The sequence below is a fragment of the Scatophagus argus genome, chromosome 11, assembly GCF_020382885.2.
Source record: "Scatophagus argus isolate fScaArg1 chromosome 11, fScaArg1.pri, whole genome shotgun sequence".
In the NCBI taxonomy this organism is placed as follows: Eukaryota; Metazoa; Chordata; class Actinopteri; family Scatophagidae; genus Scatophagus; species Scatophagus argus.
Genome location: NC_058503.1, coordinates 6,746,076 through 7,034,433, shown reverse-complemented (window position 1 = coordinate 7,034,433; position 288,358 = coordinate 6,746,076). Strand labels below are relative to the sequence as shown.

The 288,358-nt window shown below is 40.4% G+C and overlaps 4 protein-coding genes across 12 annotated transcripts; 1 reads left to right on the top strand and 3 right to left on the bottom strand.

Moving 5' to 3' along the window:
- Window positions 1-44,835: 44,835 nt before the first annotated feature.
- Window positions 44,836-55,411, bottom strand: tmtc4 (transmembrane O-mannosyltransferase targeting cadherins 4). Of its 2 annotated transcripts, XM_046404694.1 has the most exons (18): window positions 54,957-55,411; window positions 54,632-54,835; window positions 54,346-54,461; window positions 52,972-53,188; window positions 51,508-51,595; window positions 51,212-51,312; window positions 50,867-50,959; window positions 50,508-50,669; window positions 49,554-49,756; window positions 49,049-49,223; window positions 47,992-48,123; window positions 47,771-47,850; window positions 47,556-47,663; window positions 47,309-47,450; window positions 47,000-47,114; window positions 45,533-45,645; window positions 45,316-45,385; window positions 44,836-45,101 (listed from the first exon to the last, which is right to left on the bottom strand). In XM_046404694.1, the coding sequence occupies exons 2-18, from the start codon at window positions 54,791-54,793 to the stop codon at window positions 44,953-44,955; spliced, it is 2,226 nt and encodes a 741-aa protein (XP_046260650.1). In that variant the 5' UTR covers window positions 54,794-54,835; window positions 54,957-55,411; the 3' UTR covers window positions 44,836-44,952. The 2 variants fall into 2 exon arrangements, with proteins under 2 accessions (XP_046260650.1, XP_046260651.1); XM_046404695.1 differs by lacking the exons at window positions 44,836-45,101; window positions 45,316-45,385; window positions 45,533-45,645 and adding an exon at window positions 45,661-46,683.
- Window positions 55,412-75,852: 20,441 nt separating this feature from the next.
- Window positions 75,853-137,335, bottom strand: nalcn (sodium leak channel, non-selective). Of its 7 annotated transcripts, XM_046404479.1 has the most exons (47): window positions 137,195-137,331; window positions 133,540-133,651; window positions 133,274-133,335; window positions 132,366-132,506; window positions 131,981-132,163; window positions 130,353-130,436; window positions 130,100-130,239; window positions 129,865-129,993; window positions 126,954-127,105; window positions 126,147-126,289; window positions 125,748-125,852; window positions 122,070-122,156; window positions 112,639-112,770; window positions 111,337-111,504; window positions 108,071-108,262; window positions 106,070-106,207; window positions 105,490-105,564; window positions 91,714-91,850; window positions 90,917-91,058; window positions 90,608-90,681; window positions 89,373-89,474; window positions 89,210-89,279; window positions 88,956-89,047; window positions 88,698-88,820; window positions 88,339-88,395; window positions 87,693-87,813; window positions 87,466-87,597; window positions 86,544-86,711; window positions 85,748-85,852; window positions 85,088-85,194; window positions 84,875-84,995; window positions 84,667-84,765; window positions 84,455-84,548; window positions 82,845-82,951; window positions 82,654-82,728; window positions 82,436-82,555; window positions 82,277-82,345; window positions 82,005-82,153; window positions 81,825-81,918; window positions 81,424-81,556; window positions 80,329-80,444; window positions 78,945-79,102; window positions 77,523-77,673; window positions 77,236-77,385; window positions 76,982-77,099; window positions 76,599-76,749; window positions 75,853-76,124 (listed from the first exon to the last, which is right to left on the bottom strand). In XM_046404479.1, the coding sequence occupies exons 3-46, from the start codon at window positions 133,313-133,315 to the stop codon at window positions 76,607-76,609; spliced, it is 5,238 nt and encodes a 1,745-aa protein (XP_046260435.1). In that variant the 5' UTR covers window positions 133,316-133,335; window positions 133,540-133,651; window positions 137,195-137,331; the 3' UTR covers window positions 75,853-76,124; window positions 76,599-76,606. The 7 variants fall into 7 exon arrangements, 6 of the variants coding, with proteins under 6 accessions (XP_046260435.1, XP_046260434.1, XP_046260433.1 ...); XM_046404478.1 differs by having other exon boundaries at window positions 75,853-76,749; window positions 133,540-133,609; window positions 137,195-137,335; XM_046404477.1 differs by having other exon boundaries at window positions 75,853-76,749.
- A 1,559-nt stretch (window positions 137,336-138,894) lies between these two features.
- On the top strand, window positions 138,895-189,012 carry itgbl1 (integrin, beta-like 1). Its single transcript, XM_046404103.1, has 11 exons — window positions 138,895-139,165; window positions 142,997-143,199; window positions 152,051-152,197; window positions 153,507-153,629; window positions 154,986-155,126; window positions 165,451-165,591; window positions 166,858-167,004; window positions 176,312-176,428; window positions 181,279-181,425; window positions 184,501-184,614; window positions 188,261-189,012. Exons 1-11 carry the CDS (start codon window positions 139,074-139,076, stop codon window positions 188,347-188,349), a joined length of 1,461 nt encoding a protein of 486 aa, XP_046260059.1. The 5' UTR covers window positions 138,895-139,073; the 3' UTR covers window positions 188,350-189,012.
- A 139-nt stretch (window positions 189,013-189,151) lies between these two features.
- Window positions 189,152-285,328, bottom strand: fgf14 (fibroblast growth factor 14). Of its 2 annotated transcripts, none has more exons than XM_046404104.1 (5): window positions 284,474-285,328; window positions 219,020-219,130; window positions 217,781-217,884; window positions 194,039-194,237; window positions 189,152-192,512 (listed from the first exon to the last, which is right to left on the bottom strand). In XM_046404104.1, the coding sequence occupies exons 1-5, from the start codon at window positions 284,679-284,681 to the stop codon at window positions 192,370-192,372; spliced, it is 765 nt and encodes a 254-aa protein (XP_046260060.1). In that variant the 5' UTR covers window positions 284,682-285,328; the 3' UTR covers window positions 189,152-192,369. The 2 variants fall into 2 exon arrangements, with proteins under 2 accessions (XP_046260060.1, XP_046260061.1); XM_046404105.1 differs by lacking the exon at window positions 284,474-285,328 and adding an exon at window positions 225,740-226,719.
- Window positions 285,329-288,358: the final 3,030 nt, after the last annotated feature.

The window sequence follows — 288,358 nt, the reverse complement described above, 5'->3', positions numbered from 1 at the left end:
AAATTCCGGCCTCTTTTGTTGCTTCATTGTTGCAGCTTATTGTGTCATAAGTAATTCTAGCTGACTTCAAAGGAGATTGGGGGGCAACTGTTGGGCTGTGGGAAGTGCTGTGAATGTCGAACAACACGAATGTCCTCTCTCAGATGGGAAAGTTATAGCTTGTCTCTTGTGAAAGTAGTTTGTTTCCCTTCTTTGCCCTTATTTGGCAAATAAAAATGTATAAAACAGGAACTTGATGCCAAACCTGACCTCTCTAAAGTTTTTGCATGTTTTTTTTGTGCACAGTGTGTGCAAATGTGTTTGTCTGTATACACAGAGGTGGTCGTTTGTGTGCAAGGTTCATATTTAATGGGTTTTGTAGAAGTGAGTGGGAGCTACCAAAATGGCAAAGGGAGCAGCACACAAATAGATCATATTTCTGGTTTCTGTGCTTTTTCCTAATAAACCAAAGCAATATATCAGGATTACGCATAATCAGGGCTTTTCAATATTGGCTAAGTTGATTTGTGTGAGGTGTGTGTAGGAGACAAGAGGCCTGTAACCAATTCACTTAGGGAGTATGTATGCATTTGGATCCCTATAGTGAAGCAGACAGACATTAAAATTAGAATGATAAATTGTGCCGATCTAAACCTATCCATTCTGACTTTGGCTGCACATTTTAGAAGACCTGTCACTCATTCAGTCTCTCCACTGATTTAATCCTCTTTGAGTTGGTGCCAGCAAACTTATGTGGAAAGACGGGAAATACATGTTGCCAGTGGCTGCCACTAATTTTCATCAGATCTGTTCATGTGACACAGAAAGTGAGAAGAGTCATGAATGAGAGAAAGACAGAAAGAGAGAAAGATGGACAGACGCTGAGAACATGGAGAATTAAGGCATTGTTTAGCAGAGTCGCCTGTAATCAGCAGGAGTTGGACATGCAGAGATTGTTGGCCGGGCTGGAGATCTGGGCTCCATACTATCACTGTCTACCCTACTGGAGAGATCTCCACGGGGGGAAAGAGTACCCTCTGGCCCCCTTCACTGGCGACACATCCATCCATAGCCCTCACACCTCCTCACACACATTCCTCACATACTCTAACTATTAGCCTGTCCATCTTCCTCTCGCTCTACCTCGGTCCAAGTTCAGCTGATATCTCATCTGACACAAACAAATATCTACACACGCCTCTGTTGACAAGCACAAAATGGTGTGAATGTGTTTGATTGTTTTGGCAAACATAACATATATAAATGTAAGCGGGAGTGTTCCTGCAGTGCAATCACGCGGATTTGTGTCTCTGCACATTTCTGACTAATTTACATTGTTGTATAGGCAAACATTTTTCCTCTCTTGTCAGCTGTGAAAGCATCTCACTGCTTGTGGTAACACAAAGAAGTTACACCTGCACACCTGAAGCTGTCACAACTTCCTGCTGATGCTCAGGTTAGGTTTTTAGAAAACACACAAATACTCTTACACACACACTGCGTTGCTTCAACAGAGGGGATGTTCTTAGTACACATGCAAGCACGTACGGTCACACTTAAACACAGCGCATGCAGCATGTTTGTTTCAACTCTGTTACAAATTTAACACAAACACACCTTCATCTTTAGCACTCAACTTTGGCACTCAGACAGATTTAACACATAACCTTTCGAGACATGACAGCTATTAAAAGTTCCTTCTCAGAAGTCTCTATTTAGATGCAGCGTTAATGTCACTTTAATTGAAACTGTATGGTTTTATCACATGGCTTACAGCTGTGATGCAACCAATCCATAGGATATGGCACCAGCCAGCTTGTTGTTGTTTTTTCAGGGAAGAAAGTTTCAGTTCAACAAGCGTGCTCCGCGGTCTTAATGAACTCATCAGTCAATAACAGTCAATGACAGCAGTTCCCCGCATTATCAGTATTCATGCGGGAAATCGTCAGCTTTCTAATTAAGTGGATCAGAATTAATCAAGCAGCCATTCAATGTGGCTGTGTGTCAGAGGAGGAAGTAGTTATCACCCAATGAACACAAACACTTGAACACACACACACACGCACACATACACACATAATTAAAGCACATATAGATATTTAACCTTGCAACTGCATCTATTTTATACATCTCATTATAAAATTCATTAAAACTTTGTTGATTAGTATAAGGTGAAGTTGTATATTTTGTTTTCTTAGTACATTCCAGGTCAGCTTAACTAAACACACTGGTTTTTGTTTGTCTACCTTATCTACCTTCTTAGATCCACCTCCATGTGACTTGTGTACACTAATGGAAATCTAGCTTTGTCTACATTTGAAACTGTTTGGCATTTAAACTCTGGTCTTGTTAATTTTTGGATTTCACTAACCTTTCGGAGGCGAGCCTGTGCTTCTTTGGTATTTGAACACGTGTTTGGGTACCGTGTGCTTTGTGAGGGAGACAGTGAAACGGTGTGGACGTGTGTTTGTGCTCACATATGCATTTACCTACGGTATGGAAGTATATGCTTGTGAGCACAAAAGCAAAAGGACAGTGCGGAGTGTCTGTGTGTGTTTGTGTTTTCATAATGTTGTTGCTCGGATGCCCTCTTTGTCTTGAGCCATAGATTCAGCACAGTGCCCTCCCCCAGCTGACCTTTTAATGTAAACTGCTTGTTTTAAGATGCCATGTTGCATCAGAGCAGAGAGGCTGCTGGGATGCAACGCTAGTGTTGCGCGGAATGAGGGGGACAATTCAGAGGTGGGGAGAATCCATCTAAGTGACCTCTCGAACCCTTGACCTTTTAATGAAGCTTTTATTACTGACATCCACATTCACTTTGTTTTGTTTTGAACTTAACCCTCATTGAACCCTGGAGTTGATGTTATTCCCTCTCGCCCTCCCTTTCACTTCTTGCCTTCTTGTCCAGGATTTATTAATGTTGATATCACATTTATTGTCTCCCATATGACAAAACTGTCTTGTGGCATCAAACCCCAAAAACATCCCAATAAAACACAAATTAAGTACACACATGCAGACATGCTTGCAAATTAGTCATTAAGCAATTCACACTGTGTAAAATTGGACAGCACACATCTCCAGACATACACACCTTAATGAATAAATCTCATATAGCTTATTTTAATTCTAGTAGTCGCCCATTAATACATTTAAATTAAAGAGGGAAAAATAAATGTTTATAATGATTGTGCTTACACAAGGGAACCCTGACCTACTGAAAAGGGACAGATAAAATCCTGCTGGCCTGCTCGGTAGTAGACTGCTGAAAAATATTCTGGTGTCTTGGTGGGGTGGAGCCTTGAACCTGCGGTTGGAGAATCAAACAAGAATAGCTAGATTCTGGAAGTATCCAACCAAAAAAAATGTCACCCTCTCCAGTTAGGACCCCTTCCAAAGCCACGCCTCCAACACACATGAAAGCACTGCCTGACTCCAGCTCACTTCAATATACACCCCTACATATTTGTAAGAAGCGACTTGTCCCAACCCACAAAACTATGGTTTCCAGTTCAGTTCAGTTCAATTCAGTTTGGTTTATTTATATAGCGCCAATTCACAACAAAAGTTATCTCATGACACGTTCCAATTAGAGCAGGTCAAGACCAAACTCTTTAATTAAGAGTGGACCTCAGATTTAACACAATTTCTTCATTTTTACTTTTATTGATCTGCGAACGATGCTCATCAGGCCAGTCCATGAACCTCACTTAGGTTTTAACAAGTATTGTTTCTCCTGAGTAGGCTGAGGATAGCTGTGTTATATTAGAGTTCCTATACAAATTGTTTGGAGCGGGGGCTGACACAATCATTTGTATAGAGAGCAAACAAAAAGGGTGAAGTGACACACCCTTGGGAAGGCCCTGAGAGTGTTGAATTAATTTTCTCTTGTTGTGGCCTGTTTGATGAGAAAGATAAACACCACTTAATCAAAAAAGGATTCACCTTCAAACTCATTTTTTAAGCAGATTGTGTGGATAAATAGTGTTAATTAACTGAAATCAATAAAAGTAAAATTAACAAAAAGTACTGTGGTAAATACAACAGATCTTTCTAAGTGCTTCAAAACAAGGTGTAGATGCAGTGTCATGATCCTCTCGAAAGATTTCATAACTGAAGAGGCTGACACAACTGGTCTGTAATCATTATTTACCCGAGCACAAGACTACTTTGTTTAAAAGCATCAGTGTCAAACCACATGTAAAAGTCCATTTGCCTTTGCAGTTTCACTGAAGACAATTCACATTGGTCATTTCCCTACATGAATCCCATAGTGTTGCTGTGTGTCAAATTTGAGCAAATTTAGTTCTTCCTGTTGCTTTTGCTCTTTCCATGCTGCTTTCATTGAGGTGTCCCCTTGTGCGGCATTCAGTTATGTAGTCTCCTCTTCCTTCACCTCATTGCCTCACTGCTTCTGACATGAGACCTGACCGTGACAACACAAAATTGTCCCAAACAAAACAAACAAATCTGTGTTTAAATCTGTTATCAAATATTTCTGTAAGAAGTTTATTATTGTCACCTGTGGGACACTGTAGGTACATCACTGGAGCCTGTGAAGAGGAGATTATTTCTAGGTGAGGAAATGGGGCAGTTACTGATCAGATTAAGTCAAGAATCCAGCCTGGAGCAGTGGAAATTTATTGGTACCACACAGCCAACAGCAGGAGAATATGAAGTTGAAGATGAGCACAGAGAAACAGAAAAACACATCATCTTCACCATTTCTGTTTCTTACAGAAGAATTAGGCTGAAAAGTCACTTTGGAAGGGGCAAAAAAGTGCCCTATTGGGAAACAACTGTTAAATTTGATGCTGTTACAGAAAATACAGCAGCTGTTCTGAAAGAGCTTAACATAAATTGAGCCCAAGCCCAGGCTGAGTGTCTTTATTCCTGATGGTCAGTTTTAGATTCCTGCAAACAGCAGCTTTTTATAAAAGGAAAAAAAAAGTTACTGTTTGCAAAAGTCATCACCTGCAGTCCCCAACCCCAAGTCTGCCGATCCCATGTGATCTATTGAAAGTATCAGTGATTATTATATAGGTTATCATTGTAATTCTTTGTGTGTGTGTGTGCGCGCGCATGTGTGTGTGTGCATGCGTGTGTGTTCATGCCTACAACCAGTGACTAGTCTGGCTTAATCCTCCTAGTCATATTCAGATATCATAGACTTGAGCTGAGGCTGAGGATTTAGTACAAGAATATGCTGAGGATATCTCCATCTGCTGTAGTTCAGCATTCATCGTATCAAAATTTTTATGATTTTCACCACATTCCAATCTTCATTATGCACACACATGCCTTTAGTGTTTGCTGTGGAGAGTGAGAGTGTTAACCATGGAGATTTGTTTTAATACTCCCTATACACTATGAAAAGATTATGAAATGCAAGTAACACACTTGTTTCAAGCCATAGTTTACTTTAAATCTTAATTTCCAATGAAATTTAAAAAAATAACAAAAAAAAAAAGCCCACTATTTAGTTTTCAGCAGTGCTAAGTATGTTCTTCCTCTAAATCTATTAGTGCAGAGAAAAGACAGACATGCATGTTTTCCTTAACCTCTGTTTATCATGTTTCAGTGAATGTGCAGGAAGTTAACATCAAATAAATAAAGTATACTTTACTTATACTTTATTTATACTTTACTTTCAAATAATAAAATATAATTTGTTTTTATCAAACACATCCTGTTGTCTCAGTTATCTGAGGTTTATTTGTCCACAACTGGAAGCAAAGGTGATCTGGCAGGTGCAGTGATACCTGTCTGTGAATCATACAACAATGACTTCAAGAGCTTTTGGTATCTATTTTAGTGGTTTTCATGTTTCTTTTATCTACTCCCTTGAGCTCCAGTAGTTAGTAGATTGAGCAGAAAACTGCAATGAAACCCATTTCCCCTTTGACCAGTCATGTTCTCTCTACTGTCCCACAGTGCTCTTTGACTAGGAGCTGTCTGCTTAGCCTGTGGCTGTCTGGCACACTGACCCCCTTAAGAGGCCACACTGTGTGTGTGTATCTTGCAAGTATGTGACACTGCTGTTTGTTTGTGATTGAGTGTGCGTGTGTGTGCTACCCCTCCTCTACCCTAACATCAACTCATGTCCTGGCCGTTATAAATAATTCATTGGCCATTTGAGGGCCCCGGAGTAGAAGAGCACTAGAGCACTTGTGCAAGCCTTTAGTGATGGCCTTTAGTCACTTCTTACAAACGCCCATTTAAACAGTCCTCACACACAAGAATACACCCCTCTCAATCCACACCAAAGCAGCCACTTAAACTGTCACAGCAGATCAATGGGAAGCCCAAACTTAACATTATTCTGCCACCAAAGCTGAGATTTTCCCATCTGACGCTACTGAGAGCAAATACGTTTTATTTTCTGATTTTTTTTTATTACCTACCTTGCACTGGTGTGTACATCCGGAAAGTCCAGGTAGGTCAGGGTTGATGTCCTGAAGGAGGAGGAGCTGGTGGGTGATGTGGAGTGGTGGCAAAGCACCTGGGTTTTTAGGTGCAATCTGCTGTCTGATTCTGGTTTATGTATTTGATAGGGTGTCTAGGTGAAGGAATGGGGCGCTGGGTAGAGAGCTAATCGAGAGGGGTGAGGGAAACATGGTGTGGGCGAGACAGGGAGGAAGAGACGGAGGATGGGGAGTTGGGAGGTCAGAGTAGCATCTTGACTCCCTTGGAGAGGAAGAGAAGTGTCCGGCAGCACCTGCCTCATTACCGTCCGCCCCCCCTGCGCCTGACGTAACCCTGCTAACCCCGAAGAATATACATTATCCACGGGCCATACCTATGGGCCATGCAAACACATTTGTACAAGTTTTTGTCGATTAACTAATTCAGAAGTGAGCTTCATTATTCCACTGCCCTTAATTGAGATAACAATGCAAATTCCCTTCATTAACTGTGACATGGACAATTTCTCCCGGGCTCCGCAGGGACACCATTATATTCAGAGCCCATGGAGCAGGTTGCAAGGTGTCATCAGATATTCAAATGGCATGCTTGTTTAATTGCAGTAAATGTAGCATGTCCGGACAGGTTGGCGGAGGACATTTGGAGTGCGTGCCAGGACGTTTTTTGTGTCGGTATGTACCTTAGGTATGTGTGAGTGCTTGATAATAGAGGCGTTTGGATGGTAGTTAAGGTAGGAGTCAGTTCAAGGTGTGTGTGTGTGTGTGAGAGTGTGTGAGTGTGCAGGGCCGATGCAGACCCCCCCACCCCCCAGGCAGCTGTTTGCAGGCCCCTGTGCGATCCCGTGGGGCTCCTGAGGGAGTGTGTTGTTGGACTCTTGTCTTTTATGGCAGCAGCAGTAAACATGACAGGCTGTTTGGAGACCATCTGTTTCCAATGGCTGCCGCATGGTAACAGGGAGCTCAACCTGAGATCTGCTTGGTGTCTGTCTCAGAGGTAACAGTCCTGTCTCCTGGCTTCTAAGGCGGGATTTCTGACGAGGAGAAAGATGGGTAGCGGATGAGAGAGAGAGAGAGAGAGAGAGAGAAAGAGAGCGAGCAAAGGAGTGAGTCCACTCAGTTGAACTTCTTATCTGCATGTGCTTCCTAGCATCAACCAGCACCCATAGGACCTACAGGTACACCCTCATCACCATGCACAGTCACACATGCACAAAATTCTGACACACTCTCTTCAACACACAGTGCAGACACACAAACACCTCGGGCCATTAAGCTAAAGCAGTATTAAGAGAAGGCGGTCCCAGAGCGTGACAGATTGAGTCAAGTTCTTCTAACGCTCTCTGGCTGCTGACAAGGCGCTATGTCAAAAGCCTATTTCCCCCAACACCTCCTCTTGCCAAATTGAGATGAATAAGAGAAGACAAGCAGAGACTGTCGCACTCCTCTTAACACATAAGTCATTAATATGTCTCTGATGCATTCATTTGTCCACCTCACTCATTAATTTAAGTCCTTAATTGCATTCAAATCAAAACAGTGTGGATAGCTTTCAGGTGTGACTCAGACTGATTTGCAGGTCTTTTACCTTTGAGGGCATCTTTATATCGTTACAGTATCACGGAGGCATTTTTTTTCCTCTGCTGTCCTTTGTTGAAATCAGAGTTTAGAAAAACAAGGCTTGACACTGTTCTGTTTTTTGTTTCATTTGAGGTGTATCTGTTGAGACATGGTTGGCTTTCTTCCCATCCTGGCCCAATTATTCTTTTAAAGTCATTCACTTTCCCATCATTACCCCACTTAAACACCCCCATACTGAAAGGCCTTGAACCCCGCTCTCTTTCTGCCTTGTCATTTTACTCTCCTTGAACGCACTCACCAATTAAAGAGCTGCTGCAGTCCGCCACTCATTATTGCTCAGTACATTTACATTGAATAGGTCATTGGGACCCAACTAAGTGGAACTAATGTGGGACAGAATAGTAGAGGGTTTGGGTTCAGTGTTACACAAACCCTCTGCTCTCTAATAAGGAATTGCTGGTTGCTGTTAGGTAGGGAGAGTGCCTCACTGATCAGTCATGTCTGAAACAAATCAGGTGTTTGTTTTATGGTTATCTCTTTGTTTGGGTTTTTTTTTAATCTTAATGGGCACAGAATACATCTATTCAAACTGTCAAAACAAGGCTCACCCATCTTTCTCAGTATAGGATATTTACTTTCAGAGGATCTATTGTTTTCTCTTTTTCAGTTAAATTCTTACCCTGCATACAGTATTGGTTTTGTGATTATGCAGGGACAGGGATGCAGAAGGCTAGGCCATATGGTAGATGTCTCATCGCGATTGTGACAAAGAGAGGACTTGGGAATGGGCTGCAGGGTCACTCTTTGACACCAACCACCGTGCACCATAAAGAGACAGCAATTATATACACACAACCAGTCAATGGAGGCCTGTATCATAGGGCTGCATGCTTTAAGTGTTTGGTTTGCTGTACTGTGAAACATCTGTTATGTTTATGGAAATAGAGCCACAGCTTTTTTCATGCTGACAATAAAGTCCATCTTCCTACACAACATGTGTTAGGTCTCCAGTTGAAATAAAGAGGCAGTAATTCTGTATCTTGTTTCTACTTCGTAGGCTCATCTGTGGGTGCAGGCAGGAAGGAGATGAGAGTTGATACTTACACCTCTGGCTTAACATGGTGGGTGGGAGCACAGCAGCTGGTTGACTTTTATGAAGACGTTGCTGTGTGTGAGAGAGAGCATGTGTGCAAAAACACAGCATGCTTTTCAACCTGTTTACATGTCCGTCTCGGTGTATGAGTCTATGCGCTCTGTGCTGAGGCAGATGCAATTGACTGTTCTATCAATTAACACTAACTTCAGCTCCATGTTACACGATGGAGAAAAAGTGATTTTCTGTAGTCGGTTAGGTGGTCATTTTGCTGAACATGAGAGAGAGTGAGAAAGAGAAAGAGGGGGAAGAACTAGAAGAAAAGAGGGAGTACCTGGTCTATGTGAATCCACTTCAGCTGGATTTAGCTGTATGAAGTGAGATAGATCAAATATTGAGTAAGTGAAGGAAGGGCATCACCACATCAAAGGCATGGATTGGGAGGCACAGGGAGAGATTAAAGGCAGCCTTGAAGAAGTGGGTGAAGGAGACCAAACTGCGGTGGTTGTAGCCACGCTGGATGGGCCAGTCGATAGTCGACCCACTGCACCGCTCCTCCAAGTTGCTGCTATCTTAGCACATAGCTCCTTTTTTCTGTCACGGGCCGCCAGATCTTAATGACTCACACAATGACCTTGAATAGGAAAGGGCCATGAGAGCACTGGGAGCAGAAACATCAACAGGAAGGAAGGGAAGATACCTAGCAGTGAAATTATATAGATCTTTAAAATTCTCTAGTGGAAGAAGAGTCCACCGATGCTTCTTTCATCCTCTTCCCCCCTGTCTGCCCTCCCACCTTACACCCATTACTTAAAGGTTGAAATATTTTGGCTTTCATCTGCATCTAAGATGTTCATTTTTCAAAATGTTGCATATTTCTCAAGACAGACAAATAATTGAAATGGCAATGGAAGGAGAGGACACAATAGCATGTAAACAAAGTTGAGTGAAGACCCCTGCTGATTCTGGCCCAATCAACCTGCCCTGTTCAAGCCCAGCTTGTACGCCTGCATGCCTGCCTGAGCTTGGCTAGGTTTGAAAAGTCAGGCTTGTGGGCGGATGCTACTCATAAATATGCATTTGGCTTAAGCTGTGTAGTCCCACTGCTCTCTGCTCTCTCGCATGTCCCAAACCTTATGCTCCTCTCACTCATCAGTCCTTCATAAGTTAGAAATGCAACTTCCTGGGGCATTTTCATAGAAAGCTGAACAAAAGAACATTGATGCAACTTGTTCCCTTTACAGGTTACAGCTGTAGGAGGAGTTTACGCTAGGCTGGCAGAATGGTGATTCAGGTTTGCATATCAGATCCAAGTAAATGCCATTGTTGTAATAGCTAATGAAGAGTACAGTGACACAGTCTGGTAAGCCTCAGCACTACTGATGCACCATTTACTTGGCAGTGAACCAGCACATAAACATCTAAGGGATTAAAAGATTTGTGTCAAGAATCTGGACTTTACTGGGCCTTACTATCTATCTATCTATCTATCTATCTATCTATCTATCTATCTATCTATCTATCTATCTATCTATCTATCGATCTATCTATCTATCTGCCTCAGTGTCAGTCTTCAGTGATGGCTTCATTAGTACTGGACTGATTCATTTTCAGAGCTCACCAGCATCCAAGAGTCCTTTAAACCAACCCCACTGGTATAAGTTCTTAAATACAACTTAAATCATCCTGAAATAGATTTTTCTTTTCACCTTGAAAATTGAGATGTGTCTGACGGAGCACATAATCCTGATACTGAATTTTGATTCAGGCTGCAGCTAGTGTTTTCTGAGGGTGCACTCTTTCTGTATGCGCTTCAAGTCAAAAGGCACAGAAGCTAAGACCTAAGATCTCTGCATGTACAATCTGCTGGGAATCTGTCATGTGATGATCCCTTTTTATCTACACAGTTGGTGTGTGTGTGTGTGTGTGTGTGTGTGTGTGAGAGAGAGAGAGAGAGAGAGAGAGAGTGAGTAAGCAGCTGTGTGTGTATGTGTCTGTGCTTCTGTGTATATGATAGCCTCATATCAAGCACTGAATCACTGCCTCTCTCTCACTTCTCTATCTTTGTGTTTCCTAGGTCGCCCGTTTGCAGTCAGCTTAGTGAGGACGTGCAGATCCATATTCTGCCGTTAAAGACCATGTCAGTCCTCACAATAATTGATTTTCTCTTTGATTTTACAATTCTTTTTGAAGCACTGTCTTAATCAGAAGCTCTTTATTGCCAAGCCTTGTGCTGCTCCTTCCTTTCCTTCCTTTTTGATGCTTGGGACTGTTCCTGCCCTTTTTTCTTATAGCACTATTATTAGGCTGAGACAGTGCAAGTGCTTATGTTCTGTCACAGTTCTTGTTAAGATCCCTTAACAAACAAGAATTAATGCCTACCTACAAAAACATAGATTTAGGCCTTGGTCAAACAGAAAGCATTGCTCTTGTCATTCTTAAATGCTGGGAGCGGAGCTAGTAAGAGAAAGCTTAAAGGGCATCAAGATGGTTTCATCATTGCTATATAGTCTGAAATAATAACATGATAACTTGATAGCATGAGAAGTTGTTTTATTGCATTATTCTAAAGAAATATGAAACATTTTCACATTAGAGATCCAAAGAGGAATGCACTCAACACTTTAACTGGTGTACAAAACATAGTCTGTGCAGCTGAATTTGTCTTCAACAAGATTTTTTTTTCTGCTTTTATTACATCGTGATTTTTATTATTGTTATTTCTTGCATCCCTATTCACCCCTCGAATAAGGAATGATCAATTAAAATTCATCATTTTTGTGTCTGCACATACATGCTTGGTTGAGAGGTCGACAGCTAGAAAGAAGTCATAATCCACATGACAGAGAGACTTGGGAAGAAGCAGTCATTGTTCTTTAATTTTGTCTTTTTGTGTGTCACATGTCCCACTTTTGAAACAAATGTATCATAATGTTTTGTACCTTTTTTCAGTGTGGAATGATTCTCAAGCTGAGCCAGATTATGAAATATAAATGGGATGTCAACTATCTGTCAAAACACAACAAAAACATCACGCAACATGGAATTTCGCTTTGAATGAGTGAGCAAGGATTCCTTACGAAAGCTTGTCAGTGGAGAAGTTAGCATAGTGTGTCTCTTATCTGACTTGTTGTAGAGAGGATAGAAGAATGACAGTCTCCCGGCTGTGGGCCAAACCGAACCTTTCGGTCTTTGCTCTGCAGGGACTGACCACTCAACACTGCCAGCCAAGTTCTGTACACCAAATGCTGCAGTAACCTTGACAGGAGCTGACCTCCGCAATTATAATCCCTATTTTCTGATGTATTGATGCTCTTTTTTTGCTTATTCCACGCTGTAGAGTGAAAAACAACCCAGCTTTAATAAGTTTCAACATCAGGCCTCATAGTCTCTATTCCCATCCCCAACCCTGCTTCTATTCTTAGCTTTATGATAAGCCCTAGCTTCTATTCTGGTTCTGCTTTTGTTATATAATGCACATCGCAAGCTATACCCCATTTTTCTATAGAATTCATCATTCCCTCTCCTATCCTTACCCCAAGGCCCACGCACTCCAGGCCCAGCCCGGTGTAAACTCCTGCCTACAGTAGCCTGTCCACCCTGTGCCCTGGCTGTCAGCTTTCCAGGCAGGCTGCGTTGACAAGGGGAGGCCACTAGGGCTGTCTGTCATGGGGTTATTCTCGGGGCGGAGACGGTTCAGCTGATTCGCTGACACCGGCTGGCGTGTGCGGGGGCTGGAAGGGCGGGCATTTGGCGGGGATTTACAACGTGTGTGTGTGTGACTGTGTACGTGTGTGCATTTGGCGGGGAGCTACCAGGGGTTAGCCTTGCCAGATGACAGGTATGAGGAAGGCGGGGAGAGAGGCTCAGGAGGCAAAAAGAAAGAAACACAGGGCTGGCTTCATTGACTCAACTAAACACACACATAGACTTGCTTGCGCATACATGGCCAGTTGAAGGACAAAGAACAGGGTTCCTGACCTCAGCAACACAAATGGGAATAAATGCCCTCAAGAGAGAGCAATGAGTAAAAACACTGGACAAAACCATGTTAGACCAAGAATGAGTTTTGTAACGGTTCTCTGCATCCCGTAGCATCAGTTAACACTGTTGTTATTTCAGTCATTTGCACCTTTTTTCTTTCAAGCAGTCATTGCGTTGCTATTATTTGCTCCATTACTGAGAGATAGAACACATCACATCTTTTTGTTTTGCTGTTGTGTTGATGATTGGTGTTTGTGGGTAACATTGTATTCTTTGTTTGTTCAGCTCATGTTCATGATGTGGCTCTTTCTGGTCAGAACTAGCTCCTCTTTTCGGTATTCCAACATACTCAGGACCGTCAGCTAATCGTTTTACCCGATTTCACAGAGGAAACGTGCACAGTATGTATATGTGCAGTTTGCATGTGCTTTTGTGCACCCCTGTTGGTCTATATGATCTCACTGCCATCCTCAAACTGCCCTACAGACTCCTACACCCTGCTGTGGTGTTGTCTGGTATTTGGGGATCTAAGGACTGATATTTAAGCTATACTGTGTCTGTCTTGTCTTGGAGGGTCCCATGTCCTGACATACACTACTGCTTCTTCAAGAATCAGATACCCCTGCTCAAATTGCTGTCCTCTGAGGTCCAAGAGGCTTGTTGGTACAATAGGACAATACAACACTATCTGCGCAACTGTGCAAAAAGTACGGGACTAAGTTTTTAAATGTTAAGATTAGAACAGATTTTCTGGAAAAATATAAGTAAAAAGCTACTGAATGTGCAATTTGTGTGTGTGCATCTGTGTGCGCGTGTGTGAGTTGAGCAAAATCCCTTGATCTCCATCAGAAGGTCCCAGCGACATGCCAGTGCTGACTTTGGACACAGGAGCCAGGACAGCCCAGGCGCCAAGGCAGTCTTGTAGGACTCATGTGGTGCCAGCACCGTGGGCCTTAAACAAACAGGGTCAGCTCAGGAAGACAAAGGAGTGACATGGATCCACTGGAATCTCAGTCAACTCTTCAGATTTGCCCTATTCATAAACCTGTCAGTCTCCCTGCACACAGGCATGTTCACGGCAGCTGAGGGGGTCATTATCCAAGCAGAGGCGTGTAATGTATTCAATTTATCTAAGCAGTAACACTGCTTTGTCGCTTTTTACGACTTAGAAGTGGCCCGGAGAGTCTTTCTTGTGATCACTTCTTGTGAGAAATATGTAGAGAAGAGCTGACTTATTTTTACTGGCTGTCTTTGAAAATACGTTTTGGAGGTCTCTGATTCTTCTCACATATGCAGCATATGTTAATACTAAAATAAACTATTGCTGAGAAAGAGCTCCCTCAATAACATCTTCTTTGCTCTTACCTTGGACCTCAATTATCATCTTGAGAGTTTCTACATCTTACATTAGATAAATGGCAATTGACTCTTTTCTGTTTCCCATAATAGAAGCAGCATCCTGACACTGCAAATGAGACAGAGTTCAGACATTAGTATTCTGTTAATTTGACCCTAGGCGCCTCTATGCAATCAGATCTGAAGCCAAAGCACTTAGCCTATGCTAAGGATTAATGATGGCCATCTAAAACAATTTGGGAGCCAATCAGTTGAACTGAGGAGGGTAAATCTAATATGATAATTTATCTGCATCAACGCGACTTGCCTGGCAGGGAGGAGTATGCTAATTGCGCGACCCTTACCTAGTGACTGGATACACACAGCTGGATGTACTGGCTCTAGCTCTGCTATTAAGGAACTTTGAGGGACTTTGGAGTTTGCTGAAGCGAGTTCTCCTTGGAGGGTGATGGGAAGTGAACCCCGCCGCTTCACACTGAGCACAGCCCTGCTCCCCTCAACCCTTCCATTTCAATTTCCATAATGCGCCTGCCTCCAATGACATGACAGCAAGGCGCAAATAAGTCTCTATATTGGTATCAGATGGAGATGTAGAGGATAGGAGTTTTAATATGGTTGGAGGGCCTCCCCAAGGGACCATTTTTGCCACTACAGAACATCAGTTACACAGTTACAACAATAGCCTCTTAATTGATTCGTTTAATTAGCTGGAGATGGAGCTAGCGCTACATCCTGTCATCCCGTATCGGAGGGGGTCTCCTCAGCAGCCCGCATGGCCAGCCTCTTACCCGACACCAGTCAGACTGCCATTAAAGTGTAATTATATGTAAATGAAAACTACATAAAACCCCTTCTCATGTTGACCACTGAAACAATCCTTGCTTTCAGTGCCTCTTTTTTTCTCTATTTTTACAAATGAAAAGAGAATGTAATTTCAGCAGACAGATGTTTTTACACTTTACATGGACACATTTGAATTCTTTTGCTCTACTTGTGAAAGACAAGCGATTAATCTGTGCTTTTGATTGAGAGGTAACTCTGTAAATCAGTTGCCAGCTTTGTATTGTATAGTAAGTGCACTTGGATGAGTTAGGGATGGGCAGGGAGAGTGGGGATCTTGGGTTCTGTATCAGGTTTTGTAAGAGTTTCTATTTAAACTGATGCTTATCGACAAAAACACCCACCCTTCCGAATCCTATGGACCAAGTCCCCCTCCCCTCATCTTGTTGTTTACTGCAGGCCCAACTTCACAAGGCCTCTTGGTATGAAGCTGAAGCCACAGAGCTAAGAACGGGGGAGTGATTACAACTTCCTTCAGTGTGAATAGTGCAGATGTCGGCCTGGCCTCAGTGAAGCAGAACAATGCCCTCAAAGGCGTCTGGACACAATGGGCCTTTCTCCTCTGCCGGAGATGTCTCTCTATAGCAGCTTGCAGCGCAGGGATGCTAAGCAGGTGGCACACAGAGAGACAGAGACGGCCCCGGCCCTTTCAAGTCCCCTCTGCTGAAAAGCATCAGTGGGTACATGTGTGGAGGAGTCGCCTTGGATTGCTTCTTTGGTCAGTCTGGGCATTAGTGTCTGAAGGTGTCATTTAGCTGTGGATTAGCCAGGCTGCCTGTTCACTGGGGATTTTCTTCCATTGATGGGCCGCAGAGAGAAGCCGGGATTGATGCTCTCTGGCGTCTTTCTCTCTGATCTGCCATGGCTTGGTCAAAGATTGAGAGCTCTTTCACTCTCATATGAGGAAGTTACAAAGTCCCCACCTCCCCCCCTTGACTATTTCTCCCTCTCTTTCTTCCCTCCATTTCTTTCCTTTCCCCAATACTTCCATCATTCCTTCGGTCATTCTCAAATAATTGTATGTATATTTATTTAACAATAAAAAAATAAAACTATGTTCATGAAAAAAGTGCAATTAAACTAAATTTTTTGCCAAGAGCTAAATTCTTTTGCTCTTAGAGTACATAGGCTAATACTGTATATTTCGCTTGCATGTGTATACAGTATTTATGAATATGCATGCATATATATGTAGATATAAAAATCAATTTATTATTTATACTGGTGTGCAAATGTATGTACTGTATTTGTAATGGCCCTCTGCTTCATTGTGTTTTGTGAATTAAAATGGAAGCTCCCTGCTCTTATGGATTTGCAGATTTAATTATGACAGCACAAGCATCCCACCGTGTGTTTACCACAAACAGCCCCTCTCTATGGAGCTGAATAATTTGCTCTCCACTTCCCCAACTGTGTGGCATTACTGTGGTTTTCCTGGGCCCAGTGGAGAGCAGTGGGGACCAAATGAAGAAGAGTCACCTGGTGTCTCCTTCCAAGGTCTCGCAGAGTTAACATGTAATGAATAAATTAATATCTAATGAAGGAGAGGCCCACTATTACACTCACCCTGCACTCATGCCATCAAGAAAGACAGATGCTGTTAGACACTAAATACTGCAGTGGATGCTGTGAATTGACAAACAACATCAAAAGACAGAAAGAGTGGTGCTAAATACTTTGTGTGCGCTCCTACTGTGCTCATTTGAGCAGAAGTTAATGTCATCTGTACTTTCGTTTTTTTGGTCTAATTTTTATTTTCATCTATTGAGGTTCATGCTGGAACTGTGCTTTGATCACAGTGTGGGCTGATTAAAGATTTTTGACTCTTGTAAGTAGTCTCTTTTTAAAAAATAAAAATAATTGTTTTAAAAACATGGGCAATGATTTCTGTTCGTCTTCCACACTGAGCCTAGTATTTACCTGGGTGATCCTGAGGCTTGCCTTTAATGATGAACATTCACACATACATTTCCATTTAATGTCTCTTTCTTGCTCTTTCCTGCTCCATGCATTCACTAACTACTGACCTCTACATCCCTTTGTGCTACTTGCGTGTGTACAGTATGGTGTCTGCTGTATGATGGTAGCAAAACAATGTGTGCACAGATTTACCTTTACTTTATCTTTTGTCATTGAAGGACTTAATGCGTCATTGGCACACGTGCAGGCCAAGTCCCGCTGAGCTGTTGCTAATGTCGAGGCCCCCTTGTGAGAGTACATTATCTCTGAGCCTTCCTATTATTCTGCGACACTATTGACTTCTAATGTGCCTATCTACACATCCCCAGATATCTAACGTCATTATCAGGCGAACTAACAATCCATTATTCTCATCTCTTGTCATTACTGGAAGTAATACTCTATTAGTTTAAGTTCTCTTGTTTAGTCCTCTTAATTTACATGAATGACAATTTACTGTCTAACAAGAACTGACACAAAATTTATCTGCACAGAGGCTGCGAGTCACATGATAATGGGAAAAAATGTATAATGGTGCCAAAAGAAGAGATTCTGTAATTAGAAAAAAAAATCCTTTCAATATGCTGTATCAGATTGTTATTTTTTAAGATTAAATGAACATGTTTGTGGGAAAAAAAATCCCCTCTTGGAAGAATAATACTGTAATATAGTGAAAGATTGATTAGTGATATTCTTAGATGGGCTCAGAGCTCTCTTGAACTGCACTACAGTATGACAGAACCTCACACTGTACAATGTATCTCTGTACACAGCTGAGGGTCCCTCTGACTCTACAGCAAATTTGCACTTCCTTAAATCATAACTGCATTTCCTACTCTCTCTTGCTTACATTTTTCGACAGGCATGACGTACCTGACCTGGTGTGCGCCTCTATGTGTGACTGTGTACAGGGTTAAAGGCCTGTTCCTCTGTATATTTTCACACAGCGAAGGAGCCCACCACAGAACCAGGTTTTAATTCATTCTGAAAAAAAATAAGGTGTGCTTGTGCTAAATGTTCCTCAGGCTTTTGGTTATGCGGAATTTATGTGAAAAAGAAAAACCAAAACTGAAGCATATTTGATGTTTTATCATAATGGTAGTGGAAATGACTTCACATAAGGCAAGGGAAAGCAAATAAATACAAGTCAGTGTCTGTGCTAAATGTAAACAGTGTAGTTGCCAGAGGTGAGACACATCAACCTCTACCCTGAATCAAATATGATATTTTTAGCCCTATAGTGAACATTCAGGCTGTACTTTGATCCAGTGCCCGTGCTCAGAGAAAATCAGTGCTGATCTGCACGTTAGCCAACTCCTCAGAGGAAATACCAGAGCTTTCTCTGGCCGTGCTGCATAATACAATACATGTAGGAATCTAAAGAGAGGAGGGGAGAGGGCGAGGGCAATGCCTGCAGTAGTGGATCGTTTTTATGCTGCCACAACAGTAACAAGTGGGTGATGACTGAGCCTTCACTGACTGGCCGTGTTTCAGTCAGTGATAGCATTTCCACTGGGAACACACAACTTAGTGTTTGAGTCTTGCAGAATTTTAGAATTCATTCTTTTACTTAGAGTTCTTGAAATATGGCTTTCCTTTCCTTGTTTTCCTTTTCCATGTTCAATATCACACAGTCTTTGGTTGGTGATTGGAATCTGGCTGCAGGTAAGGCATCACAGTGTCAGATAATGATAGCAATGCAACAGACAAACCTATTTTCTGCATCGGAACCTTGTCATTATAGAGTCAAAACAATAAAATCAAATAACAGGAGGACAGGAAATAACTAGGATGACTTGATTGAAAAACATCTAAAACAGCATGTGACTGATGAATACAGCCTGATTGTTAAATGTGCCGATGTAAATTATTAAAATGAAAGAATATTAAAATAAAACAAACAATAGTGGTAAACACTGGCTATTAGGAGGAACAGAAAATTGATTGGAATGTAATTATATCAATTTAATTACTTTTTACACATAAAATGATCTAATTGCGCTATTTTTGGATCATGCTGGACATCCTAAATTAACCTCTTACAGAGAGTAAATCAGCACCCATATCACACTGTGGCCATATTTCTGACCTTCTGAAATGCTGTCTATAACAAGCCAGATAGAGCTTATTATAGACAGCAATGACACCATTTGTCATAGACTTATTCCAGAGAAGCCAAAAGAACGATTTCTAAGTGCAATTAGGTTCCTTGATACTGAGTGTTAAAGTGAGCTCTCCTGCTCCACGGGTGTCAAGGAAAGCGCATGTACTGCACCTCTATCTCAGATTAGTCAGATAACTCTCGGTTACAATGCTATTGGCAGCAGGAGTAACATTTTACTTCTTCCTGTATGTATTTTGGTAAAGCATGGAACTATTACCTCTCTTACCTTCCTCGAGAGTATGGCATATTTTATTGAAGCGTAATTAGAGGAACACTTAATTTATATTTCATGACGTTTTAGAGCAAATCTGCAGTAAATGTGTTGCCTCAAAGACAAGAACTACCTATAAATTATTCTTCTAATTCTGGCATGCAATTTTTTTATTCACAATAACTGCTTAAAGTCTGAAAGCTGGGCCTTGTTTTTTGCCTTTACCTGTTTTTTCTTTGTACAGACAGGCAGGTGCATGTTCCCTTGCAATAAATCTGCAGTATTTACGAGAGAAGCCATCAACACCACACCAAAAAACAACAAAATATGTCATTGTTTTCCCTATTCTTGTGTTTGTGCAATGACATCACTGACTGCTGGCTGATTAATTACTCCATTCTTGGACAAGAAGGCATTGTAAGGTCACGACCTTGAGGATAGAGGAAATGGTTGAAATAACCAGGGGGGTCATCCTTCTGCTTATTCTTCAGGATAACCACCCCTGCGTCACCGGTGACCAGCTTACTGTGCATCTACCAGGCACTGCCTGCCCTGGACCTCCTTTACCAACAGGGGGAACAGCAAGAGGTCCTGTCCCATGTGCTCCGCGAGACAACAGTTTGGCCCAAGAGAACAATAAAACAGTGTCAGTTTCTACAGGAAAATAGAGACAAAGTGAAAGAGGAAACAATTCGTCCACAACAGGACACAAGGCCCTGGAGGATAACCTGCCTTCAAAGATGCTGGGGTGGCGTATGAACGTAGTTTGGAGGTGGCGCACTTCAAAAGGCTCTTGTGCGGCTCCTGTACTGAGTCCATTTTCCTGCTATTCTTGTGAGTTGGTTTTGGGTTGCTATAAGTAGCCTGCATCCTGTCCCTCTGTGGTCTCAGGTGGATAGGTTTTGTTTTTGTAGCTGCAGCCAGGCCTTTAATGGCTCTCCGCACTTCCACTGCTTCTGTTGGCAGGCCTGATTGGCTTTTTAGCGATGTAAACATATATCATAATAGAGAACTGCCAAACTCCTGCGTAACTCACAGTGGTGTAGTGGGGGCAGTGCACTCCTAATTAGGACTGCTCACTTTATTATGCTGAGTTGGCCTTCATGATGGCCAATATTAGACCGTCTGGCAATGCATGTTTTTCAAGACAAAAATAAGTCACAGCAGGCTCCACAAGCCATGAAGAGCCAATAACAAGTGAACATGTGATATTACTGTATATGATCAAAATTAGCAATGCAGTCGCAAAGATCATCTTCAGTGACAAAGATAATGCTTTTCAAGGCTGTCAGATGGTCAGTCCTGGTACAGCTACTGCACACCTGGGGACAAACAACACAGTACTAAACAAGGTGGTGGAATGTAAATATGAACATTTACTCAAGTTCAAATTACATTTCAGAGTGAAATACAGCAGTATGTTCAGTTCAACCAACAAGTCAGTTGGCACAAAATTAATTGACAACCAAGTCGATCATTGTTTAAGTGATTTTTTTATACAAGAACATGGCTCCAGATACTCTTACGCAAAGATTTTCAGCTTTTATTTTTAATTATTTTAATAACTTTTGTTTATTGGACAAAACAAAAGCAGTTTTCAGAAAATGATAACAATAACAATAATAATAATAAGGGTACGGACGGCAATACTTCCTCCACCACTGACTAAATGTGGAGGTCCCTGCTCACTATATTGTTGACCTACCTATGGGCATAGACACCAATGCCTTTTCCTTCATTTGTTTCTTTTGTAGCCTTGATTTTACTATTCACTGGTGTTGTTAAGTTTTAGTCTACAAGGACGTGTCACTGAAATACAATACAGCTATCTGGGCAGTAACGGCAAATCAAAGTGAAAGCCCAATAACATTTTAATAAAGTGGATATCTGACACTTGTGGTTTGTTAATGTCTTCAAATCCTCTTTGTCCTTGTGTGAGAAAGCATCTGTTCAACGCTTGTGCTAAGTGTCACTGTATCTGCCTTTATTCTCCAGAAACTCCTGGATAAATACAGGTTTGAAGACATTAGAAGATCAGTCTGCAACTTTAGTGGACCCTTCACCGTCTGTCTGTCTGCCCCTAGCCTCTCCTCATGCTTTCCTCCTTTTAGAGCTTTTGTGTCCTGTTGAAACATCTCGTCCATGTTGATCAGTTGTGGTTTGCTGGTTACCTCTGCTCCTCCCACAACACTCAGAGGCACACATGGTCTATTGTTTGGAACACCAAGCCTGATTAGTGTGCACTCACCAACAGGGTTTGGAAGGCCAGCCTTAGTGGAGTAAATGACCTCTGTGGTGTAATTACATACAGTCTGTGGTAACCTGGTGGTCTAAACTCTGGCCAGAGTGCACCTCTGCTTCCCCTGGGCCACCTGCCCCTTTGTTAGCCACCCAGGGAAGACTGTGTAGCTAACAAAGTCTATAGTCCTCCATGCTTGTAGCCCTCTCTTCCCCTCAACCTGCCTTTCCTCTTAATGGCTTTCAACTTTGTTTGGCTTTCCTCTCCACTGCCCTGAACCGAAGGTCAGCCTCCCCATTAATTACAGCTTCTGGTGATTACGGGTTGAGAGGGAAAGTGGCGGAGTTTGCCTAGCGTGTGGCGGGTCCAAACAGGGAAGCTCTGACTGTTTATTTAACCATGTTAGTATCTCAGGTTAAGAACGTTCATGCCATTGTTTCCTTGTGACCCGTGACCTCTGCTGCCTGAAATTAATCAAGGCATCCATGTCTGTGGGTTAATGGTATTTTTTATTTTAAGTACCTTTCATAGATTGTTTTAGTTTAGGGTTTATGGTGTGATAAGTTTCATTTTACATGTCATGATATAGTTATACATTATACAGTATGCAAGACCCTCTTTTTTACTCATTTCTTACCTTTTAGGAGCCAAGCAGTGCCCAGCCCAAAAATGGAGGGGCAGCACACAGGCAAAAACACACATGCTAACGGGTGTAATCACAGTCTCATATCCTGATTGTGCAGTTGGTAGTGTGGACAATGAGGGCGGAGAGAGGGAAATGTGCAAGGCAGCTTTCCATTATGAGATAGTGTGTATTACTGTAATCCAGAGGGCCTCCTGCTCGCTGTGGCATGTGCCAGACTCCTGGGTGGGCAATCTCAGAGACAGTGGGGAGGCCCGGCTTATTTCTGGGCACATTTGGCATGGCCTATATGGTTGTTACAAGAACTAGAAGTGGAACAGAAGTCATAAAAAGACGTTTTGATATTTTAAGGGAAACTTTTTAAGTGCTAGAGGTGAAAGGTGTGCTTTATATATTCTTTGCCTTAGATTTTGTGGTAAATGTGGAAGATGGGCTGCATAATCACACACAGTGAAATTATTCTGTGTCTCTCTTTAAAAAAAAGCATCAGAATATAAATTATATATTCATCAACAAATTAAAGTCTGTGTCCTGCTTTCTCGTCCCTATGGCTAGTAAAAGTATTGCTGGCTGATCTCTTCCATCCTTTAAATGCACCTACTAAATACTTTTTAAAAAACTTTTTATGAATCGGAAGTAACCCTATAAAATACAAAATACAGGGACTAACTGCAGGGCTGGTTTTATGACAAGACTGGTGGGGCCTTTGATACGGTTTTTAATTGGTCCTCAGCTTCTGTCACTTATTTTCTTGTGGTTCAGTTGTCAGAGACCCTCACAGTGTGAAAGCCTGTCGTGCCCTGAAGACCACTTGTTGGAAGCCTGCTGAGCCTCTCGGGGTCTGGAATGCCCTCAGGAGACTCTGAAAGCCTGTCAGTGTTCTGCCAGAAAGCTTATCCCTGTGCTGATGGCACTAGGCTGGCACTGGAGCACTGCTCTCTGCTGGGACAGAAAGAAATGGTTGGTGTCCTACTGGAAATGTGTCTCATGCCTGTTAAGGTGTCTGCAGGAACATTGGCACAAAGATTACTGAGGACCTTTCAATGAAAACCCCACTTAACATTCATACACAGACACACAAAGACATACAGAGTGAAAATGCAAATGAAAATACATTCAAATAATCATACATTTCTGTAGCAGTTTAACTGAGATCTCTGGTGATGAGGTTCCTGAAAGCATGGTAATAAATACATTGATTTTTTTAGATCATGCCACGTCAAATACACTACACTTAGACAGAGAAATCAGTCATTACATAGTGTCATGTGTGTACGTATATATTAGCGTATATATAAAGGCTGACAGTCTCTGTTATACACAGAGGGAGTGAGCATCACATCACTGAGGCGCCTGATTGCCATAGTTACTGAAACAACAATGATGATCGTCCCAAGGTCATAACCTTGTGTGACCTGAGTTCAGGGGGAGGTTGTCTGGGATTTCCTGAGAATAATAAGTGGGAAATCTTCACTTCCCAGACCTCCCAGTAACCCTACAAAGCAAGAGATTTACGAGACCCAACGAGGACTACCCTGATTGGCTTTATGACAGGACTTTCACTTTGCTCTCTACTGCTGTCATTTAGAGGTCCTCAACTCTAAACTTAGACTGCTCTGTAATGCTCAGAGAGTGGCTTGATACACAAGTATGGGAGAACAAGAGCAGAGCTGCTGCGACCGCTGATTAGTGGGGAAACAAAATAAGTCTGTTTCCTACACTACATGTACATTGTGGTATAAATTATGGGGACATTAATAGAGTATAATAATGCATAATGCATAATCCATAAATCTGTATGACCATACTCATAAACATACACAATGTCTCCTGTTGTTGTCATAAAAGATTATTGGAATGACTTATAATAAATTACAAGTTCAAGGGTCTTGTGTATGCTCTCGAATAGTTACAAAGTAGAGGATGACTGATGGACCTGTAATACATTCTGATCATAAGTTTATTATTGCATATGTTAAATAAAATGAAGTACATAGCGATGCTTCTATAATGATGCACGTTTCATTTCATTCAGTTTAATTTTTGGTAGGAATGCATTTTCATGCAATCATTTTCATGCAATAATATTTAAAGCAAGAAAGAGATGGTGTTCCAAAAATCAGCAACTATATGCAGTTATTGTAACATTTGCAACCCCTCTTCACACAAACACACAGTTGTGTTTCCCTTTGGGGGACATTACATAGACTTAGTTCAGTTACTGGAGGCTTAACCACCACCTAACCATAACAATAAACATAACCCTAACCCTCGCATTTTGTCCCCATGAGTAAGGCGGGTCCTCACTATGTAATTGTGTAAACATATTTTTGTCCCCACAACTACAGGAATATGCATATACTCACTCACACACACACACACGTGTCCACACACACACACTCACACACTGTAATTATGTACAGAAAGTACATTTGTAACTATTACAGTAACTGCATGCAGTTAGAAGTATAGTATGCTTTATCGTGGCACTGTGCACATGTTGCAGCTCCATTATGTACTGGTACTTCTTTGAACTTGTAAACTGAAATATACGATGCACGCATGGATGAACAGCTGACTCTCACTCTAATAGACACACACACATATACACATTCACAGGCATGCACTGGCACGAGTGGAGACATACATGGGTCACCTGGCAGGTCATGCCCCCCTACTGGTCAGCCTTGCTGTAAGACTGCATTGATTATGTGCTTGTCTGTAAGCACGCAGTCAAGCATGTGCATTTTAGCATCTGCACATACTCTATGTGGGCACATGTTTTGAGATTTATGTGTGTGAGGGTGATCTATTATGCTTGCGTGTACATAGAACAACTTATGCCAACATTTTCAGGAGGTTTGACAGGGTCGTAGCTTACCAGGATCATCATGAGGTAAGGGGGACTTGTTTTGATGTTATCTTTGGCATTTAATTTTCACTTACTGTACCAAGTGTTTTCCATTGATTTTTAATAAATAGTGGACAGAGCCAACACGATGTCACCCATTGCTCCACAGGCTAGTACTTGAAGCCTCAAATTTGGCATTACAGCCATTGCCACCTCTATCTGGACTGAATTTGACTCAGAGGATAGGGTAGTGGCTTGTCAGTCACCAAAGCCTACCTGTCAATTTTGCTCTAAATGAAAACTGACATTAGGAAGTGAGACCATAAAATCGTTATGGAATTGTTCATTGAGGTAATTCAGTGAAAATTGCCATTTTTTCACAAGCTTACATACAATCAGACTTCTTTTGGAAACCAGAGCCGGAAGCTCTATTCACTTAATGTATTGGTATATTGTGGTTTACTCAGCCATCAGAATCTTTATTGGCACTGGCCAAAGAACTATCACCAATGAAAGCAGACTGATGCCTCATACTTACCTCAGACCAAAAATTAATCTTACTGGAAAACACCACAAAGACTTTAAAGGCAGCTCACTACTTACATGTACATACAATCTACACCACGGTGTGTGGAAATAACTAGTCCATAGTTTGTATTTTTGAACCCAAAATTTCACACAAAGACAAAGACAGTATACTAGCCAGCCGTTTATATGACCCTGTGAACCTCATTAACAGTCTTATCATGCTTGGAATACAAATTAAGAACATGCCTGCTAAAAAGTTGCAACATTAAATGCAACATTTTGCTTTGCTCTGTTTTGCACAGTAAGTTGGTGTTGTCAGCTCATTGCCTTTTTCTTGTGCAAGTAAAAAAGAAATGTTTCCGGCAAAAAACAAAACAACAAAAAAATGTGTGAAATCATTAATTTCCCATAACCAAGGTCAGGGAGCTTTCTCACCAGCTAACTTTGGGCACAAATCAACTATACAACAGCTGAGAATACCTAACTAAAACCAAAGACATTGGACATATTAGAAGGACTACATGCAGTTGTAACCCAAAAACACTAAATGCCAGGCTAAGAGCACCTAATGGACAACTGTCTGTATGTCTATCAGTCTCAGTGTACTTGAGCGTCCATGTCAATGGCTAAGAAACTGCCACTACCCTTCCACAGAAAGAAAGAGAACAAAAGGAAGGGGGAAATAACCATGTGAGAGCCAGGGTTGTAAACATATTCAAATGTCCTGTGTGTTATGCTAGAACAGATCAGATCTACAATCAAAATCATCAATCACAAATCATTTCTTATCTCATTTGTTTTTCAACAGAGTACTATGCAGGCTATGAGTGACCCAGAAGTGCTTTAAATGAATACAGTTTTCTAATAGCTGTGAGAAGACACCCTGGGAGCCATGAAATATGTGCAAGGACCCATGACCACTGAGATAATAGCCCCCACCCAGACCAGAGATTCTCTGTCCACTCGCTCCTCTACTCCACTCCCACCCAATAGCTCATGTCTGGGACAGATGGCAGGATGAGGTCCCTGTATCTCCTGGCAGAACAGGAGGAAGGGCAATGCCTCATGGGTAATATAAGGATGACCAGAATTTTGCATCCCACCAGTTTAATAGCTGTTCTCTTATGTTTAGATGCCTGTGGATCAGGATAATAATCAGACACAGTCAATTCATTTGTGCATGTGTACATATATGCATTTGGGTACTACACATTTCATCACATGCATTTCTGCACAAGTTGGTCTATATGTTGAAACACAGTAGTGTCTGCTGCCCACGGTATGGTCTTTTTTATTTATAGGACAAGAAACAAAACCTCTTTCTTGATCGCACGGTTTTATAGTCAAGACACTAAATACTAACTGCAGTAGGCGAGTGTTGGCTATTTCTTAGCAGGGAGTTTTGTGTGTAGGAGCTTTTTGTGTTCATGTGTCAAACCACATCCAGGGAAGGAAAGAAGAGAAGACGGGGGCAGCTCTAATTAAAGCCAAAGGAAGAGTGTCATCTGCTGTGAACTCACAACTAGGGGCCACAGCAAATCAATGGACAGCCAGCACCGCCATCATCATCAACAGCTCCCGATCAGAGAAAATGGAGGGGAACAAAAAGGAATGAGAAAGACTCTACCAGGAAGCTCCTACCACCTGTGCAGAGCAAGATAAAGCGGGGGAGAGGGAGACAAACACAGAGACAAACAGACAGAGAACAAGATTGTGACGGCATGGTCCAAATGCTGGAGATTTATCGCTTCTTAGTTTAGGGCAGGCAATTTTGTCATCAACACCAAGGACATCTATTTTGATAAACAAAGGTGCAATTGTATGAACATTGGCTGTCAACAGAATGATCTAATGACCCTTTAAAAAATATAGATTTTTTTGGCTTTTGCTAGAGGATCAAACTGCTGCATACGGTGAGTGCCAATGGTAAATGTTCCTGGCAATATAAAAAGTGTTCCCCAAGAGCAGATTTAGACTATTGAACCCTGTAAGCGGTATCAGTGCTCTCCTGTCTATGTGAACTGCGTCTTGGCCAGCAAGCCAAGGGAGCGCAGGATCAGATTCTTACGCAAACACATGCACATCAACGGCATGTTCTCATGGCATTAGCATTCCAAATGTTTTTCAAGACGAATGTGAATGCGACTATTTTTGTCTCATAACCCGCTCTCTCAGATAACTCCCGTTGAATAAATGAATTCTGACAAGGGGAATCTGCATACAAAAACACAGCGGGTTTAGAGGCAGCCGCTGGTCCACTGGTGAGGGCCTCTCTGAAGGTCTTTCTGAATCTCTTCATTCACAGCCTGCTCCTTATGGACTTATGGTTCTTTAAATGACTGCCTCTGTTTATCCCCTTTTTACGTTGGAGGTTAGTGAGGCAGTGAGGCATACAGCCACACATTAAATCCTCTGTGCCTCTGGCTGGCACCTGCACATCATTTTTACCAGCTATATCTCATACTGAAGTGTTGGAAATTCTTCAATTTTGAAAAGTTGCAGTTCGGATTTAGTGAAGATTTTGATGGGGTTTGCCTACAATTTCCCCACTTTTACTAACCTTGAATCCAGCCTGAACATCACACAAAGGGTAATTTGCCAACTGCTGATATTACAATGTTAGCTAGACTCACCCAACTTAAACTAATCAAATAACAAATATATGGCGTACTTGATTTCCCACGTTGAAAAAAACAATTTCACAGGTTTAATTGATATTTTACAAAATTCAGCAGCATGGTAATGGTATACACGTTTCAACACACCTGTTTGAAAGGGCACATGAGCAAAGCACTGACTGTGTCCAGCAGTCTCCTGTAATGTAACTGAAACTGAGCACAGTCTGTATTTCATATAAGCCAGATCTTGCATGTTTTATTCATTCAGACAAGGTTCAGATTATCATATTATAAAAGTCGCTCTGTCCACAGTTATTTGTCTGCAGCTAAATATGAAGACAAACCTACATGCTTTGTTTCATTCTGCACAAACCTTACATTAGAAAGTGGTGTTGCTATTGGCACTCCAGACGTCATCCCATGTGGTGCTGGTGGGCATATAGAGCAGACTTTCAAAGCAGTGCCATCTCCATATGTTCACTACGATAATCTTTTATCCGCCATCCCTGACTCTGTTTCGCTCCTTTCCTCGCCTGTGGCAACAATTTTATTTCTGCATCAATTAGCACAGTGATTAATACAACAAGCAAACAGTTTAGAGGTAATGGCACACAATTAACATCTTTCCCCATCATAAAGGGTATGCTAAACACTCACACCACCACTTTCTCTGTCTGGAATAGAGAGACGTGTTTAGTCCCTAATTCATATGCTCTGGGATGGAAGTGGATTGCGCTTGGCTTTGTGTTATGCCATCACCACATTAATCTAATTATAGACAGCTGAAAATGAGTCTTGCAAATCAGGACTGTCTGTGACACCCCTACCCCTCACCCCGCTTTGTATGTTCCCACACACACACGCTCACATTGTCCCTCAAATAGGAGAGGGAAGGAGAATGCCTTTGCTTTTCAATGCGCTGCCACCATGCAAGTGCCAACCCACTCCTCAAACGCCAACATTGCTGGTGAAAAAGCACCATTCACTTGCTTTGTATCCAAAGTTGTTACTGACTTACTTTTACCACCTACTCCCGTCTCTTTTCCCTGTTTTCTAATTACAAACCTATTGGTACAGGGAGGGTGTGCATGGGTAAATAGAGCTGTAGGGGCCTGTCATGTGTGTAGTAGTGGAGAGAGGTCCTCGCAGCGCTGAGGGATGAGATGATTTGTTGTGATTGACAGCTACCTTGAGACTGGCCTGATGGAGTTGTCAAAGCTGTATGCTAACAGCCTGTTTCCTTACCACTGCAGATGTACTCTGCTCCGCTGTACTGCACACACACACACACACACACACACACACGCTCACACACACAGACAATAGGCATTAGGCACATCATGGGAACTCAAATATTTATTAGGATAATGGTTTTTAGACGCAATACGAGAAGAGACTGTCAGATTTCAAATCGAATTTTACTTTCAGGGTTACTCTAGTATAAACAAACATTTTGTACTGACAGCTTCACACTGCCACCTCTTCCATATCACAGTCTTGTTTTTTCTGCAAAGCCAAGACAGAGATGTATTTGAGGGTGCCGTCTTGGGCTAACACCGGGTGTGTGAATACAATGGCAATCCTGCATCTGGGAACTCAGTGGGAAAACTATCCCATTTCTCACTTGTGCTGTCAGAAGAGGGTGTTCATTTTTACAAGGTGGATAGTGTTACGACAAAATGAAGTTGTGCAAAATTCCCTGTGAAAATCTGGTTATGAGCGTTAGCTATGATTTTGACTGGTACTATTCATCACATGGGTCCACAGAGAGTCAGCAGAGCACGTTTGTTTATGGTGGGCTGAATCCCTTCCCACCCTTAGAACAGGGGAGTTAGAAAATCATCAACAAAGAGTATTATTGTCAAAAAATGTACACTTATTTGCAGTTTTACAAAATGAATCCAGTACAGATTTCTGTTGCGTATCTACAATGAACAGTGTGTACAGAATGAACCCTGGAATGTTTCATTACACCAGAGAAAATTTCTGTTCATAAATTTGGATGTATAGTGTACTGTGTGACGTGGTTTGCAGGCCCTGTGATATATAGCTTGAGTGTAAGCATGTCAGTAGCTTCAAAGAGTTGCAGCAAAAGAAAAGGTGTGTCACGGCTCAGAGACTCTTGTTCTTTAATAGGAGATCAGCTTTAGCAAGGGATAGAATGACCAGCCTCAGTCTGCACTTGGTCAACGGATTTCTCCTCTGGCCCCAAGTCTTTTTTCCCTTTTCTCTCTGATTTTCCCTTGCGCCTCGTTCTCCTTGCAGTTCTTCATCTGGGGAACAAAAGCTAAGTGTTTAACTGTGAGCCAGATCAAGGGCCGACTTCTTCCTCCCAGGAAAAGGTGGAATAACAAACATGGCCGACGTTGAAATCAGCCATACCTTCTGTTGGCTCCAGACTTCCACATCTGTGCCGCACCTCTCTCTGTCTCCCACACAGCTGCTACCAAGGCTGGGGAGGCTTCAGCCCAGTGCCTCCCGGCTCCCATCGCCTGAAAGTCCCCTGGGAAGCAGCTGACTGGCACCCAGACTGCCAACCAGATGATGGATCCTACCAGGAGAATCAGACATGACAGGGGGAGGTGAGGCTGCAGGAGTGGCCACCACTGAACCTGAGGACGAGGGGCAGATGCGGTCAACTGCCTCAGCTCTCGTGTGTGTGTGTTTGTGTGTGCACGTGCTTGCATGGAGATACAGCGTCTGTGTAAATGCATGCATTGAATGCCCGTGTCTGTGGGTGACTGTTTTGGCACATGCAGTCAAGTTTTTTTTTTGTTTTTTTTTTTTTTTTTAATTTTTCACTCCAGTCACATTCTCCATCTGGACCAGAAGTATTTCATTAGCTGCAGGATGTAAAATTTTATTTTGAAAGCTGACAAAATATCAGCGGTATTTAACTCTTAATATTTGTCATGTCTGCTGCTGGATTTTACCAAAACTGTGACAGATGCCAAATGACACATGCTGCAGTTGAGCATATCAAGTTGAAAAGAGATTATTTAATGAGCAGAGTTAGACTATTTAAAAATCCTGGCATTATATACCACATTTTGAGATTAGACCCATTATCTGCCTTGGCATAACTGGTAAACAGTTTAATGAGTACCGACAGGTGAGTCCATTAAATCTGTCATTTGTAACGTTCAATTATTAAAAAAAAATAAATGGGAAGAAAAAAATGTGTTAAAAAACCTTTTACTAGGCTCAGCATATTGTTTTGTCATTTCTGGCATGACCAGCTTGATCTTGTGATACCAGCTGGATGAAAGCTTCATTCTTGCCCTGCGGCATCCTGCTGTGCCATTGCTTCAACCAGACACTGTGATGGTAAGTGACTGTTGTAATTGTTCTGCTCCCAGCTCGTACGCTTCAGCCAACCAACTGGCTCCTTCCTCCTGGTCGTGCCACATTGCCCTCATGGGCCAGTTTGGCATGAGCCCACAGCCTCCCCCCAGCACAGAGATTTAATACAAGTATACAGTTCAGTGTTGATGTGGAATTTCTTTCAGATGAATGCCCATCCATGATTGTAGATCTGACTGAACTTTCATTCTCATATCAATGTAATTTAAATAAACAGAAGAAATCTTTCTAGGCTGATGTGTTTCAGATAGACTGAAGTATTTTTGCACTGTCAAAATTTGTTAGATTTTTGTTTTTTTAAACCTCTGGTGGTATCTGGCCCTGCAGAATAAGACTTGAACACTGACCCACTGGCACAGCAATACAATGCAGGTGAATACAATTTTGTTTATGGAGTTCAAAATGAAAAAAAGAGACCAAAACACTCAGACTTTGCTGAGCAAATAAAAGCAAAATTACATGACCGGATTGAAGAGGAAGGTGTGAGTTTCACAAGTGTGATTAGAGTGAACTGACCCTTTAAAATATTATTTTTTCATGGACAGTGATAAAAAAACAAAATATGTTTTTTTAATTTACAATGATTACAATGGCAGACAAGTGTTTACTTAGGAGCCAGCTTGTTTTCTTCATCTTCATCTCTCTTATGCATGCACTCAAATGCTCTCATTGCCTCATGCAGCCTTAGTGACAACGTCAGCACCCACACACATGCATGCGTGCATGTGCGCACGCACACACACAAGAAATCAAACAGAGGAGAAGGGAGAGACAGATGAGGGGAGGGTTGCTCACTGTACTGTACATCAAATATTAAATTGTTTACCATGGCAAATAGACTCGTCTTAGCTCAGTCTGTTTGAAGTGACAGTCATTGCTGCGAGTCGTCGGTAAAGTGGATCAGCATTGTCGTATATTGGGGACCTACTACTGTAACTAAGAGACTCATTTACCATTCGCTTGTTGTGTCACTTCTTCACATACTGTCATTGGAAAGGCACCCACTCTGCATTAGTCAGGGCTGACGCTGATATCTTTGCTTTTGGGTGTTAAAGTTGGAACCCTGTAGTGGTCTCTGTCCGTTTGCTTATGTAACAAAAGTCATACAGTGAAGAGGAGGAGGAGGAGGAGGAGGAGGAGGAGGAGGAGGAGGACGACGAGGAGGAGCAAAATAAAATCTGTGAGGAATATCAAAGTATACTAAAAAACTGTCCTTCAGAGCAAAGAATGTTCAAATGTGTGTGCTAAATTGTGCAGTTACCATCAGCAGTCCATCTCCCTTTACCTGCAGGGTATGAATATACACAAAGACGCACACACATGCATACACACATGCAGGTAGACTACACGCTCCAACCCAGCCATAGGCGTTTGTGTGTCTACCTTTTATCTTGCCTAACCGCCAGTAGTCAAGTCAGGAACCTAGTGAATAATTCACTATATTTACCTGCTCGTCTCTTCAAGACTTATAATGTTTGTATTGCAGCACAAGTAAATGAATAAATAAATAAATGAAGCACTAGGTGAACATGTGAATGCATAAATAACTAAAGGAACAAGGAGGAAAGCCGGCATCTCAGCCAGAGGTATGTTGCCATCTTCTGGTTTCCGAGTCAAACTTCAGGGAAAGGAACAATTTTGAATCGAGACCTTCAGTGCTCCATCTTTCACGCTTGTGAGTTAAATGTAAGTAAAAACTGGTGCTTAAAAAACATCTCTGGCACTGTTATATTTCGTGATTTCACACAGAATTTATTTACAAACTAGTCACTGGCCACCACTTGTTTGGTTCAGGACGGGTGAACTTTCACCCACTGCCTTCTTTACTTCTATTTCATTTTCACCTAAATGTACTGCATAATCACAGAATCATGTTATTAATGAGATTATAAAATTATGCTAATCTTGTTAAGCAAGAATATATATTTTGGAGTGGTGATTTAAGGCTCTACTTTGAGGTGTTGTCACGAGTTTGTTGCCAGAATTTAGATGCCTTTCTTGTTCATCTAATTTGCATGTATGATTATCCACATATGCCCTCCTGTTCCTCTAGTGCTCCGAAAATGATCTGTGCTGTGGCAGGGTGTTAATTGGCTTGGCCCTGCAGTGTGTATGTGCACTGGTGTGTGTCTGTGTGCGTGTCTGTACCTCCACACAAATGTTTGCGTATGTATATGTCAGCATGTTGACAGCGTGAACAGTGTCGGAGTCTCTCTCTGCGGCCCAGCACATGTGGCTCTCCACCAGTGTGAGTGGCTCTTTCCCCTGTTTCTAACATGCGCTCTGTGCCTCCCCAGCCCAGTCCAGCCCTGCTTGGCTCTGTTAGGCCCTGTTCACCACAGACAGAGCTCCACCAAAGAGCCAGCCATTTACTGTAGCTGAAGACAGTGTATTATATTCTATGGACTTACAGACAGAGCTGGGGAATAATTTAATATTATAATTATTTGTATGGTTTAGATGCGATCACATTATGCAAAATCCAGATGAATGGTTTCAAGCAAATTGTAATAATAAAAAAAAAAATTAAAACCAATACCGAAATATTTTTTTCTAACTGAACATCAGTTTGATCTTTCATGTTTTTTCTGCATGATACATAGAACCAAATTAAATAAAATTCAAATGAATATCTTCACAGTCATTTTAAGCACATTTGCTTGCCCTAAATGCAACATGCAAGCATGACAAGTACAGCTAGATGTGTGTTGTTAATCCTATAACTATCCCTCCAGCTCTCTTACTAAAGCGTTTGCAGACACTGACCCCTACACTGTGAAAACATTTTTCTAGTCTCAGTTGAAATCTCTTCAACAGAAAACTCTACAGTGAGAAACATTACCTTGTTTCCCCGACTTTGTCAGCCAAGTCCTGTGGCATTTGCACTCATTCCATTGTTTGGCTCAAAGAGATCTCATGGGATATTTGTGTGCCTTCCGTTACAGCGTTCAGCAGCTTCACCAGATCCACCATGTCGCTGTGCGGGGTCCAGGCACAGTACCTGTGTCTGTGTGCCTTGATGTTACCTGCCAAGTGCTCATGTGAGTGTTTCTGCGTGCTTTATGTGTTGCGATAGTTAGCAACATGAGAGGTCCTGTTTCCTTCTGTGTTAAAAATCATTTGTGTGACTTTACTTTGTGTGTTGCACTGCTGTCCGTTGTGTAGAGTTTTTGGTGGGGTCAGCGTGGGGTGCTGAATAAGCGGGATGCCACGCTGAGTGGGCACATGCCCCAGAAAGTGCCAGAGGACAATCAACATGGCCGCCAAACACACACACACCTTTGCACATGCACACACACGCATGCACACACACACACACACACAGACACACATATCTCTTGTCCTCCCCCCTACTCTCTCTCTCTCTCCCTTTTTCCTGTCTGTATTCTTTCCCACTATCCCCCTTTCCTCTTTTTGCCTGCGGCAAGACAGCTGTGTCCATCAGGCCATGAGGCCCGAGACATCGGTCACATGCTAAGAACCCACTAAGATCATGGCAGTGGAGCAGCTATTCTAGCTGTTTTTGCAGAGAGGAGATGTGCAGTGTCTCCCTTATGACCCCCATACAAGCAGTGAACAATCCCTTTTTCTCAGTGATTCAAAAATACACTCTCCCTAACTCTGTCAGGTAGCATTTGACACACAGTCCAGTTCTTCACATTTTGATTGCATATATGGGTGTTATATTTTGCACTGTATCAAATATATGTGAGCAGTGTAATTGTGATTGTATAGAGGAAAAACAGATGTGTGACTTGCTTTCACTGAGAAAGTCCAGAAGCCCTTTATTGTGACTGACTAATGTATTAATTTGAAAAGAGACAGATTGGTAAAGAAAAACATTTAGCAATTCAAATGTAGAGCAGCAGTGATGTATAATTATAATTAGATAAATAATTCAGTCAACACAGAGTCTGAAGAAAGATTTTCTTTCATTCATTTTCAGTTTGTAGGCCTTATTTCACTCTATTAAATCCTTTCATGTGGTGCTGGCAGCAATAGAAATACCAATGTTTTGAATGGTCCCGCAATAATGAGTGGACCGTCATTGTGGCCTCTGAATGAGATCCATTATGATTTCATGGCTGGTTGGGCAGAGTTTTAACTGCATGCTCTTTGAAAGGTGTTGTCCTTCACTTAAATTACCTGAATCTTTTTATTTTTCATTTTATAGTGAATACAAAAGGAGAGATTACAGAAAATATAAATCACTCTCAGTGTCTTCACTGTTTTTTTAAGGATAAGCCAAGACAAAATAATTTCTGCATCTTATTGATGCAAGTCAAATTGGTATTATTTAAAAAAAAAAGAAATAAAAAAACTGCCAGACCAGATCTGACAGGTACATCATGTAGTACATTAATGAAGATCATGATTTTACAAAATAGCTAAAACAAAGAATAATCAATTTGTTATCATTTCCAAAATGGAATATATCACGCTGCTGATTTGATTTAAATTCTGTTTTGAATGCACAAATGTTTTTCACTCACAAACTAGTGTAAATGGCAAGCAAAGTCACCGCTCACTGAAGCAGTTAAAAAAGGGTTCCTGATATGCGTAAAAAATGAACGGTGTAACTCTATAACAGTATGACAGGGCCCTCTTAAACTGTGGTGTAGTATTCCAGAAGCACACTTTTACAATGCTGAAGAAGGTTGTGACTGATTGCTGCTGATATGCTTGAACTTCAGTTTGTCAAATCAAAAACACAATATTTCAAATGTTTTGAATTACCTTTGGCCTCCTGAATTGTTAAAAGATGCAATAAAACAGGGGAAGTTCATATAAAATCACTGTATTAATTTACAATATTTATTTTCACTTTGAATGTACATTTATCTCCATACTTTCACAGCTCATTATTTTTCTTGCATGCCATTGTGCATTCCTGCTTGTATTTTTCTTTCACAAGTAATGCATTTGGATTGCAGTTAGTTTTTGGTATCAAAATGACAGTAATCCTGCTGTTGGTAATCTGTTACCCCGAGCCATGTGGAGCTGTATTTAGAGTAAAAATATTGTCACACATTGCCACAGCTGCTCCAATTCACTTAATGTTGGGCTTTAAGGAGCAGCTAAAAGCTTTGCTCCAACAGCTCTCAGTCTTTGATGTCAGGGAACTGGATATCCCCCCAGATCTGGAACACAGTCCCAGAATAAACACTGTGGTCTGGAGGTTAACTTGCAGAGCACTATATAGCCTGAATGCTGAAATCCATACGGCTTCAATGAAGGCTGCCTCTCTCACTCCTCTCCCCGCCTCACCCTGCATTCACTCGCTGCTCTCTCTCCCTCCCTCCCTCCCTCTCGAGCAGCTTTTGTAACTTTGTGCAGCATGGCAGCGTGTGCTCTCTCTCTCTCTCTCTCTCTCTCTCTATCTGTCCCTCTTCATCTCTCTTTCTCTTGTCCTCTTTCTCTGTCCCTTTTCACATGCGAAGGTCCATTTGAACAGAGGAGCTGTGCTCTCTTTGACCTCTGCTTGTCAGTGTTAATTGTATGGGTTTAATTACAAAAACACATTTAGCACGTTGAAAGGGGTTTAAGTTAAATCCTTCCTCTTCAGACCAAACCTCTAGGATTTACATGTGGCAGGCCTGTATCAGCTATCCGAGTCAGATTAGATGTTGCCTCTTATCTTACCACAGCCTGTCTTTTGAGTCGCCTTTTATTCAGCTGTCTGTCTGAGGCTTTTTGCAGCCTTAGATGCTCTTAGTAAGGCAGCTTGATTTGCATGATGCGTCCAATCATTGCTTCCTTAAAGAATTAGTTGGTGCCCTCCTTTTGCTGGTCGCATATTAACGAAAATTGTAAAATCACACCAAAAAGTTGTGAAAGTGGTCTCAATTTAAAAGGATTTAAAATATTAATAATAAAATCCACTAAGATTTTAATTTGGTACAAATGCATCAACAAATGAATTTTGCTGTATTTAATTAATTGTCATGCTTATACAGACATTTGACATTTGCAAGAACAGTTCAAAAAATAAAAGATATTAAATACTTTTACCTGGAAAACGATGGTCCTGTTCACATATAGGTTTTAAAAAAATAAAATGCTTAAAAAGAGATTTCAGAATTTGGTCTTCGAAACTTGCCCACGCTGTAGAACTGTTTTTAGAAATAATATAATGACAAAAATGTGCGACACAGCCAAGTCCAGACTTAATTCAGTTGATTTGCAGTCCATTGTGAAGCAGCCAGTGACGCTCTGTTTAATCAGTAGGATTTGTCATGTGATTGACGGACTGTTGACAGCAGTATTGGGGCAGTATTTAGCAAGGTCTCAGGACCCCCGTGGCTAAAGTGAATTTTATGGAGACACTGGTGGGTCGCTGGCATAACAAGAAGTCAGGCAGTTTTTAAAGCTGATGCAAATGAAGGTATTTCATGTTGACATCTCACCGTCTGGGGTGTGATAGTTGATCACTTTGTGCACGGTGGGGAAAAAATAAAAGTGCATGCAAAGCCAAGCCTACTGCATAGTCTGTATGAGTGTGTCTGTGTGTGTTTGTGTGTGTTTGTGTGTGTTTGTGTGTGTGTGTTCGTGGTTACACCCACCACTGTCCCGCTCTGTCCTGAAGCAGAGTGGAGCACATTAACAGACCTAATTTACAATATATGGACTCTGCGGACTGGAACGTTTGGAGTTATGAGATAGTTAAGCGCTTGGTTAACAATGCTTGGGTTGGAAATGAGGCTGGTGGCTGGTGGTCATCTTGTGTGTCTCTAATTATGAGTTATTGCTGTGGAGATTTTATCGTTGACTGTGAAAAATAATGAACAGCTAGTTTAAAAAATAATTTGGTAGAAAATAATTTAATAACTTAGTGAGGTGCAATTATCGTTATGCATATAATGTTATTTTAAATACCATAATGTCACATTAATTAGATTTGTTTAAAATAAATTTAACCTGTCTTTATTTATATAATATTTATTTATGTATTTTTGATATTTTAATTTTTTTTTTTACTTATATTTTAATGTGTTTTTGGTTGTGTTTTATTTGTTAAAATTTATATTGACAGTAATTGTTTTAGTGAGTTTTTTAGCGAGAACAATTTTTAAAATAACTGTTTCCTATTTCAGTGGTTTGTTTGCTTGCTTAATCAGATTCCTGGAGAAAAAAACTTCCTTTTAAATGAGATTTGGATTCTTCTGAGTGATGAAAAAGCAAGTAGGATTTCTATGATTAGTTGTTTAACCAATTACAACACAGCAAGTGAAACTTTAATTATGGCTCCCCTGGATTATAGGTTCTACAAAATATTTACTCAAATAATGTGTTTAGGAAATCAGTTCTGAGGGATGATTACATTGTCATTATTTTTAGGAAAATAAAATCTAACACTTCATGCTGTTACAAATCAAAGAGTCCTCAATATTGTTTTTATCCAAATAAGCAACGTGATCTAAATTCTTATACATTTTGAGTTTTCATTTTAGGTTTTTTTTTAACCTTTAATAATATGTGTCTGTGATAAACATGTGTATTACACATCCAACTCAGATCTCAATATTGTGCATCTACACACCGCCTGTTCATTGACTTGTACCTTTACTTTGTATTACGTGCAAAATAAGAAAACAGATTTTACACATCTCATTATACTTCTGACTTTTTGTCCACTGTAGTCCTGAGGTCATGGTTTTGTGGGCAGCACTGCCTCTAGATGTAACAGAGAGAACTACAGTCCTATCAGGATTTATATTACAGTTTTTAATGGTAAGTATTTTACTTATTTTTCTTTTTAAATTCCAGTTTAAAGATCCTTCTTTCAATTTACGCTTCCACCTTTGATGTGATTGACTGAAGAACCTTCATTTTCTTCTAATTTGACTATATTTTCATTTATCTAAATGTGTGATGGGATCCGTAAAGCCGACAGCTGGTCTCTATCACAAAAAAAAAAAATATCAAAAAGCAGAAGTCTTGACTCAAATAAGTGATTTGAAATTTGTCTTTTTCCAATGAAAGGATAAAAATGAGAATGAATGAATTGCAGCTCTGAGGTTTAATTGCTTTTTCATGATCCAGCAATCCTGCAGGAAAATGCAGCGTAAAAAAGCCCAATTAGAGTCTTTTCACTTTGTGCTGGAGACAGCAGGGTTCAGGCTGATTGTCTTTCTCTGCTAGTTGCTCTGCTCCAGAAGGTGATACTGGGTTGGACCCCTGTTACCCTCCGAGCCTTCTGTTAAATTTGGCAGAAAAAACACCGGGGCTCAAGGAAGAACAAAGGCTCGCCGTTTTCACCATAGAACCAGAAAAAGAATCCCTGAAGAATGGATTAATTTGGTCTAATCGAGGAGACCCATTCCATGCTTACTCCAGCAATGAGAGAGCTATTGGAGCAAGCAAGAAGCAGTTCTCCTCCTTATTAAATTGCCCAAAATGGCTTGGAAGTTCTTTAGCATGCTCCCTCTATACAGCAGATGCTCTGCATTAATTGGTCTATGAAGGCCTGACCTGGGGTTCTGTGCAAGGGGTTTCATAGGCATATTTATTATTTGCTATAACCTGCCATACTTGATCTGTGCACACAAGGGCCGTACTTCATGATATTAAACAGTTCTTAATGTTGTGTGTGCTTCAGGGAGATGGTATTTGGGAGGTAATGTTTTAACAGCAGGTAAGTCCTAAACACCATTCATCAGAGGCCTGCTCTCTCCCCTCATCCGGCCACAGCCATGACTGATGGGCCTGTCTTTTGTATGAATGTTTAGCACAGTGGAAAGCCATATGCCACTGGCACCAACTCCAGCCCACCACCTCCTACTGTAGCAGTGGTGCAGAGAAGCAGGAGAGGAAGAAAGTCAGACAGAAAGGGAGGACGAGAGAGACTGGGTTCAAGAGGACAAGAGAATGGAAAATAAGCATAGAAACACACCTCTCTTGCCCTAAACTCACCATCTGCAAGAGATGGGCCGAACGGTAATATACAGCGAGTAAAACATAGAAAGTTAGTTAATTCAGTGAGTTAACCACTCACATACAACATGAGCGGACATATGCATACACTAGCTGCACACATTAATAGTGCCAGAGATGTATTTTTAATAAGAGAAGCGATGGTGGGAGGTGAGAGGGGAGGTGGTGCTGGGCTGGTCCATCTGTCCCAAGCAGCCTCTCTCCCAGTGCTGCTGCCGCCCCCTCGTGAGAGAAGCACAGCTGTTACTGGAAGGCCCTACTGTCCAGAAAGGGGCTTGCACTCCTCCCCTCCGTCTTCCATCCCTCTGTCCCTCCAGCCCTCCACCTCTCTGCCCAAACACCCCTACAAGAGGATGAAACGAACCAGCAAGCCCAGCCACTGTGCAGTCAGCCTGCACGTCTGCAATTTCAAACCTCTTTAGATCATTTTTCATGCTCACCAGAAATGAATAATGCACACATTAACTGGTGCCAGTTAATAAATTTCCGTCTCACTGAACTATATTTTTCAATAAGGGTCCGGCTGCTTCGTTTTGTTTTGCAAAACAGCTTCAGAAGGCTCCTGCTGCAAATTATTCCAGCTCCCCCTCCTTTCATCCACAGCCAGAGAGCCTTTCCTTGACTTAAGAAATGATAAAATCATAAATCGGCTCAGATTTTCACTGCTGCATGCAAATGTCAGTGAGTATATTAGCCATTTTTGTTATATCCATGATCATTTAGTGCTTTTCTCAGCTGACGATAATACACCACAACATTTTTCGCAAGAGTGCATCCTCAACATTCAGCCCCCAGGGCACTGCTACATAGAAACAGAATCAATCTTGGGGAACTTCCAGCCTTTGTAAGGGAGCCAAATTGGCAGACTATGTCCATTATATCAGTTCAGTAAAGCCCTGGCTAGCATCTGGCCACGCTGGACGTTTTATAGCCCATCTCTAACTATTAATCATTGGCTGCGACATCACAGACTCTCATGAGGATGTCTAGATGCTCGCTTACAGGGAACGCCACTGAAAATGCCAGGGCATGTAGACATGACGCTCCCAATACCCACTGACAGTAGCCCTCCTTAAAATGACAGAGTGCATCCCAGCCAGACGGACAGAGTGGTGTCAGGGAAGCGCTGTGACAGGCGAGGGGACCCCTCCGAAAATGCCACCGTGCCCTAGCGGCCTACAATGTTGTAGCACACTGGTAGTATCTGTTCTGAGGTCGTGTCATGTAATATGATCTAGATGAAGAGGACAGGGTGGGTCCCTCTCTGGGATGTGGATGGGGTGTCAGACAAGCTGCTCCTTTAATAAGGGCTGCCATTCTAATGATCACTCAGTGAACCTAACCTCTGACCCCTACTGTTATAAGAAACAGAGGGAGGGGCAGGCTGGGATGGTGGAAAGGACTGTGGGTTCAAATGCACAGTATTTACATCAATTAGACAGGCAAGATGGAGGTGCCCATCAGAGCCCATTAGGATTGTTGTGGTTGGGGGGGAGCGGAAGGGAGGGACAGTGAGGGCCCTACAGAGGCCCAGCGGACACATCACAGGACTACCCTTGATCACATCTTGTCACATTGATGAGAACTCGGTCAAAGCAACTCTTGCAGATGTACAGTATGTTTGTGACTCTGTGTGTGTGTGTTGTGGTGGTTGGGGGGGGGGGCACTTCAAGCCACCATGTCCACTTCCAGTACTTCTCTAAACACAATCACCAAATGACAAACCAGAAAAGACAACAAAACAACTCATGTTGGCGTTAGTATTTACCTCCAAAAATTTGTAGGTTTCCTCAGCCATACATGTAAGATCAAAAAAACCTGTTCTTGAAAACCAAGTCCCTGAATTTCAGGCAAACCATCATATGCTCAGGACATTTCATTTTTGCAGTTTTGATAAACGCTGTGTTTCTTTATTTTGTTGCGGTGGTGTGGGGTGGGTGTGGGGAGGCTTGTTGGTGCTTAGCAGATGCAAAATAGCACACCTGCTGTTCCAAAACACCCACAGTGGGTTCAAATTAGTGCTCCCCTGCTTCTTGTTCTTCTATTGAATATGCTGCTACAACAAAAGGATGACAGTTTTTTTGTTTCATAATGAGTTTGTTGAATTTAGTATTACAGATTTTTGAGTGGTTTTGACTGTGAACAATCAGACAACATTCTTCTGAATCCATTGATTGCTATGATCAAAACTTATCAGTGTGATTAATAGAACACAATAAAGAGCCCCTCCTGGGAGTTGATTTCATCATATCATTGTGATGGAGCATCCAAGCAGGTAAAAGGCGACCAGTGAAAACCCAGAGAACAAGGAGAGGACTTCATAAGGCTGTAGTATCCCATCTTTTATTAATGTCACTCCCTAGGACAGCAGGTTTTTGTCAGTCAGAATGGATAATGAAGATGTTGGCGGGGCCGGTGAATCCATCCCTTTAATACTCACATATTTTATGATAATGAAAGGTATTCAAAGAATGATTATGATAAAAGTGGGCTCCCCCACTGATGTGCCAGCACAGCTGTGCAGCTAGACAGTCAGCTGCAGGCACCCAATGAAAGGATCACACAGAAAGCAAAGAAAGGCTCCATGAGTACATAAAGCGAATAGCTGATGGTTTTGTAGCCAACCGTACGTCGGCAGCACTGCATGTTACACTGCATGACGAAAAATAATGTGAGGGAAAAGCATTCAGTCTTGAATGTCACTATTCAAACCTTTTTGATCTCGTTCTGTCTGCATTCGCTCCATAGCATGAAGCCCTTTCACCATACTGACCTTTACATGAGTCTTGTTGAAACAGGTTTCATCTTTAACTAAACAATACTCTCAGTGAGCTGTGTATGCAGCCTATTTGCTATGGTTTCAGATGTATCTACCACTGACTCTATACATCAAAGCAGCAAAAATAAAAACAAGAGTTAAGTAAGGAAAGGAAATTTCATCGTGTGATAAGATGCAGATTTAGGAGGTCATATATGGAGGACAGCGATGGTCGTGTGTGCCCTGCCACCCCCTGATGTGCATATCAGTAACATCTTCCAAGCATCAAAGCATCAACTGGTGTATTGTACTGTATGTGTAAACAAACTTAGCGGCCCCTAAAGCAAAGCCATACCAGCCCGCCAGAGCTTCAAAAGTTCCCTGCAAGCTGAAGGAAGCAGGTGAAAAAATAGAAATGCACTGAACTTTGACCCCGGGTGCACACTTGTTGACTGATGTTTCACACTGAGGTCGCCTTTTCCTTCAGCAGCGTTCTTCCAAGAGGAGCAGGCTTGTGTGTGTACGTGCATGCACAGTCCCTGGGGAGACCATCTCCGTCTTCCTTTGAAGGCTCTGTGCTATAGAGCTGTTTTCATACAGCACCGGCCATGGGTTTCCTGTCTCAGCTGACCCCTTGTCTCCTCGTGGACACTTCAGAAACACTTCCCAGCACAAACACCTTTCTCCCATTAACTACAGAGGCTTCAGGAGGAGCAGGGAGGCAGAGGGGGTTTTGAACCTCAAAGTGCCATCCCATTCAGGAACAAAAGAGACGGGCATTAAAAAACAAACACGATAACCACATTAGCCCACCAGTGGTCAGCACTAACCAGCTGATGCCTCTCAGGGACAGTGGGCTGCATTTTTCCTGCTGAATAAACACCACACCGACCTGCGCTCTTGGTCCAAGCTACAGCAGCTTTCGAGAAAAGAAACATTTGAAACTGCTGAAAAAGGGCCAAATCAAATAGATTTTTTACAACAGATTCTCTGGATCCACACATGCATGGTGCTCTGTCCAGCTGACACAACACAGGGTTAGAGATGAAAAGAGGATGGGGTTCACCATGGATCAGTTCCACATGGCCTTCGAATGGAGCAACAAAACAGCACATTGCACCATGTAGCCTGCACACCTGCCCCAGACACATCTCACACCCACGAAATCAAGTTAGATATTTGGTACACAAGCAGTCTCATACATGAAAAGTCTTCAATAACGGTTGAAGCTACAAAATGACAACTTACAACTAAGTAAAATACTGTTTTTCCCTTTTAATAATTTTCTCCAAAGAAATAAAAACGCCAGTCTGATACACAGATCACGGTCTTTATTTCCAGTTGGTACAAAGCCAGAATTAGTGAGATAAAATAATACCACACTGAACAATGGAAAAATTTGCTTTAAGGATCCCAGGGGGCTCCCTCAGGGTGTGTGGCGTTTAAGCTGGTCCAGTTTGCGTCGCAGCATGTTATAGTTGTCTCTGGTCCCAGGAGCCTTGGGGTCCAACTTTAGAGACAGCTCATAATGTTTCTCTGCCAGCTCCAGCTTCCCCCAGCGATGATAGAGCACAGCTGAGGAAAAACAGATACGCTGTTCAAGCTGAGAAGCTGCAACCGCTCTAATTGTATTCATTTAGTGCATTCAATACAGGTCATGTAGGCTTCAGTGTTATGATGTGATATTCCTTTGGGTTGCTTTGACAATTAGTCTTTTAGCTTTTGAGTGCCTGGACTCTCTCACCAAGCCTGTAAAATGAAAGACATTGCCAAAGTTGTCGCAGCTTACCTAAATTGCCATGGCAACTGGCGGCATTTGGGTTTATCCGAAGAGCGCGGAGGAAGAAGCCCTCTGACTCCTGAGGAGAAAAAAATTAAAACAGTGGATTAGAGATGTACCACTCCTGACTTGAAGCTGACAGGGAGGCACTCAGTAAGGAATAAAATCATCAACATGCATGAAAAATAATATTCTGAGCTGATATGTTTATACTACGCTGGATGACCTTGTATTTCTGTAATTTCCCCAGGACATTAGCCAATGAAAACATGATAGTGTGGTCGTTGGGGAGGAGCCTCAGAGCCTCTTTGCCGATCAGCTCCGCTTGACCCAAGTTACCTTGAAGACAGAACAAACATGTATGAAATGTGAGACATTAACTCCTGCTGATACACACACACACACACATAGCACATAAAACTTGACACACGCTCACATATACTTTTAGTGTAATCTACTGATGCATTAGCCAACATACACGCCACTAAAACTGTGTGTTAACATTCATACAATATAAAAACAGCTGGTATGGAGAAAATCTGACTGCTTCCTTTATTTGTCAGCAGTATCTAAAGCTGAGTTTTTCCCTCTCCACACATGGAGGAGCGGTTTAGTCTCCTAATTAAGGTTGAACACAAGGCCCACTGGGTTATTGATCTCTGTCACAGACCCATCTGATGTCTGGCCAGAAGTGGAGAAAGAGAGAGCGAGAAAGAGAGAGACAGGTAGAGAGACAGACAGAAAGACGACAACGACAGCCACGTCATGAGTCATGGCCTGTGCCCTTGACACACAGCTTACAAACATGTGACCACATGTGTGACCGTGGCTGAGAGCCTGAATGTACACTGATTCCGCCTTTTGTTTGTGTAATGATCAAAACAAAAGAGGGGGGATTGAGCATCAAAGAGAAAAGAATATTCCCCATTCCTTGCTATTTGAAAATGACACCTATTGTTCTGCTTTTCTCTCTTTTTTTGTTTGGTGGGGTAGCTGGGGAGAGGAGTAGAATTATTTCTGTCAGATTTGGGGAACAAATGCGGTGGGGGAACTCTGAGGGGGCGCTGTTCTGGCTGTGCTTGCCCATGTTTGATCAGGAACATACTGGGCTCTGATTGGACAGTTCCAGTGCCCTCCTGGGAGACTCCGCCCCCACGGGAGCAGCTTCTGACAAAACGGCTCGAGCTTTTTGGAAATCAGAGCATTCTCCACACGGCAGGGAAGAGTGCCTTCAAAACTCACAACACAAAGCTTTAATACATAAATTTCAAGCATTACTGATTCCTGCTCTTCCGGTCTAATCTTGTTGGCCATTTAGATTTCCTGCCTTTCCAAAATAACAGTGCTGTGTTTCTTGGCTGTTAATGCTGGAACAAGCTGCACCAAGAACAGAGAATGCTTTGTAAGTAAAGTGATTCATAAATTCACATATAGATAAAACTCATTGTCATTATTATTATTATTGTTCTTATTGCATGGAATTATACAAAATACAATATTTCTGATGAAAATAAATTAGCAGAATGAAATAAAAATGTTGAGTTGTCTAGTGACCTCTTTGTTTATTAAAACTGCTGATTTGTTTTGGATTGCTAACAGGTTTTAATTATTTGGTGTGATTTCCTTTGATGAAATCATTAGCACTTTGTTTTCTACACTGTATATACAGTATCTGTGTGTGTGTTGTTGATACCAGTGTTGTCCAGCAGAATGACCATGTTGTTCCAAGCCAGGCTGTGGTCAGGCTTTAACATGGTTGCATTCCTCCATGCGTTCAAGGCATCAACATGTCTGTTCTGGTCAGCATACTATCATTACAAAACAGAAATAGTGTTAGAAAATTCTCCCTTTTTAGTGTAAGGCAAAAAATTCCATTTTTGATCAAGTTCAAATTTTAGGATGCAAGTTGTAAAGCAGCATCATCCCAAAACTAACTATAACACTTATATCTGTTTATCAAAGCACACTGACTCTAAACAGGGTGAACACCCTCGAGTCTCACCAAGCGTCCTAGGTTATAGTAGCAGTCTGGGTATTTTTTACGGAAGCGAATGGCATTCCAGTAGCTCTTCTCTGCTTCCTCAAATTTCTGCAGGCTGTTCTGAACGATACCCAGATTCATCCACGCTGCAGCAAAGTCAGGCCTGCACAGATTAAAAAAGAAACATAGAAAGCAATCAGCAGGGAGATATTTGGTGCTGGTGAAATGAAAACATTTTCCTGCATGTGGTATGTGGTGGGCAACGTACTGAATAGAAACAGCTTTAGACAACAGCTGCTCTGCCTCAATCAGTTCATTCCTCTCCTTAAGGATATTCCCCAGGTTATTCATGGCATGGACGTAGGAAGGATGAAGCCTGAAAGTCCCAGAAAACTGCAGTTAACATGACTCAGCCCTCTGTCCCCTATACAGCCAGAATTCAACTAGGAAACAGCAGACTGGATTGGTGGTTAGGAGACACACCTGACTGCCTCTCTGTAATATCCAATAGCAGCAGTGGTATTTCCTCTGTCAGCCAGGTTCTTGCCTACATTATAATGTACCTGAGGAATCAGTCATCAGTGCGTTAGACATCAGAGCATGACTTCAGTTGCTTGGCTGCAATTTATTTCCACATGTGGACTAACATTTTACTGACATACGCTCTAAAGAGGCAGGGAGACGCACAAAGAACAGATAATTACCTTGGCATTGAGCGGACACACGGACAGGGCGCTGGTGAAGAGGCTTTGCTCTGACTGCCACTGCTGACTGCGGAGAGCACAGCGAGCTACATACACACACAGAAGTGCAAGCGTAGACACACACAGCAGCTTCTGGAATAGGGAAGAAAAAAAGAAGACATTGCACAGCCATGTACTGCAAGTCATTATAACCCTCAAGCTTAGAAATAAATTATCCGTGGCTCAAAGTTAATACCCTGCAAATGTACTATCTATGCCACACGTAGACGCCACCTGCTGTTATCATCTCTTTACAGGTGAGTCGTTAGTCATTTCTCCTGTCTGATCCTGCTCTGCATCGCTGAGTTAAAGGAGCATCAAAGCTGCATGAACAGGTGGTTAAACAAATGTTTAAAACCAGGAAAGTATGATATGGTGGCTTATAGAAATAGAAAGGCCACTGGTCTGAAACTGAGTGTTCTTCTACTTCTTTCACGCAGACAGTAATTTGTTAACTTTTAAGAGGGGGGATGCAATGGTCTCATGGGAGCTTTCCCCCCCGCAACACAAAGCCCTTGTACTCCCCATAAGCTTGGTCTTGGATGTATTTTCAGTAGCACAGAGGCTAATGAATGATCACAGAAATATTATAAGAATATTACAGGAATGCTACAGGGAGCGGTGTGTCTCCATGATCTTCTCCACCTTACACTAAAGCACGTTACTTACACTAAAACACTACTCGTCACTGATAAATTATGAAGACTCCAGCAAGATTCCACTGCAGGCTCACTGGACAGCACGAACTACAGTCTCTCATCATCCAGAAGTTTGTTCAGGAAATATCTGAATACATGAGCTCGTTAACAATCTTACCACTCATCAGTGGGGCTGGTATTATTATTAAATAATATAATTATTATTTATTATTATTATACATAATAATATACATTTTATACTTATGTGACAGTTGGAGTACTCATACCCATAAACTCAACAGCCCCTCTGTCCTTGCACTCACTCGGCTGCTAGTCCCCCCTCACATTGCTTACTGCTTTTAGGTATGATTTATCTCTACCCTGTATTTGGACCAGCGGCAGCAGCAGTGTCCCAGGGAGTAGGCTAGCAGTAGGCAGTAGCCAGCTGAAGACAGGTAAAGCACTCTCTCAGCAATGACGAAGCCCACCCTGAAAAAAATGTTACAGGCCGGCAGGAAAGGGACGATCAGCAGCACCAGACCCAAGGTCAATGTCCTGACAGGAAGAGAAAGAGGTCACAAAATGCCAAAGGATTATATACATGTGTATGACACTCAGAAATGTTTTTTCTACACTGTATGGTAAAAAAGTTGTAGGCTCAATAAACCACTCCAAAAACCATCCCCCACACAAGAAACTTTTCCAGTGAATCACACACAGTCTGCCTCTAAATCAACAGAGAATTTTAAAACTCAATCGAGACGTAGTGCTGTGGACACACTGCAGTAGAAATGATACGATTTTCATAATCACGTGCAAGTCTAGAGAGGCCAACATGTGCTTCATCTCATCTACTGCGAGTGTGAGATGGCTAAGCTTGCTTACCTCCTTCTCTGGCTGTCCTGTGAGCATAAGGCTTGGTTTATCAAGCCTATCAGGATGCACCAGAGCAGCAACAGCCACACCATCCTCCAATCAGTGGCTGACTTAATGAGAGGAACACAGCCCATGGACCAATCAAAACACAGCCACCAGGGACACAGCAGCAGCCAGGCATTCAGAGAGTAGTAGTAATTATAGTTCAGTATCTGCCAATCAAAGAGGCAAACAGGGAGAATGGGAGAGAGTTGGAAAAGATGAGGGAAGAAAAGCATTTCACATTCAGAATCAAAGTCAATGACCGACTTTAAAATGATGAACACTACATGGGACAAACTTAATGGCAGATGTCTGCATTTATCCTAACATACACCACAGGTAAAATTAATAACAGTAATCATGTGTTTACAATGCAATATTCCACAGAAAAAATCTTAGGTAGTTCTTTGACCGAAACATTGCAGACCAAAATACCACCCCCACCCCCCACCCCCCACAACCATGGAAACGGCTCTTCCCATCACAATGTACCCCGTCACGTTTCAAAAACATCTCAGGAATGTCTCAAGGATCATAACCACAGCCTGCAGACTCCCCAGATCCCAACCTAATTGAGAATCTGTGGGATGCACCAGAATAAGCTGAAAACACCCTCCCACCTAGAGGTCCCACCCTCAATGCACAGGACCCCAAGGATCCAATATTCCAGCGCCGGTGACCAAAAAATACAGCCAGAGGTCCTGTGTCTCTTTCCCTGACAGGTCAGCTGTCTGTTTGGCAGCACAAAGGGAACCAAATATTAAGCAGGTGGTTTAGATGTTGTGCTTGATCGGCGTATATTTTTAATGTCAGGATGATGAAATGAATAGAGATAATTTATGGATGTAACCGAGTCTAGCTCTTGTTTGATTAAATGTTGCATCTCCTATTAAATAACCTCCATAAAAGAATATTACTCACTCGAAGAAGTATATTTTCTGCAAAAGAAGCAGGGTTATCCACTTCAGTGAATGCCGGTGGTCCTGTTCCCATGATCCTCCAGCGTGCATAGAGCATTGACAGTCCTCCGAGAGCCATGAGAGCCAATCGTGTAAGCAGCCCCTTTCGCAATATCTCGCTTACCTGTCAAAAAGACATCAGCACTTGTCAGTGACAAAGATACAGGTCCACTTGCTACTGGCAAGAACTGTTTCATGAGCACAGTGAACTACCATTCATTTTGCTTTACATAGAGAATGTATGTGATCTGACATTAATCATACAAGGGAGTGCATAATTTATGAAAAAAAGAGGGGAGGAGTATATAAACTGTAACTCACATCAAGTGAATTCTTCCTAAGGAGCAGCCTCTGGCTGAGTTCATACATGTTAACATTACAGATTAGGAGGACATCAAAGGCTGCATTCACACCCTGAAGCAAAATACACAGAGAAGGGAGGAGAATTGGCATTTAAAATGCATATAGGTCAGCAAAAAATTGGCTCTTTAGCTCCTATCACATACATGAAAAACATGAAACTTTGAAGTTTTTCATGTATGCAAGAACAAGACGAGATCACATCAACTGGTATGCTTTCATAAAGGGTTAACAAATGAGTGCCATTAATGAGGTCTCCCTTAAAACATTGTTTTTAGTGTATGTGATGAAAGGAGGACTTTGTACCAAGACTGTGATGCCTTGCTCTTTACACAGCATCGCTGCAGCACACAGCAAGAGGCTGACCACAACCCACTGGACAGAAAACCTGTCATCTCTGTCATTCCCTGGGAATACAAAGCCAAGACCAAGCTAGTTAGGGGCAGTTAAGACTTAAAATACAGATTTTCAAACATTTAGTTTTTTAAAGGAAGCAGGTAGAGAGTGTTTAATGCAAGTTTTTTTTAACAGCACATATGGACAGTGATTTGTGGTAGTACAGTATCAAAGTGGGCAGAAAGATTAATACTTGTGGTGCCTACCTCCACTGAAAGCTTTGCAGTAGGTGAGGAAAGAAAGCTGGAAGAACAGAGCACACAAAAGGTCTGCCCGACCCACTATACCTGCCACCTTATTGAGATGAAAAAGGGAGAGAAGATGTGACATGTAAAGAAAAACTATCAAGCATAAACTGAGAAAAACCGTTATCATATGCATCTTTTCATAAATTATTGCATTCTGTATCACATTCATCCCACTGTTTTGCATAGTGCATCCAGTTATAAATGGAGGCTTATTAAAAAAAGGCATGAAAAATCTCTCATTAAAAGCATGGCCTGTTGGTGTTTGTATTTTATACAATGTGTGGGTACAGTATTGTTGGCATCCTGGGGTTGCCTGCTTTGATACATACAGCAGGCCTAAGCCAACAGCTTGCCTGCCTCCCACCCCCCAGGTCTCACCCAGTCCTTGACCTGCATGATTAAAGAGAATTGAGAGGGGGAATCGCTGCCTTCCAGCCAGGCTTTACAGCAAACACACGTATGCTGGTGGGTCAGTAAGCATCCCAACACAGCTAATAGTCAGGCCGTGCCACCACACACACCTTGGCCTTGCACTCCCCACCGAGACAGGGCTTTTGTTCTTGGCATGGAACCACTGCATGTTTAGTATTAAAACGTCTGGACTAGTGTTTGAAAATGCCATGGTGTGCTGCTATAGGGAATCCATGTCGTTAAACTCGTCGTTTACTTGTAGCCCAAAATCACAACTGGTCTTGAGGAGCTGTGCAGGCCCACAACAGAATCTGTTCCTGACCCACTCCAAGTTCAAAGCGAGAACGCGAGCCTCCATAAATGGTGCACTGGGCTACGGAAGAAAACAAAACCGATCTAAATATGGAAACCACTGTGTTGCTAACCTGTGGTCTAAAACTGAATCAAATGCTTGATTTCGGCTTACATAAGTCTAAGGTGTTTCACGGAAGAAAAGAAATCTGTTTCTGTTGGTGCAAAAGGTTTTTTTCAACCTCATAATCTACATGAAGCACCAAATAAAATAAAGGAATGTGTGATCTTAAGGAAGGAAGATATACTGAGGGGCAACAGCTGTGCACATTTATTACAGTATTATATTAGACAATGAGACGTTTTTCCAAGTTCTATCGTCCTCCATACTCATCATCCCTCAGTGAAAGGTTGTTTTTTTTCAGTAAGATCACACTCTCGCCAAACTTAGATTCATTATTACAAATAGGCTTACACATACAAACTGTAGGTGCAGGTCGCTCTATCTCTACAAAGGCCTTTTACACCGTTTAGGATATTGAAGTTTACATCACAGGTATATACACTCTGTCAAGCTTGACTGAGTTTAATGAGTATTTTTTGCATTACATCTACTATTTTGTGTTGTTTTATTTCATGCTACTGTGAGAACCAGGCATATAAGAATTCTGATGTACTTAATAGAAATAAAAAACGTCTTGAAACTTGAACTCTACTTACACTTTCAGTGTGAATCGGGTGTGCAGCAAAGAAGAGGGCAGCAAGCAGAGAGGTCTTGGGAGCATGGTTCAGCATCCTACCCTTTTCATCATAGGCAAGCCCTCCAATCAGTATAGCAAACACGTCAATCATAAGGGCAGATATGACAGCATGGAGGATGATGTTAAGCACGTGGAAGCCAACAGGGTGCAGGCCTCCTGCCAAGAGGTAGTTCAGCCTGAAATAGGAAGAGTGGAAAATACCAGATGCTAAACATATGGCCGATATAGGAAAGTACAGAAGTCTGTGAGGGGTAAAACCTATTGTGAAGCCTGACGTGATATGATAGCATTGTGGTAGTTGCAGGTGGCAGTTATTGTGTATTGTATTTGCTGGCCTGTTACATAGGAGCGTAACTATAAGATAAAATAAGATAATCCTTTATTAGTCCCATAACTGGGAAATTACAATGTAAGGCAACGCGGGCAAACTGTTTGTATGAAGCAGCAGCGGACTGGACAATACTCTCAATTGTGTTTAATTAAATGCCGCACTTTGTTAAGACTGTACTGAGTGCCAGCAGTAAGAGCCTGAAGTGGATGGGAGGAAGAATTAATGACCTTGTTTCACCATGGTGCTATACAGTACTAGACTCAGAGCAGTGTTTGACAGATTCACATTTCCCCCTACAATCTCCCACCTACACACAGAGGATGAGAAAGACATCATTCAAGTTTCCTTTATTACGGTTTGATCACCACTAGCTCATAATTGGTGATTCATCATCCCACGTTAAAGAAGGCGCCTGCAGAGATGAAGACAAAGTTCTGGAAATTAAGGTGCTGCAAGGCCATATGCAAGCACCAGTACAGCTGCACATACTGCCATAAATGGCAAGTCAAACCAATGAGCCAAAATATGGCAGACCTGTTTAACTGTCTTACCACCTGAAGTGTTTGCACTAAGAAGGTTCACAGCCAGAAGTGGCACCCTATCTGAGCAGTGTGGGAGATGGGAGAACCGCAGAGGAAAGTAGGATCAGTGACAGAATGGTCAAAATGTATGCTCACGAGGCTGATCAAGCATACCCTGCAATCGCATATATGTTTTTTTGTCTAAGTTACACAAATTCTACAACGGAAGTGACAAGTGCGACACAACCCATGCAGCCACAACAGCCATATTTATGTGAAATATGCTAGGCTGAAATAAACTGGAATTTTCCTTTTCTATTCAAAATCATGGAAAGTGCAGGGTATATAAGAGTTAAGTGTTGACAGGTAGTATTTTGTGGTATCCTGTTGGGTGATTGGCTGACTCCCACCAGCCAATACCTTTTCTGAAGATGGTATGGTTCACTGTGTGAAAACACACACAGAGGGTACATGCCCTTACCTAAATGTAAGGACTGTGAGAGGTCGGTAAGATTTGTGACTGATGTTGCTACTCAGGTTGCTTCCCCAGAAGTCATTGCTCCAGATGTTGCTGAGGGGTGTCGTTGGTCTCAAGTCCTGAAACAAAAGAAAAAAATTAGACTGATGCCAGAGCCACTACCTGTTAATACTGCAGGACATTACTGTTCATGAAACAACATGAAGTAGATATTTTTTGAAAAACAAAGGGTACGACAATGGTTTTGCAAATATGTATATGTATCATGCTACTGGATTTTGAAAAATACCTTGTTGTTGACAATTGCTTCTGAATCATCAAACACAAACTCCCCGTCATAACTGTTAATGAAGCACAGGAGTGCCACCAGGGCGACAGTGACCTTGGCTTGAGCTGGAGTGAGCTTTGGCAGGGGTATCTGGCGATCCCAATGAACTTCAGATAATGCCATGATGCATGGAGTCTTTGGTCATTCTGTTTAATCATCTAGTACCTGAGGGGAAGAGGATGAGCGCAGGCAGCCAGCGTCATACTGTATGCTCCAAATGCTAACCAAATCCTAGGTTGTACATACTGAGGATTAATTAGGTTTTATACAATGGGTGGATTCATACCTTAACTTCTGAGAGGCATGTTGTGAGAGGTCAGCCTGTCTGGTGTAACTCCCATGTTAGCTTCTTTGCCGGCTGGCTAACTGGAAACAGTAAACATCTCGCTGAAGAAGCCAATGGTCATGCCTTCAAACAATCGTGGTAATTAGCTTTGCACTGTATAAGAGTTAAAATAATTACGCTGTCACAGACACATGACGGTGTAACGTGCAGGGTGCCTTGGATGTTAGCAGGCTAATAAAGCTTAATTTTAGCATGTGTTGTTAGCGGGTGACATTCCCACTATTACGGCATAAACATGACAGACGCACGGTAGTAGCTATAGCAGCACTACGCTCTAATTATTTCAAACATTTTGGCAGAAATTGTGACGATGTTCAGACACAAGACAGTTCCAGAGATGTGCAGACGGACTACTCGCGGCTGTCAACAAATATACACGGACAGACTGCAAACACTTCCTGTTCAATGTCATAGTCACGTGTTCTTTTTCAGCCAATAGTTGGAGTAGGATGCATCGCTCGCGCTAAAGCGCCGTTAATGACTTGTGTTAATGACAGTCTTTCATCTAAAATTTCACAGACACACGTTGTCTGTTTTATGAATTGTTTTAAAAATTGAACAGAAACACAAGAAGCAGTTTAGTCTCTCAGAAAACCGTTTTGGTTTTCCTTTTACAGAACTGTCGATGCATCAAAACAGAAATGAGTGGAAGACACTCCCAGTCAGGAATGCTTCAGTGTGTGAACACACACACTGATGGGGTGATTGCAGCATTCTAGTTTTGCATGAAGCAAAGTTCAGTTACAATAGCTTTGCCATTTCATTTTTTTCCATCTCATCTTAAACTTTGAGGTACTGAAGAGATTGCAAGGTGGTATAAAGGGTTGTTAATATAACAGCTTGACCAGTGTGTCTGAAATTTTATTTTGTTTATGCATGCTTCCATATGAGATAATCTTGAAAGGTATGAACATGATATTTTGCTTCGCGTTTCAAGCTCTGAGAGTTATTGGGCTACTTGGCTTGTGTAAAAGTGGTTTCATTAAGTGGTTGGAGGAGTATTCATTTATGCATGGAATGTAACTGTTAGGGTGCAATGCATGTCATTTGTTTCATGTTCGGTTTGATTATTGTAATTGTTTACCGAAGACATTCAGCGTCACATAATTCCCACATTATCCATGGTTCTAAAGATACTTTCATTTTTAATTTAAAATGTTCATCTTTACATTCCAATATGATATGAGATAAGGATCTTAGCACAATTATGATAATAGCACAATTATTGATTATGGAAAAGGTGCTGAATCCAGACTCAATAAAAGCATGTGGGACACCAGTGTTATGAGGAACATACAGCAGCTGTGCATATGTCCGTCCATTTTGCCAAAGACAAATATATTTATTTAGCTCTGGGGTTGGATTTCTGAATTATCAAGTTCTTAGATTTACAAAGTTTCACATATATTTCACAATGTGAGCAGATCAAGCGAGAGGTTTGAGTCTCAACCTCAATTTAATAATGATCTATTAAATTAGAAAAAAGATTTAATGTACCACCCTGCTTTTCAAAGACATTCTGGAGTGGTGTGTTGCCTTTGTGAGTGCATGGAGTAACAACATGGTACATATATTTCTCTATCATAAACTGTGCAGCTGTCATCTCAAACACTGGTAATCTGTTGTCTGTCATAAGATATGTTAGTAGAAAGAAGTGTTAATAGAAAGATGAGTGTCTATAAGAATTAGAGGTGCTGAGGTTGTGGTGAGGCCCATGGTAGGCTTTGGGATTTTTTGCTCCACTTCACCTGTCATTGCTTAGGGAAGACGAGGAATCTCCCTAATGGCCAGAGCCAGGGGGCGAGGGCAACGAGAGGGGGGATTGTCAAGGGCACATTCTCAGACCTTTAAAATGGGTCTCAGGGTCGGTTAGAGCCGTAGACACTTATTCAGCAAGAAAGCACACATAATTAAGTCCATGCTTTGAAACATCACCCCTGGTATCTTCACAGTCAAATGCAATTTTTATGGGTGCTACGAGTTTGAAGAAGCTTCAAGAAGAATACACCAAAATTGTTGCTGCTGGTTCTCGGCTCACATATTTCTTGATTCTCTCTGGCCTTGACATTAAAAGCTTTCAGCAGACTTTTTCCTATCTCACCAAGAACTCAGATACTTCAGCAGAAATATTTAGTACCCCCCAAATTCCCTAATTACCACACCATGCAAAATGCATGAAGTATGGATTTCATCTCCGGGTTCTTCACCCATGTCAGTCAGTTGGAATTCGTGTTATTAGCATCACTTCCAGTGGGCTGGCAAAGGCGGGGTGAAGGAGATAATGAGGGAGGATGTCCCAGTACCACCAGTAGAAGATCTAGTGGCCCAAATGCAGGGAGACAGGGCTGCCAGTGGAGACCTTGTCAGGGAGGGACCACTGTTTTTATGATCACACAGAAGGTGACAGACATTGATTGCGTGCAGTGTGACAAAGAATCACAGCAGAAAGAAAAGGTCAGGGTCAAATGGCGTGAAAGGGAAGAAATGGCTAGGCATCCCGCAATGTCCTGAGATGAACGATGCAGCCTGCATGTGTTTTTCATCATTAGCTGTTAATCATCGTTGGCACAGTTTTCTTTTCTCTGATCACAGTGGGTGATATACAGTGATATTCTCCAAAGTCTTGTTTATTAAAGAACGTGTTTACTAATGACAGGCAAAGTTTATATTTGTAAAACATGCCTGGTGCTGAAATATTTTACATCTTTTAAAGATTATATGGTAAAAAATAGATGTGCCAGTTTGCACTCGGGAAAAAAATAATCTCTTGGGCTAATGTGTGTTTATCCCCTTCAGATCTCAAACATCAAATGTGTATTTTCAGCCCACGAAAATGAATTGTTTTAAAATTTTGACTTCTGCCTTGTTATCAAGTAGAGTCAAACTATAGGTGTGGGTGTAATATTGACGCACTGTGGATACACTACTGTTACTATTACTATCCACTGCTACTGTGATGACTTTCTGTGAAGAACAATATTTTTAAAATTGCAGGCTGATGACAATATTATTCTGATGGTTTAGGACAATAAGTTCATTTCAATTTCAAAACTTTTATCCACATTAAATTAATGAGGAATCTCCAAATATCGCGAACAAGTGGACTAAACAGAGTTCCCAAAAATTAGATGATCTCATTCTGAATGCGTCATGTGAACTATTGCCTTCAGTGAGACACTGGGAGGTGCTCATGTTGTACCTTGTATATATTTTATATCTATAAGCTTTGAGTTCGAGTCTGGGTCTCGTCCCTTTTGTGTAGGGTTTGCATGTTCTCCCTGTGCTTCTGTGTGGGTTTTCTTCTGGTACTCCGGCTTCCACCCACAGTCCCAAAAACATGCACATTAGGTTAATTGGCTACTCTCCATTGCCCTTAGGTGTGAGTGTGTGCGTTGTGGTTGTCTGTCTTTGTGTGGGCAACCAGTCCAGGGTGTACCCTGCCTCTCGCCCTTACGATAGACTCCAGCCCCCAATGACCCCGACAGATAAACATTATAGAAATTGGATGGATGGATGTTTCCGAGGTGTGTTGTGTTGTGGAATATGGTCATGGTGACAGAGTCAGACAGAGTGCTCATGCCATGCAGCCCACACATATTGCCATGGGCCCTGTCTTTGACAGTCTGGACTTGCAAACTGGCCCGGAAATGAGTCAGACAGAAATAGTCCTGGGTCAGACAAAACCAACCAAGACCAAGACCAGGTTTTTTTTTTGTTTGTTTTTTAAAAGTTAGTTGTTTCATTTCTCGAGAACCATTCCCTTGTGATTTTAGTGATTTTAGACAACATTCCTATTTTTATCTCAGTGACAGAGGTGGAGCAGATGTCTGCAGCAAAGGTGTGTGAGATATAACTGACTGTAAAGCAGTTACTGAGTCATCGCTTGTCACACGCCCTTGTCTGAACCTCTTTAAAAGGCGCTTTTCGCTCATTATTTTGATAAAGCTGTAAGCCTCACCTTTTCTGATCAAAAGTTTTTTAATATCACAATCCCCAAAGTTATCCTTAAAGACAGTATTGTATCTTTATATGTGTTTCATCTTTTCTAAAGTTCTTGTAAGCGACTATTGATGAGGTTCAGCTGAACCGTCTGCTTTTGAAATGTTCACCTCAAAGGTGCTGAATCCAAATCTCTACACGACTGAGCTGCGCCAAGGGGACTTCACATGGAAAATCAAACGCTGTTTCAAGCACTTCCAAGCTCTTCATCATGGAGTTGCTGATGTTCAAGGCTCTTCTAAAGCTCCCCCTGCCAACCTGCATGTAAGAACTGCTAATTTGTTCACCTTTTGTCACTCACTTGCATATGCAACACAAAAAAACCCCCTCATACATACACATACAAAACTGATTTTGAGCGAGAAACCTATTTATACTTGTACTTTTTCCTCTTATATCCCTGACTGTTCATTTCTCAGCTGAGTGTACTCAGCTCACTCTCATTTCCTTCTGTTCAGCAGCTTGGAAAAATATAGCATATCCTCTCAGACAGTGAAAATTCAAGCCCACTGAAGGATTTCAAAACGCAACCTCCAGCCAAATAAAATCTTGCAGAGTGCGCATGAACATATATTGAGATATTGGGATTTGAACACAATAACTGCCATTCTGTATTTTTAAAAATCTGTTGGCACTCTCAGTTTCAAATTTAACAAAATGCTGTTCATCTGCTTTTTTTTTCTATTTCAAGTAGGTGGATTGCGTACACAGTGAACCTCAGCCTACAAATACAAAAGAGAATAAAACAAGCTCCCCAAAGTTTAATTATGCAATGATTATACCTTCAAGGTTCTTATCAGGTCTTAAATTGACAATGTCTGAAAATATCATATCATTAACATGGTAGAATCACAACCCTGATTACAATATGCAGTCGCAATAATAATATCAGTGCTGTAATTTCAGTTCTGTAGAGGGATCAGTCATCAGCCTACGTATGCATTCTCAAGCTGAGTGGGAAACAGCTGGAATCTGTCTGACAGGTGCCGCTGGAGGACAACCTGAGAAACATCCTCTAAAACACACAGTGCAGGATCCATCCGGAAACCATAAGTTCTGCTTTTCACAGTTAAGCCTTGTCTTGTAAAAGAATGACATCAATACAGTCAAGTCCATTGAAGGTGGGCTGTCTACACTTTAATTAGATGTGAAAGCTAACAGTAATTTCAGAGTTCTGTGGCCTGCACGAGGAGAGTCCCTTCACAGAGGATGGTGATGGAGAATAGCTTGCATTAATGAGGCAAAACACAGCAGGAGGGGGCAAAGAAAGTATCACTTAAAGAGCTACAATGGCCGCAATATCTATTTTCCACAGAAAAAAGTGATGAGGTGACACATTATAATAATGATGCATAAGTGCAAAGTAAGCATCTCAGAGTAAAACAAAGTAAATTTATTCTTAAGGAATATGTGTGACAAACTGGAAGAGATTTAATATTTTCTGCTGAGTTGCTGTCACTCTGTCACATATAACTTCATTCCTTTCAAAGGCTGGAGAAAAACATGGTTACTGCCATTTCTTTTATTATAAACTGTTTCCTTTAAGCAATATGTGTCTTATTTAATTAATTTGTTAGGCTTATAATGTTATTGAGAATTCTATTGTGCTTTTTGTTGTGTGTGTTGGTTTATTTATGACATCAAATCTGTTAACCTTAAAGTTCAAACAAAAGGGAAAACATGCAGATCCAGTGTTATGCATGTGACTCCAATGGTGTGTGTTACTTTCGGTCTACAAGATAAGATGACTGATTGAACATTAGTCCTCACTAAGTATGCATGCAAGAGTCACATCCATATTCACCTTATATTTACCTGTGATTGTTTACATCTGGGTTAAAACAGATTCAGAATCATCCAACCATTGTGTGTGTGTGTGTGTGTGTGGGTGGGTGTGTGTGAGAGTGAGTGTAGTTCTCTGCACTTTGTAGATGGCTGGTGGTGAAAGACTCTTTTGTTCTCTACATGAGGCCGAAGCACAACCAGGTGGGAATGGTGATCCTCTATGATAAGGGCTTTCACATCAAGATGAGCACCCAGGAGACTGGCGTCCATCACGGAGTCACCATCGAGAACCTCTGCAGGCAGGCATCTTATCTTGCCATATTTACATTTTGCTGTGATGGCATGGCCACACATTGCTGACTGTGCTGACTGTACTCCTACAAAGATTATTTGTGAGGTGTGTTTTATATCTCTGTATACATGCCACAGATGTCACATCCATATTGTCTGGGGACAAAGCATGCTGTCTCCTTCAGGCGCAACAAACAAAGCTGTGCTGGACTGTTTCTGGCGTATATGCAACCTGTTTAAAAACTACAGCATCCATGGCTGTTCCTTTCTCTTCTTGAGGGTCATCGCTTTTTTCAGCCCCTTGATTCAGCCACGTATGTCTTTCTTTCATTCATTAACCCATTCATACATTCATTTTTAAAAGTATGGGAAAGCCTTTTACCTTAGGAAGAGCCACCAAGAACTTCATTCTCATCAGAGATGTCAGAAACAAACACAAAAAAACATTTTAATAAAATGCTATTTATTTGTTTTTTTTATTTGGTCTTTTAGTTTCCATGATAGAAAATGTCCTCTAAAAGTAGTGAATGTAAAAATAAACACATGAATTTGAGAAGTACAAACATGTAGCAGCTTTCTTTCTTTTTTCTTTTTCTTTTTTTTTTTTTTTGCTTTCCAAGAAACAAACATAAGCAGATCGCTAACCAAAAGCTGCTGCTGAAAACAGGGCCTGAACCATCTGGTAAATATGCTGTAAATATAAAATAAAGTAAACTGAGTATTAGTAAAGTATAAGTAAATTAAATTAGTACCGGTACTGAAGCTCAACTACTGTATTATCTCCACTATCAAATCTTTGCACAATGAAATTAAAGTTTGTAGTCCCCTTCATGCTACGCGCATTGAACATATACACAAGTAATTAAATTTAAATATAAACTTTAGAAAGAACTTCCCCAAGAAAACTTAAAAGCCAAACTCCAGACAACCAATAGCTGCTTCAATTCTTCAACACCTGCAATCTCTAGACAGAGATTAAATCCTGTCCAGTTCCATTAACTTTACTCAGTGCCTCCACAGGTGTCTTTGGCCCTGCCTTCCAGAATGACGGAACCATCATAACACATCACAGCTCAGAGTGGAAGAGTGGCAGCACCCAGCTAGCCCACTGAAGAGCGTAGGCCTCTGGGCACAGAGACGGGATGGATCATTTGCTAGATGCCAGGAATGACTCTCTTAGGGGAAGGCAGAACACTTTGTCTGCATGTGACCCCCCACAGGGTTTATTCTTACATTTGTGCAGGGGTCAGATTCATACCAGAAGGATGGTTGGACGAATCGAGTGGCCAGAGGGGGGAATGTAGAAAAAAAAGAAGTGATGTATGAGACCTGGAAGTGGTAAAGCTGGTTTGTTCTGTATTGTGCTCCCTGCTGCTGCAGTCTCCCTAGTGTTGCTCACAAAAGTGTTCTGCCAAAAACCCTCTTGTCCCCATTTCACCCCAGGCCCTGTCATGATTGACACCCTGTCACATTATCTTATGACAGCGCTGGTGGAGAGAGAGTGTGCTGAGGAGTGATACTGGGAAGTAGCTGGGGACTTACACATACACACACAGTCACACATACAGTAGACACAAAGATACCCTTAGGAGCTCTAACACACTTGTGCTTCATATTGGAAGTATATATCACCCATGATGTGCAGATATATGTGTATGTGTGTGTGTGTGTGTGTGTGTGTGTGTGTCAGTGTGTGTGTGTATGTGCACTAATGGCAGAATTCAGCACAAACACTGGGGAAGGTTCATAGAGGGGTGCAGATGTTTTGCATATCATGTACATTGTGCTGCAAAGACGTGCTCTTTTAGGCAGCAGGGTGTATAGAACAGACCACTGATTTCTTAATGAGATGAATATGGCTGGTGGTAGCTCCAGGCTTTTATTTATTTCATTCTATGCACAAGATGCTGTAGCAACGTAACATCTCTGACATATGTACCAGGTAGTGGTAAATCAGCATAGAGACCAATGAAAAGAATAAAAACAAGTGAAAAGTTCATGTGATGTGAGGATCAGAAAAGGCAGTTGAATCAGTAACATTCTGCTTTAATTGAGGGTTTGGCAAATTAAAATAAATGAATAAATAAATAAAAAACACCTTGCTATTCAGGATATTCCAAGAAAAGTGCTAATCCTAAACTTTTTCATATAATAGTAATAATAGTAATTTCATTGTAAATAGTAATAAGCCAATTACACCGTATATGCTAGCTACATCACCATGATGGCCACAAACCAGGGACATTTACCAGAATTGTGACCACATTTCTGTCTTGATTGGAGAACACTGAGAAGTTGTTGCTCATGAATTAGTGCTCTCTAATGGCTTTGGAACTCAGATTAGACTTGTCCCTCATAAACTACTGAAAGAAGTGAAAGACTGTGATCACCGTTCATCTAGACTATATTGGGGTTGAACAGTGACATTAAAATTTTGTACTGAAAACAAAGCCTGAGCTGAAAAAGGAAACACTGGCACCGACACATTTGTCAGTTTTGGCATTGAAATAAATATTAGCGCAGAAAAGATCATCTTGTATTTGTGTCACGTTCAATTTCTTTTTACTCCACTGCACATCTTCTTTTCAACCATCAATCAAACATCACACACGTGCAGATCTGTGTATTCTGACATGCAAAAATTGCACCTCAAACAAAGTTGTTGCCTGTCAGCTTTCAACCTCTTTATGGTTCTTCATACAAAAACAACTTCAAATGTGCTAATGCGATCTTTTTGTAGCTAAATTTGGTTCTTGGGATTAGTGTGTTCCTGGGACTGTTAGGGTAGTGTGAAGGCCTCACCTGAATCAAGGCTTCTCCACACACCTTCAGGCTTGAACTTGGATGTGAAGGTCATCACATCACACAATATCCTGAATATTCGTGGTTCTCTTTACTTTCAACAGACAACTTCTGGAAGTTCTGCCACATTTTAACACTTATTGACCCTGAAACCTCACAGTGTGACTCTATGCTAAAATACACTAAAGTATGATATTTTACAGGCCTCAGTCCTCGTCAGTAGTTGTTAAGGATAGGTTGATGTTCTCAGGTCTTTAAGTGGAACCGACAGTGATAACGCTTTCTGTAAATGGGACTCACAGGGATCCAGTGCCAGCAGTGGGCCACCAATGTTTGTCCACATGGGTATGACCCTTTCGAGGGCCAGGGCAGGGCAGGCATGCCGGTAACAGCTGGGCGAGGATGATGGGTGTCAGAACACAGCACATGTCAAAGCCCAGACAAGCATCTGACAGCTGGATGACATTGAACTGGAAGTTAAGGAGAATCTGCCTGTTGAGTTCATCTTCATCATCATCAGTTAGATCCATTTTACTAAACTCTTACGATATATTTTTACAGAATGTTTTATTATATTTTGGAGGATTGCAATGATGATAATTAATGTTTATTCCATTCATACACACACCACATGTGAGTATGATCTAACCAGTCATTGGTAGAATCTGGACAGTATTTTTTGGTATTCCCATCAATTATTTGGCAGGTGTATTGAACAGAGTCAGGCCAATATGAAGGCCCCATTAGCATCTGAGGCCTACTTTGAGGGCTATGATTCATCCACCTCCGTCTCTCATACTGAGAGGTGGAGACTAATCTCTCTCAGGGTACCCCCACAACACCCTATTGCCTGACTTTACCCCCCCCTCTTTCCCTTCTTTCGCCTCTGGAGGCCTGCATTAAACATAAAGACTCTGCATGGATGAGTGAGTCAACAAATTACCACAGCCAGTAAATGAGAAAAAATGATCTACCCCTCTATATGCCACCAGTCTCTTATTTTCTCTCTCTTTCCCTCTTCTCCTCTCTCTTCTCTGTTTTCCTTCCTCTCTCCTCCCCCCTTACCTCACTGTCCTCCATTAGGTTATTGTCTCAGGCTTTTAAATAAACATGATCTTAGCCTGAGCTTTGCCTTATTGCATTTAGTTAGAGCATCCCTCCTCATGCTTGACTGGTTGTGTCCATCAACTCAGGGGAGCCTGACTGCAAAATCCCATCTAATACACATGAAACTGATACAGCTGTTGGTCTAACCTTTGAGTGTCTCCTAAGGAGCACAGTGATATTTGCACTTAATAAAATTATGCCTACCAGGAGAATATGCCGCTGACATTTGCCATTTGTCAAGTTGAGGTGGCAGTGAGGCTTTATGAGTCATTAGTGTTCAGGGTACAGTCAAGACTTACTTAGCCTGCAGTCATCTATTACTGTACACTGGAGCAATTGTCGTAAAGATCACATGTGTTTCCGCTTTACATAAAATCACTTTTTTTTACCCTTATACCTAGATAACATTGGTTCTTTTTCCATCTTTCCCTCAGCATGGAATAAATCAATTCCACACTCTAATGCAGAGTCAAATTTAGTAAGTGTCAAAGTGAACCTTGAACTGAAAAGCAGTAATTTTGTACTCTGCAGCTCTTTGCTCAGGTAATTGTAGCAGTACTTACTGAATCATACGTGTAGGGACAATGGAGCAACATGTAAAGTCAAGGACTAAGAATCTGGCAACTGAGAGTTTATACTGTGGGTACTTTCTTTTAAGTAAGAGCCACTTATTCCATTGTTACAAGGTACGGTAGCAACAATCTTTGGTAAGAATTTAAAAATGACCTTTTGTTGGGTCTCTCTAAAAATCAAATTAAAGAGTCTAATCTAACCTAATCTAACCTGCTCTAATTGGAAAGTGTCATGAAACAACTGTTGTTGTGGTTTGGTGCTATATAAATAAATTGAATTGAATTAATTGAATTAATAACTGGGCACCCATTCTTCACCTTGAGAGCCGCACACAGATTATACAAGTATGACGAACCATGTGTGTCGGTGAAGTGAGTGGAATAGATGTGTTTTGTGAACGTGTTTTGTAGCTCTTGTCAGTAGTTTTGGCATCAGATCTGCTCCATTTTGGATCTAAGAGTAAATTGCTGGCTTTGTTTGAAAGTCTTACACTGTGCAATGACTCTCGGTAATGGATTTCAGTGACAGTGTGTTTATAACTTTTACTGTTGAAGGACTGTTCCTTAAATGGATGTGGCTGGTTTTCACTGAATTTATTGTAGAATATTTTACATGGAATAACACATATTCTATAGCCATGCAGTGCTGCATGTTCCTGACAATAGCCTACTGATGACTGTTTGTTTCAAAGTTAAGCACAATAGTTTTTTAATAAGTAACCCAAACTGAAAAAAGGAACTTACATGTACTTACATAAAATGACACAGAATTTACTGCCAAATATTTTCCCAAACTTTTAGCTTCATTGTTCAATAGGACATATCCCACACTTACAAAATACCTAAATTCCTTTTAAGTTCCAAGGCTTTAACCACCTTATTTTCTACCTTCACAGGTCATATTGAGCAGGTGCACAATTACTACAAAAACTACAGTTACTGTAGCACCTTGCAGAGTGATAGATGTTGCAGATGTCGCGCCCTTCCCTGATACAGTCAAGAAGAGGTCATGCTGTGTAGGTAGGATGCCTCCTGTTGTTGTAGGACAAAGGAAAGGGACAGAAGAAAAAGTCTGCCCTGCATCATTTACAAAGGACAGGTCACTGGTGATCATAGAGTTAATGTGCACTGACTTACTTTCTTTTTGATTCATTTCTTTCTTTTATATGCACTATGCAGATGTACATTGGAAGTTAATTATTGTGCATAACTGCCAGTAACAGAAATGAATAGCATACAGCATGTTTGGTTAGTCTCACATGAAACAGCTACTGGCGTTGTTATGAATTTGACCTAGATTAAACATACAAAGTAACATAAAAAAGTTTACTTGCTGTTGGTGCCTCAACACATTGATTCTTCTACTGTAGGTTGTGTTTTTGAGTGCATATTTATTCTAAAATTATATTTGAAATCATCATCGATAACAATAACAACGAGATGCAGTGGGAATAGATCAGAGACATTACAATGAGCACAAAAGAAAAACAAAAAGAAAAAAGTCATATACAGAGCCTATAAAAAGTATTCACTACCCCACCTCCCCCTGGACTTTTTCATGTTTTATTCCCAAGGACAAAAACTATACCCAAGTAGTCTATGTTAAAGTCTATAAAAACTTTTGAAATATTTATAATATTATTTTTAAATATTTCTGTATATCTGTTAAATATTCATGAGAACATAAATAAACAACAATAAAGGTTAAAGATCAGAAAGGAAAGAAAAAAAACTATATCCTGACAACACAAGCTAGTAACCCCGCAGCTGTCATCACATTTTGATTCAAATACAACTAATGTGAAGACGTACAGAACACCTCCTGCCACTCTTACTTGTAAGTGTGCTCACATCACTCACAGCGAGAAGCTGACTGACAAGCAACACATTTGGTGCAGCTTTAAATTGAAACCACTAAAGTTGTACTGAAAATGTGCTTTCATGTGACGTTCTACTTTTCATGTTAGTCTAGGCTGATGTGGCTGCTAGTATTTCTATTCAGTACATTTCTGACATTTTGTCATGGTATGATTCATTTTACTTTTTCCTATTTTTATTTATTTATTTATTTTTTCGTACTTTATATATATTTTTTTATTATTCTTTTCCAATGTTTTATTCAAATATGTTGTGTATGTGTTGGTGGATTAAATGGTGTAAATTTGAACATTGTTCATGCTTGTTCATTTGTTAGTGATACTGAATATTCTGTGGTTTCATCAATTTTTGGTGTGTTGGAGCTTTTTAGCCTTAAGAAGCTTTTGCTACTGACCATAATATGATTATCTTTCTGTTGCAACCATCCTGGTTTTTCTTTTTCTTTTAGTTTAGATGCTAGCGTTAAACATGCTATTGCTTTTTAGTTACTTGCCTGTTTATTTAACTGTTTTTATGGTGTGTTATGGTGTCCTCTCTGAGCTGATGCTGGGATTTGCTTCCACTGCTGAACTCACGCAAACAAATCTTTGGCTCTCTTAGTATTTTCAGCATTGTATTATTTCCCCACATTGCTATGTAATGCATGTTTTATTCAGAAAGCAGCACAGTCAAGCTTGAAAAAATCATTAAAAAAAACCCCCCAAAAACAAATACGTATCTTCATTGCATTCAGAAGGAAAAAAAACCTATATTCATGATGAATAAGTCCTTCTGTAATTATTTTCAGCTCCATGACAGAGGTTTAGTGGTTGTGGGGTTTTTTTCTGCACTTCCTGAAGTACAGAGAAGCTGATTTACATGAGAATCTATTGAATTAACTTTTCACCTTTTTGATTCAGCTGTGTTTGAGCCACATGACTATAGTTTCACACCCAAGTGTCACCAGTCACCACCACAATCATTGGCCCTGTTGATTAACAAGTGCTTCCTGCCTACTCTTAGAAGGCTAAACATATGGGAAAGTGAATGCCTACCGGAGTTATTGTGGAGTACTTTACATTTATGCCATTTTTGTTTTTGTTTTTTGGATTTTAGTACCTTTTTAGCCTTACTGTTTCACTATGACCAACGATAAAATTTGGAATTTGATATAACATACAAGCTCAATTTACACAAATCAATAAATCATCATATAGAGAGAATGGTGTGATAAAATGTGGTGATATTTTTCTCCAGCGCTGAGTACATGACTGAGTTTTCCTTTGTATTGTAATGTAGGCAAGAAAACTGACTAACCAAAACTAACTGCTAATTTTATCAGCACCCCCAAAATTTTCCTTTTGCCGATTCTGTAAATAAAGACAGAAAACAGCTCATACAGCTGACGGCTCAGTGCATCATGCCCCCCATTACAAAACTTTTGGAAGATTGGCACTTGCAAAAGAAATGGAGACAGTGGCAAGATGCTGCACTTGTGCGCATTTGTAGGCGCAGAGAAGGACAGAAATGGAGGCAGCCTGAACTTCTCCCTCTCCCACCCAGAGACAACAAAAGCCTGTGTGTCTGCGCTCCAGTGAGTCAGGATCCCTTGGCTTCCATTACCCCTTACCACTGCCTTAGTCAGTCATACACACTGTGTGTTCAGCCAGCAAACTCACAAAACATTCTGGTAATCTTACAATTCTGGTATCTTCTGTGTTTGGCCATAGAGACGGACTCCCTGTAGGGCCACATCAGTAATAATGAACTGTGTGGAGAGGGGAGAGGCTCGTTTCTGGCAGGGTGAAAACTGCACTGTAACTTCATCCACAATGATTGCGTCAAGCTCAACAAACCATTTGATGGACAATATGTTACTGATTACATGAGTCCATTCACACAATGTTATCACTAAAAATAACAGGCCCTGTAAATAAATACAAGTAAGCACATTTATCCCAATAATTTTTTGAGCAGACACTTAGGTGATCCTGGCAAGTCTCCCCAGTGTGAAATTAATTACTGTGAAGTTGTCATGCCAAATATCAAAATCTTATTTTCAAACCAGATCTACACTGTCTTAAAAAATTAGAGCTGTGCCAAGCCAAGCAGAAAATAATCTGTAACATCACACAATCCATGAAGGACACTGATTTTCACTTTGATACTGTTTGATGTTGTTTGATTTTGTTTGTTCGCTTGTTCACACGTATCCTCATGCCAGTCTGTGTATGTGTGGGCAATCCACGTGCACAGCCATCACATGACTTTGAATTTTCGCAATGGAGTGGAGTGTGACTGCAGAGCGGTGAAAGGTTACATTTGGAAAACAAGCCATATGACAAGAGCTTTCTCTTTTGATACCGCGATTGGCAATCTTCAAATGCAGCCAAACAAAGACAAGTAAAAGGAGAAAAACAAAGGAAAGGCAAAATTGAAGTTGTCAGTTTGTACCTGAGTTGTCCCAAACTATCCCATTCTGCAGCCAGTGGGGGTTTCTGTCAGTCAGCAGCACACTTTTACATTTCTCTGCCTCTGTCACTGCTATCCTATTTCTCTGTGTGGGCTTTTATACATCTCCGGGTCTGGAGTTTGAAATGAATATGTTGGACACAGTGTGAGGAGGGGGCAGATGACAAATATATATATTAAAATCATTCACATTTTCCAGAAGAAGGTGAAAGAAATGCGGACAGATGGGGACTGACTGAAAGTAAAGACCGTCTTTGATCTCGGTGGAATGAGGAATGGTGGTGTATTATACGTACTGTGTTTACTGAGCTAGGCAGGAAGCACGTTGCTCTTTTGTTTGAACGTGTAACGTTCCAGCACACAGTGATGGGACCCATTCATCTTCGGTTTGACCTACTGTAGCATGTAATTCTTTTTATTTTTACACATGCTTGTTTGCTCTGAAGACTTTTATCATCAGATACAAAAACTCCCAAAAACACCCTAATACAATCCTAGAGTAGACACACAGAATAGGACTGTGATGGATGTAGCCAAGCATTTGCTTTTACAATATGGAAAAAAGGTTTAATTCTAAGTGTAACCAGGGCCATCTATGAGGACTTCGTCAAAGGCTATTCTGATGTGAAATTCTCTTGTGTTATTGTCAGTACATTACAAGAGCATTTCTTAATTCACATAACAGTGTGTGCGCTTTGCTTCTTCATAATGTCATACCCATTTTCTGCTCTCTTGCTCTCAAACACCATATTCATGCACAATTTGACATAATAGCAGAGTTAAAAACATGAAATTATAAGGTAATGTCTCACCAAAGGCTATAGTCACATTAAAAAATGCTTTTCAAGTGATCTGGAAGATTGCTCTCTGCAGTGAAACCAAACAGTTTGAGCATAGCACCCCCTGCAGGAAGGCATTATTCCTTGCTAATAATACACTCGATGCTTGGCCCGAAGCAGAGGCTCTCATTGTTACCCTTTCACTGCAATTACAGGCCTTTCTACTTTGATTGGTGGGTAATTGAATTGGTTTGAGCCTGTATGATTTCCTTTCGAATTTGCCACTCGTAGTCCAATCTTGGCACCAGATCAGACAAAGCCCGTCTACCAGTAATTAAAGACACCAAAGCCAGGTGTAGAACTGTGGAAGTAGGGAGCCATAGCCAGATGAATGGAACTGATTAGGTGTTTAGTGAAAATGAGATTTTCTGGCTCAAAGACAAAGTAGAGCTTCTCACTTGGTACTCAGTGTTCAGTGGGGTGGCAATTGACTGCTGCTGATGAGGTACATGAGGTAAAGGCCCAAAAATGACTTTGTGCATTCATCGATTTTACAAAGGAGCCACACGGTCAAAGTCTGAGCCTAAATGCGAGAGATACATTTCAAGCATGAAAGAGGCTTTTAAATTGAACTTATATGGAAAAACAGAAGATTTTAGTTCTAATTAGGCAGAAAACAGTCTGTCCCAGATCAGTTACAGAGATAATGAAACCCAGAAAGAAAACCACTGGAAGTACAGCTTTAAAATTTGTGCGCTACAGTGACACAGAAGTTTAACTTAAGTTTGAGCCAAAACATTTTTATCTCACTGTTCATCTTTTCATGTTTTATCTTAGAGGTTGTGGAAAAAATTCTTGAAGTTTACGTTGGAAGAAAAAAGATCAATTTTATTTCTTGAACATAGCAATTAGCAATCTTCTGTTTTTCCATATAACTTCAATTGAAAGGTTGGGAGTTTTTACTGCGTACGGCAAGTGAATAGGGTCACATATTGGTCCTAAGTGAACGACAGCTGTGCTCAGGTCAAGGTCAGCGTACTTTAAGCGGTGGATGTACGCCAACTGACTGAGTGGAAAATGAGAGTTTTTTCTCCCTTCATTGAGACTGGAATGGATTTTAATCAACACATTATGCCAGTTGTTAATTGCTTTTGCCGCCCGCTGCTAAAATAATTTGCTACTTTTTTTATTGTAGTAGTAGCCATCTGTTTCAAAACACAGGAACAGGATCAGGCCTAGACCTGGGGTGGATGTTGACATGAGATACAGACGGCTAATTTGCACTGCCGCCACCTTATTTATGAGGCTAAGAATGTGTGGAGAGGAGGAGAAGATTCTCAACAAGGACCTAAAGTGGGGCACAAGCCACACTGAAATTATGAAAACAGAATATTAGTCTTAGAAAAAACAAAAAGGTGCCTTCATACATCAGTTTTGTTATGTAGCCATGCACCAAACACATAAATAATTTGTCATTGCTGCACAAATGTACATGCCAGATTATCCTGTTCGTCTTTTGAAATAGACATCATTTTGCTCTCTGGAACAATGGCCTCCTTATGAGTCTCACCCTGCTGTAACCCCTGTCCGTGTCCCTTTAATTGCTCAAGGCAAGAGACAGACTCACTCAATGATGTCTAGAAGGGACAATGGCTATGAGGAGCTCAGTGTGAGAAAGCTTTTACCCCTCTTCACCTCATATTTACTCTAATCAGTCTTACTGTTGAGGCACACAGTCCTGGTTGTATGGATTGAGAGAATAATGCCTATGCTTTCTCTTTGGGCTGGTCTCAGGTCTTTGATCAATGTGTTTTGTGGTCTATAGGCTGGTTTCTATCTGAATGTAGATGTGAAAGTAGGATTTTGTTCTCCTTCTTTGAGTTTGTTTTAAGTGCATCCATGAAAAATGTGTTTTAGTGCAGTGTGTTTTTGTCTGTTTTTAAAGTTCTGGAAAGTGAGCCAATCACTGAGTATCTTTTCTACTCTTAGGAAAGGTGTTGAAATTCGTTGGCTAACAATAATCAGATTGGTCACATTGTCTCTGTGATAAATTCAGACTTTCTGGGGGAGGATGACAAGTGTGTTTTGAATTGTATCTACCTTTCAACACCTTCTCCTTCAGAACCAGTTTTTAATTACCCGTGTTAAGAGCCATCAACAACTCCACTGAGCCAGCCATGTTTTTTTAATATTAGAATTTCTGTTCAGTGGCTCTGTCATCCATACAGCCTTTGCATCTGTGTGTTCATGTGTGTGATGGTGTTGTACTGCAGTATAGGCAGAAAAGGCATTTTATAGTCTGTGTGATGCTGTCGGAACGGTTTGGAGGCGACATCTCAACAGGAGGGGACCAAGCCATCAAAGCCATCATGTACTTTAATTACAGGTAATCTCAACTCTCAGACTCTCTCGCACTCCCTCTGTTCTTAAGAACTTCCTCCTCAATTACCAAAGTGCCTCAATTAGGCCCTAAATAAGCAGTGGACATGCACAAGGGAGAGATGGGCAAATTACAATGGTGAGGGTAAAAACAACAGGCCCTGTAAGAGCCAGTGTGATGCAGAGGCAATTAAAAGACAAAAAAGTGTTCTACCATGCAGGGTGAAAATGAGAAAAAAGAGAAAAAACCCTTTCATGAGCTAGTTCTGAGCTAAGTGGAGCTTAAGAGGCGATGGTCGAGGAGAAGAAAAAGCAAGAAAAGAGAAATTAAAGACAGTTGATTGGCAAGAGGGCCGATGTCACACTGTTTCCCTACAGGACCATATGTCGGGGGGAGCACTCAGTCACCGAGAGACTGGAATGTGTGAGTAAGTCATGATTTCTATAGAGCAAGTGGGCGTCCCACAGGCAGCTGATTCTCTACAGTCTCCCCGCTTCCCCTCACATTCATTATCCAGCCAACCCCATACACACTCCATCAACTGTGAAACTTACTGGGCTTTTGAATGGGCAAATGAAGACCCTGTCTCTTTTAATGGGCTAATTCTGTGTCTAACAAGGAGCATGCTTAAACTGCAGCCGGCAGTCGAGTGCATTAGTCAATTAGCTCAAATTCAAACCGGAGTGATTGTCTGATGAATTAACTGGAAAAATATACACCATCAAAGAGCAGAAGGGATACAATTAGAGGATAACACAAACACCATTGTTTAGAGTGTTTTGTTGTGAGTGGGTGTTTTTTCTCACAGTGCCTATCTACTGGATAAACTACACTTCATTCTGTGAACGGCAGACTCACGCTGACCTGGATGGCTGGTTCGAAACTGGAGACGAGACCTCATCTAGATCCACAGCAAGCAGCACATGGCAAAGGACAGGACTGTCATCATTGGGCATCGCTGTGAAATGGAGAAAGTGCTGCGCACTGGGATAAGCTGTGACACAATACAGAGAGTATGTAAAAAAAAAAAAACAAAAACAGGAAAAACATCACAACAATATAATGCAGTCAATAGGAACAGCCCTGCAAGGCAGCCACAGAAATGAGTCAATTCTCCTTTGGTCACCTGGTTGCATTTCATGTAAACAGCATTCGGGACCATGTGGTCAGGGCAGCTCAGCATGTATCCAGGAGAGGGCAGTGTTATTCAGAGAAGGGGTGGGGACTGCACTGCTTGATCTGAGCAGATGTATGCTGGGAGAATCATTAAACAGCATCTGTCCAGTCAATTACCCTCTCCGTTTCTCTAATCCCATGTTTTCTTTTGTCTTTTTTTCCTCCTTTTTGTAACACATAGAGGGATGGTAATTAAATTACTCAGACATTGAACTGAAACAGTGTGTAAAACAAGTCTTGATGAAAGGGAGTACAAGGAATCATGGAATGGTCAATACAACCGTAAAAATCCATATGAAAAAATCTATATAAGGACCTTGTTCTATTGTGAAGTCAAAAAGGATATAGTTTCATTATGATACTTTGGGATTAAAAATGTAGGCAATTTTCAGTCAGTTTTACTTTCATAATGGAAATTAAATAAATGTAAAATTTCCTCTCAAAATAAAGCACTCTGCAACTGCAAAGAGCTACAAATAACAATAACAATGTACTGCTCATGAAAACGAGCTGTAAACCCAAATTTATTTGACACATTTTACTTTAACAGTTTATCAGATTTATGAAGCCTCTTTTCTCAACTATGGAAAACAGCTGAGCAACCAGAGCCATGAATGCCATAGTTCTTGTAATTTCTTTGATCCTCTCATTGCTCATACCAAAAGACAGGAGAGGCTGCTGGCTTGTGTCCGGCACTGAGCTCTGGCTAGTTTTAGCTTAAGTACTGTGATGGATGTAGCCAAGCATCCATCACATGTATTACAATTTACGAGCTTTGTGTCTTCTTCATTCACTGTGAAGAACGTCCACGCTTTGCACACGTTGGCGTGCGGCTGTGAAGTTACCTACCACTGTGTGTATGCGCATGCCTAAAACGGAGCGGTTTGGAATGGGAGATACTGGAGACTGACCGGCCTGTCTCCAGTCCAGGCCGAGAACGCTGAAAACCGACTGCTTCCAGTCTTTGGCAGGTCGATCAGTGTGTCCCTAATACAGAATGTGTGGATGGTGACTTATTAGGAATTCCAGTGAGTACATTTGCCTGAATGCATAGACAATGTCTTTCAGTTAGGGCATCATGTATTTTGTCTACATTCCTCAGGTACATGATGGTTCTACATTTATGCGGAGTGGAACTTAAAGTCTAGAGTGAAACAAGGCAGTTGACATTTAAACAAGAAATTGAACTGAGAGAATGAAAGAGAAAATCCTGATCACTATTACACTGTTTTAAGTTCCTCGCAAAGTAAATCTTAGTACTTAAATTGTTTTTTATACAAATGTTTCTAAATGTGTTGAACAAATTTCCAAATGTGAAGCTTGAAAATAATAAAAGATAAGTTTTCCATGTTTGCATCAGTTTTGTAACTGCAGCCCTGTTTTCAGCTTTGCCGTAATGCATTTTACAGATTTTCTCAAGAACACTAATCCACATCCACATGTATCCACCATACATGGTTTTCATTGCATTGGTTCCTTAATGATTAATATTTTAATATATAATATGTATCGACATATTTGGGTAAATTGTTCTCTTGAAGGTCAAATTCCCTTATTAGACAAAAGCTAAATGTGTGCAGTGTAGTGTAGTGTAGTGTAAAATCTGACAAATCTACTCATGGATGCCCAGGCAGGGCAGGCCTTTAATAGAATAATTAAATAAAGTTCAGGATTTATAATAATTTACAAAATATTTCATGTTCTAACTTCACACAAATACATAAGATAGATCGAACTTAGATACAATCATAAATCTAAAAGTTGTTTTAAATTTGCTTTCTCTGGCGATGTGAACAAGAGGTCTTGTGTAAGTACAAAGTGACTTTATGAAAATCAATATTTTTACGATTAATACTGAAGACAGGAGAGACATTATCAGAAACGGGGGCTGAAACAGAAGAACAGAGACAAAGCGGCGACGTGAAATGACATCACAAATTATTACTCGGGTCAACAAATCAGACATGAAACAGCAGAACAGTAAAAAAACATACAGCAGCAGCTTCCTGGTTCACTTCAAGAATACAACATGTCCTTTCCTGTCACAGTTGGCTTTAAACACAATACGTGCCTGCATAGAAAAACTCAGAAATTATAATGAGTGGAAATTGCAGAGGAATACTAATAGCCTATCTCAGAAGTAGAAAATCGTCACTGCATGTCAAAATTTCTGCTCAATGAATGTCTCATCAATAACCTGCACACACAGCCTACTGTCCAAACAGTTCTGACCATGGATAAAAAAAAAAATAGAAAAAGCACTGTTTCCATTGATCAGGGGAGAGCACGAGGAAATCAGGCAACTTGGAGTCAGCAGCATGCTTCCCATCTCATCGGTAAAAAATGGCAGGATTTGCTGTACCCCATTCTCTACATGTCGATGAGGTCGTCGCCGCTCTCGTCGCTCTCCACAGTCAGCTGACGTGTCCACCATTTCTTCACCTCGGAACCTGAAGAAGCCTCATCGTTGACAGGGTTCATCTTACACACTATGGACTTGACACTTGTGCGACCTGACAAAGAACAAAGAAGTCACTGTCTGATTTCACAGGCTTTTATTTTTACAACTCCCCAGACCACTATTGTAAAGAATACTCTTTAGCTGACTTCTCTGACATCTCCCTGGTTTTCCATGACAGAGACAAACACTTGAGGAAAATCCCTTCCAATTCAAAATCACTTGAACAGCACTTCCTCTACAGAAGTATGCCACTTGCCATAGACAGTACACAGAGGCGTACACACCTGCAGGCAGCCGCCACTGTCCCAGCTTCCTCTGTGGTCTTCCCAGGTCTGAAGAGTCTTGCCTGTATCCTCCTCTGTCTGACAACGTGGGGCTCAGTAGCTGCTGGAGACCACTCATCTAAACAAAGAGGAGATATCCTTTTTTTCCACCACTGCAAGCGCACACCTGCAGATTTTATGATGTGCTTGCTACACATCAAGCTGTGAGCATGTGCGAGTGTGTGTGCAGGGTTGCCGTGGATGCTGGGCTTTACCTCAGGCTGTGAGGGGTTGTCTGGGTTGTTAGTGTTGTGGTCTTCACTTGGCACGGTGGTCTCTATGCTCGGTGGGTTGAGAAAGCGACTCAGCTCCTGCTGCTGGCTCTCTCTCAGGCTGTGGATGATGCTACATGACTGCTGCTGCTTCTGCAATCGCACAGGAACATGTGTGGTCAGTGTGTGGAGACATACTGTATGTGTATGTTTGGATAAAAAAAAAACAACCTGGGAATGAATGTGTTTTCAGTGGGCAGTGTTTGTGTGTTTTCTGTTGACAGACTAACCGCCCGGATGCGTTTGAGGCACTTCTTGAGCCACATACGTATGGTCTGTTTGGCAACCTCTTCTTCAATGGTGTACTCCAACTGTTCCCTGGCCAACAGCTCCTCCAGCTGGAGAGACTTTCTAATGTCCACTGAGCGATATGACAGCATGCTGTATGATTACACACACACACACACACACACACACACACACACACACCAAACCCAACACACAGAGCCATACAGCCAAAAGAGGGACAAATTCAGTGAAATTTAATCACGCTTCCTTAAAATGAAACATTATAGCTTTAAAGCAAAAATATGCCACTATACAAGTCAAGATTGCACAGAAACAGCACCAAACCATCAAGACATAGCCGATCAAGACAAGACTTCTAAACCCTGAAATGATGGGATGCAATATGACTAATTCTACACTCCCAATACCCCTGATTATTTCCATTCAGTCACGGGCAGTCAAGGTGTTGAAGACATTCAAATTCCAAAAGAGTTGAGACGCTGTACAAAACATGAATAAAACCAGAGTGCAACCATGGGACAGCAGTTTTATGAAGTGTTGCTGAGCCCATGTAAGAATATCCTCTATACTGCACAATCATGTGTTTCACAAAGTGGTGAACCTCGCCCTGTTGTTGCCTGTGATAATGCATCTTTCATACCCATCCAATCATAATACTCTCACCTGTCACCAATAAACCTGTCTACCTGTGGGATGTTCCAAACAGGTTTTTTTGAGCGGTACACAACTTCTACTGCTTCTGTCCTAACGTGTTTGAAATGTGTTGCTGGCATCTATTTCAAATAGGCATATATTTAATAAAATCAATGAAGCTGATGAGGTAAAACATTAAACATATTGTCTATGTACTGTTTTCAGTTGAGCAGATCTAAAAAAGGAAATTTAATTTTAAAGTTTATGCTTCACACATCATCCAAACTTGTTTGAAATCTGAGTTTCAAAGATATACTAATATTATTCTTCTCAATTGTGGGGCAGTTGGCAGTGTCCTCTGCCAATAGGTACTTATTTTTTAGTATTTTTCTGCGTCAGGGCATTTCTGGGGGTCAGTGATTCCAAGGAAAGGTGGTTAATTGTTGAGTCTCATTCGCAAGTCATCAAATACCAAAAGTTTGGGTTGGAGGCTATGCGATGGCCTGAGACAATCAACTATCTTCCTCCGGGATCACTAAATACTGTGTTTACAAACCACCACTGACACATCTTGTGCAGTGTTCCTTTAAGTGCAGTGCGCTTGGCTCTGGTCAGAAAATATCTCTATAGCAGCTCAACTGAGATATCTGGACTGACATAGTGTATATTTAAAAATTAAAAGAAAAAATTAAGTAATCGATTTTTTCTCATAAAAAATTGCAAGGCATAAAAGGGCTACAGCAGTACAGCGAAGTGTGTGTTGTGTTCACCTGAGCACATCATGAAAGGTCACATCCCCACCACTGTGCAGTCGCTCCATCTCATAGCACATGTGTTTAAACAGCAACTTGTCTTTGTCCAGGTCCACCTCCAGCCTGCCTCGGAGCAGACGAAGCAGGAACTTCACCCTGGAGGTCGGGATCACTCCCTGAAGGAAAATAGTCATAGGAGTCACAGGGTTATTTAAAAGACTTACACCTAAATTTTAAATCTACACAAAACACAGCACAAGCTCATTCAGGAATCTTATTACGGATAAATGAAATATAAAAAAGAAGCTACAAGTTTCTTCCTACTGTAGTCTCATTCTATAGAAGCATAATTAGGTTAAAATCTCACATACCAGGCTCGAAATATGATTTATGGTGCAAAGTAAAATAAAATTCACTTTAAGAGGTTTCTTTAAAACTTATGGGAAAGCCTGAAAAATACTCTTGATCAGCATGCTTTTTTTTTTTCAGGCCAAGAGCAAAACGCTTGTTTGTTTTGTTTTTTTTGGTTTTTTGAGGTAGCTGAGTGGGAGTGTGGAGAGGAGAGGTTGATGTCAGACCACAATTACAGGGCTGGAGAGGGACTGCAAGAGCCATAATTGAGTGTGTTATATTTAAATTAATATAGAAACGGATATTTTCGTTCTGTGTTAAGATTATATCTGTTATTTGAATTATCCTGCCGTAAAATATTGCCATTGAAGTAATTATGATTTTGTTTACGACAATGGTAGTGCTATATGACGTGACAGGTGTGGTTGAGAGCAACGTGGTGCTTATTGAATAACAGAGCAGTTTGTATAGAATGGAACAGAACAAGTTTTTGAATATATCATCTGTTCGGTAGTGAATCGAACTGAGACATAAATGTGGATTTGCTGCTGTAACTGAGGAATAATCAGTAAATGTTTGTTCAAGATACCTGCACAGTCCTAAGTCCTTTGGAACAACAGTGAGACACGTATCAGTAAGTTTACCATCTATACAAACTAAGCGGTCTTAGACTGTGGAAGAAAGAGGCCACCATGGGGACCATACAGTATATAGGTAAGGCCTGCTGTTTACATACAGTATGTATTGTTACATTGTGTGTATTGCATGTTATAATTGTTGGCTTGTTGTTGGCTTACACAAATACTTGAAAAGAAAAGCCTACAGCACATCTAGATAACACTGGATAAATGTGAGGAGGGTCCACATTTTCAATCCAACATCCGCTGTTTTAAGTACTTTTATTCCTATCATTCAAGGCCATACGTCATTGCCTTCAGCTCATCTCATTAGCTTTTATTTTCTCGACATTATCCTTAGCTCACGGTCATATGATCTTCATCCTCTCCCCTCTGCTGTGTCCTCATCTCCTCTCCCACTGCTAATTTCTCACCTCCCGTTTGTCATCCACCATGTTCCAGATGATTTGGAAGTGCCTCAGGTCATTATAGCTCAACAGCTGGTCCTCCTCGGTGGAGTAGAACAGAGAGAAGTTCTCCACAATGATGGCTGCAATAATAGAACGGGATATTAATATTCACACATCCAAATATTCCATAACAGCATTACCTATGTGGCTTTTATTTTAAGAGGCATAAATCCCTGTATAATGATGAATTCAAGCTGTTGTGCTGCGATTTCTCTAAATGAGCACTGCCGCTACATACAAATGGAAACCCTGACTTCATGACATGAGCTCAAGCAAAAAGATAATCCCTTTGGCTTTATTTACTTTTATTCAGTCACTTTTCATACATTGCTTCTCTTCTTTTTATCATTAACAGTAGCTTCATATTGTAAGTATCTGTGGTATATGCCTCACCAGTCTTTTCAGACAAGATTATAACCCATACTGAAGTGAATAATACACATACAGTCCCCAAAACAGAGAATACACACTGAACACTGCAGTCAAAAAGGTGTAAAGAGAAGGTCTGGTTTCTAAGTTCTCTACTGGATCTACGCTTCTCTACTGGATCTACTCTATCCAACTTTCCATTTCTTTCTGTCATGTCAATCTGCCTCTTTCCCTCTTCTTATATGGCAGCCTTCAACGTGAGAAAGACATAATAATTTCTCCATGAAGGGGTTTGATCAGTGAACTGGTAATAACCTGTTATGAACTAAACTCTCATCTCTGGAGAAACTCTTTGCTGTCTTTTGGGAGAGATGACAAAACTACACGGAAGCGTGTTTCATGAGTTCTGCACTCTTATGTAACAGCAGGCAGAAAATGAAAAAAGAGCTATTGTTGCCAAAGCAGAAGTCTGTTATCCTTTAGTGTGACTCCATTGCACACACACATTTGTTTTTGTCACTTCGGATGCTGCAGTGACTTACATTCATGTAATGATGGCGCTAGCCTTAATTAAAGTCTTAAACCTAAAATGGGTTACCTAACGGGTTAACTAGCTTTTTGTCTGCAAAATGAAAATGTGTTCCCATAATGTGAATGTGTGTGATTTGAAGTTTACCTACACACACTGACCTACAAGTAGATTGAGCATGATGTAGGCTATGATTACATAGAAAGAACAGAAATAGATAAGTGCTCCAGCGTAGTTGCCACAGTCAGTCTCCCAGTAGCGATGTTTGTCTGGGGTGCAGAAAGGAGCCTGCACCTGGAGACAGTAAAAAACAAAACATAATTTTCATCAGTGTTGTATAGGGCATTAAAATGTATTAAATGCTCCCTGAAATGTTATGGTAAATGCTGGTTCAGGCAAATTACAAAAATAACTAACTTAAGAGTAACCAGAGTTACTCTTAATTTTGTTGTGAGCACCACAAAATATAGTGCAAACAACAGACAGCGTTATTCTAGATTTGGAATAGTTGGGCTATTCTTCTGTCTGTAGTGACGTGTGCTGGAGTAACTGCTCCTCTCACCATGCAGTCATGCATGATTTTGTTCCAGTCTTCCCCTGTGACAATACGGAAAAGAACGGCGATAGCCTTGCCCGCTGTGGAGAAGTTGGCATGTCTGCGATAAGGAGAGACACATGGAATCTTAATAAAAATCTTAATAAAGACGTGTTTTACTATATCTACTTCAAAGACAATCCTTACCGGTTTATGTTCTCTCCATATTTGACAGTTCCAAAGAGAACAACCCCAGCAAATGCGTAGCAGAGGAGAAGGAGGAACATGCCCACAATGATGAAGAAGCTCTTGTACATGCTGACCACCACAGTCAACAGCAGCATCTTCAGAGTCACCTTTATTCATCACACACAAATAGCATGCACGCTTTAAGAAGCATATTTTGTTTCTACAATACACATTCTTATTTTGGTAAAATACAAGGTCAGGAGTATGTTATTGCACAAAAATATACTCACATGTTTCCCACATATTGTAAAGAATCTGAAGACGATCACACAAGTCCCCATCATGTAGGTATATGCATTCTAGAGGGGAAAATTAGATAATTAATTGTGCACACTGGCTTAATTAGAATTCCTAAATCAGCCCCTTAACGTGGCAGCAATTTGTCTAACCAGTAAGGAAAAGTGCAGGACTATCCAGATGACACCCAGTGATGTGACCAGCAGGTCATAGCGATTCCGCCTGCTCTGCCAGTAACCAGCTGGAGACATGGCTATCAACTTCATGGTTACCTGGGTAACAACACCAACAAATGACATAAAAACAGATGTCTATACCAAGAGGAAGCAATCAAAACAAACCCTTAAACTGACAGAGAGAACAGGCTCACCTCCAGCACAAATATAAAGGTGAAGACTACTGACATGGTGGCAAGGGGAAATGTTACTTGATCATCTACGTCCCACTGGAGAAGAGCAGATTCCCACACATGTCAATATCTCACTTCAAATTATGTTGTTATTATGTTCAAATGTTTAATAAGTGCACATATGAAATGCCACGATTTAATGTGAGGCTTACCTTGACTGAGAGCAGCACTGACTGTGCCAACACCAGCACAGCAATGCCCCGTTTGAAGAAGGGATGTTGAGTAATGTCATACATCTTGGCCCTGAAACCTCCATTTTCTGTCAAGCAGACAGAAGAGCGAAGAAGAGAGAGAGATTTCCTGAACAACTGGAACAAAATGTCTCAGTTTAAATGGTTTACTTCAACATTTTCCTACCGTCAGCGTGGTTCCCCCTGATCAATTCAGTGATCGAATCTGAATGTCTGAACCAGCTGCAGCTGTGTTGTCATCAGTGGTAGTATCCCCTACTGTCCTGCAGATGGCACTCATGGACTGCTGAGCATTCTTATTGGTTTGATAACTGTGCTGCAGGTTTTACAGGCACTCACGTATGTACACGCATTTGTGTCCAACAGCGCAAATGTGCTTTAAAATGAATTTTGATATTTCCTAGGGAGGTTACTTGCATCAAAACTGTCTCAGAATTTCTGTGTGTCCCAAAGTGTAAACTTAGTGGTAAGAGGAGCTGATGTGATTGGCCTTTGAAGAACAACCTAATTCTACCTAATGATGAAATATTTGCACACTACAATACACTTGCCACTCTAACTCTACTGTGGGTTTTTAAAACTGCAAAAATTAAATTCCCTATCCACACAGCCTTGCATGTCAAGTTCATGCACTCTAGCTTTGATTTTGAGGAATGATTTTGAGGAATCCTTGTTAGAAGAGATCCTTGTTGCAAACCTTTGTTACAACTGGCCCCTTGTGTCCACTTCAAAGCAGGCAGTTTCATTAACATAAAAAAAAAAAAAAAAGAAATGTAATAACGGTACATCCAGTGGCAGGCTCTGTGATTACATATGACTGCTGACCACAGAGACAATTTTTGGAAGTACTTTGAGTAGAAGTGAGTAAAGGCCAACTCAGTGCTGTAATGATCTGCCAGTAGTGAGTGAGTGGCGCCAGTGCAGAGGGCTTTTGGATGTGGATCAAAGTAATGTTGAGACTGCTGGTGTCAGCGGCACTGCTCACTAAAACTGAAGCTATTGATTTCCGGTTAGTTCTTAGCCTCAGCTGTACTAACAGGCCATTTCCCACGCCGAATCCACGGCATTTCAACTAACCCCCAACTCCCATCACAGGAGCATGAGCAACAGTGCAAATGTACAGTATTCCCATGTTGAAATGTGATCGATAGCAATAGAGTTCTTGCTTGTGTGTAAAATTTAAATAAAGTCAACACACACCTGGTTACTGCTTGTACATTAATGCGAATTTAAAGCTGGCAGTTTCAGCAAAGGCATGAAAATATGATCAATTGGGTAAAAAAATTTCCCATGGAAGTCATCATGTGGCGTGCATGATTCAGGTGTCTGAGCCATTCGCATTATCTGTCCTCCAATTTAGCTTTTCCATTACTGCTGCTAGCTATCATTTGGGTAACATGATGAAACCCTCCAGATATCAGTCCTCAATGAAGAACAAGGACTATTAAACATGGATTAATCGTCTACACCACATGATCAGTCGGGAAATGAGGCAAAGAACCGACTTTCAACATTTCATTGTTGATACTCTATCACCAAAGAATTTGTTGCATATGTTTGTGTGTGAGCACCTGGGCGAGGGGGCAGGTGGAGAGGCTGGGCTATTTTCAATCGACTCTTCAGATCCTCCCATCTCCTCTGGTCCACTGTTAGGAGAGCAGTGCCCTGGTGTTGGAAGACATGACATATTTCAATGCTGCATATAAGGTGCACACAGGGAAAAAAAAACCCTAAAAATAATTTTGAAAAAGTGCGAAATTTTATCTGTATGTGTGGCTCTTACCTTGTTCTCATTGAAGTTTGCAATGACGACACCAACAAACAAAGTGAGCCCAATCATGCAACCCAGAAACACAAAGACATGGATGTATATGCCATGGATCTGCAAACACAGAGGCACCTAACTGTTAGACTCAGACTTAGACTAGATTCTTAGACTTAGAATGTAGGACTTATTAGAAGAAAAAAAGGAAAGATAGGGTTGTCAGTACTGGTCCAACACGGTGGATAATGACGTCGCGGACTTCCACCCAGCCTTTGAGTGATAGCACCTCAAACAGAGCCAACATGGCATTTCCCACGTTGTCAAAGTTAAAATTACGAGGGTTGGCCCTGAGGAAGGACAGAATGGATATATCAATCTCTGGCTGTAGAAAAATAAACAATCTTAAATTAAGGTGTAATAGAAAAACAAGCAGATATACCAGACTCTTGGTACCCAGAAACCAGGTTTCTTCTCTCCAGTCTTCAGTTTCAGGTTGAGGTTTTTAGATACGCTGACATTTATTCGGAAGATACCATGACAATCCTCCTACAACCAAGAGCACAGTTTACAGCAAAACATGAAGAACGAAGCAAGCATTAAAACAGAAAGCAAAACAGAAAAAAAAATGTAGTGAAGTGGTTTACTTTGTATGGAGTAAGAACTCCTTATCTTGAATAATTAAAGAGTCCCAACATTTCGAATACAATCTATTTCTCCTCAGTTATATACAATGGGTTATTGGGTGATATTACCGCATAATGATGAGTGTATCCCCGTTTACGGCAGTTATCTTGGTGAGTACAATGGTGTAATTATTATTAGGAACAATAGCAAAAATGACAGAGTTTTAATGAACTGGAACTCTTTTTATAAGACCTACAGTATTTGAGCACTATACTGTGAAAATGTCTGCAAAGCAATTTCTATGTATAATACAAAACTCAGATATAAATTTGATGAAAGAAGCATAATGACTGCAATTAAGAACAGATTAAAAGGAAAAATTGATTTGGAGAAACCCCTTGTACTCATGCTCCTCTGCAGGGAGTGTGCAATGGGAGGGGGTGCGTGAGCAAGGAGATCATTTTTCTTGCAGTACCCGTTTAAGGATGTGGGGGTCGTTGCACTTTGCAAGCTTTCCGGCAAACAGCTGAACTCCGAAGCTCGCGAACACCAGCATTAGTGTGAGGAGCAGAATGGAAACCTGCAGGAGAATCAATCAAGAGGTTAAGGGAGACAGCTGAACATAATCCAAGGCTGTGAGATTACAGAGTAAGCTAAGGATGTCAGACAGCTGAGGATGTAGAGACCTCAGCTGGGAAAATCCAAGTCAGACTCAGAAAGAATCAATAACCACTGCAAACTGGAACTAATAAAGTTCTTTCTAGGCAAAGAAAGTAGTAAGCAGAGCCCACAAATGGCCAAGAATGTAATAACAACAAAAACACAATCCAAGAAAGGTGAATAATATGCACAAATCTTGGCTGGGTTTTCGCATTTTATAATCTGTGAACTATAAATCATGACTGCCAGCCTTTATTTCCAAAGCATATCACATTTTTTCACACATCTCAAATCTCTGTAACCATTTTTTTTCCAAACTGTTACATTCAGGCCCTATCTGCCTAACTGCAAACAAATTAAGCTTAATGTGATGAGTAGTGACGTAAGGAAAACACAGGAGACAGAGTTATGTTTATGCACATTTACATTCCTGGAGTGCTTATCTGTGATAATAATATATATAATAATATATATCAATAAATGTAAAGAGTAGTTCAACTCAAGATCTAATGTAAAAAATAACTTAAATACTTAAAAGCTAGTAGATTTTAAAAAATAGTCACACTATTCTGCCACATAAAAGCTGAAACTCTAGACAGCTAACCACCAACCAGGAAAATCTCTTTGAATCCTTTGAGAACCTCCCGCACCACCTTCCTCATCTGGGGTACCAGCTTGAAGATCCTGAGCGGACGCAGGCAGCGCAGCATCATCAGCAGTTGAGCCCCAGACTCAGGAGGGACGTCATGAGGCAGCCAGCACAGGAAGATGAGACTCACCTACAGGAGAACAACAGCAGTATGGTGATGAACGGTCAAGGGAAAAAAACGCACTCTACACATGGTACAGTTGCAGTGTGTTTATGTCACAGTTTCACCATTTAATTAACATCAGCAAACTTGTAAAGATCTCATTCCCTCATCACAATCAGATGGACATTTTCTACTGCAACACCATTTAGCAAAAGATGAGGGTTCAGTAAAGTAAAATAAACAGGCTATGGGTATTTTAGTTACTTAAGCACAGAAATAATGAGGATAAAGTATGAATTATGTTAGCTAAAACTATATACTACACTGCTACATACTAATTTTTATGCATAAATATTGATACTGTTGCAGACATGAGTGGAATAAACATATGCGGTCTTGGTACAGGGAGCCTCATGCTATTATTTTATTACCTTCATGAGTATAAGCACAACTCTCTGCTGTAATATTTATGAACAAAATGTAATTTTGGTATCTTCTGTGACCCAACCAGCCCACAAACCATATTTGGAAGTTCAGCTTCCTTCACGCTGTAAAAATTAAAACTAAAAGACCCTTTTAAACATGCAAATGAGATACACATAAGAAATTGAGTTATTTCAGAAAGCCAATAAAATGTGAAATGAAATTGAAAGTTATTTATAGTCACTGGCTATTATTTAAATAAGACAAATGAGATGTGATTGGTCTACCCTCAAGGACTTTTCAGTATGATAATTTATGTTTAAATTAAGCACTCTTTAGATTGTATGACATTTCTCACAAGATAGATGAAGATGTCCATGACTCCTCCAAAATCTCTGATGACAGCTGTTGGGGTGAAGAACAGACCGTCGGCCATGATCTTCAGGTTGAGCTCGATGCTCATAAAGATCACAAACACATACTCCCCAATCTGAAAAGGAGGGAAGGGGTGTCAGCATCAGCATCTGTACAGTCACACATCTGCTCGCCTGCTCACTCAGCCAGCGATCCACCTGCTTTTAATACCTGCAGCATGGGGACGTGCATGACACGGGTGAAGGGTGATTCAAACATCATGGAGATGCAGGAGCAGATGGTTACTACAATCATAACCCAGTCCAAATAGGTGACAAGGCCCAGAAGGTCACTGCGGGGACACACACATTAACATGGTTAAACTTTTTATTTCTGTCAGAATTTACATAGAGAAACTCAAATCAAGTAGGTCAGGAAAGCTACTTGGTTTGCAAACCAGCAAATATTCAGGGATATTTCAAAGGAGTGAGAGGAGAGCAAACAAAGAGAGAGGGAGAATATGTGAGCAGAGGTATCAGAAAGTGAGAGTGAATACATCTTTCTGTGCGTGTGTGAGTAGACCAATCTGCTGTACAGCAGGCAGCCAGTAAAAATCCCCCCAGCACTAAGAGTATCTGATACAAAGGATTGCCTCTCACTTTAATAATCAGACACTGTGCTAGGCTGAATTACAATAAGGTTGCATAATGGGTGAAATCTATTTCACAGCTCTTCACTTCACAATTTTCATTCCTTACCACAGTTTTGGGGATGCACAACAGGCAGGCAATTAGGCTACATAATTGATACGTTTTCCACTGCTGTAGAACGAACAGATCAATAAAGAGTGAAGGAATCAATAATTCATCACACTTACTACAGCTGGTGATATTTGGTGTTCTTCACTGCTCCCGTTATGGGGTCAGTTTTGGATCTAGATTGGAATAGATGCAAAGAAAATTAACTTTCAACATTCTGACAGAAAGAATAAAACTGCCTTTTGGAAATATCAGAATCATTCCAGATATTAGAAATTCACCCTGGCTACTGATATGCTGTAACTTAAAAGTTGTAAAAACTGGGACAACATTGGTATATAAATCATCAAATCACACATCAGTTTGCTGATGTCATGGTACAATAACTGAATGTTAAAAACTAATTTGTGACCATTCAGATTTCAGGCAGACAAAAGAAACTTCTTTAGACTACACACACATATAAGACTGATCTTACGCATTGAAGCGAGCTCGAACAATCATCCTGCAAAAATTTCTGAAGCGGTGCTCCCGGCCCACAATGAAGAGAGGCTTATCAAAGTAAGGATGATTTTCTCTCAGCTCCTCCTCCTGGACCTTTCTGCTCAGCAGAAGAAACACAGGCACCAGTTACTATAGGTACTAATGACACAGCAACGATGAATGTTACAACACAAAATGTCCTCTCAGAAACCTACTTTACAGGCACATAGTTAATGACTGGATATATGAATACCTTTTCATTTCGGCTTGTTCTTTCTTCTCTTGGATCATCTTAATCTCACTGTCCTCTCTCTGTGCGTTACGATAGCGTACTGTACTGGAATGCTGGGAAAAGAGAAGACAATGAAGTTGGAAAAGATATATTTTAAAGAATACTGGTAGAATATATAAACAAACTAAAGCCTCGTGTGAGAACAGCCATTCTACAAACATAAAAGCACACAGTGCAATATGTTTGTCAGCGTTTGTGTGCGTGAGTCTGCTCACATCCTGGGTGAGCGTCTCCAGCGACTTCCCTCGGCTGATCCTCTGACTAGTGGAGCCATGTCTCAGAGATCTGCAGATACAAAGAGTACAGTGTACAGTACAGATCACAGAGTACAGAGCAGGAACACAAGATTCCACTGAGTGTGTGTGTGTGCTGTCAGACCTGCGCTCTTGCCGTATGTGATGCTGGACACTGAGTATGGAGCGCTCTTTGGCTGGCTGGCCTTCAAAGGAGCCACTTAGCATACGCTGTCTAGTACAAGCCCTGAGAAACACAAACACATATTTTTTTCTTTAATCATGATCAGTATAAAGATGATTAAAATACATCACAGCGTAAGGTCATCAGCTGACAATATACAGTATCTGGTGTTCATCATTCTGAGTGCATAAAGGTGGACCCAGAATGTCATTTTGAAACAGGTTCCAGTCATTCCATTAGTCAGTGTTGGTGTGTGGGTGTGTGTGTGTGTGTGTGTGTCACTCTGGGCATTCCTGTCTCTTCTAGCTAACAGCAGAGTCATGTACCAGAACATAGCTAATGACAGTGTGGGCACCAGCAGTGTGTGTACTTTAATCATTTACAGAGACTTGAAGCGATTACTTGTTTATTGGCACTAAGCACGCATGAGTGCCTGTGTATGCTGTGTGTATGTTTGCCTATGTTGATGCGACTGTGAGCCTAATTGTGCGTTTGTGTGGAAGATAGCAGGCCAGACAGAACGTGTTATGACTACTGATATGCTGTCTATCTTTCAGACTGACTGAATAAGCGAGGGGGGGAGGAAGAGCGAGCCAGATTGGACACGGTGCCGGAGAGCTAATCTACACTTAGCGCCAGCTCTGCCATGCTGAACAGCAAATTATCCATTTACTTCACCGCGACAGTAAATGAGTCTGAAGAGGGTCTGTGTGTGTGAGACAGAGAGTGAGAAGCATTAACAATACCAGAGTGATGTTACCGCACAGCTACGTCTAATATGCACACACATTATTACTTTCACCCACACAAAGCCTGGCATGTATTTCCTGACTGCGGATGATGCATACTAAACACAACTAGCCGAGTTCTCCAAGGATTGTGTCAATCCAAAATCTTATGATGAAAACAAAAGAACAGGAACAACAACTGAAATGTGAGCAGTTTAAAGTTGCAGGCTAAAAAATGACTACAAATGTGGGTTAGAACTGTGCTTGAAGCTTGTTTCTTTGACATCTCAGTTACATTGTGTCAATAGCATTTCAACGAAACTAAATCCACATTGAAACAGAGTCACTGAAATGCAGTTAAAACAACAACACAACTCAACCAAATGCAGCTCAACTTTAACCTTAGATGTCTTTTGTCCTGCAAATCAACAAAAGCAAGCTTGCCAGGGGAGTGTGGATGTGTCTTACCGCAGTATTTTATTGATAGTGGTTTCTTTTTCAAGGAGGTTACGAGCTCGGATACTAAATATTGACCTGCGAAGCTGAGAGAGCCCATAGCAGAGAAAATCCATTAGTTGGCACTTTATTAAATTTAGTGCACAGTCCAAAAAAAACAACAACAAAAAACACCATCAGAAACACAATTGCAAACATTAGGGACAATTTTGCTCACGTTGCTCTACTTCTAATTGTTGTGGTTTATCTTTAGCCATTAAAATGGACAAATGTACGAGAGAAAGAGAGTGAATGAGTAAGTGAATGAGTGTGTGAAAGTACCTTTTGGTCGATATACTTGTTGTCTTCAATGGCTGAACGTTTGGAGTGGTCACAGGAGGAGGATGAAGCGGAGGGGAGACGTCGGAACAAACAACTGGTGTCCTGCTGCTGACGATCAATGAACTGCTTCATAAAACTCTCCCTAGAGTACACAACAAACGGCGCACACACACACACACACACACACAGACATACACAAATGCGAAGAACTGTAATGCATGGTTTCCGACTGGAAAAAATCCATAACCTTACGGGTAGAAGAAACAAGCGCAATTTTATTGTAACACCAGAGCTTCTTGGTGCAAACTCAGCTGTAAAATATGTCAGGGGAATCTCTTGCTGCATAAGCCTGCCAGATGGACTGCAGAGGGGGATTTCAAGGGGAGTGAAGGACCCAGCTGTGCACTAATCAGCAACTAAATGATAAAATTGATTACGAGATCCACTGTGTTGGATACAGTTTAATTCCGTCTGAAAACTGCTCTCCTGCTGTATGAGACACAAAAAGATCCAACTGCAGAATATAATGGGTTGCTATCCAATAAGGGGAACTCTGTAATCTTTTTTTCATGTTTGTCAGTACCATATGATGGCAACATTTAAAGGTTTTACATTTCTATGGCTTGCTGTGGTGCTGTTTAAGCAATAAATCACTACTTAATAGATTAGATTGACTGTGTTTTTCAAAATGCTGGAGAACATACTACTGTGAGATACTGCAATGTGATTCTGAGCAGCAAAACAAACATTTAGGTCTACTGAGATATAGTCTGTAATAAATGACTTGACATGTGTACCTGATCCTGGGCACAGTGAAATCAGACGGGAGTTTGGAGATCTTCACCATCTGAGGTCTATTGGGGAACTTCTCAAAGATCCTGAGCCGTAGGGGCAGCTTCTCTTTGGTGTCAGCATTGGCTTCACTTTGCTTGAGCTATGAGAGGGAGACAGAGAAGCAGTTCAGGCACCGAAGAGCATGACAAGTTACAGCAAAAAGGAAAAGTCAGCCATGTGATGAAAATGAAGAAAAGGAGGATTAAAATAAGATACAAAAGGAAAGAGTTTGTGTTTGGGTGTGGAAATTTTTAAGGATTTTGTTGTTACCCTTGGTATTTATGGAGAAAAAGCATGAGACTAAGCCTGCTAATGCAAGAAAAAAACTCTGAAATGCAAAGGATTTACCAAGGACTTATGAGTGCAGCTTTATGTTTCTGCCTGATGATGGCAGCAACACACTTACCTACAACACACACCACATACAGTACAGACAACAACATTTAGGATGAGATTCCACTTACTTTTAGAAAAGAATGGAGAAGGCAACAAAAGAAAAAGGAAAGATTACTCTTGAGTGGTTAATGGAGAAAAGAAAAGGTAGTGACAGTCAGAATATTGTGAATGTGTGCAGGCCTAAGCACTGTGGCGCAGGCTGGCTAAATGCAAATATGACAAAAGGAATGAAACCAATTATTCCAATTTAATTACATATGGGGGAGTCTGATTGAAATTCCCTTGCAGGTATTCTCTGTCTGGGTGCCTTGAGATAACCCCTGATGCATTGCTGATTAAGTATGGAAGTGAACTCCATTTGGAGCATTGGTGAATGGCAGCTTATCCTTCAGAGCAGGAAACCGCTGTGAAACATACTGACTGGGCTTTGTGAATGTTTCTCTGTCAGTCATGCTTCTGTCTGTCTACCAATGCAAACATCCTTTCACGCTGCTTGTGTGTATTGGTATTTTCTCTCTGTGCTTGTCCGACTGCGAGCACCCGAATGACTGGAAGAGCCTTTCATATTTGAGGGATAACAGCTGGGGGATGGAGGGACCTGACAAAGGAGGGAATGGAAATCTGTCTATCTATTTTCTTTCTCTAGGAGACTAAAATGTGGGAGCTTCTTTTTTACCCTGAGTGGGTGAGTGGCATACTGTGAAGACGGAATTATGCACCAGCATTTGCTTGCCTAGGCTTTCTGTCTATATTCTGACTCCCAGAATAGACACGGGATGGAAAGAGGCAGAGTCAGAGGGAGGATGAGCATGAGACTAAAACAAGTGAAAGAGAGACACAGACATAAGGAAATCTATGGAAAAATTAGTATAACACAAAACTTAAGGAATGATTCCAAAAAGACAAATTGGTTGTAGCTATAACATGGCTTAAGGCAATACACAAAACTCCTTCTTACACTGTATATGCTTCAGCAGTACTGAATTGAAAGTAAAAACGCGTTGAGCGAAACAATGAGCTTCTTTCGAGCACTGCAGTTTCCTTGGATGAAACTTGTAGAAAGTGCTGCAGTCATCTCAAATTCTACCTGTATGTTTGGTTGCTGAATTCCCAGCAAGCAAAACACACAAACAAAAATTCACAAACGAGCATTCGCGCCCACGCACACACGTACACACAGAGAGTAGAATTAATATGGACCATAGTGTTCCCAGAGGTCCTAATCAATTGGGCCAACTCAGCTAGATGTACAGTTTAGCCGAGGCGCTATAACCTTATCTGCATTCCATTACAGCAAAACTTTTTGTGCCACATATTGTCCTTTGTTGCTGTACTGTGTTCCTTTCTCAACTCATTCAAAAAGAATCTGTTCTTCTCCATCAAAGTGAGCATCTACCCACACTTCTTTATATAAGACTGCCCCAGTCTCTCTTCATTGCACTCTTCCCTGACTGATCTCCCCCTCTTGCTTCTTTTCTAAAAGGAAAAAGAAAGCTGCAATGACAGGAACAGGCATTACCAAAAGAACTGCTATTAAAATCTTTTTTTTTCATAAATAGACTGGTATAGTGCGAATGATGCACACTAATTCATGTACTTCAATTTATCTCTTTATTTATTTATATGCTGTGTCTGGGCCCCACCTCCTGTGGAAATAAATAAGCCAAGGATGTACTGAATTTAATTTTAGTTTACACTGGTTGGGAAAACGGGCGGCACGGTGGTGCAGTGGTTAGCACTGTCGCCTCATAGCAAGAGGGTTCCAGGTTCGAATCCCGGTCTGGGCCCTTCTATGTGGAGTTTGCATGTTCTCCCTGTGCCTGCGTGGGTTTTCTCCGGGTACTCCGGCTTCCTCCCACAATACCAAAAACATGCACATTAGGTTAATTGGCTACTCTAAATTGCCCCTAGGTGTGAGTGTGAGAGTGTGTGGTTGTCTGTCTTTGTGTGTTGGCCCTGCGATTGACTGGCGACCAGTCCAGGGTGAACCCCGCCTCTCGCCCGTAGTCAGCTGGGATAGGCTCCAGCTCCCCCGCGACCCTGACGGATAAGCGGTATAGAAAATGGATGGATGGTTGGGAAAACAAATCCACTCTACAATGGACTCCCAATAGATTCTTTTCCTTGGGGAAGTACTATGACTCCACAGAGCAAATAATTTCCGGGAGGTCATCGTAACAACTGTTTGTTAGCTACACTACCAAACATACAGTTTGCTTAATTACTGACGCTATGTAAGGCTGTTCAGTAAAAGGTTTACCTGGTGAGTAGGTGCTCTCATAAGTTGCCATAGATCACTATTAACTGTATGTATTGACCAGCCTTCTTGCTGGTCAATACATGGAATCAATAATGGACAAGCAAGAGCTCAGGAACAGAGCACTTATCAGCAAAATCTATTCTCTACTGATTATTGGCTTTACCTGCTCCAGTATAACAGAAGAGGAAAAACATAACCATGTATGCATTTACATGCACATGGACTATTTATTTTTGCCAGTATACTTAATGTGGCTATAATCAATATTTCTGTATCTACAGTAAATAATTTAATTGCCTCTATGCGTATATTTGTATGTGAAAGGTATTGCTTGTTGTAATGAACTCTCGGAGAACTATCACTCAACTGCACAATCCTTCTCTGCTTTAAAGATCATCTTTCAGCTAATTATTATTATCTTCCCAGCAACAAAAGACAGACAGACAGTCTTTTAGCATTGGTGGCGACCAAATTAAAGCTAAGGGAGCGAGTACTATACTTACACATATCTTCCAGGTGGACATAAACAAATGAAAGCTAAAGTTGTGTTACATCTGCTGTTTTTGTGATCAGGCAACTTTGCTAATGAGTTTGCCACAGCAACTTTACAAGGTGAAGTCTTTACATCTTGTATCCACTGATCTAAAGTAACCAAAAAATCATGCATGTCCAGGTTGTTGAAGGATAAGCACCATATCCACTTGTGCATGTGTAATGGAAAATATCTCTTTATGTCACAGGGAATGGTTGATAAATCAAAACTACTGCTTCCTTTGCCACAGATGAGATTTAGTGTATTGTGGTGTAACAATGGAGCCGAGACTAATGTGTTTTGCCTTGAGACCCATTCAGGTGACCTGCCGTCGCTTCCCCCTCCATTCAAGCCAATTTCAAGCTTGGCTGAGCCAGGGAGCTTTCTGTAAGGGATTTCCACAGCTTTCCTGACCAACGCTGGGAGATGAAGAAAAACTAATGCTGACCATTAGCATTAGACCAAATTCAGTCGTAGTCATAGTTCTGTGGGTGTAAAGAATAAAGTAGTCAGCATCGCACAATACAGTATGGTACGAAAATCAGCTGGGGAAAAAAAAACCCTCTTCTTTTGAAGGGACAAATAAGTAAAGCACCAGCAGAATGTCCCTACTTACTACTGTGATCACTATTAATATCTCCATAGATTAAGTACACTATCAACAGACCAAAGCATCGGGGCACCATTACACCAACAGGGACTTTAATGACATTGCGTTCTAAACACATAGACAGCTTTGCAGGTAAAACAGCTTCCACTCTTCTGGGAAGGCTTTCTACAAGATTGTGTTTTGCTTCTGCGGGAATATTTGCTCATTCATGCAGTAGAGCATTTGTGAGGTCAGACACTGATGTTGGACTAAAAGGCCTGGCTCACAATCTCCATTCCAGTTGATCCCAAAGGTGTGGGATGGTGTTGAGGTCAGGGGTCTGTGTGGTTCTTCCATGGCAAACTCATCCAACCATGTCTAAAGTAATCTTTGCTCTGTGCACTGGTGCACAGCCATGCTGGAATAGAAGTGTTTCCCTTCACTGGAAGTAAGGGGCCCAGCCCAGCTTCTGAAAAACAGCCCCATAAAGAGGTGTGTCTGAATATTTTTGTCTATATAGTATATAAGAACATACAAGATGCTCAAGCTGTCACGGCAGCTTTATTTCAGCTTTGCTGCAGCAAAAGGTTGAATATTAACCTTTAGCTCCTTAACAAATGATCCTCCAACTACCAAGCAACTTGGAAATCACTGATATGTCAGTACAAACAATAAGCCAAAATCTTTCATTTCTGTCCAGTATTCTGGTCACTGGATCATTTTAGAATAAGCCTTCATAAAAAGCACAAGTTATTAACTCTGAAAGGCCTGTAAATCCTTGTTTTAGCTGTGTAATTTATCTGAAATCTCTGGTCAATCCTGTGAAAATGCCTCGAAGGCATGAGTATGAATATCTGTGAAAATAGCCAGAGGAACAACAGGAAACTGATAAACAGTCGCCTACAAAGCTGCTGCCCACACACTCACTGAGCGCCTGGTGGAGAATGTACGTTCAGTCATCTGCATTTTACAATTCAGACATCAGAGCACGTTATTCACCAATAACACCAGACAACAGCTGTGTATGTGTCAGAGTGTGTGTATGTGTGATTATAGACCTGCACACTTTTGTATAACTGCAACACAGCCTTGTTTTATATGTAATCCATCAGTCAGAAAGGTAATTGTTCTGATAAGTATTAACACACCAGAGTAAAAATAGATTAAAAAGGTATACTGTGTGGTCAAATGTGTGGTCCCTGTCACACATACTAACATATTTCCACAATTTCGTCATGGTCTTGGGTTCCTCAGGCCTTGGCCCAGTCCAGCTGTAATACCCAAGGGTGGGAAGAACTGAGAGTGTGTTAGCAGGGTCACCCTCTCTTCTCATTAGATGGGTAATGAGCCATGTGGTGAAGCTGCCTGTAAACCTCTAATAGCTAACACACAAAACAACTGCAGATACCATTAATACCATTGCCTTAATATCCAATATCCACTCTTCTGTGTACCTTTAACCTGGTGGTCAAGGCACATGCCATGTGCATTGACCGCAACATACCTAGTTGGCCCCTCCCCCCTTTCTTACCCCATTTTCCCCACTTGTCTTATATACTATACACTCAATAAATGTTTCAAAAAGGCTTAATAAAGTAATCTTAAAAATAAGGGATTGTGTTGTTTTTATTTGTCATTGTTTTAAAATGCTTTGTGTCAGAAAATATTATTAATGTTCTAAGCATTGACGAAAAAATTGTAATAGAGTTCATAGTATAATATGACTTGAGGTACACATCTTCATTGACTTGGTCCATACATGTCACTTCTATGTGAATATTTGCTATAAAATGGACCTTGTCACAACATTGTCACAACATTTAACTGGGCCTTGTACCTAAGTTGTAATTGTTCAATCAATAATTTAAACAAAAACTAAAATCACAAAATCTAAGAGCAAAATGTAGTCCAGGTGACTTTAAATGATTTCTAAATCAGAGGTGGGACCATGTCAGTGTTTTGAAGTCCAGAGTCCAGTCTCAAGTCAAGTTTGACTAGTCTCAAGTCGGGTCAAGTCCCAAACTCCAAACTGATTTTCAACTGCTAAACAGTCCTAATGAACTCTTCACTGAATGTAATTCCATTTTAATAACAACAGAGACTTGATTTACCATTTTTTGTGCCACTTCAAATGTTAAAACAAGTTGGATGTTGCGCATCTTTGTAATTTTCGACCTGTATGTTTTCATACTGCAATTAGTTTTTTTTGTTGAGGTGCACTTGAATGCACCATGAAGTCCAAAAATCAAAAATCTAAAAAAAAAAAAAAAAAAAAAAAAAAAAAAAGGTGAAAATCCCAAGTCCCAAAGTCAAGTCTAATATCATCAAAAATGCGACTCAGTCATGTGACTTGGGTCCACACCTCTATGTTCATTTTTGATTTGCAGGAATGTTTTACTAATGGGTCAGTTTAGTCAAAACAATCCAATCAAAATAAATTTGTGATTTGTGTAAGTGTAAATTTACAAAACAAATAATTTAATTACATTTTACATTTTTCAGCAAAATTTCTTACACAGGTAATATCGTGACTGTGTGCTAGTGTTCGTGTCTTCATGCTAGTCTTTGAACATGACAGAGGCACAGGGCCTGGAGTGCTTTCCAATGGAAAGCTGAAGGTGACATTCAAAAGATAAGAACACATTGTACTGGGATTCTCAAAGGAGTATGTTCCTCTCTTCTCTACACCCTCTCTCTTTCTGGCCTTTCTTCTCCTGCACTAAATCCCCAAATAAGTCCTTGGTGCATTAAATCACGCAAATGGAGGACAAGCTTTTAGTTTAATTCATAAATAATGAAATCCTTGGTGTGAAGTCATGACATAATCACACCATGAAGAATTTGATCAAACTAAATTCGCCTTAACAAAATGTACACTCAATGCTGAGTGCCTTCTTGTGGTTTTTGGAGCAGAGAAGATGCCACAGTGACATGGTACGTTCTGACATAGCTGTGGAACAATGACTACTTATCCTGTACCTAATTTATACCCACAGTAAACATCCTCTCTGTCTGCTCTCCTTCCTCTTGCTCCCCTCCTGTGTGTTCATCTCCTCCTCCACCTCTTTGCTCACTCCATGTCACTCACTCACCTCCTTCTACTCCTGTTTGATCTCTCACAGCCAATGCCAGATTGTACTCTGTTCAACGGACAAATATGGAACAAGAAGATAAACGCAACTCCACTGACGACCACACGCTGTCACTGGCATGCTTCTCTACACGCTAACTTTGACAGGCCTGATGCACTGGGGGCAGCAATCTGATTACCTCTGTGTCACATCACACCCTCTGTCTGTGGACTGTGGAGCTTCCCACAGTGTTTCTTTAAGGATGTTCATCTGGTAGTGAGCCCTCCTTCCAAACCATGTCTGATAAACTGATTATACCCCGGGGATCTGAAAGAATAGCTATTCATCATCATTGATCATAGTACAACTGATGCCCATATAGACCTCAATGGTACAAAGAGAGACAGTTTTTAACACACACAACAACAATTCATGATTCAAATTTTCCATGTGGAGGCCCTGCACTACATAGCAATATGCTTGGTACAAGCTATGAAGCAGAACAGCCAGCCTTATCATTTCTGCAGCTTTTAACTGAATCTCACGTGGTCAGATAATCTGGGAATCTAATATTTACCACAATTATCCTCGAGTGTGTGCAGAGGAAATCCTTTCTGAAGGCCATTGTGGGTCTGGCTCTAAAATAACAAAGGCCAGAGGCTACTGGGTACACACATGAACAGTATAATGGATTTGATCACGACACCATTAGAAATTACAAGGAGCATGGCTAAGCCAGGAAATGAAAAGAATACATTTGTACCAGGGTGTCCTCCAATGAATTAAATTTTTTAAATTGTTCTGCTTTGATTGGTTCATCTTTCCTTCTCACTAAAATATAGCCCAACTGACACTGAATTTTTGAGAAAGATACAGGTACAGATTTTGGCATTTAAAAGTTGAAAAAATAATAATGATAATATAATAATGATATGTTGGCCAATATATAGCATTAAGGTTGATTTTTATCCTTGAGGTCCCGATAAAGAAGACAAATTCCAGCTAATGTATTCGAGCATGCACCCATTGTCATTCTAGTATTGGAGGAAAAAATGCACTGACTTGTTTATATTCAATCATAATCATGATTAGAGCCTGGGTACCGTAAAACCTGAGATGCAGCGACATCATTTGACCCATGTTGATATCTGCACTATCTGCAGTAACCTAACACTGGATAATATACTGGCCCAAACTATTTATCAATCAAACTCTAATCCAAAAATGGAGTGAGCACAAAACCACTGGATCATACTTTCAAAAATAAACTGTAGTTCTATTTTCTGGTCATGACAAACAGCAAAACTTAAAAGTGACAAAAAAAACACAAACATTGAGATGTTATCACACAGTTCCTCATTTTGGTTACATAAAGGACAAATAGTCAATAGAAAGAAAACCATTACTGTGCCCACAGAGCACACATGTCCTCACACAGCTGAACACCACCTCTTTTCTGCTCATAAGGATCTGGCAGACTTTGAAAGAGAGAAACAGAAAATGTCAAAAGACAGTATAAGAGGCCGAAAACCTCAATGCGCAAAGGGTTAAAATGTTGGTTTTGTCTAAACTAACAACAGATGAAAGCAAGGTCGCTATGCTTTTAGCTTTTTTCACTCACTGCTTAGCTGCTTTTACTTGCACAATTTCCCAAATGTGCTCCTCATGACTCATCTACCTGGCCTGAGGACCACTCTGATTGCCAGACACTATATTGCTAGACACTTTTACACAAACACACAAAGAAATGCAAAAAAAAAAAAAGCGTGTATGCAAAAGCACAAACACAGATTTATCACCACTGACAATTCATACCCATACACACTCAGAGACACATGCACAAACACACATTATCATTATCATCTCTGCCCTTAGGGGTAAACACCTTCGTCTACTGGGTTGATATCTACCAGCGCAGGCTAAACAGTTTCCCCTTTCCCTGCCCCTCGCTTTGGTAATGCAGACATCTCTCTGTGGGCAGAAATGATTTGTTGGATAGAGATGGGAGATCAGTCTCTCCTAACACAAAGCCCACCAACCTGTGAGATCATAGAGGTAGGAAGCCCAATAATGGGCTGTTGAAGACAAACTTGTCTTTCAAATCACATGCAGCTATTGACCCATTCTTGTTGTCTTTCTCAGTTTCAGCGTGTCACTGTCAACGGTAATTGCGTGGCAAGTTGATACAAAAAAAGAAAAAAAGAAAGAAAAAAGAAAAAGCAATCAAAACCATTGCCTGCATTTATCCTGAAGGAATGAAGGGAAATAAGTAAAGAGACAAAATGTCAACCTATGAGAATTCATTAATGGTTTCTTTAAGTTGCTGCCTAACATACATGACTCACTTCCGGTCTTCACCTGTCTTAGCCAAGACATGTTTATGAATACCGGTGAAGAAAAAAAATTCCATGAAAATATATATATATATATATATATATATATATATATATATATATACACATAAAAAGACAAAAAACGTATTCCAGATATGACACTTTAATGTAATTTTACTTGAAAATCACCCAAACACATACCTGGCTGTGCTAAATCCACGAGCCATGACATCATTATGACTTACTTTATGATATACAGACATATGCTAGCAAGAATTATCATGGAAGGTTTTAATTACTACACTGTACTTTCACATAGAGGACAAAATCCTGTGGCATGACATATTTCAGACTCTGTTTTGAGACCAACTCCTGCATTTCATCTGTTTGAGGGGCTGACTGCCTGTGACCAAATATTCATGCTTAAACTTAATGAAAATGCATTCAGTTTGACAGAATTAGAAAAATCAGGCAGTTTCTGCTGTACGACACAAAGGTTTTATGATTTATGATATTTCATGAGCAGTCAGCACTGTTAGCCCCAAGTTTCACATCAGCTATGAACGAAAATGCACCGGTTTTTGTGTGCATGTGTGTATGTGGGGGTGGGGTGTGTACTTCCTCCTTTCACTTCTCCTTTCCCCTGCTGTGTACCTTTCTCCTGTCCCATACTTAATTCCATTAAAAATTTCTAACCTAATTTCACACAATAAATGCATTATCAGCAGCGATGAGTGGAGCATGCAACCGGTGCACACACAGACAAATCAGTGTGCGTGCACATGAGTGTGTATGCACATGCACCTGTGTTTACATGAGTTTGTGTATGAATTGAAAGCAAATAACTTTAATTCCTGTTCTCAGGCTGTGATTATAAAGCGCAGATCAAGAACTGTTTCACAGCTCACGTCACACCACATTAAAGCAACCTATCACAGCATGACGAGCTAACACTGATCTGCTTGATCAGAGTATGACTACCCACGAACCTCTGTGCTTTGTGCAATCTTTTCTAGCTTTGACTTTCAGATGAAATAAACAAATCAAGACAAATGGTCTGACGAGGTTGACAGATGCTAGTCGTTCCCCTGAAAAGCTGGGCCGCAATCAACGCACAAACAATGACAGATGTTTTTAGCTACATCCCTTATTGATGATGTCATTATCAAATCAGCAGCATAGGGAGACACAGTAGTGCTGCTGCTTCACAAACACACACACACTTGGCTAGGGCAGCATTTGAGGAAAGGTTGCTCATGTGCATGGAGTCACAGGCAGAAACGTAAACCAACCCTGATGACGACATGATGACAACCAGTGTTTGGCCTCTAAGGTACCGTATATATGCGTCAGAACGCAGCATCACCGTCATTCTAAACAAGCACACCTCTTCTCGCCTCACCCCAATGAGGGTAGCCTGGTGAGACACCTCACGAGTGCTACTCAGAGAAGTTCTCTTTCACAGCATTCGTTTCAATGTCTCACTATGGGATATCGAGACTCCCGTTTTGCCAGACAAGCTTATCTTAAAGACTGACTGCCAGTAAGGCCAATGTGAACAACCTAACCTTGTCAGAGTGTTCCAATAATTTCTAACTAGCTTAAAAAGCTGGATGAAACCGCTCTGATGAGGAACTTCATCTCCACCACAGGTCTGTCAGGAGGAAAGAAAGACAAGGACACATTTCTGTAATATTCAAATTGAAAAAAAGACTGTACTGTTTCCAGTGAGGATGGAGTGCTCTGTATATTCAGAAAACAAAAAAAAGACACCTCAAGTGGGTCTGGGTGGTGCAACCTAAAATTTATATTAATACACATGATTTGAAGCTCAGACAGTGACCTGAAGCTCACACAGTAACATATCATTATTTTTCTTAAAAATTCAATGTAAATTCTTCTGTACTAACTGTATTACTGGGACACATTTCACATAGTACAGAGCAGTGTCCAAAATGAACTTTTTGACTCTCCAGCCAAATAACTGGAAGGTGAAGAAATCCACTGACCAAGCTTATTACTTTCTGGCCAAAATGTATGCAAATTGGATATGGCTTCATTATTTAAAATTACTGCAGTAAAACATCTTGAAAATCATTTCAGACAAAATGATGACTAAAACACTAACATAAACTGAGCACTAAAATCTTGGCAAAAAAACAAAACAAAAAAGACAAAAATGTGACTTTAAAACGACTACAATTTTCACTAAGCAACTAAGGCTAAAATAAAATTTAAAAAGGTAATGTATAACAGGAATATAATGGAGGCCATCTAGAACATGACACTGACAGTGACTTGCTGACATATAAAAAAATAATTTGAATGGTTCACTATCTTCGAGCATAATTGTGCTGTGCAGGTGGGCCTTATCACACAAAGCATGGCTGCATATGTGAATTATCATTTCCAATGTGACATGTACACACATAGCAGGCACACATGCAACCACACACGTCCTGTATGCCTGAAGCCTTTCATCGGTACAAGCAAAATACAATGGCGTCTAAGGGGAGCTGACATGTTTGATTGGTTTTCCAACTGATATGTCTGACACACGTGGACCATGAAGGGGAGTGGGATGTTTGGACACGATACACTATCACCATCTACTTTCAGAAACGTTTTCTCCACAGCAGTTACAAATTCAACAGTCAGTATGACAGCAAATGCAACTGGTTAGCTCAGTCCAACACATTAGCCAGTAAGTACTGGTAATTATTCCACCAACAACCTTGTATTGTCAACTCCGCTTTCCACCAAAAACACACACGTCAACCCTTATTTGACTTCAAATAACACCAACACAATATTCTATCATTTGCATTAACACGCTCGTTGAATTTTATTTGGCTTCAATTTGTTGTTCCATTGTTTCCAATTAATTTGAACACAGCAACTGTCTGTGTGTTCAGCCAGCTGTGAAGAAGAAAGGATTAAAAATGTAACAGGGAAGAGAATACACCCATGGCTTTTCCATATCCATTCCATACCAACAACACTCGCTGAAACAAAATCGTTTTTGAGCAGAAAATAAATAAATAAACAAATAAAAAGTAGTTAAATGTTTATTATTTTGTTTGCTAAGAGCTTGCCATGAACTCCAGTCACATTCAAGACAAATAACACACATTACAGTACCAACTCAATGAAGTCATTCATCAAACAGCAGGCAAAAATGATTCATCACATACACTGTAATTGGCCTCTCATCCCTCATAGCCTACGTGTGTATTTCTTATAGAAAGGTTGCCCATGTCATTGGGCCTTTGCCAAATGTTTGCAGAAGCCTTCTCTTGTGGGAGGTTGATCACCATCTATGGTCTATTTATAGCCAGTCTCCATATCCATGATTGAAGCACCTGTAAAATAGGCAATTTTACAGTCACTGCGCCTAATCACTCAGCTGTGGGTGGGAAATAACCTGCCCAGGCAAGCTGAGACCTGCCAGCCGGATATGTGTGCACACAGTGCATATCGTTTATGTGGACATGTGTGTGTGTGTGTGTGTGTGTGTGTGTGTGTCCAAGCCTCTATCAATGAGCAGATTAATTAATGTATTCAAAGATATTGTAAAACTACAAACAGAAACAGGAACTGATTTTAATTGGCTTTAAATGTAGGTATTCCTTTGTCTATGACCACTCAATTTCCCTTCAAAAGTTCATCTGCAATTGCTTTTCATTTGCATCTGATGACAGAACCTGCTTATGAAAGTTCAGCCACTGAGTAATGAATAGCACCAAGGCCTTGTTAGTGTGAGTGCCAGCTTTTTCACACAACAGGGTTTTGCTTTTTTAAAGTTAACTGCCCACTTACTCAAATCTCCAGGGAAGAGATCCCAAAAAAGATGAAAATACGCAGAGCCCTGCTCACATGTGGTAACATAATACAACCCTGTCACTCTTCCCAAGGCAGCAACAAAAACTGCTCAACTTTTAAGTAAAGTGTAGCAGCAAACAACAAGCAGGAATGGCAAGACAAGCAGGCAAACCAATTAGCAGTTCAAATCAGGAATTGACAAGAAAGACAATTGTCAACCTGGTTACATGTTTTTCATGAACAGTGGCAGAGTCCATGATCAGAATGAGCAGTTTGATATATTTTTTGTACATTAAAACCACCAAACATTAGAAACAGAGTTGGTTAGCAATTTATACCAATCAGCCATCTGAAAAATGTTAGACATCTAAAAGACTACAAATAAAAGATGAGTACAATACAAGATGAAAAGAAACTACTGTTCACTGCAACATATTGAAACAACTCAAATGGAACTCATTCATTGGAAGTTAATCACTTCAAGGCACCAAACGTGACCAGGATGGAATGCAAATATTTTGATCAAGCTGCCTCAGTGGCTTAGTCTGCCACTACCATGTCACAGTTTTAGCATTGCTCACTGTAGTATTGGAAGGCCAAAATAGCTTGAGAGCAACAGTGTTCATGTACACAGATGATTGTTGAACAGTTAATCGTTTTGATAGTTCTTGATCCTTTCTGATTTTCAGTCCTGAATTTGTTTAGCCTCTAAGCATAATTTACATGAACATCCTACCTGTTTGAGCTTCTTTAGGTCTTCATCCAACTCCAGATTGTCCAGGATCACAGCCACAAAAAGACTGAGCAGAATCTAAAATGCAAGAAGTGCATGATATTCAAATATCTTTATGTCATTATCACTATCACAAAAAATATAACTTTTCAACAGTACAAAGTCCGCTTAGTAATTGCATTTGTAGCTTGTTCTCTTTTGGAAGACATCCTGTCTGTCTGGGGTGAAGTGTGAGTCATCCAGAGACTTTCTGTGCTGTCTGATGGCTCCCCATATAAAAAAGCCAAACACTGAAATGTCAGCAGTTCTTACGCCTGCAAGTCTGATTAACTGTGATTAGATGTACCACTTGAGAGAACACTAAAGGGGCAGGGGCCCTAAATGAATGCATTAGGAAAACAAGTCACGTATCCCTTTGCCACTTATTGTCCTCCACCTGATTTACTGATCAACACAACAGAATATGAGTTGAGTATAACAGTGCAGCAAATTTAGAACAAACTAAAGGCCACCTCAACCTAAACAATTAAACTCTATAACTTATTTGACTTGTACATTTGCAACAGCACAGCAAGGTCCTCACCAGAGTAGCGAACAGATGGTAGAGGATGAAGTAAATGGCTACTACCGGAGCCCACATATGACCTACAGCCACCAGAGTCTGGTCCATGACATCTACCCAGCCCTCCTGGGTTAGGATCTGGAACATGGACATGAAGGCCTACATGGGGTAAAGCACAGAATAAGAGACAGTGAGAGAGGCGAAAGGCTACACAGGGCAACTGAATACATAAGTGAAAGCTGTGAACAGGGGGAGAGAAAGATTGAGACACAGGGGAAATTACACAACAGAGAAATGGAAAGATCTGACATTTGAAATATGCTTTTTTTACAGGACTGCAAATATCACACAGCTGATGCACATATCCCCTTCTGACCATCTCTTTCTAGCTGGTGAGATTTGGAAATATAAGCCAGGGAAAGCAGAGAGGATGAGAGGAGACAGCCATTCTTTTTCTACTCTTTTCTGCTGCCCTCTCATCTACTTGGTAGAGGTCAGATGAAGGTGTATGGGAACAGCCAGCTGCAACACCGTGGCCCCTGGAGTCAAATGGCACGTCTGCGCTTCCTTCTTAGTATCTCACCTCCAGACAGGAGCCCCGTCCCTCCCAGCCCCTCCCACTCCCTCCCATGTCCTAGTCACTGCAGATAAGGATAAACCCAGCAACAGGTCTGCCCAAAGGGGAGGCAGCCAAACATCATTAACTATGATGTGTGCACGTGTCTGTGTGCATACATGGGGGTGTGTGAGGCACAAGCAATATGGAGACGACTAGAGAAAATGTGAGAGGGAAGGGTAACACAGTATACAAGTGGCATCTGTTTACAAGCTACCGACTGTGTCTAGGATCAGTGAAATGTTGGAGGAGAGAAAAAAAGTGAGGATGGAGAGATATAGCTAATGAGAGAACAAAGTTCATGAGCACTCTGAAATCAAAGAAGGTACCACATCTGTCGACCCATCATCATCAACATCTGCAAGCCTCCCTTACTGGCTGTGGTGCCCTTCCGAAACTGCTCATATGAATTTATATGAGTGCATTTCATATACTACCTCTGTTTTTTAATTTTAGTCACATTTTGCATTTCCGTGAGAATAATTTATTTGAACATTATGTTATATGCACAGGGTTAGTAGTATGATGACCTGAAGCACCATGTGGGACCCCAAGTGCTGTCATCTTCAATGTGAAAGGGCCATGAGTGCAGATAAAAATCTACCTGACGTGACCCAGGCAGAAATGTTAGACGGATGAGGTAATGTTATATTAAAAGGATTTAAAGTTTTATTTACATTACATTTAGTTGCATTCTCTGAATTCTTTCCTCACTCTCTCACTCTCTCCTGGAAGTGATAGCAACAGGTGACCAAATGAAACATACCACTACTTCCAACGAAAGTGCAGATTTCTTTGGGATTCTCTCAGTGTTGCTGTCAACGCTTGGGATAATGTAAGTTCATTTCATTTCAATATTTCCTGTTACAGAAATGTTACAGATTTACCATAAATCCAAAATCATGTGGCTTCAATGAAATAACTGGTGTTATAAGCCCACTAAAATTACGATCTTAATCCTGACTGATTGAGCTGCACTCCAAAATAAATAAACAAAAAATTTAAATACTTATAAATACAAATACAGTAACATTTGTGGGTATATGACCAGTCATTCACAGGAAGTCTTGCATAATAAAATGCAGGACGGTGGTCATATCTGGTGATTTCTTTACATGTTCTTTCCTGCTATCAACACAGAGAAGCTAATTACAGTAAGTCCATCATGCTGAGCAAAAGCTGAGTGGAACAGAATTTATTTTGACTCCTGATGACGCATTTCCAAAATCTGCTATTTGTGCTTAAGTATGTGACTCAGAATGACTTTATTTAAAAGTGATGATTCAGTTTTGCACAATTTACATAAAAGCATGCATACAAATGTATCTAAGAAATAATCAAGGTTTTCTTAAGTTATACCACTTGTGTTTTTTAATAACAAAAATTTAAGCAAGCAAGTTCCTTACCCTGGGGAATGTGGTGAAGCGGTCCAGCTCCTCCACAAAGCAGAACATCTGCAGGCTGATGGCTGACATGACGATGAGCAGACTGGCTGTGAACACCACCAGGCTGCCTAGTTTTTTACCTGGTCCAAATATCTTATACACAAAGTCCTCCAGAGCTGGGGAAATCTTAATCAGTCGCACCACGCGTAGCACCTGAAAAAAAATAAAAAATAAAAACATACATCTCCACAGTAAGCATGCTATTTGTGTGTTATTTCTAGTCTTTGGAATAGTAGTTTTAAAATCAACATCAAAAGAAGAGAAAGGTGGAATTTTAAAGATGATTTACAATAAACATCAGAAGTATAAAAGCCAACAACATAGTAGCACATTGAATACATATTGATTTAAAAAAAAAAAAAAAAAGCAAGCATTGATCATGACCCACTGGTAAAGGTGCAGCGATACTGTACTTGTCAACAGACTTAGTCCCTAAATTGCTTGTGTTGACAACAACTCCCAAAAGGTAATGCATCTTGGTCAGGCTTTGATCAGGGATGCAGAGAGTGGCTATTGATCGAGCTCTGCACTGTGATACCCCTGGCCAAAGATCTTTCTTCCATTCCCCAGATATAGAAAGGAATAAAAAAAAAAAAAAAAAAAAACTGGGAATGCTGGTCTAAAAGGGAACCTACAGTAAACAAATACAGCAATAACACTCACAGCATGATGACAGATGGGATGGGAAGACACTACCTTCCTCTTCACACAGACCATGAAGACCACTATAAATTTTACAGCTGATGCAAGCACTGAGGCTGAGAACAAACCATACAAAGGTAAGTTCACTGAAGATACAAGGCTTTCTTTATGGCCCAAACCTGGGACCAACACAGCTTAGAATAAAGAACAGAATATGGGGATAAAACCTTCTTCTGACAACTGTAAATCTTAGCAAAAGAAAATCTGCACGGCTCTCATCACCGAACACCATAGAAACTGATAGCATTTCTCCTGACATGACACCAAGTATAGGGCTGTGAGTCAATACAGAATCATGATACTGATCCTTTTAGTTTCAAATTTATAAATACATTGTTTCATACAATATGTAATATTGATATTAATATTTGGATTATTGTTCACATAAAATAAGAAACAGAATAACAACAACAACAAAAAACAAAAAATACACTATTTAATATCATTTCGTACTTGCAATCTCTCTGAAAGAAATAAATTGGATTTTTTCAAAAGAAAAAACAAATCTCAACTCCTAAAATGCAGACAGGGATGAGCAATGAACAGTCCTAAAAACTGGCTGTGTTGCCTGTGTGTGCTTCTGGCTCCAGCCTCTTGCAAGACAAAGCAATACTTAACATAAAATTGAATTGCATAACAGGTCACATTGTCACTGTCACAGATATCCCATCCAGCATTTTAAACCCATATTGAATCGGATCAGTGCATCCCCACCAGAAATGTCCAAAAAATGATACAATGTCCTGCCTTTCTGAATGAATGAATTGACTCAACTGTTAAATCATGGTGCTACAGAAGTCATTGCCATTCTGTACGCACAGAGAGGAAGTGTAGAGGTGGGTTCCATTGGCTGATTAAAAATCATTATGCCAAGTGTACTGAGTGTGTGTGCGCGTGCGTGTGTGCTTCAAAGCTGAAAGTAGGGCTATAAAGCATGTGACATTTGGTCCAGACTGAAAGACAATTAGTAAGTCTAGCCTTTAGCAATGAAACACTCCTTGGTTGGATAAAATTAAATAAAACTCTGAACCAATCATTGATTATGTAGCCAAGTCCCTTCTTCTAAAACCAGCACACATGATTCTAGCAAGGAGCCTTAAGGTTAATCAGTTGTGATTAAATGTCACCTGTCTAAAGTGGGATCTACTTGGAAAGGAAAAGCTCTTAAGTCATAGTTGTTTTGCTCATTAGCCAGCAGATAACTAATATGACAGAGAAATGAAGGGTTCACATGATGAAAAAAATTCAAACTGTAATTTCGGCAGTACAAAAAGTGTTAATAGCAAGGGATAACCCTTGTTTGTGACCATTGTTTCTGCTGAAATAAAAGATTTAGCTTGTAAATATGACATGCAGACCATAAGACAGCTGTCTGCTGACAGCTTAAAGTGTACATTTTTCCAATTTAATTCACAGTACTGTTCATAAAAACTGCCATCACATTTTTCTTCCTCAAAGTCCTATGTCAGCTCATGAATGCAATGCTGCTTAGTTTAGTTTTTTGGTTCTGGGGTGGAAGGTCGCTTTAAAAACAATGCAAAAAACAAAATAAAAAAAAGAACATCAAGCCAACCATCATTTTTTATGGAACACAGCATACAGCGCATGTTTTTGCTTTAGTCTAAGCACTGCACATGTGTAGAGAGCTGTTGAGAGAGTCACACAGGATCAGGGCAGCTTGCACGGTCAAGGTTCATTAAAGAACCATCAAGAAGCCCTTTCCCATCGGATCATCCTCAGAGCTTTTCATTGGTTTCATTATGTGACCTACAGCAAGGTCACAGGGTTGCATCATTGAATGCTCTGTTCATGGATGATAATGCTACAAGGTGCTATTGCCACATGGGTCATAATATTCACTGCTAATTCATGTACTGCCCCGAGAACTGGGGAAACAAAAAAAAAAAAAAAAAATGGAAGAAGAAAATGGAAAACTCACACTTTGAACACGGACGTGCAAACACATGGAAGAACACAGACTTTATACTATAGACCACTACAACTAGATATATCTCCAGTGAGGTCACATATTATTACTCCCACCCACAGAATGATCAAGACTTTCTCCGCTCTCTGCCTCATATTCAGAAAGTGAACACTGCACATACAGGCTCAGATTTATGCTAAACATCTTTAAATAAAACCACCTTAGAATGATTCTCTTCTCTGAATACATCAATTGTTAATGTATCCAAAATGTGTCATGACTGAAATTCGCTCCAGTTTAATTCTAAAATCAACTTAACTGAATCTCTGTTCGACATTTCTGGTGACAGCACTTTAAAAGCATTTTAAATGAATAGAGGAGAGGTTTTCAAAACAGAAGAGTGAAGTGACTGATATGTACTCATTAACACATAGAAAAGAGATGTCACAAAATAATTCACAGCTTCTGTTCTGCAATTTTATCTGAAGTGTGGATGATTCCGTTTCATATTAAGAATGCAAAGAAATGTATTAATGTTTATTGAAGCAGACATTTATGTGACTGTGTATTGTAAAAATGTGTATGTGTGTATCCGTACCTGAAAGTAGGTGAACTGAGAGTGGTAAAGGTCAGGGTAGATGTGCAAGGTGGTGCCCATTACCAACAGGGATTCAAATTTGTGAAGGGAGGAGCTGATGTAGCCAGTGAAGCCCAAACACCAGATTTTCAGCAGAGCCTCCAGGTCAAATAGCACAGTAAAGGCAACCTGAGGTGGAGTGCAGACAACAGCAATATTCTAGTTTACTTCATAAGTCCAGTTTCTGATTTTTTAGTCTTCTGCTGTACAAGAGGGAAACAAACAGTACTACATTTATTTTACAATTTTAGTTATTTGTTACTTACAGATTATGAGAATGAGGACACTCAACCGGCTATAACACTTAAATGAAATTTACATGTTAATGAAAAAAAAATCAATATGTTTAAAGACATAACACTCTTCCTAATATAATGATTAATAATATGAATAAAGATTGATTGATTGATTTTTAATTTAAATAACTTTTGTTGATAATACTATTGCTAATAATAAACACATCTCAGAGCCAAATCTTGGTTTGGGAATGAACTTCACAAATCTTTTAAGAGAAAGCTTGCATTAGACATCATATTGCATTATGGGAAATGCAGGACTTTGTTTTTGGAGCCATCTTACCTCATCTGTCTTTTGCTAGTCCTCCTTAGTCTGATTATAAGAGCAATATTAAATCGTTGGAGGACCCCTTTTTAAGTACAGGATCTGAATGCCTCTAGCTCGTCTTCAGCAGAAATACGGTAAGAAAGAGAGAATAAAATTGACACCTCACCAATAAAACATGCACTGCTCCATTTAACTCAAAACCCAGTGCCTCCATTTCCTATTTTCCCTTCACAGCCTTCACACAGATTGGAGCAAATCTGCAGATCGATGGCAGTATGATATAGATGGACGGAGGGAAAGAAGGTAATATTGTGTGTGGTTTTTCCCTTTTCTTATCTCTTCCACTCAGCTGTGTGTGAAGGAGAGAGGTAAGAAGAGGACGAGGGAGGAGGGCACACACTCCCGTCTTTGTCGGCGCTTTACCACCTGCATACTGATGTCACAAAACCAACCTGCATGACATATACTGTAGAGCATCGTGTGCATGTGCGTTTACCTATAAAGAGTCTACTGTAGAGAAAACCCAAATATGTGTCATCTAACAGTGTTTTAACCAAAAATGCAATGAAAAACTCACTACTCCTGACTTATAATAATACAAAAGCTAGGCTTTAAGCAAAACTTTGGGTCAAGGTGCTTTGGGCCTTTGGAATTAGAAAAAAAACAGGAATTTTATATATATAAAATAAAACATCTCACCTCTGCCAGGTAAAACTCATCATAGTGCCTGCGGTAATTCTCGCCTTTGTAATAGTTGCTAGCAGCAACAATGACGTCCACAGCAACCATGCTCAGGATGAACATGTGGAACACAGAGGACCGCATCAGTTGCTGTGGAAACAGAGCAGTGTTCAATTGCAATCAATGTAAATTACACACAAGAGCCAAAGGGGAAAGAAGAAGTGTGTAGAAAATCAGCAGCTATTTTTATTTGTCTTCCATTGAATTTGTTCAAATTCTGGTTTGAAATCTGGTTCAGAAGACACAGTGCTTATGTCCCCAATATCTCGTACATCACTTTAAGCTGAAAAGCAAAATGAAACCACAACCTATTTACAGTGAAGAATATGACCAGGCTTTTTCCGGCTCACATTAATTCTTTGGTTTAAACTGAATTATACTGTACAAGGGCATAATCTAACTTAACTACAGCATCGCCTGAGATACACCATTTCCAGTCCGACTGATAGTTATGACTAAAGCAGATAAAGCGGAAAAGAAAGGTAAATTTACAACAATGCCAGACTAAATTATTCTGAATAGGAGTGAAGATGCTAGGGTGATGAAAAATTTTAAGTCAGATCTGCTTTTCTATTTTTACTAGCACAAAAAAAAAAAAAATGAATGTTTAAAGACCATATAAAGAACATCCATGTGGTAGTACAGACATGTGTTCTGTCTTTCTGGAGATGCCAACTATAGAATGAGCTGTGTATAAGAAGATGGAAACAGGCAAAGAGGGCCAGCAGCTAAACTGCAGGAAATTCAAAAGCAATCAGGAGCCTTTCATTGGGTGCTGAGAGAAACATCCACCCAGACAGCAGAATCAGTGTGTATTCAGACAGCCGGAAACAAGAGGCGAATGGAACAATAAATGTATGTTATTTCCTGTGGGAATAGAAGTGGGACTTAACGCCTTCAACAATATCACATAATAGAAACAATCATGACTTGAAAGAATGTGAGGGGGGAGAAAAAGTCGGACTAAACAGGCACTCTTCATTTAAACAAACACTGTAACTGTTCCTTTGGAGACAATATGACAGATGTGATCACAGCCTTGAACTGCATGTATGTGGCAGAATGAACAGCTTGTGAGTGGGTAGAATCGCTCACCCTAAAAAAAGACTTGCCTGTGAGACCGGCAATAGGAAGGAAAAAGTGAAAAATGAGAGGAAGACTTTAAGACAGATGAAGAGTGTTTTGCGGCATTGCTGGAAAGATCAAATTCGCCCCAGGAAAACGGGACCACTGCCATCGACCCACCTACACACAAATACACTAACAGTACAGAATCTTTCAAGTCTAGAAAGCCTGATCTGCAGTCGCATTGCTGTTTTTTAAAAACAAGTGATGATGTTGGAATTAATAGACGAAATTATCCCACAGAACTTTCAACAAGTGTAATAAGGAGAATAAAGGAAAAATAGATCACATTTGCACAGAGACAAGAGAGATTCAAAGAGAACATCTTTACCACAAAAATGACAGTATTTAAGCACATGGAATGTTTATCAGACAAGGACTTCTTTTGGTCATGAAATAAGATGACTGTTACCTGTCAGGAGCAAGGGCAGAGCAAGTAGCACGATTGTTAGAGCGCTGTTAAATGTCACTAGGAGGAGATTGGCGTGAACGCTTGGGTAAACAAACTGGGACTTTGACATGGAGGCCACTGTTGGCATCCCATCTCCTCCCTGTCCACATCAGTTTTATTCAGCACTGGCAACGAACGATCTTGAGTAGATCTCCTTACCTAAACCAAACCAATCTTCTTCAGAAAATTTAACTGAATAATTAAAGTTTCAACTGTAGAAGTGAGAAATCAGAAAGCACTCCTATCAATCCTTTTGTGTCGTTTGTAAAAGTTTTGGAAGGTACTGTTAAGCAATGTAATCGTAGGAGTTAGCTTGAGTTAACTTTTGTACTTCTGCAAGTTAAATCACTTGAGGTGAGCAAAAACACGATTCTGACCTTGTGTTAAATTTCTCTTCAATAATAATATGGTATGTCATGAGTACACATATGTTCATACATTTTTTTCATGAGGAACTATTGTACTTTTGTAACTGTTTTCCTCTTTTATCTTATTTTCTGTTATTGTTCTGTCTTTTATTAAGCATTACATGCTATTAATTTCAGGCTCAGAAGTGAATTTTTGTAATTCTTTAAGCTCAACCGATAGCCCAGACTGACAAAGCTGCTAGCCTTAGGATTGGGTGGGTTTTTTTTGTGCACACACTTGCCCACTCTGCACACACAGTGGTTAGGCTCTCTGACTGAGACTGTACGTGACAAAGCAGTTTGACATTTCCAGCAACCAGACGCTCTCCCCCTTGGGTGTTTTGGCTGAACAGAGTTGTGTGTGTATGTGTGTGTGAGGGAGGGAGCTAGAGGGATAGAGGCAGACTGACAGAGAACAGAAAGTGTACATTTGTGCGTATGAAACACATGATTTTCTCAAGGTCCTGACGCTGTCCATATTCCCTGTCAGCTTTTGGGAATCGCACTGCTAAGAGGAGCTGGAGTGCAGTGTGCATTTGCAACCTCATGTGGAAATACAGTCTGCCCATCCAGCTCTGACACAGAATAACCTTTGAATCTTTGCCTCACATTCCCCCTCGTTTGGTGCACTTCACCAGATAATGTTCTCCATGTCCTTCCCAAGGCAAAATGGCCTAGTTTGTCCAATGCAGCTGATAGCACTGGCACACAAGACTTGGCCTAAAGATGTCAAAATGAATTTAACAGCATCAATTTTGGGACAAGATGGCCCTCCCCTGCTGTTTGACGTTTCTAGCTTGTGTGTCTCTGAAATCCTTTCACACTTGTTTGATGGATGCTATTTATTTGTGTTACCTCTGGCTGGATCTTTGAAACACCAGGTGCTCACTGTGCACAGGCGCAAGCATGCATACACATGCACACAGACACACACACATACACAAGTTGAAGTCAAATTTGTCAAGCGAGTTCACACGTGATGTTGTGACTTTTGGTGTTTAACCAAGAAACACTGGCAACACTCCGTCTGATAGCAAATATTCATTTCTAGCACATGACACAGTACATTCTGTAAAATACAGCTTGTAGTCAGCTCTTATTTGCTTGTCTACAGCAGAGTGTACATGATACAAATTATGTATGCAAATAGTGTACGATGAAAAGACATAATTTCAAGTGGCATGTAAATTAGTATTTGGTGAAACAGTCAACTCAGAGTGTTCTTTCTTGTGCTAAAAACAAAAAACAACATTATGAGAATCTAAACACTGACCTCTCTTTTCACCAGTCTTCTGGTTTCTCATCTGGGTACTTAGTTTTTTTTTTTTGTTTGTTTGTTTTTTTTAATCAGTCAGTTTACACCCAGTCAATTTAAACAGTGCAGCACAGCTTCACACTCTCTGAAGGCTATCTTGTCAGTCTCAGAGAAAAGATGAGAACCTTTGGCTGTGCTTGTTAAAGGTATCCCGACATGATCTGCAGTCAATACATGTATCAGTCACCTGGAGGACGGGATTATATGCATCATAGCTGGAGCATTTCCAGTGGCTGCAACTGTAACACACCCAAGACAAAGAGGCCAACTATCAGACCAATGAATGCTTCCTCATGCTCCGTCTGTTCACTCAGACTGCCAAGGACGACAAATGCTCTTTCCGCTGGTACATGAGACGAGGGTAGCACATGTGCACATAACAGGCAAGATAGAGCAGCATTAACACGGGAATTGTCACCAACAGACTGGGTCATGTTCTGGAATCATCTCATGCTACAGTTTTCTCTCTCCTGCTTACAGAGATTAAGAGGAAACTCAGTGGGATTACAGACTTCCTCACTTAACGTATCCCTTCAAGTCTTCTCTCTGGCATTTTGTTGACGTCTAACAAACAAGTGATGACAACCCAAGTTCTGTAAAGGCTCTTGTCTTTCATGTGTGAGGTACACGGCACTGAATGAAAAAAATGGAGAACGGTCAAACTAATTCAGAAATATATTATCAAATTGGGTAACAGCACAGTTTTACTCATGGCTAACTGTGGTATCAACATAGAGTTATTTTAATCTAAAGCTTTGGGCTGAAGGAGTGGGTGTGTAAGATCTTGCTGGGTTGAGGATCTAGTGAAGTGGCAGCCCCTTGGCTTATTACGGCTCGGACAAGAGCAGGCTGACTCATGTCCCCGGCTGGAAAACAGGTCTTAATAAAACATGATGGTCTGCCTGTCTGCACCCTCCTACTCTTAATAATATCTGCTGCGCTTTGCCACCTCTGCACTTCTCTCTGGTTATTCCTTATAGACATTTGATTTATTTCATTTCAGCATATATCACTGTTCGTGCATGTGGCTGACTGCATCCCAGACCGAATAAGCATTCCTATTCAGTCACCATGTTCTGTCTAAGAGTGTTGATCTCACAGGACTAGTCACATCTTTCACTTGCAAGTCATTCAGTTTCCCATCATACACATTCATCTACCCTGCTATCTTTTTCTTCCACTGTCGCCATCTATAACAAGGTTTCACTGTGATTATGTCTCCCTAACCAATTTCACCTTTCTCTGTGCTCTCCTTCTCCTTCTATACGAAAAGACAAACTGACCTTAACCTTGACACATTGTGTGTGTCTGTGTATGTGTGTGTGAGCTTCAGGTAGTGAAGTGTTGTTACTGGGAAGATCCAGAGGGCAAGGATCGGTGGCATGGGTAAAAGAGGGTATTGGAAAATCAGTAACCTCTGGCTTGGGAGGAAGAGGTCAAAAAGGCGTCGCTTTCAGTAGACTTCAGTACCCCCAACAGTGAGTTACTGGGTTATCCATCACTCTGTATTTAGTTCTGTCGACAGAGGTCTGAAGCAGGGGGAATGAGCGGCATCAGATGTTCATCACCAAAAATGCTGTGCTAAATTAATCATACGATCCTCCTGGATAACTCGAATTAGGCAGCATACATCATGTTTTTCATACTTTTTCTTAGAGGTCATTTTAAAGCTGTTTTAATTATTCTCCGAGAATTATTCTTTCCCTGATTTATATGTCCAGTCTATTCTATTTTACATTCTAAAGATTTTTGTCCAGTGGGATAAACCTGCATAGAGTGTCACCCTCTATTTTTGCTTATAGGAGACTAAGCTCCAACCTGCAGTGTAATTATGGCATAGTGGAGCACCAGGGGCTAATTAGTAGACCAGGTCTGTAGAGAAAGAAACAGGATGCTTCATTAACCTGCACTGGTCTATACTGCTGCCATGAGAGGAAAAACTGAGAAAGCATTAAAGAACCTTTAAAACAATGTCTGTCCTATGAACATGTACAGAGGACTCAGAGGGAAGCAAATACAGCATTTTACTTTCTTACATATCTGATGTGTAATTATGAAACTGGACAAGGAACTGGTTAGTTAAATATAAAGTCTAGAAACCAGGGAAACAGTTTATATGCCTCTGCCCAAAGGAGTCAAATTCGACCCTCAGAATTCTCTCAATCTCACTCCGACCATTTTCAAACAGTGGCCATTTCCCTCTGATTTCATGTTTAGGGCGGGAAGCTCAAATACTTAGAGTAATGTCGTAATGGTTGCATGTTTCAGGTTGCAAGTCTTATTAAGCATATCTGACAAACTGTTATCATTAAAGAGACAATGAATTGGGACAATTTGGAGAGACATACGACCATATTTCAAGGTAAAACAATGTATTTGATAAATAAGTTACAATTAGACAACAGCTAAACTTAGCAATAATCTGCTATCTGCCATTACAGATTGACTGTATTAAGTCAGTAACTTCTGGTTAAGTCAGTAACTATATGTAACATTATGCCTACTGGAACACATATTGCTGTGTAATGTATCACTTCAGTGGCCTTCATGCTACACATAAAGAGCCTGGTAGGAAATGCCTGCTCTCTTATGTTACGTTACCTTACATTGCAGGCTTGATCACATCCAATGTGTTTTACTTGACTTTACGACAGATGTTATCAGTTGTCAAAATTAAGACTTTGTTGAGGATACTCACTGTAAGATTAATAGAGACACTGAAAAACAACAGTCAGAGTGGGAGTGGAACGTGGTGATGCTCCATGCTTTGAGGCTATTTTGGTTTGTAGCCCCTCAGGAGGGGAAGCTGCCATTTCCTCTCTGTCTCCAAAAAGAGCAGGTGGTTAATCAATTATGTGTTATCTCCAACTGCTGCAGCCCACTGGACCCAGACAGACCCAGACAGCCACACACACGTGCAGAAATGGACAGACATCAACAGGCAGGGCAACAGGCTGACAGTCAGACAAACGGAGGCCTGACCTGACACACATAGGTGGTTTAAAAGACAGTCGGACAGGTATGTGTTATGTAGCAACAGATAAACAGGAAAACACGCACACACAGACCACCTGTCTGTAGATAGCGCCAACCTGCCAGCCCTGAAACATTTTAATCATTTGACGGCCAATTACTCTGGAGCCAGGCAGAGCAGAACAGAAACTCACACTTCACTTCCCCGACATTCGCAGATGGCCCTGCAGGCTGATCTCCACTGCCTGTCTTCACTCTACCTGTCTACTCAGCTAGCACTCCCTCCTCTGATGTGGGTGAAAAAGCAATGAAATAAGATGTATGGTAAGAGGGATGCAGATGAGGGTATCCATTATCAATCAAAAATGATGCCACTGCAATATGACATACTTTTGTTCACACCCTCTATTATGAGAACAGAAAATGTAGAAAAATAACAATTTGACCTGTTCTACACCTAAACACATGTATGGAGAAGCAGGTGCACATTGCTCTACACAACATCAATTACTAATGTTAATGTGCATATGCATGGTTCTAGTGATACTTTAGTGAATCCATCATAATCTGTTCGCATTCCATGTCCTGTATCACTTTATTCAAATGATCTTACACTGCCCGAATGGTACTTATATGTTCATTTCCTAAACATAAAAATAAGTATATTAGTATCATTATTATATATAAATTTTCAATTTAGATGTTTAATTACTATATTTAATGCAAAATCATTTTAAAATCACAAAAGTTTCAATGTATTTATTCAGACGGAGGGACGCTTTGTCTTCATGTTGTCTTCATCAACACATTATGCAATGTTTTAAATTTATGAAAACAACAACGCAATATATTGGTTTTAAAAAAAATCATGACTTTTGATTGAAGTCAAAATTGATCAAAACATTCACTCACAAATTTTATATATCTAAGACAAGATGGACCCTTTCCAACTGAAAATCTGTAAAACAGAAAACATTAGCCTTATTCATAATTCCTCTGTTGTTGGTCTGTGATGAGGCCTTTGTGGTTTGATATGAACAGCTGGGTTAGCTCTTGCGGTTTCCCCAACCACTCTGAAAATCAAAACAATGTTTTGATGGCTTGACATGCCACAAAATGCTGTCGGTGTGTGACTGGCAACCCAACACAATGGCTGACTTTTGAAATGAAGCACACTGTGATGCATGTCAAAGTCACTCTCAGAACTACTAAATTGTTACACTACTTGATTTTTGTTTGCCTCATGCTTGACACTTTGAATCATCAAGTAGACAAAAAATTTAAATAACAGCAAAAGTACTTTGATGTGACACTTCTCTGCATTTTACGGACAAATATTAATGTTCTACAAGCTGAAAGATGGCTGTTAAATGAACGCAACTTCATCATTAGTGGAGACTAATTAAATATAATATATATAATATGATATAATGTATATCTCCATCTGCAATAAATATCTCTGGCCCTAAATTTGATTATAAAAAACAAAAGATAAGATGATTATTGCTTTTTGCGTTTCATTTTTTCTATAGTGCTTTTCATGTGTCAGGCTGCCTTTGACAGGAGACATCTATCACAATTTCTGGGCCATTGCCCAGAGCTGAAACGGTTCGTGTGATGGAGGCATGAGTTGCTCTACACTCTGAACCACTGAAACAACGTTCAACTCAGGTTGTCTCACAGGAAGTCAGCCCTAAGAGGTCTGCATCCTTAAGATGGTGTTAAGATTTAAAAAAGAACTGTATGTTAAAAAAAATATATATATTAAAAAAGTATTCTGCACTGGTATAGGTCTGGAGCTACAAATACCAGACTAGTTTTAATAATAGTTCAAAGATCCTACAGCATTGTACATCTCTAGAAAGTTAACATGGTAGCAACCCTTTATCCTACACCCAAAGAACTATGTCATTTGCATTAAGTAATTATGCTTGAACGTTAATTATTGGGTAATGATACTAGGCCAGACGGTCCTGTATTTTTTTTTGCCAGAACTCTCTGCATTGTCACCCCCACTTTGCTAATACAGCATCCTCACTAAAATGGCAGCTGTGTTCTTCAACACAATACTACTATCAATCTGAATATGGCCTAATGCCTCTATCCGTCAGTCGGTTAACCCTTAACTCAACAGTCAGAAGTGGTCTTCTCGTGGGCACAGAATGACAATAATAGCTATTTTGGTATGAGTGAATGAGGGAGATGAAGTAGTCTTTCTGTGTTCCATGCAATAGAACACAGGGCGCAAAAGGAAGTCAGCCGTGTTTATCCCTCTGGTTATCCCTCTATCCAAATCTTTCCTCCAACTGATGAAGAGGCTCTGGGAGACATGCTGCTTTAATGGGAATCCTGCATATTTTACAGTCTTTTTTCTCTCTCTCATTTCTTCCCTTCTTCTCTGCCCCATTTCTCCATTTTTATCGGTGTTCTCTTCTATGCTCTGTTTGTGTACGTACCTGTGTCAAGCTTTGCGCTGGAACAGTATTTTCTCCGTGAGGGTTTGTTGACAGCGATCCTCCCTCTCATAGTCATGGAACCTACTGGCAGTCTCTCACAGCAAGGGCCCAGCCTTTTACATTACACCACTATCAACTGTGGGCCAGCTGTAAACAACACCCGCTGCTTTCAGCTTATCTTTAAAGCCCCACCATTTGGATCACACTGACCACAAGGCAGCAGTGGCGTCCATCATGTAGATGTCATTTAAAACTCATCTATTACTGGAGCGACATCATTAGTGCAGCTCTACACATCAAACATGAGCCTCCACTCATTTAAAATCCCATCAATTTCGTTTGACAAAGCCACTGAAGAACCAGACAAATATGAAAACAATGAGGTGATACTGCAAGCGACTGTGCACTTGTTAAATAGATGAGGTTTACTGATTCTCTATTAACACAAAACATTTCAACAATGAGAGACAAATCTAAATAATAATGGAAAGTGTTACACACACAAGCACATATACACATGTACAGCTTAGCTGCTATTGTTGGTATGTTGTGGTGTCAGCTTTCACATAAAATCAACATACTTCATAGAATTATGCACGGGTGAGAGAGAAACACTTTACACCACCAGCATCAGCAGCATTCAAATTATGTGGTGTGTTTACCTGGAGGCAGGCAGGCGCTCGGCCATGTGGTTTGTTGACGTCTACAGCTACAAGCTGCCATCCCCCAGCAGCATCTTCATGGAACATCTGTGGCACAAGAGCAGCACATGAGGGGCAAAACTCACAAAGAAACCTTGCACACCATTCACAGCACTGGACCAAACTCAAATACGCACACCCACCCCATGGCTACATCTTCACAAAACATCTGCGGCTAGAAAAAAAGCTGAAGGCATCATACACAAAGATTCATACCCACACAAAAACAGCATGATCACTGCTAAATACAGTATGCAAGCCTAAGGATCTAACACCACAAATAAAAACAAACCAATATCACTGCTGAGACTTTCAAACTCACAGGACAGCTGGCTCACTCATGAATATCAATCACTGTTCTGATGTAAAACATTAACGCAACATCTTACTAACAAGCACAATCATGTGATCAGGATCCAAAATCTCAGTGAGCGTATACTTCACTAAAAGTTAAGCTGGCATAAAAGCTATCTCAAACTGGTGGTTTCAGTTAATCGTCTTACCTTTTCATAATGTACTGTAGGTGTCATGTGCTAACATTACAACAAGATTTACAGTCTACACCCACGGTAGGTAGTGGTTCCATGAGAATGTAACTCGGCACAACAGTGCTATGAGTGGAATGATAATGTCTGCATACTAACATGTTAGAAATTACAATGGTATTGCATGCTAACATTTGCAATAGGAACAAAACACAAGTACAGCTGAGGCTGATGAGGATGCCAACAGTTTTGCAGCTATTCAGCCACATTCAACTAAACTAAATTAAATTATTCTGATGGTAGCCCTAGATGAAAAGCAATTATAACTTATCCCAATTTGACGAAGAGATATTTCACCCAAAAAGAACAGGTCAGCTTCACGATGGCAGTTGAAAAGTCAGGATCATCCAAGTTATTAGAATTCATCATCTGGCAACCATGGCTGTCTCTACAAAATTGTGACAGTCCATCCAGTAGATGTTGAGTTATATGAGAGTAAGTAAAAACAGTGATTATACAGTATATAGTTTCTGAAATAATGAAAATGATATTCATTGCAACTGTGAGAATCAAGTAAAGGTGCAAACTTCCATTTGCATCACACAATTACTGCTTGCTTCTTACATTTATAAATCCTTCATCCACTCTGCCTCATTTGTCTTTCTATTCTTTAGTTACAAAAAATTCTTCCCTGTTTCAGCTCTGTCACATCTGACTCACATTTTATCACTTCCTGTGCAAGCCTGCGGTGGGCGATCACAACTTTTTTCCATTGTGTTTTAATATAATGACAGTAAAGTGAATACTATCTACAACACTGATGTCAAGCACACAGGACTGATATCATTCAACTTCAGACAAGCCAAAGTAGCCTTCAGTGTAATTCAACCTCAAGTTCAGCCCTTAATTACTATTCCACTCATCAAAATATGGAACAAAAAGCCTGATCCAGTGAAACAAAAGAGGATTTATCCATTGTCAATTTATCACTCTAGTTGGGCTCTACACCCTAATCTCTATTAAAAACCTCAATAATCTGGAGACAGCATAGCAAAGTCAAGGGATAGGGAGTGTGACACGGGCTGTGTCTCTCAGGGCTACCTTATACCAGCCATCCTCTCTCAGGAGCATGAAGAAGGGCACATATTGTTTCAGCCTCTGTGATTGACAGTCAAGTATTACACCACAGCTAATTAGTTTTCCCCCTCTAAGATAAATATTGGGGCATGACGATGTGATTACACTTAATTTGATAATGGAAAGAGAGCCTAATTGTTTTCAAGGTCATAGCACTATACGCATGCCAGTGGCCCAAGCCTGTTTTCAATCATAATTGAAGTAAGAGAGGTATTCGCTTCATGACTTTCCAACATGTATCATTTTAAAAACTAAGAGGGAATGACAGCAGTGGAAACAATTTACCACTTGTCTCCATTATCATTAAAAATGTCAAAGATTTAATTGGAAATGTGGATTCCAGTCCAAATGTATAATTCAGATATGCTTCAGTGACAGACAATGATAGCTTTCCTTTTAAATCACAAAACATCCGCAAAATACAAATGCAGATCCATGCATCTGCCCATCGTATTCTTTATATATTATGATGTGAATTAGTGTTTTAATTGGGTACTATCATATATTAAATCGCTTATGTAGTTTTATATTTTTTTCTGTGAAGTCACTTGACATTCAGCTGTAAAATAAATATCATCTCTGATTTTTTGCCTCATTATTTTCCCCATTTTTCAATTTTACTTTAATTTTAATTGACAGTTTATAGGCAGTGAAAGCTGGAAGAAAATATGAGCACAGAGCACCTTTTCAGGTAAAAATCTTGTAAATTTTCTTTTCAACATCCATATTAAACAAAAACAGTAAAATGTAAGTTTCTCTTTTACAATAAATATATACACTCTTCAGTTCAAATGTTTTCCTAAAATTGTCCTAATATGTTTAAACACTAACGGTGTCACTTGTTAAGTGGCTCATGCTGATTTATTAAAACCTTAACATTTGCAACTTTACTTATCTTTTTGTATCAAATTATTCTGGGAGCATTTTACACCTTTATTAGATAGCAACAGTGAACAGATGACAGGAAATGAGGGAGAGATCCCATGTTGCGTTTCAGTGTTCAGTGTCCTCACCCCTAAGCCACAGGGATGTCCCCGCCATTTTATGTTTTTAAGAGACTTAAAAATAATGAAGACAAACTAATGTAAAATGTTCTTTGCCGTTGTTTTAAAAGTAACTAAGGCGCCACAATAAACACTGTCACTACACAAAGGTCAATCATGTAGGACTCCAAGACACTAGGCAAGGTAAGGACAAGCCAGGTAGACCAGAGGTCATTCTTCCCTTGAGGCATACCGGTGATCCCAAAAATAATCCCTTTAGTTTGTTCTGGGACTGCCATTTCAGCTGCTTGCATCTTCGATCACATTTCCACACAGCCCAGAGCTCATGACCTTTTGCAGTGGTTGGAGACTGGTAAATCAAGCGCTTACCCTCCAGGCTCAGCTTCCTCCTTACCACAGTAGCGTGCTCCTGTTGATGGCCTGATTGTCAGTCTCTTGCTATATCTTATCCAGGCCTTTAAACAAAACCCTGTGATACTCGAACTCCTTCACCTAGTAAGTAACTCACTCCAAACCAAAGGAAGGAAGTCCACCATTTACAGACACAGTTACATGCCCTCAGACTTAATCCTCATCCCGACTGTTTCACTCTCAGCAGGTGGTCTAAATAGTATATAAATAGTATATACCGAGTCAGTTAGCCAAATAAATTTCAATAATCTATTTTATTAAAACCACACAATATCTGGCCTATTTTTATTTTTATAATTAAGCAGACTTGATTTTATTTCATCATACATCTGGTGGTCCATGGGCTCTTAGCCAATTTTCATGTGAGTGGAGGTATTTATTGATGACCATGCATTCTTGTAAACCTTAAGAAAGCTAATCCTGTCAAAATGTGTTGTGCTTTCCTTTGATTCTTCTGAATTCATGCAACTTTAATGAGCTGAATTTTAATGAACGAGCAGACTTTTTGCACTCTGTACCCAGATGACCTGCTTTAAAGAAAGTCTATGTTTAGAATCAGATCAGAGTTAGGTACCCCAAGTGTCTGTGAGTGATGGTTGTACCTGTGTTGTAGCAGTTGAGGTGGTACTGCTCCTTGAACCCCACATCTGCTGAAATTGCACTCTGATCTCAGCAAATGTTTCGATGATGACTGCAATGAACACATTCTGTAAAGGAGTATCAAGACAGAGCAAGTGACACAGACAGTGAGAGAGAAGGAATGTTGTGGCAATTAAAAATAATGACAAAGTTCAGGTCCATCTCTTGACATCCTTTTACTATCTGTAACATGACATCTATTCTCTCATTAGCCAAAGAACATTCTACTAACACAGGGAAATCATTATGTCTGTAGGTGAAAGCTTACATAATGTCAATTAAGTGTTCAGCTATCCATTGCTGCCAGGCCCGGGGAGCTGAAAGCATTATGAAAAGTGCAACAGGAAGAAACTGGCTCTAACCTTGACGAGCCATGCCAAGAAGAAAATGAGAGTTATAAAGTAGAAGTAGGAGCGCCAGCGAGGGAAACTGTCAATGGCTCTGTACATGAGGAACACCCAGCCCTCCTGTGATGCAGCCTCATACACAGTAAAAATGCTTGTACCTAAACAAACACAGACACAGGAGTCAGACGTGAGATGTGCAGATAGATGAAAAGCAGATTGTTATTAAAAAAAAAAAAAAACAGTATCAGTATTGGTCTTGTGCTTGACGTGATTCTTAGCGATGTCCACAAGCTTCACGCAAATTTGTATTGTCCAGTTTACAGGACAGACAATACAACATCCCATACTGATTAATCTGATGAAATTATCTTTAATGCATGTCTCTCTCTCTGTCGCTGCCCCTGACAAATTTGGTCAGAACTTTGCCAAATTATAACTCTCGGCTTTTTTTCTGGATAATGCACTCTTTGCAAATGAACTGTCCGTACTTTGAACATTTGGCCAAAGATGACTTTGGGAAAGAAACCACAGAAAGAAACACCTCTCCAGATTATTTTAATCTTTGAAAAGACTGTCTTTCTTTACACCTTTTTCAGGCAGGTAACAAGAGGCTGACAGCATCTGTCAATGTAACTGACAGACAGCTGGAAGACGAATATCCCATCGTTCTCATTTTCTCACACAGGGTCATTTTTCCGCATATCTTCACAGAATATACAATAACTTTATAAGTATTAATGTGAATCGCTTCATAGAACTGGCTGTTTAGTTGTTATGAGACAGTTAATGTGTATGTGTCTAAAATATGTGTATAGTTCATACCTAATTCATTGAAACCGCTATAACCGAGCTCCTGTCGGCTGAGGCCCAGCTCTTCCAGGTCCACGCATTTGAAACCATGAGGACACTGGTAGCCTTCCCCATCAGGGGAACAATGAGTGTCTGGGATGGCCAAGCTGTTCCATGACACTTCACTGGGTGAAAAATCAATAAATAATATGAATGCAACATGTGTAGTTGGAATCAATATTGAAAAAAGATTTTAAAAAATACTGTGTGTGAGTAAAAATATAGGTTGTGACAGCAACGTTAACAAAAAAATTGTTAGATTTCCAAGTACCAGCATCACACACACAAGACAAAAGAATATTGTCTGCGTACACACACATAAGCACACTTAGACACAATGTCCCTCCTCCCTCCTTCCCTGTCTCCCTGTCTTTTAGCCACAGGTGTTATCCCAGGAGCTGCTTGACTCTTCTAATGAAAATTAATGCCATCAAATTGCTTGCCCAGACATTCATCCAAATTGTTTATTAAGGGGTACAGAATCAGAGGGGATAATTTATTGCACTATCACAAAGGGCAATCAGAAGCACAGTGATGAATCCTGATAAAGCTAATTATACCAGGCTGAATAATACCACTGTGTCTTATCAAAGAAATCACTTTTCTTGATGACAAAGGGGAGAAAAATGAAGCCTCAAATGACACAAAATGTCCAGTGATAACATAATATTAATAATTTCGTGAGCCAAATGAAAAACAAAACATAACAGTGATGATAAGAAATAATTTATGGTTTGTTTTTTGAATCAGTAATTTGATCACACTAAGATTAATTTGTGAAGCTTTGCTAAACTGAAAATGTGAGGTTCTGTTAATAACCTCTGCCCACCTTGACTAACAACCACGTCCACAGAATCAGTGGGATTAATACATGAAGGGTCATGTTATCAATATCCTTTCCCCGAGTTCCCCATCCGATTTGAAAACAGATTACTGTGGACCTTTATGTCCCTGTTCTTTTCCATAAAAATTATCTAATAACTTAAAATATATTAAAATATATTATTTAGTATATATATTTAGTATATCCCTCAAACATGTAAACCATAATGAAACTTGAAATCTGCAAAAGACATCCTCTGGTGAAGTAGATCTACTTCATACTGCACAAACCTATTATTCATGTAATGCAATAGAGTTAAATGGTGGTCAATTGCAAAAATCAACATCCAGAAAAGGAGATCCTACGTTGTTCCAAAACCCAAAGCCATTTCCATCGAATATCCCTGGCAGAAAATGTCTCCCCTGCTATTTTTTCCCAATTTCCACTAAATCCCTTGTGTAAAAAGCCAGGGAGCAATGACTTTGGGGCAAGGGCAAATAGAGATTAGACACAGTCCTGGAGTGACATATTTTTAAAATACCCCATTAGAACCATAATATATATATATATGTATAAAGAGCACAGCAGCAAACAAATTAGATGCCCAATGACGATAAAAATGTTAGATGTTGAATGATGTTAAAAAGGCATGTAAGCTAAAGACGTGAGGATTTCCTGAGCTATATTTCCTCCTACTACTGGTCAGTGTGTGGGTGCTTAGTTGCACAATCAGTAAGGAGGGCGAGATGATTAACTATTGGGAAGGAATGAGCTTAATACAAAGGCTAGACAGTGTAGGAAAGTTTAATTATTATAATCAGTGTTAGCACTTCCTGCAGATTCTGGCTTTAATCACGACGGTCAACTCCCCTATCTTTTGCCTCCACAAAATTCTATTGTTTGTATCATACTATAGCTATCCTCAATTGAATGATTCAATTCAAAAACCCTCATAGATGTGTTTAAATACATTCCAATTCTGTAACACAGTGTCACATATCCCCAGTCTTACAGCTCCCCCAATGCTGCTAACCAGAGGTTTACACAGAATTTCAACATTAGTCATTTCGCTTTAATTAGTATTTTTAAAATAATTCAAATTTTTTAAGAACATCAATTTACAGCCAGCTGCCCACATGTTGTTCAGCTGAAAGAACTAGATGACTACCAATGTTTGCCTCCTGTCAGTGTTACCAAAACAGCTGATTATCGGACATGGAAACAATGTTGTACAGAAATGCTTCTACAAAAAAAAAAAAAAAAAGTCAATTTAATGTGTGAGGCTGCTGCTTACACAGTCACACCAAATTGATCACAGAGGATGAGAGGTTGTCAGGATCTGGCAGATTCGGCTCAGCAGGTGACAATTACTGACTGATCAGGCTAACTGACAATTGCTGATTTGCTTTGTGGTGATGAATTAAAAAAGGATGTGATGTCACAGTGTGAGGTGTAAACTCTCAAATACTGTCCAGCAGAAGCAGGATTTTCATTTTAACGTCTTGCTACTGTCAGCCAACAAAAATGCAAAACTGTTTCTGTTAGAATCAAATAAGAAATGTTTATGCTGACCCCATTCCTAAACGCACAAATAATATAAACATGGGAGCACAGCTCCTGCATGAAAAGCTTACATATTTTTCAGTAGCTGCATTCATACCCTCATTATATGTTTTGATCAACTCTGCTGCAAATTATTTTAGATTGCTTTTAATAGCCTGTAATGCCAATTAAATCCAGAAAATAAAGACAATTAAATGTCTGGCTGAGTGCATTCAGTCTTAGGAATGTCTGCACCTTAGGAGTATATGAATGGTGCTTAACTTTGATGTTTTGCCCCATAGTGTAGGTGATAATGTGCTACAATAAAGAAGACACTTAATATGGATATTTTCTAGCTTGTAAAGTCACTTACATTAAAGCTGGGATTATATGTATCTAAAGGTGTTCATTAAAGAGCAACATGATTCAATATCATTGCTTACAGGTCATGGAATCAGCAGAGATATTTATCTGTGGAATCAACAAAAAAAGTTTTTTGTCTTTTTACTTTGTTCTTACCCTTTCTGGGTTTCATTAGTAACACAGTGATGGTTGAACGTTCCAAACATTTGAACTCCCAGAATTCCATAGAGCAGGAGAAAAAACAGCAGGAAGATGGAGACACTCCAGATCTGTTCTCCGGATCGCCTGCAAAGCACGAGAGTGAACAAAGGCATATTAAAAAGTTACATGTAAAACTATACACAAATTGTGGAGACCATATTAAAAAGAAATGCTCATGACAGTTTTGTACTTCAGGATGTTGGTGATGCGAGAGCGAGGAAGCTCAAAGCGGAAGTAGATCCTGAAGGCCCGGATCATAATGAGCGCTCGGGGGATTCTCAACATTCCCCATGGAGACATCTGATCTACAAGCTCTGCAATTTCAAACACCTGAAACAATTAAAAACAATTACTACAATTAAACTGCCTGTGTCGAGCTGTTCAAACAGGAAAAAAGGCAATATTATTGCAGAAAAACTTGTAATAGTAAACGTTGACTATACCTGCAGCACCAGGGACACCCAGATGAAAAACACCATGAATCCATCAAACACACACCAGCGATCCTTGACATAAGAGTTATCCCCCTGTGCAGAGAGAAGACGAGCAAGAGGGGACATCAACAGTGAGACAAAAAGGCCAATAACAGAGAGTTAATAATAATAATAATTGGAAAAGAAGAGCAAGAAACATCATCATGAATATATAAATAAATAAGTATGGACATAATCATTATCTAAGGCTACATTTGTCAAGAAACCTGATGCATTTTACAAACTGCAAAATTTCCTGCCATGTCAGTCAAAAATCCTTTTGACAGACCACGATAGTCCTGTTTTTTCAACACAATAAGACAAGAATGATAAAGGCCCAGAAATGTTAACAAACTGCAATGTCACGGGGTTGGCAGAGATGGGCATTAATTACCACTTACAGAGTGAGAGTCTGTAAGAAGCTCTTAAGGGGGTCAGCAATCCACAGGAAGCTGCAAATAGGAGGGTGTGTTCTGAAACACTCTTCAGATAACACCATGTTTGATCACACACACTGACAAGAGCAAAAGCATGCAATTACTTTACCAGGCTATGGGGATCGTTTGTTTTGTGCAGCCACTTTCATCAGCTTGCCACAGAATACAAATTCCTAGTGTCCATATGGTCATAGACATGTTGAATACATCCGACTCACTTTGAAATACTAATGACTTCAGTTCCTAGAAAATACTATGTGCAATGTGTGTGTCAAGGTTAATTTCACCTGACACACACAGAAAATAAACAGAAAAACAACTTCCCATTTTACAGACAAAAGTGGGTTTTTACCTACCTTTAAGAACTAAAAGAAACATTAAGAGAAAGAAGAAGAAGAAATGTTCCAGTTTTCACACTGCTTTCCTGCACTGGAGGACAATTGTGTGTCCTCCAGTGCCTCCCCGCTTGTTATCCTTGATTTGACAATTAAGCTGTCCACACTTTTTATGGCAGTAATTACGGGCCTTTCATCCGCCAGCTGTCTGTTGCTGGTTACTTCTATAGAACATTATCTCTCTACCTCGCATCTGAATTGTGTTGAATCATCTGAATTTATGGCTCAATACAACTAGTAAAGCTGAATTTAAATTGTGATTAAAATGTGTTGCTGCACAACAAGACCACACCTCTGAATATTACCTGAAGAGAGGATGGAGCAACATTAGGTCTCCACCTGTTCAGTTAATGTTCAGGCTTCCCTTCATCTACTACATTTTAAATAGTAAATACTGGCTAAGGTGTTAAGTCTAAACTGAGAGAGTACCATTCAATACTTCATAACCTATCTATAAAGTTTCATCCAAATCTATCCCTACATTTCTAAGATACCTTTCTAAATACAGGGACAGAATGAGAGAACAACACCAAAGAAATCCCATCATATTAAACATCCAAAATTATTTATTTGTTGAAATTCATTCATTTGTAAGTAGTCACAATGCAACAACACTTTCTCTCATTTGTTTGTCATATTTTGTTTCCTTTGTTGATATTTTGTTGCCAAATATTTCAGTACTGTGAAATTTTGTGTGAGTATTTTTTTCAATCTTGTAATAACTCCATTTTGGCCATATGCTCCATGCAACCATGTCAATAGCTACCTTTATGATTCCTCTGATGTGCATCTTGGCGATCATCTCGGCGGTGTAGAGGAACATGAGCAGCGTGTCCAGAGTAAATGTCACATACTGCAATGGAGGGTAATGCTCAAACGTCTTGGGGGTGTTCATACACACAGAGATGACACTGATGATGGCACAGGCCCGCAGCAGAGAGTGCACCCACTGCAGGAAGAGGACAAAATAAGAAATAATGACAAATGTTACTGTCCAGCTATATGGATATTCTTGCCATGTTTTTTAGCCAAAATTTTCAAGGGAAACACATCAAAAAGTGAGACTTAAAAATAACACAAATGTCTGTCATGAATGGAACAGAGAAAACAGATCACATTTCACTGTGGAAAGCTAATGTGTGTACACTCACTGGCTTGTTGATCCAGAAGATGTCAGCGCTGTCTGTGAGGGTCTCATCCGGCCCAAAGTCGGTCATGGGCTGGGCCTCAACCCGTGAGCTCTGCTTCCTCTTCAGCATGCTGGGGCTTGCTGTGCTATACAGAGAGTGGATCTGACAGAGAGAGGGAAATGGACCACACAGTGGACAAAGCTAAATGAAGGACAGGAGAAGAACACTCTGGCTGCATCCAAGTCTGGGCAGTGGAAGTACCACTTTTTTGTTACTTCAATCATGTGGATTATAATCTAAAGAAATCAATTTATTGTGTACTCAATGCAGCTCAGAGGCGAGGCACTTGGCTTGAACGTAGCCATAACAGTAACTGACTTTAAAAATACCAGTGCACTTCTTAAACAAATGAAACGACTGTACAAAACTCAGGTTAAACAATATTCAAAATATAGTGTCAAATCAGATGTGTATCAATAGTGGCTTCTCAATGTAATTAGACGTAGCATTAAGCTTTAGTATACAGTGATGAGCATTCAGAAGAATAAACTACCCTGACTTGAATTGCCAGAACGGAGGTATGTACTTTAAAGTTAGACATGTGTTGCACTGTTGAATGGCCACTGTGATACACAACGCAGCACACATGGAACACAGGACAAGTGTATTCACATAGGAACAGCTCCAGTAACTTACCATTCAAAAAAGATCTCAAATGATCTTCATCATATAGAACACCAAAGCGCCAGTAGATTAAGCCGTACAACCTACTGTACATTGTGGTGAGTTGGCGTTACCTGTGCGTATCCATGTCTGTGTGGATGTTTGTGCGCATGTGTGTATGCAGAAAAAAACAAAAGTGTACAGGCTGTTTCGACATAAGAAAACAAGAAGAAATGACACTCTGAATGGAGACAAAGCGCACATACCAAAGGGAAAAGTAAAGCTGAAATTGCTCCAGCACTGCACATAACATGCGATCAGGCATACCCTGTAAATAACACACAACAGTTAGTCAACATCATGGCTTATATGGTGTACAGTACACTACCCACATCTACAGTACGCTCATAGAGACAGGAATGCCCACCACATCTGACATCAAGGCATATATGCGACACACTCTGTGAGTGAGTGAGTGACTGAGGTGTTGTGGAGAAAGAAGATGGGGTGGAGGAGGACCAGGGGGACTCACTGTGAGGCTCCTCATTGGTGCGTTCATCCCCAGGTCACAGAGAGGTGGAGAGACCAACCAGAGAGAGAGACTAGAGGTGCAAAAAGGAGAATGTCCTAAAGGCCTGGAGGTCCTGCGGCAGCAGTCAGTAAATGGTAGCAGTCATAAGAGCAGTAAAGACAAGTGAGACAACATATTCACAAAAACTGCAAGGTGCAGCTTCAGCACACATCCATACAATCAACTTCAGTCCACCCAATTTCTATAAAATTGTATTTTCTGATTTACTTTCTGTGGTATGTAACCATGTAGCCAGTTTTGGTTATATTGGTCCAAATTTAAGATTTCTGAGATCATCTCTTTCTAGAAACAATGCTCCTTTCAACGTAAACTGCTTCATAACTATTGTAACAGACACTTTGTTTCAGGAAAGAGACTCTTTTTTTTTAATTTTTAATGCTGTAAGCACCAGAAGCCTAATTCTAATCACCTTCATCAAACTGGGGCAGATCAGCATAGCTAGAAAGGAACATGACAACTTGTGAGCTCTGTGATTTGGGTAAATCAGTCTTTCAAGAAAAACACCATTGAAATATAATCCAATAATGTGAGATAGTGAGGTTATAACTCTGGAAAGATGAAAACAATCAGTAAATTCAATTTGTACATGTCTCCACTCATTTTATAACCAGAGACATAAAAAAGGACAGACATCAGACCTCTGCATCAACACAGAGGTTTGTAATTCAAAAAGCTTTGTGTCTACAGTGTTTAGGTGGGTGGTGTGTGTCAAAGAACACCCACATGATTCCCAGAACCCAAGGTTTCCCTGCAGAACACTGCACTGCAAACAGTTTGTTAATGTTATTCACTTCACCTGTCAGTGGTCTTAATATGGTGGCTGATCAGTGTATTGGTATGTGTGTATGTACTCTCTCAGCTGGGAATCTGGATCGCTCATAGCGAAAATCCTCAGGGAAAGGGCAGCACCGTTTATAGCTATTTTAATTCAAAACTCTAAACATAACCTCCTCCAGGGCGGCACGGTGGTGCAGTGGTTAGCACTGTTGCCTCATAGCAAGAGGGTTCCAGGTTCGAATCCCGGTCTGGGCCCTTCTATGTGGAGTTTGCATGTTCTCCCTGTGCCTGTGTGGGTTTTCTCCGGGTACTCCGGCTTTGTCCCACAATACCAAAAACATGCACATTAGGTTAACTGGATACTTCAAATTGCCCCTAGGTGTGAGTGTGAGAGTGTGTGGTTGTCTGTCTTTGTGTGTTGGCCCTGCGACTGACTGACGACCAGTCCAGGGTGAACCCCGCCTCTCGCCCGTAGTGAACTGGGATAGGCTCCAGCTCCCCCACGACCCTGACGGATAAGCGGTATAGAAAATGGATGGATGGATGGATGGATGGATGGATAACCTCCTCCAGACCAGATTAGGTGTGCAGCATAAGTAACCACGGTAATCTAAACAGGTTAACAGAGTCACCTTTGTGATCCTGAAAACTCATTAATCTCACTTCGTGATACACCCCACAATGTATTTTGAATCTGTTTTGTAGTACAGACCGCTGGTCTCCTCGACCTTGTTGACAACAGACATGCTACTCAAAACACGAACTGGTATCAAGTTTCAGTTTTTGTTGAGTTTTAAATAAAACCGTTTAAAATAGAGCAAAACGGCTGAAGAGATATCTGCTCTCACAATCCACCTTTAAAACATTAGAACCATTTTGAACCTCGAAATACAAATTTTTGTGACACCTTGACAAAACTTAAATGGTACAAAATATAAAAATCTAAGCATGGACAGAACAATGGAACTGTATCACCCCTGTTTCCTTTTATGCTCTTACCAAGAAAAGAAACGTCCATCCTATAAACTCCATGTAGTTAGAAGCAATTTCCCAGTGTAATTGCTACACTTAACATATGCAGATGGAGACGTGAGGAAGAGTGAAAACAAAATTACAGGGTCTAAGTGCTATTATGTGGGAGTATAGGTGGCAAAGACTGCAATTACTTCCCCATTTGGAGAGAGGACATGTTCCTCACGGGCAGGATGCGATCACTGGGCAGATTAATTGTAACTGTGAGTATTTGTTGGAGTGTACAAACTTTCTTTACTGAAGTTTTTATTCTTGAAGAGCGCACTCTGGCAGTATCATGTTAATTACATCAGACAACAAAAAGTTTCGTTGTCAACGTGGGCAGCACACTCAAACAGTTCTTTAATTCTCTGCCACAGCCTAGAAGGGAAATTTAGGCCTTTATACAATTTGGTCTCTGGCACTTTGTTCAAATTTGTTGAAAAGATTAAGATATTTCCAAGGTAACAATGGCCTCTACAGCTTCTGAGGAGGGGGCATACAGTGGGCATACATCAATATTTCCATGTTTGCTTTTTAGCTGCACACATCAATATTTTACATAAACAGTTATTTAAATGATTAAGTGTAATGATTTGGTGAAATGTGTCTCTCATGGTGAAAAACACATACAAATTTATCACCCAACTCCAGCAGTTTTTCTCTTCAGAGTTTTCTGGTACTTTTGTTTGTTGCTTTATGGTTTTAAGGTCCACAAATTTCATTCTCATTGACCCTGTTTCCAGCAGCAACAGGCAGATTTCAGACAAAACACTCTGCCTGCTCCATCTGAAAATGATTCAGAAGAAAGCAACGAGAATGAACTAAAATGGTATAGCTGTGGACCATAAAACAAACTGCAGAGTCTCCATGAGATATGGATTGACGCCTTTCATATTATATGGTTAATATAAAAAATATTAGAGCAGCACTATACACATTAGAGAGAAATGCAAAATATATAAATAAGACCTTTTGTGGTATACTGTATAACAAATGTTGTTCACTAGCATCATTATTATGTTTCAATCATTTGCATGTTATTTAACAACATTTGTCACAACAAGGTGCCATTTTTGTTTGCTGTTTGTCCGTTTGTTCAAGACTGGCCTGCTGTCACTATTGTCAAGAAATTTCATAATGATTTTCTAATTGCAAATAATTTCACGTTATTGTGGGCAAAAAGAAAAAAAATCACAGCAATCTTGGTAATCTTGTTAAAACTACCCGTACACCTAGAGCACTTAGGATACATGTAAAGGCCCCACTATGGCTGGCACACTATGGCCTCACAGGCCTCAACGGGCAACTGTGAAATCCTAATCGTTTTGGAGAATCTGCTCACGACAGGCTGTTGTGACAATCTGACCGATCGTACGTCATGTAATATGGCTGTCACACAACCGGATGTCAATCAAGAAATGTACATCCATACTGAGACTGAAACTGAATGAATGACATCCACGGAGCCAAGGTTACTATGGAAACGGATCAGAGCTAAGCGCTACATAGGGCAAAAACCAGGCTAAACCCACCACGGAAACATAAATGTGGGCAAGCGTAGGTCCCAAAATAAGCTAATATGATATGTGACAGGCAGGCCACGTGACAGTGTAGCAAATACACGACATTATTCTACCAGGGCCTACACCGGAGGATGACATCTCCACTTAGAGGGGTACCAGCAAGCTAGCTCGCAGCAGCACCAAGCGTCAGGTGCATCCTTAAAGTACGGCAGCTGAATGCCCACTCACATTCACGGCGAGTGTGGTGGCAGCAGATTAAAAAAGCAAACTGAGTCACTTACGAGAAGAGGATTTCCTTTATATGCCGTGTCTCGTCCTGTCCAACACATCAGCTGTTTTCCGGGTGTGCAGGGACCGTGTGGAAGAGTGCGGGAGCGCGCAGATTGCATTCACATCAACAGCACGAGCTCATGCAGCGGAGGCGCGCAGCCGTCTCCATAGTAACAGTCCAAAGTCCGCGAGATGCTGCATCATCAAAACAGTTTTAACTATTTGTATTTGACGCGATTTGACTTCTCACTTGGCTTAGCGCTGTAATAATAAAATGCGGCAGACTACATTATAATAAAAACTAATCACAGAAGACTATATAAAACATTTATTCTTTTTATTCCATTGAGTCCTTCCTTCTGATTGCTGGCGTTCTATATCATAAATCACGAACAGCCTGTAACTAGTTGCAAATCTTTTCCAATCAATTAAGTTTGTCAGGTAAAACAAAGCATGAGCTTTTTATGCATACCGTTTGAGCCAAATCCCCATTAATTATTGAGCAGAGTACAGTCCTGTCAGGTCAACTCAGAGCAATGTTCCTGTGGGATGAAAGGTCCGTACTGAAAGATCCACCTCGGCCTGCTATATGCAGTTCACACAGCTGTTAAATGTGCAGATAGTTGTCATCATGGACCTATGAAGTATTTAATACAGTAATAATAAACTGCTGGATGGCCTAAAAATATGAAATTGATTCTGCATGGATATAATTCAAAAATCAGTTTCATAGCCCAAAAATAGTAAAAACACAAGTATACATTAAAAAGATAATGAGATAATAAATCCAGTTTCCACTTGGCATTTAAAGACACCTGACAGTCCTGACTGACAGAATGACAATCAATGGGGAAAACACCAGAGGTTACTGTCACATTACATCAGTTACTGTGGTCTTAGTCTTGTGAGGTGATTCTTTCATACTGCAGCAAAATTAACAGGTTACAGCCATCGTTAATGCCATTATTTACACCTGTGCTTTTCTTGCTACAATATCAAAATGTGGAAAAATGTCAAAACAAGCACAACTTCAGCACTCTGCACAAATGCAGCAATGCTTCAATCAACATTTATGGGCAAGAGCAAACAAAGACATATTGCACATTACTCCTCTGACTCAACTGCTATGTTTGGACTAAGGAAGCTTGGTCCAAACAATGGTTCACAGTGGATGGCAGCAGGCCTTGCCTGTCGCTAAATGGCAGACAGGCTTTCTAACACATGAGATGTAAAATGTGTGTTACTGCAGCGATGTCTTGAGCACTCTTGATTCTCCATTTTCTCATCACAGTAGGAAAAGTACAGGTGTAACATTAACAAGAATTCTTTGCCAGTAAGTCATGACAGTGTGACAGCGAGGCAGCATGAACAATACAAAGACCCTGGAACTGAAGCAGCTACGTGGTATTCAGTGATCATTATTTTATTATTCACACTATGTTTTTCTTGTTGTGACACGTCAAAAACGCCTTCAGAGAGAAAGTATCTTTTAGAGGCATGGACTGATTTGCTTCTCATTTTAGAAACAAAACTGCAGCACCATTGAGATCTGGAAAAGGATGGGGGAGAGTAAAACTAAAACTTTAAAAAAACAGTCTGCTTCTAATTACATCTCAACTGGTGACTTAACCTTTCATTTTGGCAGTTTTCCCCTCTCCAGCTCCTTCCCAGGACTGTGTCTGAGAGTCAAGACTAATCAAAGGCACTTGTATGTAGAGGAGTGTTGGCTTTTGAAGGGATCAAGCCAGTTCAGGCCAGCCTGCTGCTCTTTCTCTCCTTCTCTCCTTTTCTTTTCCCTCTCATTCTCTCTTCCCGTCCTGCCTGTTTAAGGAGAGAAGGACTGGGAAATTCCTTCAAGCTACTTTACTTCAGGTTTGTGTGGATTTAAACATGCACACTGAGGTTTTGGTACAGTCCATGTTAGTGCCGTTGTTTCTCATTCTGCTCTATACTGTGGAGGACACTTTGTTACAATCGGTGAGGTGAGTTTCTACACAGCTTTATTCCTTCTTGTTTATTTTGGGGTAGACTAGAGAGCAAGAAGGAAGAGGGAGGTGCAGAGTATTGCTGACAAAGACAACACTGGGAGAGTACAATGTGGAAAAGTTTTAGGAGTGCCTATACATGTAGTTTGCACTTGCACTTATTTTGTGTAGTTTCTTTATGCTGCTTTACTTGCCAATAATTCTGCATGAGTCATGAAGGAAAAGTCTGCTTCTTTGATTTGCTTACTTGCTGTTGAATAGCACTTTTCAAAACTTAAAGACATTCATTTACTTTCATTTGACTGTCTCAGCTGACATGAATTAGCATGTTGTGACATTTTTTGTGGTTTTGGGTTTGATGCAAAGGAAGCTGCAGTGAGTCATTGGCTGGAGAGAGTTGTGCATTTCAAAAGCTTTTACTGAACACAAAACAAATGAAAATAAGGAGGAATTCAAAAAAAAAGTATGCAAACAAACTTGCAACTGCCTTTTTTTCTTTTGCTCTTTTATAAAATCAGAAAAATTCAACTTGATTGGAACTATAAGAATAACTATTTTCAGCAATTGGAATCAGTGCTACAGTTGAACAACGAAAGAAGGCATTGGGTGATATATAACTGAAAAGTAAATGTGTTTGTTAAGCTGTGTTCTGATAAGCATCACCTTCACCAGTAGATCCTTGGCTGACAGTGCTGTAAATGCTGCTATATGACTCCCTGAGTGGGTGTTTATTTTGAGCAGGTGCACCATGTCTGTGTAGTACTTTTATTGCTGGACAGCAGTGGCAAACACGTGTTTGCTCTACCACACAAAGCAACAGCTCTTAAGAATCCAGGTGATGACAGTGTTTTCTCTTGTTTTAATTACGCATATTCAAATAATATCTACCTTGTTTGTTTACAAAGTATGTCATCCTAAGAACGTAACACTGTGAAAAAGAGTAGGTGTGAAACACTCGATAATGAGGCTCCTGTTTTGTAACCTCAGTTATAAGGACACAGGTGCCTCCGGCGGACTCTTCAGGCTTATGGCTTGTTTACCAGGGTGCACTTTGATGTTTCCATTTACATGCAACGTTCCATCCGATCAACATTCAAAGTGTAAACAGCTTCTCAGAGAGTGAGGGCTAAGGTTGCAGGCCTCCACCTGTATGTATAAAATGAGGGCGGTGGTTTGCAATCTGAGGGATGACCCCTGTGAGGGCAAAGGGATGGAGTATGGATCCACTGCAGGGAAGGTTTGGATGACCCAGGTAAAGCACTGAAACTAATTTTAATGAATGTGTTTTAAGTGGGAAAGGACTACGTAAATTTACGCAAATTTAAGCTTGAATCATTTTTCATTAATAGTTGTTGCAATCATTGCTAATTACTGATTGTGAGATGGGGGGCATGAACTATATATCTAACTCTGAACAAGGTTTGAAAGTTTGAAAATCACTGAATTTAGGCTTTTCATACCAGCTTTCATCCCCATGGGCCCGATACTTTAGGGGACAAAAAAAGTAACCAGTTATTATGTTGCTTGCATTGCATAATTGCCTTTAATAAACTTATTATTACATTTTATTACTGACCATTTTTTTCCTTTCATGTAGTCATAGGACAAGCATGCATGCGGTGGTCACAAGGATATCAGCTCATGTCTTTGCGTTGTGCTCAAGTGAATTTTCATCAATGTTTGTTTTATGCGGCATTAGACTATACACATGCACACACTGGACTGGCATTTATTCCCTTCCACTGACAGAATAGAGTTGTTGTTATGGTGATATATGTAGCTAGGCTAACAGGCTAGTTCTTTTGTGTGATTGTTTTGCTTTTGCTGCAGCTTCTTTCTTCTTATGAAAGACATTAGTTTCGTATTTGTATCCTTTTTTCATATTTGATAAAAGTAATGGTTTTACAACAGGTGAAAATTCATGCCTCCATTTGTCTTCCTTCATTCACTCGAACTATCCTCACAGCATGACAGTGTGCAGCAATGACAGTGTTATTCTTTTGCCATTGGGGTTAGTAGAATTGAATGGAGTGCATGGAAGTCCAGCAATAAAACTCTCTCTTTTTTTCCAAATTTGATTTCATTCCATTTATATATACACTGGTGATGATAAAGATCATGATGGCGCTAATATGTTTTTGTTGGATCTCAATTCCGTTCCAGCCCTTTACAGTCTGGTAGCAACATCAGGAACTATACTAGAGCATTTGAATTAGAACTAAAGGCTATGTGTTTTTTTCTTTCTCAAATGACAGATGGAAAAATACATTGAGCTGCATTTTTCTTGATGTGAAAGAGCACGCGTTGTATAGCAGCAGCAACTGTTTGAGGGAACTCTCCTTTGAGATTTTCATTGGCTCCTTTAACAAAATCCCAAAACCTTCAGAAATATTTGTCTGGTGGTGAATTTTGCCTGCCTTTTTATTTTGAAAGAAGTGGCCAATCAGAACTAATTTACATTCAACTGAAATTGCCTTCAAAATCACAAATTTGTTGCTGTTCAGCATCAGCAAAAAGATGAAGATTCCAGGTCACTAACATGGAGGAATGGAGATTACCACACTCTGTGCATCCAGGTTTGGGACCATCATTGTCTTCTTTGCTGTCTTCTACATTATTCTACTATGATGAAGTTGCTGCTGAAAAATCAAGGGTGGTACCCTGCAGAACAAACAACCCTGACAGCAACAATACAAGCTCACAGCAGATGTAGCAACACCAATGAAGATTAGCTGAGGCTGGGACAGTATGGGACAGTGTAAGATAGTGGGAATCCACAGTGAACTCCTCCATTCTTAGTGTGAAAAGCTATCTAATTTAGTGGCCACAGAAACTCCACAATGACATGAGAAAATGTGTCCAAGGCCTGTGTACTACTTTGTGCCAATTATTCCCCAATGAAATGCTCCACATTTTACAAATGAGAAAATTATAGCTGTATGACTCTACACCTGGCAGTGATGATGCAAGTAATTATGATTAAAAAGTGTCTGAAATCTCAGTTTACTGCTCATTATTTAAGTCAAGCATAAGGGGGGCTTTCAGTGGTTGAGGACCATGTGAAATGGAACTTATTATAACATAGCATTTTGCTCAAGAAGCACACACATTCTGTACTTCATTTTAATGGGAGTGTCAGGAACATTTGATCCGCTGATTGTTTGAAATGCGTCTAATGTTTCAAACCTGGACAGCTTGGGAGGGTAGGAATGGAAAAAGAATGTCAGAGAGCATCCAAACAAAACAAATCCCTGAGATATCCCATGGAGTCAAAATGACGCTCAGCAACAGCTGCTGAAGTGTGTTCAGTAAAAAGTGAAGCTGTTTCTGTGTGCTATTACATTTATTTTGTGTTTCAAAGGCATTTATAGGGCCATTTTCGCAGAAGTTACATACTCCTCTCTATTCTTCATCCTGGATTTTTTTTCCTTTATGATGTTGCAGTGAAATATCCACAAATTGATGAGAAGTTCAAATTCAGCTGTACGTCATAGTCAGATTGGTATATTAATGACAGGTTACAGAAGCAGTGAAGCAATGGAAATGTATCCTCCTTAGAGCTAAGCAATATTAAACTGTAAATGTTCACAGGGGAAAACAATTAATCTGTTTCTTGAATGTATGTGTACAATTGCTATACATCCCAAACACCTTGAACAGGTCTTTTTGGTGTTTGACCATGTCTGCACCATGTCTGACCAAAAGATATTTTTGTTTAAATGTGGGAATTTTGTATTTCAGACAGACATTTAACCAACAGCATACTTCACCCTTCACCTCAGAAGTTTCCAAAGTTGCGTAACAACTGACCTCTTTTCTTTCTCCCAGCCAGGTGGGTGGTGTGTGTAAGCTGTCCACAGAGTCGTCCCTGCGCCGCTGCAGGACACCTGATGGCAAGATCTGCAGTGGGAGGGGCAAGTGTGACTGCGGCATCTGCTTTTGTGCAGCCACAGAGCCAGGGAAGTTCTATGGTCCACGCTGCGAGTGCCACGACTGGGTCTGTGCCACATTTAATGGGAAAACTTGCAATGGTGGGTGCAATGATGTACTTATTAACACATAACACAGCCAGATGTTTTGTTAATAGCAAGGAGTCAAATATGTTGGCATATTGTCTAATAAAAGTTTGACTGTCAAAGTTTCATTTGAAGAGAAGTGTACAGGCACATGGTTCCATTTATTTTACTACTACAGGGTCACTAAGTGATGCAGCAGAGCTCCACACTGTGGGCTTACATCAGGGAGGCTTTTCAGTGGACTCTCCAGATGATTTTTAGTGTCTCTGTGAGCCAGGTGCAAGGAATAATAGACAGCTTCAGTGTGAAATCCAAAAATCTACAGGGCTTTAAATATCCTATTCATTTGATATGATTTCAAATATAGAAACATGTATTTCACAGACTTGGAGTGGGTTTAGAGTATTTTCGCTTCAGCTGTGTTTGATTCTTTCGCTCTTGCCAAACAGAGAGCTGCAGTATTGTGTCTTTGAGAGCCTGCATCACCTTGGCAGCACTTCAAAGGGTTTCACTGCTAATAGACAGCTGGTTTGTACACGTACCTTACCAAGGCATTAGCAGTTGTTGGGAGGCACGGCTTTGAACTTAGCTTGTTGCCTCAAATTCTTACAGGTTCTCAAAGAGAACACTTGAGACTGCATCGATACTAAAGAACAAGTTGCTTCATGAGATACTCTCCATTTTGCACATTAATTTTCCAAAATGAATGCAGAATTCACAGACTAACATATTACAACAATATGCCTTATCTGTTAAAAGAACGAGGAATTAGGTTAGGTAGTTGCTTTTATTTAGTTTTCTTTTTTAAGTTTACTAAGTTGGTGGGACTTCAAATAAGCTAACACATCAATGAAACTGAAAAATTCCATGCATTTTACACGTAGTTGCTAATTTAGTGGGTACACCTAGTTAAAACTACTGCAGTATAATACATCATCCCTATGATAAATCTTAAATTGATAAAGGTTACAATGTTCAATTTTCAGCTGCAACTAGTTAGGGCTGACTAAACCTTATGGTCATTTTTAAAGGCAGCAGTTCATAGCGCTCGTTTCTTGAAGCTGCTCTGATCAATATTTCTTTTTATGTTACCAATAAATCAAACAGCTACATGTAATGTGAAGGGAATTGCTCATGGTGAGAAGAATTATCATCTGACCTTGCAGTTTCCCTCAGCTTTATAACATTTTTTAACTCATTATTTTGTTGAATGGCGCTCCGCAACTTTACTGTAGTTCACTATCAGCTGTTTTCAGCAAAACAGTTCCAAAGAAAACATTGTATGCTGCCTGCCCAGCACCAAATATCAGACAGACAAAATTAGCAACTAGCTACAAAAATGGAGCATTTAGCATTTAAAGATCCAGATATTTGCCCTGGGAGTTGGTATCAAGCAAAGAGAAGAGAGAAAACAAAGCAAAAGAGATCAAAACGAGAGTGAATATTGGACTTCAAATGAATTATAATATTGATATGTTTCTACTCTATTCCTGTCTCTTAAAGGTTGTAGTTTGTGGCTATACTGAGTATTATCACCTTATACCAAGAGTTTTTTTCTAATAATTAGAGTCTACCTTTATTGATATAAATGACAAAACAAACCAGTATCATCAGTTACGATGATACAAACTGCACCACAAACCTCTGAATGGAGAATACCTTTAAATCACATGGTTTCAACAAAACCCAGACTATTATAACTCTCTGGATTTATTTCAGTACTGATTTATGAGACTGCATTAGTTTTAAAGGAAAAAAAGGGACTGGTTGTAGCCTGTTACCAAGACTTAGCAGACGTTTATCGGATGAGATATGTTAGAAGTTGTGAGAGAGGCTGTTCCCTTTATGTTGATGTAAGGAAAAAGAACCCTCATCTTTTTGTTCGCTGTCCTCTGTAGTTGCTGGGCTGTGAGTGTCAGGGTTTAATGGAGATATGTGTGCATCCAGAACAGGTCTAATGGAGATATGCTTGTATGTGTGTGTGTGAGAGAGAGAGAGGTAGGGTGATTTATTTGGGTAGACAAGTTGGCTGCTGTGAGGAACTCATTATGGTTCAGCAGTCTGGAGCAAGAAGGCCCTGCTTCAGCCTGATAATAGGGTTTCACTCTCTGGTATACAGACTGCAAATGGAACCGAGATGTATCAGAAGGGATAGGTTTTCACACCCAGACACACAGTGGACACACACACACACACACACACCAAGGATAAAGCACATTCTCATAGTGTGACACTCGTGCACAGACAAATATGCACATATGCACACCAACCACATACTCTCCCAAACATATGCCCATGTGCATATACGGCCCAGCTATTATATTCAAAGCATACTGAGATATATGCAGCCCCTCCATCTCCCCCTCCACCCCCATCCCCATCCCCCATCACCCCAGTTGCTCAATGGCCCTTGCAGCATGCATGGTCTGCTGTCTGAGATCAGCAGCCAAATTCTCTCCCTGCGGCTCCCTTATCTCTGCCTCTCACAACTGCCCACTGATAAGATCCAATAGATTTTTTTTTTTCACCTTAGGGATAAACTGTGTGCTTTTCCTTTCCAAAAACATTAGCTTTTCTGGCACTGAAATGGTCTCTTAGCTTGGATGGTATTCATCAGGCAAACACAGACTAATTCACATCCTCTCAATTAGAGCAACAAGTCAAGCCGGATGAAGAGATGATATTTTTTTTTCTTTTAAATTTAGGTCTGATGGCAATATTTATGAAATCTAGGTTATTGTCAATGTTGTAATGTTGTCTTGCTGAAGGAAGCGAAAACAGTTAAATCGTGTTGTGCTGCGCAGTGATTATAATAGCAATCTTTCTGTCACCACAGAGGAAGAATGTCCTCATTTGGAAACAAGATCCTGTGCCTTTTTGTGGGGAATTTGTATGGTCTTTCCTTTTGCTGCGTGGGGATCCTTTGGGTGCAGTCAACAGACATGCAAGTCAACTGAACTGGAAGCTCTACATTTATATACTATGTGCCCATGTATACTGATGAGTATAGTAAACAGCCCAGGGTGTCTTTCCCAGTGCATGCTGGGACTGAGGCATAATAGGAGTATATGGAACTAAAATGTTCCTTTCCTCTGCAGGAATAGTTACAGGAGGAAGAATAGGTCCTGTTATCATTTTAATCTGACTGAAAGAGCTGTTCTTTTTACATATGCATTACTTTCTTTTCCCCAGAATAGCAGATAAAGGTATTTGTCTCTGGTTAATTTATTTTCTTTTTGTGTCTCTGATCTCATACATATAAATTATCGTTTACATTTTTAAACTGACCATTACCACCCATAGCCGATATTTTTAGAAGGGTTACATGTGTTTATGTTAAGAGAAATCATGAATATCAAACATTCAAATAGGAATTTACACTGATAAATGATACTCTAACACCATTAAACTATTGAGGCTGGTGCTTTGAAGTGACTGGGCCACAGCATGGCAAAAAGAAAAAAACAAACAAACAAAAAAATAATACATTTTGCATTATACCCTGTGACATGGTAATCTACTTGATCCATGCAAAATAAATTGTAGGTGCTATTGTATGTTATTTGTATCATGGAATCTTTCATAATGATCCTCAAAATAAATAATTTTCATCACAATATAATGGAACTTATTTGTGACACTCCTTTGTAAACTAAGAAGAAACACTGGAGTTTTAGTTGGTTTTCTATGATTCACACAAGCACTGATGCTGTCACTCTGGTGTTTTTCCTCTCTCTGGTACACCCCACATCGTAGCAGAGCAGTGGAATGATGACCTGGACTAACATCTGTCCACCAACTGTGCAAAACCTTCATGTTATTTCACTCCTCTGGCTCTTTTGGACTGTGTATAAGTCTTCCTGTTCTGATCCTCCATCACTTTAAAAAAAAGAAAAAGACGAAAAAGCTACAGTACATGAAAAACAAAACTTCTGAACATTAATCCAGTTTTTGACTGTTTCAAGAAATGTTATAAGTTCTATATTTACACACAGTTATATTCGTGTAATGTCTGTAGTAACTCCCCTGATGTCATAAATGAGGGCCAACGTGGCAATGTTTCCATTCTCTGTTTCACGGCCCTTCCCTCTTTCTTCCCCCTGACTCACAAGCCACGTGAAATCTTTCTCTCCCTGTCTGTGCTGAATAGAGCAAAATGTTTTTCTCTGATGTGTGTTCAGACAGAATGTGCCTCTCTGCAATTTATGGTCTTTTCCGATGTCGGAAACACAGAGGGTGGCCTAAGGCTCTGCAGGTTAGCACTGGCACAATAAAAACAAGCCTAGGTCAAAACCTATATGACTGGACTGCATATGGTCAGCATGTAAAAATCGTTTGTTACAGAGGTTGTCAGTGTTGTCTACAATGTGTATTTCTAAATATCACTGTAAATGCTCATGTGCAGTTTTCTGCAGTGGTCCTAGTAATATTTGTTGTTAACGTGTGCTTAAATGGCAGTTGGTTTAGGTACCTTTAAGTCAAAATGTTAAAACTTTAGATGCACAAAAATGCAGTTGCTAGAGCAACACAAGAACAACCAGTATATGTCTTAAAATGTTTGATTTGAAAGATAGCTTGTTTTAATTATTTGTTACTCCCATACTTAATGTTTCTAAATGTTGATATGTTTTTCTATAAGCTGCTCTCAAATTGTCAGAATGATGTGTGCTCTCCCTCATGCCTCTTGGCACACAGAGAGCTGTTTTCCCTCCTTTACTTACAGTGCCTAACTAGCAGATTTGAAAGACATTGCTTATAACCAAGAAATTGGCAGTCAATAAAAGTAAATGGTATTGCTGATTAATTATTCAGTATATCCAAGACAAATCACAGCAGAAGTCATCTTGAAAGCACTTAGCATATAGAACATGTTTAGACTGTACTTATTTTTGCAGAGATTCAACATTCTCCCATGAGCACCCAGTTGGAGAAAGTGCCAAGTTGGAACTTTCCTTTAAAAGAAAGAAACCTCCAGCAGAACCAACTGTGTCCATCACAGTAGTTTTTTTTCTTTTTTTTTTTGAGGTCAACATACTTAAATTGTCTGCAATGGGGGGACCATGTATTTACACTACGCTTCAAACAAAAGCTGATAATTCTCTATGTCTGATGTTTCCTCACCCCTACAAAACAAAACCCGTCTCTCTATGTGTTTCAGCCTTCCGTTCCCTCAGAACAAGATCTCTATGCTGTGTCAACATTTTTACATTCAGTATCTGTACAATTAGGTACTTACAACACATAAATTAACTGTTACTATTATGGATATTCTGTATCATAGCAACTAAAGCATCTCAGCTGAAAAACACTGTGCCTCTAAAGGGCTCTTAAGTGCTGCCAGCTGGACTCTCTGATGTTGTAGTAGAAAAGAGATTATCAGAAAACAATTAATTTTGAAATGGGGAAACTCCAGCACTTGACCGGCCGCACCAATGGGGTAACTTCATCAGTTGTTAGTAACCCCTAAGTGAGCAATCATCTTTAAAGTTTCCCTATCAAAGACTTCAACAATTACTGCAGTAGCACACAAAGTGTTTGATCAAACATGGATCAGTAGTTCCCTCCAAACCCCCCCAGCCGCTGATGTGGATGGAGGGAGAAAGCTAAGTATGCAATCCAGAACAATCTGTAACTTTGTGATTCTGGCAGAGTGGTCACCTCACCACTCTCAAATGAGCAGTAGAAATGGTGGCGGAATCACTGCGAAAACCCTTGTCCTCTCTGAGAGAAGCTTGTTTTTGGGGTTCTAACACATTTTAGCCTGCGTACCTTCTGCTCTCTCCCTCCCTTTCTAAGGCTATGGTTTTCAGAGCCTCTGTTCTCTTGCTGTCTCTGTCCCGCAGCTTCTGTGCCACCCCTGCCAGAGAAAATCTCACCCAAGGGCATTTTATGTCAGCAGCACATAAGAAGTCAGTTTGTCCAATGCTGTTCCAAATCAAACTCCTCCAGATGCTCTTTCAGTTAGTATTACATAAGCTTGCTTCTAATATGGACACATTATAGACAGATAACATAAACAAGGGAGAACAATTCACTAATGGCAGTCTGTCCAAAGGGACTAAAAGGTTTAATACATAATTTCTGTTGATTTCCCAAAGAGAAAAAAGAGAAAGAGAGAAAAAAACTGAAAATTGGACCCACAGTGGAATGCTGTCCTTGAGCCATTACAGCCCATTAAATTGTTCATCTCTGTATTTTGTTCTAGTACATATTTTGATGTGCTCTCACTTAGATATTCTGAGCTTTGCTGGGCACTGTGCCTCTATGGTGAGTCACCTAATGATTCCACTGTGAGCTGCAAGAAGGAAAAAAAGAATCTATCCAAGTCTACTAGTAAAAGGCAATTTTGTTTGGAACCCGTTTCAGCTTCCAAAGACTTCATGCTGTAGGTTTCTACATTGCTATAATCATGCCTGGAGAAGTATGAGGAAATGACTAAAGCTGACAACTGAATACAGGTGGATAATTTTAAAACTCAAAGGATGAAAAGAAGGAGTTTCTTGTTGTGAGGGCAGCACATACAGAAAACTGAGAGTTATTACCTGAGACAGGTGTTTCAGACCTTTTTCTCTGAACACAAGCTGACTTGCTGCTGTTTCACGCTCTGTAAGCCACAGGGAGAGGAAAGCAAGGAGGAATAATTACTCACTGAAATGAGTACCATGTTATGGAGAACTTGATCTAAACAAAGCAAGTGAGGAAATGTCATTTGGAGGCGAAAACCAATTGCAAGTAATATATGAGACAATCTCAGAGTTTTTAGATTTGCAATATGTACTGTATGTCTCACAATAAAGTGTTGCTTATATAATAGAAACTGCATAGAAATTCTAGAATAGCCCCAAGACTGTCTCAAATGTAAGTGATATAAGTGTTTTCTGCTCACAGAGAGGAAATTAGCTGTGGTACATGTATTTAACCAGTAATCACTCCAAATTGATGAATTGATATGCTCTCCACAAACCCTATTTCCTTGTTTATCTTCCTCTCAAGATTGTACTTTGTTTACCATTAAACAGGAACTAGTTAAATTCTAAAACTGAAATTAATTTGCTGCATGAGTCATCGTCCTTTCCTCATGAGGATGGTAATGTTGCATCACCTGTTATTACTGCCATTGATGCGGGCATAGATGCGCCCTCTCCTTTTGACTCCATTGGATGTATCTAGGCACTGGTCGGCCCCTGATTGGCTGGATATGTGTGCCCGTCGGTGGAGTGTAGGCTGGACCGCGACCCCCCCAAGTCACAGAGAATTACTGCTCACGAAGCACCAGGGAAGACAAACTGTCGACACACAGGCACCTTCCCACACACACATAAACTTTAGCCTAGCAGACAAAGAGCGGACGTTTTATATGTCAGCGTGATTGCCAAGTGCAGATTAATGAGGAATAGTGGGTGGCTGTGACTTTGTAATATTCTGCTGAATTAAGTTGGAGAGACTTTAATTTTGTTTTTCAGTTGTTGTGCTGTAGTTTCCATTTGCAAATGGAAATGATAAGTCCAAAAAGAAATGTCCACACATATAATCTTATTCCAGTTACCTCCATGAGTCTGTGCTGAGCGTGTAATGAAAAATCAAATAACAACCACAGCAATCGCAAAGCAATAAAATATTAAGAAATACACAGTGGCTGTGGTCTACAGTGGAAATGTTTAATGACACCACGATTCAAGAATCACTAAAACAACTTTGCTTTTGAGGTGGTTATGACTATTTCTCCTCCTAAATATGCGAACAGTTTGACAGTACACCCAAAGAGGTGCAATAAGCTCGAGTGGGAAAGCACAGCTAGCGCAGACAGCAGATAAGAGAATATCCATTGCCTTACAAGATTATTTCTAACCTGTATGTGACTACATTGCAATAAAATGGAGTTTCAAAGTGTTCTGTTTTTTTCTTTGTAAACAACTTATTTGTACAAGTTGCAGGTCTTACTGTCACAGAATGATTTATATAGTTAATTGCATTGTCTAGACAGCCTGCAAAAAGCACAGTCTACTCTGAGCCTCTCTGTTTTTACAGCTTGTGTGACAAAAATTACAGAGTTTAAGACTTCTTTAAAATCTGTTTTATGTCCTCAAAATTGTATTGACTCTGTCGTGCAGCTTCCTTTGAAGTGCACTTTACATATTCTTCTTTTCCTTGAAGCCTTTCCCAAACGTCCCCTGAGCTGTATTGATAATGAGGAGAGACAGGGGACTTACCAGTTGTTAATGACTGATGGATAACCCTTGAAAAGGACACCACATTTACATGATGAACGAGTCAGGAGAATGATTGAGTGTGACATACAAGGCCCCTCGCTGCTCAATGCAATGGGAGCAACATTTATAATAACTTGTCAACAGCCCTCATTTGCATCATTTGATTCCCTCCTGTTTTTCATATTGCTCACTATGGCCATCAGAATGATGAGAAATAGTGACGCCAAACTGCCTGTGTGGGTCCTCTGAGCAAGGTAATGCTCTCATTGAGTGATTGATGAGGAAGTTAGAATATCATCTTGACATTTTGTAATGAAAACAGTTGTATTGCAAATATCTTCGTGAATATATAACAGACAAATGTACTTACTGCTTTCTTACTAAATGTACATATAGGTTTGCCAAGGGAAATTAATGATATTTCTCATCCACTAAAATAATAGTCACTTGGGAGTACAGTGGGTCTGTTACAGTAATTAGTGTCATAGAGTCAAAAGAATCCTACAATGTACTGTTGTGACAGTGCAATGCATTCATATGCATTTAAGAAAACACTTATGAGTGTCCTTGTGTTTATAGGATTATTTAAAGCACTAACAAAAGGCATGCTTTTCAGCTTCGACAAACAGCATGTGGGGTGTTGTGTTTCCCTTTAGACCGTGGCTACTGTGACTGTGGGACGTGTGAGTGTGACGAAGGCTGGTCCGGAGATTCCTGCCAGGTCCAGGAGGAGTGTAACCTATCCAACAAGAAGAGCAAAGAGCTGTGCAAAAACCCACAGGGGGTGGTGTGCTCCAACAGAGGTACTGCAATCTCTGTCTCTCTCTCTCTCTCTCTCGCTTACACTCACACACACACACACACACACACACACACACACACACACACACACACACACACACACACACACACACACAAACACAAACAGAAAAATAATCATTAACCACAATAAAGCCCTCAGTTACAACTTATAAACACCTTTTTGAAGTTCAGTTCCTTCAGTTGAGGCGGATAATTGTGATCTCTTCACTCCCACATGTGTCTATCAGTGTGAACAGTTTCTTTTTCACTAACACAGGTACATTAATAAATCCATGCATGAATCAGCATCATTGGGAAGACTGACATCTTGAATTAACAATACTGTAAGTAAGTATTGATAATTTAATTTTGTGTTAAATCTCATAAGCCAGAGCTTATTTGATGCACACAGTCTAGGTTTGTGTGTTTAGGTGTGTGGACATATGATTGAGCACTGGCACACTGAGGACACACACTGTGAGGTGACATCTGGGCTCAAGTTGTCACTAACAACTCCTAACCCACCTAGGTGCAGCCTCACCACTGGTCCACAATGTTCCCAAGGATAAATCTGTATTTATGTGTCTGCATGTCAATCTGTGTGTGTGTGTGTGTGTGTGTGTGTGTGTGTGTTGTAGGGACAATCTGTTTGCACAGTCACGTTGTGAGGACCTGCCTTACTTATAAGGACATAATGCAGGTCTCTACAACGTTAATCACTAAATATTAGGGTGAAGACTTGCTTCAAGGTTAGGTTGAGGTTAGGCTGAGGTTAAGGTAAGGGTTAGGATTAGGCAAGTAATGGTTGTAGTTATGGTTAGGTGGTGGTTAAGACTCCAGGAAATTAATGTAAGTCTATGTAATGTCCCCAAAAGTGATGGAAACACAACTGCTTGTGTGTGCGTGTCTGTGAAAACATGTACTGTACAGTATGTGGTCTGTTTGAGCTTGTAGAAATGCAAATTTATTCACAGCATGTCATTGTCTAGCCTTCTGTCCCTATGGTGCATCATTCGAAAAGCCCTAGTGCACACACACACATACACAAACAATACCTCAACCACATCCAGTAGGCAGAAGCCTGTCTATAGCCGTTGCCACATGATGCACAGACGTTGCCTCCAATGCACACCTGCAAACCAGCTGGGTTCTTGGTCACAAAGTGCACTGCATAAAAACATGCTTGGATCCTCCTTCTCACAGCCAACCACACACTGTTAACATATAATACACACAAACAAAATTTACCATTACCTTTACCTTTTCCAACAAATGAACTTAAAGTGTGTCTAAAGCTGGTATCTTTAATAGGCACCTGCCACTGTGGTAGCTGCATGTGTGACAATGAGGACAGCAGGAGTCTGGTGACGGGACGTTTCTGTGAGTGTGATGACAGCGAGTGTCTGGATGAGGACACTGGAGAGGTGTGTGGAGGTATGCCCTGCAGACCATGTCTCACCCCTTCACCCAAAACAGCACAGACACCTTGGTCTGACATATGGTTATTTATGGATTGTCCACCCTTGTCAATCCGTCCTAGCTGACTTATTTCGTCCACCCTATGTTAGCAACTGTCATGCCAACTATAGACGTTCATTTTTAAATGAGTGTACTAAAGGAACATGGCTGCAATTTGTTCATCTTCTGTCTTACTGAGTTAGATAACATTGAACACAAATGATACTTTGCTTAATCTTTATCCTGGAAGAAATTGTGAAATTATAGTTTAGCAACCACAACCAAGAAGCAGGCCTGTCAAGTTCTCAACATGGGAAAGCACTGTGTTCCAGATGATACTGTGGATGAAAGTTTAGGGTAGCATTGGCTGCTTTCTGGCCTTTGACAATAAGCCTTTGTGTTGTTTGTAGTATAGTAAGCATCCAAACAAGGGTATATTAAAAAGAACTACTATAATCACAGTCAGATATGCCATGCACACTATGTTATTCCCATATTCCACACATTGCAAATTGTTACTGAAATATAATTATTTGGCTATGATAATTGTAAGTGATTTTAGGCTTATATCTTCGGAATATGAACATGTGAGCATTTGTCTTTAGCACCAGATTTCGTTTTGTTTTTTTGCATTGTCACATAGCACTAAGTTAGCATGTTGTGATATGATATGATGTGATGCAATATATGCTATGTAGCCATCTAATGCATATTGAAACCCTTTTTGTCGAGTTTGCCAACAAAAGCGCTATTTTACCTGAAGTTTAAATCAAGTAATCTACGCCCATTTTTTCAACAATGACCTAAGATTGCCAAATCTGCCAGATTTATCATTGTAACTGACAAGCATGACATTAGTAACAAAGGGAGGTGGGGCTTAACAAATGGTTATTTAGTAGCTCCATCATCCATAATGGAGCCGTGATGGCTTAGCACAGAGACTGCAGGGAATAGAAATCCTCTGTTCAAAGTAAAAAACAATAATAGTTAAAAAATGGTTTCAAGGAATTCCAAAACTTATTTGTCATCTCGTGGAAGTTAAATGTAGCTTGAACTGTTGTCTCTTTTTGTTGTTGGTGATGGTGTGTCCTATAGGCTGTTACAGTGCCTGCTTGTCATTCATTCATAAATTCATTGTGAAAAACAAAATTGAACAAAAACACAAACTGAAATGAAAGATATTGCAAAGATATTTGTCATTTTTCTGTAAAAAACCTAAAACCTGGAAATATATGAACAAGTAAGGAGTTAATATAGAAGTCTGTTTCAGCAGTTGTCCGTAACAAGGACAGAGGTGAACTCATCATTTGTTGTTTTCTGATCTGCTTTCAGGCCATGGCCAGTGTTACTGTGGAAACTGTTACTGTGCTGCTGGTTGGCATGGAGACAGATGTGAATTCCAGTGTGACATCAGCCCATGGGAAAGCAAGCGGAGATGCACGTCTCCAGATGGCAAAATCTGCAGCAACAGAGGTCTGTTTACCCACTCCAAAACCAGTATACAACATGCAGCATTTGTAGTCTGGCATCACATTTAAAATTCTTCTGCAGTGATTATTCATTTTGTCATAATAGCAAATTTCAAATGTGACACAGTCAAAACTAAACTAAAATAATACAAAATAAATATGCTGATGCATGATAAGTAGGGCCAGGAAGCTCTGATTTTATGTTTCAATACAGCTTCAAAACCCATTAGAATCCAGCTCATAATAGTGACAGTTTCAATTGAATTATGTTGCTCAGAAACAGGAAACAACCATTCTTAATGGGGTCAGGTTCATTTCCTCTCTGTTATCTAAAGTCATTAAGAGGTGGAACAGACACAAATAGTTTCCAGCGTGTAGGATCAGTTCAACGTGTCTCCTGCTTTCTGACTACCACATATGAAGAGTCGCATTTGTTCTCCACCTTTGATACTGAGAATGTACAAGAGATAAGAAGCAAAACAGAGAATAGACTGGTTTAAGAAATTGTAAATGTAAATTCCACAAAATTGTCAGAGCTTGGAGGACAGACAGTCAGAGAAATAGCTTCGCTAACCTAGCTCAAGTGATCCTGAGGGATTTCAGTAAAGCTCCCTAAAATTAATTACAGTGGACAAGCTGATGGCTGGCTAAGTGGTAGGGCTAAATGGTACGCTATTGGACAGAGCCCCATGATTTATGGTCAAGTGCACAACTGACATGGCATGAACAACCATCGATAGAGTACATGGTGTAGCAGACCACAGTACCTCTCTTTAGTGTAGAAAAGGGCAGGAAAAGGCTTTACAATCCCATGAGTTACCAGGGATCAGAAGGGAGAGGGAAATTGTCCAGATAGTCCATATCCATTTCTAAATATTTAATGTGACTGGTTTTAAAAATCAATGATGAACACATTTCCCTGCTTGTTCTGTTAGCTTGACATAATTTTCTGATTCTTTCAACAGTACCTGTGTCGTGGAAATTTTTCTCTTTGCTGCTGGTGAATAATGAAATAGAGACTTCTGCCGGCCGACAAGGTTTTATTTTCTTTGCAAAGAAAAGGTCAGTCAACACGCGAGCGGTCAAAGTGAAGAAAGACCCCGAGCATGGGGAGACCTAAACATTTATACATGAGGGACAGCCCCTCATCATGTGTTTTACAACCTTTTGTCTTAATTCGAGGGGCACCCCCCCTCCTCTCCCAAGATATGCTTCTGACCTCCTGCTGGTGTGCTTCACCCCAGGTTGTCCTGCATGACCTCGCACCTAGGTGCAAAAGTGGGTTTTAGGGTTCACATCCTACAGAGATAAGAGGATCTTGTACCTTATCTTAACAGCAGGGAGGTTGAGTGTCCCAAATAGGTTTGTGGGACTGTGGGAATGGGGAGGTTGTGTGTCTCTCGTGACTGAAACAATGAAAACTGGATTTTTACCATTACAATTCTCCCTTTTGATTATTTAATAATCATTAACGAATTTGACCTGATCGCCAAATTTCAGGATACACGGTGCAGGTGAATGTTGTATTTTGTCCTTCTGTAAGAGTGACAGTTTTGGCAGGTTTGTAGGTGTAGGCTTCTGTTAGCACAGTCCAACATGCTAGGGTCAGGGTCAGGTGATACATGGTGTTTGTGTTGTTGATCAAACCGGGGGTCTAGTTGGTGGTTGCTGAATCTACGGAGTTATCCCTCGTGTCGTGCTTTTTTTTTGCGCTTGTTCGTCCTCGCGTTGTCCGTCTCCGCGGCGTCCGTCCTCACGTTGTTCAAGTCGACAGCTGGATTCCTCTGTTGGTTCAGGGACCTTTTTGCAGTGGCTGGCGTGAACCCACGTTGCTCTCTCAGCGACCTTCACTGCCGTGTGTGTTGTCAGGAGTACCTGGAATGGGCCTCGCCAGCGTTTGGAGTGCCAGTGTTTTCTCCTGAAATCTTTTATCACCACCCAGTCGCCAGGTTGGAAATCATGCAGTGGTGTGGAGGCTGGTTGTGGAAGGGCTGATTTCACCTGTTGAGAGATTTGAGAGAGAGTAGATGATAAGTTTTTGCAATATTGTAACATGTCATCGTCACATAAACCGGTAGAGGGGAGTGGCCTGGTTACAGGTTCCACTCCTAGGGATGGGGGTCTGCCGAAAAGAATTTCGAAAGGGCTCATGTTCACTCTAGATCTTTTCCTCATTCTTATGTGTGTTAGAACAATAGGCAGAGCTTTTGTCCATGGCAGCCCCGTTTCCTCGCAACATTTTGCTAGTTTTGACTTCAACGTGCCATTTTCTCGTTCAACTGCACCTGCACTGGCAGGGTGGTAAGCACAATGTGTTCTGAGGTCGATGCCAAGAAATTCACTGATTTGGGTTATTGCAGTGTTGACAAAGGGTGTACCATTATCACTGCTTAGTTTAGTTGGTATTCCCCATCTGGGAATAATTTCTGTTAGCAGAGCCTTTGCTACCACTTGGCTGCTTTGGTATCTTGCTGGGAAAGCTTCAACCCATTTTGACCACATATCAACCATCACCAAGCAGTATTTCTTCCCTTCTGCTGGTGAAAGTTCTATGAAGTCCATCATCAAGTGTTCAAATGGCCTATCTGGTGGTGGGTGTGCGGCGTGTGTGATTGTTTTGGTTTTACCTGCGTTATGTGTTGCACAAACCATGCATGATTGACAAAACTTCTGTGCATGAACTGAAAAACCTTTGGTGAACCAGTGTCGAGTTATGATATCCAACATCCCCCCTTTTGACACGTGGTCCAACCCATGTGTCAACTTTGCAAAGTGAGGAAAGAAATGTTTGGGCAGACAAGGTTTGCCGTCGGGTCCTCGCCACACTTCTTCTTTCTGTGTGGCACCACAGCGTCTCCACAACGTCTTTTCTTGTGGTGTGGCAAAGGTTTGCATTGCTGTAAGAGAGCTTGGAATAGAGACGGGGGTTGAAGCAAGCAAAGGATTAAGGATGGTGGGCTGGAGTGCAGCTCTTTTTGCAGCAGCATCAGCTCTCGCATTCCCTAGGGAAACCAAATCTGAGTTGTTAGTATGGGCAGGGCATTTGCAAACAGCAATTGAAGTTGGGAGCAAAATGGCATCTAGAAGAGCTGCAACCTTGTCATGATGGAGAATGGGTTTTCCATCAGATTTTAAAAATTGTCTGTGTTTCCACAGAGTACCGAAATCATGTACCACACCAAATGCATATCTGGAATCAGTGTAGATGGTTACAGTCTTGTTGTTTGCCAGTTTGCATGCCTCTGTCAATGCTGTGAGTTCTGCTGCTTGTGCAGAATAGTGAGAGGGAAGTGAGCCTGAAACAAGAGTTTCATGATTAGTGACAACAGCAAATCCAACTCTGTTGCGACCTGTCTGTGGGTCACGGGAGGCAGATCCATCTACAAAAACAACCAAATCAGGATTAGTTAATGGAGTTTCTTGCAGGTCCGGTCTTGGAGAGCAGACCTGTTGGAGGACGGCAACACAGTTATGTTCTTGTCCATCGTCAGGTGTGGGAAGGAGAGTGGCAGGATTTAAAACATTGCATCTTTTTATAGTGATGTTAGGCATTTCTAAAAGCACAGTGTTGTATCTTAACCATCGTGCTGTGGAGAGATGAGAAGTTTTTTGTTCGAGCAAAATCATGGACACAGCATGTGGGACGAGGAGGGTCACATCAGAGTAGCTCACAATGTCTCGGGAGGCCATGATTGCCTTTTCAGCAGCAGCCACAGCTCTGAGACATCTTGGGAGGCCTGCAGCCACAGGATCTAGTTTTGAAGAAAAGTAAGCTACAGGCCTTAGTCTATTTCCGTGATCCTGCAGCAACACAGAAGTCATGTATCCATTTTTCTCGTCTACCGTTTGAGTGAAAGATTTGGTAGGATCAGGTAGACCTAATGTTAGGGTGGTCTGTAAGGCAAGTTTCAGCTCAGTGAAAGACTGTTCTGCTTCAAGAGTCCATGTGATCTTATCTTGTGATTGTAGACCTTTGCCATGAATGAGGGAGGAGAGTGGAGCTTCAAGAATGGCATAGTTTAAAATGAATTGTCTACAATAAGAACACATGCCCAGAAACGACATCATTTGTTTTTTTGTGATGGGTTTTGGAATATTCTGAATTGCATCTACTCTTTTTGGTGAAAGAGTCTTCCCTTCAGAAGTGATGACGTGTCCTAAGAAAACAACCTTTTCCTGAACAAACTGAAGTTTGGACAGACTGGCTTTGTGACCAGTGTTAGCCAGATGCTTCAAGAGTTTTACTGTGTCGGCTTCACATTGCTCTTTGGTTGGGCTGCAGATCATAAGGTCATCAACATACTGTAACAAAGCAGAGCCTGGGGAGAGAACAAGAGGTTCAAGACTTTGTCTGAGAGCTTCATTATAAATGGTGGGGCTTTCACAGTAGCCTTGGCATAGGCGAGTGAATGTGTAGCCTCGTCCATTGAAATTGAAAGCAAACCAAAACTGGCTGTTAGGATGAACCGGAACACTGAAGAAGGCATTAGAAAGATCTACCACTGAAAAGAACTTTGCGTTAGATGGAACCTGAGACAGGATGGTATAAGGATTTGGGGCGTTTGGTGCTCTGGGTTGGACTGCTGCATTCACGGCTTGCAGGTCCTGAACGAAACGCCATTCCGTTGGTTGATCTTTATCTCTGATTTTCTTGACAGGGAACAGGGGTGTACGCACTGGGGAGTCATCACAGGGAACAATTACTCCTGCCGCTTTTAGAGACTCAAAAACGGGTGTTATGCCCTCAATGGCTTCTTGTTTAAGCGGGTATTGAGTCTTGCACGGTCTAAAGTCTGATTTCGGAGTAATCACAACAGGTTCACAATTTTTAATGAAACCAACATCATACTTACTAACAGCCCACAGTGTCTTAGGGACCTCCTGTAGGGCCGTAATAGTGTTTGCTTGTTCTTCAGACAGAAAAGAGAAAGATTTAGAAGCGCTTTTAGCTACCAGCTGGATTGTTCTTTGAGTGTGCACACTAGATGATAAACTCTTAGAAAAACACTGCAGTGTAGGTGAAAAAAAAATCGATCGATCGGATGTTTCTTGCCAATCGGCTGCGCGCTGACATGATTTTACAAATGGGCCCAAATCTTCGCAATCATCGGGTGTGTGTTTTGTAAGTGTGATGTGTGGAACCGAATGGTCTATGGTATACATATCACATTGGGCTGGTGTGAGAGAAACTGATATAACACATTTGTGTTGTGTCCAATAAATGTGTGTTAGTGTGAGTTTATCAGACCTCTCTCTCAACCAGCCTTCCTCATATGGCTCATCAGGTCCTGTTGACACATGAGAGGTACAATGCAGATCCTCTGGTGTCATAAAGTCTATTGTCGCTGTTGGAACTATCTCCCTGGCTAAGGTGAGAAGCTCAGATGCAGTTGATGGCTGCAATTTCCATTGATATGCACATTGTAGATCTGGGGTGTGATGAACAAAGGAGTGTGAAAAGTTTTGCTCCAGATCAGATAATCTGTGAACTTTGACACCTTCTGGGGTTGAGATCAGACAAAGGCCTAATTTGCACATCAAGTCCCTTCCCATCAGGTTAATGGGACAGACTTTTGAGAGCAGAAATGCATGTTTAAAACTTATATCTGGCCCATCTGCACATTTGAGTGGGACAGTAAAGTTCTCTTTAATTGTTTGACCTGATGAACCAATGGTGTACACGTAATATCCACTCATTTTTGGCTCTGTATCAAACTCTAACGTTTTTATCACAGAACGTGTGGCTCCCGAATCAACTAAGAATGTAATCTTTTGTTCTGCAATGGTTAGCGTATGTTGAGGAAACCTCTCGAAATTAGCAGATGTGTACTGAACATACGTTAATGCCACTGCATGTCTATTGTCTGGATTTTCAGCAGATTGTATATTAATCTGCTCAGTATGTGTGAGTGAGTATGGTGCAGTACCTTCCTTCGATTTCACAAGTTGGTTTGGCTTGTCAGCAGGAGTCCATCCCTCTCCGACAGCCCTTGACCATTTTCAGTCCGATTTGTCCACTGGAATCGATGAAGTTTTTCTGGGACACTCATTTTTCCAGTGTCCATATTGACCACAGATGAAACAAGCATCCTGTGTAGGTCTTTTTCTATGTCTGTGTCGACCCTGTGCTCTTCCTTTTTGTTCATGGTTCGGTTGTTCACGTCCTTGGACTGTGTTATACATGGTCATTGCTGCCATGTGAAGCTCCTTCTGTGTTGTCTCTTCTTTTTTCTTTTTCTTTGAGAGTATTTGGTCGTGGGCGTGTATGGCATGTCTGCGAAGTTCTGACAGACGTGCGTCGTTCCATCCAATACAGGAACTTTTAACAGCTGAGGCAATGTCTGGTTTTAGTCCACTTAAGAAACTGTTGCAAAGATGAATTTCCCACACATCCGGAACATTGTTTGGTTCGTCAGGTAGTTGCAGGCCACTGTAGGTGTTGAATACCTCTGTCAGGCGGGTGAGATATTCGTCAGGGTTTTCATTATCCTTCTGCTTGCAGGCAGTGATTTTCTCCATGTTGATTTTTACAGGAAAAGCTTGAATAAATGCATCACAGAGAAGACGGACAACATCTCTATAGTGGGCATTAGATTCATGTTCCCAAGTGATGTGCGTACAACGGATATCAGCATCTAGGAATTTCCCAGTTATTTTTTGCCAATCTGTGGGTTTCATCTTGGTGATTAGGAGTCTTTTTAGTTCATTTACGGTGGGTTTGAATTCTTGGCAAAATGTGGAGAATTGCTCAGCAAACATTTTGCCTGATGTTGTTGGGCTGGGTAGATGTTGTGAGGCTGCTGTGATGTCAGCAGAAGTCCATGGGCGGAAAACCAACGTTGTACCTTCTGGTCCAGATACTTCAACCATGGGCATGTTGAAGGCCGCATCTTGATTTGGATTACGTAGTCTGTGTGCTATTGGAGAAGCTGCTCCTGTGCTTGTCTGTGGCGTGATGGAGTTTGTTTCCCTTCCTTGGTTGGGTGTTGTAGTGTTGTATGGTGGTGGAGCTGAAAGATGGATGGGTGGGCTGCCGTCAAGGTCTGGGTCCAGCTTCAAAGCCGCCAACTGTGGAAACAAAGAAGAAGTCTGCGAGTCTTGTGTTCCTTTTGTGTGTGAGATTTGCTTTTCATTTGTTTCAGGGTATTCACATGGAAAAGGGAGTTGTTTCTGCACTGTTTTCCTACTTCGCATCTCTGCTTCCCCTTTCCACATCTGAAGACATTTTTTTTTTTTTTTTTGATCTTCCATGTTTTCTAATTTCCTTACAGAAATGGTATTTTTCCCTCACATTTTTTTTTATTTTTTTTTTTTTTTTTTTTTTTTTTTTTCAGTTTTTCCTCTAATATCGATATGTTTTTTAAACTGAGAGATCCCCCTATTGGGAATCCAAACTCAGCTGTCCAGACATTCAAATATTTTAAACTTTTATCCTCATATTTCCTTCTCATGATATCCACAATCGGCCCCTCCGGAGGACCCACCTCAACAGAGCTTTTACTCCCCATCCCGAAATGGGGTTTGTGCACAACCAATTACGATACAGACGTCTCTGTAAAGGATCACTTCGTTTAAGGAACAAGTGATAAAGACCCGGTCACTTCGTTTAAGAAAAGACCTGACCACTTCGTTTAAGGAACAAGTGATAAAGACCTGGTCACTTCGTTTAGGCTACAAGTGAGAAAAACCAGTCACTTCGTTGTAAGGAACAAGCGAGAAAAACCTGGTGTCATTCGTCGTTTCGTTTGGGCTACAAGCGATAAAAGCCAATCACTTTGTTTCTGGACACAAGTGATTACAAAAGACCCCCCGCTTCGTTTAGGCTACAAGCGATTAAAAGCAGAACGATTGTGGATATGTGAGAAACAAACATGTAAAGCCAAATTTTACCCCAATTTATAAAAAAAAAATAAAAATAATTTGTCAATATTTCAGTGCTCACCAGATGAAATTTGCTGAATTTTGTTGTTGTTCGTGGAAATCCCAGCGGCGACGATCCGGGGCGTTTGCGGTCAGTCCTCCCTTCTCAGAAGAGGATTTTGAGGTTGGAGGCTGAGAAGTTTTGTCTCCCAGGATGGCCTGTCACTGTCCGCGTCCCGTCCCGGACGATCGCTCGAGGGATCCCACTTCTGACACCAAATTGTCGTGGAAATTTTTCTCTTTGCTGCTGGTGAATAATGAAATAGAGACTTCTGCCGGCCGACAAGGTTTTATTTTCTTTGCAAAGAAAAGGTCAGTCAACACGCGAGCGGTCAAAGTGAAGAAAGACCCCGAGCATGGGGAGACCTAAACATTTATACATGAGGGACAGCCCCTCATCATGTGTTTTACAACCTTTTGTCTTAATTCGAGGGGCACCCCCCCTCCTCTCCCAAGATATGCTTCTGACCTCCTGCTGGTGTGCTTCACCCCAGGTTGTCCTGCATGACCTCGCACCTAGGTGCAAAAGTGGGTTTTAGGGTTCACATCCTACAGAGATAAGAGGATCTTGTACCTTATCTTAACAGCAGGGAGGTTGAGTGTCCCAAATAGGTTTGTGGGACTGTGGGAATGGGGAGGTTGTGTGTCTCTCGTGACTGAAACAATGAAAACTGGATTTTTACCATTACACCTGTTATTGGTCTAATTCTCCATGGATTCCTTTGTTGGATTGTAGAAAAGGATGCAAGTTTCTGTGGCTTTCATTTAATTTTCTTCCTTTCTGTGCTGAGCGAAAATTAAACAGTTTCAGCGAAAAGAACAAATGTTAGAACAAGTAATCTGAAATAAAACAATAAGAATCAAATCTAAAAGTAAATCATAAATTGATGCACTTGGATTCTTTTGTACATACAGTTATTCCCATTCAAGGCATAAAATATGATAAAGCTGCCTGTTTTATTAAATTTTACTTGATTTAACTATAACTGCATCACTCTTGCACTGCTGTAAACTGTCCACATCACTTACCTACGTAAGGTACATTGTCAATTTTGTGACTATTCTTCAAAATACCATAACCCATTTGCTGTTCCCTTTCCCTCAGTTTGGTAAAAAGTGCCCCCATATTTGAACATCCTTTGATTCCATCCAGCTCAAGTACTACACAATTCTAATAAGTCATACAATTTGGTGATGATTATAATGAAAACAATTCTCAATTCCCATCCCTATATAACAGGTGACCATTTTTCTCTGAATTAATCCTCCTTTGAAGCATTGTGAAGATAATTCCTGGTGATTATCGGAGATGGATCGAGGACAATGATTACATAAAAGGGGGCTGATTTGATTTCATCATCCTGTACAGATGTAGAGATGTGAAGTGTTTTGTATGAGGCTGTACCATGTCCTCCATCTCTCTCCTACCGTGCTCGAAGGTTACTCTTATCTCTAGCTCAGCTCAAACTCTGAAATGAATGAGTGAAGGATATGACTGGCTGTACACAATAGATTACTCCATTCTAACAAACTGTCAGCCCTCTCCATCTGTTAGGTTCAACTAGCCTCTTCAGTTGAGTTAACGCTAACAGGCATGTTGTCAAAATGATAACAGCTGCACAATGCTGGAGGGTAAATACATGCATCTATATATGATTTCTTGATAGAAACAATCTGAGATAATATGGTTGCATGAGGCACACAGAGAGGAACCATTCCCCTTTCGTGTTTAAAGGGAGATTGCTATTTAGCTGGAAAACAGGAATTTGTTCTAAAACTGTTTCTGAATACACACAACACAAATGTAGTCTCTACTGGAGTCCTGATTTTATAGAGAATTTATAGAATATTTCTGAGAAGTAATGAGGTATAGGTGTTGTAATCTGAAGCTGTGACATTTGTGGCAGACCAAATGCACGACTCCATAAATCCAGGTCTCTAGGGTTATGAGGTAGTGAGGGAGACAGAACCCAGGGCCAGGGGCCAGACACGCGCCAGCCACATCCCACAGGCTTGCCAGCTGGCCTGGCTCCCCTGGGGTTCCCTGTGCTTTGTCACTGCTGATAAGAGAAAATGGGATTTCCACTGGCTGCTGCTCAGCTGATGCCTTGGCTGAGATGTAAAACAAATGAGAAAGAGAGAGACAGACAGACAAATAGATAAAAGAAGAAAAATGGGACAGAAGGAGAATTTGTATTTATCTTGTTGGCGGTAGCCTCTGCTAAAGTAGAAAAGTATATTCTCCTACCCCCACTCACAGTGAAGTGAGAAGCATGGCTTGCGGTTTATAATGTTTGTTGAATCTGCATTGTTGATTTATTGGGATTGTACAGCTGGAAAAAAAAAATACACTGCAGTTAATATGATGAGAATTTACAGTTTGTGTTTGTGTTTGTTGCTGCTGTTAGGGACCTGCGTGTGTGGAGAGTGTAACTGTCATGATGTAGATCCCTCTGGAGACTGGGGAGATATACATGGAGACACCTGTGAGTGTGATGAGAGGAACTGTCATTCAACCTACGACCGATACACAGATGACTTCTGCTCAGGTCAGCATGCCGGTTTTGATTAAAAATAAAATACAGTCACATCACAATACATTTCAAACAACAATTACGGTCCTCTTTAAAAAATAGCTAAAGGGAGAGGAGGATCACTTGTGTACTAAATAAAGCTGGAGAGAGTAGACTGTTAGCTTAGCTTAGCATATATACTGAGGACAGGAGGAAAAGACTACCTTAACTCTTTCCAAAGTAACTAAATCTGCCTTTTCACAGAGGGTAATGTGTCAGACTATTCCTTCAACTGGGACCACTAACTTCTCTGATGTTTGCTTGGTAACTGCTCCGAGTTAAGAAATAGTGCAGCGCATCCTCCTCCATAAAACAGCAAATCATCTGTAAGCTTTGGGGCTTGTACAGATCAAACAAATGAGATTTGTGTTAGTTGATGAAGAATTAGTGGTGCTAGTAGGCTGATCTTTTACGTTTGGACAGAGCCAGGCTCTCCGTTTCCTCCTGTTCCCAGTCTTTATGCTGAGCTGAGTCTACTGGCTGGTAGCTCTAGCCATATTAACTATTGTATGGACATAAGATACATTGTATCAACTCTCAAAAAGAAAGGGAATAAGCGACTTTCTTAAACTGTTCAAGTATTGTTTTAAAAGAGCACTGGTTCATGCAAAGTACAACTACTGGCATGTAATATTATTTATGTCAGTACCATTTATTGATCTTCACCTTTGAGTAACTGCAGTTCTTTGCACTTGGAGCACCAACAAGAGCTCCCCATCTGACCTTAATACTCTGATGTAGCTTTGCAGTTGTAAAAGTGAACTTTGAATATAACCTAAACTGGGGAGGGGTGGAAATGACCTTTTCACTGTTTCTCTAAGGAATTAATGAACAAAATATGATAGATGCTACTACTGTGCCTACTATTCATTAAACTAATAATTTATGTACCAGAAAATGTATCTTAGCATCCTAACAAGTTGCATCAAGTTTTGAGTCTTAACTCTCCATCTCAGTTTGTCTCTCACACGCCTGACCAGAATAGTTATAATCAATCAAAGTTATAATCAAGCAGCTTAAAAACAGCCAATCAACCAATGTTTCTTTAGCTGTTGCTCCAAGGACTCTTCTCACCTCTAGCCTGTCCTGTTTCTTGTTTATTTGACTACCTCACATGTATCTTGGTGTGTCCACTTGACTCAATGGCAGTATTTCCCCCCTTCTTTGAATTTTCCTTGTGCAAAGCTTCTTCTTTGTTTCACCTCTCTGCTTCCTCCACGTCTTCTTCTTTCATCTTGGCAGGTCACGGCCAATGTAATTGTGGAAGGTGTGACTGCAAGGAGGGATGGGCTGGGAAGAAGTGTGAGCACCCTCTGTCCTGCTCCCTGTCTCTGGAGAGCAGTTTGAAGAAGTGTCGTGGAACGTCCAATTTGCCCTGCTTCGGACGAGGTACCTGGTCTTCCCATCCACTCTTGTTGCCATGGTTACTGCAGCAGGCCTGTGCTCTGTCCTCATCTCTCGGTGTAAAATAGGTCATTTCCAGGGTTTCACATTTCTTAATCCATCCATGGAAGGGCAAAGATAAATCTAATAGCATCTTTAAACAAGCCCTTGAACTGAGAAGCAACCAGTGTGTCATTCTGTACATATTATATACATGAATGTTATGAGGAGAGGTAGTGTCATAAAGGTTGAGTATCTGTATTTCATTAGTCGTTCAACATGCCCGTGCTGACTTTCCCTGCCCTCGAGGGGACTCCTGCTGCCGTGACAAGTGTCATTTCACTTCTAAGAACACTATCAAAGGAACTTTGTGAGACTGGCTTTTAAAGGGCTGATGGAGCAGGTCATCAGTGACGGTTCCTCAGAGCTGCAGAAAGTGAGCTGCTGATATACTGTATTTAAAACAGATATTTGTCAATGGGACAAACAAAAAGAATGTTTGAGCACACAAGCAGGGTAATCATTTCCGAAATTTCATTGTTATCATGCTATAGAATCTGCTTTATTCACGAATGCTGACCTACAATTCCCCATTCTTAGCATTTAAAATTACTCATGTCACTGAATGATGCTGTTTTGCAGACCATTTCACATTACAGTAATGGTCATAGGCCACACAACAGTGATTGTTTTGGCCTTTGTTATTATGGTATTTCATGGTCAGATGGAGCTCCTCATTGAAAGCCATCGGTAGCTAATGTGAAGTACCTGGAAGGCACAATAAAGTGCTGCACACAACTGGCCAATGATTCATTGTGACTGCTGACTACAAGGGCAAGTGCATTCCATTTAAATCCCCTGCTCCTCCCCGGCCACTTTCCCTCTGCTCTCCAAGTAGCCTCCGTGCGAAGTATGATGTTACATAATACCAAGGCCTAAGGCCTAGGGGTAACTGTATAATGGTAGGTGGAATTACTAATGAAATGCAGCTTTTCCTTCCCAGTGGCTGCAAACAAGGACTGCAACCCATCATCTCATCATGGCATCCATTAAAAAACTACAAAACCCACATTCAGCAGGGCAGGCAGGACATTGGCTGCTACCCAGCAGACATATGAGCTGTCTGCTATAGTGAGGGAGCTGAAAGTGAATGGAAACAGTTTATGTGGGGAAGACAGTGGCTATATCTCTATTCCCTGACAATTCCTTGCTTGAAGTCTTTTTGGTCACCATCTTGCACACCACAACTCTGATTTCTGGTCTGGGGAGTGAGGAGCAAGGAACCAAGAGTGAAGGTACATGAGAGCAGCCTTCATAGAAGTGTTTTTACCAACCAACATGCCCTCTTATTGGATATCACTTTGATAGTTTGGCAGTCTGTTATGCCACAGCATCACTGGAGTTTCATACCAAAGGGAAGACAGATAACATAATAAACTGAAGTGCATCATTTTTAAGTTTTAGATTTTATTTGTTTTATGATTCACCATCTAGTCAAAACATTTTGGGCCTAATTTTGATGATAATCTGATGATCATGATCTGTTATTTCCCTCATTAACTTTGATTATGAATAAAATTAAAATTAGATAAAGTCTGTGTCAGCATGAACCACCTCACATCATTTATCATAATTTTCATTCGGTCAGGCTGATAATTCCTGTACACTGGGTTTGATATGTTACATAATTTCATTGTTCCATGAAACATTTAGCCTAATTATTCATTTCCAGTATTCAAGAGAAACTCTAATCATATTCTGCATTATCTGATAATAAATTAACAATGAAGACATCAATAAATACTGACAACAAATAGATAATATAAACATTCTGCAAGCAGAAATGGCTCCTGTGCCTCCGAGCAGGCCTCAGTATATATAGATAATGCAGCTTGTTATTCATACACAGGTTTTTATTGAACAAGTAACAGGCGTCAGAAAAAATACACTGCTGCTTTGCAGTGATAACTGTGTGCCTCTGTTAGCATTACCAACGTGTACGATTACAGACTCAAACCCCATCAAACGTCTCTACAACTGTTAAAGCTGACTGGCAGCTGATCCAGTACAGATCCAGCATTCATCAGAAATGGACCTTGCTTCATGTGACACTTTTCCCCTTGTTCCCTGTCCTTGTTTCCTCTCTCCTTGCATGGTTTCCTTGAGTCTCTCTACACATCCTCAGTGGGAGACACAAGGAAAATATGCAACTGATGGAAATGTGGATGCAGTTTAAGAGAACTGGGATGAACGCTGTGACTGAAGTGTACAGAGAGGAACAGGGCTTTCATTATTTTGGCAATAAGAACTGTTATATACTACTTACATTACATATATGCTAGTACATTATATATACTTACCACTGGAACTGATATTGCACATTTGGTACTAATATTGCACATTCTGCACTGCACTTCCTTCTCTTTGTGGATATCATGTAAATATCTTTTATCTTTTATTGTTAAATTTTTTTGTTTTCTTAGTTTAATTTTAATACTCTAAGAGCATTCATAGTGGAAAGCGAAGGAAGAATTTCATTGTGCAGGGAACAATGCAGGGTTTTGTTTATTTTCAGTCTGCAAGAATTAAGTTGACCCGCTATCAGAAGACTGATTAACACCACATTTAAGTTGCAAAACAACACTTTACTGTCTTCATTTCCTGCACCCATGCTTCAAAAGCTCCTAGAGCAAAGTTCCTGACCTCTCAAAACGTCACTATGTAAATGCAAGTATGTATCACTGATTGTAAATGTGTGTTAGTTTTTTGTTTTGATATGTGCACTTGTGCTCATACATATGTATGCACCCACTGATGTGCCTGTGTGAGATTAAGGGGCACTGTTTGCCTGCAACAATGTAAGCAAAGGCTGGAACAGCTCTCTCAATAGAACAAGCTGTAGGTCGATGTGTCTAGATTTATTACAGTGCACTGCATGCTTCATTAGTGGCCTTGCTGGACAGAATAAGCTTGTTTTCTTGCAGCTTCCAAACGTAAGGCCTAATACTAATATTAGATTCAGATACTGAGGCAACGCTGGAAACAGTACAAAGTTCCAAACCATGCTTCCATTGTTGTCCCAGTCACACACCCTCGAGCCTGTTGATTGATGACAGTAAGTTGAAAGTGAGGCAACAGATACACTCAGAAAACAGCAGTTTATATTTTAGTGCTGGAAAACCAATATGCTATAGAGGCCTGTTTTTGCACAAAATGAAACATTTTTATTCTCAAAATTTCTGTTTTTCCTCTGTTGAACCAAATATTCATAACAAAAGAAGCAATAAGGGGGGATTTAAAACAACACATCAAATCCAAACTGTTCTATCTTTGGCAGTATGTTTGTTTAAATAGGACCATATCACGCATGCTAAGAAACTAATTGAAAAAATAGGTTGGCATTTTAAGCATTTTCCCACAGTTGCTTTATAGCTTTTTTATGATGGATCAAGAAACACATGTGAAATGGAAACAATGCTGTTTTATCAGAAAGCATTCTTATGTGAAACACTACAATCTTAATATTATTAGGGGATCGAGGCCAAAACACATTAAGATTAATGGGACCATTAACTATTCAACAGCTACATCAAGTGACACACAAATCATTAGTTAAGATTACATTGAAATACTAATGTACACCACTCAAAGCCAACAAAGAGAGCAACAAATGACTCACCTTTTGCTAAATAAAATAAAATAAATAATATATGGCATATATTTGGTCTTGGATTTACTAAACTGATTCACTTTGTACACAGCATAATGCTTCCAGGACCATGGCAGGTTTGTCAGCTTCAGAAGTAAGGACATAAACGACCTAGCAAGTGCTGTTTGGTGATCATGTTCATGAGAGAAACAAACTGTCAATCATCAGATGTATAGCCTCCTTGAAACTACATCAGATACCAGTTAATTCATCCATAGAGCTAACAGACAAAATGCGAAACCAGAATTATTTCACAGCTTCTCCAGACACAAACTGCGTCTATGTTCAGAGCTAACAATGCACAATGGTTGAGGTACCGTTGTCCTTAGACTGACTGACAGCCTGCATTGTCCAAAGTATGCTATGGTCATTTGTTAATAAGATAAATCGTCAAGTAGCTATGCAGTGCGCATGTCTTCTGAGGTATTGCTTGTACCTGTACTTTACCCTGATGCGGCAGCCTTAATCAATCAGCTTTACATTGCTGTATGGGCCATTGTGTATCACTTCTCCATTCATTTTGCTCTAAGCATTGTGGTGGTATTCTGGGGAATACCTAGCAGCAACCTTGCACTTCAACATAAGACAATGAGAAAAGGCACAGTGAAGTCTGCTGTATTCTGTAGGTCTCACAGTGATTCAACTTCATAACGGAGGCGGTGGTGTGCGATACGACACGTAGCACAAACTGCTTTGTCTCAGGGCTCTACAGACTCATTAAGGGTTAATGTGATGCACTGATATCCTGTTTCATTTGAATGTGGGTGAAGCCACTGTGAAATCCATAGCCTTTCAGCTGTTGCTGTGTTCCAAATGAAAAGGGAGGATATGTGGGCTGTAGTTTTCTGTACATTATTATACTGGTCATAGACGTCTCTCACAGTTTCTGATTAGATCAGGCACAGGGCAGGGCAGCTACCATGGAGACAACTTTGTCATAAAGTCAACAAAGTCACTGTGACCCAAAAATGGGACAGTGATAGCGACATGGTAAACAAAGCTCCAATATATGAAGTTTGCATCTCAACTAAGTGTACTTCACAGATAGAATCAATTTAGTGTTTTTGAATACATCAGTTGTTTGTTGCATGTTGTGTCTGTTTCATAACAGTCTCAAACCAACTGCACACCAGGGTTCAGCAGGCATAGCGGCCCCTCCTCACATAATGAAACAGCAAAGATTAACTTGTGCTGGGAGAGTTAATTAGCTTTAATTCCTCCAGCAGTACCTTTAAATTATCTCCAATTGCTGCAACAAAATTGAACTTTAAATTACCCTGTGCAATAGAACAATTAATGGGATGCATAAATTCCTCCTTTTAAAAGCTGCATTCTTTTCTGCCATTCCAGTTCATTCAGTGACTGTCCAAAGTATATTTTTACACCATATGGTGACGTGTATATAATAGTATCATTATTATCATTAATAAATATCCAATACATACACCTAAAGGAATGGGTTTTGATTAGGATTTCAAATAATATATAATTATATATAACAGATGATGTTCCATAGACCAAGAACTTCTAATATCTATTGAAGCCATATCATCACAATTACATGTTGAAAGCAATGTGTAGCACAATATCCAAATGTTACATTCACCGCCTCTCAATAAATACCTCTCTGTTTAGGATGGTCTGCATGTGTACATGTGTGTTTTTATTTACTTAGCTGTCTTGTCCAGAGGATGTCCATTTGGTTTAGTGGTTTGAAGATCACAATGGTTGATTCATCACAAGTCTCTGATGGATGACAAAAGATGTAAAGGCGAAGACAAAAGAGAGAAAGGAGTGAAGGTCTGTGAGAAACACAATGACAGGAGACAGGAAGCAGGGTGGGAGAGTAAGAGAGAGAGAGAGAGCACGAGAGAGAGAGAAAAAACGAAGGAGACAGACGTAGAAAATCACTTAGGCATGGATGAATGCGGCTGAGATGGCAGCTTGAACGGAAAAGCCTTGAAATTTGAAACAGCAGCTTCAGAGCTTTTCTTCCTGAGAGGTGGAGACAAGATGCTCGTGGATAGCACATTCTTTTTACTGTGGTATTTCCTCAAGGAAACACCTGCTTTCAACATCTTTCTGCTGATTCTTGGGATTCCTTTCTCTGCTTTCTGAAGTGACCTGTAGTAGACATTAACCATAGCATGTGTGTGACTGTAAATATTTCATAGCACACACACACATTTTGCAATACTGTACTCTAATACCTAATCGTTCAGGGGCTTTTGGGCATTGAGAGTTGTTTTTAGCTTGTGTAAGGTGGCAAAAAACATTATATGAGATCTGATTGGATTGTTCAAAAGAGTGAATATGAAACTTTATGCAGTTCTAGAGATACATTGGAGTTCTTCAAACAGGCATCCACCTACTATGATGTTGCTCTGCTGAATATTTCTAGCCTCGAGTTAAAAGTTGAGAGTTGTTTTATACCGCACGAGGGACAGTGTTATCCAATGTCCAATAACCACATTTCATTGGATGCATTTATGCACACACCTCCTAATCAGAATCTAAAATCGAAAGTCTTGTCCTTGTCCATGAGATTAGAAATTAATAATGTATTGTTTTTTTTCAATGGGCCTTTGAGTTCCAGCAACGCAGGGATCCTACACCTTTAATAATGCAATTCAATTATGTCTTTGATTTGATTCTGTGTGCCTGGTAAACACCAGTGTCTTTCACAATCAATACACTTGATTATGTACTGTTTCTGCTGAAAAAAAAATCCTATTGCCTAAGCTGAGATAACCCTGATACTATCAGTATGGATACATTATTAGATTTTAGAAAGATCCCTTTTCCACTGATTTGACAGGCAGAGTTGTACTTTCCTTGACTAGTTAGAGGATCTTAATGTCTAAAAGATTAACTAAGATCACCAGTTTGCTTGCATCCCTGTGATTAATGATGTGAAAATAATGATGTTACATTGCCTTTAACCAGATCTGCGTTAATGGTGACATCTGCCCTGGAAAATCAGACACTCTGACTCTGCAGCAGTGGGTGGTGAGAGTATTGTTGGCCTGTGCATCTAAGTGGATTGATTGCTGTTGCCTGCTTGTATTTTGCATTTAACTGTATGTGTTTTTAACATCTATCATACAGTTAATACATCCTGAAACTGACAACAGATCCTTCTGAAAGGTGCTTCACACTGGGTGCTAATGAAATGCTTTCATTCACACCCCAGGATGGGAGGCAGCACTGAGGGAGCCACTGCAGTACAATTCTGGTACTCCTTTTGACAAGAAAATGGCCATGCATTTCCACTGGGTTCTGATCACTTGACCTAAAATGTGGCACAGCCTAGTTAGGAGAGTCATGTACAAAGACAAAATCACATTTAGTTTTGTTGAATTTTGCAGTTTTCCCCTTGACTGGAATTTTTCTAGCTCACATTTAAATGCACATAGAAACTCGACTTGTGTGTCTCTTTAACAATTGACACTAATGGTTGATCTACTATCACTGCACAATGTATGAGGGCTTTGTTGAATAAGTAGCCATGTTTTATCTGCAGTCTTTAATTATAGTCTTGCAAAACTGTGTGATTTAAACAGGGTGGATATTTTAATTATCCTTTGATATGGGACCTGACTGTAGAATATTAAACATTAACATAAACACTACATAGACTTCAGGTTTATGCGTTGCAAATAATTACTGACTACAGGTGGCATACTTTAGGATGTATTCTGTACTCCATGAATGTTCTTACAGCAAACAAAGCATCATTCTCTCTGGAAATGTATATGTTTGTGTCTTTTTCCGGTACTCGTGCCATTGTCATTAGTTAGCAGATGCTTTATGGCTCATGTTTGTTGGGGGGCTTTGTTACTTTGAGAAGCAGCATCTCTTGAAGAAAAGCAATTTCTCCCTGTAGGAAACATTCACTTTTAAAAAGAATGGGAGGAGCTGATTTGACTGACCATTACTCAAGCCTAACCTATCTCTTGCTGATTTAGTATTCATCTATGTATTCATCCTACTCCAGCCCCTTTCCAGCTTATACTGCACTGCAACATGACTCACTAAAATGGCAAAGAGTCTGCCACTCCTTCACCTGCCTTTGTACATAAATTTGTGCCAAGCTTTAAGGAACTGGAGCCAAAATGTCTGACGCTGGTGTTTACTGATGTGACATTAAGGTGCTGTTCACCTTAGACAGGATGACAAATTAAACATCAACATACACCAACACACACATACACGCTGTTGCAGACGATCTGACGACCAGAAAGATAATCGATAAGGCAGGGGTGTTATGACATCACCGGTTGCTAGGGTAACTGAGTCCCCAGAGCAGATGGTGATATGTTGTATGTGAAGCAGGAACAGCGCTTGCTATTGTGTGTATGTGTGTGTGTGTGTATACATGGTCATAAAAACTGACAGTGGTATGACATGGACAACACATTAGCTGACGCTGTCAGTCGAGTGGCTGTCTTGTAAATTCATGTTCTCCTCTATTTATTGCCCCTAATTCCACTCAGTGAGTCATCAGAAGATAAAGACAGCCACATACACATTATGGATATGTTTTAGGTGTTATTTTAGTGGCACTAAACACAAAATGTAGCCTGCAGAGCCACAAACAAGGAAAACACTCTGAGTGAACAACAACTGAGACAAAAGGACATACCCAGCTCTATAAAAGCAGGAGAAAAGACAACTGGATCTATTCAGTATGCTGTGTTTTAAACATCTGTCATCTGAACTGGGAAATACCCTTTGTGCCATTATTTTTCATAATGGGCAGCTTACCTGTTTGTAGCCCTTCTGTGTGTCTTTTGTCTGCAGCATCAGGAGATGAAAAAAATTAAAAGACTTCCAGCACAGACCACACAAGACAAGTACATTATATGTCACGGTAATGCCTTCTATGAAGCAGCTTTATCCTTACGCTCTAATTAAGGTAGTAATAAAAAATTCTCTATTCTTGGGTTGAACTTAGTTGCCTTTCATCCCCTAGTGACATCAATGCTCATGTATTATCATAGTATTATTGAATAAACAAATGGGTCAGCACGTAAAAGCAACTAAACATTTGAATGTTGAACACAAATCAAAGAGAGTGTGAGCACTTACAGAAAAAGTGACTATCTATCCTCCAAATATCTATGTGTGTCCTACACCACACCCATAACTGATGGAACTCTGAGCAGCCTGGTAGCATGATCAATGAGCAGGTATACTGCACACCTCCAGTGATAGCTCAGAATAGAAGATGTTTTTCTAATGAGTTTCACCATTAGCCAGCATGCTCACTCCCCTGTTCCCCTGTGGCCTTCTTCACTGGCAGCTCGCTGATTGAAGTGGGATAGCAACATCTCGAGGTGTGTGTTAGTGTGGGTGTGTAGCCCGTGTGAGTGTCTATTAGACTGTGATTTACATATATGATTTCCCCTTGTGGCTGGAGGTAATATTGTCAGGCAGATCAAGTCTACTTTCAAATCAGCATTCGATAGGTATGAAAATGACTCCCCTGAAATTCAGATTGAATAAAAAAGGTAAAAACTGATTCAACTGACGACTATTTAAAGCACAGCTCTGCTATGAAACGCAGCATGTATGTGAGCAAACGTCTCTGTTTTTTTCTAGGTCAGTGCCAGTGTGGACAGTGTACTTGCCACCCACCTGGGGACAGTCGAATCCACGGCAAAAACTGTGAGTGTGACGACCGTCAGTGCGAGAACATCAGTGGAGAGGTCTGTGGAGGTGAGAGCGGGCGCACACACACACACATGCACACACACATCTTTGTGTCCATTAGGGCTGTTCAAGTTGCATGAGCATCAGAGGGAAGTGTCAGGCAATAAACAGATGGCAAGTCTACATTCAACATTACTGTTCATTACTGTCTGTAGTAGAGGAGTGGGAGACCTAATTTCAGGCAGAAGTACAAGTACTGTTCATTTTCAGCAGAGACAATAGAACCACTTGTGTGAAAAGATTTATTTTTAATAAAATTTGCCACATTCTCAAGCTTTTTTGTACTTACTGTACAGTTGGTGGACCCTGTGGGTCAGACCTGAATGAGTCACATACAGATCTTTCCCCACAGATAGAGCCTCACTTATTTCGTCATTGGAACTAACACAGTTCAGTAGTTCATCAAACATCTTCTTTTCCACTCAACATTGTAACATTACCTTCTGTATGATATTCTTTTGTGTATTGCTTTCACTGTCATGTCCCCTTGACCCCTTCCCATCTACATCAAGGGCAGCTTTGCTTAAGACATTTTTAGAATCTAACTTGTGTCAAACCGCTCTCTGTTTTCTCTCATTTCTGTCAGCACACAGCACTGCTCTACTACAATGCTCTGAAGCGTTCAGGACTACACTACAACTACTGCCACTGTTAGCTTTTTTAAGTGAGCTAAGAAAGCAAAAGTTGATCATGCAAATGGTCGAATCTCACGAACATGCACCATGAACAGGTATTGGTACAGATACAACATTTATTTAGTGGAGATAAGCAATCTCCAAATTAATGCAGTAGAGAGTTTGTCAGATGTTCTTGCATAAAGCCTGATGTGTTGTGACAGGCAGTATCAGTATGTCCAAGGTAATACAAGTGTACATAAAGCAATTAAAGAGAAGAAATCAGCTATGGTAAACATTGAATTACTTTCTGTTAGCTATAATGCTAAAGGAAGCGAGAGATTAGGAGAAACTTAAGCACTTAAAAAACGTTTGAAATCTGAGTCTATTTTGAACGAATTCAGCAGCTGTGACAGCCTTTTTTTCTTTCTGATTGCAATGGTGAAGCTGTGTGAATTTGCTTTGGCTATGACTTCTTCCCCCCGATTGCCGCCCTCTCTGTAGCAATAGATGTTGGGGCTAATGCACCCACTTCACCCTACTCTGTTTAAGAGCAAAAACATTAGATGTACCTCTACTGATGTGCTGGACACAATTTCACACTTACCTCTCATCTCCTAATTATGGCATGAAAAACTACACACATTTTGCCCAGCATGTGTACACATACACTCACCCACTTTGAAATTGTGCCAGGAGAGGATGCTGAATTTTAAGATCAATACAGTGTGATCCTAGCCGCTCTCTTTGATATCCACAGGCACAAGCCTCGAGCTGAATTGAGCTGAAAGAGAACCAACTCCTAGCCTATTAAGCTTATATTTGAGGTCCTGGGATGTTTGTGCTCTTAATTTGAGCCATTTAGGCCCAATTGCTGTAATGGATGGATTTCACTAAAGCATTAGAGGTAAGATTGAAATGGTGATATTTCCCTTTGCAGCAGCTGCTGCTGCCAGACAGAGACAGAGGATAGAGGATGTCAGATCAAGGTGTAATTAAGGTGTGTGGTGCTCTTAAAGAAAAGCAGAAGAAATGAAGTGTTTTATTCTTTAATGGCAAAACCAGCAGTGAGGTGAAAACTAGATTCTGAGCTTACATAGATGCTTTTCATGCTTCAGTACACAGTGCTGAATCCTCTGCATACATACACACCTCTGATATGTACTTTTCTGTCTTTGCTTTACTTTAAAGGTGATACAACATGACACATGCGGAGCAACAGTAATTTGACACGCAGTCTCTCTATTCCTTTCACCCAGATATCACTGTCTAAGCGACTCCCTCTGCGTGGGGCTTTTAATGTTGTTTTGGTTGGCTGTGCCGTTTCGTATCTGTGGTGCACTGCAGCATCTGAGGGTAAATTTCTCCTTTAAAGAGGGATGCAGTATTTATGTGAATGGATTACTGGGGCTCATTGTGTGCTGGGTTATCCAGAGACAATTCTTCACGAGACATCCAGGAGAGCCTGTCTGAACACCAAACACCAACGCAGTTGCACGCGCAAACACACACACACACACACACACACACACACACACACAGACAGACATGCTGTCAGGTTGACAATTAAGTCTGTGTACACAGAGACCTGTGGAAGTTATTGGATGTTTTGCAAAGCTGAGTGGCTCTCTAAAGCAGGTACTCAGAATGGAGAGTGGGGCTGTAAGAAACTTCCCTTTCCAGGGCACAGTGCTGTCAGTGTTCTCACTGCAGAAAACAGAGAGGAGAAAAGTGAGGAATGACACAGGCTGCTTGCATATAATTTAGTCCTTCAGTGTCAACTAGATTATCAGTCACCTCAATCCACACTGGCCTTCAGAGGTTTTCTCCAAACATGAGGAATAAAGGAGAGGGAAAATCCTCAAGCCTCTCTGGCCACCTTTTGTTCACTGACACCCTTTCAGGTTGTACAGTAAAGATAGCAGAGATGGGAACACTTTCCATTTTAATGAATTTGCTGCATTCTTGTGACTGGACGACCCTACAGACAAGTCGTATGACTGCTGGTCACGTGAGGATTACTAAATACTGGGCATTGATAATAATTTATAATAAACCAATATGTATTAAATTTGGGTTTAACTGCAGTGAACAACAAATTCTGGTTCAAATGAGGGTTCGATATCTGTTTGTTCAGGCACTGAAGTGTCAACTCTGATATGCAGTAATCAGAGCTTTCGAAATATAACAATTCCAGAGACATAATTATGACTTGGATGTTGACATGGGTGATATTTAAAAGTCTGAAACTGGTCATTATATTAATCCCCATAGGACATGAGCATGACATCACGGTTACATGATTGCTGCCAGATGAGCATTAAGGCTCTACTCTGCATTCTCCAACACCTAACTGGTCAAAACTCAGACCTAACTAAAAACATTTATTGTGGCTTTCCTCTGTTTACGTATTTCAGTAAAACATGCAAGTGAATCAGCATATTTATTATCAAAGATACAGATACAGATACACTAAGTTCTTAAAACAAGGTTATTTAAGGCTCAATGTAAACATTTAAGATGTAATATGTTAGAACTGTTTGAAATGCACAATATCATGATGCACAGGGAGATGAGCTGAGATCCTCCCTTCTCCTCTTCCACGCATTACTCAGTCGGCTCCATCCTTTCTCTGTCATAATGAACTCTTAACCTCTGACAGACGCTCCCTGCATACAGTACAAATCTTTGCTCCGTTAAATGCCAGATTCACCACCACCTCCCCTTCACACTCCATCCCTAAACTCTATAACACAATACATGCTCTGTGAAAGGCAGGTGCGGGCTAATTGAATGAAGGCTAGGTTGCCGTTCCTCCAAAGCAATTAACCGCTCCCCCAGGCTGGCTGATTGAGGCAGCCATGCGTGGCCTGCCATAGCTGCCACTCCACTCTAGCTTAGACAGAAGCTAGCTAACTTTCATTTATAACCTCCCACCAACACTGTCACCACACACACACACACACACATCCTCAATACACCATCCCCCACCTTTACCTCTGATTGATTATAAACAGAAAAAAAAAGCATCAGGGAGTGTGTTGAGCCAGGAACGATAGAGATTGAGAGATAGGGGGTAAAAACAGCCAATATCAATGGATTATCTATCGCTGCAGATAATAATAATCCATTGCAAGCTGGGTCCCTCAAGATACTGAAGATTTGATTTCCCCCTCATCCATTTGAACAGAGAAATCAATTAAAACATCACTATCAAACTCAAGGGTTTAAAAAAACAGTTTGTGTTTTGGAAAATAAGTTTCTTTGTTTTCTTGCTGGGAGTTAAACACACACACACACACACATGAAGTAGAACCACCGACTTAAACACTTAGCTGGCCGAATGTAAAAAAAAAACAAAAAACAGTAAAAAAAAACAGGCTTTAAGGTTGTTGAGATATTGCTGAGTGAATTTTATCATTTATATGCATTCATACCAATGATACTTTTGTGTGTGTGACTCAATGTGTGACTCTAAGAGGGTTAAATCTCAGCTGAATCAATACAGCCCTGCGTCAAACAATTTCCAACAGCACAGTATGGATTTACAATGATGAAAATGATGGAAAAATGCTCTGCTCATTACCACCTCTTCAACCTGGCATCTGTAACCAGATGTGAACAGAAAGGAATCAATCAATGATACAACTGCCTCTACATGATATGATTTGTATTGAAGTAAGCACATTGCAAGTGATCCGAGGGTTCAGCTGGAGATGAAGGAGGGCATAAGTGAATGAGTGTGCGTGTGTGTGTGTGTGTGTGTGTGTACGTGTGCTTGTTAAAATCACAGTCATGCTGTCGGCTATTAATGCATCCTAGCACCCAACTGCATCTTTCAACCAATTAAACATCCCTGGTTTTGTGTGTGTGTGTGTGTGTGTTTGTCTGCTATTGCCTTTCTTTGTCTTTCATCTCTCACTGATGTGCTGGAGATTCATCAAGGACAGGACAAGACCAGTGATGACAGTTCCTTTCATGTCCCCAGGGGAAATACAATAAGCCTGCTGCGTCTCTATCGTCTTCCTGTTGCTCTGTCTCCTTGTACTGCCTATTACTGTCAAAGTCTGCACTGTCAACTTTCTGCGTTTAAATGCTTTCTTGCTTTCCAGTAGTATTTCGCTTGACTTTTCTCTCTATCTGTGAATGCTTTATTTTTTTCTCCATTTGTGGTGTTTTCTCATGGACATGCTCCATATTCTGTTTCCTTTAAATGAAGGCCCTTCTGCCCTCCACCGCCAGGTCACGGTTACTGTTCATGTGGACGCTGCATCTGTGAGGACGGCTGGTTTGGGAAGCTGTGCCAGTTCTCCAGGTCTTGCGACATGAATGACGCTCATAGCAGGGAGCTTTGTGAGACCTCGGACGGAGTCATGTGCAGTGGAAAAGGTGAGCAAGCTGTTGTGCAATACAGATAATTCAAAGTTTCCATAAGAGTTATCTTGGTGCCAGTGGTGGAAAAATAATTCAAATCTTTCACTTGGTACCAGATGAATGCACCACACTGTGAAAATACTCCATTACATTAAGTTCTGGATTGATACTGTTGTTTAAGTCCGAGTATGTAACTATTAATAGTAAAATGTACCTAAAATATCAAAAGTAAAAATACTCATGCAGAACTCAAGTGCATCATATCATACAATTTTATCATGGTACATTAATATATAACAAACCTTTACAGTGACAGTTGGTTGAGATTAGTTTTTTATTATTATTATTTTGATGGGTAGTTTAATATAAAACTTTTTTGTTTTGTATATAAAATTTTAATTTGTAAAAGCAAGATAAAAATAAAATGATTGTATTGGAGTAAAAAGGGTGTTAAAGGTGAGCAGAAATCAAATCAAGCTGGAATAGTTAAGTAGAGTACAAGTACCTCAAATTTGTACTTAAGTATAGTATTTCAGTAAACCAACCATTTTTTAAAATTTGTATTAGTGCTTGGTTATCACTCATCTGCACACACACACACACACAACCACTCAGCAATTAACTTTTTTTTTTTGACACAATAAAAAGCACGCTGCAAAAGCTTTCTTTCAAAAGATGCTGAGCTTGAACCTCCTTTGAGAGCCAATCGTCTTCCACTGAGATCTGAGATTAATTCTTCATGTCAGTTGAGAGAGTTGAAGGAAAGTTTGAGGAAAGTGAACAGCAGTGGAAAAAACAACAACAAGGCACTATAGTTACAGAAGCTTGGGATTTTTTTTTTTTTCAAAAAGATTTTATTTCATGAGCTTTAATGTCTCTTTTTTATGAGCTCTCAGTAGCATATTACAACTATTCTGCTCCCCATGGTTCACAGAAAATAAGCAATTTCTAGAACCTACCGTTATCCATTTCCTCAACTAGTTTATCTCAGCATTTTCACCATTTTAACAAACTCTTAAATTTTTTGTCTCAAATTTATTTGTGCAATATTGCTCAAAATGATGGATGACAGATAAACACAACACACTACATGCATACAATACATGACTAAGTGACTGTGAGATTACTTTTTGTTCTGATCCATTCATTTTTAATTGAACAAATACACCCTTAGTTTAAAAGTAATGTTAACAGAACCAAAATGTTTGATTTTTAACTATAAATCATCAAGTTCCACTTCATGAACATTGTGCGTAAAGCTTCTTTTTGCAGGTAAAAAGTAAAAAGGTAAAAACTTCTCTTCATACTTGCCAAGCAGCTCTCTGTCTTTGCTCTGTAATTTTTTAACTGTTTACATTTTCTTAATTATTTCCCTTCTCTTGCAAGTATTCTATTGGTTTTCTGTGCTGTTTACACAATAGTTTTTATCCTATTTAAATTTCACCACTTCAAAACTCGTTTGACCTCCACAGCAACTGAAACAATGGACCACTCAGGTAGAAAAAGCTTTTTTGTACCTGACTGACCTTACTCACCTGTTCCCGAGCTTTTCACGCTGTTGTCATCAGAAGATTTTGGAAGTATAACTGTTCAAACTCTCATCGCCTCTGAGCTCCTCGCAGACTTTTCTTTTGAGAAACAACTCATTGTGTTTATTTGTCTTGGCACTAATCCTCTATTCACAAACTTAACAAACAGCTCAACGAAAACAATCTACAGTCAGATTAGGCCTTTTCTAACTCTGTCTCAGTCATACATACAGTCATACTTTGGGTAACCAAATACTATAGTGCAAAGTAATTCAACTGATAGCAATGCTTTGCGACTAATCTTACATTAAAATCAAATTAATAATCTGGACAGCATTTGCTTTTTCTTTCCTTCATGGTGTATATTTTACGCAGACATGATTTAAGGAGACAGGATCATGTTATACAAGAACCAGTTCATAACACACCTCAACTTTGTAAGAGTACATATTATAATGAAGTAATCCAATACTAGAAATATTACCTCCTACAGTGCAAGATTACTAGATTAACAGACCTGTCAATTCATAAGAAATTAATCAATAAAAATGTTCATGAGTTAATTGTTCACGTGTACTGTGTAGGAAGGCCAAGCATTTGCTGCTTTAGGCTTTAAAAATGTGTCGATGTTCAGCTTTTCTCTGTACCGTATAATTTAGAATTGCAGTTCCTTTGGTTGGTGGCTTAAGGTTTAACAAGGAAAACAATGTGAAGGTTTCAACCTTTGGGCCATTTTTCACTATTTCCTTATATTTTATGCTCATCAATTAATCGAACGTGGCTGCCTGCCGACTGCCGACCTATAGGTTTATAATGTTCTGCACATTGTCACTGCGTTGTATGTATCATTAAGTGGCAAATGACACCTCACAACAGGATTCCTTCTCTGTTTTGTAGCATTGAATCCACAGAACTAGACCGACTGCAGTGGGTCCAGCCCTGCAGAGCCGAGCAGGGTGTGAAAATGAAGATGAGCGTGTTCATTCTCCATGCTCCACTACATTCAGACACTAGAACAATCTTCCCTCAGCTCCTCCCTTTGTCTCACCTCTCTCTTATGTTTCACTTTCTCTCCTGCTCCTCACTCCGTCTGCCTCCTCATGGTGAGTTCCTCGCACCCTGAGTGTGCTGACAGAAATTGGGGGAGATTGAAAACATCGTTGCTGAGCTTTGGGAAAAAAAAAAAGAAGCGGACCGCAGTCGATTTGTTTTCCTCTACCAATCTTTAATACCTTATTATCCTGCTGTTGCCCTTCAGAAAGAGAGGAATAGACACTGGTGGAGAAGAGAGGAAGTTTTAAGTGTGGGTGGATTGGTTTCCTGGTGGCAAAAGTATATTAGTAGCTGTTTCTCCAGGGAACATCTCATATCCACCCTGGCCAACACTATTAATCTTCTGTGTAAAATAAAGAATTTACAGAAGAGAATACAAACAGCGTTTCTGGCAAAAACCCAAGGGAGGTGGTGTTAAAAAGAAATACAAAACATACACTGGCATGTAGACAATGTGATGTTAATTAACAGTTGTCTGTTTGTTTGTGTGTGCGTGTGTGCGCTGCAGGTTCCTGTCACTGCGGCCAGTGCATCTGCTCTCCTCAAGAGTGGTGGGTGTCCGGAGAGTACTGTGAGTGTGATGACCGAGAGTGTGACAAACATGACGGCCTCATCTGCACAGGTAAAACACACACACACCCAACACAGAAATTAAAGTTAAAGAAATAGAGACCCATACAGACCTGATCCAAACAGGCTGGAGAATAACGAGATCTGATCCAAACTGCAATCGAGCTCGACTGATCCAAAGCGAGAGAGAACACCAACAGGAGCATGATGTTGTCAAGCAGCTGCAGTTGAAAACAATAAAACAATAAATATCCTCAGAACAAATGTAAAAAAAAATGTTTATCCAAACACTAACCAATTTTACATCTGTGAAACAGATTCCCAGAATTCACTGCAGCTGGGGTGGAAAGGAGGAACCAAGTGCATTTGCTCAAGCACTGCACTTGAATCCAGTTTTTAGCTTTATTTTACTTTGGTTTTAATCAAATTTATCCATCCATGTAGACAGGTGTAGATAGTACTGGAGTTCTTTTTCACCTTAAAACTTTGCATATAAAACTTTATATGACTTTATATAACTTTATAAATTACCATGCATTGGTAAATTGTTCCTTATATGTTAATGTTCCTGTAGTAATGATCTAATAATATAATAAAATAACACTGACAGGAGTATATATTATTTTAATGTAATGATTTTGTGGTATGGTATTGCTACTTTCCCTCAAGTTAGTAAGTGTCAATTCCACTTTAGATAGGTTGCTAATTTCCTCAAATATTTTCTCCTGTGGTAATTGTGACATACGACCTAAGCTGATGTTGTGTAGGCTCAGATTCATTCAGACATTCAACATACAGACTAACAGAGCCAAGGCTTTTGGCAGTACAATAAGATTCTTCTCCATCCAGCCATTCTGAATTTGTAATTTAGTGCTGTTCCGACTCAGTCGGGTCTTGGTTACTCAGAACTGAGAGAAAATGCTAAGACCTCTCTCTCTCTCTCGTCTCTCTCTCTCTCACACACACACACACGCACAAACATCCACACCATTGTATCTGTAGATTTTGTACCAATCCCGCTGATGGTTGTGAGTCAGAGAACAGGAAAATGAACTTAGACACACATACACACACAAACATTTTTCTCTCCACGGGCGTTTATCCACAGGAGCCGTCTTCTCCCCACAGTTAATGGAAATCTCAGTACATGTTTAGAATTATTTTTTTTTGCCCGGGGGCCTGTCAAAATCTGGACAGCTGTTCAGAAATGTTTCTCATCATGAGTCCATGACTCCAAATGTCAGCTTTAATGACATTCAAATGAGCATCAGTGGCTCCAGATGCAGACACACGTTGCTTAAAAATTGTAGAAAACCGGGAGGCAGCAAAGAAAATGTATGGCTATGTCTTATTATCATATTATATGTGTGCAAAGTAGCATCTACATGAGAATTACCATAGTGTGGTGGGTGGTTATGTGAAAGGACAATTCTAGAATATGCCGATAAAAGCAGTCACTGTTTCAGCAGGGAGTCATGTCATGATACAAAAATTTATTTGGCAAGTTTGCCAATAAATTACTCTGCATCTGGAGATTTCATGGACCCTTCAAAGCTGTAGATTCTCATTACACATACAACTGATAAGTGATGTGGAAAATTCAGCGTATTAGGAATGCTTGATGGTTAATTTCATGCATGCAGTGTGATCATTTCAGTCACTGCTTCAGCTAAAAGACAAAGAGGTCTGTTTGTCTGTACTTTACAACATTTTGTCACCATGCTGCATGTCTAATTGTGTTCATCAGCGAAGCCTTCATCAGTTTGTAGAAATCATTTTTTCATCAGAGCTATTAAAATCAAGATTTTAGTGTCAGCAATACAGTAAGAAACTTGTCTGCCGGTTTGAGTGAATTTGAGTTTAATTCCCATTTAAACCAAGCAGTCCGGAGAGCATGAACCATGAAACACCGAGTCTGGTGGTCCTAGTGTACTGATGATATTTTTCATCTTTGTTAATATCAGTAAAGTTTCACGAAATCACCAAAACAAACGCTGAAATGATCTGACTAATAAATATCATTTGTGCGTCCAGAGCCTGATGTATCTGATTCCTTAGACTTCCATTCTTGTGAAAACCTATTAGAAACACATAAATGAGCTGCAGTGGATGACAAGTTAATTCATTATCATGAACATGGAAACTGTATGTTATTTTTAATTCCACATACTGTACCAGTGCTGTAAACATTGTTTCTCTATGAACAATATAACATGTTAGTATATCCCTGCAAGCAAAATATAAAGTTTTAAATGTGTCCTTCAAGCATCAATAGTTAAAGTAGTGACCTTTCTCACTGTTACATTATTACATAGTTGTATATTTTAGTAAAAGATTTTTTAATGATAGATTAGTCTCTAAGGAGCCTCTTTGTAACAATTCATTAGGTTGTATAAACTGATCAAATTTTGTATATAAAACCCTAAGCATAGCTGCCAAATAAAAGGAGTTAAAAAGTACACAATTCCCTCTGAAACGTGGTGAAATATAAGTCTAATGTAGCATTAAAAACTCAAATACTAAGGACAAATACCTTAAACTTGCAGTACTTAGGTAAATCAGTGTTCTAAATCTGGCCATGAACCAAATGAGTATTATTTCATAGATGAACACAGAGGGATACAACGCACACTATTTACTGCTGGCTGTGCACAGTTTGCTAAATGTTAGACAGCTGTTTTTGAGTTATTTAACATTTAAAAATAAATGAACAAACTTGTGGTTGGGAGTTGGAAGTTGGGAAATCTTGACAGATTATTACAATATTGCAAGGCAGGTTTTCGTGTTTTCATGGGATTTGTTGACAACAACGTTGTCAGCCTTTTCTGTGAGTACATGTGTTGACTGTTCAAGCCTGGCGCCTTTATGGAACATTATCCCTTTCTACTTATCCATCTCTGCTGCCTTTGGTCTTTTCACCTTACTTTCACTGTTTTACCCCCTCTCTTCCGTCCTCAGACTCCTCCCTCCCTATCCCGTGGTGATAATTTGCTGTATATACTGTATGTTTTTTCAGCTGTGTGTTAGGAGGCCAGCAGGAGGAGTCCTCCTAACCGCCTCCATGCTTCTGTCTGACAGCTGAGCGAGTTTGTGACGAGTTTGAGGTGACTGGATTATAACACAGTGGGATATCATCCTAATCTGGGTGTTTTTAAACCTAAATGAAAAAAGTCTTTCACATAATCTAAAAAAAATAGTGAATTTGGTTCCTCTAGTTTTTTAAGATCACTTTGGATAATCGGTTAGAATTTTAGGAAAGATTGTGGGAGTGGAGTCCAGTCTCATGTGTTTAAGTCAGTCATAGTAAACTCCATCATACCACCATACCACTCCACCATTTCACACTCCTTTGCTGCTTAAGATAAGACAAACATAGGTTGTGGTAAGTGCTCTAAGTTTCTGGAAAGGACAGTCTGGCTTTACTGTGTCACAACCGCAAGATTAGTTAGATTTGAGGATATCTGAGCTTTGAATAAAATGTGGTAACTATCTAAAAGCTTCTCACTCTTTTTTCCCCCTCTGCTGTGTGCAAAAGCAGTGGAAAACCACAAGCCGTCCTGAGCAGTGAGCCTCCATCCCCATCCCCCTGCCTGAGCTGCACCCAGGGAGGCAGGGTGTGAAAAGAGGAACCTTGTTAAAGGTCAGGCATGATGGCACAGCTCTTAATTCACAGCTTTTCTTCTCACATCTACTCGCAGGGAATGGCTTCTGCAATTGTGGCAACTGTGAGTGCTGGGACGGCTGGACAGGGAACGCTTGCGAAATCTGGGTGGGAGCAGAGTACTGAGGAGCAGGAGAGGACACTGGTGTTAGAGACTGGAGGCCTGTCTGCCCGGAGCGACAAGAGCACCACCGATGGTCACCACCATCCACCACCACCAGAAGAGAAAAACTAAACATGGGTGTAATTCTGCATACCATAAACAGTATTCATTCTTTTATTGTACTGGTTACAAATTAGAGTTCTAAAACTGGGTGTTGTAGGTGTAAAAGAAAACATTGTCATGTTAACGTTTCTTTCCAGAACAGCTTTATACATATTTTTTTATATATAATGTAGGACTAGGAGCACGTACATATTCCAGATACACATAATAGGATGCAGGTACATGACAAATCCAAATGTTGTAAAGAACTATAAAGATGACTTTGGGGGGACATGTAGATCTGTTTTCAAATGGCACAAAGTGGTGTGTTGTTCCCGAACTGGACTGTAAGTTCACTTGAAAGCTTGAGGCAGTTACTGTTTGAGGTTTTTATTTCTTTTTAATAATAAAACATTAAATGTGCCGCATGACACAACATTTTGCATGGAAAACAATGCGAAGACCTTAATCATACATGGTTACAAATTTGTTATAACATGACATAACTCCAATGGGCATACTTGCAATGGTATATATATATATATATATTTTTTTTTTTTTGAAAATAAATCATTTTAATAGTGTCTAGTTTTCTCCACCAGGAACTCAAACCAAACAATCTTTAATGAAACCCACACTGTACTGGAGGTACATGATGGACATTTCTCACTCAACTCAGACTCGTGACAAATTCTAAGTGGACGAAACAAAGACAGGGCATACATAGTTCAGTTGTGGCATGCTGGATGTCCATGTCACTTCAAAAGGTGGCGTCAGGGGATGAGAGCTGCATTGACACAAGAGCTCAGTCACCGCTTGAAAAGAGGACCGATAAGGAGTCTCAAAGAAAATTTAATGTAAATTCTACTTTGGCCTTTTTCATGCTTAAACTAGCCAACCCCTCTGTTTTCTTTGTCCCATCAAAAATGACAGGTGCAATAATATACTGCACTCTATATTGCATTAAGTATGTTACTGACATTACAGTACACCTTTATATAAATATTTTACTCAATATGTTGTATATGTGTATACAACAAACACAAACTGTATAGTGTAGACAAACTCGTTGCATATATGTATGTAAAATTAGCGGTACATACCAACAGTTCTTGATAGACATAGCCTACTACATGCAGTTCATCAATGCCATCCTCTCCCCATGCAACAGATGGGACAGTGTACAAAATATGAGATTGAAAACAGAAGCAACAGAGAAACTAAGTTTCCTGGAATATTCTTGCAACACATCCGAAGAGAGGAGGAACAAAGCAGAAGTGATCAGGAGATCGACATCACACGCGACCCGTATACGAGAGAAAAAGAGGTCAAAAGAAAAAACAAGAAAATAAATGGTGGATACAGACATCCAAATAGAGATGTACGCACATTTACACACTGGTCATTTACAAAAATAAAGTCAGCCTTGAAGGAGCCATTTAACTGGACTGCATGGCTGGAGCAGCAGCCAGCCCAGCATGTAGAGTTTGTAAGAGTGGAGGATGATTGGCTGCAATGAGGACAGAACATCAACCCCAAATACAACTATGGTGGTTTCCAGCTCCTGTGTGTGTGCGTGTGTGTGTATGTGTGTGTGTGTGTGTGTGTGTGTTTGTTATAGCATTAACAGCTTTGTACAGACAAATATTGGATTTTAACTAATGTGCTTTGATGTGCTGTGATAAGAAATGGTCATGTGTACTCCCAATAAACTAAAAATTATATGTACCAAATAAATTTCCTAGTATAGTTGCAATTTTAGCAGCACACAGCAGCAACAATCTACTTAATATTCTAAATCCTATCTAACAAAACTATTAGGAAAAATCTTTAAAGCAAGACAAACGTTATAAATTGATCGATCAGGTAGAGCTTTAATAAACTGCTAACAGTCATGATGAAGATGCAAAACAGAAAGTGCAGTGGGTTACCTTCACTTCAGCTGTGAGTGTGCTGTAGCCTTCAACATGCCCACTCAACTCCCACACCGAACTTCAGTGCTATTCAGCTTACGCAAAGTGAAGAACTGTACCCATACCTTGTTCCTTATACAAAATACATGCATGTGATTAATTCAAGGTATACGTACTTCTCCAAAAATGACATCAGTCAAGACCACCCAGGGTCTGAGGAGAGTTGATTCTTTCCTACAGAACAAACGCTATCACAGTGAAAGCTTCCATGGATCAGAATCAGAGAGAGAATCAGGATTTATTTTTTTTTTTTTCCTTCTATTAAAGAATCACTTTTTCTTGGGATGAAAAAAGACTTTGGTCATTTCAGGATGAATACATCTGAGTGAGGATTTTTTCAATGGATAATGCTACGTGTCCTGTACATGGATGTATCGGGTGGGTGAGGCACCTTTGGCCCAGTGGGGACTGGGAACCTGTTTTTGCATGCCGGGAATCAAGGTCCAAACAGGCACGTGATAGGCCAAGATGATCAGTACTGGACTCTGCATGCTGAGCTAGGAGACAAATCCTCTCGTAGTAATAATAATAATAATAATAACAATAATAATCATAATAATAATAACAATCTAGTCATTTAAAAAGTTATGATTTTTAATAGCCATTTTCCCTAAGTTTTATACAGTGAAATTGTTACAATACAAGCCAGCTCTTGTATAACTGCTGTAAGAAGAGAGAACACAATATTAACCTTGCCCATGCTTTAGTTTGCTAAACCAAATAGGGATGCAGCCAGTACAAATGTCGCCTACTGGTTTTCAGCCATGTTGTTTTCTGGTTTTAAGTAGACGCTGCCATAAGATGGCTGCCAGTGCTGCAGTTAAAGACCATCTGGGTCAAAGCCACAAGCCTTGCCTTGTAGTCCAAAAAAGTCAGTGAGTGAGGGACAGAGGCCTACAAGGCCTAGAGATATTCCTAGAGCCCATGCTCTGAAATAAGATTAAAGAAAAATAGACTTCAGGTTTTCTATTTACCAGAGAAGGCGGACTGAACCGCTGGTGGGACTTAGATAGTGATATGTATACACCATTCCTTACAGCGCTCTCCCACCCACACACACATCTGTTTATAAATGTGTGTGTGTGCTTGTATGTGTGTAGGGAGCTCCTCACATTGATTGCAGTGACGGTAATTAGCACTTCATCAACTATGATTGCAGGAGCTATCTGCCAGCCTCCAGTGTGTTTTATCAGCTGTAGAAAGCAACATCTCTGACTTTTTCCCCATAAACTTTGTGTGTCTGTCGGTAAGTGTGAGTGTGTGCATGTTGTAGGCAAGAAGAATATTTGGATAGTTTTTTTTAAATATATGTTTTTATATTATGTTTTATGCCACATCTGTGTGAATGTGTTTCTTAGAAAATCACACAACTCCCTTGCAAAATGTTTTTATCTTTTCTAGGTTCCTTGACAAAGAGAAAAGTGTGTGACTAGAGATAGAAAGAGAGGGAGAAGGGAACATACTCGTAAAAAATAGAGGACGACAGTCCAAATATTTACTCTATCTATACAGTCTCTATCCCAGAACATAGCTGGTGAACTGTGGTATAGAAAATAGATCTGAAGGTACACAGACTCTGCTGCAACAGGGCATTATAGAGAGGGGGAAGGTTTCTTGAATGTACCGTCAGCAAGCAAAGTACCACCAAAAGCGTGCACGTGAAACACGCATTATTCACATGAATTCTCACAGTTTTATAGGAAACTGAAGGCATTCCATGATCAGAGGTCTTCTTCCCTCCTGTGCTGGAGAATCTCAGCCGCCTCAGAATCCACCCGTCCAGGAGCAAGCGGAAAAAAGGAAAGGAGAGAGGTTCATCTGGATCTGATCCACAGAAGAAAGAGGGTCCAGAGTCTGGTCGAGTGAAAGCCCTGCCTCTGTCACATTCCCTCCCCCCTCCACACACACACACAAGTATACATACACACACACACACACACACACACACTGGGCACTAATCAGGTGTGGCTATGTGGTGGGCTTGTCGGGCTTGCTGACAGGTTTACCCCCGTTCATCACCACTGGCTCACTTGTGCTTTTACTTGGAGGCACCGCCGCCTTGGGCACCGTCTCTCCAACATCATGCAACGATGGCTCTCTGTACATGGCGACTGGAGGAGCAGACGTAAGGAAAGAAAGCAAAGAGACGAACGAAAAGCTGTTAGAAGTCTAAAATTATTTAAGGAGCATATATCCCCCTATAATACATGTTGTGGATTCTATTTTAAAAAGTTTTTATTCAACAACAATTCAACAAAAAAAAACACAAAAAAAGCTGTCACGTTTTGCCTATGGGCTTCATTCTATCACCCTGACTTCTGTATCCTTCCAAGCACAATTATTCAACAAAACTGCAAAACGTGTCTCATTATTCCCTACTTTACACCCACTAGACTACAGTTGTATTACTGTCATGGCAGGACACTTCAACTTGACTCCATGTTTAAATCATAGGAAGCAATCAGGCTGCTGGCTGACGGGAGTGAATGTGGCATCTGCCAGACTATCAACATTTCATGTTGCACTTACAGAGCTGTCCTGACTCTGCACTGTATGCTTACTGCAGCAAAATAGTGAATCAGCACATAAATACAAAAATATGTCAAACAGATATTTCACATAGTTGTACCATTACTAAGGATGGAATCGTGTCTCATAGTGGGACATGCATGTAACTGCGCTAGGTGTGCCTCATCAGTTTTTGAGCTACATATATTCAGATTTATTATGTTGTGTGTATGTATTTATATGTATGTATGTACGTTGTATGTATTTGTCCTGCTGTATTAAAATGCAACCTTTGACAATATAAAGGTCTCTTTCAGTGTTTGCAGCTGGAAAACTGCTTCAGGTGCTAAAAAACAAGGAGAATATGGGGAAGAGATGCTAATTACACTCCTTGAGCCCCTCTAAACAAGCAAAGAAAGCAAAAAACAGAAAGTTGTGTTTTTATACCATATTTTTTAAAAATCTGACTTTCACCTGTTTTTTAAAAGATCAGCCCATCCAAAACATTGATTTAAATTCAGGTTCAGTTCTGTCTGCCTGATATAAGAGAATCTGTCTCTGAGCGTTCTGCTACAACCCCAACATTATGATCGTGCACAACTTTCAGAGGTGGAACTGAATGAATTTTATTTGTGAATTGGGTGATCTGACCCTTTCATGGACAAATCTGGCCATAGTGAGTATTTTTCTTAATGTCAAGAAATCTCTAATGTGTTGGTTCATCCTTCAGTTAGATCCAACTCACACCCTGTGTGGCTCTCAGCCCCAATGCCTCTGTTCCTACCAAGGATGGAAAAAAAGGTCACAAATGTATACTTCAAAATATGATACTCCAGTAGGAGCATTTGTTGGGGGCTATTTTCATCTGTGGATTAATACACAATTGGTGCTCCGGTGAGTGTTTGAGAGGGGAATTGAAGGAACACGTCACAGCGTGGCTCACTGAGTCTTTAACAGGTTTTGGAAAGAGCGGCGCTCTATGACGCAGAGGAATAAGATATATTAGGCTTGTACTAAACAAGCAGTAATTGACAGTGATTCATTTGATTGTAGGTTTTTGTCTTTTCATGGAAAAGTTTACAGAAGATCACCACATCTATTCTTATATATATATATATATCATGCCTACCTTCTAATGGCTTGGGCAGGAAGTGAGCAGCTGGTTTGGTTTTTTTCACTCGGTTTCCCTTCATGGCTTGGCCCTCCTTATTGAGCCCTAGGAACCAAGCTCTCCCCGACTCCTGTTGTCTGTACAACATAGACGAGTAGATCACATAGTAGTTCTCAAACACCGACTCTTTGAACTTGCACTCCGCTGTAAAGAGTTCCTGCAGAGACAGACAGAAACACCACACAGATTATAAGAACAGGGTCTTTCAAACCAAAAACAATACAAAGGAGATCTCATCTGAATATAGCATGAAAAAGACATTCCAGTGGGCTCAAATTAATAATTCACGGTCCAAATTATATAAGGATGAAACAGCTGGCAGATTCATAATTTATATTTTAACTTTTATGGAGATCACAGGGACAAATGCCACTTTTATTCCACATTCCCAATGTATAGAATAACGTTATGGCGGGCACTGAAACTGCCTCGTCAGAAGTAAAGGACTTCATACTTGCACCTGTCGTGAAAAGGATGAGCGCCGCAGACACTCTCTGTTGCTATAATCAGGTGTGATTCAAGCCAAGCCTAATGACCTGCCCTGATGAAATGCAACTCCCATTCTCTCCTTGGCCTCAACCTTGACATCAAATGTAGGTGCACTCGTTTAGTCAATTAGCTCATGTTCCAGGCAGAAAGTATATATTGTTTGGCATTGACCCTATCACCTCAGCACTGGAAATAACGGCAGACCCTCCTCGACAGATGTATAGCCAGACACTCCTCAATTTTTTTCCCAATTGGTGAGACCCAAAGGGAAATATTCTTCTCAAATACTATATCGTCTATTAGCAATTTGTCTATGACTCCCTTCTGAACTTTGTATGAATAATGATAGAACTAATCAAGTGACTCCTCCATCCTTTACACCTCAATCTGGCAATGACGAATGAACACCGAAGCACCACATCTCTCTCTGCTGTTGCCCATTCATCTCCAACCAGAAGGGTAATAAAAAGCGTTTCCACACTGTCCGCCCTGCCAGGCTAAAAATAAAGGCATTCATCGGGGTGAATTAATCAAAGCACACTCATCACAATAGAGAGTTTCAGCACATCTGTTGTGGGCAGTTCACACTGAGCTGGCTCAAAGAACTCCTGACAATATATGTAAAACAATGAGTCTCAATTCAATGAGTCTGGTACTGCTATGGTTCTCCATGTCCAGGTTTGGAGTCTTTAAACAGATATTTGAAGTACCAAAAATATGATTTCTTTGTGACAAACTGAGATTGTGTAGGATGCTTTTGTTGTCTCTATTGTCATCTTCCAATTGACAATACATAACAAATGAATTCCAAGATAACTGAAAACTTGGACCTGTTGATGGCACTAGATGAAAACCAAGTGATCATCAAAGTCATCACCCTAAAAAGCAAAACTGACCGCCTCACAGAAAAGACAGGGGTTCACTTAAGACAGCAGAAACTTGATTGTAATCCACAGTGGAGTGACTGACCGAGACTGCCATCCCTTTCAAATTCTTTTAATTTAACATTTCCATGTTTCATATGTTCCATAAATCCCCCCTACTGTGGCTGCACAGGACGTTATTTATGTGCTAAATGCTCAGTTTTGAACACAGGACACATCATGTCATGATTACGGTGTAATTAGCCCTTTGGTGAATTACTCCTGTCAGAGCTTATCCTCCAGACAGTATTCAGCTGAAAGCAGAGCAGAGCAGGAAGAAGCAGAAAGACACTTGGGATGACCATAATGATCCTGTGAAGTACCCTGCTGCATTTTAAGTGTCCTCTCTATCCTTGATTGAGGACTCGTGGGCATTTCTGAGTGGAGTGCACAAATGCATGATGCATAACAAGAGCATCAGCTGAGATGCTAAAAGACTCACATCGTAATTACAGAAAAAAACAGTCCAAACTGTCAGTACGGGCACTGAGAGGTCAGAGGGGTGATGTGTTATGTGAGATATGTGTTGGGAAATCCTACATCCTGTCTCGCCAGCTATTACATTACACAAGAGAATTAACTTCAGACTATTCTAGTGGTAAATGTAGGGATTAGGATCAAAACTATTAATTCTGCGTCTGTCACAGCAGCTGAGCAGAACAATCCAGTGATGGGCAGACACACTGCAGACTGAAGCAATACAAACTGAGCCTTACACGATAAAACCCAGAGCACGAGGGTGTCTGCCATGATATCAGATAAATAAAAAAACAATCCCTTTGGACGATGCACAGGCCTGACCCCATCATTCTTCATTTTGTTGTACACATTAAGATTTATTGTGTGTCTGCAAGTAGCAGTTTTTCAAAGGGCTGCTTATTATATCCAAGTTGTCAGAAAGAGAAGTCTGTGTCCCATCTGGACCGGTGACAGAATAGAATATTTTCACACACTAGGGATTTTTTTGTTGAATTGCAACGTAAATAAATTAACTTAAGAATATTTTTTTTCCCACCTGTGTATTGTAAAAATAACAGGTAACCTAAGTAAGTTAACTGATTTTAAAAGTATAAAACATCATAGTACAAGTACCACAATGTACTGCTTGAATAAACTGCACTTATTCCATTCCATCAATCGTTATTCTAAATTTTGACATTTCATTCAGATTTTTATCTTTACTGCAAATGTATCGGTTCCAAATGTTGGTTATTTGTATCCTTGATTGCTAATAATCAATATCGGCCCTGAGAAATCTAAATAGGTTAAAATAAGATTAGATAAGCCTTTAATAGTCCAAGTTGATCCCTACTGTACACAACAAATACAACTTAATGTATCTCAAATAATAAAGGATTTTAACAACATTCACTTGGGTGGGTTCTAGCCAGCAACACAGAACAAATGTCTTCACCGCACCGCTTAATTTGCTAAACCAAATAACTTTTGTTCTCGGAAAGAACGTTTCACTGTGCTCTCTTCATGCTGAAGCAAACTCTGTTGCTGAGCCGATTAGAAGGCAAACCGTTTTACCTTCATGGTTCCCTGAGTTGCTTCAATCAGGTAATTAATTCTACTTTTTCTTTGTCAGGTGAGCCGCACCGCAGGTTGGTTGACTGCTGTAATTAGACACAACATTTCAGTGCTGGTCGTCCAGGTTTAGCCCAGCACTGATTACTCAAATGGCACATACAAAAACAGCCTTGAGTCAAAGCAATCATACAAGCTGGTGCCAAGGCCATAATTGTGGCTAATCAAACGCCTTCACATAGAGGCACAAAAAGTCTGTCTTTGTTTATGGAGGCAGAGCAAGTGTAGGTGGTTTGTTTGTGGAACGATGCTTGATGCTAAACAAAAATTTAACACTGCCAGTCACCATAATCAGTTTGATTTGACGATCAGAGCAGTGAAGGCAGCTGACTGCAGACACTTTGTTAGCTGATTGCATTGCAAGTGTGTCAAATGTCATTGACAAGCTGAATGCTTTCATCATGTTCTTCCTTTGTCTTGCCACAGTCACACTTTAGTCATTTGTGATCAATAAAGCTTCACTCATATGCCAGAAATTCTAAATTATGCAATAATTACATAAGAATTTATTTTGACATCTTTGGTTAAACGCTCCATGGCCAAAAGTATGTTGACACCTAAAGCGAGTATATGTACAACTAAAACCATTCATTTTACCAACTAAAACTATGGAGGAAGCTGGTTAGCATGCTAACATCAGTAGATATCTCTGCAACATTACGCACAGATGTCTCTGACATAATGTCAAAACTGTGGGGTTGGCTCAAAGTGAAAAAAGCCACCAAGAATTATTATCTGTTTCTGTAGTTCTTCTCAGGTATTTTAGTCTCTTTCACCTCCTTATTTTGATTTCACAGCACACAACTGTTTGTCTCAGCAACCTAATAAGGTGACAGTATCTCATGGTTAACTGGGCATCCCCATCATATCCATACATAAAAATCAAGGTCCATGAGAAGCATGCAAAATCCACATCATGCACATACAGTGTGGCAGTCTAACAATGTCAACCTGCCAGATGCTCTTGAGGACCCTCAAGTTTTATGCTGTGGATAGTCAAATAGTAAATGTCTGAAATGCATGAAACGCATGCTCATTCAGTCACGGCAATGTAGAATTACGGCACATCTGGATTATGTTGTAATGTCTTCAGTAAGAGCTGCTTGTTATGGGGTCAGTCAAAACCATATACAAAAGACTAGATTAGACTCAACTTTATTGTCATTACACATGTACAGGTACATTACACATGTACAGGTACACGGCAACGAAATGCAGTACTTCCACAAAAGCTTTGTGGAAGTATTACCTTAACATTCAGACATGTGTGCCGTACATTCAAACTAACATTTTGGGTTTAAAATATGGGTGACATTGAAGAAGAAGAAAGGAGAGTGAGGTTCAGACACAGTACACTCTTTCACACCAGTGGCAAATCGAATCATTTTTGAGGCACCAAACGGTTGATTTTCTTCCCACTCGATCTCCCCGCCTGGCGCTCCACATCAGTGGCTCCCTGCTCTGAAAGGGAAGGACATAATTGACCTTGGCTACGGACAGCGTGAGGGGCAAAAACTGCTCAGCCCCACATAATCAGCCCCAGTCACCAAAGCAAAAAGACAGCAACAGAAATAAAGGAGAGATGAACAGTCAAGCGAAGGCACAGCGAAAAGGGTTAAGAGACTGACTAAAAGAGAGAAAGCACTGTGACTGAGGGTAAGGGGCAGATCCTGAGAGGAATACCTTTCCTCCAGGAAAATAAAAAAGATACATGAAAAAATAAAGAAACAAGGCAAATGGATACAGACAGATGGAGAGAGTGGGAGTTTAAAATAAAAAAAAGGGATGAATAGGCTTTAAAACACAAGACAGCAAAGAGAATCACTCTGAAACAAACATCCATTGGAAAAAAAAATCACAAAACGGGTCGTTATTGCCGAGCATGACCGCCTAAAAGTAGGTGAGAAGAGGCTCATATGGGGAGGGGACGCACATTAATATGCAAAGTGACTGCTCACTACCCCAGTGTGGAAACGAAGAAATTGTTTATTAATGCTGCCAGCATAAAACCTATTAATCCATGGAAAAAGGTCAACCTCCAGAAAGCTGAGCTGCATTCACAATGCTAAGCTGCTCTCATATGTATAAGAGTCACGTCGACAGTGTGTGCAGACAATGGGGGCTTCAGCAGACCTGTCTGGTTATCAAACCCAGAGGAGGGAGGGGAGACAGGGACCAAATGAGCACATTCATCAGCAAACAGCTGGATGAATTGTGTGCACAGTGTACAGTTTCAGTTTTCCTTCTTTTTTTATGTCTTGAATGGTCTGAATACACATGACATTAAAAAACATAATAATGAAAAGCAGGAATCGTTTCTTACATATTTCTTGTTGCTCACATATTTTTCATGAGAATAAATCAAAGATCTGAGAATATTTACAGTCAGGTAACAATTAAAACCTGTTCTGAATACAGTGTACAACTGTAATTATATGTTTTTATGAAAACACAAAAAAACGGCCGCAGATTTGATCATGGCAAAATGAAATCGAAGGACAGAAGTCAAAGTATGATCAAAGACATTTCTTGGCTGAGCCTGAAAGTCACATAGTCAAAGGAATATTTCTTTTGTTCTTTGTCTTCACTTGGATACATGGATCTGCAGACAGCAAAAGTCTAGTCACGCTTACAGGCTCCAATGATCCATCAGATTTGAGCTGTAACAAATTATTATCTACAACTAATGAAGACATCTGCAATTCACAGACGATGCAAATGACACCATGTTTCATGAATGACTTGGAGAAAAGAGATTTTAAATGGTAGTTATGATTCATGTTTAACATTTCCTGCATTCTAAACAAAAAACTCCAGAGTTAAATGTTACTGTTTGCGCTGATAGGACAGACAGTGAGATTACAACAGAAGTGATTAATAAAAAATCTTGACTCAAACAACTCAATTAATTAATTTATTTCTTTTACTAATGCAAAATCTTTGCAATTTAATCAAGTTCTGAACTGTAATAGTATTATATTTATAGGTCATCTGCACACAGATATAATGAATTTACATTCCTTATTCTCTGTAGGAAGATGCTTTATTTCTTTATTCACTAAAGAAGATAGAGAACAAGATATTTTTGTCTCTGTGGCCATAAAACAGTGAGCCAGCAGTCCATGTGTTGATATGGCATTATTTAACATGTAACATTGTACAGTCACTTTAACATGCTGTTGCAATACTTCCTTTTTAACTCCAGTGAGCAAAAATATACATTTCACTGAAAGGGTGGCAAAAAGCACTGACACTTTTAAAGTGTTTGGTCACCAGAAGCACTTAAGTGTTCAATAAAGTTTCCCTGAAGGCAGAGACCCTTTAACACTGGCCAAGTACAGCTCCCCTGGCACATTGTATACACACACACACACACACACACACAAACAAACACACACACACACACACAATACAACTTTACTCTTTAGAAATGTTACACAGAAATGTAGCTATTCTCAGAGGGAGACAAACCTGTGGCAAGCAACATGTCCACCAAAGATCCACGTCACAATGTGGGTTTTAAAAATGTTGTTAAAAATGTTTTTCTACCAGCTAAATAAGACTCTGCAAATGTTTTGAAGGGAATTCAATGAAAATTTATTCACTGATGAAGAATCTGTTACTTCATGTTGCAGCAGCCCAAATAAATATGATGTATATGATGTATATACATATATATATGTATAAATATAAAATCCAAACAGGATTCATCCACCAGCCTAAATCGGTCAGTCAACAGCAGGCATTATACTCATGCTCCAGGTTCATTAGGGTCCGTTTGGATAATCACACAGAAAGACATGCATGGAAAGTGACAAACATCCTAAGTCAGTTAAGGTTGCAAGAAAAAAATACTTTGCTACCAAAAAGAAAAAAAAACACATCATTGTTGGAAAGCCTGTTGGTGAACAAGCACACAAACAAACACAAGCACCCACGCATAGATCAGTGGGGTTTCAAGTACTTCTCTCTGTGTGTGTATGCATGTTCCTGTAGTTGTGGGGACAAAAATCTATTTACACAGTCGCATTATGAGGACCTGACTTACTTATGGGGACAAAATACGAGTCCCCTCAATGTAAATCACTAAATATTATGGTGAAGATTGCTTTAAGTTTCGGTTGAGGTTAAGGTCAGGGTCAGGATTAGGCAGGTAATGTTTATTGTTAGGTGGTGGTTAAGCCTCCAGAAATGAATGTAAGTCTATGTAATGTCCCCAAAAGTGATGGAAACATGACTGTAGGTGTGTGCGTGAGTGTGCGCACGTGTGTGTGCGAGAGAGAGCTTGTATGCATCTATGTGTTTGTCCACTCTGCTGCTGTTGATCCGCAAATTGGTGCCAGATTGGTGTCAAGGCAGCCAGATTTTTGCTAGATTGGCTCGTCATCTCTTGTCAGGAAAGCAAGCGGTCTACCCTGTGCAACAAGCTGACAAGTATATATCAGATATGTCTCACACAGACACACACTAATTTTTTTTTAAAGTACACATACACGCTCCAAATCCAAGCACACACAGAAAGAAAGAAACAGATACACATAGTGTGTGTGTGTGTGTGTGTGTGTGGCATGGCAGCATGGCAGAGAAAGAGAGAGAACAATGTAAGAGGTGTCTCCAGGTATGGAGCTGTTTCTCCTCTCAGTGTGTCTCTGCCTCTGCTCTATTTGTGTTGTTTACAACCTCAGGAACAACGTCCCAGTTCTTTTTTTTTTTCTTTTTGAAAGGAAGTGCATGTCCTCTCCTTGTAGATTCAGTTGTCAGTGACTTTCTCTCTTGCTACTTTGCACTTAAACATGTTGCTCCTCTCAGCTCTCAAGTCTCCAGTTATATGAATAGATGGCAGCGGGTGAGCAGAGAGCAGCTCATGTCTTTGATTGTCTCTGCGTCTTGAGTAATATTCAATTGAAATATCTAATGTGTGTCAGTGTGGTAACACTAACATTCAAAGTGCTGGCCTTCATGTCAGTAAAAGTGTTTTATTTTCTGTGGCATTGTTACTGAAGTTGTTAATGAGGAAATTCAAGCCTGTTTTATTGACTGACTATCTTAACTAATACAGTGCTGAGACTTAGGGACAAGAAGGATAAGGTTTACAATATTCACTATACTGGGATTTCTTTTGAATAACTTCCTTTAAAAGTCAAATAGTATCTGAATATCCAGGGGCAGAAGAAGCAGCGTCGTCGCTGACGCAGAGAGCTGAACCCCGACGCAGAATCTTAAAAAGGCAGGCAGGCAGTGGTCCAAAATAATATTCTTTTATTTATGACAAAAAGAACTCAAAACAGGCACACACTGTGGCACAAAGATCAACAAAAACCAAAAAATTATGGCATAACAAGACAAGAAAATTCTGGCATGAAGACCGCAAAACGATCCGACAAAGAATGACGGGGAAGACGAGGACTAAATAGACAACATAACAAGAGACAGGTGAAACACATAAGGGGAGGAGAAAGAAATCAGGATAACCAAAAGCAAAGCTACATGAAAAAGAGACACACAGGGGAAGTGACGCTTTCAAAATAAAACAGGACATGACAGAAACCTTGACCATAACACATGGAAACACATACACATGACAAGACAGCATGAAACATGGCACATACTAGCAGATTGCTGCTAGTATTTATGATAGTCTTTGGCTGCAGATTTACATGTTTAATAGGAATGGACGGGTTTAGGAACGAATGAAAATAGAATAATTGTTTGTATGTAAAGGCACACAAGTGAAGCGTGGACATGTCATGTGTACTGAAAGGCCAAAATAATACACATACAGAAACATGTATAATGTGATGTGTGTGTCTCCTGGCTGACAGATGAAACACTATTTTAACAGAAGCAGAAGGAGAGCAAACACATGTGCAATGCCAGTTTTGTCAGCACACCAGTATTTTTTACCCCTTTTGCCAGTTTTGTGGCTCTAAACTGACACCTTTCACTGCGTGGGTAGAACAGCACAGCAGAGGTGTGTTTATGCAGATAAAATGCAGTGCAGTGCAAATTTGGTGCCTGTTTTGGCATGAAATTCTGTCTCAGCACAGGTACAAGCACACAAATTTTCATGTTTTAATTGAAAGTAGGCACGCTGTTGGAGGGAAGGGCAGCCTGCATGATTCAGGCGGTTTTACAGGGGTGTTGGAACTGTCTGTTGGACTGATTGGAGATTCTTTATCGTTGTCCACAGCTTATACTGCAGGATGTGTAAGGGCCAATCTTTCTAGTTGGTTGAATCGTTGTATCTCTCACATGTCAGAGATAACTGCATGTCAATTTCGTCTACAATCGCTAATTTGAATTTGAGGACGTGAAAGAACATGGGTACCTTAAAAATTTTATTAAATGTTTTGCACAGCATGTGACTCTTGCAAAATTAGTACCCTTTGTGTTTTTCACCAATCCAGGCTTGTAAACAGCTCCACACTGATTCAAATTTTACAAAGTGCAAATTGCAATGAATGAGAGAGGTGTTCCCAAGTTACATCCTGACCTCCACTCTCTGTGGTTAGTGGTCTAAACCTGCACAGCATGCAGTGAGAAAAATGGAGCAAAAATGTTAATTATGAATGATTTGTGAGTAAGGAGTTACAACTTTGAAACGTACCAGTATGACCTTTTAATACAAAAAAACCTTAAAGGTCATTACCTAAATAATCGTGGTGATATATTTCCTAGTAAATGTGATTATTTTAGGGAGGTAAGTTTCTACATAAATGGTACCCAACAGATTACAGCTGTCTGTGATTCTTGGAGGCATGTCAGAGGTCATCCTGGATGGTAATATTATGAAATGGGCATTTCAAAGGCAGCAGTTGTAGTGCAACACATAATCTGGATGCTAGAGCATTACATAAGTAGATGTAACTATAACTGCTGGCATAATGAACAATTAACCACATTATATCACACAGTTACTACCACATGTGTGTGTGATGATGGATACTCTTGAAGCCAGATGTTGGAACTGCACTGTAATAAATGTGAAGACCTGAACAGATCTAAAGAGCTTGATTAAAGCTGCGTTTTCTTCAGACATCTGTTTAATATAGGAGAGAAGAGAGGAGAGGAAATTGGTTACAAAGTGTCCTGCTCTCCCATTGGTATTTTAGAATTTTGACTGTAGAGAGGCCATTTCACAGTGTCCTTCTCTTCTGAAACCTTGTTGACAAGTAGCCAGAGCACTCAGCCTGAGTGTCTGTGCATGAGGGGAAGACAGTTGAGGATTCCCCAACAGTCTGTCTCTCTGAGGATATAATGTGGCAAGGGCTACATTTGGACGGTTCAGTGATTCAACCAGTCAGCCAGAAAGGAATCACGGAAACCAACCAGCCTGTCTATCAGCTGTCATATTTGATCTGGGAAATACTGCTGATCAAACTCTCACTGTACTGTCTGAATTATGCCAATATATGTAATCTGTCTCATAATCAACAAGATCAAAACCAGTTTAGGAGGAGGAGTATCAGTCAGTATTTCTCGGCAATATCATCTCAAGACAGAAACTATCAAAATGCCTATTTACAATTTTGAAGCAATTTCTCATTTTTATCACACAGTTAATTTTTTAGGGGTTCAATAATAGTCTTCAAAAATGTCATTTTCATGCAGATGACAATCAGTTTTTTATCAATTTGTTTACAGTCACTCAGTACACCTAGTCATTGCAAAACCATGCACAGATTACACAGGAGTAAAAATCCTCTAGTGTGCCCATTTTCTCTGGATTTTCCAGCTGCTGGGGCTCTTCCAGTCTTTATGGATTGCCACCGCTGTCAATCTTGTCGTCTTTTTATGCAGGAATAATTCCTCTTCACTATCTAAACCAACTGAACATGAGGTGGTGATCGATGGACAGTTCTGGTCCTTCTTTGTCTGAGTGTCTGACACATATAGAAGCAGATCTGATGACAGGACGACTTAGTCAATGATCTTTCTCATGGATGATCACAGAATCTATTGTGGACATTGTGTGACAGGCACACAAGCCCAGTGACCAAGTACCACTCAAGTTCAGATGAGGGTGACTTTTCATTCCAATCATCCCTTGCAGATTTTTCCAACAGATCAGTGTTCCCGGTTTCAGGACGGCAACCTTTCAACAATGCTCGATTCCAAGTGGACCACATTTCTCATAACTGCTTTTGGTGCATGCAAAGAACACAAAACCTGCAGTGTCACAGGGGCAAGACTTCTCATTTCTTTGTGCTTGCACCCACTCCACTTGTTGCCTTCCATTCTGGGAAACTTGGGGAAGAAAACACTCCCAACCCCGTCCAGGAACATTGTGCAATACCTGGGGCAGTAATTAACAACTCTCAAGTCCTTATGAAGATAAACCCTTTGTTGATGATGACCTGGGTCAAATGTTTCCTGTATGTGTCCACAGGAAGGACCCTTATGTGTAGAAGACTTTACTGGACATACGTATGTTACTTAATACAACAGGAAAATATTAGTGATGAGGTTTGAAAATGCAGACATTCAACAGCCTTGTGTTTTTATCACCCCATTTTTCATGTGTGCATGGGCATGTTCTTGAGTATGAATAGTGTTCTGGCTGTGGGTGGGTGAATCACACAATAATTCCTTCTGACCTGCTGGCCTCTTTAGCGAAGCTGTGGTAAGTACAATAACCACAATATCTTTTGGTACAAATATTTACATTGACAAGTCAGAACTATTTTTACTAAAGGAATAAGATATTACTTGCATACAGAATAAATGGAATGCCACACATGTCTTCATAACTAAAGACCAGAATATTTCACAGTTTTACATGAGATATGACAGTAATGAATAGTGCCATGATGTGCTAACAGTTTAACACACAATACAAACACACTAATCTTGTCCTTGCAGTTTCTGCTCTGGCAGTAGCTGTTGAATTGTCTGTCTCACAGTGTGAGTAGCCACACAGACACAGTGGAGAGGGGATTAGCTCAGATTTAAGAGAATGAATTTTCATGATTTACAACCTTTCTGTAAGAGCTCTCACTGCATTGATTTTTACAACTCCAGGGGTGAAGCTTGATAAAATGTTACTTTCATTTCATGGGTGGAAATAGAAAAGGAAGAAGGATTCTTGTGGAGGGAAAGAGAGGACTGTAGCTATTACACTTGCAGGCAGGCAGAACACAGAGGGCTTTTTTTGTCGCTTAAGAAGAGCCTCCATTCTTCACACACACACACAAACACACACCCACCCACCACTTTGATCCAGAGGACATCTTGAACAAGACTTGAACTTGCAACCCCATGACTATGACGCTAAAGTCCCTCTGAGGTTTGAGCTGCGATATAAAACGCCATAACCCTCCAGAATTTGTCTTTATGAATCATCCCTTGATGCTAAATAGTATCAAGTATACTACCATCAGTGTATATTGATTTTATGTTCACACACGTTCAAAGGTTTCTGGTTGTGAAAACACACAGTTCTATGCAGCGTATAGTAAATGAGGTCCAGTTGTAGAAATGACAGCTCAGAATATACTGAGAAACAGAAAGTGAAGAGAGACATATGTTGAGATCATGCAAACAAGTTGCTGATTATCTGCCAGAACCCCTCAAAATAATTCAAAAAGGTGCTGAGGTTTTTGGCTTGAATTCCAGAGAAACAAGACTATGTATACATCCATGTAGCAGTCATGCTAAAAGACACCAACACATTACCAGTCCTAATGCTAGCATGTTGATATTTAGCAGCATTGTTACCATGTTAGTTAGCATGTTAGCATTTGCTAATTAGCACTAATCCTCACAGGGACATGGGTGTCTACAGGATTCTACAGGTTTGTACAAATCTTGGTGTCCATATATCCAGCAGATACTGAACTATATTACTAGGGGAATAAAAAGTTTACCCATTGGTTTAGCTATGCTGCTAACATAAAAATACATTTTTTGTCAACCTCCATGTTTTATTTTTGCCATCTGATATTGGATACTGAAAAAGTATTGGAAAATACTGAGTATTATAATTTCACTGCAACTCATTAAAGATACTTTTAAAACATTGTTTGGCGTTCCACTACATCAAGAATAATCTCCCACAAGGCTGAATAGGCTCATCTGGATTGGCTGAATATAAACATACAAACTGTAATAACAGTACTACCAAGTAGATAGCCAAGAGGACTGTTCAATGCACGATCTGACATGGGTTTCCAAGTGATACACATCCTGTCACTGTTTGAATACAGAGATCCTGAGGACTACTTGTTGCTTTTCGAGCCCTCGTCTCTCCACTGCTCATTTGCACATTACACCACTCTTGAGGCAAACAAGCATAAGTGTGCCATTTGTATTTGCATGGTGCTTGACATTTACACACTGGGAAAGCAATTAGGCCAGAACTAGGGTCATTAACACAGCGAACAGGCTAGACGTGTTTGCTCTGATAGCAAATGCAATATGTATTCATGGAGAAATGACAATGATTCCATCTGTATATCTACAAACCAACAAATCCTCTGTGGGTCTCACAGAGACACAGAAGATCATCTGAATTCCCCGTTCTTTGTGCCTATTATTCTTCTGTGTCTCCTTTATTTCTGATGTTTAGTAGAGTAAACACACACTTACGCTCATACTAACATTTACACAATAAAAATGTGCTTTGTTTATCACTATCAATCTAAGCAGTATAAAGACCCACTCTTTGAACATGCTTTTTCAAACTGTTTCAAAGGAAAGCAATAAAACACAGATAGATAGTACTGTAAACAGGTTCTACTAGTCACATTTTATTTGGTATGAAAAAATATTACTGGTTGTCAATACCAATTCAAAGTAAAAGAGTCAGGTAGGATCACTGGTTATAAAAACATCAAATGACTGAATCAGTGTGGTACTAATTGCAGACATGGAGATTGCTGACCTCTTAAAATAGTTAACTATTAGAATAGTAAATCGAAAAGATTACCGGCAACATGAATGAATGATCCATGTTGGCAAGCAACTAAATTTTAAAACTACAGAAAATCTATTATGAAATGTCATTTTCAAATATATAAAAAGTGGACTTGAAAATACGTCTTTTCTGGTGGGATTCCTGTTTGGCAAGGTTGTTTCTGTGATGATACAAACAACCTCAAAGACAACACACTAAACAAATGAAAGCTGTGGTGGTTGCTAGGTGACAGTGACACCAGGGTTCATCCCATACCATGATGTTGGTCACATCTCATGACAGATTATTGAACTTACTACCTACCAAATCACAACTGTTCCCAAAATATATCACGGCTGTGTCTGATTGGCAAACATCATCATTTCTCCGGTGTCATGAGAAAAGTAAGAAATGTTACAAAACTACATAAGGGGTTGTGCATCCCGAGTAAGGCCATCAACAATGAACTCCCTGCACTTAAAACTGTTGCAGTAATAGCTGCAGTTACCTCATCAGATGTTTTTTTAATGTGGTAAAGGTAGCAGGTGGAGAACCAGCAGGTAATTGTGCGCTGAGCTTTTACTGGAGAAGTAAGCTGATAAAGATTCACTGTATGTCCTACCTGTATATCGTCGCTGTCTGACGAAAAAAACGTATCTCCACTTTTTGACATTTTACATTTTACGGCATGTCCACATTCCTCCCTCAGTCAAACTGATGTGTGCATGTCACTATCATATTACTATTTGCCCATGATTTATCTTGATTTCAATTTAAAATGCGAACCAAAAGCTTTTGTTAGCGTAATGTGTTAAGCGGAGATGTAGAATAGCCTGGAATCAAGTTTGGTGGGAAATAAAAATGAGACTGGAGGATCATAAATAACTGCATGTCATTGGAACGCATAGTAAATAAATGCTCCTGGAAAAAACAAATTTTGGAGATACATTTTTTCATGGGGCAGTGACAATATACTGAAACACATCTAACCAAGCATGAGACTGTCATCAGCAGGCCTAACATTTGTTCCCTGATATGCTGCTTGAATCGGACAGCGAGTGTTATTTGAAAGTTTTATTCCTCCAATAAAAGCTGTTCAGTCCTTTTGTTTCCTCTACAGTATGGAAGACTTTGAGCCATATTCACTAAACTCTTAGCAACCTTGTGACAACAGCTGGGAATGTAAATTTGAACTACAGTGTTTTATTATGCTGAGCCTCTGACAGAAATGCCAGTCAAAAAAAAACCTGTTTTTTAAAAATAAATATTGTGTGACAGTCACAAACAATGTTTGAAGAATGTAGAAGCAGAAATATTTCACATCAATTTACCCAAACTAAAAGTAACTGATATTACATGTAGGGGCAATGCAGTAAATATCCACTCCTGCGGATCATTTCAAACTGTCTAGTAGTTTGCAAAACAGAATAAAATAGAATAGCGCCGTTGCTAGCCATTTGGGTGCCCTAAGCACAAAAGCTTTGTGGTGCCATATCGTTACTAGTACCTAGCCTATTGTGATGATTTTTTCATGAGCTTGATTTCTTTGGTGCTCTACACACTGTGTGTAATGTGTGTGTGCAGAGCAGCGCCGCTGTTTAGAGAACCAAAATGATGAATCTCAGCTAATCACCCTTTAGTACTTTTTGGTATTAACTTTTTGGTATTAACACACAAACAACATGTGCAGCAATAAAATATGATTACCTTTGGTTATGAGATATTTAATTAAAATGCAATTTAGCTCCGTTTGGAAGATCTTTTGTATATCTAACAATTCAAGCACTTTGTGTAGAGATCAGGGAGTAGGTGAAGACATTAACAACACGTCTATGGGTGGGCAACAACAACACAGCCTAAATGAATATATTAGAACTTCCTTGTGAAAATAATTATCCCTAAAGTTTGTCTCTTAAAGGGTAATCACAGAGAAGAAGTGGGATCAATAACACAACCGCTCATGTAATCATCGCAGAGAACACAAATACATTTGAAACAAGGCTTTATTTAATCTGCTATGATCATATTCCTGTGTATGATTTTGTTGGTTTTGTTGCATGGTGTGTTTTTGTGTTGCTCAAAACGGTGAATGCTTTTAGCAGAAGGAACAACAGACAAATGGGGGCAACAAGCAGTGGTTGCCTGCATGCTACACTGATTATATTGACCACAGCAGGACTTTCCCTGCAGAACACACCACAGAGTTCCCTCTCTCTTTTTCTCTCCAAACCCTCCTTCTACCAGCCAGTTGGTTCAGTGTTTTAATTCTCCTGGTTTCCCATTATCTGTCAATGGCACATAATTTATCACTATCTCCGCAGCATCCATACCATGCAGGCTAACCACTGTGCGCGTGTGTTTTTGTGTACTCCATTTTAATAGAGATGTTAGGATTACCCCAGATGGATGAGGGAGATTCAGCATAAGCTGTAGCTGACTGATCAATATTTGGCTGATGGCCACCACAGTAGAAAGACAGCCCACTTGGGGAGAGGAAATGCAGCTGGAACATGCTTGTATGAAGATACAGAGATGCAGAAAAGAGATTTCTGGGAAGCTTACAGAGGCTTGTGCAGGTTCTCAGAGCATCCAGCAGGCAAATATCTATAACTGTGTAACTGTACAGTGCAACAATGGCTTGCAAAGGAAAAGGCATCGTGTAGCACTGTGGAGCCTTCATCACAGCAAAATACTCAAAGTGATTCAAAGAATGTGACAGGAAAAATAGCAGCTGTGAAGCGGAGCAGTTAAAGAGTAACAGGTGAGAGTCATACAAAAATATATGATACTGCTTAATATGACCTTGTAAGAACATCCTTTCTTGAGACTTTCTTTTGTTCATAATAAGTTTTCATTTCCAGGTTTTGTTTGTGCACCACTTACTTTTTTGTTGCATATTTGCACCCTTTGCTATAGTATGTATGTTTAAGTCATGTGCAAGTATGTGGAAACCCAAAGCATGTTTCAGGTAAACAGAGACCAAAAACCGGAAACCAAAAAAAAAACAAAAAAAAAACATTTCAGTCACAGATACTGGCCATTTGTAGCAAGTATTTATCTGTTATAGTTATATTAGTCAAAAGAAGCTGAGCAGCCCAACCAAACCCCTTTTAATAAACAAGCACATCACAATTAAATCAGTATCTTATTTAATAAGTTGTTTAAAAAGTATGATTGCATGTTATTAGTCACCTGGTGGCCAAGGAATTAACAAATTAGCCACTGAAGCTCAAGAATGAATGAAGCCAGCACATCTTTGGTGCTCTGCTTGAACTAAGTACATGCTCCATATGCTATAAAATACATATCCTCCAGGACTACTTAAGGGAACTTTGCAGGAATCGCTATGAAATTAATTTACGAGATGCTACATGCTGAAGAGCTGCATGACACTGAGCCAAACCTCACAGCAAAATATCTGATTTGAATTTTAATTTCACCCACGGTTATTTCTGTACAGTACAGGACTTGTCAGGTCAGTGGTAACATTGAGGACGGCCACTATGTATTCCCTGATATTCCTCCTGGCATATTCAGTAACTTTACTGCTATATGGCATATCGTAAATATGTGTCACGTAAACCAATGATTCAGAAAACAGCTGCACTTGCCCATCTTAATTGCCTTAAATAAAGAGGGGAATAACAGAGTGACTGAGGAACAAGGGGAGATGTGATATTAATAGACTTTAAGCTGCTGACCTGGAAAGAGATAGAGGACAACTCAACTGTGTTGTGTATTTATGATTTATTGTTCAGAGAGGCATAATCCCCACAGGTAAAGAACTGCAGGGGAGACTCCCTGTTTTCTGATGGGTAACGCACTGCTGTGATGCAAGACTCTTCTTTCCACCCACAACAACCCCACAGAGCACTCTGAACTGACATGATTCTGCAAAGGACAGCGTCTGGAAAATAATGTGCAATTTCTGACCTGTAAGTTTTTAATAATAAGCCAAGAGTGTCCATTGATTAGAAAGTCATCAATAACAAGGACTGGTCTTTCTATTCTGAGCACCTCTTGGCTCTGACCAACAGTTCACCAGTTCAGCTTTGAAGCCACCCTCCGACCTTGTTGTTCATTAATGCATGAATCTGTTCTCCCTCCAGCCCTTATGACCGCCACCCTTCCTGACACTGACAATGCATTACGGCAGGAGAGAGCAACACTTTGGAGATAATGAGGCTCCCCCCACCTAAACTGTGAGCCTGACACTCCTCCAGAGGCAAAATCATCTGAGTAATTACTATAGGTAGCCTACCAGAGATCTGTGGGAATAAAAAAATATTGTGGTTAGAAATCTTGTCTTCAGTTAGACTCCTGAGTTTGTGTGTGTGTGTGTCTTTGGGTTTGTTCATGTAGTAAAAGGCAGAACCCTTTATTAGCAGGGTTAATTACAAAAAAATAGTAGTATTAATAAATAGTAAGTATTTATCCCTAAGTTATGATGACAGAAATGCACCATTTCTTAAACATTAATTTACAGATACCACATTTTTAAGCAGCATTTCAGCTGTTTGTCATTTTCCTTTCTGGATAACAGTGACTACTTTTCATATTTATGTGAAATCTGCAATCAAGATAATATTTTCTAACCTTCACTTGGGTCTGATTTCCCATAATTCGTGCTACTGTGGTATATCAAGATAATGAATATTTAATCACTTTTGTTCCTTTCTTTCATTATATATGTTTTGTGTAATTTTTGGAAAATCCGATCACCTAAACTAATGGATACTCGAAAGCAACTGACATCTAAGTGCCAGGGGCAATTGCAAGTTTTCTCCTGAAGTATGACAACTAAGGCTTAATTTCTCTTTAGCTCAGGGACTTCCTTAATAGACTTGCTCAGAATCCCTTAATGTTTCTTTAGCTAAGGAAAGACGTTGAGGCATTTACTGCACTGAAAGAGAATCCACAGCAATAAGTTATTTTGAAGAGAACTCACTAATTACAGGAAGGAGCTGAACAAAACTTTTAAGTTTCAGTACCTTTAAGGTTAGACTAATGGTTATATGACAGTGAAATAAAAAGAAGAAAACATTACATTACATTTTAAGGAAAACTTAACTTGTACTTTACTGAAAGTTTTAAATTAAGGGGTTTTGTGCTACCTGCTCCAGGGACTGGAATGTTCCTGATGTCTCATCATCAGCATTTATTCTTCCATTAACATCCATAACATTGTGAAATAGATCATTTCTATTCATGGCAGTTTGGGAAACAACACCAATAAAACATGTTGACCCAAAGCTGTACCTCTGACTCTGTCTTGACTGCAACTCTCCATATGTATCAGGTAGATATATAAAACAAATAAAAGTTTCACTTAAGCCCTGGTCACACCAGGATGTGGAAATGGAAAGTTTATCCAAGCATCCACAGGAAATAGGTCATGATGTAGTAACTACTAGCAGGGCTAGTAGACAATAAGTTCCTGCAGTTCAATGAAGAAATATATTTGTACCATCGACTCTTATTTCCTAACTGTACATTATGCAACACAGTTAATAAGCTACACTACCTTGTTCTCTGCAGCACTTTCTGCTGCAACTGTTTGCTATTGGTCATAGGCATGAATTTGCATTCACAAATTAAACATGAACAACATTGAAAATTTACTGTGCTGACTATAGCGACGCCATTGAAATAACTTTATTTTTCATTTCATGCTAGTGTGACCGGGCGAATATCAGGCTTAGATGGACAAGGTATAACATGGATGATACCTTAAATTGGTCTTTTGAAAATATCCTGATCTTCTTTGATCTCACACTGAAAGGTTGTTTTAATATCAGGTGGAACTAAATTCTTCACCCATAAAATGTCATGTCTTTGCAAGACACCTGAAGATGAGAGCAAGGGAACAAAGGGCATCTACGGAAGAACGTCCTTCATAGGTAGAACATTTGAGAGCAGCATTTGAAAAACAGGCTGAAAAAAGAGGCTGAAGTTTAGTAAGAATATTTGTGGCAAAACAACAAATATTCAAACTCCATGAAATGAGTCTTCTCAACGGACCCTCTTGGTCTCACTCCACCGATTCCTGAATAAACTGCTCCTTTCTATTCTTCTCTACACACAGCTGCCATGCACTTCCATTTTCCATACTCATGCAAACTGAGGAGAACTCTCACATCAAACCTGGCACTTTCATACATTCTGAATTGGACTCTACAGAAAACAGATGCCCTCAGTCCACTGTGTTCATACGACTGATGATACAGCTTCTAACATGTGAAGCTAAAGCCACTGCACTGCTCCAGACTGCTCTCAAGGATTTCATTTCTAAAAGGACCACTCAAGTGATGTGGCAAGTCAATTTGACAATCATGAAAGGTAGCACTAACAAGTGCAGGCTCCTGATAAAGACAGCCTGCAGTGAGAGACTCCAGTGAAGTGAGGGAATGGGGAACTAGCTCCAAAGAAAGCCAGCCAACCATGAAATGCCCAACCTTTACACTTGAGAGATGCTGGGAGACTGTATTAGCAGAACAGAAAAACAACAAAATCAGCATCAGAGTTGCATTCTGTGTCACCATGATTTCATCATGTGTAACAACACTACACAATCCAACCCTTCCTTGTTTGCATTTTGAGGTTTAAGCTCACAGTCCCTGTAGAATAATTAAGGCTTTTATGTTTCATCTCATTTAAATGTGTCTGTTTTTGTATAAAGAGTTTTATTACAGTTATCTAGAGACTACGACAAGTCACTACCTTCTGCAACACGCTGGAAGAATTCCTTTCCTTTTATTATTACATTTCAAAAGAAATGCCTGATCCAAGGAACAGCTTGGAATTTAGTTTATTGGCTCAGATACAAAAGGAGCAGATTAAAAAGGGGTGAGATGATTGAACTCTCCTTTATTCCATGGTACGTCCTTTGTGCCAGGCTGCACAGTCACTTTGATGCTATCTCTGTTATTTGAGCCATACGCTGTGCCTCGGGTGCATCACACAAAAGAATATGATGCACTACCAGAGGCCTTGAATGGGCTTTCCATCCATTTTCTGATAAAGTGGGACTCTCCTTTTGATTCACCTCATCTGTTTAAAAAATTGAATGTAATTCATTATCACAGTAGGTCATTATATTTAAAGTCTGTGCTATGTTTTTAATATTGTAAAAGAATCAACTGACCAAGTGAATTCTAGTTACTAAAAATGACTAGGGCTTTAGAAAAATGGGACAATACAGAGGAAGAATATTTTTTTCCAGTAAAAACAGGTTGTTTTTTGTGTACACAGGCAAACTCAACATGTTCCTCTGCATTAACATAACCTTCAGAGTAGTTTCTGAAAATGTTGAGTGCACCATAATCACATAGCCTTAATGGGTAGAAAAGGTCGACTGCCAGATTCTCGCTTGCGAAGTAACAGAGTGATAATGGGAGGAACAGTTGTACCTTGCTTACAGAGATGGATAGAAGAGGCAGCAAGAAAGGGGGAGGAGGAGACGGAGGAGGATGAAGAGCATTTTACAAGGCTGCCATCACCAGAGTAATACACACACAAGGAGCAAAGAGAGACCTTTGAGTGGGTGGATGGATAGTTGAGGTCTGATCAGAACCTCCATTAGCACAGAAATAAGCTGCAAATGGAGCAGAGGAGCTGTGTGAGGAGAGGAACAGGGCAAACTGTGCTGAAGGAGCATATCGCCCCAACTGGGTTCCATGAGATCCACTTCACAGCACTTCTGCCTGGTCTAAACATGCCCAGTGGCTCATGGAAAAGTAACAAAAAACACATCATGGTTAAAGATTTCTAAAGCAACGTAACTGCAAAAAGGGGCTTTAGGTTTGCTTGAATGCCAAATAAGCAGCATAAAGCAGGTCTGGCAATCAGCAGGTCTGGCAATGAGCTTTCATGGTCAGCTGAACAGCAGCTGATCCACATCTAGGTGTCGTAGCAAAATCATAAGAACACATGTCAAACACAGGCAATCTGTGTGGATGAAGAGGAACAGCAATCACATGTTGAATCCAAACAACACATATAAGGACAGAACATATAAAAGGTCAACAGTGCTGACCTTTGACAAATCCGGTTGGTATGTGACATAATTTAATCTAGCTTTAGCCTTGAGGTCCTTCACTGTGAAGTGCTCTTTTGATTGTGGCCTTTTATACTAGTTGAATAAAATACCTGGAGACATTGCATGTGACTTACATATCTTTAGCTATTTATGTTTATCTAGCATACAGAGTGTAAATCACTTTGCGTTAATTCTGTAGCAGAAACACTGAACCACATAAACTGATTTTTTTGTGTATATGTATGTACACTATGAACAATATTATCCTATATTGTTGAGCTAAGATTTTATGTAATGCTGGTTTTAATCAATATTTGTGTGTTTCAAATGTTGTTTAAAGCTCAGTGGATGTCCTTCCTCAAATATATCTTTAAGCTTTATTTATAGTTTTGTACATTTTAATGTTTGTCTTTGGTTTTTATTGATTTATCCAATAATTCAACCCAATGTTCAGGACAAGAAAAGGCCTCTTTCTTAAAGTGAACACTCTATGAAAGTTACAAATTGGGTATGAAAATCAGCATAACATTTGAAATGACATTTTCAGGCGTGCTGCCACAATCTAACATGTTTTGTTGTCTATGGGAAAAGACAACAACAGTTGACAAATTGCACAAATGATGCCTTCTTGTGTTTTCTGCAGTATAGAACAGATATAGAACATATTAATTCATAATCCCCACTGCTGCAATTCTTTAACAAAATCTATAGGATTCTAGGTCAGTCCTCCTCAAATGAATTTCATTCCATGGCTTAAGTCAAGCAGTGATTAAGTATTATACAATTCCACTGGAATACCAGCGCATTGTACAGTAAGAGAAGTAACCCCTCTAAACCTCCAAGGTAATGTAAGAAGAATAAGATGGCAATTCCTGCTTTGCGCTCTGAGGATTAGGGACCTGAGGACAGCAGGGGGAAGAAGGGACTGTGATTCTGATGGATACTCCTGTCTGGGAGAGGAGAACTACTCCCAATGCTCTTCCAACTGATTGATTTGAAAGACTGGGAAAGGACAGAGTGGAGAAGTGAGACAAGAAGCACTATCTGAGCTGGACGAGCTCTTATCAACCCCCTGGCTGTCTAGACAGCAGAGGTCTAGTGTAATTTGAAGAGAGGTAGTCAATAAAAGCGGGTGAGCACAAGCTGGAAAAGAATGGCTGCTTCTATGGTCAAAAACAGCTCTGCATTTAGTTTACTCTAAGGTATGGTTTACATTATTCTACACATGCGTCATAGCATCACAGCATTTTTCTGCAAATACCACATATTTAATTCACTTTTCTAACCCTAAAGATTGACACTTTGTAATATACTGTGTAATAGCACGACAGCAGTTCTAATGTGAGACGCAGCTCCCATGTGAAAATGTGAAATATGTGTTTCTCCTAAATTATGACACCTGATGCAGATGGTTTTTTTCATATGGAATGAAAACTCTGGGGGCATTTAACCAGATGAATAGATACCTGCATTCATGAAATTCTGCTTAATGGGATCCCTAACCTTCAGTGAAATGCAATTATCCTGTTGCAAATGTGGTAAATATCTGAGACATGTTGGGGGTCCCTTATTGAGAATGGTGTCTTGGTGTCACTGTGAGGACTAATGAATGTAATCTACATCTAAAGCTATATTGAATCTTTATTTTTTTATATGTAAAACACACAGAGTGAAGATACAAACATGCCTTAAATCACTATGCATATTTCGCAAAATGTATTATGATTGTGTGTAATGCATAGAATAGAACAGAATAGCCTGCTTACTGATGTGTACAGATGGCCCTCCCCGTTCATGGCGATGTATAACCCTGTCTTCACGGACTGAATGGCAACAACTCGGAGGCCCACAGGAATAAGGTTGAACAAAGCTGAAAAACAGGCAAACACATGCATACACAAAAATCATCATACTTCAAGTTTAAGAACGTTATAAACACTGACATATTTTATTATTATTGTGTAATTTATCATCCATATGCAAGCTGCCCATCATTAATGCTTCACAAAGCACAGATAATACAATTTGCTGGCTGTTGCATTTAGGCAATCTCCGAAGATGGATTGCAGTACGGCCTAGCATAGCCGCGGCCACCCAGAGCTACCTGAGAAGTAGCTGTAATTGGGGCCACCACTGGTGCGTGGCAGATCTAATAGCCCTTTTGTTGTTGTAACAGACTCCTTGGGCCTGGTTGGTAATAGCTTTTGTTTGTACTGGTGAGAAACAACAGCAGTGGCCTGGCTGTGACATTAAGCATGCGTGTATACGGGAGACTTAAAGGCACGTAATGACCTTGGTTAACCCTATAAGTAATTGGTATTGGCAGGTTTGGAGCCTGGGAAGGGCAGAGAGAACACTCTGTGTGACCACTGGTGTTTTAGTTAGCTTTTGGTCAATTAAAAAAAAATGTGAAATTTAATGTGAAGCAGTCAGTCCTAAGACTTGAACAAGTCCCTTCAGCCTATCAGATGCGACATGTGCCACATCTCCTGATGCTGACGGGAGTAAGTGACACAATGTAGAGTGTCAGGCTAGAGTTAACACCAAGCACTGGAATCAAATTAACCACCTAGCCTGAAGCACTAGTGGAGCTGTGCCAGATCAAGCTAATAATACCCCTTTCTCTGCATTAAGCCTACTGTTTCCTGGTCCACTTTCCCCCTCAGAAAGGAGGATAAATCTCTGTGATCCTGCAGCTGATGCATTTGAGAAGATATTTTTGCTCCAAAGGCTGAAAAATGAAGGAGGGTGCAAGCCTGAAGGTAAGAGAAGCAGAACTTGAAGGTCATGTGTTCGTTTCCTGCACCTGAAGGATTCATCTACCAGGAAGTAAGCAAGACTTTCAGAGAAACAACCTTTGTGTTTCAGGAATCTATACAGATTTTACTTACTACTATAGCTGATACATATTTCACAGAGCCCTCTGATCACGTTTCATCAAATATTTCTAGACACCTATCAAATGTTTGATCTAGAAGGTCAACAGACACTTTCAAGGTACTCACAGGAATTACTGCTGTCATCCTTGGTCCCATCAAGAGAGCCATCGGGGTTCATTTGCAAGTAGTATCCCTGCCTGCAATATAACCTGGTCACTATACCCTTGAGCTGGGGATCTGCAGAAAAAGAAAGCAGGGAAAGAACAGTGGGAAACATTAGCAGTAAGCAAAAAATATGTAACAGGGACCGATACTGCAGACCAAATGTGCTTCAAAAACATCACAGTTTCTCTTTAATATAGCAAAGATTTTTTTAACTTGTTGTTTTCTGAGGATTTTAACTACAAAACACCATGTGCATCCTGTGCAGAAACATTCAAGAGTGCTTGGTGACTCCTGTGTATGTTCACAGGCAAATCCCACAGTCAACTTTCTGGGCACATAAGCCCTGCCCTGTTCAGAGATAGGCCATCCAATTATAGGCAGCAGAATTAATCTGTGGTCCTCTGACTCCCATAATGAACCCAACAGCACCCTCTCTGGGTCCTCAGTGTGTAGGATGTGAAAGTGTCTGTGCTCTGTCCCTTTCAGCTCAACCAACAGGGGAATTAGCTACATATCTACTGTAAATAAATCACTGCTGCAGTTAAATTGCCCAGCGCCACTGCAGCTCAACCAGTCATGTTGCAATATAGTTGGCTTGCAATGACACGAAAAAAAGTGAAAACATAAAAAGTAAAGATTGGAAAACTTTAAAAGCTTTTCATAAACCTGCATGTGCTGCAGATGTCTCTGGAAAGCTATTGCTTGCGCTCAAACCATGTGACAATATTTCTTTATGTGTGTATGGGTGTGTGTGTGTGTGTGTATTCAGGTGTGTGCATGGATAACCACTGGGGTCATATACCATCAACATTAGTCTTATTGTAGAGACAGCCATCACACCAGATTTCATTCTAAGAAAGCCCTGGGGAGGTGAACAATCGACTTCACCTGAGCCTAAACCATGCTCCTTGCAAGCGACCGTGTGTGTGTGTGTGTGTGTGTGTGTGTGTGTGTGCAAGTGTGAGAGTGAGAGCAAGAAAAGGAGAGAGAGAGCCTGGCCACAGAGGAGAACTCAAAAGGTCTTGTTGAGGGCAGAGGGAGGTTTTTTCTCTGACGGTGTACAGCTCAAGGCAGTCTCTTCTGAAATGACTCTGTGGGGTGATGGCATTAGGTAGCTCTGAGACCTTTCCCTGCTGCCTGAATGTCGGTGTATCCAAGCAATACTGCTACAACGTTATTCAACAGTGCTGCTTTATGGTCTCACCAGAACAACGAAAAGGTGGAAAAACAGAGAACGACTGTCAAAGATCCTCTACCATGCATTGAGCAGGCTAACAGGACGCTGACAACACCTCTCTGGTTTACAATACTCAGTACAGTCAAATCTGTTGCATTCAGCAAGACAGATGTCACTGCAATGTCACATCATCCTTTCTTTGTTTGCTGTGTTTAATATCGGATGAAGCAGGGCTTTTCCGTAAGAGACACACAGTTGGATTCTTTCATCTTTGAACAGGACACAACTGGCATCTCTTTAATGTTTGACATAACCCACCAACAACTAGCCAAAATGTTCATTATGAGTAAACTATAATGTTGTTGTTGTTGTTGAAGTTAGTTGTGATAAAAAAAAAATTGTAAAGAAAAATTTCTTAAGCCTCATGTCAACATGTCTTGTTTTGTATGACAAAGTAGACCAAAACCAACCAAACTTGATCCATACTGATTCACATCCCTCTCAACCTCCCTTTCCATTATTTCTCTATCTTCCCACCACTGCAGAGGGCATTGGATATAATAATGGACATGGTAAAATTCATTGATTCATTATGCCTTCAAACACACAGGCATCCTGCAATCAGATATGGTACAAGTAAAAGACCACACGCTGCTGACGGGGAAAGTGGGTGAGTTTTCACACAGTAGGGAGACAAAAACATATGTACACAAACACAAGCTTCACACACACTGTTTGTCATATAAATTTTTAATGATTGCCCACTTCCCTTGAGCAAATACTGTTGTGCAACCACATGAAGTTGGCTAACCTGCAATCGATTAATGACTTTGATCAGCAGCATTTAAACAATGTGCCGCGGTGAGATTGATTGTGAAGAGAGATCCGTGGGGGGCAATCTGTAATAATTAAAACTGCATCATCTGGTTGCTGGCTTTGTGAATACTCCCTCTTTGTGTATGTGTGTGTGTGCGTGTGGAGGTGAACTTGGCTCCTTCATCATGCTATAAATCATGTGATGTTGGCTGTGTTCCCTGGGGCCAACCTGTATAACACACACACTAGCAACCACCCGCCTCCCCAAAACCCAGTATGGAGCTACAGCATTTCTGAGCTACAGCAAGAGTAATAAAGCAAAGGGAAAATGTGTGAAATGAGTTGCATTAATAGATGGCTGTTGACATGTGATCCTATTCTGAGGGGTGTCTGAAGGAGTATGTCCTGAATTCAATCGTGTCCTTGAATAATCAGTGCATTATTGACGACTGAAAGCTTCATATCAGACATTCATACACGCTAGTGCATACATTAGAGTGACATGATGGCTTTTGTAATTCTTAAAAAGCTAGAAACCAATGGATACAATTCATGCGTAAGGTCAAACTCATGGCTAATAGATAAAATGTTTCATAAGTACTTGAAGGAATTCATGCCTTGTCATTTACAGCACAGAGACACAGCCTTACTTCTAGTGCACTGCTACAATAAAATATTAAATGAGTCTTAGAAAACTATGACAAAGGGAATAGGAAAATGTGAGGGTAGAAATGTTGTATTGGAGTGTGTTTTTAGAATGACGCAGCATTTCTAGTTCTGTCAGACATGCTTCATGTGGTGTATGCACCTTCAAACATCCGGGGCTGCTTTAAACACATCTCTGTGGAATTCCCTGAGTGAGGAAGGTCCTTGACTCATTCACCTTGTTTCCTCTCTTACTCATCGCCTTTTTGTCTCTTTTCTCTCGTTTTCATTCCCCTCGTCTGTCTCAGAACATTCTTCCCCTCGTTAAGCCACACAAATGGTGAAACTACAGCGCTGCTTATCACAGTCGGAGTATCCAGCCCCTGCTGCAGTTGGACTTTCCCAGTCGCACTGGTATTAGTTTTTACAACAGAAGTGCTGCATGTTGCTATATGCCACTTTGTTTCTAAGGAAACAGAGTGGTGGTTTGGCAGCAGCAGGGGGTTTCTTTGGAAAACAACAAGCATCAGAACGGTAAGATCTCAAATCTCCTCGTTTTGCAGCAGAAGTCCTTTCTGCACATACACTGAACTGTCACAGAAAGGTTGTGATTCCTTTCTTTTTCTGTGGCCCCCCCGTGCAGTTGCCTCGCTCTCTTCCCGCCTTATTTCCTGTTGTGTCATTCCTCTGTCTGTGAGTATGCAAAAACAGAATACAAGGACACACACAGACACAGACACACACAGCTGCAGCAGCAGTTGCAGACTGCTGTCAGCCCTGCCCTGCCTGACCCACTTTGAATGTTTCTAGAATAGGAGAGGGGCTTTTCCAGCCCGCGAAGGAGAAGCCCCTCTATATGGCTTCTGTTGTCATGGAAAAGTAGATCAAGCAATGTAGAGCTAAGGCACCACCACCGCTTTCCAATTCCTCTCGCATCAACAACATCTCTGACATCCAAACAATAACTCATCTGATACCCACAGCTCTGGAAGCTGGCTGATGACGCACTGCTGAGTCCTGTCAACACACTCTTGAATAAACAGCGGCAGCGCAAGGGAAAGCATTCATCTCAAATCGGTTTTGAGATCACGTCAGCTAATCTAATGGTCTGATCTATGTAAGATGATCTAATGATCTATAGATCTAATCTGGTGAGATAATTAGAGTCAGAGCAGTGAGATTATAGACGAGCCCCAGCTGGATGTGCCCCCAGCTCACTTACTGGTTTTGAGTGTAATAGGATTTACAACTCACATCTAATCCCTTAAAAAAAATCAGTGCAATCATTGGCTCTGCATCTGCGATCAAAATGCATGGATGATTTAAAATTAAAGTTGACGTGACAGAGGAAACACAAAGTGTTCCCGGCGTATTCCCTTGAGCGTTGGGCGAGGACAGAAAACCACATCTGTGCAGTGTAATGAGCAGACAACGCTTCACTCTTTGGAATTTTTTGTTGTTCATCCACCTCTCAGGGTACTCTGTCAAAATAATGACATTATTAAAATAAAGTGAGGTAAAATGAAGATTAAGATATTTGATTTTTGAAACAATTTCTTTAAATTTCCACGCTTTGACACTCTGGATCAAACATGCAATTTATGTCAGCAGCCAATCAATGCAGCCCATAAGAATAGCTAATCTAGTGTCTCACTCACAAGATCAATACTCAAAGCCAAAGGGAATATATTTCGGCTCCATTCGCTCGTCTTCACGGATCTCAGTGGGAATGTGACTTCAATACATAAGCATGGTTTGGATGGTTAGAAAGCTGCTCTGTTCTCTGCAGGCTCAGCTGTCACTGGGAAGCCCTGCATCTTTCTCACCTGGGAAGATAACTGTGAGTGTGTGTGTGTGTGTGTGTGTATGCCTGCAGTGTTATCACAACACATGCGATTGGGGGTGCGCTTGACTTTATTCCCTCGCAAAAAAAAAAAAAGAAGTCTTTTCCGGGGGCTAATATTAAATTAGCCACATCTAACAAGCCATTAGTCTTCCTAAGCTGTGTGCTCTTGCGATAATACGGTGAACAAGAGTGAAGAAAAGTGTGTGAGAGAGGTGTGGAGGGGTGAGGAGACAAACGGTGGGATGTGCAGCCGCCACCCCCACCCGACAGCAGAGCCTGATATTGCTTGGTTGAGATTTTCTTAATTCTCATGTGAGGGCGAATTTAATGAAGTATATTCCCATTTGGTTGGTTATTCATCACAAATAACACAAAATTAAAGCAAAAGAAAATAGATTGTTTGCCCTGTGTGCCGATTAGACCCGCAAAATGAGGACAAAACACCCATTTTAAAACATCTTTAACCTGCATTTTAATTTCATTTTGGTGGGAGTGTTTTTCATCTTCCAGACTGTGGGGGTTATGTTTTGTTTTGCTTTGGTTTTTTTAAGCGTCACGGCACAGTTCACCAACACTTGTGCTGGCACTCTTACTGTGGATTATCGTCATTATTGTGAGGCTTGGGGAGGCTCTTAGTTGCTCTCTAAAATGGTTGTTGCAGGTGTGAAGTCATTTCATCCTCATATCCGACTCTGATCCCCATTGTGTACATCCATTATATACTAGAATATACCCCACACCAAACAAGCCATCTCACAGAGCCTTGTTTTTTTCTTCTATTGGCATGGCCAGACATTAATTCCCTGACCAAACGACAGCATCGTCTGTCCACGTTTCTGCTGTGGGAGCTTGTTGGACACTAGTGATGTACAAATGAAAAGATAAATACACCACAAGCCAATTTTGAAGTGACAGAAGACAACAGACATGTTGACACACAAAACACTGGTACGGCCACACACACACACACACACACACATAGCGATACTAACACACAGTGGGCACAAGGACAAACGGCAACCTGGAGGATAGACACTTATAACCTGACCCAAGCCCAGATGTGGGCTCTATGTGCTGCTATATACATCATGTTATATCAAAGCCATTTTAATCAATGTTGTCACTAGTGAGAGGGGACACTTTCACTCATAGGATTGTTCAACTCCAATATGACCACAAAAAGGCGTTGGGAGAGGGTCAGCTAGTCAAAATGGCTCTCTGTGAACAAAATGAAAGACTAAAGACTCCTTGGAGGTGGCTTTGTTAAAACAAATGCTGTTTGTAGTGCAAGTTGTCCATTAAATTATGCAAAATGGTGTTCAAATCCATTGAAGTTATAGTGTGTCTGGTGCAACAGGTTTGATACCTGATGATTCCAAGAGGAACATACAGCTGCATCCCACCATTCACTAACAGGGGAAAATAATTAGAGTAATTTCTTTCCTAAATGAATTATCCTAATTCATTTTTGTAAGACAAAATTAACCCCGCAGTTGGCACAGATTCCAGCGGTGAAATAATTGCTGACAGAGCTCTTTAACGATCCCAGGTTGCTACAGTGCAACAAAAATGTTCATGGCATTTTCCTAAGTGGAGGGAATATCGGCTGGAGCAATAAGAGGCCAGTGGCCCCCGAATTCATAAAATTATACGAGAAAAGATTATGTTTGAAAGGCGTAACCTCCATTCTGTGGGAGATACTGACCTTTTTGCTTGCATATAAATGAGTTTCGCTCCTTTGCTTTTCTGATGTGCTTATGTACGAAGCAGTCCAGCAATCGTGTATGCGCTTCATAAAGATGAGGCCCTTTTCAGAGTCGCCAGGTGACAGCTCGGTAAACCTGTCTGAACCATTTGCTACAACTCGTCAGGAGCCTGTCACCCACCTGGGATTGCATGTAAATCAGCGGCAGGCTTGTTATTCTCAGCCAGCAGCCAAATATACAGCACAGAACCCTTCAACTGAACTTTTTACACGCTGATGTACGCAATTTGGCACGTAATCAGGAATAAATGGATATCATTCATTGTATGATTAGCTCGTGGAATTTAACCGCATGGGTGGCGATGTAATTATGATTGTCGAAGGCCTAATTAGAGCCATCAACCAGTGGTTGAATGTATGCACATGTTAACAGTGAATGCACAACACTCTGCGCCAACAAAGCAGGCACCCTGCACACTAAAGTTCCCAGACCTTGTCTCCGTAGTCTCCGCTTCCTGAGGCCGAAGATGCGCACTTTAGAGAAGATGTCGACCAGGTTCCCATTGCAGAGTCCCTTATTCTTGTTGGGGCTTTTCCTCCGCCGGTTGGTCGAGGGCCGGTCTAAATGCTGCTCTCGTGCTTGCCTCTTCTGTCTGATCAGCCCACTTGCGATAGCAGCAGCCATGGCTTAAAATGTCACAACTGCTCAGGTCCAGCCTGCACACGGAGCACAGACTACACAAACAGCCGCCTGTCAGAGCTCGCAGCCCGGGTCACAGTCCCATGGTGGCGGCTAAGCGGTCCGTTGCGTGATGTCAAATGTCAAATATATATTTATATATGTATATATTTTTTAGGAGCTGCTTTTCTTTTTTGTCCAGATACTACATGATAATTGCACTGTTAAAACAGCTGTCCTCATCACTCGAAAAATTCTTGGATATGATGGAAAAAATATGAGCTCAGTTCATGCGTAATTCCATACATGCACCAAAGATCATAGTCCTGATGAAGAGCTTAGCCAAACTCACGCAGAGCGGGGTTTCAGAGGATTATTCATACCTGTACAGTGATGTTTTTGTTCATTGTCTGTGACATGTTCAGTGGCATCGCCTCCCTAAATGTCCAGTACCGGCTGCAGCGTCCTCACAGCAACACTCACCCACTCTTTCCCCCTCCGTTTTCTCCTTCTTCTGCCAAACGAGGCTGCTCTATCAGAAGTCGCTGTTTGGGTAGCGGCGGGATCGCCCGTGCATGTGCGATGCCAACAATCAAGCAAATGCAAGGCGCCTCCTACGAAGATCACCACCCGAGTGAAGGCACAGCAGCCCGGGCGAAACGAACTCCCAAGTTTGCGAGAGGCAGTCGGCGACCCTGCGATGACCGATCAAAAGTCACGCGTTTGGAAACAAATACGCAGCCGTAGTAGAGTTCTAAATTGATGCAGCGAGCTAAATGAATGCAAACTTGTATTCCAACTACCTACCGATCTGCCGGATAACGTTCTCAAAGCATATGCTCCTCAATGTATTCCACAATCACAACACATGCGGCCGGACGCGAGTGAAAAAAACACAACCAAAGCTGATCTAAATCCTGTGGAGGTGACGTCTGCAACGTGAGACAACCTGCATACAGATAAATAAACTTAAAAACTGAAGAGCAGACTGGTCCATCCGCTGGATTTTCCTATAGAGCCAAAGGCGTGGGAGATGCACGTATGGCGATCAGCGCGTAAAAAGGAATAACGCCGCTCATGCACAGCACAGTTTATTTTCCCACGCTCAAAGAGAAAAACCCGATAGAAGGAGGTGACCGCTTGCTTTAGTCTATATACTCCAGATCAACAAATCCTTCCCATCAACAAGTCCTAACCACTCGTTAGTACACGCCTGAATGAAGAGGATGCCCCCCCCCCTCCCACACTCCCGCCCCTCTCGACCGCCAAGCCCCCGCTTGAAGGGGAATGAGGAGCAGGCTCTTGATGCTGTCATTAGATGGTAGGATTTCATTCCTGCATGCTTCAATTCGCTCTCTTCGGTGTTTTTATTTCAAAATTACGGCTGCTGTGAAACCCGTTTGTTTATCAAATACTTGCAATTCACTACAGACATGACCACACGAAGGGCTGAGTGGCATTTGTATTTCACCCAATTGTTTCAGTCAGTTCTGCATAGTTTAAATAAACCTACAGTAATCCGCTTGGATTTTTATTTTGTTCAACCCTCGAAGCGGAAATACTAAATGCTGCACCCGTGGTAAATCAGCACATTCGTACTGTTTTAATTGCCCTTCAGGCTGTCTGCTTTCAGAACCACGGACAGCGCCGCGCAATGACGGAGGGAAACGTTTCCCTCCACAACCTTTACTTGAACGTCCACCAGAGACCGCGGGATTACTGTGTGAACCGCACACACCTGGAGCTTCACTTAACGCTCCACTTGTTCCTCGATTTAGGTGATGAACTGCACCGTGAGGGTTCGCGAAGTAAAAGCAAATAAAGCAAAAATATTTCATCCGATTTCTTTGTTTTTACGGTGAATATCATCTCAATCACAGGCAGGGAAATTAAAAACTCAAGAGAGCCATCTGCTGTTTGTGACTGTAATTAAACATTTGGGCGCACGGGAGACTGGAGCGTTGTTATTGCATTGCTCTGTTGCGCGTTGATTCTCCGCACGCCACACGCACCTGTTGATATCCAGCTGGGAGAATGTGGGATGGGTTGAACGGGCGGACACACAGCTGCAGATGGATCACTCCGGTTCTTTAATTTCCATCACAGCAAAACGTGTCAGAAGGCAGGAGGACGCTGAAGATATGCTGCCGATTGAGTTTAAGTGATCTTAAGTGTCTTTTCAAATTCAAATCAAGTTGTTTTTTTGTTTGTTTGTTTTTTATTATCCTGATTGTTTAAAATCGTGCTCAGGTGTGCACCCGTGACTGTGCTCCCCTCATCCTGCTTACAGGGCTTATGTCCCGTGGCTGCTGAGGAGCCTCCTGCTCCGGTGCTGCTGCTGCTGCTGCTGCTGCAGGAGGCTCTGCAGTTAACGCTCCAACCAGCAGCGGACACTGTCAGCTCAACAATGGTCCGTCACCCACGACCACTTAGAACAGCTGCTGTCACACGGCTTCTCAATCCAAGAGATTATCTTTGCTCACATCAACTAGCTCCTTCCATTTTAATCGTACAGGAGCGTTTTCAATGTAAATTCTCAAAGGAAAGGCGGGAGTAAATATTGCCCTTTTGGCTGAAGCAGCAGGGTGACATTCGACCACGTTTGCACATTACAAATAGTATGTAATGGATAATGACGATAATATTATGGCCTCGACAAACAAGAAAGACTATAAATAAATAAATCAACAGTTTGGAATAAGAGACTGGCAAATAATGAGCTTAAAAATGAGACAAATGGCAAAAGAGACCCAAGATGAAAGTGTATTCTACAAAATTAATTTGGTCCAAAGACAACAAAAATTATGAGCAGCTTGCACCGTTATGGTCTCATATTTTTGGTTTTTAACAGGGCATAAATTAGCATTGGTGCAATTCAGATTTCAAATGTGGCGCTCAAGCAAAGATAGGAAAAGGAGAGGAGAGGCTTCGCTCTGTGGCTTCTACCTTTTCATGCACACAGCATGAGGCTGAATGCATAGATTTTCAGACAAGCTTTCTACACCGCACAAACATCCACATGCAAAAACTCTTACGACAGCACGTGCTGCAGGATCTTTAGATCGTGATAAGACAGTACGCAATGCAGGGTCTCAAAAAGCACATCACCAATATTCATTCATGAAGCAAAACGAGGACGCACATACCTACATTTTTTTTCCTCCTACATGTGAACGTATGAGGGTCCATTGCAGTCCCATTCCAAATCCCTCTAAGCCAAGACCTTTTTCTGTGACTTCTAATGCCCTGTTTATACTGCCCCTTCTAGGACCTAACATGGTTACCATGTCACAGAGAAAGGCAGTTAGATTAACACATTTGGACATTCCATCTGAGACGAGCCACAAATGAAAGAGGACTAAATGTTGCCTAAGGATCTAATTTGCAAGAAATTAGCCTGTTGCAAAGAAAGTGAATGTGAAATTCTGTGCGTATCAGCTTTGGCTGCTCTGTTATCAACACATTCTTCACAGGGAATGCAAGGAGGGACCATTATAACCACACACAGCTGACTTGTATGGAAAACATGGAGACCCAAATGCACTAAAGGTTCAGCGAAGCCGAATCTGATGCTGACTTGTGAAGCATCTGATTGTGAAGCAAACATTTTAATCCAATCTCCTCTGAGGAAATTACATTACTGTTATTTAGATGTCCTGCTGCTGAGGCAAAACAAATGTCACCCAACAGAACTGGGATAAACAACCCATTTGATTAATGCTATTACTCTCCTTCAGGGGCCATGTTCTTTTATCACCCGGGCCTGTCCTGAACAGCCAGCGGGACTCAGCACTTCTCAGGCCCAGTGAAATAAAAGGAGCTTAACTTGACTCAATCAAATCACGTTGCATTATCAAAAACAAAGAGTTCATTTAACCGAGATGAGTAATGATCTTCCTTTGCTAGGATTTATGTCACTTTTTTCTTTTCTCCCCCCATCTTTCTCCTCCTCCCCGTGCTTTAGCTGTTTAATCACCGAATATCTTGAGTCCATGAACAGAAGCCATAAAAGCTTAGAGAGCACGCTGCTGATGGACTGCAAGTATTTCACAGTGCATGTGTCTCATTTGTTTTGAGGGGTCTAATAGTCAGAGCTTATCAAAGAGCTAAGATAGATGAGTGCTCATCATGAGCTTGTTAGGGGGGGAATGAAAATAGAGAGCTTTCGTTATCAGCACAAAGTAAGAATGTAGGGGAGGCCCTGCAGGGTTCAGAAAGGTCCAAGAGGTCATTATGGATCCTCCTCGGGGCACTGAGAGTATCTCTACTAAATATTATGGTGATATGGCCACAAGGTTGTAGAGAAGTGTTGGAAAAACAGTGGCTGTGTCCAAAATCATCCACTTTACAGGACAGTACATTGTTATAGTCAAGTAAAGAAACATTTAATTGTAGAGCACATTTAACATAATACATTTTGACAAAAGTGCTTTACAAAGGCCATTTGGGACTAAATAAAATGAGTACACAAATAAGTGTAACAGGCATAATAAAAGCCATTATGCAGTCATATTCATTACTGTGGAGGCTCAAAAGCAAAGTCATTACAAGAATTACAGAATATTCTTGCTGAGATCCAAAACTTTCTACAGATATTTCAAGATGAGTCTAAAATTATACACAAGACATGCAGAGTATTTCAATTTGAGGGAATAGTGCTTCCATTAAAAGAAGCTTATTGGAATATTTTCCTCAATGTAAACATCATATAGCTTCAGGAAAGACCTGGAATAAGGTGATAAGCAGCATATATTTGAAATACTGTCAGAATAAAGTGATGTTCAGAACCTTAAAGCTACTAAAAGGTGAAACTGCCTGCAGCTGTGTGAGATGGAAAAAAGTAACTGATCACAAAATCAATTGGAGATATACAGTTAGCTACAACCTGCTCATACAGAGTCTATACAGTGCTTTCAAAAAACCAGCTTTGGTGCTTTAAACTTTACAATTCAAAGTAGCCCACAATTCAAACTAAAATGTCAAGTAAAACTGATGGTCACTAACTCAGAAGCTAATAGTTTTGTAGGATCTAGGAAACATTTTCTCTATACAGAATTCCTCATTTAGTGAATACTGAACACTTGAATGATTTTGGATACAGCCCATGTGACTGTTACAATCATTTGTGAGGTTCTGGTTATTTGCCACAGCAGTATGATACCATGCAGGTGAGTGAATGAAGAAATGAGTTTGTTGGAATGATCAAGTGAAAAGGAATCCTGAAGTGTTGCTTTATCACCATCAAGACCGCTCCTGCCACACTGTCAATGAATAATATATCAGACAGAGTTAGAAAACAACCCTGGAGAGATTTAATTCCAAAGGAGCAGAGGAGCTGATACATTAAGTCTCTGCTGCTCAGACCTTTATATAGTCATATATAGTGTCATAAAATCATTTAAATGTACATCACATAATCGTGGCTAGGTACACTAAATGTGCCACTGGAGAATATGTATAGCTGCATTACAATACATCTCTCTGTTGTGAGCATGATGGAGTGTTGCCCCTCCCCCAGGGATGAGATTAGAGAGGGCCTGAGGTGTGGAGCCCTCCGACAGAGACATTAATGAAACACTGTGGCTTCAAACTGTGAGCTTCACTCACTAATAGCTTCCTCCCAGATTTAAAAAAATAAAAAATAAAAAAAAACAAAAAAAAAACAAAACTTGGTTAACACTTATATTGCTGAACTACCTGTATAGTAAAACAAAATCAATTGCCATGCATGACAAGTACGCCTGCAAGTGAACAAGTCAGACAGTCAGACGGGGAGTGAGGGAGGAATGATTGGACTTGATGTTGAGTGTCTCATAATGACATCTTGATTGAATTGTGCGTTTCCATGGTGATAGGGCTAATGCTACAACATAATACATGCATAAAGAAAGGCCAGTTGGTGCATATATATATATATGAGTGCACGAGTGTATATATATGTACATATAGGCACATTTAAAGAGAACCTGATTACACCATTAGAGGATTAGACACAGCCCTGTGGCTCCTTATCAGCCATGATGGTTAACTGCCAAATAACAGCCCAAATCACAAACAATCCACTTAGTCGGTGCCTAATTTGTGACGAATCAAAACGAGGGTATTTAAGGACACTAAAGTGAGCACACAGACAACTGTAGAGGAAGGAGTGCAGATAAAGAGAAAGAACCAAAGAAGGAGACATATAGAGGCAAAGCAACACTGTCACAATTCACTCGGGAGTCAACATGCTGGTCATCCTCTCTCTTCTCTCTCTCTCTCTCTCTCTCTCTCTCTCTCTCTCACTCGCACACACACACACACACACACACACACAGCTCCATCCTTTGATCCTATTTTAAGTCTGCAGCAGTGATGGAATGTGCCTTGTCAGCAGCACTGCAGAGTGAGGTTTCTCGGAGAAGCCCTGGGCAGTGTGGGAGAATATCAATTAGTCCAAACCCTTCTGGCAGTGCCTGCTTCCAGAGATGAAGGCTGTCATCAATTGCATATAGGTGTGTGTGTGTGAGCCTTATTGTTTCTTTCTCAGCAAGCAAAATGTGTTTGTGCATGAGTGTGTGTCTGCTTGCAAATGCATAGAGTGTGTAGATGAGCACATTAATATTAATAATTTCCTGATGCAGGTGAAGGGCCTGGGTATATTTCTGTGCTGGACGGCTTAATAGAATGGTAATGAGGGTGATATCGGGTCAGGCCAATCTCCATTTGTGAAAGCGAAGATGCAAAAATCAGGTCAGTGAATGTTACTGCAAAGGTAAAAGATATCAATTTGGTTGTGTCTGCAGCACAAGCTTGCAAACACATACCACATATCCATTAGGACAGGTTAAGTTCAAAAAGGATGTGTATTTTTTGGTATTTTTTGTTAAAACAAGGTATTTTTCTGTTCGGTCTCTTTCTAAATACATACATACACGTCGTTGCCCCTGACCTTCAGGTGTGGTGGTCAGTGCCTTTTATTTTCCAAGCTTGCTCCCTGTCAAGCTGCAGTCCACAGATGATACCTGATGTGAATGGCTTAAGGAGCCCACAGGTCCATCAGAATTCCTGCCTACATCGTCACTACTGACAGCTTCTGCTTCACAGACGCATACAGTACATAAGTAGGTCTTCTCCTCAGAACAAGACCAAATCAAAAAGCCTGAAAGAGGAGGAAGGCTTTGGACAGGCCACATGAGAGAGATGTTTCAGTGGAAACCCATTCCTGCACTCACAACCACACATACATTTATAAGCAGTTCAAGTTTTCTGGAGAAACTCTTTCCAACCTCTTTAACTCTTTAACTTGTAAAATTAAACCCTGAGACTAATTCTAAGACCTAACTTCAGTACTTGACCTGTCCATGACAAGACCTTAGCCCCAAACCATAGCCCAGATATGATCTTGAAATAAAATGGTCCTGCATAAGAAAATCATGCCTGCACGCTCCTTATGGACTGTAATGTGCTTGGCCACTTCTTGGCCAAACCAGTAACCTGCTGAAATAGTCTGTCAAATTTTGTTATGTGTTAAACAAAGGAGATGTAAAATGTTATTTAAATTTGTTAGGTTTTAATTACCCTTGGACAGAGTTGGACCGACTCCAGCCACAGTACATACATACCACACACACCAGAGTGTCATTTAACTTCTGGTAAGAAAGAAAATAAGCATATTTCCCAAAATGTTGAACTATTTTTTGAGGTGTGCACTTGGATCATTATATCTGTCTATTTGACTGTATCATCCTGATGATCAGGTTCTTCCTCTGGTCTGCCAAGTCTGAGTGTGAGCTTGTATATTGTGTCTGTTTCGTGCTAAGTGGTGTGCGTAACATTGAAAAGTGAAAAGTCTGTGCATTAATACTAATTTCCTGAAGCAGACATATCTGAATCAGTTTTTAAAAATGTTGATTAATGGAGCTTTACATGTATGAACTACATTTCAACATTCTTTATGACATTGTGACAAATGTCCTCTTGTTAATGAACCCATAACCATAAAAAATTACAACTCCATGAAATATTATGCCTGATAAGTGTGTTTCAGATTGCTCCTGTTTTAATGTTTCCCTCCTATTAAGGTGTGCTCATATGATACGCACCATAGATCTCCAATGAGACAGTGTGTGAATGGGACCTCAGCCACCCCTGATTGAGAACAGCAATAAAGTTTTCCTCAAGAGACAATGAAAGACTAATGATGTCTGTAATGGCCAAAGTTATGACGCTAATCGTCATTAGCTGGGGCAGCACTTTGGCTGCTGCGACCCTCTTGGCCATGAGAATAAAGTAAAAAAAAAAAAAAACAGATGATGCCCCGCCCCTACAGAATAATGTGTGTGTGTGTGTGTGTGCCAGAGTTTGACTGTGAGCTAATAGAGGTGACAGAGGGAACGAGGAGTGTGGTGATTAGTCTGAAGTGACGGGGTTAAGACTCCAGTATGATAGCAGTCATTAACCGGCAGACATGACCACACTCTCAGACACTCAGACACCCATTTATACCGTCAGAGATCAAATGTTACCAAAGCTCCAAATACATCAAATACCTCAGGATCCACTGAGTCTTATCAGAGGTCTCCCACAGTGGGGTTACTGCTAGTCTGTGGTCCCTGATGCCAATAAACAATATTAAGTCCAACTTCATTCAAATGATAGACAAAGACAATTTAAGACAACATGTGACTGTTAAACCAGTTTGAAGCATTAGTAACAATTTGAACTGGCCGCTGTGTTAATAAATCATCTGGTCCTTCAACTAGTAGGATTGTGTGAAAGATCTGTAGTTTTTGTTTTAAGATCACCTCACCACACGCCACCAAAAATCTTCTATTTGCTACAGGGCTGAGGAAACGCCATCACAGAGCTCATTTGCTTTTTTTTTTTGCTTTTTTTTTTTGACAATTTTTTGGCTTGAAGCCAGAGTGAACTAACCAGACAAATTATATAAAATGCACTAATCAGATTCTCCTGCAGCAACAAAATCAGTCAAGTAACCACCTTTTGGGGCTGCTGTGTGTTGACACAGCAACACACTATAAGGTAAGACAGCTGGTGTCACTGTAGTCTGAGGTAATGCAGATCACTTGTACTTTGCAGATGGATGTATGCTTATTGTCAAAAGCAAAAAAAAAAGATGAGCGAAACTCAAGGGAGAAGGAACATTTTTCTCAAAAGGAAAGTATGAGTTATTTTTAGACAAGCCACGCTGTGGATAAAGCTTTAGTGTGTCAGCTGAAAGACAAATACCAGGCATCTTACATAGAGGCACTGGTTCAGTTATATAAAAAGTTAATCTCAGTTATATGTAAGAACCAAAGTTCTTTTATCCTGAGGTTCACATTAAAATATTAAAAGCATTTCCTGGAGATCAGCAGGGTTGATGGTAAAATTGAACATAATATGTATTTTTCAGTTACCGCTATCAGGTAATTAGTACTTGCCAGCTCATTGTATTAAGTCACTGGAATTTCATGACATTATGACAGGTAACAGTGGGGCAGCAAAAAATACAAGATTTGCCAACTCAAAATGCTCCACAGAATCATAATCACTACTGCAATGAATGTGGAGCATTTGAACCATTAATATTAAGAAAGAGAAACTCAGCAGTTGATCACCTATCAATGTAGCATCTGGCTGCAGAGTAACAACAACTGCAAACATGTTGCTGCATAGTTTGGGAGAGGAGTTGAATGTATAGACTCTTAGTTGACATACCAAGGCCTTTGGTGCATTCACTGCATCTGTTTTTGTGCAGCAGAGCACGGCTACAGGTTTACAGCATGTGTAATGCCAGCCTCACACAATCTGCACCTGTAGAAGTTTTATCACTCTTGCCTGCTGTTCTTTTAATATCAGAGGGAAAATGCAGACCCTCCTGGGATGATTTTGACCCTCTTGTCATGCTTAAATTGCTTGAGTACTCAGAAACTGCTTTACTGCACATCGGCCACTAGAGAGCAGTGCAGAGCTCAGCAGGACACTGCTGCAGAATTAGTGCTGATCAAAGAGAGGCAAACTGCTCTGCACAGAGGATATAAACTGGAGCTCCATTCTAAAAAGTTTTTTTATCAAAAAGAAAAAAGAAAAAAAAGAGGTTATGAGAATTGTGATGGCACACTGACAAAACACAAAAGAAATCCCCATAAATAGAACCCCATCAACTTCAATGTGTTCAAGTAGATTTCTGGAAGAGTAGCAGTCTGCCATGTTAGCGTTTTTTTTTTTTTTTTAGCGTTCACTGTATTTAACTAGCTCTAGAAGCACGAGACGATACTAAACCTAAAACTCTCAACAAGGAACAAAACACTCTTCTTCTTAAGACAACCAAGATGCCCTCAAGTGGCCAAAACAGGCCACATCACAGATGTTGTGTTTGGGCATCCGTGAATGACATCCCCTGGAGTCCAACTGCCAGTCAGTTGATCAAGTCAGCAAAATAGCTATAAATCAATTCACCTCCTACATGTGTTATCATGATGGAAGCAGAGGTGAACTCAATGTGAAGTTTTGACCTAACTAGAGGAAGTGAGCAGCAGCTAATATTAGAGTCAGGAGTAATAAACCACAATGTGATTGTGGGTTTCTGGGCGCTGTGAAAGAGATGTGATCCCTTACTGTTTGATACACATATATGGTGTGTATGAGTCCTGCTCACAGACGGAAAGAGAGAGTGAAATAGAATACAGAGAATGAAAAAAGGAAAGAGCCGTTTGTTTTCATTTCCGTATGTTATGCAATAGAGGCACAGTGGGCCCTGTGATATATAGATCAGAGCCTTAGGACATACAGTTTCCAATAGCGGTCAGTGGTGCAGTGCTGTAGGATCACACACACACACATAACGCATGCACACATGCACACACACACACACACACACACACACAGGGCTGATCACTGTTAATATGAGTACAGTCATTTGACCACAGTTGGCACTGTATTTATGTGTTCTTGATTTAATGTATAAAGCAGACATTAGCCTTTACCAATAGCTGACTGATTCTCCAACCGCACCATTTCAAAACAAATCACTTAGACACAAACATGTACATAATATCAGCCATTTGTAACGACATTTAGAGACTTTATTTTTCTTTCTCTGGCTATTTGCCACAGGTTGAAGGTCTGGTAGAGAACTAGGTTGTGCAGGAACGAAGAGAAAATAGCCTTACGAGAAAAGCAGATGATGCAGAAAAACATAGTTTGAAGACAAGAGACAGAACAATACCAAAATCAAAGCCTAAGCACCAATCTTTCTGTTTATGCCCCACAGCCCTAATTAACATATATGCAAATAAGGGTAATGAAATAATAATGATAGATACATAGGCTTTATTAAAATAGAGGAATGAGTACCTTTAAGCTGTTTTTTACTTCATGTCAAACTGAAAGATATAAAAGTGTGGAGGAAAAGATAAAAAGCCCTCTGTCAAAGAGAGTTTCATTTGCATGTCTGCCGTTTGGGCCTAATGAGAAATGACACTTTTGTAATTACAGTGGACTATAATTAGCCGGTGTGTAAGTGAGATGCCGGAACCTTAATCTTTATGACCGGGCTATACGTGGGGGAGGGTACGTTAAACCATTTGAAATGTAAGTAGAAAATCACTTAAAGTTTATGCAAAAACGCTTGAAGAGTGTAATTTGCTTTCCACATTGAACAGACCGTCGGGGTGGGACTTGATTCGAGATCTCAAAAATTGGCAGGACAAAGCCTGCAAATGTGGACATCGATGTTGGCCTTCACTGTACCGCTGAAGCTCACTCACCTCCTCCATCACGCCTACTTACAGAGGAGGTGGAGGAGGACGAAGAGGAGGGACATGTTTTTAATCTGGGCCTCAGGATATATAAGATCAAGGTTTTGGCAGGAGAGAGAGCTGCAGATGATGTTGATGATGGCAAATTGACACATTTCTGACCTCATAAGGTCACTGCTTCTTCTAATTAATTTGAAGTGTTACTCCACCCTAAATCTGGACTATTAACATCCTCATAAAACTCTGTGTGTTTGAGAGGTTAACTTCTTTTGAAGCTTCTTTTGGCTTTCTTCATCTTGAATTCACGATGGGTTCTGATGCTTAGAAATTCTAAGTGTGAAAAATGAGAACAAACTCATCATGCAGCATAAATCAGCTTATTCTTAGACAGCAGTGGAAGGTAACTAAGTACATGTACTCAAGCACTGTTTTTAAGTACAATTTTGAAACACATGAACTTTGAATACTTCCATTTTATACCTCTTCATTATTCCACTCCACATTCCAGAGGAAAATCTTAATCCATGGCATTTGTATGACACCTGTACTTGTTGTTTACTTTGCAAAGTCAAATTTTACTAACAAGACACCATGTCAGTTTGTTAAATATGCATGTACATATTGGAACATACCAGGCACATAAAATAAATCTGGGCATCCTAAACTCTGATTGGGTAGATTCTTTAATACATCAGAGTGAAAAATGGCCCGATTTAAAGAAGTATTGCTGGTCTTGCTGAATATAGTGTAATGAGGCACAATGATGACTCCAGATAGTGAGAGCTGATTAATTTGAACTTTATGTAAAAGCATGTTCTTGTCCAAGTCAACATGTACAGCAGGCAACGGACTCCCTAAACCATCAGCATAACATCAAGCAGTGACATCACAACAATGCATTGTTTCGCATGATGAAAAGCATGTAGCAGGTGACTGTGGCAAAGCAGAGTCCGTTTCCCTGAGGACGCATGTTTTTCTGTTAAACTGTTTTGTTTTTTTTTCCCTCCAGCCGAAAGAGGAGCTGACCTTTCGACACAGCTGCTAAAAATAGCAGTGGTCTGAAATAAAGGGGAGCTCTTGGGATAAGTATGATGCTTGTGAAGCACAGGTGGAAACAAATATCTGCACTCGCAAAACCTGATACACACATGCAGGCACATTAGATCACACACACCACATTGCCCTCTCCATCAGCTCCCCTGACACATGGTCAATTTCTGCTCAGGGAAATGCGCTGCTTTCCTATCGACAGGCTTGAATTAGATTGGTTTAGCTCATCTGTCTTAGAGAGGTCAGAGTCTTGCGTCTCTACAGTGGTAAAAGCAAACAAGCTGGCTTTTGTCGAGGAACATGTGAAACTGTTAGCATGAACAAATGCATCAGTTGCTGGCCTCTCTGCAGCATTTGGTGCTGAGATTCTGGTTAGACTGGAGACTGACTGCAAAGGAAAGACTTGCTGTACAAAGCACTGATAGGATCAATGATCAGTCTACAACCCCCAGTCATTCACTGCAATCCTGTGTAGATGCTTCAGGTATATCATGAAAAAAACAATCATGGTCCTGCATAGGAAAGCATGTAGTAATCGTTTGGGGGGGTGGGGGGGGTGTTGCTGCTAATTGGATGAGCTAATGCCATGGGGTGGGGTGAAGGGTGGGTGGTCTGCAATGTTTAAGTGGGTGGTGTGTGTCAAACAGCATCCACATAATTGCCCAAACAGAAGGTTTCCTCACAGAACATTGGATTGTAAACACATGACTAATGTTATTCACTTGTCATTGGTTCTAATGTTGTGGCTGATTGGTGTATATCCTGACAATATGTCTGTGTTGTGTTTACTGCTTGTTGTGCTGGCTGCAGCCAACTAAAACAAAAAATTAATAATTTCATGTCTAAGGTTACACTAATTATGCATCCAATTCCATGCTAATCTGTCCATTAGTTCTTGATAATTCTTGTGAAAACTGTGGAATTGAGGCTAGTAGGGGAGGCAACAAAACATCAGTATTAAATCACTGTTAAATATACACAGCAAAATTCATGAGCAGTAATTTGCACAAATGTGAAATGATTGGGAGGACAAGCAGACTGGCTGACTGACTGACTGACCTTCTGTAAGGTAATGGCAACCTTAAGATGTGACACTAATAGCACACATATGCAAGTATATAACCACAGAAGCTGCATGCACAAAAGTTCCAGATTTGTTTTAGAAAATTCAACAGTATGGAGCATTTTCTTACTTTTTTTTTTTTTTTTTTTTTTTTTTTGACCTGGCTTTCACATCAGCCTGTTCATGGGGAGCTAATGGCCACAGAGTCAGGTGAAGCTACTCTCCTGAGTCAAGTTATTCAATGACATATCTGTTGATTCACCATACAGTGAAATCAGTTCAAATTTCTCACAGTGACCGTGTTTTGGTCTCTTGGCCCATTTGTATGCACACTGAAATACACATTTTCAGAGGGACATGGCTCGCCTTAAGAAAACTAAAACAGACTCTGCTGCGCAAGCACACTGTTGCTAAGTAACACACAGGAAGCTCCCTGAAGCACACTCCAGTAAGTTCAGTGGCTTGTCACAAGCCTACACACGGTGCACAGGTAAACACACTGAGTCAAGTTTGCACGTCTCCCCGCCACGGTGTGCTTTATACCCGCACGAGTAGGTTGAGCAGCAAACATCCTTGGGCACTTCTACTGAGGGTGACTGTTTTTCAACATTTACATAAGGGCATACAGCTTCTTCAAATATACTGACCCGATAAATTTTGATGACATTTAGTGTGCAACCAAAAAAACTAACTAAAAAAAAAAAACAGAAAGGGGAGAAAAATGTGAAAGTGTGTGCATGAAAAAATGAAGGAGTATGAGAATGAGTGAAGACAGAGAGACAGGGAGAGAAAGAACGGCACGGTGCCGCTGCAGCAGAAAGGCCAGGCATGTAATTTATGGGAGCCCATACTCATAAAACATGAATCTTGTCCATGAAGTGCTGAATCATTTGGCGTGCAAAGCCACTGGTCCGCCTCCTGCTCCCACATATATGCATGTGTACACAAGCAAATATGCACAGAAGGGACACACACACACACACACACACACATGTCCACCTACACAATGTCCTTTTCCCATTCACACAATACAATGTGATCCATCTTTACATAAAGCATACTCATCTTCTACCTACCTAAGCCTGTAGGACAAGTTATTGATGAGTTTAACATCTGAAATCACAAAGACCCCATTCACACATAGCCAGGTCCAAGTTCTGTCAGTCCCATCGTTTCTGGTACCCTCCCTCATACAGCACCAGGCCCACCCACCTGCTTCTTCCTTCCCCTGCACTTGATGTGCTAGCCAGAGTATTCCCAATAAAACTATTTTGTTATGAGTCCTCTCCCTTCGGATTGGATTGAGTAAGTGGCTTCAGCTGAGCTCAGCTGTTCAGCGCGACAGACGCTCAATACGAGCGTTAACACATCTTCATCAGGAAAAGTCGGCCTAGTGCAGCATTAGCTGATTAAATACAATCTCACCAATGTTAAATGTATGGAAAGGAAACAATATACATCACACATTTTCTCATATTGGGGACTTCTAACTTCTACTGTTTGTCTGACTTAAGGTCATGCTGTACTGTATATAATATTCTTCAGCAACTGCCACAGCTCCACAATATATAAGGCCAATTATGCTCCATTATTTCCCCAGTTGAACGTAAGTGATTGGAGGGATACCAAATTGGAATTAAATTATTTGTTCTACAGTGTCACAGTCAAAGTCTGCTGCCATTTAGAGAACTAGTACAAACTCATAAACTCAATATTTATTTGGCAAGCTGCAGAGAGGGGAGTTGTTTCACTGTGAGCTGTCCAAATGTTTAATTTTCAGCTTATTCAAGGTGAGCATTTCAGCACAAGTATTGTGAACACTGATCGCGATTTCCACTGACAAAACATGGCCAAAAAGTGAGTGCAGGAGATCCCGAGTGTCCACAGGAGAGATGGAAACTTCCTGACCCTGAGACAGCTCTAAAAACATGCCTCCTTCATGTGTCTCCCTCTGATTTCACTCTTTATTTCTCCATGTCTTTTCACATATTTCACAACAGCAAAGTGTCGGTGAGTACCAGCATGCTGGCTGATACAGAGAGATTAGAGTGTGTTCACATGCAGGGGGCACACATTGATCTTTGCTGCATAGTAATAAACAGCAGACACTTTACTGAATATTCATGACCCTCCATGCTCCAGGTGATGAGTCTGTAGGTGGACAGGGGAAAAAGCCTGTCGTTGAGAAAGCGCTATGGGCATCGTGGATGAGCTTGAATTCTGTCCACTGGTCCACTATGATCACCCAAAAGCCTTCCTTTGCTCCTTCATTTTAAAATCATAACGAGGCAAAAAGTATCCTTCCAATATGTTGATCTAAGGGAGGTCACCCATACGCAATGCACAAAAATGCACATTTATGAGGTATGAGTGATAATGAGAATGTTTTATATATGAGAGGTGCTCCCTTGGAGTGGATAATAATGAGAGGGAGGAAATCACATGAGGGCAAAGCACTTCTACCAAACATATAACAACATGTGGTGAAAAGCTTGTTTTCTCTTTTCTGATGCATTAACATTATCATTCTCCCCTGGATCATTAGCGGATCTCTCTTCTACCTGTCACTGACACTGACTCGTATATTTTGAATAAACACCTCTGATCTCTTTAATTCGGCGAGGTGCTGCAATGTTGCCATCCCTCCCAGTCATCACTTATTCTCTGTTTAGAGTGAGAAAGAGGCAGGCCATTGTTTCTCGTGTGTGAACGCTCTGCAGGCATTGTGAGAGTGTGACAGTAACACTTTGATGCGTGTTATCTCATAACCGCCAGGTAATTCATCATGGATGCAGCCCCAATAGAGGCCCAGTCCTTTGTGTTAAAAGCCTCGAGAAGACCCACTCTACACAGTGGTGTAAATCACCAAGACAGAATCAGGGCTGTTACAGCCAGCCTTGGCTTTCAGAAAGCTTCTATCTGTTTTAAAATATCCTCTGGCCTTCTATAATAAACCCCCCTCAATTACAAACAGCCTACTTTGAGAGGCACCTAGCTAAGCAGTCCAGCACACTTCTTACTGTCTGCGGACAGGAGAGCCCGCTACCTTAAAGGGGGCCGATGACATCCTTGAGTTTACTTCAAAGTAAAAGTTAAGGAAGTAGAACAAGTGCAGATGGTGAAACTTTGATCAGATGTATGTGTATCTGGGATATTTTTCACAGTGTGAGCACATGTAACATTGTGTACTTCTCATAATCCCATCCAAGCAACAGTAAAGTTCATCCTCACCACTGCCCTTGACTAGAATCAATAGCTTCACCTTCTCTTCCCTTTGTCTTAGAAACATGTTAGCTGAGATGTAAACTGAGTATTATATTCAAACACACCTCAGGGGAACATTTAATCAATAACAAATAGCATCAACATAAATTAGGACACAAACAGACTTAAATGAATTTATTTTGGATAGCCTTATTTCTTTAGCAAAACACTCAACATTAATTAACAATGCCTGCCATTGATAGCAAAAGAAGAGAAAAGATAAACATAAACAGATAGAGGTTGTGGTGCAGGTGTCTTTTTCATACTTATTACTAAATTTATCACTGAGACTCTGGTGTGGGCATGAACATCTTAATAGACTGTAGATTACTTATTGTGTTTAAACTTCCACATAATCAGATCAGAAAAATGTGCAATGCAAAACAAAAACAATATTTAGAGCATGTGTGAAGATGCACGTGTGGAGGAGATCTGATGGTATGCTTTAGTTGAGCTATGAGCATCCTATATCTAACACCATATGTCCTTCATGTGAGAACAGGTTCACTAAACGCCCCATTGACGCATGTTGGGTTGTTGATGTTGTTAAATTAAAGCGTTTTAAAAACACGGAGACCAGCAGCAGAGCAAATTGTGCACATTATACATTTTTCTGTCTGCACATCCACGGCCCATCTTATGCAGTGTGAAGGCTTGATCCAAATTTAGCAATGCAATGTACTCCACTGTAGTTGTAGATACTCATGGGCTGTTAAAGCCACCTTGAATTCAATAAGAAACTCTTTAATCAAAGACATTGCGCTGAACATGTAATTAAGAGAATAAAGAGGCTCTCCAGCTTCTCCAAGAGCCTCACCTAACCTGCAGGCAAGCTCCCAAGAGGCTTGCATACCTCCTACTCATGATGTACTCTCCCATGGTGCTCTCTGTCTCCTTCGCTTCATCACTATGTGTCTCTTTATCAGCTTCTGTCTGTCTATGTGCTGAAACAGATTAGCTATGATTTTTTTGAGATTATACAAGCCATGACTGAAGATGAATAGTAGACAAGTAGACAAATCCAGCTCTACACACTCTTCAAATTGATGTGGTAAGGAGAATAAAATTACCATACTTAAGACTTGCAATATGTGTCAGGGATGTTCTGCCTCTTCTCTGTGTCTTGCATTGATTCATGGGTAATACACCAAGCAGTACGCTCTCATTTCTAAGAGTATGTGACACATACTCACAAGTGAACTGTGTGCATCAGTGTGGAGCTGATGAAAAAAAAAACAACAACAACACACACACAAAAGAAAAACAAACATACATACACTGCTTACAGTGTCTTATGAGGGAAGGAAATGACTGATGGCAAGCAGGCACAGAATGGAATGAATAGAAGAGGAATGAAGCACGAAGCTGCTGATTTCAAATAGTAGTCCAGAGAGACCTGGTAAATAACAACTAGACAAAGCAGCACCTCTGCGCAGTTACAAGAAAATGTATCCGCAAAATGAATAAACTCTAAAAGGAATACTTTTGACGAGAATGTAACATGACAAAGCCACAGACTCTCACAGACAAAGTCTCCAACTCAAAAATGTATAAATAATGCACCGAAAGACATTTTAAGACACGCTTGACGTTCGTCACACATGGCATGAATTACAAAGTGAAAGTCTAAGTAAAATAAGGGTATGCTTATTTTACAAGACATGGACTTGAAAACTGGTCAGAATTCAGCACCATGGACAGCATCACCACTGTACACCAGCCGAGAGAGGAGAAAAACGCTTCAGCAGACACAAAGAAAAAAATGGACCTCACTTACGCAGCAGGAAAAGTGCTTTTCACAGCCTCGAATTCACCATCAAACACACACACACATGCATGCACGCACAGGCACGCAAAGCAGCCATGAAACAACTGCAAGTGAGTTAAAAAAAAACAGTTAAATGCAGTTTAATGTGTGGCCATGCTGGCTGCTTTGTCAGAGGTAACAGATCTATACGACAATTGCAAATACACAGCAGTAAAAGTACAGTGTTTAAGCTAAGAAGGTTTCTTCCTCTTTCCATGAAACATTTCACATTGAATGTGTGTAGAACAAGAGCATGTAAAGCTAAAGCAGCTTTTAGGTAAGAATGAGATGATTTGTCATTATCAGATTTTGCATTTTCAGGGGTACTGTGCAGCTTGGTCCAAATATATATTAATTTAACAGTCCAGTTACTGTCCAAAGTTTATGAAGCAATGAAAGCAATTAAAGTCCGTCACAGTTTGACAGTCATTACCAGGAATAAAAAGAACAATTTCATGTTGCAGGGAGGCCAGCAAACCTTTAGGTTGTGAGAGGCGCTCATGTTGCAGTGTAATTCTTCCTTTCTTCTCTCTCCAAGCCAACTGTGATACAGTTCTTTTACTGAAGCGCAAAGTAAAAATAAACAAATTAGAGATTAATCCTCACTCTACACATCCACTGTCCACAACAAAATTAACAAACGCACCTGAAAACACATGCAGATATGAATGCAAATTTGTACCTAGATATCCAAACGGAAAAGAGCGACTTTGGTGCTGATGGATGGGTTCAGAGGAGCAGTCAGCCATGGTAAGAGTGCCCTTCATCAGTCACTGACTACATACTGGCCAAAGGGACAGATTAAGCTGTGACACCCATAGGACACAGCACTCACAGGGGTGGGAGTGGGGGGGGGGGTCACTGGTACAGAAGTGGAACAAATGAAACCAGTGAAGATGTGACATCCTGTTTTCAAACCACGACAAAACAAAATGTGACACAAAGCAAAGGACCAATGGCAGCACTGCACTGACTTTTGTATGAGAGGGACGAGTACAGCTGTTACAATACATAAGTAAGACAAATAAACAAGAGAAACGTGGTGTTTTATTATGTTTCAACATGCACACCTGCAAGCAGACACGCACACACAAGCACACAATTCTCAAGCAAAAGCCCAGAAGGGTTCAAGTGAAGCAGGGAGCTGTAAAGGATCTGGTCTTGACCCATATTTTGACCACACTATTCAGGACAACCTGCTTAGCTTCGTCCAACTGTTCCTCTCATTATACTGTAAGTGGGTCTTGCCGCTGCACACACACGAATGCCACTCGGTGCTTCTCAGCATCCACAGATACTCAACCCTAACAGGAACAAACCTCATCTCTCATTCACACACTCCAAACTGACACAGCTATCATTCATACACACTTAGCTTCAACATCACACTGAGTACAATGTGTGGAAGCCACAAGCAGAGAGGACAAAAGGGAAACAGAAAACCACATTACAAATGCTTTCATCACTGACAATAAAGAGGAGGTGAATTGTGGTCTTTTCCCAATTTGTACTTGTATGCTGGTGGTAATTTTGTCAATAGAGCAAAAAATTATTCATAGCTGAATTTAACAGAAAAGCTGTGAACAATGACAACTAACTAACTAATTTGGAAATTTGGGGAAATGCTCAGTGAGGTATGCTCATTAGGTGTTTTAGAAATCCTGACCACTTTAATCCTCTCCTGAAACTATTTAGAGGCAAGTTGGAAAGTTTCCATCTGCTTGCGAATGTCAACATGCAAATAAGAAATAGGATGACAAGTCTAAAACCCCAAAAAATAGAAATGACTTTGTCTGGACCTTCAGTGTAGTACAAACCCAAAGCGGTCTGACACCTCCTCTCGTCTCTCTGGAGCACCGCCTTGTGTTGACTCTAAACAACAGATGGGCATGAATATGTCAAGTGGTTCTTAAATGCTTGACGAGGTGCCGCTGTAGCACCACATGTGTAAGTGTATTCATGCTCGCTCTCTCTCTCCTGCACAAACACACACACAGGTATACAGAGTATCACAGACACACCTCAGGCCAGTGGGCAGATTTTGGCCTTGGCAGGCTCCCTGGTGCAATCACTTCTCGTATTTGCACACAATTTTCAATCCAAATTGATACAAATTTATAGTTGGGGCTTCAGAAAATATAGCTGGTTTAGCTCAACAGATGTAGATAGTAAGTCAAACCATCAGGTCGAAGAGGATTGTCAGACTACTGGACTTTTTTTTACGGGAACTGTATTATCTCTATGCAATGTGCTGAAATCAGTAATAAAACCAGAACTGCATGATACAGATTACAAAGTCACAGATAGCCTCTGCAGTAATACAGGTCAGATGACATTAATTCCAAAACATATAACATCTGCTGAGTGGTCCACCCATCAGCAGCAGCCTAACTTTCAATCACACACAAAGAACAAGGTGTTGTAAAAAAAGTTAGCTTTTTGACTCGCCAGCACTTAAGACAGTGACCTCATTGCTCATTAAATGGGAGCTTGGCTTGTTTAGCTTTCTCAACATTTCAAATAACAGCAGTAATGTCATCACAACAATAGTGGTAATACTGCAGTTGTTCACAAATCTAGATTCCTAAAATGTTGCAACGCTGTTTGAAACATATTAAACAGAAAGTGGTAATTTGCTAATCCTTTTTGGCATACAGTAAACTCATTTAAGTTTAATTTAATTTTTAATTTTGTAAATATATGCTTAATTTGGGACAGGGGCGACGAAAGACAAAACACCTGTATGGAACATAGAAATGAATTCATTAACATAATCCTTTCCTCCGAGAACACTTTCAGATTGACACTGAACACTTGAAAAATCCACTGAGTGGACCTTCAGCTGGTCAAATTTCTGTTTTCAAGGAATGAAGCCATAACAGATCCTGAACTTGTATGTCGTCATACCCATCTCCATGACAACTGTGCATCCAAATCCATGTGCTGAAAAAGCTGGCCTTTGAGTTGGAATTGCGATTGAGAACTTTAGCATTCATGGTCTGTTTATTATTTTCATGCCCCTCAAACAAATAAGTGTCAGCGTGTTTGGGGACACCAGCAGCTGTTAACATCAGTTGTTTCAACCTGGATAGGCGTCCATAATGAGGTGACTTCCTCTGGTTATCAAAATGTAATGAGCACCATGAGGATCAGAGTGTGCCTGTCAAACCAGCAGCAGCTTCAACATTTTCTTACCTCCTCTCAGCCTCAGCACTTACAGCACATTAAAAATATATCACTGCTACAAGATCTTCTGACAACACCATCTGTTCTCTGCTGGCCATGATGACGGCAAAACAGGTTAATGGTTAATTTACTGCTTTTGCATGACAGACAGACCCTTCCTGAACCGAGCCATTGGTAATACAGCGTCAGTGAATCATCTACTGTGGAGTCGCAGTTTGTCGGAGACATTCAGGGGCGCCACTTTCTGTCAGCGAATGAGGTATTTAGGGGAGGTGATTGCAACTGTTGTGACTGTAACCCTGGGAAGGCTTCTCACCTCCTGGAACATGATGAGAGCTGACTCACAGGGTGGGAAAATGGCACCTGATAGTCATCTGTGAATTTATCACTTACGAACAAGGCGATTTGGGACGCTGCGTTGTGTAACTACGAAAAAGATCCATCAGCTACATTTCCACATTTAAAGACGCCCACAGTTTAGTCCAATGAAACTGCAACATAAAGAGGCAATGTCACACATATTAAACTAAGTGTATCTCTGAGACTTTGAGCATTGTATCTTTTCACTGTAGCTTGGTTAATACATCATACTCAATAAAGACTTTGTATGCACAACGACAACCCAGGACGTTCATGTGTGCATGTGTAACGTGCCGTATTTCCGCTGGCAGGTGTGAGGGATTTCCGGCCATTTACTCTTGTGATCCATATGCGCAGCAAGAGTGAGTGTGCAGGATCAGAGGGCTAATGAGTTAACACTGCAAAGAGGGAAGCAATCTTGTATACCTGGCATTTACCAGCTCAAAGGTGTCATGGCAAAACAACATCAGATATGTTAAAGCGTAGCTAAGTTGTGAGGGGATAAAGAGCAGTGAAGAGATGATTTCAAAGATGAGAGTAAGTGGCTGTTAAGACACAAAAGAATGAACAAAACTGGCAAATGCTACAGTAGGAGATGAGTTTGAGAGAGAGAGAGAGAGAGAGAGAGAGAGAGAGAGAGATGTTTTGTAGTAAGCTAACACAAGACAAAGAAAGTTCATGGAAGAGACAGTGGTCTGTGGGGACACTTCTTAACAGGAGATTGTCCTGCTTCCTCTGACAGTAGAACCAGTACTGTTCCCTGTTGCTGCCATTACCGGCCATGTAAAGACGGCTTACTGTGGTTTAGCACAATTGCCTTCTGGGTCATAGAAAAAAATCCCTCAAAATGTTTTAAATATTAAAGGAAGGCAACATTGTGAAACAACACCTTGATCTGCTAGTCTGAGCTTGATTGCTTTTGGCCTTGTTCACATTTCAAGGGGAAATCCTGGTATTTTCTTGACTCAAGATAAAGATATATCTGATCAGATATGCTTCAATTCAAACTGTCACAATAAATCCTAGCAGGGTGAGGTTATAATCTATCTATTATAATCTCTAATTCCAACATCATCAATCAAAAGTAATCACAGAAATATGGAGTAAATCTTTTATCATATACTCCAAGTGACTACTATGCATTATGGTTTGGGGTTGTTTTAAGTGCTTTGGGTTAGGCTTGGTTACAGTTTAGGGTCAAAGTTCTAACTCCCAACTGGTTAGAGAAATTGGCCTGCACAAAGCCCTGACCTCGACCCACATTGAGCAACTTTAGGATGATTTTGTGGCTGAGTGCAGGCAAGTACATACAGCCTGGGTCTTCCAGAATCTAGTGAAAAAGCTTTCCAGGTGAGTGGAGACTGTCATAGCTGTATATTAATGCTTAATTGGATGGGATGTTCAACAACCAGATATGGTTATAATGTTTGGATGTCCACACTTTTGGCCACGCAGGGCATAATGCTACCTCACAATGGAGGAACAACAATCACCTGAAGCTCAATATCAGCAAAACCAGTGAGCTTGTGGTGGACTACAATGCTTCAGATATGTGTGTTCCTGCAAAGCGTGGATGCTTCACACCCATCTTCAATCCAGCAGCACAGAAGATATTTACAGTCAACAGAGTGTCAAGGTGGACACCCAAAATTAGTGTCACCACTTCAGTACCTGACCCCAGTGTCAATCTGCCCTTCAATTCCTGAGTTATGCTGTTGAATAATGGACAGAAAACATTATGATGTCACAGTGAAGTTGACCTTTGACCTTCTGGATATAAAATGCCATATCTATGATTTTATTCTATTATCACTGAATGAAATATATGAACATATCACTCAACTCTAGTTAGGAGAATGCTGTGCAGAGGGGGATACTTCTAGGATTCTGAAGTTTGTTTAACTTCAATTTTTCCAAGTCAGTCTTGCCAAACTTCTGCATGTTTGGTATGTGGCAATAATGTCCAAGGACTACATCTGTGTCTAGTGCTCAGCAGTGCCAGCTGTTCCTCCCCAAATTGATTCACTTTTTAAAATGCTATGCATTATATACAGCAGGTCACCAAACATTTGTATCTGCCAAAGTAGTGCATAAGCTGAACAACAAAGGAGCATGGAACATGGCCTATTTAAATGTTTTAAAAACAGCGTGTACTACATTACCAAAGGATGAGGACTCCCATCTCAACCATTCCCCAAAATGAAGCTTCTTTCCTCAGAGCCAGGCTGAAACATGCTTGTCTGCCTCAATGCAGTTTCCTTGTACAGTCAACATGAATAAAGCATGTGAGGTGTACAACACGGCCTATCCACTGTGTCCAGTCACTTATCATTAGGGAGAGTGACATACACTAACTGCACTATGTCATAATTAGACAACGTTCACTTCGCTTGGAATCTGGAGGAATAACACATATGACAAGTTTCTACTCCAGGGTAAAACACAAGTGATGGCTGCTGCACTGCTCTCTCCTTCAGCAACAGTAAAAGGACTCTTAACTACAGTAGCCTTTTCTAAAAGCAGAAAGAGTCGTCTTGAACTTACTTTCCACCCTGTGTGTTTCTCAAGTGCACTAACCACTTTACTAACTGTTAGTTGGACACTGGAGGAGGAGAGAAGGTGACGAACCATGGGGCAGTCTTTCCAAAAACATTATGCTTTATATTTCAGAAGGACTGCTATTATTTTCCTCATCAACGTATTCTATTTTTTTCAGTGAATCAAATAATTGTCCATATTACATATCACATTCTACATAACAAGGGTCGAACGATATGGGTTTTTCAACGGCTGGTTATTGATATTTAGGCTTACTTTGGCTCAGACTGTCAGTTTCCTAAATCCCCAGCTGTGACCGAGGTTTTCTCTGGGGAAGGAAAGTGGCAAGCCATCCTTGACAAAGTCAGGTCTTAATTGATTCAGCAGGGTTATAACAGGGTTGTAACATTTTCAAAATGCTCATAAATGTGTATGTTCAAATGCAAAAATAAGATTAGGGAAAGTGCGATTTGTGCATAATGTCTGGTATTCTCAAATCCACAAATACCAAGCATTTTGAGGACATTTAAAACAGACACACACATGCTTCTTAGCAAGCAGATAAATGGAAATACAAAGTGGCAGCCAACTTAGACATTTTAGAATAATATACTAATTATCATGCTAAATATAAATAATATCAATACAACAGCGCCAAAATACAGCAACAAAAATGATGATCAGGTCTCTGAAATTGTTTTGACAGAAACTAAACATTCACCTTCATGATGTTTGCATGGATGCAGCTTATAAATTAGGAGTAAATTTCTAAATTAAAAGTCTTTACTTGCACATTCATGCTTTTGTTTTAAATCCAGACCTTACTAAGTGAACTGAGAAAAACAGGGAGGAATTTGACAAGCGACAAATGTCCCTGGTTGGTCTCAAACCGGGGTGTCATGGTTACATGTTATACCAGTTAGTTTTTTTTCTGCACGTCATCATTCGGTTCATGTCACATCACCTGCGTCACCACTGACGACGGATGTCTTATTTTGGAGTGAAACTCTACATGTACTGTAAATGGCTCACTAAAATGAGATCATGTTTCTTTCTATAAGAAGCCACGGGTCTGATTCTCTTCCATCCAGGAAAGCTTCAGATTAACTAGGACTCAAATACCATCTTTGGAAAATTTTGGGCCAGATTATCAGCACAAAGAACGGAAACTGTCTCTTTCTCCGCTCTGCTTCTCCATCCTCTCCCTTACACTCTGATAGAATAGCACACAGGCAGAGTACACAGCGTTTTCCACTGAATAAACCACATGTGTCATCACAGAAGATCCAGTGTGTGATCAGCGGAGGGAGGCGAGAGGCACAGGAAAAAACGTGGAAAGGTTAAGTGTACACAAAGATATTGACGTGTGACTCAGAGAGAAGAAAGAGGAGTGGAAAGCTGTCGGATAGTGAGGCATGACTAAAAAGAGAGACAGGAAAGACGGAAAGTGGAGAGGCAGGTAGGCGGAGAGGGGTAGAGGTTGAGACAAAAGAGGGTTAAAATGAGAAGCACAAACAGAGAGAGACGGAGACAGACAGAGTTACAGTCATGTGTCCCCTGTCCCGCTTGCATCTAGCTCCACTAATCAGCAACACAGTGTCTTAAGTGACTTAAGCTCCTGCAGAACAGGACTCTGGATGTCAACAATTCACTGATCCTCTGCTTCCTGGTGAGAAACACTCACACACACACACACACACACAGATGCGCAGGCACTCGAGCAGTCACTCACTCGCTCACTTTGCAGCATACACTCCCCACACAGGGTAGGGCAGGGCAGCGTTGGGCTGGCATCAATACAGTATTATCAGGCCCATCAGGTGACAGAGCTATTCTTAGAGTTTCCATATGTGCCAAAGAGGGGGGAGAGAGGGGCTAGAGAGTGAAAGAGAACAAGAAAGAGTGGGTTTGTGTGTGTAAGAGAGAGAAAGAGAGTTAAGAATGACAGAAGAGTCACGGGAAGGAAAGAAGGGAACATGTGACGAATGAAAAGGACTGGAATGCACTAAACTTACCAGTGTCACTTTTGCTAAACTGCTGAAATAAAGGAAGGGTTCAGTTTTCTTTCTTACACACTGATGTTTGTTCAAAGAGATAATGGTTGCTGTAATCATTCCCCATCCCCATTTTCATTTTACCATTGAAATGATAATCTCTGGCACTCATATCCCGTAAAAGACAGGGATACAAAATCCACAATATTGGCATATCGCATATTACAATCCCCACAAAAGTCAGTGTCGTAAAAAGTACCCTTTCATTCATACTTGAGTAAAAGTAAAGATATCATGCTTAAATATTACTAAGGTATAAGTGAAAGTCACTTGATTAAAGTGAAAGTCTTGAAGTAGCACATATTAAATGTACTTATAAGTTATCAAAAGTACAAGTAAACAAAATTACATGTAAATTTACATGGACACATAGATTGTTCACAGGTGGTGAATCAAATATCGGATCTGATATTCAGTATGTGTAAGTACCAGAATCAGTCTTCTTTTTGTTTATTTGCCAATAAACGTATTAGAAATGTGCTACTTTAGGTCCGATGCAACACAAAATCTGCAAAGGAACTAGTAACTAAGGATATCAAATAAGTGAAGCGGAGCAAAAAGGACAATATTTGCCTCCAAAACGTAGTCAAGAGGAAGTACAAAGAAGTAGCAGGAAATGGAACAACTGAAGTGAGGTACAAGTACCTCAAAATTGTACAAGAGTACCAGAGGAAATGTGCCTAGTTACACTGCATCACTGTAGAGGACAATGCGTGGACGCAAAAATCAGAGTAACAGACTGATTAAAAAAAACAAAAATCTTCATTTAAATGTTCCATCTGTATTTATTTTCAGTATTTATTTTCCACAGAAATTCTCCACACTCTGCAACTGAGAAATGCTTATCAGTTAATGCTTGAAATCACATAAAGGTACCAATTTCAGCTTCAGAAAATCTGCAGAAAAACGTGGAGACCATGTCCGTATGCTGCCAGCATCATTACTTGAGACTGGGACTACGATATTTTTCTGAACACCAAAACTGCATTAATAAGAATTTCTAGCTAATCAAATTATGAAATATTGATTGTTGTTGATTGTTTGGGTTGCCAACAAGCTTGGTGGTACCAAAGCAAGTTGCAAATATTCAAACACATAAATATGTTTTTCACTCACGTGCCATGTAAGTATTCACACACACACTCGCACACACACACGCACATGCATTCAGAAAAACATGCACATACACAAACAGAGAAAGAGAAAGCAGGATTGATGTAATATGTTCCATCAGACCGTGGTGTAGTGGATTTGCTGTGGGGAGAATCTGCACTGAAACAGATTCATCAGAGCCACAGTGTTCTAGTCTGGATGGATGCCATTTGTATCTGAAGGCAGAACCTCCCCAGCACGATAACTCACAGAGCACGCGCTCACATAAATACTGAAATGAAACGTGCCTCCTCAGACAAACCGCATGGCCACTGCAATTTCATGTAGGACGTGAGCGAACAAGCGGGCAGCTTTGCACAACAATACACACACATACTTAAGTTACATAAAGTATATACACATGCATGTGTGTGCACACACGCACACGGGAAGTGCACACAAAAACTTTAATGGAAAACACTGCCTGTTTCTTGCCCGCTCTCTCTTGTGGCAGCAGAAAGAAACGTCCCACTCTGCTGTGAGAGTGCACCACCTTTGCTCACAAACGCGATTAGCCCCTATTAAATTGTGTTTTTGGTAGAAAGCATTGTGCATATACACAGCCAAACCAAGCTCGCCCACTGTGGGAGCAGTGAGAACATTTCACTACAACTATTCAACTTGAAAATTTAAAGTCAACATGCAATAGAGCAGGTAACACTGATGAGAAGAACATACTGTGCATAACCAAATACTTCCACAACATGCTGCATTGTATACACAGTCAGGTTCAACAGTCATTAATAATGGCTGTTTTGTACGATGGTTCAAAACTCAAGCAAATTAAGAAATTTAATATGAGAAACATGAGATTAAAATAGAGAAGAGACACAAATGTTTTCCACAATTTGATTTTGGAAAATGAATAAACAGTGTTAATTTTAGCTTTAATATTGAGCGTAATTCTGCTATACAGACAGTCTTACTACAGTCTGTAACAACACTGACTGTATACATTACTTGTATGTGCATCAGTTTTCAGTGTCATACGGAAACTTTTGTATTGTAATTAGGGCTGTGATGGTATCACATTTTCACTATACAATTACTGTGGCCAAATTAATTCACAATAAAATATAATAAATTTATCAGTCACATTATTGTTGTGTGTTTAATCACGTTTTTTAGAAAATGATTTATACTCAAAATATGATATGTTTTTAATATCATCATTATTTTGAAAATTCTGTTGAATGCTATGTTCCATGTCGTAGAGGAAGATAAGAAGATAAGAGCCTTAGCCAAGACATTTTGCTTGGACTAATGGGAGCTTCAGTACATTTGTGAATTGCCAACAGCCAGCGGCGATAAATCACACGTGTGAGCCAAACACCCCCTTCTTCTGCTCCAACGGATGACGAGGAGACAAAGTTGATTTGATGAACGGGCCGTAGAAAGAGAAAAGAACTACCTTTGATAAAATAAAAACAGAAATAGGCCACAATGAAACAGGTTGCAAAAAACATGAAGGGCTCAGAAAATATGGCGTCTTTACAGTAATAGTTCACTCCTACTCTATACAAGTATGCCAGGAAAAAAAAAAAAGTTAAAATAATTTCATAATAATTTCAGTGTCCTCGAAAGCCAAAGATTCTGTCCCAGTCTGTACAGCCAGCATTTTCTCCCCTACTAGCTCCTCCTGTTCAGCTAACCTGCAACTCACTGCATGGTCATGTGTGTATTAATCAATAAAAAAAGCTCTTAATCAGTAAAAATCAACTCTACCCATGCATTTCAAAAGAAACTATACTCTATGAAAACATATAGCGCATCCCCTGAGCGCAGCATTCCTCTGTCAGTATCCTATCATCATATTTTATAAGTGTATTTTTGGAGAACTTTAAAGCTATATTGCTTACTGTTCTGAACAACAGGAACCACCCGGGTCTGCACAGAGTTTACACGTGTATCTGCAGATACACGTGTAAACAGGTGCATGACATGCGCTGATAAAAGTCACTGTTGTTGTGTTTCACCACTCCTGCTGTGTACATCTCATTTTATGCTGCTGTAATCACTGTAACCACTCAGTGAGTGTTCACTGGCTCCATTAAGACAATAAGAAAATATATTAGGAATAATAATCAAATTTATATGCATGAGGCATATTAACTCTTATCTGTCTTTTGAGGAAACAGAGCATCTGAGGAACATAAGCTTGCAACTCAGCTGACTACTGAAACTCATTCAGACTTCAAATATACAGGCTCCATTATGGACAGTGTACTCTTCAGATTATAACATCTCTTTTATACACAGTAAGTTCACATAGACTTTGTTGTCTAAACGACAGTATGGCTGATTTTCCTTTTAATTTATACTCTTTGACTACAGTATAGAGTGAACATAATCGAAAAAATGGGACAGAAACCCAGCAAAACCAGGACTTTAACACTGCACAGTCTATACAACTTCAGCACTTAGTGGGCTTTACATTCACAACTTAAGAGTCATGTACTACTTAAATCCATTCCTATTAAATGTTGCCCCATATGTCTGTGTAACCTGATCAAATGTGGTATAATTACAGCACCAGCTTCAATGATGGACAGTTTGAGGTTTGCGTCATGTGCAAGTGTAAATGTTTTGCTTTTTTTTTTTTTTTACCTGAAAACACCTTTTTACCTTTTTCAGCACACGCAGGCGACTTTCCACGTCAATGAACCAGCTGAGCATCAGTGAAATAATTGGCCAACAAGCCAGGAGCACAGACTGTGATTGGCTGACACCCCACCTCAAACTCTGAAAACCTTTTCAATCTTTCATATAACAGTTTGTGATTCCATTAATAAAGATGTTTTCATTTACAATGATTAGATGCTTTTCCATCCTATTTGAATTTTCAGAAACCTTTCCTCAATGTCCATGTGTTTATATGTGATATATATTATAACATGAATACATCAGAAATGATCGCAAGACTCCAAACTTTCAGACATGCCTCTTTCCACTGAGCAAAAAAAAATCCAAGATGCAACTCTGCAAAATGTAGAGGAGATGTTGATGAGCCAATCCGCAGAAGAGACCATGGCAGTTTCTGACACACAGATGAGTGCTGCTTTCTTTGCTACTGTACAGTTAAGTCATTATATTTAACAATGGTTTGATGGAACAACACAAAGCCCATCATTCATCTGGATTTAGGCCCATCACTTCCTTACTGTTACTTAAGAACCTGTTCTAATATGTGTCCATACCCACAACAGGCAGCAAAAGTGCTTCTTGTTCCATGTTCTAAAGAGAGGAGGGGGGGAACCATTATAAATTTAACAGGACAGAGTGCTGGCAACAGCTGCTGTACTGTATTCAACTGTATCAGGCCAGCACAACCCACCATGCACACACGCGCACACTTATTTGCTCTTTAACAAACTCACGGCAGTGAGTGCTATATTACAAAGCTTGTTTTATATTTGATGTGTGTTTTCAAAGTGCAAAAATAGATTATTGTTAAGTGCTTGCTGTGGACAGCAGTTCCTTATGGAATACAGGTGAAGTATTGAGAGAAACATCTGAAAGGCAGCAAATGTGGGATGGGGGAAAGAAATAAACATAAAACTACAACAATAAATTTATACACACAATTATTAACCCAGACTCATTACACCCTCTATTTTTTCCCAAGTACGTACAAGTCTAGACTTGACTCCAGGAGGAAAATGAAGGTACTCCAATTAGAAGTGAAAAGCAGAGGCACTGGGTGTGTGAGTGTGTCTGTGAGTAATGTCGTGGGAGAGGTCTTTTGTTCCTGTACAGGCCACCCTGGGTGAGGATGGACTCAACAAAGGCATTGCAGTGTTGAATGAATCCCAGGTGAACACATGTGTTTGCTGCAAATACACAGGTGGAATAAAAAAAGACTGCACACACACACACACACACACACACACAGGCATGCATGACCACTATACTGAGTATTTCGCAGGTTTCAGTGAAACACCTGAACACTCTGACTTTCTGCTTGTCAGCATTTCTACAGTCCCATACACACAGGTGCACACACACCTGCAGCACCTGTAGCTAACCTGTAGCTGTAGGCAATTTATTCATTGAGATAACCACACAGGGTATTGACTCTGTTGGATAGAAAAAGTCAAATACAGGGGAAATATACGGTTCTGAGAAGGACAGAGAATCCTCCTAAAAAAGAAAAGCACAATCATCAGATCGTCAGAGCACAATCTTAATGCTCATGTCTCTGTGTGAGCACAAACGAGACTTCCAAGGGTGGGCATGCTGTTTAGTTATCAGCCACAGAAGTCAGGATTCACCGTGTTGCTTTTGTTTATTTCAACAAACATAGCATTGCTGTATAAATAAAGCTTGTTCAAGCATTTAAACGGGAATGGCAGTCTGGCCACTGTAAGAACAATATGGGACAGGGATGGCAGTGACAAACATGGCCAAGGCATTTGTCCACACAGAAACACTTCCCAATTTCCATCGCATGTCCTGCATCAATAAATAACACTTTTCTGAGCTATGACAATTCCATTATGAATATTTAACTGTATTGTTTTTTTTTTATTTTTAAATGACAAACTACTGAATAGTTAATGCTTTTCCAGTCTTAACCAAGGCCTCTGCATATAGAGCAGAGACTGAAGTGGCAAGTAATCACTTGGCGCTCAACACAAGTTCACGTGGAGTACGTGGTGTTGGTTTTATAATCTTTATGCAACCGCTGTGCTTCTTTGGCTCCTGGGACCTATGACCTTGTTTTGTAAAAGGGCTCACAAGAGATTAAAAAAATAACTCAGAAACAGAACAGAAATTCTATGTCCCTGTCAGCCTACTTTCAGAGCGGAAATAACTGAACCTGAATCTTTGTAATTTATGTTACTTCCTAATGTGTATATGTCTATTCCCTTTCTTTCTGTTTGTGCGCGTACATTTCTGTGCATGTGTAATAATATAAAAATGTGCCCTCGAGAGAGCACTTGGGGTCGGCTGATGAAGGAACATGAAGTCACCAGCACCAACTATATGATCTCACACTCCATGTGGACATGGATGCCTGCCTGCAAACAGCTAATTCTAATAATTTTAATCTAACTCTAATACAGAAGTTCTGCCCCTTTTGCTTGCAAGCTAGGCCACTAGCCCCTGTAATTCATGTGTATCTTAGAGAGGCTTTCTTTCATTGGTCTATTTGTGAGCGATGTTCTTAAAAAGCATGTGTCAGCTCCTCAGAAAGATTAATGAACGAAAAGCTCCATAGCAAAACCCACTTAGTTAGTTGCAGAAGGTAGAGGAGCAGACAGGGAGTTCAGCAGGACTTGAGCTTTCTTTTGCCACTGTGGTTGGTGACATCTGTTAATTGCTCCTGCTAAGTGCAAATTCAATGGCCAGTAAGTGCCACTGCATTGCGAGCTAGTGATATAGTTGAAGTATCTAAGGAATCACAGCCATGCACCTGTGCTAATATGCATTGGAGCTCTGCCAGTGAGTTCAATTATGCTGCTTCAAGGGTGCTTTTTGTGAAAGAAATGGTCGGGTTTGTACACACACCCTTCTGTTATTCATGATATCGGACAGGCGAGCATGTACAACAGGTAGCAGTGCCCCCAGCTTATTAATGCATTTGAATAAACATTTGTGATCTCTAGCCATGCTAGCAAAACGGCTCTAGAAATGGCTTTAGAGTTTGTCAGTCAGTCTACCACATTGGTCCAAACTGCGTATCTTAACAACTCCGACAATCCCCCACTGAACACTGCATCGTAAACAGATGATTAATGTTAATCACTTCACCTATCAGTGGTTTTAATGTTTTGGCTGATGGGTGTATTTTTGTATTTTACTTTATTACTTATTACTTACTTAGGCCACAGGCAAAAGGTAGTCTGTGATCATTTTCAGTTTGCTTTGGTGCAATAACTTCATATTCTAAATTCAAATTCAAATCCCAATAAGCAAACATTTAGGTTGGTATGCCAAACATGCTTGGTCAGTGGGATGTTTTTTTCATCTGCAGTGAACTTAGCTTGAGAGTCAAAAAGTTCATTTCAGACACTGCCTGTGTGTGTCAAACTCTGAGACCGACAGCAGCCAGAAACAGTGTGCTCATTAGTGACATCAACATGCAGTAGAGACTAAATGACACATGACTATTTTGGCACAAACATTTACCTGCCATCATGGAGGATAGCCTTGAGAGATTTACTCACCAAATGAAAAATCTACCCACACACAGGGCGAGTGTTAATTTCAGACAATGCAACTATGAGTGAGTAATTCACCCTCCCAGGGGATGAAGAACAACAATCAGGACACATCTTTCCTTCAGAATACCCTGTAGATTATTTTATATAGAGAAGCTCGGATCAACAGCTGTTGTAGTGCATCATGTCTGTTGCCTTGTACAGTACCTTGTCTTGCACCATACATCACGTTATGCCACAGGGCAATAACAACAGGCCCAGACATACTGTATGACCCTCTATCTCCTGTGTGAAATACTGTACCATAAAAGGGCTATGATCCTTCTTTCGCCATGACATAAGGTGGACAAACCACTGAGCCTAAGACATGAGAACATCCAGACAACATACTGTATATCAGCCATGTTCATATTTACATGGTCACGAATCATTTCTATCGTGATTTAAAGAGTGAATCAGCTTCAGTGTGTCAGCTAATAGTCAAGAACAATATTTGACAGCAGCTGACATATTACAAAGACCAATGCCAAGACAGATGTCCCCTCAAAAGCCAGTAAAAATTCACTTCACCATGCATTTTTCAATGTGAAATAAATACATTTCATCAAACTCTAACAGACACTGAAAACCAACAAGAAATTGACTTGTTAACTGAAAACATGCAAGTCTGGCACTTCACTGCATTGATCATTTTTTCGCTTATGTTGTAGTTTTACTACAATACCATTAACCCTCTTGTGTCCTGTCAACCCCTTTCTCCTTTGTAAATATAGTGTTCAGTGGTCTGTTCCTCAGTCTATTTTTATCTCAGCACTTCTAATAAGATCAGCTCAAAACACATATTAATATAGAGAGTCTGAGATGGCAGTTTTCTGAAGAGCTCAGCAACAAGGAGTGGCATGGTGCAGGGTGTGTATGACACAAGGACCTTGGTGCTTCGCTGCGTGTCCTTGTCAACTGCTCTTACCTTTCCTTACCATCAACATTGCTGCCAACATCTTACATCAATGGTGTAATCAAATAAGGAGCAGTGCGAATCAGTAATTCTGACAACTGGTTTTATCCAGGGCCTCTATGGACAAGTGTGACACAAACACAACATCACAAGTATGTGTAAACTAGGATTATTTGTTATAACATTAATCTTGAACACCACACTATATTAATCATTTTGAGCATCTGCCATTCCTTTGGTCAGCCATATAGCTTTTTGGTTACAAAACCTAAAGTCGATGCCAAAGGCAGTCATTCTCTCCTGAAGAAAAGTCTTCCTTCTCGTCTTGTCTTTTCTGCCGTTACTTTCCTGTGTCACACTGCAGCACCCAGCACCATCTTCAGTTCAGTGACTTCTGTTACCACTGCCAAAGTTACCTGATAGACAAGTAAATTTACCTGGAATTAACAATATAGCTATGTGTGAAAAAGAAATGGTCAAACTGCAGGAATTCATTTGTGTAGCAGCGGTGTGTTAACTTTGATTATCACCCATCACCTGCTGTAAAAGTTTGAAATTAGCAGCCTGCTGGTCAGTGAGGCCGCTTCTCATACAGATCAGATTCCTGCTCTAACGTGTGGGAGAGACGATTTTGGTTTAGAAAAGCCTACTGTGGTGATATTTACACTAGAAGTACAGCTAAACTGGATTATAGTGAATCCACATTTGTAAACAGACCAGCAGAGATGATGAAAACACAGTTGCGTAACGAACTTGATAAACCACCCTCTCCTTTGTCATTTTAAGACCATATACCACTCAAGCTGCTGGACAGTGTATTTTCATAATTAACAGTTTTATCACTGTGAAACAATGCACTCTTGCCCTGTACAAAAGAGACACAAAAATATTATTTGCCTTGTAGAGATATTTTCTCCTTCAGTCTGTCTGGAACAAAATGCAGTGACTTTCAATTTTTTCAGATTAAGAAGATCCAACAGTAGCTAGGGCTCAGCTTCCCTGTCAACGCTCATTCTGGTATGAAGTCTCAGATCTGACATATTTTGCTCGTATTGATCCATTATTGTTGCACATCCCTTTTCCAACTCTATTCTCACTGCTCAGAAAGACTGCTGATCTGGTTAGCAAAAAAATGCCTGCATCCTTCTGCTGTCGCAACCTTCTTTGTCGGTGTCAACAGAATCTAGAATTACTGGGGAGATATTAGGAGACCTTTTCTTGCTGCCGTGGTGAGTTGGAGGGCACTGGGAGGACATCTGGCCCCCATCAACAAGCTTTTGGCATGCAAAAGATCAGTGCTGCTCAGTCTAAAAGGATCAGATTTTACTGACAGGTCATTTGGAGCAGGTCTAGGGGAGCTGGTGTTGCCCTTGTAGGGAAAAGTGATACAGCAGAGGAGGAAGAAAAGAAAAAAAAGTGCACCACAAACAGATAAGAGCGAGATAAGAAGCCCACCGTGGAGGCTGCTGTTAGCTTAAAATGCAAAGAACCATCTAGCACTGAAATCCCCAATGGTACAGTGAACTGCAAATACACGACATATCAGAGCTTACACACACATACGAATGGGAAACCAAGAAGAAGCTAGTTTAATGGCTGACTTTATCTACAGTGGGTCTGTATCTGCTGACATTTGCTCTAGTAAAATACAGCATAAAACGTAGACATCCAACTGCTCCTTTAAGTGCTATAGCAACAGAGAAACAAGTGAACAGTGAACATGCTGAATGGGGAGACAGATGCAGCAGTCAGATCAATCAGTCACAGGAGTTGGTTAGGGAGAACAAGATGGCAATAAAATATACAAGTACACAAAAACATAGAGCACATTAACTTAACGCAATAAAATTCATGCTAGGGCTGTCGTCAATGGCTGACAGTCATCGTAACGCTGTGATTTACACACAAACAAGGTCTGAACTTAACACCCACCGAGTGCCAAATGCCGGCAGCTTTTCCATTCAGCGAGTGACATCTCATATAATAAAAGCTTTGCAAGTAAAAAGCCAACAAGAGTAATTTATTATAACATTATGAACAAAAAAAATGATGAATTTGTATTTTAATTGCAAAAAAGAGGCAGACTACTAAGCCTACTAAACATGAGGTAAAGCTGCTTAAATTGATTCCTAATCATTACATTTTGCAAGGTTACTTTCCATCATCACTGATCAATATCAACTCACATCTGCTCTTTGCCTTTTTCAAATTCATTCATATATACTAAGGTTAATTACATTGTTATGATTTGAACGACAGAGTGAGTGAGGATGGGCTGTGAATGGGCTTAAATGTGCAAAAAGTAGAAATGAATTAACTGCATAAACCTAGTCATTTGTTAATGGAAAGTGACAGGAATTCATGGGACAACCAGCATTAATGAGTCATGTTAAACAACATAAATATATGATTTGTCCCCTTATTACTTAGTGGTACCCAAAATTCTCATCAAAGCTTGGCATGTAGAGCTATTCAGATCACCTAAAAATGTGAATTTAACCCCCATCTGTGTGATCTGAAAGGACCTTTAATAACACATGATCATACTGTGTCATTCCAGCACCGAAAAGTCAAGGGTTCCCATATCACATTATCCGCAATAATACTGATATAAGTTTCCATATCATATTGTTCCATATCATATCCAATTTGTTGATGTAATGACATCATACCAAGCAAAACTGATCTTGCTAGCAGCTTCACGGTAGAGTAGTTAGTCCCAAAAAATGGAGGCAGCACAATACTGCAGAAGTGGTTCGGTTGATGAGATGAGATGTACAACAAACCACTTTAATTTGTACAAACTGCAAGACGACTGTAACAACAAAAGAAGGTGACACAACAAATTTATTTCACCACCTGAAGCAGCAGTTGAGTACAAGGAGAACCCAAAACACAGCGAGGAGAGCTCAGTATGGTGAGCTCCAAACCAAAACTATTTTCTAGTATTTTGTCATATCACCAAGAAAATTCTTATCACAGAAATACCCTGAAATTCTGTGATATTATTTTAGGACTAAACCATCCATCCCTACTACCAAGCAATTATGATCTGAGGCACAAAGATTTGTCAGCTCAGAGAACTCCAAGGAACAACGCTATGACAACATTAATTTACCTGCCGAGCCATTCATATTCTATGACATTTCACAAGTGATCGCTTCTCTCCACAGTGTATCTATCACTGCTTGTATGCCTGTGATTTAGGACTCTCCACTTTCTTATGAGAGGGTTTTGAACAGCACACAACTGTATCAGCAGAAGGGTTTAAACACACTTATCGCTTTTCACCACCAGCAGGGCACTGGGCTCTGACAAGAATTTGACTCTTAGCTTCATTGATCATTGACAAAGACTTTCTGTCAATCTGTCATGTGACTCTCAGCAGCAGCAGAAGAGAGTCACTCTTCACCTTTCCTCTGGCTGCCTCCTGTGTGTCTGCTGGGAAAACTTAACACCTATCTCTTACCCCTTCATCCCCCTTTTTCTAAATTTAACACTGAACAAAGACAGTAAGGACACTATACTATTATTTTACACTTAAACGTATAGTTAATTTATAATTTAGATTCCATTAATCTTTCATTTGGATTATACATTATTCTTGAAGAAACATTCAACATAAGTTAACTTTATCTTACAGATCAGTACATTCAGTGTAGAATGTTATAGTATTGTCCACTGTGAGTGCTTGTATGGTTGCTTCTGTATTGATTTCCTTGGAAGCAGTGAGGAGACTATATCACAAAGACGAATAGCATAGGGAGGTCAGAAAATTAGGTCAGCACTGTAATATTATATTCTGTGAACCACAAAGTTTCAATTACAATGTGTATAAGGAGAAAAAGCTAAGAGGGACAGATGGATTCAATTTAATCTATTTTTTATGTCTGTTTCTTTGTTAGGTATACACTTACTCAATGGAATGGTAAATTGTCAAATATTAACATTGACCATTAACAACAGAGGTTGGACATTGGGGTTAGTCTACGCTGATACGCTGTTAGTCTACTGTCAATCTGACTTATTCAGACACTGGTGCAGACAGGGAGGATTTTTATGTCTGAATGTTGTAAGAACGTATGTTGAGCTTCTGCTAAAGTCATTATTGTCTCTTTGTTTAATGTCTCCTGTCAAGGCTGTTGTAACTAAACTACATGTTGTCAGAGCTGGGGCACATCCTGAAGGAAGCCCTGTGTTGGGCTTCTCAGATCATGCCTCATCTCAAGTTGTGAACAACTTGACTCAATCATGCTATCTTCTCAACATAACCTAAATATATATATATATATATATATATATTACTGGTTGTGCTTGATGGCAGTCAAACACTGCCTGGAATGGACTTATTTCATCCCTTTAATTTTCCTGCAACCACATATTTGTCCGAGGCCAGCTGGGCAGCGGACTAGCGTTGGGTCCAGGTTGAGTGAGCTCAGTTCTTAGCTCTCCCTCTCTTCCTGGGGCAACTGCACTGCTTGCAGTGACATTTGGTCTGGATGGTCTGGATGGTCAGGAGATGCTGTAGGCTGTGATCATCTCAAGGTCCACTGCATTTAATCTAATCCCTGCATTTCCTTTTCTGAAATTGTTGAATGCATTTCTGTAAGGCAAGTTTTAGTGATGAAATTAAAACAAAAATATAGTGAAGTTTGAGCGAGCTACTGTCCTCTGCATTTTAAACAATACAGATAAATTCCCAATGTATTCACAACTCCCTGTGTAATTTCAGGGGTCTTCAGTTTGTTTTACTAATTAAGTTAAGACTAATGGGTACAAAGTACTTAACTCTCAGTATAGGAGAAGGTGCATTAACTAATCTTTCGCATATGCGCATACTGATCCCATGGGAGTTCACTGCTCAAAACTGCATGTAAAAACATGTACAACAGGGGGAAAAAAAATCTAAAAACCAACATGCTTGGGTTTATGCAAGAATTTGGCAAATGATACGAATGAAGCCAACTGTGGTATTTATATAATCACATGCTTTTCACGTTTTCTCCCTTACATTCATGGTCACTGCTGAAAATCCATATCCATAATCCTTTTCCCAGAGATTTTAAAATAATCAGCATTGCTGATCAGTCACAGACTGGTTATACTGGTCATCAATTATAAATGTGTTATGCACCACAATACAGCAATACTGTGTTAATAAGATTCTTTGGTGCAGCTGGGGAAAATGGAAGGAGAGAAGAAAATGAGCAACACATTTGTGTAAGTCAGAGAGTTTGTCAGACAGTATAATTACTCAGCAAACAGGGTACAAGATTTTCATTTTTAGCTTTAGCCAGAGGCCTTGGTTGTTGCCTGAGTAAGACACTGTGAAACACCTTGGCCAGGCCTTTCTGCTTCTCTCTCTCACTGCGCTCTACATACAGTGTTATAACACACTCCCACATTCACACTGCAAAACCGTCCTCAAGTATGGAGGTTGCTGCAGGCTCATGGACCATCATTAAAGCACCGTGTAAACCCTTAATGATGCAGCAGAGAAAAACATCCATTACATGAGATTCCTACAAAAGCACTCCAGACAAGATTTGCTGGGGAAATGGCACAGGGCAAGTTCAAATTCCAGTTCAAAAAACCTCCTAAGAAGGACGACAGGTTCCATTGTTTGAGCAAGGGCCAAAGCAAAGCAATAATCATTTTTACACCCGAGCCGAACTTCCCCTTAATCATAGTGCTGTCACATTTGTATAACAGCGATTTGTAACCATTTGGAATGCAATGACAGATCATGGAGAGTGCATGGACTCGCTGATAGAAGAACTACAGCAGCCTGTCCTGTTTGTTTGCTGTTAAAGAATAATCAAATTATATGTTCAATAATAATCATTTTATTACTTTCCTTTCTTATTACTAATTCTTTTTTCAAAATTGTTTACAGTTCTCCTGCTGTCGCTGAGGTTTCTGGAGAATAAAGGATAGCTGACCTCCTTTGTCGGGGTACAAATCCAATCTGAAGCATTTTTACACCTGATCATGAAAGGTGGCGAATTTTCCATGCAAACCTGACCATCACAAATTGCATGACCTTCGAAAATCTGGCTGAAGACACAACCCCTATTAATATATCCACACCCATTATTTGCATAATTCTATCTTGAATGCATATTCAGTAAGAAGAGAGGTGTACCTTGCAAACATCAATGTCACACAAACAGAGAATTTAAAGTCATATCAAAATGGTCCAACCTACAAGTGCTCAATCATCTTGTCTATCTTACCCACGTTCTCCTATTTCTTTCCTTCTTTCAGCTTATTTAACACTTGCAGACTAAATATTGTCATGTCTGAGCAAAGCAGGAGTTCAGTAGAAGTAACAGTGCTACTGTATATTGGTGGAAAAAAGTTGGCCAATTGGAGTGACAAAATTCTCACTTCCCACTGTGTCTTTTAAATACAGTACACTTTTAATTTGTTCATACATTGGCATATTTCATCATTGCTCTTGAGCTGTTGCACATCTCTTCTACCAGCAAGCATAAAGAGTAGTCAGAGAAGAGACGTTCTGTCGAGAGCATCACAAAAGACAGCCATGTTGTATGGCCTTGGAATCTGTGGATCGTGACTCTGTTGTGATAAGAGCGGGTCTGTCAAAGTGACTACTTAATGAGGCATTACCAAAGAGCAGCTCCTGTTGAGGCCCGACTGCAGACTAACAGTATGAGCTGTGCAGGTCTGTCAGCATTTCTGAGCTTTGGGTGCCTCTCATGTGCATGTTCATAGGTCAATCTGTGTGTAAACATGTGAAGACAGAACCGACAGACCGCATGCACTTCAGACTGTACTTCAGACTACCTTATTCCTTCCTAAGAGAAGAGAAGTGAAGAGAGGAGAAGCAAAGAAAATGGAAGAGAAGGAAGAGCTTGGTATCACCATAAATCCACAGCCATGCATCCATATACTTGGCCTTGAAAAAAGGTTTGAATTTTATGCAAGACAAATAATATGAAATAAACTTGAGAAGCAGTGCATACATAATGAAATTCCTCATCCTTTTTGGTATGCTGTTGCTTAAGTATAAAAAGGAGAGTGAACCACACACATATAGACATGCAATAGTAGACATGCAATACTCAGACACACACACACACTACAAAGTGTGACCTTCAGGTTTGATCATCTGCAATGCAGTGATTAGTTTTATTGGTGTGGAAGCAGACTGCATTGATAAGACTTTTCCCCTGGAGTTCACTTCATCTGTGCTTCTTCTTATATGTCACAAACTGGTCATGTCAATCACACTCACACCGTGAATTAATGATCTGTTTTCAAGAAAAAAAATACTTTAAGTTCCATGTTTAACATGTCTACTGTCATGGCATCCATACAATTGTGTTTATTTTACAAGAGCAACAAGAAAAATAGAAGTGTAATTATGTCCAGTTATGTTCAGACGCTTATCCAACAGCGTGTCAAGTTCTCTGCAGGGACTCACCATGGTCTTCCTCTGCCTTTAATGCCTTACGTACGTGCCGCTCCACAGTCTTAGCAAAGGATGTTACCTCCATATCTGGCTGACAAAGCCTACGTTCAAGCTTGAGTTCTCTCAATGATCTCTGACAATAAATTTAATATAATTTAGAACAAACGCATTCTTTGTGCTACAGGTTTTCACACCCCTCATGATGTCCCTCAGAGCTTGACACAACCTTTTTAACCCAATCACACACTTGCATGGCCACTTTACCTCGCATGCACACACCTCGTCTGTCACCCTGTTTGTCAAAAACCTGCCAACCATCTCCCAGCCAGAACTGTTCCAACATGCAGATAACCATATCCCACAGATAGCACTGACACTTTCTCAGCTGGCTGGAGGTAACCTACCAGAAATGTCAAGTGCTGTCGTGTCATGGCTAAATGGTGTTGGTGAAATAGCAACTTATATAATGCCGGTATGGCATGCAGCAGCAAGTGAGACTGTGTATGGAGTCCCCAGATGAAAAAAGGTCTCTGGAAAATATTGTGAGGCTGGTTTGACTACATGCTGTTTGTACAAAAGTGTTTCAGCTTCCACTTTGTCCCCTGGTGCTGTATCTGTCTGGTCTCTGACACACTGTACCTGAGTGCTTCACCATCTCTAGCTTAGTGTGTATAACTGTAAACAACTGGCCTTTCTGCACAGGGGGAGCCAAGCACTCACAACCACAAACAGGTAGCTCAGTCGCTGTCCACCCCATCATCCTTCTGCATCTCTCTGATCACGGGGCGAGGTGGGGGGGGTGAAAACAAGTACAAACATAAGAACTTCCAAAAGGTCATCATAAAAATGTTGACAAAGCTATGTGAGTGCCATGGACAAAAAAATAAATAAATAAATAAAAAGGCTTGCCGGGTGTGATGAATGAGACAGAAGCTCTAGGACTAATGCCTTTTTTTTCTTTCCTCCTTTTGTTTTTAAACTGCAAAACTGTTTGGAAGTGTTCCACTGCTCCAAAACAATGTACACAAAATGAATGCATACGCACGCACACACACACAGAGAGAGAGAGAGAGAGAGAGAGAGAGAGAGAGAGCAGGGGTAAGACAGAGGCAGCAGCAGTACAATACTGCCTGCTGCACTGCAGCAAAAATCTACACAGCATACCATAGCCACCACACAACCTCCAGCGCTGCACAGAACAGACCCCAGTACAGAAGGAGAGGAGTGATAGAGACAAGTGAGGCTGACAATGTGTGAGTGTGTGTGTACGTATGAGTGCATGTATGTGTGTGTCAGAGAGAGAGAAACACAAGAGCAATGAAAAATCTTTCCGCTGCTTTTCCTAAGACATTCAACAAAAAACATGAATGAATCACACCAAAAACCAAGAGCACTAATAGACACACTCTGTGTTGACAAGAGCTGGTCATTTAAGCACAGCTCCTCTGAGTGGATATTCAGACTGAAGACAGGCCTGCATTAAAAGATCAGGTACTGGTGAGACAATAAAATATTATTCAGTTTCAGTAACACACCCGTGTGTTTGAGGGCTCATCAGCTGCCAAAACACTGCACAGGGGTTTATTATTGTGATATTTATAATATTATGGAACGGTATTACAGCGCCAGTCATTTCATTTTTCATCATGATGACTCGACTCAAAGGTGAACAGTCGAAGTAATGTGTTGCAAAGTAATCTATCAGGAATGATTGTTTTACATATTTGATTGGCCAGCGCAGCACCTTGCGGGATGACTTCACTTTTCACACTGACAAAAGGTGAGGCAGGTTTTTTTTTGCTCGAAGTTAAAGGGCTGCATTTTGTTCACAAAAGGCTTAAACCATTCAGAACAGTATACAGTCTCAGCAGTGACTTCTGGACTAAACAAATTATAACCAAAGAAAAAGAAACCACTGGATACCTGTCAGAAAAAGTCAATGACAACTTCAAAGCAATTTAGCGTTGAACAAACAATGCTGAGCAGCTAGCACACAGAAAGTGTAAGACTTGAGTGACCACATCCTGGCCATTGAGACACACCTGACAGCAACGAGAGGCTACACTGCTACAGCGCAGCCTGTGAAAAAAGAAATAAGGACCAAGTTCCTTACCAAAAAAAAAAAATGTAAATACCAAGAACTCAACACACTCCCAAATCAAAACTAGATTCAATATTTACTTTGGGGAAAGAAAACTGACACTGCAGTGGAAGCAGTAAAATCCAGTGTGTCAGAGCAGGTCACAGCCTGAGGGAAAACCAGCAGAACAACACATGACATCACTCTAAGCTCCTTCAAAATCTGACTTGTCTTGTCTAGTTCTCACCATCACCTTTACATTCAACTGGAGAATCATATGTGCAGAGACAGACAGAGACAAAGTGAGAGAGCATCCTGTCTGTCCCGCCAGCAGGGAGCACAGCCAAATGATGGACAACAGTAATAAATGAGCTACAGGCCAACAGTGAGTCATGAAATCATATCAGCAATCAATCATAATCAAATAATGAAAATGCACTTCCAGCACAGGAAAGAAGCTCACCCAGCTGACCACGCTCTGTGTTTCCCTCCACCAGTCCTCATAGGTCCAAAACAGTACAGCAGCAAGCCATCACTTTAGCACAGTGCCTCTGGCTGTAGGATTTGTAGTAACACGTTCTGTGGCTCAATAACACAAACACACGCCACTATGTTCAGCGTGATATGTTTGATAAAGGTTAAAGACGCTACATTACTGTCATCATAGCCACAGGGAACATGACCCAACGTTCTGGTCGGGCAGCATAGCAACATGCTAATGTGACTGTTATGTGCTCTGATAATACTCACTCTGTCAGCCTTTAAACTCTTTAGTTCCTGGCTGGTTTTTGACTTTAATGTCAAGTGAAATAGCAACAGGCTCTATTAGCATATTAATAAAAATAAGAGTGGTCAAATCTTTTCCCTTGTATCAAAATTACAACAAACTAATGATACCCATGAATGTTGATTCCATGTTGTACTGTAGTCCCATTTTTGTGATTATTTGATTTCCACAATCCACTTCAGTGGTTTGCCAGCTTCATTTTCTACAGTACGTGTTTGTTTTCTATTGGATTAATTTCATCATTTATTTGCATCTGTATTTTTTCCTCTTCTTTTACTTTGTATTTCTATCAAGCTCTGCCAAGCATGAGGTTTGCTGAGTGTTCTCATCCTCTGTGCCTGCTGTGCATCATGACTCTTCAAACCTCAAAGACGATCATTCAAAAACCAGACTGAAGCACTTTCTTGTTACTTTGTCAAGCATTATTCCAGTTAAAGCAAGGTTATAGCTCTAAGACTCATCGTGCTACAATGCCACAATCTTGGTAACATGTCTACTACATTACATCTCCCTTTCTTCTTCATTTTTCTGCTCTATTCAAAGATATTTCTTTATGTCCAGTTATCTATAGGGGAACTTAGAGTAAGTATTAACAAACCCTGGGATGCATTGATGCATAGTTTTCTCTGCATTTCTCTGCATTCAGGGTATAAATTATGTTCTTAGCGTTCTTAGCAAAAATATATGTTTAGTCGTTTGATAAAAAATAGATAAAATAATTACATTGGAAGAATTTATTTTTCCTAGGGATGCACCAATCTAACCTTTTCTCTCCTGAACTCAGAGAGTTATTATCTAATCCATAATGATAACTAGATAGTTGACTAGAAAACGCTCTCAGAACTCCACCAAGGAGGCCGCTCTTATCTGCACTTCATAATTTCAGAAAACAAACAAAAATATTATTTTAAGAATAAATATAACAGTTTGCCAATTAAAATAAATCCAAGTGATACCCTAGAGGAGAAGCTTAGTGTTTTGCCAACAACTGGTCCAGCCCCTGCGCTGCTGTCCGCTCCAGGGAATGACCAGACAGGAAGCCAAATGGTTTAATGGTGGGTCCTCAGAGTAGAGAGGATGGAGATGAAGAACAATTTGATTCTGTAGAATGGGTGAACTATGAATTACGAACTGAAGGACTGTGCCTCCTTGACCGGTGAGTAACATTACATGTGCGCATTTTATGAATTCATCATTATTCTGCAGACCGGATGGGAAGCTTTGGGGGGCTGGATGTGGCCTACTGCATTAAGACCACAGTGTGACAGTATTGAATCTGTACCAGTGGTTTTGGCTACTTGTCACAGGAATTAAAACTGAAACACTTTCGATTATACACATATTAATAAACGCACTACAGTAATATCCCTGTGTGTTATAAAACCTAAATATTACTTTGGGTTGGATCCAGAACTGAGGCATTACTGGGGGAGGATAGAAGTGGAATGTAGACTGTCAGAATAGAGGCAAAAAAAACCACCACTAAAAACAAATGTGTGACTGAGCATGTGTTAAGGGAGGTATTAGAAAATAGCAAAACTGTGAGGGCAAGACAGTAAATGTGGACAGATGAAAGGTTAAGCAGAGGCTAGCATGCAAAGTACGCAGAGTTTAAACCATACCATAAGATCGAAAAAGCTTGCTTAGTGTGTCATCAGCCACAAGTTTCTCTGGAGGAATTACAAAGCCATTTTGTAAGTTTTTAGGAGCTTGTATGGATTCAGGAAAATCAGGATATTTTTTAATCAATGATCCTTGTCAACATAGCACATTTTTGTGGTTACCACTTGACGCTCCTCATATTGACAATCACACCTTTGCAACTTCTCAGATTATGTTATGTTGACTTGTATGCCTGAAATTATAGCCCTTCTGGGTTTCTGTCAGTGGGAGGTGAATACTCCCTTTAGATACATCTCCACTATAATCATGTCAGCTTTCAGTGTAAAGAGGAAATGTCAGTGGGTGAGAGGATTATTTAAGAGTTCAGTTGTTACCACAGAGTGAATGGTGTTGCTACTGAATGAAAGGGAAGGGATACAGTCAGGGTACGCCAGGAAGTCTTGAAGGACAACAACTCACTACAAATTTGATATTTGTACTGATTAAGTTTCACTCCAAATAAGGTATATCTAAAAGAAAAAAAAAAACAAGATAACAGCACTGTACAACTATAACCACAAAAATATGCATGACAATACTCATAGCAGTAACAACATGCGTGGGAGTCAAGAATTGGTATCTATTTAAAACCAGTTCTCACTACATCTTCTAAAGGATCACACTCTTTTAGGTGAGTCACTGATCTCAAACACAGACGAAAGCTTGCAACCTGTTGTGTTCAGTTTCTTAAGTTTAGCTTTTTTAATGAATACATAAACTGCCACAAATAATAGGAAATCCCTTCTTTTTTGCACACGCTCTTTCTGTACATCATCACCGTTTAAAAAAACATACATATACACTTTAAGCAAACGGTTTCAAATGAACACAAAGTGACAACTTATAACTGTGGTATAGCTTGATTTCTTCTATATGCATAAAACTCATCATATCACGAGTACCAACTGAGCACTTGTAAGAAAACTGTGGTGAGCAAAGACATTTATGAGGCGAAACAGAAGTTTTGGGTGGAGATGTGGGTGAAAATCCAACTATATGCTGCGCAGTTTGTGAGAACAAGGCAAATATTAATTAAAACAGCAATTAACTTTAGTCTGTGTGCTAATTTGATAATCCCTAATGAAGAAAACAATTATACATAGGAAAGTCAAGATTTACTTTGGTAGATTTATAACCCATTTTTTCACCAGACAGGTGAAAAAAACATTCATTTTGAGCACTGCTGAAGTCATTTTTGCAACATCTTATCTGTAATGCAGAGGGGTCAAAATTTTTTCCTTGGAAGGGCAAAATTGAAAGTTAATGGTGGGCCATGGACTAAGGGCCGTTCAGTCCTGTTGTTATGACATGTCTGAACCGAGGATGGATTTTTAGGTATTAGGGTTTTTACAAATGTCAGGTGCTTTTTTGAAGTTTTCAAGATTTTCAACACTGATCTACTGTTGTCACAATACAGGCCTCAAGAATGAATAACTTCTGTTTTCTATGCAGCCAACTAAAAATAAGGATTTGATCACAACCTCACATTCGACAAGGCAAGACATAACTGACACTGAGACTGAACAATGCTCTCCATATTACACCGGCAACACATCGATTATCACACATTGATTACGATTGCGATTACAGTACTGATTAGATTTTAAAAATGTTACCTGTAGTTATCAATGTTAACTACACTACACTGGTCTGTCACAGCAATCGTTTCATACTCTGAACTTTAAGACAAAAGTTCTCTGGATACAAAAGCCATGCACGCACCTTTCATAGTGTTAACATCAATTGTACACAAAGGCATTTATTTTGCTGAAAATGATGATGAAAGTCATCTGCTCACGCCTCTGTGTCAACTCAGCTGTACAACTGTGTACAACTGCTCAAACTTCTGCTCTCATAAACCAATAATCACAAAGTCTAACTGCATTATTCTTTCTTGCTCTTCATCTCTCTCTCTCTCTCTCATCACTTTGTCACTTTATTGTGAATCAGAGCACAGTGCATCAGCCCTGCACACGAGCTAAGCAGCTCCAGGAAAATTACAGCAGCTCCAAAGCAGTTATCATGCTCCTTGAGGATCCTGGAAGTAGCAAAAGTTAAGATATGTCATGTGGCAGAGAGAACCTTTTTAGAGTTATATTATGCTTCTGTTCCTCACAGCGTCATGCCTTCACTAACAGAAGTGGGGCTTTGTCACAGAACTTCTACTATTAAGGGCAGAGGATGAGCCAAACTACAAGATGATTTATGAGGCCCCCATAGGATACAGGGCAAAAACCTAGTGGGGAAAAGCACAGGCTAGATTCTGTTGTGATGATTATTTTGAGATCAGTGTTGAGGTAGAAGTATAGCAGCTACAAAGTAACATATTACTGTTTGGATATTGGTAATATTATTAGTTTTACTGTGTCAAGTAATGTTTGGTAAATAACCACTTGACCTTGTTACCTGCTGTTGCGGATGTCATATACCAAATACTAAATATCTCCAGAAAGTTGGATCTGAGTGACTTTTTCTTTTTTGGCCGAGGTCATTACTGTGTCAATGGGTTCTGCTGAAAACTAATCCATTTCAGAAGTTTAATGATAAATGCAGCACTGAATGTCTTCTGTGATTATTTATGCTTTTCTCCATGATATAAAATGTTGCTACTGTTGTTACTGTTACACTTGAGGAAAGCCTTCCCAGAGGAGTGGAAGCTGTCTCAACTGCAAAGCTATTTACATTATGTATTTAGAATGCAATGTCATTAAAGTCCATTTTGGTGTAGTGGTTCTGATACTTTTGTCGGTTTAGTGTAGTATAGGCCACTATTGTCCACTACTAAACAGCAATATAGTAGCGTTGTTAACAAAAGCACTGAATGTTCATAAATATGACATGCAGACAAATCAGTTTAAGGTACACATATAAGGGCTGGAAGCAGCAATAAGATCTAGCCAGTCATGGGTTGATACCCGTAATTAGGCATAGCAGGCATCAGTTTGCAGAAGCCAGTCAAGAGTAAGAGTCTTTTTATAGTAGATTACTCACATGAATGACATGCATCATACATTCTGTAGTTTACCTTCTGATACCTTCTGAGTCTGATAAGCCTTCAAATTTAGGGATCTGTTGCTCAAACTGGACTTCCTGGATTATATTACATTGTCTCACTCATATCTGAAGCAACACAGCCCCATCAACAGGGCTCTTCATACAGTTTTAACACAAGGTGGTTTTGGCCTGAATGTCCTCTCATATAATGACCTAAAAATGTGAACATTCAAAAAGTTGTTTCATTGTACTTTCTAGTGTCTTGCAATAAGACACTGATCTTACCCAGTTATTTAAGGACTGTGGTCAACATATCAGTCATTGCCTGACTAGGAATTTCACTGACCTGAAATGACTGATATAGGACCAGAAAGGTCATAAAACTGGCAATTGGTGAACAATTTATTCCGCTATTTGAGGATATTCCTTTAAATCTGACAAGACCATGCCAGTACCCATCCACAAATGGTCAATTTCATCCCTCTATGTCAACCATAACTAAAACAGCCACAGAAACAAAGCCACCACCAGAATGTTCAGGAAAAAGCCTCGGCTTTTGAACCTTTCTTACCAGAGGGTTTTCTGTGTGACTGCTTAGATTATATTTAATAAAAAAAAAAACACTTATAATACCTCAGAAAGCTGTTTAATTTTGCTAAATCAGCATAACTCACAGTAATTACATTGTAATTCTCATTCAGCCACATGAGGTTCCCCACAGCAACCTATCACACCACAGGAGGCAATCTGTATCCATGACTCAAATCAGAAAGCAATCAACTAATCATCTCTCCTCACTTACATTCTACTGGTTCTTTCTGAGAATATTTGTTTGGCCTTTGACAACAAATATGTCAGGCATTCAATATGCTTTATAACACCTACTACAATTCTGAGCAGAATAGAAATGTCATCTCTCTTGCTTGAAATGTTTTATACCATTACTGGAGAAAGGAAAGATCCATTAGATGGTTTACCAAAAATGGATATAACCTTTTAAATCAGCTATCAGGGCTAACACAGTATATTCAAAACAACAATATTATCTCGAATGTCTTCAATCTACTAAGTGCAAGTTACAATAAACATATCCTCCTTGAAACATTATCCGCAAAAACAAATCCATCCTCTGTGTTTTGGCTGCATTTGGAAAGACCAACAATTTCACCGTAATTATCTGATATGCAAGCCAATACTACTGACCCCCCAAGCTGAGCGAAGATTGATCATATCAGTCAAGCTGGCTTTAAAGACCAGATAAGGTCAAAAAACAAGCTCTCAAATGACAATATTCAGTTTTGGCTTTAAAATGAATGCCTGTCCAGTTTGGATGTACTGTTTAAACTTGCATTCGCAGATTTCTTTTCTTTTCTTTTGTACACTTGCGGGAAGTAAAAACAAGCCGTAAACACAGTACTGGCATATTACTAACTTTTTCCTTCTTAAAGTTCTTAGCAAACACTTCATTATTGAGACATCCAGCAACATTGGTGTTCATTTCAGTGTTTTCCACTCATGAACACAATATCCAGCTGAGTGAAAATAGTAGCCAGCTGTGGAAGGGGGCTGGGGATGGTGGTGGGGGTGGGAGTGGGGGCTTTAGACCTAAGCAGTTTATGGTAAGTGTTTCCTCAGTGCTCTTTGACAGACACAGGACGTCAGGGGGCTGCGAGCCGAGCTGCTGTTATTGTTAGCTCAGCTTTTTAATAAATGAGAATTCATTCAGTGTTTATCATTCACAAAGTTTTTACCAACAGCTGAATTATCCACAGAGGTCTACTTAAGCACTTTTAATTATGTTTTAGCTCTTATTGCTTAGTCTAATTCTACTGTACTGAAACTTGTGATACTGTAAGTCACTTTGGATAAAAGTGTCTGCTAAATGAAGTGTAATGCAATGTGTAATGTAATGTAAAGGTGTCCTACTCTCCAAAATGAACAGACCTGGTAATTAAACCCGTAAAAAGTCTGAATAAAGCAGTTTCATGTTAAAATCAACTGATGTTTTTCGATATGCACAAGAAGTCTGTGGAGGCTGTGACCTAAGGTGTCATTAGTGTTAGCTAAGATTGTTTGTCTGATAACTTAGAGATGCAGATGGTATATGACTAAAATTCTTGAATTGAAAATTGAATTGAAAAACTATCTATAAATCTATTCATTTGACAACTTTAGTCTGTAACAGTAAAATCAAACCAAAAAGATACAGACACTCCATGGAGCTGAGAGGACATGTAGAGTCATTTTCAACATTTTCACATTCATAAAGTCATTTGATGTATTGTTAATGTAAAATATTGATTATAGCATCTGCAATACAATTTACAATTCAGTGCCGAAAAAAGACACAGTGAATACAACAGCACTGCTTTTATGGTGTGACTCATTGATGTTTGTTTGCAAAAGAATAGGACCTATGATGAAAGGCATGTCAGTACTCACTGCATCAGTGCATTTCCATTTGTAAATGTTAAACATCTGTGTCACACAAGCAGAAGATGTTATTCATCCCAGAAACCTATAAGGGAGCTATCCTTGAGGGAACAAACAGCAGCAAATCTGTCCAGCTGCATATTCGGTGGCCAGCAGAGTCACCTTTAAAGACACCCAGCCAGAACCACATGTCCCATTATTCCTCTTACCACTGCAAACAGGAGCACCTGCGAAGTACCCAGAGCATCCTGCAAGATGCTTCATGTAAATTCAGATTTATTTTTGATATTATTCCTACCCATCTGCACCCCACTTTCCATTCTAGTCCTCTTTTTCCCCTCTCTGTCTACACAAACCCCACACATACACTTGCCCCCTTGTCTGAGCTGATTTGTATGTAAACTTGGTTGTCTCTCAGAGGGAGGTAGCGTGCCACCCAGGTACTGGAATCTCATCACCTCTGCAGGTCATATTTCTAAAGAGCAGGACAGAGGCAGCCCAAGTTAATTCACTGTGGAAACCGATGATGCCGTTGCCACTATCACGTCCAAAAATATGAGAGTGAAACGATGTATTTTGGGGACCTGTGACACTGGGACACTGCAGGTACATGCGACTTCACCACTTTCCCAAAAGCCTGACAGGAATCACAGCATTTCTGAGAAAAACAGCTGCTGATAAACTCTAAATTCTAAATAATTCTGTATTCAGTTGCATTGTGAGAATTTGTGTTTATTATTTCAGCTATTATTAGAAACAAAAACGTTCACTGATGTAACACATGGTTTGAAGACGTACTGTTTTTAGAATGGCCCTTATAAATGGGAAATTATTTGCTTTACTTGTTAACTGGGAATCCTTTTTTTAATCTTAGCTGTGGAATGTCAGGGCCTGCAAACCTATGTGTATTACCTATGTGTATTATCAGCTACTGCAGTTGAGCCATTTACAAACTTACAGTAATGTTTTTGTATGAAACCTAGCAACATGCCACAGTGGTTGGAGGAGTATATTTTTAGCCAACCCTGCTGTTATTCTAATTGTAGGAGTCCTTGTTTGAATCTTAACCATCCCCTTTAATTACAATGCTGTTTCTTTGTTACCACAAACTAAGCTCACGAGGGTATTTTACACAAAAGAATCAAGCATCTCTTAACCATATAAAAATAAGGGCTGGTTTTTAAATGATTTTGGAAAAATTTGTGAGTGAGAATTAAATGGAGAAAAGATATCAGTAGTATAATCGTTACTAAAGTTATTAAAAATCCATGCGTCGTTTACACTATGAAAGTCTCAGTGAAAAGAATATGTTACAATGAAAAATCCACAACCCTGATATGACCGCATACTTAAACACATAAACATGCACCTTATCAAGGTATCATTCGCTGACCCAGTCACTCTTTAAAAAGATATTAACAGCCCAGTCATAAACCTGTCAACAAATTTACAGCCGTATACCCACAGACTTGGCCTTTAAAAGAAACTGTGTTTCCTTTATCCAAACAAGAGTTTTTGTTCATTCTTATACTGTTTTATGGTTTTATGAAATGCTACAAATTTACATGGTACACATATTTTTAATATTTTATGTGCCCTAAATCAAAACAGTTTAATTCTTTGGTTTTGTACCAGTGAAGATGTAGTCTTCCAGTCCGTATACTTGGTCTTGCCAGAGACTCAAATAAATTATCTTGAATGCAATAGCATTACAGTGCTGAGGCGTCGGTTCGGCCTCCTGGCTCTGTCACACACAATAGAGTTGAGTTTCACTTGATATGCTATGAACCACCCTCACGTGGATGCCTGGGTGTTCTGTGACCTGGACTGTCACTCTGCTGTCAATGACCCACTGCTGTGTTACTCTGAGGAAACCACCGACTGACTTCACACATCCACTGCAGTTCTGCTCTTTCAGCAAGCAATCCTTTAGGAAAACTCTAAAGCTCAATGAATGGCACTGAGCGCCCATCAACCGCCTGCCTTAATTACATATAGCAGTTAATGACATAACTTTTTCCTCTAACGTTTACCACCAAAAGCCCTCATTAGTCCACTGTCATTCAGCGTCGCTAACTGATCCACTCAATGACATTCCAAAAAAGTTTTAAGATGACAACTGTGGTCATTTGCGCAATCATCAGTGCTACGCAGGCTTCAGGGTGTATCTACATCACTTCCACTCAGCCAGTTTGTTACTTAATTGAATTAATGAATTATGCTCGGCCAGCTCACGTGCCCAAGCTGAGTGATCATCAAGGGTTGGCCAGCAAAGCCAGTTGTACTAGACCACCGCCCCTAAGGAAAAGCTACCACAGATAAAACAAGAATTTCACTGGAAGATAGTAACACAACTAAAAGAATGCGAAGAATATTAATTGGTCAGTGACTAAAAGCGCAAAGACAAAAGTGAATGCCGGGTCATTACATGATAGAAAATTCCCATTATGTACACAAAGAAAGAGCGTAGTTTCATTGAGTGAGCCAAATTTGACCCAGCTTGTTCATTTGCATCAGAATGCATCATCTCCTCGTGGTTCATCCAAAGCCCCGTGATGTAAAAGTGACAGCTTCTGGAATGTGGACGAACCCAGAGGAAGGAGAGACTTTAAAGATAATGACAATGCTATGGACTACCCAGAAAGCTACAAAGAAAAACTCCATTTGTGGCATCTGGTTTCCACACAAAAGACATGTGTATATTCCAAAAAAATAATCCACACATATCTACCTTGTTTTGACATCACAACAGCTGAGAAGAATGCGACACCACCAATCACAAAATTATCAAGTCATAAGGCGTCACTTTATATTTGATTGTTATGGAGAACAAGACCCTGACATGATGACATGGTTATACTGTCTGGCTTTATTTTTCAATTTGTAAATCTATTATGACTGTTAAAACCTTTACCCAGCTGTCTGTTTAGAAGTCTTAGTTTGTTTATGATAAAAACATATGTGTCTACCTTATACATTCAGCTACTACATATATAGAAACACAAACACAAATTCTCCACATACAGAACCTCAGAATTTCCCCACCGCAGGGCTAATAAAGGTCTATCTTATCTTACTAGCAACACATACACAGTTACAACAAGAAAAATATCCCAGTTTGTCCCTGACAGGTAAATATTAATCTACAGTACAATAGGCAAAAAAGCAAGTGTCATCTGCCGTAGCAGGAGGTGTTAAACAGTTGATACTCTACTTTCAACCGCTTCAGATGAACTGCTGATGTACAGTAAGCCCAGGTTTACTCTAGTTTTTGTGCTTGGAAAAAAGATACAGATAACAATGTAAGACAGATGGTTCATTGCTGACAGTCTTATTGATACAGCTCATTTGGCTTAATCTCTCTGTGTTCTCTCAGTTATATTTGTGTTACTAAAAATACAGTCAAAGAGCTGGAGCAGTCTATCTAGGCCTTTGCAACTCGGGTCTGGTGAGCACTATACTGGAAACACCTGCCTCTTCTGATAGTGGGCCACGCAAAGGACTCTCTGTCCTACTACAACAAAGGTACTGGAAAATCCTCTGTGGCTGTTTGAGCCAACTCTATAGCTGAAACTAATCTGTTGTGTCATTTGTTTGAGAATGAACATTCAATGAGTTAGCATTTTTTAGTCATAAGAAACAGTGCTGCACCCCACTGACACAGTCTGCCTTTTGGCCTACTTCACCACCCAGTAAACTACTCGCTTTATGTGCTGCTTCAGCACAGTCTCTGAAGATAGCGTCCACACCATCAGTTTATAACTCAATAGTAGATGTGGGCTAATTTCACTTATACAGGCACATGACTTCAAATATCAGACACCTGACAGTGAGTCTCAGCTTTGATCGATTGGCTGCACGGTGTTGAGCACCAGTTGGGGAAGCAGGTGTCTTGCTGCGGCTTTTCCACTGAGCAGCAATCAGTCAGTTATCATCCCAGAACCTAATTCACTGAGGCTGAGCCCCAGATTGTGCCCTTCCTCTAATCAGCACTTTTATATTTCAAACATTTGCACAGATATCGTTTGCTGTTGAGTTTTGCAAATAGGTTAGAAATACAAAACAAAACTTTGACAGAAAATCAGAGGTTGTGTGAAAACCTGTACACTCATTGGGTTTTTTTTCCAGATTCTTTAAACATCTAGAACAGAATATATTCTGTTTGCAACACTAAAAGACAACTGTTTCCAAGTTATGATGCTGCTCTTTCAATCAAACAAACCTGGCAACCAGAAACATCATATCTCATAGGATCAATATACAGGAAACCAATTAATATTTAATTCAAAACTGATATAAATAAAAGTAATAAAAGCTCCAATATGCAATATACATTTTATGAACATATATACAAATAATAAATTATTCCTTTTTGGTGGCGCTTCTTACAAGGCGAGCAGTTCCTGCTATGATATGTTTGGCAAACTTAAATTTGCAACTTCATAAACAAGTTTAAACCTCATATTGTGGAACCCTTCTAATGTTTTTGTCTCAGATGTTTAGGAAAGTCTTGGAAGAACTACCAATCTACAAATCAAATCAGAGGGAAGCTTTTATAAACGATCTGTGAGGGTTTTGTTTTTTGTTTTTTTGCTACTTAATATAAAGGCTAGCTCTAGCTGAAGGGAACTGTGATGATCGCTAACGTCAGCTGAAACACACAAACTGAAGCTAACCACGACTTGACGCTCATATAAACCTGTAAAAACAAACCCACAGGTTTGAAAGAGAATATAAAAGAATGGCAGTGTTTTCAGATAAAAGCACACAGTGTTTTGTCTCTGCAGAGTCAGCAAGGTAAAACAGTCCCGCTCGCGTATGATGATGATCTACTATACTGCAGTTGCAGAGTCAAGGAAGTGTAATGCTGCTGAGTACCCCACCATCAAACCCACGACATGAGGTAACAAGTAGCTCGCACTACAAGCTGTCCACCTGGGGCTTCTCTTTCATGCCTACAGCAGCCTGTTGAAAGAAATATTCTTGGCTCACTAAAACTCTGCATTGATATATTTTATTAGCCGCAACTAACAACTGCCCTGCATGGCTTTGTGGATTGCTTTCGCACATAAAAAGATAAAGTCAAGAACATGAATCGAAACGATGTCGACTGCTCAAGTGCGGGATTTTCATTAGTGCAGTAGAGCCCAGCTGATTTCTACATGCCCCATTCGCACCTTAAGCCGCCCTTGCTTCTTCGGCACAAAATCAACTCAAGTGTTCGTACAAAAGCATATTTCGCCAGGCCTGCATGATGAATATTGGCCTGCAACAGTCGAGAGACAGACATGAAAGAATAGTCTGTCTCCTTCGGCTGGCTTGTTGAAAACAGTGAGTAGCCCATTTAATCGAGAAGTGGTGTTGCAGAGGGAGAACGCTGCTGCAGTAAACCCGAGGATGGAATAATCTGTTTAAGAGGACTCGCGTTGGACAGAATAACTGTGCGTAAATGTTATCCACCAAAAAACAAAACAAAACACACATCTAGCCCGTGTGTGTGTGAGAGCGCTATTTAAAAAGTTAGGAGATCATGGTGCCGTGGTGATGCAGAGGGGGGGCTTTTTGTCTGTCTGTGCGCTGCGCGTCCCTAAACCTGGGCTCGCCGATAGTAGCTGCACAGAATAAGTTGTTCCCCCTCCCAGCGCCTCTGCATGATCCTCTCGCTGCATAAATATGATTGCAGATCTATCACCATTACAACAAACAAACGAATAACGCAGATCCACGCGTATACACACACTGTCTCACACTCTCACGCACGCACAACGCCGGTTCACAACGAAACAGAGGAGTAGGCATAATGGTGATGAGCTTACCACTTGGATTCTTGTTTTTCTTAAGACTCTTGCCACAAAGACACTGCAGCATATGCGTTCCTTTGCTGAAAATGTTCCAAAGAAACCACATTGATTTGGGCGAAGAGCAATCCAGTGGCTTAAACACCCAGATATAGATGAGATCCTTTCGGTTGCATAATAACACAATTGGATCAGTTCTCCAGGACAAGGCTACCAATTGTATCATAGAAAAATAGGTATATCCAAGTCCTATGCGTTTTCATTCACGTGGCAAAATTTTCAGTATCTGTCAGACTTCGTAATAATGGTGTGTTTTCTTCTTCTGGCGGATAAAGGATGCCTCCTCAACTAGTCGATAATAGAAAATATACTCTTTAAATTGCATGTGTCGCACCGGGAGGAGACGGGCCGCCAGTAAACAAACACAACTAACGTGAAAACAGTGAAACACGGTAGATTTCCGAGGAGAAAATCATTGCCTATTAGTTCATCACTCTGAGGAGAGGAGGGTGGATCTGCACAGCATCAAAAGCCAGGGGAGGATGCATCCTATGCACAGACTGCTGCAATGATAGCCCCAACAGAACACCACATTGCCGGATCAAGTCCAATTCGTTTCTCCTATAAACCTGCTTGGCTGGCGAGGTCAGACAACACCAACCTCAGTTTTCATTTCTTACAGTCCAACACTGCAACGTTGCTGTGAAAGCCAGGCTTGGGTTCTTGGTGTGTGTCCGTGATTCCTGAAGTGTGCGTTTCTTCCCTTCGTGGGGTATTTTCCTCAAGCCTTTTCAGCACCACGCCACTGGCATCTCCAAAAGTACGGTGCGCCTATAAAAACACATGAATTTCCTTTAACGTCGGACCTCCGTTAGAAATAGACAGGGAGGAGGGGTTAAATTGAAAGATTGGCTTTCCATTACGTAAACACGTGGTTTCTGCGCCGTCATTTCAGTGATGCTCTCGGAATTTTTTATGATCCGACTGAGACTATTGTCCCAAGCCGTTTCAGCTTGAATAGTTGGTAATGACAGCGGCTATGAAGTGGATTTTCTGCACGAGGGCACGTGTGCTCTTCACGTTAGAGTCTACGTTGACAGTCCCCATCTTTATACCATTTGTACGTGACGTGTCTTTATCTTTGCTCCCAGTTTCTTAAGTTGTTGCAGGCTTGTGCATCCGTACGGGTGTTAACCGAGAAATTCTGCACAAAAGCTCCAAAGTCACAGATGTTTCCACTCACCTGCGATAGGTTGGTAGGGGGATGCTTCCCTGCGTTTGTGTCAAGTCATGAAGCAGGACTGCAGAGTACAGAGCAGCCTTTAGGGCACTGCAACAGATCACTGTTACTACAAGGTAGAAAGGAACTGAATCCAACATTAGTTCCAGAAAAAAAACTATTCATATTAAAAATTAATATGCAAAACTCTTAGTAGCAATTTTAAACATTTTGTCATACAATATGATCTTCTACAAAACATACTGTACGTTAATGACAAGGTGCCAGTTTGAACATTCTGTATAATTTGTTGGACAAAACATTCAGATGTGATTTTGTGTGTTTGTATTTACTAGCTCTGTTTTGTTCCTTCATCCCGGAGGACGAGAGGCCCGTCAGTGTTGCTCATGACGACTGTTTCCACTGTGTGACTACTTTTCTCTAAGGATTTAAAGATTTTCCATCACAGACTAAGGGGGAAGAAGACATAGTTTGCTCCTGGTTATGCCTGCCCTCGACAGGCAGGGGTTGTGGACACATAAAATTGTCTTAAGTGGAAACATTGGACAAACAAACATCAAATCGATTTAGAGCCAGCTGTCTTTTTGATGTTTGATGTTTCACTGTTGTATGTTTTTTCATACTGAAGATGCAGGATTTAACCGCTCTCAAATCTGTCAGCATGACTCCCTCCCAGCACAAATGGCAGAAGTCAGTTTGTCTGCCAGTGTTTGGAAGTGAACCCATTAGTTGCTCAATATGGTGTTGACTCCATTCACAGGTGTTAGATACTGTTTGCCTGTAAGCCATCTTCTTTAGGCTTCAATAAAAACAAATACAAATGACCAGCAACATGTTCCCCCACAAGAACAAATGACCTATTTTAAAAAGTTTTTTTTTCCCATAATCTTGAATATATTGTCAGGGATGAGCAATGAATTTTTATATTTGTATTTTTTGAATTTGTGTTCTAAATGATGGTGGACTATAAATATGAGTTAAAGGAAAAGGTTTGATACATTCTTCTAAAGAAAGACTGCATGAGAACTTCATTGATCCTTTTCTTTTCCAAATTACCTCCAAAACCAACATGTATGTAACATGTATCAAGCTAACATGTAATATCATGTAATATCTATATGTTATATGCATGTGTGTATATATATATATATGCTGTCCAAATGTCCACCTGATATATAAATCAGCAAACCTCTGGAGATAATCTATTTAAGCAATCTATTTATGAGTTACAGTTGATCTTTGTATGTAATGTTGAGTGAGCAAAAGCTGAGGCTTGTGTAAACACAGCACAGGAAGCTTGATGGGAGACTGGAAGGGTTCATTAGCGGGGTTGTGTTGTGTGTTCATCTCTGAATTACAGCAGTAATCCACTTTAATGACCTAGTTTTGTGGGGCCCAGGTCTTGTCAGTTGTCTGTGATAACTGGTTCCTCAGGGATGTGGGCCACTTAGAAACAAAATGTTTCCTGATTGACTTTCTTTACACAGCATTATGGTTTTGCTGTGTCACTGTTTAAAGGCCAGCTGTACAGAATCTCTTATCGATTTTAAGAGCTGGCTGTGAATTTCTTAATCGCTGCCCACGTTGTGTACCTGCTAGCACACTTACTGTATGAACAGGTACATCAGTTGCACACACAGAAAGCCACAGGACACTCACACACATACAGTATATCTCATATACCACCTCAGCAAGAGTGAATCCAGTCATTTAAGCAATTTACACATCAACACACACTTGCATCCACATGTAGCCTGTGAGGTCAGAGGGATTCATCGTGGAATCATCACAAGTCAGGGAAGAACACTGCAGGCTCTCCAGCTTTCTCTCCCTCTGCAGAGGCCTCTCGTGTCATCCTCCCTATCGATCCGTCTACTGTAATGTAAAGTATCATTGCACCCTGGAGGATATCGTCTGACAATTTTGTCAGGGATCATTAGAATACTTCTTTTTGATTGCCTGGGCTGTGGCCAACAGGAAGTGGCTCCCTTGTGAGTTTTTAACAGCCTGGTTTCCCCTGCTGAGTGAAAATAATTTGACTGAAGATGCACAGAGATAAATGGACTGGTTTCAGTTTTACTCATGGTCTCTGTGGGTTTACTGTACACATGTAAAAAGCTCACACATGGGGAAGCGTGAAGATTGCATGAGCGTTATCATTCGGAGATCGGTGTATCGATTCACATTAGAAGTTGACAGATGGTGGTTTTTCAGAGGCTAATAGTAACAATAGTTTGCAGCAGGAAAAAGCTGATAGCTGATTAATCAGTGGATATCACCCTCCTCACCACCATGAAAAACATCCAAGTCAGAGTAATTAATAAATAAAACAGACAGACAAACAAAAAAATCAACCCAGAAGTGATTTTTATTTTTTGATCTATTATTTTCCCTCAAATTCCAGTTAGAAAGTTGACTGGTGTAGGCTGCATGGTTACTGATTAACACTGAGTACAGATATGTACAACATTTGAATGTTGAACCAACATTAAACTAGTGAACCAACAATTTCAGGTGGGAATGCTTACCGTACCCTAACATGTTCTTTTGATAGGACTTTTACTGTTAGCTTTTTTATGTTTCCTTCAAATAAAAATAGATGATTAGGTCCTTTGTGATATTCATAATTATGTTTTCATTAGTGTATAATCACCTGAAACTAA

What these genes read in the sequence shown, in the direction of transcription:
- tmtc4 (XM_046404694.1), bottom strand. Translation starts at nt 54,793, where the DNA reads ATGGCATTATCTGAAGTTCATTGGGATCGCCAGATACCCCTGCCAAAG. An exon ending in CAGAAAATATACTTCTTCGA is followed by an intron (nt 49,757 to 50,507) that starts GTGAGTAATATT and finishes TTTGATTGGCAG; the next exon opens with ATACTGAACTATAATTACTA. An exon ending in CAGTTGCCATGGCAATTTAG is followed by an intron (nt 45,102 to 45,315) that starts GTAAGCTGCGAC and finishes GTTTTTCCTCAG; the next exon opens with CTGTGCTCTATCATCGCTGG.
- nalcn (XM_046404478.1), bottom strand. Translation starts at nt 133,315, where the DNA reads ATGTGCAGTGCTGGAGCAATTTCAGCTTTACTTTTCCCTTTG. An exon ending in GCTTCACCACATTCCCCAGG is followed by an intron (nt 106,208 to 108,070) that starts GTAAGGAACTTG and finishes TACCCCATGTAG; the next exon opens with GCCTTCATGTCCATGTTCCA. An exon ending in ACCAAATATCACCAGCTGTA is followed by an intron (nt 87,814 to 88,338) that starts GTAAGTGTGATG and finishes GTGTCCCCGCAG; the next exon opens with TGACCTTCTGGGCCTTGTCA.
- itgbl1 (XM_046404103.1), top strand. Translation starts at nt 139,074, where the DNA reads ATGCACACTGAGGTTTTGGTACAGTCCATGTTAGTGCCGTTGTTTCTC. An exon ending in TAATGGGAAAACTTGCAATG is followed by an intron (nt 143,200 to 152,050) that starts GTGGGTGCAATG and finishes GTTTCCCTTTAG; the next exon opens with ACCGTGGCTACTGTGACTGT. An exon ending in TGACGGCCTCATCTGCACAG is followed by an intron (nt 184,615 to 188,260) that starts GTAAAACACACA and finishes ATCTACTCGCAG; the next exon opens with GGAATGGCTTCTGCAATTGT.
- fgf14 (XM_046404104.1), bottom strand. Translation starts at nt 284,681, where the DNA reads ATGATACAATTGGTAGCCTTGTCCTGGAGAACTGATCCAATTGTGTTA. An exon ending in AGGGCCATCTGTACACATCA is followed by an intron (nt 194,238 to 217,780) that starts GTAAGCAGGCTA and finishes CTGTCTCTGCAG; the next exon opens with GAACTCTTTACAGCGGAGTG. An exon ending in CCTGCCCAAGCCATTAGAAG is followed by an intron (nt 192,513 to 194,038) that starts GTAGGCATGATA and finishes CTGCTCCTCCAG; the next exon opens with TCGCCATGTACAGAGAGCCA.